Consider the following 288358-nt stretch of genomic DNA (forward strand, 5'->3'; position numbering starts at 1 on the left):
AAAATTGGAAGAAGGCTCCATCTGAAGAAAATAGGATAAAGCATAAGCATTGTCAAGTTAAGTGTAAAACATTGATAAGACAGGCAAAGAGAGAATTTGAAATGAAATTGGCCATAGAGACAAAAACTCATAATAAAATTTTTTTTTAAATATATCCGAAGCAAGAAACCTGTGAGGGAGTCGGTTGGACCATTAGATGACCGAGGGGTTAAAGGGGCTCTTAGGGAAGATAAGGCCATTGCAGAAAGACTAAATTAATTCTTTGCTAGCACAGAACTGACTAAACTTCCTAATACTGTGTCTTCAGCAAAAGCCTCTCCCATCTCTGCTTCAGGAAATTATTTAAAGAAAGATTCTTCAGGTTCTGATTCATAAGAACATAAGATATGCAATATTTGGTCAGACCAAGGGTCTATCAAACCCAATAACCTGTTTAAAACAGTGGCCAATCCAAGTCACAAGAAAATGAATCCCAAGGTAGTAACGCTGGCAACAAGCAGTGGCTATTACTTATTGAGTGATAGCAGTTTATAGACTTCTCCTCCAGGAAATCATCCAAATCTTTTTTAAAACCAGCAACACCAACTGGCTTAACCACATCCTTTGGCAATGAATATCAGAAATGAATTGTACCTTGAGTGAAAAAGAATTATCTCTGATTTGTTTTAAATGTGCTACTACATGGAGTGCTCCCTAGTTTTTCTGTTATCCGAAAGAGTAAATAACCAATTCACATTTACCCATTCAAGTTCTTTCATGATTTTGTAGACCTCTATTGTTGGAAATATGGACCCTTGTGTAATGGTTTGTGGGTTTGTGGACCCTTGGCCCAAGGTGGGAGTTGTTACCATCTGTGGGGAGGAGCCCCACAGGTCCACACTGTCAGGAGGTGAGGTCAGGTACAGCATGAGCTCTGGTGAGAATCTGTGGGGAGGTCCCGAGGAGCGGGGTAAGAGACACAGCAAGGAGGGCCCCCACAGTAAGCAGGTAGGCTGGAGATCAGTACCTGGGCAGAGACCTCCGAGGGGGGTGGCTCTAGGCAGACCTGAGGAGCGGGAAGCAAGAGACAGGACATGCAGGAGTTTTACTGCAGAGGCAACCCCGAGGGGTGGAGCTGTGTAGCGAGGGAGGTACTGATGTGATGACGTAGACTAACCTGAGGAGCGGGAAGCCCAAGTCAGGTCTCCAGGTGATTACATAGACAATCCTTAGGAGTGGGTAAGTACCGGACGTCACCAGTGGTTGAACATAGGCACTGCCCTAAGGAGCGGGGAAGCACAACAGTCTCTGGTGTCGAACGTTGGCACTACCCCGAGGAGTGGAGAAGTACTGACAGTCTCTGGTGTAGAACGTAGGCACTGCCCTGAGGAGCAGGGAAGCATGGAAATGGAACTCCCAAGTGGTGAAGGCATTCCCAGAGGCAACCCCGAGAAGCGGGGAGCCGGCGGATAGGACTGGAAGGCCTAGGGCTGGTCCGCAGAGCAGGGGAAGCCAGGAGACCAGGTCTCCGGAGAGAGCGCACGCAGGCCCCCGAGGAGCAGGTACCTGCCAGGGTCCAGAGTCCAAGAAAGGTCCGATAAGTTCACCACAGTTCCGAGGAGACAGGAGCTCATAGAGTAGCAAAGGAACTCATTGCCAAGTCGGCTAGCAGGGGATGAAAGAGGAGCTTAAGAACCTTGATCCAATGATATCATCAATCAGGGTCGCCCCCTAGGTTCCCATTGTAAAGAACTAATTTTAAAGGGTCAGGCTGTGTTTTTGGGTTACTTTTAAGTGCCCTTCCCCCCCCCCCCCCCCATAACAATAAGGGAACCCACAAAATTAATTGTGGGATTTCCTATCGCTATCTGGGACCCCCCGATATCTGACGAGATTGAAAATATTTTCCGATATTTTCAATTATCAGATAAACGATTCACATCCCTAGAGACTAGCCCTCGCTGCGAGCAGGCCCGGAGAGGGAAGTAGGATGCTGCAGGACGTGAGTAGACGTGGTCGCTGTCGTCTGCTACCGACGGTCATAACACCATGAGCTGAGACGAGGTTGGCGCTACCACCAGGAGAGAACCCCTGATGGTCCTTGTTGTCGGGAGGTAGTACAGGCGGGAAGCGGAGCCGGCAGGGCTTAGGCAGACTTTGGACTCTGAAGCGTGACTGCGCAAATTAAGGGAAGTACTCAATTCCACAATTTTACAAAATAGTTATAAAACTAAAAGAAAAATTGAAAAAAATGAAAAAAGCAAAATAGAAGAGAATTTAATGGACCAATGATTAAAAAAAGACCCATAGCGGTGAAAGCACAAGTTGTATATTTGCCAACCACGGGTGTATATGATGGTCCTAAAACTGTCATGAAATTTGTGATAAAAAGTTATTAGAAACATAAGAATATTAGTATTGCTACTAAAGATTATAAATTCTTGATACAACGTGATTGTTAGAAATTATATTTAGTCGTTGTGCAGTGGACAAATTGACACGATTATATTGGAAAATTGAAATCTCCCATTATTACTGCATTACCAGTTGGGTTATCTTCCCTAATTTCTCTTAGCATTTCATCATGCATCCCATCATTTTGGCCAGGTGGATGGTAGTATACTGTCACTATGTTCTTCCCCACCACACATGGGATTTTGACCCATAAAGATTTGATTGTGCACTTAGTCTGTTTCAGAATGCTTATTCTGTTGGACTCTATGCCCTCCCAGGACATAAAGCACCACCCCTGACCAAGTTGCTCCACCCTATCATTGTGATTTAATTTATACCCTGGAAGGGCAGTATCCCATTGATTATCCTCCTTCTACGATGTCTCTGAGATGCCAATTAAGTCTATCTCATCACTCACTGCTGTAGTCTCTAACTCTTCCAACTTACTTCTTAGATTTCTGGCATTGGTATACAGTCATTTCAAAGTGGGTATTTATTTGTACTACCAGCCTGCTTTTCAGTTGATAGGGATAATTTGGAATCTTTTAGCTCAAGTGATTGTTTACTTATAGGCACTTGGACTACTTTTCTTATTATTGGAACCTCACTGTCGGGATGCCCTAATTCTAATGCATCATTAGTATCCTTTGAAGATGCCTCTCTCCGAACCATGCGCTGCTGAGCGACTGTCGGCTTTCCCCTTTGTTCTAGTTTAAAAGCTGCTCTATCTCCTTTTTAAAGGTTAGCGCCAGCAGTCTGGTTCCACCCTTGTTAAGGTGGAGCCCATCCCTTCGGAAGAGACTCCCCCTTCTCCAAAGTTTCCCCAGTTCCTAACAAAACTGAATCCCTCTTCCTTGCACCATCGTCTCATCCTCGCATTGAGACTCCGGAGCTCTGCCTGCCTCTGGTGACCTGCGCGTGGAACAGGGAGCATTTCAGAGAATGTTACCCTGGAGGTTCTGGATTTAAGCTTTCTACCTAAGAGCCTAAATTTTATTTATTTATTTATTTATTTTTGGTTTTTATATACCGGAAGTTCCTGTATACAATACATATCACTCCGGTTCACATTTAACATGGATAACTATCGCCAGGGAGGCAGTTTACATGGAACATATTGTGAATAATGAACGGGAGGTTCTGGCTTCCAGAACCTCCCTCCCACATTTTCCTATGTCGTTGGTGCCCACATGTACCATGACAGCCGGCTCTTCCCCAGCACTGTCTATAATCCTATCTAGATGACACGTGAGGTCCACCACCTTCTCACCAGGTAGGCAAGTTACCAGGCGATCCTCACGCCCACCAGCGACCCAGCTGTCTACATTCCTAATAATTCAGAGGAAGAGGATGACAAAATTGCTTTTATGTCCCCTGCTGTATTAAGGGATTGAACTGTTGGTGCTTTAGGTTTCTCTTCTTGTACTTCTATTTCTAAAGGCACTGGTACTCTGTGGCTGCTACTAGTGCTTGCCATTTCCCTCTCCTCTGATACAAAAGGATCTGGCTAAGACACTTTTGTAACTGGCCTATCCTCCCCAAATTTCAATGTTTTGCGGCTTGCCATGCCTGCCTCTCCTGCTGACATTTTGGATTTGAAAACATTAGCAGGACCTTTATTTTGGTTGGGGGACTCACTGTTTGCTTTCTAACAAATCCCCTACCAACAATTGAAGCTCCCTTGTCCTCTTTTACCTTTGCCTGACATGATGGGATTTTATCTGCTGCACTGCTGGACAAAAGATGTTCTAATCTTTATTTCTTTAAATGAAATGCATGTGTGTGACAAACTGACCCTAATGTGACTCCAGTGATCCCTCTGGGTGTAACGTTGAACAACACACAGAGAGAATGCACCACAGTAGAACTATTTTAGTATTTTTCTCTGCTGACTAGTGCACTTCACATGTGCGTGCAAACACGCACCCACACACAGAGAAAAAGCTAAGAATAGTATAATGCTGTAATATGTGTGTGAGTTCATAGCTGTACAATATTAATAAATGCAGTAACACATTAAATTGATCCACAAAGTGGTTGGCTGTACCTGTGGTGGTGACTGGCACAGAATGCTCTCTTTGTGGAGGCACTGACACTTGTACACACACAGACCCAGACACAGAGAGTTAAAAAAGCCTTTTTTTTTTTTTTTATCTTGAGTACTGTGGCACAGCTAGTAGTGCTGGTAGTATACTGGTCTGTGTTTTTTATCTGACTACACTGGTTCACACAACAACAAGTTTAAAATTTAATAAATTACTGCAAACACAGCCGCTGCCAGGCAGCAGCCTGCCTTCCCTCAGGAGGGGAGGAGGGGATGATGGAAAAGACTAACCTTCCTCTAGGTTAGTGGCAGTGAGATGTGAAAAAAAAGTTAAAAACCTGTGCAAATTAACACAGTGTGGCATTAGCTAAAAGGAATAGAAAAGATGGAATGTTTTTAATGTTGAACAAAAGCACTGCTGATACAGAAGACTGTAGTAAAATACAAAATTCACACACAACAGCAAAACACTACGGGGCAGATTTTCAAAGGCTTATGCACGTAACCCCCGAAAAGCTGTCCCAAGCTGCCCCTGCGTGCGCCGAGCAAGAAAAGGGGCGTTCTGGGGGTGGGGCCGAGGGTGAGACCCCGGCCTGGGGGCATTCCAGAGGCAGGGCCGAGGCCTCTGGGATAGCTGCTGTGCCGGGGGATGGTGCGCCGACAGCCAGCCAGAGCGCGCAAGTTACGCCTGCCCGGAGGCAGGTGTAACTTTCCCAATAAAGGTAAGGAGGGGGTTTTAGATAGGGCTGGGGGGCGGGTTAGATAGGGGAAGGGAGGGGAAGGTGCAGGGGGGCGGAAGGAAAGTTCCCTCCAATTTCGGAGCGGCCTCGGAGGGAATGGAGGAAGGCTGCGCGGCTCGGCGCACGCAAGTTGCACAATTGTGCACCCCCTTGCATGCGCCGACCCTGGATTTTATAACATGCGCGCTACAGCTACAGCGTGCGCATGTTATAAAATCAGGCGTAGATTTGTTTGCGCCGGGTTGCGCGAGCAAATCTACATCCACACGCAGGTTTTAAAGTTCTGCCCCTATGTATCCTCCATGAGAGAGAGAGATCCAAATGCAAGCTGTAACAGTATGGGAATGGTAGAAGAATAGATAGAGCAGTGATTCGCTGATTTAGAAAAATGCCTCTCTCAGATATGTTCCCTTGCTTTGTCAGTCTGGTTTCCTTGACAACAGATCCCAGAGGCCAGCCAAGACAGCAGCCATTAGCCACTGTCGCAGGGAAGCACGTGCTGGTAGCCGGCCAGCGCTCGTAATTTGCTTCTGCTACAGAGGAGCAATAAGTAGAGAAATAAAACAATTTCAGCTAGATAGGTAGGGGTTAGAGCTTGGGGAGGAGAGGGGAAAGGGAAGAAAGATTAGGCAGGGAGCTGGGGAAGTTCCTTCCCAGTCCGCTCCTTAATTGGGAATGGACTGGGAGGGAACTGGGGAAGGCCTGATTGCGTCGCCACTCGTATTTAAGGAAAATTTGCCCCCTCCCCCCGTGCACGCCACCCGCACATGCACACATGGATTTCATGCATCGAGAACCACTCACACATGGAAGCGCACGCGCTCCTTTTGAAATTGACCCCATAGTTTCTTAAATTTGTTTTAAATCAGTTACCAGTTAATTTAATAGAATGTGCCCTAGTCCTTGTTGCATGCCCCGTCCGCGACTGGGCCCACCTACCTTGATGGACTCTCTACCTGGTAACATCAAGCTAGGTTGAGAGAACATTGCACAAATCTCATCTTTGGGTGAGTTTCCTCACTCTGAGGGTCATCAAATCTTCACAAGAGACCACTGTTCTGTTTGTATGTCTCAGTTTGAATGTCAAAGTGGCCCCTAACCCCCTACACTAATACCTAAACCTCACCTCGAGTTACTAGGTGGGCCTCCCATAGAGATATAAATACCTGTCTAGTGTGAGAGCATTATGGCTTCTCTCTCTCTCTCTCTCTCTCTCATCATCCTTCCCCCCCCCCCCATGGTTTCGCAGTTTGTGGTAACAATACCATAAAACACACCCTTTTTCTAGTGCAGGCGATATTTAGTGCATTTTGATAAATCCAGGCCAATGTTTGTAGGTATTCCATAGTACAGAGATTAAGAAGAGCGATTCTCAAATGTATAAGAGTGGGTGCTTCTGGAAAATGCCAATGCTGCAGTATAGTTTTTTTTAACTAAAAGCAGAACTTTGCGTACCCATAATCGAAGGTGTGGGTTGGGAAACTGCATGTTTCCCAAATCCTCAAAAAGCATGGTCTTTGCTTCTAAGGGGATATGGGCTCTTGTGATGTCCTGGATATGTTGTTGAGCAAGTCTCTAGAGCTTTTGTATGCCCCAATGCGCCTCTAGGAGCACTGCAATTGAGGCACTGATCTGTGTTTGAAATTTTCATTTTAGCAGCTCGCTCTGGGGAGATATAGGCACACATGAAAAACATATTGAATCTCACGAAGGCCTATATTGGTAGTGATTGAGCAGCTCCTGGAGATAGATTTGGTGTATAGATTGGTGGAAAAGGTGACTCCCAACTCCTGAAATCAACCTGACAGTATGTTGTCCATGCTTATAGGAGGGGATTTCAACAATATTTTCTGGTAGAAATAAGAAACAGAGTGCCTTCTAGGATAATTTATTATTTATTTTATTTATTTATTTAGTGTTTTTCTATACCGGCATTTGCGAAAGGTATCACATCATGCCGGTTTACAATTAAAAAAGGGGTGTAAGAAGAGTAAACAACAATAACAGGTGCATAACAAAAAACCTTTCAGTTAAAATAAACATTGCAGTTACAGTAAAACAGGGAAAAATACATAACTGGGAGCAGTGAAAAGTCGATAGGAAATTAACAGATAGGAAATTAACAATTTTAATGTATTTAGAAAGTAATTGAATATCTCAATGATGATATTTATCATAATGAGGTAAGGTCGGAGAGTCGGTTAGTGGTGAGTTAAAGGTTCAGTTGGGGTCTGGGAAGGCTCTCTTAAATAACCACATTTTGAGTCTTTTCCTGAATGTTGGAAGGCAGGGTTCCTGTCGCAAATCCGGGGGAATGGAGTTCCATAGAGGGGGTCCTGCAGTGGAGAAAGCCCTGTCTCTGAAGGATATATGCTGAGAGGTTTTGGAGGGTGGCACCTGTAGGGATTCTCTATAGGATTCTCTGATGGGTCTGGAGGAGGTATGTTTTTTGAAGGGGATTTGTAGGTTAAGCGGAGAGTGTTGATGGATATCTTTGTAGATCAAGGTGATGGACTTATAAATGATTCTATAGTGAATTGGGAGCCAATGTAGGTCTTTGAGAATTGGAGATATGTGATCTCTTCTTGTGTTTGTCAATAATCTCGCCGCTGTATTTTGAACCATCTGAAGAGGTTTCGTGTGAGATGAGGGGAGACCTAATAAAATAGAGTTGCAATAGTCTAGCTTAGAGAAGATTATTGCTTGGAGGATAGTTCTGTAGTCGTGCAGGTGGAAGAGTGGTTTTATTCTTTTTAAGACATGCAGTTTATGAAAGCAGTCCTTGGTGGTTTGGTTAATAAATGGTTTTAGGTTTAGTCGATTATCAAGGATAGCTCCTAGGTCTCTAACTGTAGGTGTTTGTAGGTTGGCTGGTGGATTTGTGAAGTTATTGTTTTCTGGAGATATGAGTAGGAGTTCGCTTTTTGAAGAGTTCAGGATTAAGTTTAGACTGGAGAGGAGGCTATTGATTTCTAGAAGGCACTTTTCCCAGAATTCTATCGTTTTTGTAAGGGATTCTTTAAGGGGAATGACGATCTGGACATCATCGGCATATAGAAAGTGTTTTAGGTTCAGTTTGGTTAACAGTTGGCAGAGAGGGAGGAGGTAAATGTTAAAAAGCGTGGGTGAGAGGGAGGAGCCCTGGGGAACTCCTAGAGAGGAAGGATAATGCTGTGATTCTTTGTTGTGTATTTTAACTTTGTAGCCTCTGTTGCCCAGGAACGTTTTGAACCAGGCCAGTGCCATGCCTGTTATGCTGATGTTAGCTAACTGATTTAGGAGGATGGTGTGGTTAACTGTGTCAAATGCTGCAGAGAGGTCCAAGAGGATCAGAAGGTAGGCATGACCTTTATCAAGACCCATGATGAGGTGATCTGTCAGTGATATGAGTAGTGATTCAGTACTTAATGATTTTCGGAAGCCATATTGAGTAGGGAACAGGATTTTGTGGTCTTCGAGGTAGTCTGATAATTTGGTGTTAACTAATGTTTCCATTACTTTGGCTAAGAAAGGGAGATTGGAGATTGGACGAAAGTTGGTAGGATCTTTAGGGTCTAAGTTTGGTTTTTTTAGGAGTGGTTTGATGGAAGCTATTTTAAGGTCTTCTGGAAAGACCCCTTGGGATAGAGAGCAATTGATGATGTCTGCCAGAGCTTTGGAGATGGTGTCTGGGATTAGAAGAAGCAGTTTGGTCGGGATATGGTCGAATGGGTGTGATGAGGGTTTCATTTTCTTCAGTATTGATTGGACTTCTGATGTTGTGATGTGTTCGAAAGATTGGAGAGAAGTGTCTTTGTTGGGGTGAAGATATGTGCTGGATGGGGTAGAGGTATTAGACTTCAGCTGTGAAAGAAGGTTAGAGATTTTATTGTTGAAGAAGAGGGCCAGCTCCTCAGCTTTTTCTTGTGCTTGGTTGAGTGGAATGTCAGGTGTATTGATTTGTGTTAAATTAGATACATAAGCAAATAAGGCTTTTGAGTCGAAGATAAGGTGGTGGATCTTCTGAGCATAGAAATCCCTTTTTGTTTTTAACGTAGAGCTCTTGTAAAGGTGGAGGGCGGTTTTGTATGTGGAGAGGGTGGTTGCTGATGGTGCTTTGCGCCATTTGCTTTCTTTCTGTCGCAGGGAGACTCTCAAAGATCTCAGCTACCACTCAAAGATCTCAGCTACCACTCAAAGATCTCAGCTACCTCAGATTGAAGTACACGGGTTAAATCTTGTGAGTCGAAGGATTTCACATAGTGTCTAGCCTGAAGGTATGCATAGAATTATTTATGATCTATCTCATGGGAGTTGTTGGAAGGATAAAATCACACCTTTATCATTGAATGGGTGTGCTAGAATCTGGATTCCCTTTCTAGCCCATACTCTATAGATTGTAGAGATGTGAATTGGAACCAGAATCGGTTCGGATTCCGGTTCCAATTCCAATCCACATGTAGGGTTTTTTTTCATCGGGCCCGATCGTGGTTTTGTTTATCGGCTGCGCCCGAGCTGATAAACAAAAAACCCACCCCGCCCTATAAAACTAATCCCTTTGCTTCCCCCACCCTCCCGACCCCCCCAAAAAACATTTTACAGGTACCTGGTGGTCCAGTGGGGGTCCCGGGAGCAATCTCCCGCTCTCGGGTCGCCGGCTACCACTAATAAAAATGGCGCCGATGGCCTTTGCCCTTACCATGTGACAGGGTATCCGTGCCATTGACCGGCCCCTGACACATGGAGGGAGCACTGGATGGCCAGCGCTGTTTTTCCCACCCTCCCCCAGATCAATATCATGGGGTTTTCCTATCATTTCGGGGGAACCTCCGATTTCTGACAAATTTGAAAATATTGACAATATTTTCAATCGTCCGAAGCCCGATTCACATCCCTAATAGACTGGGCTTTTGATCCCTGGGGTAAATGCATTATTTCTCTGTAAAGGAAGATAGGGTGTGATCTTCCAATTAAGCCCAAATCACCAATTCCATGTCTGCAAAATTGGCACAACGATTACACTTTCCTTTGCTTGTGGGGGAAAAAAACCTTTGACATGCAGTTTATATCTGAGGTCATAGGGGTTTTCCAATTCCTGTTCTATGGTCAGACGTCCCTAGCATCCAGTCTCCCATGTGGCGTAGATTACATGCCATATTGAAATAACATAGATTAGCAAGCTCAAGACCTCCCTGCTTCCCCTTTCTTTTCAATTTAGTCAAGGCAATTCTTCAGTTTTGCCCTCGCCAGATAAATAAACTTATCTCCCTTTCTACCTTGAGAGCTTCTTGCTTAGTAAGATAGATAGGTAATGTTTGAAAGAGATAGAGCCACTTAGGCATTAACAGCATTTGAAAGAGTGCAATCCTGCCAGATAGAGTAGAAAATCTTTCCATGTCTGCAGACTATGCTAGTGTGCTCGAAAAGCAATTTATAATTGATAACGTTCAATTTAGATGGCTCACGATGTAATTGAATCCCCGAACATTTGAACGAGTCTCCTGCCCAGTGCATCGGGAACAGGGATCCGCATCTCTGGATCACAGAATCATGCGTGGGCAGGGCCTCTGATTTGTCCAGATTTAGTTTGGTCTTGTAATATTTTAAAGGTTTTTTTGTTCTACATTTAACTCCCAGCATTGCATTCTTTAAATTATTGCAACAACTTGAAATCTTTAAGTAAAATATTTTATTAAGGGTAAAGAAGATTACAAAAATAACATTATAAACTGGTGACCCAGGTAAGTACAAAATGCAAGTATTAAGCACAGTGTTCTCTTTGGTAGACAGGTCATCTTCTACTTACAAGCAGTACAGGAGGAGATGCCCCCATTATCATTTACCAACGTCAGCCCATATGGTAGAGACGTGCCTGGAAGGCTCCTGAAGAGAATACTGCAAGTATGGAACTCACCCGCTATCATTGGTACCAACACAGCATATTCACATTCTCTGAGGCCCAGCCCAGGAGAAGGCAGGTAAAAATCAGTATCAAAACAAAAGCATATTGTACTATCATCTGCACAGCAGAGGATGTGAACTAAAGAGCTCTCTTTTCCTGCAAACCTGAATATTCTTCATAAAACACTGAGGAACTGATTTCCACCCTTTAGAATTAGATAAAATAAAGCACAGCTTTTGCAGCGTTGATGGCTAAAGGGCGGATTCCTTTGGACATTTGTAGACAGCTGATGGATAATTTTGTGATATACAAAGGAGTTTCATGTCAGTGCTGTCAGGTTGCAAGCAGAAATCTATCACTTCTTAATGATCTATATTGTCAGATCCTGATGTCTAAAAATATATTTGGTTACAGCCTTAATATTTTTTTAAACTATACATTTCTTGTAGCACTTTGTATTAAATGACAACTATAACACTGCAAAAACTATGTAATAAACAGTGAGTTACTTTAGATCTTTACTGGATTTGGTGTTGACCTAAAAAAACATTTTATATATTTGCAAACATTGAAAGTTACAATATGTAATGCACAGTGCACAAATACAGTATACCATTAAGAAAGTAGATAAGGATTGCAATATAACCACACAATGATTTCCAAGTGTTAGAAAAACAAATGCCATCACATTAGAGTGTTGTTTTGTGGTCGCTTTTATAAGAAGCCCTATATTATGCCTGTGCATATAGAAACAGATGTCAGTAGAAAAAGATCCCGTCATCCAACTAGTCTGTCCATTTGTGTCCACCTACTACAGTAAGTCATGGGTCCTTCTCTCTCCCTCCCTCCCTCCCTTCTGCTGTTACTAATGTCCCTTTGTGTGACCTAAGGATTATATGGTGCAGAAAGAGGATACTGCCTGCTCATACATGCTGATCCCTCATTGAAATAAATGGGCTAGCCGTGCTCATTGGTATACACAGGGGACTACATTGACAGCACCTTTTTTTGTGCATGTTTTAGTTTTCTGACGGACTGAATATGGGATATAGAAAAGAAAATTAAACACAAACAGGTGAGTTTTCAAAGGAATAATGCATGTAAGTGTAAGATACTATCACAGCAATTTTCAAAAGCCCACTTACATGGATAAAGTGCATTTACAAGTGTACAACCCAGTTTTAAACATGTAAATGCTTTTGAAAATCAGGCCCTGAGTAATGTTCAAAAACATTTGCATGCATAAATGGGCTCTTTGTACAGGAAAGGATATGAGAAAAGCATTTCACGTTCTGCAAACCAGCATTCCCGGGGCAGAGATGGGCAGAGGAGTCCTTTACCTGCGGACTTTCAGTTTACAAAAGTAAGTACATAAATGCTTGCTGCAAACATTCCACAGTTCACAGGTTCTTCAGTCCTATGCACGCTGCTAGGAAATTACCCGCAAAGTCACACATAACATTTATATACCCTTCCTTCTAATGTCACACTTCCTACTGCCCAGCTCTGATACTGTGTGCTTGCTTAGGGAGCTCCTTAGCTAGCAGATCCTGGGGACAACTTCTGCACACTGCTGTGTACGAGGGCCTTACTGGCGTTTCAAATCCTCAAGCTAGCAAGACTCTGAAGGCAAGCATTCATGGCTCAATAGGTGGAGGGATTCTCACTTATCATGCCATAGTAACACATTTAGGGACTAGGATTTGGATTTTAGATTTTAGTACTTGCCTTTTTAAAATCTGAGCTCCGGGCAAGTAATACATTAGTACAGTAGGTAGAAACTAAGCGCCAAACTTTAAAAGCACTGATCCTGCTAAAAGGCCCATATACATAAGTATGTGGACCACGCGTGAGTGGCACGGATTTTAAAAGCTGCTAATTATGTGCTGAGAAAAAGGGACAGAGCATGTGCAGGGCATGAGTGTTCCAGGGCGGGGCCAATAGTTACCTGCATAAATCTTATTTTAAAACCAGAGGCCGCAACACATGGTGGCTTGTCAGCCACGCACATTTAATGCTGCTCCTGGGTGAACGGGTGGGAGTGCAGGCTGAAGAACCAGAGGACTCTGCAGGACCTCGAGATAGACTGGGAAACCTGGGAATGTGCTTTGTGCGAGCAAGTTCTAAAATGCGCTTACCTGCGTGCGTTAAAGCCGACAAAGTCCCAAGGAAGATGCGCAAGGTACAGCTTCCCAAGTAACAGCTTAAAAGTAGGAGCACACTCATGCACACTAGACATCTTTTAAATCATACGTGCGTAATTTAAATTCCATGTATGTCCGCTCATGTGCACATACATGCATGTATAGGCGCTCTTGCACCCGACTTAGTTACACTCTCTGGATATTTCCCCATTCTGGATCTAGGGGGGGGAAAGCTGCTTGTACCTGGGCTCCAAAAAGTAAAGTGACTTGCCCAAAGTGATGAGGTGTGCCGGTGAGAAAAGCCGGACTTGCATCCTGGCTCTCCTGGCTCTCTGGCCACTACTCCTCCACACACCGCCCCTCCAGCAGTGGCACACAATTTCATTCTGCCCTTCAGCGGATGGTTTATTATTGCCAGTATCCACTTTAATGGCAGAATAAACATTTCTTATAACTCCAATGTTTTTATTTTCTTTGTTTCTAAATCTATCCAATCTACCCTAATAAATAGAGTTTCAATGATTTAGCCAATTTTCATAATACAATACGTACAGACGTCAACAATGTAAATGCAAGCTAAAACACTTTATTATAAAGCCTATTCATTCTAATTGCACTGCAGATAATCCTCTTTACTATAGGCAATTTGCTCTGCCTTGTATAAAAGCTTTCTGATTAACATACTGTCTATATCAATATTTCCATTGGAAACTTGGCAACTGCACGGGTTATTCCTTTGATTTTGTGATAATAAGAATTGAAGAATAATTAATATCTGTAGTGTAATTACTGCATAAATAAGTTATATCTATTATGAAGTTAATTCTACTAACATTTGCATATGCCTGACATTGCAGATAAAGAGTTCTTATAAATGTAATCTTGGGCTGCCAGAAGAATATCATTCATGGTGTGGTAATTTGCAATAATTCAGGAAAACATATCAGTGGACATCAATACAATTTTTCCAGAAAAAAAAAAGAGATGGTATTTATTTTTTCCACTGATTCTTCCCATATTCCAAAATAAAAATATTCTCATAAATTTCCAGGAAATTTATTTGATTATTCTCTTAAAATATTTTCAAAATTCAAATTGTTTATACTTTACCAAATGAAAAATGTACACCTCCATGTTTGCATAATTTAAAGTAGTAATTCCATAATATGGCATTTTAGAGATAGGGGGATAGCCATGAATATACCCTGAAACATTTTAAGGAAAACTACAAAAATGTATTCCAATTTCACATGAATGTTTGCTTCAATGTAAAAGATGATAATTTCATAAATTGCATTAAAAAGGCAAGTATAAAATTAAAGTTCTCCTGTTCCTAATGACAGCTGCCAACATAATAATCCACTTGTGGAGCCATTAAGGCTGCATGAATACAGAAGTTAATTCATCATCTTCAATCCTGGCTCAGAAATCTTATTTAGTTCTAGTCTGGAAAATCTGAGGGTAGAGAAAAGAAACTACACACAGGAGTAAATCTCTGTAGGCAGACCTGAGTATCAACTGGAGTCTTTCATTTTTCGACCATGAGAAAAAATTCCACAAATTTAGGTGAATTTTTCATAATGTTATACATGCAAAAATGAGCATTTACCTATGGAAGTAGCCTCTGCTTGCATACTCCATATTTTATGTAAGCGCAGGTGTACACATGTAAAAAAAAGAGAGGTCTAGGGTGTTCCCAGGCAGGGCAAACTCTTATGCATGTAAGTTGTCATTTTAAAAGATACGTGCATATATTAAACATGCTTATCATGTAGTGCTGACTGGGTGGGAGGTCTGGGTGAAGTGGAAGGAGTTCAGCCTGAAGAATGAGGAAGGTCTCAATGACCTGGAGAAGTAGACTAACTGGCAAACTGGTTAATTTCATTTACACGAGCATGTTTTAAAACTGGCTGACTTATATACATAAATCTGAACTAACATCAATTAATCCTACTGTACTTTCCCACAGAAAATATACACACGTTTAAAAAATAGGGAAAGTACGCGTGTTCAATACATTGATAATCGTTGTTTCAACGTATTGCAAGTATTCGCACATAAGTATACAGACGTGCATCTGTTGAGGGGATAAAGATGTGTCTATTTTATAATACGCACGTATGTGATGAACACTGGTTATAAAACAATATGGTAAAATTATGTGCAGTCATATATGCAGCCGTGAGCAGATGTTTGAAAGTTATCCTCATTGCTTCTAAGGGATGTTTTCTCATTGGCTCATGTTGTCACCAACATCAATTACAGCAAATTATATACCTGGAAATATTGGCAGTCCAAGCCAATAGCTTTCTTAATTGCCTGCAGTGGAACAGTTCCCTGCTGCAGTGCTGAGAAATTAATGGGGAAACAAAGGAATTTCACAGGCATTTTTGATATAAATAATAAAAAATTGATTCATTTTGTTCTAAGGCAGATTTATCTTCAGATAATGGGATAAACAAAGAACTACAATCTGTAATTTTAGATATTGAAATGGCATTCTCTATGTTGTTTCTAGGCATTTTCAAAACAAAACGATAGATAAAAAAAAACACAAAACAGTGCACACTGTTTTGAAAATAGTACCCACTATATAGACATTCAGATGAATGTTCCAAAGAGTTACACATGTAAATGGAATATACTGTCGAAGCAATTTTCAAAAGTCATTTACTTGTGTAAAGTGCATGTACACATTAATATCCTATAACAATTCAAAGGTATATATTGTCAAGATCACAGGGATCACCTCAGGTATTAATGACAAGTAGCCCCCTATCTTTTAAGAAAGGATCTGTTAAATCATTCTCTTTAAAAATAATTCAGCCAGCTTAGCTCCCAGGAACACACAGATGTCTAATAGGAAATAATAAAGTTTTGTACAGATACAATGCCAGAGGGAACCAAGGTGACATTTCCTCTACATTATAGGTCACCAGCTAAATGATCTGGAAAACCCTGACAGCAAACCAAAATAGAATTTTTTGTGAGTTTGTAGGTTGTTCTGGTTTGCAAGAAAAGAAAGGCAATAATTTTAATGTTTAAAAGTTCAGAACTTATAAACAATGTATGTTTGTAAGTTAGAACCCGTAAACAAAGATTGTTTATAAGTTAGAAATTAATAACTAAGGGGGTCATTTTCAAACGCTTATCGTGTGCAATAAGCCGCTATTGCATGCAAAACGTCCCTTTTCATGTGCGATATCATGCTGGGGGTGGAGTCGGTGCAGCGAGGAGGTGGAACCAGTGGTGTCTTTGCTGGCGGTGAAAAGGTTTTTAACGTTATTGTCACCAGTAGCGCGCCCAATAGCACCACCTTTCATGGTGGCGCTACTGTGTGTGAAAGTCGGCAGTGAAAACACCGCGGTGGTGTGAAGGCTGCTGGCTTTTGCAAGCCTGCCCCCCCTGCTCCCCGTTGTCGCTGGATTCACCATTCTGCGATAGAATGATGAATCCAGACCGAAGAGTTGTTATAAGCTGGAACTTATAAACAATTGCATGTAGCAAGACAGCTAGACAAGAAGTCTGAGCTGACAGCCAGCTATGCATAACTACATAATATAGGTATGAAGTATAAACACTAATACAAATAGTATAGCGCTAATAGTTCACAGATCCTTATACTGGATTGATCAAAAAATGAAGCAAAAAAAGATGTTAAATTAAGCATTTCCACCTTTATTCATGAATAGTTGAAAGAAGGTTTCAGTCCCCTGACACGGACCATGTTTTGCCACATGGGCTGGAATATTCAAAAACAGAAGGACAGAGAAACCTCTGATATAAACCATTACATAGTGAAGCTGGAACCATAAGTCAGTGCTGGAGCTTTTTCTGTCCTTCTCTTTTTGAATATTCCAGTCTGAAAGGTCTGCTCGTCATAGTGTTTAGAAACCGTTGTTCTGCTTTATGCTTGGAAGTTGACTCCATCTTGGATCACCCTCCGTAGGGCGCGTCACACAAAACACCGACCTCTCTTCCGACAGCATATGGATTCCATTACTGTTTCATGTATCGGATGTGCATTGCCATCATTATAAATAAAATAAGCTGATTTCCTGGGCCTCGGTCCCTCCCGACGCAGCCCATGCGGCGAAACATGGTCCGTGTCGAGGGACCGAAACTGTCTTTCAACTATTCATGAATAAAGATGGAAATGCTTATTTTAACATCTTTTTCCACTTCATTTTTTTGATCAATCCAGTATAAGGATCTGTGAACTTTTAACGCGATACCATTTGTAATTGTGGTTTCTACCAGTTGTGTATACTGCTCATCATCTCCACTTCCCATTGGCAGTATAATCACTAAGGGCCAGATTTTAGTAGCTACGTGCGGGCGTAGATTTGTGCGCACAAATCTACGCACGATATTATAACATATGTGCGCAGCTGCACGCATGTTATAAAATCCGGGGTTGGCGTGCACAAGGGGGTGCACACGTGTGCACCTTGCACGCGCCAAGCCCTAGGGAAGCCCCGATGGCTTTCCCCATTCCCTCTGAGGCCGCTCCAATTTGGAGCGGCCTCGAAGGGAACTTTCCTTCGCCCCCCCCCCACCTTCCCCCTCCCTTCCCCTATCTAACCTTCCCCCCAGCCCTACCTAAATCCCCCCTACCTTTATTTTATTAGTTGCGCCTGCCTCCAGGCAGGTGTAGGTTGTGCGTGCCGGCCAACGACCGTCCCGCGATCCCAGGCACAGCGGCAAATGTCCGCTGTGCCTGCAGGCTCTGGCCATGCCCTCGCCACACCCCCGGATCGCCCCACCCACCCCTTTTTTCGAGCCCTGGGACATATGCGCGTCCTGGGGCTTGCGCGCGTCACCGGGCCTATGCAAAATAGGCTCGGCGCGTGTAACCCCCTTGCGCGCGTTAATCCAGACGCATTTACATGCGCAGGGCTTTTAAAATCTGCCCCTAAGGCAAGAAATGTAAACATCTCACTCCATAGGAGTATATGCAAAAATGCAGAGGAAAATAACAATTTAATGAGTCTTTGTTTATGTTTGTGAGTCTATAAGTCACTAAACAAATGAAAGGGTGTATATATATATATATATATATATATATATATATATGTTTAAAATTGTGAGCTCACTGCTACTCTCTTATCTTTGATGCGAGAGGATGGCAGTCTGAGACCTGGATTATTAGCCTAACCATTTTCTTTTTTATGTATCTGTTTCAGAAAAGACTTGATCAATTTACTCATACATAATAAAGCATAATAAAGCATACTCTTTTACTGAATATTCTTTTATCTGATTACTGAGCTTTGACTTTATAAATAATTATTGCTCGTACTAAAACATTAGAAGCAATGTTATGTTACACTTATATGACATGGGGTCCTGGAGAGAGAGTATGACCTATGAAGGTGCTCCTTATTAATCATTTTCAGTTCTACTTGTCAGACTATGGGCCTTATTTTCTAAGCAGATTGCGTGTGATACCAAAATGGGGGCGGAGTCGGCCCCGGAAGAGGAGTCGTCGGGGCGTCACCAGGGCCAACTCCGCGAAGACGCCGCAGACGACGAAAAGGTAAGGGCCCTTTTCGCATCCGAGTTTGCGCCCAATAGCTACACCTTCTATAGTGGCGCTATTGGGTGCGAAACCGGCAGCGATCGCACCGCGACGTTGCGATCGCTGCCGGCTAGCGCAGGTCCGCTCCCCGCCCCTCATTCCCTAAAGTATCGCAGGCCTGCGATACTTTAGGGAATGAGGCCCTATGAACCCAAGACAATATCCTAGCAATTTTCAATGTGCATGGGTAAAGTGCATTTACACATGTAAACCCCAGTTTTAAGATGGTAATTTCCAAACCAGCCATGTGGGGGCAAATTGCACACGTGTGTCAGCCCACAGCCAGGGATGCGGCTACTTTATAACTTGCACGTGAAAATGTGTGCACGCTATAACTTAACCTGGCCACGTGCATGTGTGACAAATGTTAAGAGGGTTCAGACACGGGAGTGCAAATCCCACTTCTACCGCATAACTTGGGGGATTTTAAAAGGGGCATGCACCCATGCCATTCCCAGTTTATGTTTTTGTCCACCAGTTCACCCAGTTAACATTTAGGTCCTCCATTACCTCAGACATTTTAAACCCCTCAGAAATGACTTGATCCTTTTATTTTATGACTTGCACATCATCCATAAGAGAAGTAAAGTTTTGTGGCACAGGGGACCCCAGAGCATGCCCCTCCCAGACCATCCCCACACCCTGCCGCTTTTGGGAAATGTTTGAGATGTGCACGCCGCCACATTTACGCACCTATCTGTGTGCTTTTTAAAATATTGTCAGCATGCATGAGCCCAGCTTATTCATGAATCCCCTGATTGATGTTCAGGCCAAGCTTTTAAAATTCACCTCTAAATGCTTTTGATAATCAGAGCCACAGTGTGCACTATTCAGACTAAAGTGCACTCTCTTTCTGAAACATAGAAACCAAAAATAAAATGTGGGAAAACATTAATAATAATAATAAAAATCATCCACCAAATAATAGGACAACATTTTTTTGGCCTGCATACCCTTAATAAATGAAAACATAGTTCATGAACTAGATAAGCAGCATAAATGAGCCCCTAGGAAAAAAAAAATTATATATTTTTGAAATATGTATCATGCAGAAAATGTATCTTTACAGTTTTGTTCACCTATTCAAGTATCTTCAGGAGTTAAAAATGTCCACACTTACATAAACTGTAACTCATGTAAAAACAACAAAGTCACAAACATTACAAAACAACCATAAATATCACTAATGGAACAATATACAACTATTGAGGAGGTGATTTAGAGGTTTATAAATTATACATTGATTCCGTAGAGTTTGAGGTCTTTGTGTGTCTGGGGTAGCTTTAGTCCAAGTGCTCAGCTGTTACTCTGGAACTTGTATGTCAGGATAACTTTATGGATCCACTTTCCAAAATAGGCCACTCTCACAAATATTCCAGGTCGGTCTGACGTGGCACAACCACGACCTGGAATAATGACGCCCTGTATCAGTTTTATTTTATCTTCTTCACAGACCAAGGGGCCACCATAATCACCCTATGAAAATGAAAAGTAAATTATTATTGCATGGAAATAATGGTCATAACTATCAGGCATTCCTACCTGCAGTGTTAATGAAAATAAAACAGTCAATATTGAAGAACAGTAAATTGCTAAACCATAAACAGACTTCTATTCTGTAAAATTTGCAGGTACACAAAATGTATTTGTAGTTCTAAATACGAAAGGGATAGAACTGAATATTCCTGTGCCAATTGGAATATCTTTCTTTTATCAAGTTAAATAATGTAGCTGACGAAGTATCTCCAAATGTTTAAGCATTTATACATCTCAGACTTTGCACAAAAGAGGCAATAATAATGTCACTGCAAAACTTGACTGCACTTGTCTACTGAGTATCACAATATCAGGTGCATCTCACCAAATAATAATTATTTAATCGTTTCATTTAACTACATTTATTAGTCGCCCCTCTAGAGACAGTCCGGGGTGGGGTACAAAAGAAAACTTATAAATATATTCAAGCACAGACCACAAGACAAACTTTCAAAGATCAAAAGCAGGAGTGGAACAAGTAAATAGGCTCCAGCCACTGAAAAGCTTCCTTAAATAAATGGTTTTTCAGGAGTTTCTTATCACAGTTCTTTAATAACAACATGGTAGGACTGTTCAGAAATGGGCAACTAAACGAGACAGACTATTTTGTTTTATAATTTTATTTTAGATTTAAAAAGCTTCTGTTAAGTGAAAAAATGCAATGTATTGATTGGGCAGGGCATGGCCTTGCACTGTATTGTCTGCAAGTTGTTGGCATTCTTTGGGTGGAGGCATTGGCGGGAATCAGACACTAAGGTATGACCTCATTTTTAGTTATTTGGGGGGTAGGGAATCAGGCTTGCATCACCTAACTGGATATATTCTGAATATAGTCACTTAAAGCTAAAGTTGTCCAATTACATGTACCTAGATAATTTCAGAGCTGCTTTCCACAAGACTAGACTTATAGGATCATTCATCAATCCACATTAGGGTCTCATCGCACGATAAATGGGATCTAACGCATGAAAGAAGTGCAATATTTATCATGTCACACATTCGTATTTAAAATTGATCATGAGTATGCAAAACCAGAAAAATTATGCAAATGAGGGACGTCTACCACATTTTGCAGAAAAATATCACATGCTAATGCCAGATTTAATGTGGAATAAAAGAACACCTTTTTAAATTTGTGGTAGGGTACAAAAAAAGCTTTTATCGCACATCAATGCCCATGATCATGGATCACAGATAATATCGCAAGCTTGTTACTTAGCCTGTCTTCCTAAAGCTAAAATGATAAGGGCAAGGGCAGTAGTAGTGGGATACTGGCTGCTTCAGACTGCTCAACAACAACTACTACTACTGCAACAAGCAAGGGAGTTTCCAACGACTGCTAGGGAAGTACATTCACCAGAGCCAGATCTGCTGGCCCTGCCACACAGGAAGGCATGCAGGCAGTATAGGGAGCACAACTTTTATCCCTGCATCAAATTGCTAGGAATGCTAGAGGACCAAGTAGTTATTAGAGATGAGCTTAGTTTTTCCGTGTCGGGTTGGATTTTGGTTCGGGCACTTCGTTGAAAAATGTCGTTTTTCCGCTGGTCATTTTTCGGCGGCACAAATCGGAGAAAACGAGTCGGAAAACGAATTGTGGAAAAAAAACGAATTGGGAAAAAAAATGTTGGAAAATCCCACCCCAACCCTTCAATTTTACTTTATTACAAACCCCCCACCATGCCGATCCTTCCCCAAGACTTACTAAAAGCCCTGGTGGTCCAGCAGGGTCCTGCGAGCGATGTCTCTCTCGGGCCGTCGGGCCTACCACAAATCAGTATTCAAAATGGCGCCGGTGCCCTTTACCCTTACTATGTCACAGGGGCTACTGGTGCCGTTGGTCGGCCCCATGGTAGGAGCACAAGATGCCTAATTCATGATAAAAGAATGCACATCTCTAGTTGTTATGAGTTATCGCCTCAGCTCTCAGGCTATCATGGAATTATATTAAGATCTAAGAGAGGTTCTGGTTCTGGTCACAGAGAGTTCCCACACTACAACAGGCCTCACAAAACTATTGTGCACCCTGCATTTAATGGCATCTGAATCATTCCAAACATCAATCAGTATAGTCAGGGAAATGTCCCAAATGTATTTTTTCCTGCTGTTTGGACCAGGTCATAACAGCTAAATGTATCCTCATTAATTATTACATAAGATTCCCTCATGAAAGGCAGGACTTGCTGGACTTGAAGAGATGTTTTTATACCATTGCCAACTTTCCAAATGTCATGGGAGCTATTGACTGCACTAATGTAGCCATCATCCCATCCCATGTCAGAGAGGAGATCCACCGCAACAGAAAACTCTTCCACTCCATCAGTGTGCAAGTGGTCTGTGATGCTTGACTGCACATCCTTGATGTAGTCACCAGGTGCCTGGGAGTTTGTCATGATTCCTTTTTGCTTAGGCAATCTGGCCTGTTTGATCAGTTTGAAGATGGCCACTACAGTGATGGCGCCGATTGCCTTTGCCCTCACTATGTCACAGGGGCCGACCATCAGTATCTGTGACATAGTGAGGGCAAAGGCGATCGGCGCCATTTTGAGTATTGGCATCGGACGGCCGGCGTGCAGGAGGCTGCTCCCGGACCTCTGCTGGACTTTTGGCAAGTCTTGTAGGGGTCAGGAGGCCCCCACAAGCTGGCCAAAAGTCCCTGGGGGTCCAACGGGGGTCCCAGAGTGACCTCCTGCACTCCGGCCGTCCGATGCCGGTACTCAAAATGGTGCCGATAGCCTTTGCCCATATTATGTCATGGGGGCTACCGGTGCCATTGGTCAGCCCCTGTCACATGGTAGGAACACAAGATGGCGCCGATGGCCATGTGACAGGGGCTGACCAATGGCACCGGTAGCCCCTGTGACAAAGGCTATCGGCGCCATGATGAAACCAGCACCGAGGGTGTGAGTGCAGGGGATGGCTCCCGGATCCCCCGCTGGACCACCAGGGAATTTTAGTAAGTCTTGGGGGGGTTCAGGAGGGTGGGGGGTTTGTTTCAATTTTTATTTAGGTGGCTGTATAATTCGGCGAAGATTCGTGTATTCGTGGGGAATCGCGATACGTTTCGCTTCCCCACGAATACTACGAATAGTGCAATATACGTTGCGGATCGCCAATACGGTGAAAACTAATGCACCCCCCTAGCATAGGCAGTCTGAGGTGAGAGCCAGGAAATCTGCATACATGTACCTACACGCCAGGGCACGCACCCAGGTCCAATGCGGCATAACACACACTCGCAACCTAGGTGTCCTCATTGATAACCACCTCACTTTCAAACCATTTATTAACTCTATCATAAAGGACTGCTACTTTAAGCTACAAACGATAAAAAAACTCAGACCATTACTTCAATTTTCTGACGTTCGCACACTTTTTCAGTCTATTATCCTGTCTAAAATAGACTACTGTAACGCACTCCTCCTTGGCATCCCTTCAACACATACCAAACCATTACAACTTTTACAAAACGCCGCTGCACGTATACTGACAAACTCAAAAAGAAGAGTCCACATTACTCTCACACTTATCGAGCTCCACTGGCTCCCAATACCCTCCCGAATACTTTACAAAGCGCTCTCCCTCATCCATAAAAGTCTGATAAACGCTAACTTCAACTGGATCAACCCTCCCCTCCTCCCCCGTACTTCTAAGAGACCTACACGCCCAGCCCTACAAGGAACCCTCTGTAATCAATCAAATCAATCAAACTCTCATCTACCATGAGCAGAGCATTTTCTCTAGCTGGCCCCACTATATGGAACTCCTTGCCGCCTGAATTACGCATTGAGACCTCTACCCCTAAATTTAAAAAAAAACTCAAAACTTGGCTGTTCCAACAAGCTTACTCCCTTCCCCCCCTCCCACGCATAAAAATCTCCAACAACAAGCGAGTAACAATCCGAGTAGCTGAACTGTTACCCATCCGCCGAATATGATTAAGAATGCTGTAAATATACTGTATATTGTTGTTAGATTATTATATATACTGTACATTGTTGTTATTTTATTATATATACTGTACATTGTAGTTATTTTATTATAGTTCCATGTATTCATATTTACTCAGTTAATCGACTGTTACTTGTAAGGGCCCCGCCCAAAAGTTAATTATTTGATGTAAACCGATACGATGTGCAAACGGTTATCGGTATAGAAGAGACTTTAAATAAATAAATAAATAAAATAAATAAATAACATTCCTTCGGCTATGGAGGAGATGTAAGGTGAAAAAATTAAAAAATAAACCAAGCATCCCTGAGGAGCTTAAAGTGTCTGTCTGGGGTAATGGGGGGGAGTGCAGTCTGGTGGATGAACTGGTGAAACTGGTCATAGTTCTCGGCTCATACCGTGTGCGCCCACTTGTAAAATACTTATATGCGTGATGTTATAATATTGCCACATCCCTGAGCTCGCACCAACACACACACACGTCAAATAAGTGTTCACATGCCCATTTGAAAGTTACTGTTTTAGACAGTGAGCCTTCTGGGGATAGGAAAAATACCTATAGTACCTAAATGCCATCCGCTTTGAAGTTTTAAAAAGCAGAATATAAAAAAATAAAAATAAATGCTGCATAAATCAATTTAATGAGCAGGTCAGCAAGCAAGCACAAGCTTGGCTTTTCCACCAAGTCTTTAATGCCAAACTTGTCAGCTTTGGAAACCTGCACTGAAATACTGCAATAGCCAGTGCAGGTTCACCACTTTGACTACCTGAAATGTTGCAAAAACATAGCATTTGGGTTGAGATGCTTTTGTGTATTTATTTATCTGAAGTAGTCATTAATATTAATTTAAAGTTTAGTCATAATGTTGTGCATTTTATTCTATGACAAGCTGCAAATAATCTTGGATTATGTGTTGCCCTTTCCCTTGCTGTACCCCACCTGGGGACATTTCTTATTAATAAATCCAAATAATAAATAAATGCATCAGTAAATAGTAACATTGGCACCAGATGCAAAACCACTTGTACAAGCTTCCCAGATTCAGCAGCTCACAGAAATATCCAATAGCTCAACAGAAAGCTCCCCAGCATTGACTCACTGTTCCTACTGATTTCCAAAACAGGGAGAAGAAGGTGTTGCGTGCGCAGCCTTCAGGGGCCGGTGGTGTGGGCTCGGCCTGCATCACTTGGCTCTTGGGAGAGCGGAACCCTTGGGCCACAGGGCGGCTCAGGTCGGGACATGAGTTGCACCCGTGGTGAGGTGTGTGTGCAGGAATGGGCGTCACAGGAGCAGAGCTGGACAGAGCTGGGAACACAGGTCTACAATGTAGGTCTCTGGCTAGGACTAGGAACTTGGAACTCTTGTGGAGGATGTCTTGGAGCTTGGGACTTGGAACATGGAGATGAAGACTTGGAACTTGGAATGTAGACTTAGGACAAGGAAGGCGAATCCCTCAGGCACCCTACACAGCACATAGGACTGGTCGTGGACCACACTGAAGACTCAGGCGAGGAACAAGACAGAGGCGGGGATGAGCAAGACCCTCAGGTGCCATACACAGCATGTGGGGCTGGTCACAGACCACACTGTCCCCTTTGCACCCTACACAGCCAGATGTCCTCATGGGCAGTGACCAGCCATCGTGGCGAGCTCAGGAAGTCTCATAGCACAGGGTAGTGGAAACCCCTAGGATCCTCCAGAGTCAGAACTAGGAACAGATAAAAGCAGGGAATCTCCAGAGGCATGGGTCCCACCGGACCTGGAGCATTAGGACCGGGACAACATCAAAGGGAGACAAGGGACATCACAGGACGAGGACACTCAGACCTCTAGGAACTAGGAACTTGGAACTAGGAACATCTTAAAACATCTTGGAACGGACTGCAGAACTTGGAATGGACCGCAGGATTTGGACATAGAACAGACCACGGGATCTGTACTCACAGACGTCCAGACTAGGAGCAGACATCGGGAGCTGGACTCACGGATGTCCGGGCTTGGAACAGACATCAAGACCCAGACTCAGATACAGACATCAGGATCCGAACTCAGGAACAGACATCAGGACCCGGACTCAGGAATCAGACATCAGGACCCGGACTCAGGAACAGGACATCAGATAAAGAGACGTCTTCAGGGGCATCTGAGCTGATGCGAAGACAAAGCTGGAATGAAGCAGGGCCCTCTTATAGAGCTGAGAGGGCAACTTCCTGGGAGGAGCTTCTAGGAGGACCACACCTCTCTGTCCCTTTAAGAAGGGAAGAGAGCCATGGGCCTGCTCCCTAGGAGGAGCATGAACAGGAAGTTCAGAACCCTGGACAGTGGCGTCCCTGCCGCTGTGCAGGGAGGAGACGGAGCGGAGGAAGCAGGTCTCTGGGCAGGCTCCGATGACGTTGGCAGGGTCCTGCTTCATTGAGGAGGAGAAGGCTGGGTCACAGGCAGGCCCCGACGAGGGAAGCGGCCTCCCGGTGAGGCAAAGACATGCCGACAAGATGGCAGCTGGGCCGCAGGAGCACCCGGCGTCGGCCGCCTCAAGCGAGGCCCCGGCTTCAGTTGCGGCCTCCGGACCACAAAGGGCAGCACAGGGCCATGGAGGTAAGGTCCTGTCTGCATGAAGCACGGACAGGGGCGTAACAGAAGGTGCATTGAGTGGCAAATTGCTTAATGCCTAACCCTATCTATCAGTTTGACTGTTCTACAGTAAGGCAACCACCAGGGATGTACAATCCTCAATTTTTCATTTTGGTTCATTTTTTTGTTTTAGAGATTTTCTTTTTTTGGAATGTTTAATTTTTTTTGTTAAGTTTGTTTACCAAACCAAACAACCCTATTAAACACTTAAAAAGCCCCAAACAAGAAAACCTGAACTGTGCTCCTCTCACATGTTTAAATTTGCCAGGGATGGGAAGGTCCCACCTCAGCCCTCACTTACCCCCTTACAAGGACAGGAGCTATGCCCACTTCCTCCAGCCTAGCTGCCAGTCCTTTAAAAATGGTACCATCTGCCTGGAGGATGGCACCAAAATGATGTTACTTTGGTGTCCACCTCTGGCGCATCCAGCACCATTATGATGTACGTTTATACAAATAAATAACATTTCTCAAACTTTACCAAACTGGCCTCTTTATCTTGTAGAATAGATATTAAAAATATGACAACCCTTTTGACTTTGTATCAAATATTTTTCAATGAATAAATTAGTTATAATTTTCAGGTGCAGTACAGGTCACTAAGAAATGACAGTTGCGGAAATCTATGGGATTTTTGTGGTTGAAGCTATATAAATAAGTTTTTGTGGATTCAGAGACCTACACAGTTTAGGATGTCCTATAGTGAGTTAGAAAACTTTCCAGGATCCATTGAAAAGTTCTGAAATGTGGTCAGACCCTCAGTGAGAGTTCTCCACCCTCGTTTCCTTCACATAATAAACCTTTAGATCTGAAAACTCTTTGAGGGTAATTTCCAAACTGCCCACATAGCAGGAAAGTTGGAGTTTGTGTTATACATGCAGACTTTATTCAGTATTTTCAATGCAAACTTATGAGCATTAATTCACTTTGAAAATCCTCAGATATCGGCCAAATACATGTAGACGTTCGCTTGTATAAAGTTATACTTGTTCTCCAAGGGTGAAACTTATATGGGGTAACTTTTAATTTTAAAAATCAAAAACTGTGCCTGTAAGTTGCGGCTCAACTCCACTCTGCCCCCACCTCTTTGCAGTTTGATAATTTTATGCACACAATGCTCCGAGTACATGCATAAAATCTGGTTTTATGCACAGAAACAGCTTTGAAAATTACCCTCATTATACCTTTAAACTATGATTTGGATGTGGCAAAATCTAAAAGACTTTAAATAAATCAAATTGCAAAAAATCATATCTGGTTTGCAACAAAACTGAACATTTCTTAATTAGTATATAAATTTATGTAAAGAAATAGTAAATCATTTGATAATAGTGAGTGCTTTGTGGCCTACATAGTCTCTTGAACATAAGAACATAAGAAATTGCCATTCTGGGTCAGTCCAATGGTCCTTCAAGCCCAGTATCCTGTTTCCAACAGTGACCAATCCAAGGGGGTCATTTATCAAAATGCTATAAGGTGTTTTGCATGTGTTAAGGGCTTATTGCATCTGAAAATGCCTTTAACACATGTGATAGCATCATATTGTATGGTGTGTTTTGCAGATGCTGGTTTTGGAAGTTCCCAGAGTGTCAACCTAGCTATCAGGAACCTTAGGAGAGAGAGAGAAAAAAAGACTAAGACTAGCCATAATGTCTGCACCCTAGATAGGTATTTATATCTCTATGGGAGGCCCACCTAGTAACTCGAGGTGAGGTTTAGGTATAAGTGTAGGGGGTTTGGGGCCACTTTGACATTCAAAGTGAGACGTACGAACAGAACAGTGCTCTCTTGTGAACATTTGATGACCCTCGGAGTGAGGAAACTCACCCAAAGATGAGATTTGTGCAAAGTTCTCTCAACCTAGCGTGATGTTACCTAGATAGAGAGTCCATCAAGCTAGGTTGAGAGAACACTGCACAAATCTCATCTTTGGGTGAGTTTCCTCTCTCCGAAGGTCATCAAATCTTCACAAGAGACCACTGCTCTGTTCGTACGTCTCACTTTGAATGTCAAAGTGGCTCCTAACCCCCTACAGTAATACCTAAACCTCACCTCGAGTTACTAGGTGGGCCTCCTATAGAGAGATAAATACCTATCTAGGGAGAGGACATCATGGCTCTTCACATAGGTATTAGCACAAATTGCGATAAAGTGCCTATTATTTATTTATTTTATTTAACAGCTTTTCTATACCGGTATTCGTGTGAACATCATATCGGTTTACATCAAACAAAAGTTAGAAATTACATCGAAGAGGTATTAGGCAATTTTAACAAAATTGCCTAATTCGTCATGGGTCAGGGGCCCCGAACCCCGAAACTTATTTTCCCCAAACTACGAGGAAAATTAGTTTTTCAGGTTTGTACGGGGGGAGAGGCACATTTTATTTCTTTAAATAAAAAACCACCCCAAGCATTACAATTTACTGTAATACAACACCCCCCCCCCCCCATCTCGATCCCTCCCCAAGACTTACTAACATCCCTGGTGGTCCAGCTGTCAGGCTTTCCGGCCTGCCTTGCATCAAAATGGCGCCGATAGCCTTTGACCTACTATGTCACAGGGGCTACCGGTGCCATTGGTCAGCCCCTGTCACATGGCCATCGGCGACATCTTGTATTCCTACCTTGTGACAGGGGATGATCAATGGCACCGGTAGCCCCTGTGACATAGTAAGGGAAAGGCTATCGGCACCATTTTGATTACTGGCAGCTGATGGCCTGAGTGCAGGAGATTGCTCCTGGACCCCCGCTGGACCACCAGGGACTTTTGGCAAATCTTGGGGTCAGCAGGGTGGGGGGTTGTAGTTAATTAAATTTAAAGGGTTGGGATGGGGGTTTTTTTGGGAAACGAATACATACGTAACTAATGAACGGATCGGGGTCCCCTGAAAATGGATGCGGGTCCCGATGAATACGAATCCGTCCCTGCTGCACATCCCTATTGGTCAGCCTTGTTTCCATTTGCCCTTAATAGCCTGCCACTACAGTCTTTACAGAATGCTAAAGGCAGCTTACAGGAATTTAAATGCATATTTTACAATTCATAACAAAAAAGAAATGAACATATAAATCATAATAACACCATTCATAAAATAGAAATTCGTACCCTACTACCTTTTCTGGTTTCTTTAACTCTCCTCTGTACTAAGGATGATTCCTGGTCACTGTGCTTACCTCACAGGTGCTTGCTCGATCACTTTCACTCTTTGCGCAGATCTCAGACTCATTAACAACGATCTTCCCTTTGTGGTTCTCATTACACTTGTCATTTCCGATGGTCACCAAATTTGCTACTTGCAGGATACCATTGTAGTGATTTGCTGAAAGCAGGAGCAGTAATGATCAAACCAGATGCAGACCCAGGCTCCTGCTTTCTGATCCATTTACTCCAGATGTTAACAGGAGCTGACAAATATTAAAATGTCATAGAATTCTTGCCAAGAAGGACTAAGCCAATGAATTTGCAGCCTGGTAAAACCCATGCCATTGAGCAATGACGACAGACTGTACAGTCATGTGTAATAATATCTGACAGGCATCCTACTGATGCCTCTCGGCACTTTCATGAGTATTTCATGCCTCTCTATATAGCATAATGTGATTCGCTTCAGGCTGATCCTGTGTCTGTTACTCCTCTGTAAATGCTGATAGAGTAATGTACAAACTTACAATACTACAAACAAATAAATGAGCTAAAAAAAGTCATAGTAATAATGATATTTCAATAATATCCACAATACTAAGATTTATTTATTTATTTAATTTAAAAACTTTTATATACCGGTATTAGTATGCATACATCATACCGGTTTACAATGTAACTTTAAAGGTAGAAATTACAATGAACAGGGAGGGCGAACAAGGAGGAGTATACAAAGAGCAGGAGGTGGAGGAATTAAAGCAATAAATAAAAACTGCAAGATGGAAATCTTGACTATGCTAACATGAATATAAGAAGGTTTTGTCTTGGTTCTACTTTTTATCATAAATTCTCAGAAGAACCACAGATTCTTATTTCTGCATTGTCCAGATACTGAGTACTATTTCTATTTTATTAAACTGCCTCCTTCCGATGTCAGAAAGTAATAAAATAAAGAGTAAAATGCTGTACACACACCTGCCACTGGGGGCAGTGTATAAAACAACATCATACCAAACGTTTTCTCAATGAACTGTAAGATAAAATGGCTTACATCCTGTGTATCCCCACCCATAGACACTGCAAGCCGTTTTCTCTGGGGTGATGCAGCCATAATTTGGTAGTTTGATTGTGTTTACATAGTTATTCAGTATTGCCGATCTAACAAACAAAAAGAGAGAATAACAAGCACAATCATTATTTCCTGACAAACCTGATTCTTTATCTTACAATAGATTTATTTTATTGCCTAAGCTCTAAAATATGAGAAATTTAGGACTGGATAAAAATGAGGTTCAGGAAACCTGGCTTCAAATCCTGGTCAGGTTTTTCTGTTATCCTGGGCAACTGTGGCTGGAGACACTGCAGAAGTACTTTCACAGTCTCTGGGGAAGGGAATTCCAGACATTGCACAACAGTGACACCTATTGGCGAGGCCTAGGACCCAGTGTACTCAGCTTCTGGAGGAAGCCCATGGAATGGGCAATTTTCAAAGCCATTTACCCAGTTAAATTGCCCTTCCTGAATCCAACTAAATTATGTGATGGGTTGCACAGTATACATGTTTCTAGTCAGATTGTGGGGAGGTGCTACTGGGATCTTTACACAGATTCCAAAAATAATTTGTCTAGGCTGAAGAGGTTAGGGCTGTTCAGCTTCGAGAAGAGAATACCCCAAGCAGCAATCCTGGCCAATAGTATGGATACAACTCTTAGCTGAAAATGAGTGAATCTCCCAAGCACTGACAATCATCAGTCTAAGAATTCTCCAGATCTTCAATACTGAAAATGGTTGGGTCACAGCTGCATGAGTAGGAACCATCCATGTGCACGCTTTACCTTTCCTTCTGCATCAAAGGGCAAATGGAAAAAAAAGTTTCCTTGGCAGCTGTGCATAACGACTGCTCTGACTTTCTGGTAATTTGTTAAATCGCATGCTGGGGTTTTTCTTGATTTCTCCTTATTCCCTCACCAACATGGATTTTGTAAATGATTTAGTACAGAAACGCTCCTACTCTCATCTTATGATACAATTGTTCAAGGCTTTAACTCTAAAACTGACTATATCATGGTTTTATAGGAGATATCCACAGTCATCGATACTGTTGTTCACTCCATATTACTACTATCCAGACTACAATCCATTGGCATTTCCGGCACAGTTTTATGAGCATTAATTCATTTCAATTTGAAAATCCTCAGATATCTTCCAAATACATTTAGACGTTCGCTTGTGTAAAGTTATACTTGTTCTCCATGGGCGTAACTTATGTGGGGTAACTTTCATGTTTACTTTTAAAAATTGAAAACTGCAACTGTAAGTTGCGGCTCAACCCCACTCTGCCCCCACAGCAGATTAAAATTGTTTCAGTAAATTCAAAATAGTTCAGAATCACTTCAGCTGCTCCCCAAGGGTGAGCGTTACCTGCTATTTATGTAATTTGTATTTAGGCCCATTATGCAAAATTCTTGCTTGTTTAGGTGTTAATTTCAATATTTACACAAATGACACTCAATTCTATGTCCCATATGCCAATTCCTGGCCATATACTCTTTATCTAGTAATCTAGGAATAAATTCAGTAAAATGATATCTTGAGCATCATATATTACAACTGAACATTTCAAAAACTGAAATAATTTGTTATCTGAAGTTACGTCTCCATCTTATCCAATTCCAGATACATTTACTTTCATGAACCATTGGCAGAAAAGCTAAAATCCTTGGTATTATCATGGACTCCAACTTTTATCATGAAAAGTCATATTTTGGCCATAGTTAAATTATCATTTTACAAACTACATTTATTAAAACACATCAAACCATTGTTAGAACCTCAAGATTTCAGATTAGTATTGCAATCTCTCTTACTTAATTCTCTCTACTATTGCAAGTCTTTGTATCTTGGCCTCCCCACTACTCTTACCCACTCATTACAAGTTGTGCAAACCTCTGCTGCAAAGATACTAACTGGTTCAAGGCTTAGAGATCATATTTCACCTGTATTATCAATGTTGCACTGGCTTCCGATTTTCAGCAGACCCAATATAAAGTGTTTAAACAATTATCTATAACATCATCCAAAAGGACTCATCTGCCTGGCCAGCTTCAAATCTCCAATTATACAAGCTCTCCAGATGCCTATTAGAGGCTCCAGCTATTAAAGCTGCAAGACTAGACATCACCAGGAATAGAGTTATATCACCAGGAATAAAGTTATATCACGAGGAATAGAGTTATATCAGCAGGAATAGAGTTATATCACCAGGAATAGAGTTATATCACGAGGAATAGAGTTATATCAGCAGGAATAGAGTTATATCACGAGGAATAGAGTTATATCACCAGGAATAGTTATATCACCAGGAATAGAGTTATATCAACTGCTGCACCGCATCTATGGACTCTATCCCAGAGCAGTTGACATCTGCCTCCAACTTAAAATCTTTTAAAAAATTTTAGAAGACCTATCTTTTTTTCTCAGCTTTTAACATCTCATAAAGTGAACCACAAAGTATTGTTTAACGATTTGTTCGATCCAAGAAAAATAGAATCTTTTTATTTTTGTGTTCTTTATATTTATAATTTCTCCATTCTTTTACCTGTGTATGTATTATTGATGTAATCCAACTCAAACTACTAGTGTAATGTGCAGACCATAAATTGAAAATAATGTATCCTGTGATAAAGAGCTTATCTAATTTTGGGGTAGATTTTAAAAGAAGCGCGAGCGGCCTACATGTGCGTGCGCCAGGTAGCACGTGCACATGTATCCACGATTTATAACATGCGCGCGCTTGTTATAAAATCGGGGGTCGGCGCGCACAAGGAGATGCACAATTATGCACCTTGCTTGCGCCGAGCCGCGCTGCCTTCACCCGTTCCCTTCCCCCTAGCCTCATCTTCTCACCTCTTCCTGTCTTACGCGTGTAAATTCCCCGGATTTACGAGTGTAACATTTTTTAAATCCGGCCCTTTATGTTCTAGTCTACCTTTTCCATGTAGTACATTCCAATGCAGAAGCATGTCTGCAGTGCCGTACTTTGGAAGTGAAAAGGTTCTACCAATCGGTTGAAAACTGGTGGATGACATCCTGAGGTGAAACGTATCATTAATGAGGAGACGGCTTTATGTAAAGTCTAGTTTTCTGATATGGAATCTTTTAAAACCTTAAAAGACTATACCACTTGGGGATATTTAAACTATTCTCTGCTGACTTCATGTCTACGGGGTCAGCCAGTCATTGCTCAACTAACATATTTCAAACTCTTGTGACATGTCACAAACTTTCTTATTCACAGTAATAAGAATTTGTCTTTTATACTTCTTTTGTTGCTGAATATGATTTTTCTCTTATGGGACAGCAATGCAATTAGCTGTTACCAATTTAAAAAACAAACAAACCATAGGGGCGGATTTTCAGAGCCCTGCTCACGTAAATCCGCCCAAAACCGGGCGGATTTACGCGAGCAGGGCCCTGCGCGCCGGTGAGCCTATTTTACATAGGCTCACCGGCGCGCGCAGAACCCCGGGACTCGCGTAAGTCCCGGGATTTTCAGAGTGGGCGTGTCGGGAGGCGTGTCGGGGGGCGGGGCCGGAGCGTGCGGCGTTGCGGGGGCGTGTCGGCAGCGTTTTGGGGGCGGGTACGGGGGCGTGGCTACGGCCCGGGGGCGTGGCCGCGCCCTCCGTACCCGCCCCCAGGTCGCGGCCCGGCGCGCAGGAGGCCCGCTGGCGCGCGGGGTTTACGCCTCCCTCTGGGAGGCGTAAATCCCCCGACAAAGGTAGGATGGGGGTTTAGACAGGGCCGGGCGGGTGGGTTAGGTAGGGGAAGGGAGGGGAAGGTGAGGGGAGGGCAAAGGAAAGTTCCCTTCTAGGCCGCTCCGATTTCGGAGCGGCCTAGGAGGGAACGGGGGTAGGCTGCGCGGCTCGGCGCGCGCAGGCTATACGAAATCGATAGCCTTGCGCGCGCCGATCCAGGATTTTAGCCGATACGCGCCACTACGCGCGTATCTACTAAAATCCAGCGTACTTTTGTTTGCGCCTGGAGCGCAAACAAAAGTAGGCTGTTCGCGCTCGTCTGAAAATCTACCCCATAATGTATAGCAGCATAGTAATAATGGAAAATAAAGACCAAATGGTACATCCAGTCTGCCCAGCAATTTCCTTATGGTAGTAACTGCCACTTTCTGCAGGTTACTCCCATGTATTCTTGGTATAGTAACCACTGTTACATGCAGATTACCACAATGCGTTCCATCAAAGGTAATAACTGCCATTCTATGCAGGTTACCCTCATGCGTTCCATTAAAGGTAAGAACATAAGAACATGCCATACTGGGTCAGACCAAGGGTCCATCAAGCCCAGCATCCTGTTTCCAACAGTGGCCAATCCAGGCCATAACAACCTGGCAATTACCCAAACACTAAGAAGATCCCTTGCTAATGGCAGTGGCTATTTTCTAAGTCAACTTAATCAATAGCAGGTAATGGACTTCTTCTCCAAGAACTTATCCAATCCTTTTTTAAACACAGCTATACTAACTGCACTAACCACATCCTCTGGCAACAAATTCCAGAGTTTAATTGTGCGTTGAGTAAAAAAGAACTTTCTCCAATTAGTTTTAAGTGTGCCCCATGCTAACTTCATGGAGTGCCCCCTAGTCTTTCTATTATCCGAAAGAGTAAATAACTGATTCACATCTACCCATTCTAGACCTCTCATGATTTTAAACATCTCTATCATATCCCCCCTCAGCCGTCTCTTCTCCAAGCTGAAAAGTCCTAACCTCTTTAGTCTTTCCTCATACAGGAGCTGTTCCATTCCCCTTAACATTTTGGTAGCCCTTCACTGTACCTTCTCCATCGCAATTATATGTTTTTTGAGATGCGGCGACCAGAATTGTACACAGTATTCAAGGTGCGGTCTCACCATGGAGCGATACAGAGGCATTATGACATTTTCCGTTTTATTCACCATTCCCTTTCTAATAATTCCCAACATTCTGTTTGCTTTTTTGACTGCTGCAGCACACTGAACCGACGATTTCAATGTGTTATCCATTATGACACCTAGATCTCTTTCTTAGGTTGTAGCACCTAATATGGAACCCAACATTGTGTAATTATAGCATGGGTTATTTTTCCCTATATGCATCACCTTGCACTTATCCACATTAAATTTCATCTGCCATTTGGATGCCCAATTTTCCAGTCTCACAAGGTCTTCCAGCAATTTATCACAATCTGCTTGTGATTTAACTACTCTGAACAATTTTGTGTCATCTACAAATTTGATTATCTCACTCATCGTATTTCTTTCTAGATCATTTATAAATATATTGAAAAGTAAGGGTCCCAATACAGATCCATGAGGCACTCCACTGTCCACTCCCTTCCACTGAGAAAATTGTCCATTTAATCCTACTCTCTGTTTCCTGTCTTTTAGCCAGTTTGTAATCCACAAAAGGACATCGCCACCTATCCCATGACTTTTTACTTTTCCTAGAAGCCTCTCATGAGGAACTTTGTCAAATTCTGAAAATCCAAGTATACATCTACCGGTTCACCTTTATCCACATGTTTATTAACTCCTTCAAAAAAGTGAAGCAGATTTGTGAGGCAAGACTTGCCTTGGGTAAAGCCATGCTGACTTTGTTCCATTAAACCATGTCTTTCTATATGTTCTGTGATTTTGATGTTTAGAACACTTTCCACTATTTTTCCTGGCACTAAAGTCAGGATAACCGGTCTGTAGTTTCCCGGATCGCCCGTGGAGCCCTTTTTAAATATTGGGGTTACATTTGCTATCCTCCAGTCTTCAGGTACAATGGATGATTTTAATGATCGGTTACACATTTTTACTAATAGGTCTGAAATTTCATTTTTTAGTTCTTTCAGAACTCTGGGGTGTATACCATCCGGTCCAGGTGATTTACTACTCTTCAGTTTGTCAATCAGGCCTACCACATCTTCTAGGTTCACTGTGATTTGATTCAGTCCATCTGAATCGTTACCCATGAAAACCTTCTCCATTACGTGTACCTCCCCAACATCCTCTTCAGTAAACACTGAAGCAAAAATCATTTAATCTTTCCGCGATGGCCTTATCTTCTCTAAGTGCCCCTTTAACCCCTCGATCATCTAACGGTCCAACTGACTCCCTCACAGGCTTTCTGCTTCGGATATATTTTAAAAAGTTTTTACTGTGAGTTTTTGCCTCTACAGCCAACTTCTTTTCAAATTCTCTCTTAGCCTGTCTTATCAATGTCTTACATTTAAGTTGCCAACATTTATGCTTTATCCTATTTTCTTCTGTTGGTTCCTTTTTCCAATTTTTGAATGAAGATCTTTTGGCTAAAATAGCTTCTTTCACCCCCCCCCCCCCCCCCCCCCCCCCGTTTAACCATGCCAGTAATCGTTTTGCCTTCTTTCCACCTTTCTTAATGTGTGGAATACATCTGGACTGTACTTCTAGAATGGTATTTTTTAACAATGACCACGCCTCTTGGTCATTTTTTACTTTTGTAGCTGCTCCTTTCAGTTTTTTTCTAACAATTTTTCTCATTTTATCAAAGTTTCCCTTTTGAAAGTTTAGCACGAGAGCCTTGGATTTGCACACTGTTCCTCTTCCAGTCATTAAATCAAATTTGATCATATTATGATCACTATTGCCAAGCGGCCCCACCACCGTTACCTCTCTCACCAAATCCTGTACGTTATCTGTCTAGCGTGTCCTGATGAAACATTTACCCAGTCAATATTGGGGTAATTGAAGTCTCCCATTATTACTGCACTACCAATTTGGTTAGCTTCCCTAATTTCTCTTAGCATTTCACTGTCCGTCTCACCATCTTGACCAGGTGGACGGTAGTATACCCCTATCACTATAGTCTTCCCCGACACACAAGGGATTTCTACCCAAAAAGATTCAATTATGTATTTAGTCTCATGCAGGATGTTTATCCTGTTGGACTCTATGCCATCCCGGACATAAAGCGCCACACCTCCTCCCGGGTGCTCCTCTCTGTCATTGCGATATAATTTGTACCCCGGTATAGCACTATCCCATTGGTTATCCTCTTTCCACCATGTCTCTGAGATGCCAATTAAGTCTATGTCATCATTCACTGCTATACATTCTAATTCTCCCATCTTACTTCTTAGACTTCTGGCATTAGCATACAGACATTTCAAAGTTTGTTTTTTGTTTGTATTTTCATTCTGCTTTTTAATTGATAGGGATAAGTTAGAATTTTTTAGCTCAGGCGAGTTTTTAGTTACATGCACTTGGACTATTTTTCTAATTATTGGAACCTCATTGTTGGGATGCTCTAATTCTAATGCATCATTAGTATCCTTTGAAGATACTTCTCTCCGAACCATGTGCTGCTGAGCGACTGTCGGCTTTCCCCTTTGTTCTAGTTTAAAAGCTGCTCTATCTCCTTTTTAAAGGTTAGCGCCAGCAGTCTGGTTCTACCCTGGTTGAGGAGCTCATCCTTCAGAAAAGACTCCCCCTTCCCCAAAATGTTCCCCAGTTCCTAACAAAACTGAATCCCTCTTCCTTGCACCATCGTCTCATCCACGCATCCACGCATGTAGATTACCACAATGCGTTAAATTAAAGGTAATAACTGCCATTCTATGCGGGTTACCCCCAAGTGTTCCATTAAAGTTAATAACTGCCATTCTATGCGGGTTACCCCCAAGTGTTCCATTAAAGGTAATAACTGCCATTCTATGCGGGTTACTCCCAAGTCTTCCATTAAAGGTAATAACTGCCATTCCATGCGGGTTACCCCCAAGTCTTCCATTAAAGGTAATAACTGCCATTCCATGTGGGTTACCCCCAAGTGTTCCGTTAAAGGTAATAACTGCCATTCCGTGCGGGTTACCCCCAAGTGTTCCGTTAAAGGTAATAACTGCCATTCTGTGCGGGTTACCCCCAAGTGTTCCGTTAAAGGTAATAACTGCCATTCTGTGCGGGTTACCCCCAAGTGTTCCGTTAAAGGTAATAACTGCCATTCTGTGCGGGTTACCCCCAAGTGTTCCGTTAAAGGTAATAACTTCCATTCTATGCGGGTTACCCCCATGCGTTCCATTAAAGGTAATAACCGCCATTCCGTGCAGATTACCCCAATGCATTCCATTAAAGGTAATAACTGCCATTCCGTGCAGATTACCTCAATGCATTCCATTAAAGGAAATAACTGCCGTTGCATGCAGGTCACCCCCATGTGTTTCATTATGGGTAGTAACTTCCATTCTGTGCAGATTACTCCCATGCATCTAGGGGTAGTACCTGCTTTTCTGTACAAGTTACCCAATGCATTCCATTGAAGGTAATAAATGCTGTTCTATTCGGTTACCCCCATACGTTCCATTAAGGATAATAACTGCCATTCAGTGCAGGTTACCCCCAAGCATTTCATTAAGGGTAGTTTACTACCAATCCATTCAGGGTTCCCCCATATAGTCCATTAAGGGTAGTAACTGACATTCTGTGCAGGTTAGCCCCATGGATTTCAGGGCTAGTAATTGTTGTTCTGTACAGGTTACCCCTTGCATTCCATTAAAGGTAATAACTGCCGTTCCATGCAGGTTATCCTATGCATTCCATTAGAGATACTAACTGCTGTTCCGTGCAGGTTATCCTATGCATTCCATTAAAGATACTAACTGCCGTTCCATGCAGGTTATCCTATGCATTCCATTAAAGATACTAACTGCCTTTCCGATCAGGTTACCCCCATGCATTCCAGTAAGGGTAGTAACTTCCATTCTGTGCAGGTTATCCTATGCATTCCATTAGAGATACTAACTGCCGTTCCATGCAGGTTACCCCCATGCATTCCATTAAGGGTAGTAACTTCCATTCCGTGCAGGTTACACCCATGCATTCCATTAGAGATACTAACTGCCGTTCCGTGCAGGTTACCCCCATGCATTCCATTAAGGGTAGTAACTTCCATTCCGTGCAGGTTATCCTATGCATTACAGTAGAGATACTAACTGCCGTTCCATGCAGGTTATCCTATGCATTCCATTAAAGATACTAACTGCCGTTCCGATCAGGTTACCCCCATGAATTCCAGTAAGGGTAGTAACTTCCATTCCGTGCAGGTTATCCTATGCATTCCATTAAAGATACTAACTGCCGTTCCTTGCAGGTTACCTCCATGCATTCCATTAATGATACTAACTGCCGTTCCATGCAGGTTACCCCCATATATTCCATTAAGGGTAGTAACTTCCATTCTGTGCAGGTTATCCTATGCATTCCATTAAAGATACTAACTGCCGTTCCTTGCAGGTTACCCCCATACATTCCATTAAAGATACTAACTGCCGTTCCGTGCAGGTTGCCCCCATGCATTCCATTAAGGGTAGTAACTTCCATTCTGTGCAGGTTACCCCCGTGCATTCCAGGGGTAATAACTGCTGTTCTGTATAAGTTACCCCCATGCATGCCATTAAAAGGGTATAACTGCCATTCTGTACAGGTTACCCGCATGCATTGCATTAAGGGTGGTATAGGGGTATCCTGCACGGAAAGGCAGTTATTGCCCTTAATGGAAACATGTGAGTAACCTGCATGGAGCGGCAGTTACTACAATAAGCATATTGTTGGGTGGAATGGATGGACCATTTGTTCTTTATCTGCCATTGTTACTATATTAGTATATTTCTATGTATTATGGTTTGTTTGTTTGTTTTTGTAAATTGGGAACCAGTAACTGTATTGCCGTCTCATAAAGAAAAATCATATTCAGCAATAAAAAAAAGTTTAAAAAGGGCAGACTCTCATTACTGTGAACAGGAAAGATTGTGAAATAGCACAAGAGGTTGAAATGTGTCATTTGAGCTCTTACTGGCTGACCCCGTAGACATAAAGAGTCAGCAGAGAATAGTTTAAAAAACGACAAGACAGCATTAAAATTCCATTTTATTGAATGTAACAATCATGATGTCTTGTGATGCATAATGACTAGGAAATGAATGGTGCAGTGAAATTGCATACTAAATATATTTAAAGGGTAGCACGTCATGGTGATACATCATGCAAAGCAACCTATTATTGTTCATCGTGTTCGACACAGCAGGAAACCTCAACACCTCAGTGTCTTGCAGTTTATAATGTACAAGCCTTTTCTATCAAATTACAAGCACCAACCTTGAAAGTTTAAGCAGAACCAGATTTGATCCCTTTGGACCAAACACCAATTGGGAGATGTTCAGAATTTGTTTATTTTTTTCTTGCTGATCAAAAATATTATGGACCCCAAGCCAAGCTTCATAGTGCCTCAAATCTTCATCCCTGTGGAGACAAATTAAGACCCACACATCTTATTCTCTTACATAGGTTTTATTGACCCTTCATGCTTTGTACTATAAATTATTTGCTTAATACAGGGAGGATATGTATTGCATGACAGGGTTACAATCCATCTGATCCATGTACGTATATATTGTCAGATTAGTTGTAAACCCCTCGAGACTGGATCCAGTTAAAGGTCAGAAATAAGCGATGAATGAATGACTGGAGGAATAAAATAAAGATATTACTGAGGAAAACAGCGGAAGGATATTTGTACAGATGTGCTTTGTATTTGCACTCATGTGTCATGCTTGCACTTTACATATGTACAGCCACACGCATGTTATAAAATCCAGGGTCGGCGCACGCAAGGGGGTGCACAATTGTGCAACTTGCGCGCACCGAGCCGAGCAGCCTTCCTCCGTTCCCTCCGAGGCCGCCCCCCCCCCCCCCCGCACCTTCCCCTCCTTTCTCCTATCTAACCCGCCCCCAGCCCTAACTAAACCCCCCCCTGACCTTTGTCCATCCCCCAGGCTGTTCCGGAGGCCTCGGTCCCGCCCCCAGAACACCCCCGGGCCGGCGCCCCGCCCCCCGGCCCCGCCCCCAGAACGCCCATTTTTTCAAGCCCCAGGACTTATGCGCGTCCCAGGGCTTGCGTGCGCGCGCCGAGCCTATGCAAGATAGGCTCGGCGCGCACAGGGGGAGGCAGGGGTAGGTTTCCGGAGGTTACGCGCATATCCCTTTGAAAATCTACCCCAGAGTTTTTTGTGTGCAAAACGCCTTGATACATCAAGAGTAAAGAAAGAGCATAAAAATGTTGACAGAATTCTGAGTGAAACTGTGCATACTACTGAATGTACTTTATTAATTTAAACAATAAATTGTTTTGAGGGACACAAAATTGGAAGTCTTGTAGATTCAACCAATTAGATAAAGTGGACCATATCCTCCATCAAAGCCCATTTATTAAACTGAGACTCTAATTATATCCCTTCTTCTCCTCAAACATTTATTTCTCTTGTCTGTGTGTCCTGACTAGATGATGAGCTCAAGGAGCAAGGACTGTCTCTAATGTGCATATATATACAGAACTCTATAAATCTTGTACTAATATACAATGAATGATATTGGTAATATGGTAAGGAGATTGGGTCTATTAGATTACACATGTACAGTGATGAATAAAGTAACGAGATTGTGGAATATCAGATTACATATGTACAGTGATGAATAAAGTAACGAGATTGAGGAATATCAGATTACACATGTACAGGGATGAATAAAGTAACGAGATTGTGGAATATCAGATTACATATGTACAGGGATGAATAAGGTAACGAGATTGAGGAATATCAGATTACACATGTACAGGGATGAATAAAGTAACGTGATTGAGGAATATCAGATTACACATGTACAGTGATGAATAAAGTAACGAGATTGTGGAATATCAGATTACACATGTTCAGGGATGAATAAAGTAACGAGATTGTGGAATATCAGATTACACATGTACAGGGATGAATAAAGTAACGAGATTGTTGAATATTAGATTACACATATACAGGGATGAATAAAGTAACGAGACTGTGGAATATCAGATTACACATGTACAGTGATGAATAAAGTAACGAGATTGAGGAATATCAGATTACACATGTACAGGGATGAATAAAGTAACGAGATTGTGGAATATCAGTTTGCACATGTACAGGGATGAATAAAGTAACGAGATTGTGGAATATCAGATTACACATGTACAGGGATGAATAAAGTAACGAGATTGTGGAATATCAGATTACATATGTACAGGGATGATTAAGGTAACGAGATTGAGGAATATCAGATTACACATGTACAGGGATGAATAAAGTAACGTGATTGAGGAATATCAGATTACACATGTACAGTGATGAATAAAGTAACGAGATTGTGGAATATCAGATTACACATGTTCAGGGATGAATAAAGTAACGAGATTGTGGAATATCAGATTACACATGTACAGGGATGAATAAAGTAACGAGATTGTTGAATATTAGATTACACATATACAGGGATGAATAAAGTAACGAGACTGTGGAATATCAGATTACACATGTACAGTGATGAATAAAGTAACGAGATTGAGGAATATCAGATTACACATGTACAGGGATGAATAAAGTAACGAGATTGTGGAATATCAGTTTGCACATGTACAGGGATGAATAAAGTAACGAGATTGTGGAATATCAGATTACACATGTACAGGGATGAATAAAGTAACGAGATTGTGGAATATCAGATTACATATGTACAGGGATGAATAAGGTAACGAGATTGAGGAATATCAGATTACACATGTACAGGGATGAATAAAGTAACGAGATTGTTGAATATTAGATTACACATGTACAGGGATGAATAAAGTAACGAGATTGAGGAATATCAGATTACACATGTACAGGGATGAATAAAGTAACGAGATTGAGGAATATCAGATTACATATGTACAGGGATGAATAAAGTAACGAGATTGAGGAATATCAGATTACACATGTACAGGGATGAATAAAGTAACGTGATTGAGGAATATCAGATTACACATGTACAGTGATGAATAAAGTAACAAGATTGTGGAATATCAGATTACACATGTTCAGAGATGAATAAAGTAACGAGATTGTGGAATATCAGATTACAGATGTACAGGGATGAATAAAGTAACGAGATTGTTGAATATTAGATTACACATGTACAGGGATGAATAAAGTAACGAGACTGTGGAATATCAGATTACACATGTACAGTGATGAATAAAGTAACGAGATTGAGGAATATCAGATTACACATGTACAGGGATGAATAAAGTAACGAGATTGTGGAATATCAGATTACACATGTACAGGGATGAATAAAGTAACGAGATTGTGGAATATCAGATTACATATGTACAGGGATGAATAAGGTAACGAGATTGAGGAATATCAGATTACACATGTACAGGGATGAATAAAGTAACGAGATTGTTGAATATTAGATTACACATGTACAGGGATGAATAAAGTAACGAGACTGTGGAATATCAGATTACACATGTACAGGGATGAATAAAGTAACGAGATTGTTGAATATTAGATTACATATGTACAGTGATGAATAAAGTAACGAGACTGTGGAATATCAGATTACACATGTACAGGGATGAATAAAGTAACGAGATTGTTGAATATTAGATTACATATGTACAGTGATGAATAAAGTAACGAGATTGTGGAATATCAGATTACACATGTACAGGGATGAATAAAGTAACGAGATTGTTGAATATTAGATTACATATGTACAGGGATGAATAAAGTAACGAGATTGTTGAATATTAGATTACACATGTACAGTGATGAATAAAGTAACGAGATTGTTGAATATCAGATTACACATGTACAGGGATGAATAAAGTAACGAGATTGAGGAATATCAGATTACACATGTACAGGGATGAATAATGTAACGAAATTGTTGAATATTAGATTACACATGTACAGGGATGAATAAAGTAACGAGATTGTTGAATATTAGATTACATATGTACAGTGATGACTATGCTAAGGAGATGGGGACTATCAGGTTACATATGGTTAGAACACGGGGCTATCAATTTATATATGTTCTGTGATGAGTAAGGTAAAGAAATGGGGAGATGCAGAGAAGGGTGACAAAAATGATAAGGGGCATGGTACAGATGCCCTATGAGGAAAGGCTAAAGAAGTTATGGCTGTTCAGTTTGGAGAAGAGACGGCTGAGGGGGGAGGTGATATAAGTCTACAAAATCATGAAAGGACTTGAACAAGTTAATGTAAATTTACTCTCTCAGATAATAGAAGGACTAGGGGACACTCCATGAAACTAGCAAGTACTAAGTAGCACATTTAAAACAAACTGAAGAAAATTCTTTTTCACTCAGCACATAGTTAAACTCTGAAATTCATTGACAGGGGTTGTGATTTCTACAGTTAGTGTTACTGAGTTTAAAAAAGGTTTGGATAAGTTCCTAGAGGTTAAATCCATAAACTGCTGTTACGGTAATTAATAAGCAGATAAAGTTGACTTTCATGAGTAAATCTTGAAAGATGGAGGGCTGCAGAGCAAACTGCATGTAGCATTGGTTGATGAACCCTCTGCAGTGCTTAGAGTCACCATTAAAATGAGGCAGAGCTGGTAAGGCCAACAAGGCTCTAGGATTAGAGGGAGATAGCTGTTGGTGAGAGAAAGTTGGTACTAGAAATGAGTTGCCAGATACAGCATCAAGCGAGCATCTAGATGCTCAAGGGAGGAGGCCAGTGCCTCAAGAAACTGTTGCTGTTCTTGTACCTTTGATGCCAGGCCAGGAATAGCCTGGAGGGCACGTGGCTCCACCAAGTCCATGGCCTTTGCAACCTGTTGGCCAGAGATGGACTCTTGGGCTGAGGTGGGGTTGACGCTACCTGTAGGATGGATCCTGCAGGTCCCCACCATTGGCAAGTGGAGTGGGCTGAAGGACAGAGGCTGGCTGGCGCTTCACCAAAACCAGCCCTTGTTCCCCGCGGGTTGAGCCTTTGGGTACCGGGGATGGCTGGACTTAGGTGGGCCTCCATATGTCATGGAAGGGAAGGCATTGGCTTGGGCTTCACCTTTGTGGAAGCGATCGGATTCTCTCCTACAGGAACTGTCAATTCGTGGCTGTGTCCTGGTGGACCTTTGACGATCCTGGGTGGCATGCCTTGGCAAGCACTAATTTGCTACACCTTCGAAAAGGCTTCGGCCTGTTCTTGCTTGGGTACCCCCTGTCTGACTTTGGTTCTATTGGCGCCTGGGTCTCCGGGACTCCACCTCTTCCAGTACAGACTTCTTCTATTCACTGTTGCTGCCTCTGGGCTGACCTCTCGATCCTTCCATCGACAACGACATACGGAGGCCCACCTAAGTCCAGCCGGCCCTGGTACCCAAAGGGTCAACTCATGGGGAACGTGGGATGGTATTGGTGAAGCACCAGGCAGCCTCCGTCCTTCAGCCCACTCTGCCTGCCGACGGTGGGGACCCGTAGATCCCTCCTATGGGTAGCGTCAATCCCACCTCGGCCCAAGGGTCCACCTCCAGTGCAACAGCCTCCTTACCATACTCATCACGTACATATATAATCTGATAGACTCTGCCTCCTTATCATAGTCATCACCATACATATGTAACCTGTTAGGCCTCGCCGCCTTACTATACTCATCACCATGCGTGGATGAGACGATGGTGGAAAGAAGAGGGATTCAGTTTTGTTAGGACTGGGGAACTGTTTGGGGAAGGGGGAGTCTCTTTCGAAGGGATGGGCTCCACCTTAACCATGGTGGAACCAGACTGCTGGCGCTAACCTTTAAAAAGGAGATAGAGCATCTTTTAAACTAGAACAAAGGGGAAAGCCGACAGTCGCTCAGCAGCGCATGGTTCGGAGAGAGGTATCTTCAAAGGATACTAATGATGCATTAGAATTAGGGCATCCTGACACTGAGGTTCCAATAATAAGAAAAGTAGTCCAAGTGCCTGTAACTAAAAACTCGCCTGAGCTAAAAAATTCTAACTTATCCCTATCAATTAAAAAGCAGAATGAAAATACAAACAAAAAACAAACTTTGAAATGTTTGTATGCTAATGCCAGAAGTCTAAGAAGTAAGATGGGATAATTAAAATGTATAGCAGTGAATGATGACATATTCTTAATTGGCATCTCAGAGACATCATGGAAGGAGGATAACTAATGGGACAGTGCTATACCGAGGTACAAATTATATCGCAATGACAGAGGAGCACCTGGGAGGCGGTGTGGCCCTTTATGTCCGGGATGGCATAGAGTCCAACAGGATAAACATCCTGCATGAGACTAAATGCAAAATTGAATCTTTATGGGTAGAAATCTCTTGTGTGTTGGGGAAGACTATAGTGATAGGAGTATACTACCATCCACCTGGTCAAGATGGTGAGACGGACAGTGAAATGCTAAGAGAAATTAGGGAAGCTAACCAAATTGGTAGTGCAGTAATAATGGGAGACTTCAATTACCCCAATATTGACTGGGTAAATGTATCATCGGGTCACGCTAGAGAGATAACATTCCTGGATGGAATAAATGATAGCTTTATGGAGCAATTGGTTCAGGAACCAATGAGATACGGAGCAATTTTAGATCTAATTCTCAGTGGAGAACAGGATTTGGTGAGAGAGGTAACGGTGGTGGGGCCGCTTGGCAATAGTGATCATAATATGATCTAATATGAATTAATGACTGGAAGAGGAACAGTATGCAAATCCACGGCTCTCATGCTAAACTTTCAAAAGGGAAACTTTAATAAAATGAGAAAAATTGTGAGAAAAAAACTGAAAGGAGCAGCTACAAAAGTAAAAAATGTGCAAGAGGCATGGTCATTGTTAAAAAATACCATTCTAGAAGCACAGTCCAGATGTATTCCACACATTAAGAAAGGTGGAAAGAAGGCAAAATGATTACTGGCATGGTTAAAAGGGGAAGTGAAAGAAGCTATTTTAGCCAAAAGATCTTCATTCAAAAATTGGAAGAAGGATCCAACAGAAGAAAATAGGATAATGCATAAATGTTGGCAAGTTAAATGTAAGACATTGATGACAGGCTACGAGAGAATTTGAAAAGAAGTTGGCAGTAGAGACAAAAACCCACAGTAAAAACATTTTAAAATATATCCGAAGCAGAAAGCCTGTGAGGGAATCAGTTGGACCGTTAGATGATCGAGGGGTTAAAGGGGCACTTAGAGAAGATAAGGCCAACGTGGAAAGATTAAATGATTTCTTTGCTTCGGTATTTACTGAAGAGGATGTTGGGGAGGTACCCGTACTGGAGAAAGTTTCAGATGTACATGAGGAGGATGGTTAGGAGCTGGGTATATCAGGTTACATATGTATGATGATGATGAGTATGATAAGAATGCAGGGTCTATCAGGTTATATATGTACGGTCATGAGTTACATATGTATGGTGATGAGTATGATAAGGAGTCAGGATTTCACAGGTTTCAGATGTACATGAGGAGGATGGTTAGGAGCTGGGTATATCAGGTTACATATGTATGGTGATGAGTATGATAAGAAGACAGGGTCTATCAGGTTAGATATGTACGGTGATGAGTTACATATGTATGGTGATGAGTATGATAAGAAGGCAGGGTCTATCAGGTTATATATGTACGGTATGAGTTACATATGTATGGTGATGAGTATGATAAGGAGTCAGGATTTCACGGGTTTCAGATGTACATGAGGAGGATGGTTAGGAGCTGGGTATATCAGGTTACATATGTATGATGATGATGAGTATGATAAGAAGGCAGGGTATATCAGGTTATATATGTACGGTGATGAGTTACATATGTATGGTGATGAGTATGATAAGGAGTCAGGATTTCACGGGTTTCAGATGTACATGAGGAGGATGGTTAGGAGGCTGGGTATATCAGGTTACATATGTATGGTGATGAGTATGAGAAGAAGGCAGGGTCTATCAGGTTATATATGTACGGTGATGAGTTACATATATATGGTGATGAGTAGGGATGTGAATCGTGTCCTCGATCGTCTTAACGATCGATTTCGGCTGGGAGGGGGAGGGAATCGTATTGTTGCCGTTTGGGGGGGTAAAATATCGTGAAAAATCGTTAAAAATCGTTAAAAATCGAAAAATCGAAAAACCGGCACATTAAAACCCCCTAAAACCCACCCCCGACCCTTTAAATTAAATCCCCCACCAAATAACTTAAATAACCTGCGGGTCCAGCGGCGGTCCGGAACGGCAGCGGTCCGGAACGGGCTCCTGCTCTGAATCTTGTCGTCTTCAGCCGGCGCCATTTTCCAAAATGGCGCCGAAAATGGCGGCGGCCATAGACGAAAAAGATTGGACGGCAGGAGGTCCTTCCGGACCCCCGCTGGACTTTTGGCAAGTCTCGTGGGGGTCAGGAGGCCCCCCACAAGCTGGCCAAAAGTTCCTGGAGGTCCAGGGGGGGTCAGGGAGCAATTTCCCGCCGCGAATCGTTTTCGTACGGAAAATGGCGCCGGCCATACGCGTATGGCCGGCGCCATTTTCCGTACGGAAAATGGCGCCGGCAGGAGATCGACTGCAGGAGGTCATTCAGCGAGGCGCCGGAACCCTCGCTGAACGACCTCCTGCAGTCGATCTCCTGCCGGCGCCATTTTCCGTACGAAAACGATTCGCGGCGGGAAATCACTCCCTGACCCCCGCTGGACCTCCAGGAACTTTTGGCCAGCTTGTGGGGGGCCTCCTGACCCCCACGAGACTTGCCAAAAGTCCAGCGGGGGTCCGGAAGGACCTCCTGCCGTCCAATCTTTTTCGTCTATGGCCGCCGCCATTTTCGGCGCCATTTTGGAAAATGGCGCCGGCTGAAGACGACAAGATTCAGAGCAGGAGCCCGTTCCGGACCGCTGCCGTTCCGGACCGCCGCTGGACCCGCAGGTTATTTAAGTTATTTGGGGGGGGGTTCGGGAGGGTGGGGGGATTTAATTTAAAGGGTCGGGGGTGGGTTTTAGGGGGTTTTAGTGTGCCGGCTCACGATTCTAACGATTTATAACGATAAATCGTTAGAATCTGTATTGTATTGTGTTCCATAACGGTTTAAGACGATATTAAAATTATCGGACGATAATTTTAATCGTCCTAAAACGATTCACATCCCTAGTGATGAGTATGATAAGGAGTCAGGATTTCACAGGTTTCAGATGTACATGAGGAAGATGGTTAGGAGCTGGGTATATCAGGTTACATATGTATGATGATGATGAGTATGATAAGAAGGCAGGGTATATCAGGTTATATATGTACGGTGATGAGTTACATATGTATGGTGATGAGTATGATAAGGAGTCAGGATTTCACAGGTTTCAGATGTACATGAGGAGGATGGTTAGGAGGCTGGGTACATCAGGTTACATATGTACGGTGATGAGTTACATATGTATGGTGATGAGTATGATAAGGAGTCAGGATTTCACAGGTTTCAGATGTACATGAGGAGGATGGTTAGGAGCTGGGTATATCAGGTTACATATGTATGGTGATGAGTATGATAAGAAGGCAGGGTCTATCAGGTTATATATGTACGGTGATGAGTTACATATGTATGGTGATGAGTATGATAAGGAGTCAGGATTTCACAGGTTTCAGATGTACATGAGGAGGATGGTTAGGAGGCTGGGTATATCAGGTTACATATGTATGGTGATGAGTATGATAAGAAGGCAGGGTCTATCAGGTTATATATGTACGGTGATGAGTTACATATGTATGGTGATGAGTATGATAAGGAGTCAGGATTTCACAGATTTCAGATGTACATGAGGAGGATGGTTAGGAGGCTGGGTATATCAGGTTACATACCCCTAACTAATCAAGCTAGATATTTCAATGGTGGGGGTGGAAGGTAAATAGAACCAAGAGCTAAGAGAAACAGATAAGTATGAGAGAAAAAATGTGTGAAGCTTGCTGGGCAGACTGGATGGGCCGTTTGGTCTTCTTCTGCCGTCATTTCTATGTTTCTATGTTTCTATATGGTGATGAGTATGATAGGAAGGCAGGGTCTATCAGGTTACATATGTACGGTGATGAGTTACATATGTATGGTGATGAGTATGATAAGGAGTCAGGATTTCACAGGTTTCAGATGTACATGAGGAGGATGGTTAGGAGCTGGGTATATCAGGTTACATATGTATGATGATGATGAGTATGATAAGAAGGCAGGATCTATCAGGTTATATATGTACGGTCATGAGTTACATATGTATGGTGATGAGTATGATAAGGAGTCAGGATTTCACAGGTTTCAGATGTACATGAGGAGGATGGTTAGGAGGCAGGGTCTATCAGGTTACATATGTACGGTGATGAGTTACATATGTATGGTGATGAGTATGATAAGGAGTCAGGATTTCACAGGTTTCAGATGTACATGAGGAGGATGGTTAGGAGCTGGGTATATCAGGTTACATATGTATGGTGATGAGTATGATAAGAAGGCAGGGTCTATCAGGTTATATATGTACGGTGATGAGTTACATATGTATGGTGATGAGTATGATAAGGAGTCAGGATTTCACAGATTTCAGATGTACATGAGGAGGATGGTTAGGAGGCTGGGTATATCAGGTTACATATGTACTTTGATGAGTACGGTAAGGAGGCAGAGTCTCATAGATTACAAATGTTCAGTGATGAGTCTGGTAAGGAGGCGGGTTCTTACAAGCAGAGCTCAATACTCCTGCTAATTATGCGGCCCCAAGTTAATCTCAGCACAATTCATTCTTTGATAAATTGAAGGAGAAACACAACCGTACACTATTAACTGGAAGATAGAATTTCAAACGTATGGCTATGCTAAAAGGAAACATTCTCAGTTTATGAATTTGGTTCTCAAACTTTTGTATTGTTTATTTTTTAGTAAAATCTTTCAACATGTAATTTTATGCAAAACTTTGCCTGAAGTTTGTCAAATTCAGGGAATAGTTTCTTAGAACATCCCAGCTGCCAGCCCTGGCAGACTGTGTCATCCAGGACTAATTAATGTCTTCTCTTCCTCATCTGTATTCCATCAGCTTGGCTGGATTAGCATTCAGATTCCCCTCTGAACAGCCTTTTCCTACCATGGTTAAACCCAAAATTTTGCAATGATATAAATAGCAGCTAATACTTGTGTAAATGCTGCCCAAACATTCAGCCTCCTCCTTCACCTTCATAGCTTGCCATGGGACTTCATTATGTTTTAAAACAAGAACAGGAGTAGCCAACTCTGGTTTTCAGGAGCACACATGTCTGGATTGCAGGATATCCACAATAACAGCATTTTGAGATCCTTCCAACTATTATGTCCTCACTGGATGATATCACTCCATATTGTGCAAATTGCACTGGCTACCTTTACAGGTTAGAATAGAATACAAGCTGTTAATGCTGATACAAAAGATTATCAATAACATTGATGTGATTTGATTGGGATCTGCCCTATATGTACATACTTCGCAGCGCTCGCTAAGACCAGCCAATAAGAGGCTGTTATTGAGGAAAAGCCTGCGCCATCTCCGTAGCAGGGCTAATAAAATCCTTTCTATTTAAGCTGGCATACATGTGACACACTCTAATATTGTACATCCAATATATTGCCTAGACCTTTTGCAGTGTTAAGCGATTAACACATTTTAATACATGTAAATGTAATACTATGGAACACAGTGCCCGAATATCTAAGGATGATGTAAGAGTCCTTCAAAAAAAGCCTTAAAGACATGTATTTTTCCACAAGCTTTTGGGACAATGAATCATGAAGGTACAGAGAGCCGGACAGAAAGCAGATGAGAAGGTTTTCTGTGTAGTGAATTCTGTGCCATATGTGTAGCTTGCTTGTATGTTTTAAGCTTGTGAACTGCCATGATTGTGGGAATGTGTAATACATCAATAATTTCCAATAAATAAATAAAATAAAGATGCATGAGATAGATTTGCATGCACTGCCTCATGCATATTCATTATGGCTATCTTGTGGCTTTGTGGACCAGACTGGGTCACCCTTTCCATATAGGATCCCATACTTAACCCACAACCAACCTTTCCCTACTCAAAGTCTTACCATCAAGCTTCAGTGGAAAACAGGGCAAGAGAGTAAATGAAAAGCAGCGTACCGAGAAGGGAAGCATTGACTGGCTGTCAGAATCCAGTTCTCCATTATCAAAGAACCTCCACATCTGTGCCTATTCCTGTGGAAAAAAGACAAGGATGTAGGAATCAGGCCAGCACCAGTGCTACATCTCTCTGTGCTATGCCAGCAGCGCTAACCTATTACTTATGTCATGTATTTATTCCATCTCCCACCCCAAAGACGATGTACAATTATCAACATAAAAAGCATGCATGTAGCACATCTGAAAAATAAAACAAAACTACTGTTTATCACTTCTATAGCACTACTCCACATATGCAGCATTACTACTACAGTATTATTGTTATTACTACTACAGTATTACTACTACTGTTTATCACATCGATAGCACTACTCCACATATGCAGCATTACTACTACAGTATTACTACTACTGTTCATAACTTCTATAGCACTGCTCCACATGTGCAGTATTACTACTACAGTATTATTGTTATTACTACTACTGTTTATCACTTCTATAGCACTACTCCACATATGCAGTATTACTACTACAGTATTACTACTAAGGTTCATCACTTCTATAGCACTACTCCACATATGTAGTATTACTACTACAGTATTATTGTTATTACTACTACAGTATTACTACTACTGTTCATCACTTCTATAGCACTACTCCACATATTCAGCATTACTACTACAGTATTATTACTACTGTTTATCACATCTATAGCACTACTCCACATATGCAGCATTACTACTACAGTATTATTGTTATTACTACTGCAGTATTACTACTACTGTTCATCACGCACTGAGCTCGCGCTGAGCAGCTCTGCCTTCCCCTGCTCCCTCCCAAGCTGCTCCTAAATCAGAGTGGCCTTGAAGGGAACTTCCCTACCCCCCACCCCACCTTCCCTTCCCTTCCCCTACCTCCCTCACCCTTTCCCCCTACCTTTTTGATGATTTTTCTTTTGTTACAAAACTTACTTCTGCCCTGGAGCGGAAGTAAGTTGCGCGCGCTGGCCAACTGCCGGCGTGCGATCCCCATCACAGCAGCCCTGCTGCGGCCTCTGGCCCCGCCCCTGCCATGCCCCACCCCCGCCCCACCCCTTTTTACAAGCCCCGGGACTTTCACGCGTCCCTGGGATTTATGCGCGTCGCCGGGCCTTTTGAAAATAGGCCCAGTGCACGTATGACCGGTTACACGAGTAAATCTTTGAAATTCCGGCCCTCAGTGTCACAATTAATTTCCATGTGTGTTTATTTTATTTATTTAAATATTTGTGGACAACATTATTCCTAGTTCTAGGCAGCTAACACCAGAACGTCTATCATAAGAACATGAGATACGCCATACTGGGTCAGACCAAGGGTACATTAAGTCCAACAGTGTCCAACCAAGTCACAAGTACCTGGCAAGTACCCAAATATTAAATGCATAGATCCCAAACTACTAATTACACTGGTAAACAAAATTTTTGTTTTCTTCAGGCTTTTTGGTGTTCCAAATAGACTTTTTGATGCTGATCACAGACGTTACTTCGAAATCTGTACATCACGTAAGGATTTTGAGAAACGGACAATTTTATGTTACAATAATTGTGAAATTTTAAAACATTATCTCGTGTACATATTTTTTCTTCCTGGACAGTAGTTTTTATGATTTTTAAAATTCATGTCATATTTTTGATGGCCATAAGCAATGTAACAATGTAACTTTTTTAAAAATACACCAAGAAACTCTGTCTGATCATGCCAGAACTTGCTCGAGCAAGCCCCAGCTCGGCTGCAAGATTCCTACTTGTTTCCATGACGATGCAGCCTTATGTAAGGAGCAGCAATGAGTAGTCTCCTATGCAACGTCTGTGTGAATAAGTGAATCGTATCGCTAAAACTGTTGAGTTTAAAGCTTGTGGATTTAATTTCATATACTTTCTAGGCAACTATAAGGCAGCAGACTATGTCAAATAGGTTCAAATCTGCTTCAGGCATACAAATTAAACTCTGGAATTTGTTGCCAGAGGATGTGGTTAGTGCAGTTAGTATAGCTGTGTTTAAAAAAGGATTGGATAAGTTCTTGGAGGAGAAGTCCATTACCTGCTATTAAGTTCACTTAGAGAATAGCCACTGCCATTAGCAATGGTTACATGGAATAGACTTAGTTTTTGGGTACTTGCCAGGTTCTTATGGCCTGGATTGGCCACTGTTGGAAACAGGATGCTGGGCTTGATGGACCCTTGGTCTGACCCAGTATGGCATTTTCTTATGTTCTTATGTTCTTATGATGAAGTGCAACGTCATTGAAGATACATTTTCTTCATTCCCACTTGGACTTCTTCCCAGACAACCTTGGTGTTGTGAGTGATGAACATGGTGAAAGGTTTCATTAAGATTGTCAAAATGGAGAAACGGTATCAAGGCAAGTGGAACCCCTCCATGCTGGGTGACTATTGTTGGACTCTCATCTGAGAAGCATCAGAAGTGATTACAAACGAAAATCTGTGGCAAAACATTTTTAGTTTTGTTTTCTGGTGCCAACATTGCCATTATAGCTTATGCCACTACAGACACGTAACCATGCTTAATGTATATTGCCCTTTTCTGGCAAACGGTACGTGATACAGACATAATAAATGCATATTTGTGTTCAGCTTGTTAAAATCTACTTGTATCACCGAAGGTTGTGGAGGAAACAAAATGTTCCCAGAAATGTCTTTACCCGTGTTATTATTGATTAATAGCAGTATATGGATTTCTGCCCTAGAAACTTACCCAAACCTTTTTTAAACTCAGCTACACTTACTGCTGTAACCACATCCTCTGTCAATGAATTCTAGAGCTTAATTATGCATTGAGTGAAAAATAATTTTCTCTGATTTGTTTTAAATGAACTACTTTCTAACTTCCTGGTGTGCCCCCTAGTCTTTGTATTATATGAAAGAGTAAATAACCAATTCACATTTACCCATTCAAGTCCTTTCATGATTTATTATATTCCCCCTCAGCTGTCTCTTCTCCAAGCTGAATAGCCCTAACCTCTTTAGACTTTCCTCATAGGGGAGCTGTTCCATCCCCTTTATCATTTTGGTCAACCTTCTCTGTACTTTCTCCATTGCAATTATATCTTTTTTGAGATGCGGCGACCAGAATTGTACACAGTATTCAAGGTGCGGTCTCACTATGGAGAAATACATAGGCATTATGACATTTTCCGTTTTATTCACCATTCACTTTCTAATAATTCCCAACATTCTGTTTGCTTTTTTGCTTGCCGCATCAGACTGAGCTGACGATTTCAAGTGATACCTAGATCACTTTCCTGGGTGGTAGCTCCTAATATGGAACCTAGCATCGTGTAACTACAGCAAGGGTTATTTTTCCCTATATGCATCACCTTGCACTTGTCCACATTAAATTTCATCTGCCATTTGGATGCCCAATCTTCCAGTCTCGCAAGGTCCTCCTGTAATGTATCAATATCAGCTTGTGATTTAACTACTTTGCATAATTTTGTATCATCTGCAAATTTGATCACCTCACTTGTCGTGCCCCTTTCCAGATCATTTATAAATATATTAAAAAAGCACTGGTCCACATACAGATCCCTGAGGCACTCCACTGTTTACCCTTTTCCACTGAGAAAATTGACCATTTAATCCTACTCTCTGTTTCTTATCTTTTAACCAGTTTGCAATCCACAAAAGGACATTGCCTCCTATCCCATGACTTTTTAGTCATTCAACACAATACGCATAAACAGGCATGCAAAATGTATGTGCATATGTTTATAAAATGACTAGAAATAGTATGAGTTTTCATATATTGGAAATATACATGTGCATTTTTGGAGCAGAAATCTGCAGCATCACCTGTCATACAGTTTATAAAACTCCTCATGAGAGGCTTCTAAAAAGACATGGGATAGGAGGTGGATTGCAAACTGATTAAAAGACAGGAAACAGAAAGTAGGATTAAATGGTCTTTTTTGACAGTGGAAAAGGGTAAACAGTGGAGTGCCTCAGGAATCTGAATTGGGACCGGTGCTTTTTAATATATTTATAAATGATCTGGAAAGAGGTACGACGAGTGAAGTAATCCAATTTGCAGGTAAACTTAAAGCATGTAATTTTAAAAAAGGTAATTTCTCTGCATAAAATTATGTTTTACTCACAGAGGTCCTTTTGAAAATTATCCCGTAAATTGGCACCGTAAAACTAGATTTATACAATATTTAAATAAAACTGCCAGTATGGTCTCTTGTGCTTTCTTTCTAAAATAACCAGATAGTAGAAAAACAAAATTACAGGTATGTAAAGATTATTTCTATTGTTCTTTCTTTCATGTTGAAAGTGGTATAAAAAGACACCCATTTACTACTCCCAGTCACTCACCAAAACTTGTTCAGAATTGTTCACCTTTACAATCGTCCTTTCCTCTATTCCTCTCCCCAATCTTTCTCTTCTCAAATATTTATATGTTGACTTCAGTAATAAAGTAACAAAGGCCAATATTGAAAGAGCATTGATTGCTCAAATATATGTCCTACAGTTAGGGCAGGTGTAGAGTCAACCAAACTTTAGGGGCCTAAATCAGGTGCAGCAATCAGCGCTGAGCAGCTAAGTTTGAACCTTGCTTTTGTCACTACCCCGATCTCTTCTCATTTACAGGGGCATAAATTTAAGTGCCATGTGATTTAAGACTGAGGCCAGGAAAATGTTAAAAAGAAAAATGTATTGTGATCATAGTAGGTGACAGCAGGAAAAGACCAGTAATTTTTTCTAAGGATGTTTAAGTCTTAACATGGTGGCAGGACAAGCATTCAGAGGAATTTCCATCCTTTTTCCCTTCAGCTTTCCTTTCCAGGGTGGAGAAGTTAGAGGGTGGTTTCTTGCCAGTTAGGCTTAAAAGTTAGTCAGAGGCTTGGGATTGGATCCAGGGGGATGGACGTCAGCAAGATGTGGGGGTGCATGGGATAGTTTGGTAACATCAAGCTAGGTTGAGAGAACATTGCACAAATCTCATCTTTGGGTGAGTTTCCTCACGCCGAAGGTCATCAAATCTTCACAAGAGAGACCACTGTTCTGTTTGTACGTCTCACTTTGAATGTCAAAGTGGCCCCTAACCCCTACACTAATACCTAATAGGGATGTGAATCGTTTTCCATATCGTCTTAACGATAGAAATCGTGTGGCAGGGCAAGAAAATCGTCTTAGGCACGATTTTTTAGTTAAAAAATCATTAAAAATCGTTTTTTCCGATTAGTGCGCACTAACGGGAGTTAGTGCGCACTAACTGGGAGTTAGTGCGCACTAACTGAAAATGATACAATTTGACACTTTTCAGGTCAGTTAAGGTCAGTTTAGGAATGAATATGTATTCCTATTGGCTGCCCTCTTATTTATTCATGTTACCAAGTTTCCTACTGACAGTATATGGGGGATGGGAAATGGAAACAGTTGGTAGCTTGACAAAACAAGTAATGTGATCAGTCAATGTGACTAGAACTTGTGCCCTAACCCTGATACCAGGGGTATTGTGATCTTCCTGCACACAGTGCCCTATCCCTATTAATACCAGGAGTGTTGTGATCTTCCTGCACACAGTGCCCTATCCCTAATACCAGGGGTGTTGTGATCTTCCTGCACACAGTGCCCTATTCCTGATACTGGGGGTGTTGTGATCTTCCTGCACGCAGTGCCCTATTCCTGATACCGGGGGTGTTGTGATCTTCTTGCACACATCCCGATATCAGGGATAGGGCACTGCATGCAGGAAGATCACAACACTCCTGGTATTAATAGGGATAGGGCACTGCATGCAGGAAGATCACAACACTCCTGGTATTAATAGGGATAGGGCACTGCATGCAGGAAGATCACAACACCCCTGGTATCAGGGATAGGGCACTGTGTGCAGGAAGATCACAATACCCCGGAGGAGTGAGGGTCAGGCAGCTCCCCCCTGTCTGTGAAGCCAGCCTCTCACTAGTAATGCAGGGAGGGGGCTGTCTCAGACTTCACCATCCTCCCCCCCCCCCCCCTCACCCACACACCATTCACTAGCTGGGACATGGGGGAAGTCAGGAGTGAGGGTCAGGCAGCTCCCCCCTGTCTGTGAAGCCAGCCTCTCACTAGTAATGCAGGGAGGGAGCTGTCTCAGACTTTACCATCCTCCCCCCCCCCCCTCACCCACACACCATTCACTAGCTGGGACATGGGGGAAGTCAGGAGTGAGGGACAGGCAGCTCCCCCCTGTCTGTGAAGCCAGCCTCTCACTAGTAATGCAGGGAGGGAGCTGTCTCAGACTTCACCATCCTCCCCCCCCCCCCCCCCCCCTCACCCACACACCATTCACTAGCTGGGACATGGGGGAAGTCAGGAGTGAGGGTCAGGCAGCTCCCCCCTGTCTGCGAAGCCAGCCTCTCACTAGTAATGCAGGGAGGGAGCTGTCTCAGACTTCACCATCCTCCCCCCCCCCCTCACCCACACACCATTCACTAGCTGGGACATGGGGGAAGTCAGAAGTGAGGGTCAGGCAGCTCCCCCCTGTCTGTGAAGCCAGCCTCTCACTAGTAATGCAGGGAGGGAGCTGTCTCAGACTTCACCATCCTCCCCCCCCCCCCTCACCCACACACCATTCACTAGCTGGGACATGGGGGAAGTCAGGAGTGAGGGACAGGCAGCTCCCCCCTGTCTGTGAAGCCAGCCTCTCACTAGTAATGCAGGGAGGGAGCTGTCTCAGACTTCACCATCCTCCCCCCCCCCCCTCACCCACACACCATTCACTAGCTGGGACATGGGGGAAGTCAGGAGTGAGGGTCAGGCAGCTCCCCCCTGTCTGTGAAGCCAGCCTCTCACTAGTAATGCAGGGAGGGAGCTGTCTCAGACTTCACCATCCTCCCCCCCCCCCCCCTCACCCACACACCATTCACTAGCTGGGACATGGGGGAAGTCAGGAGTGAGGGTCAGGCAGCTCCCCCCTGTCTGTGAAGCCAGCCTCTCACTAGTAATGCAGGGAGGGAGCTGTCTCAGACTTCACCATCCTCCCCCCCCCCCCCCTCACCCACACACCATTCACTAGCTGGGACATGGGGGAAGTCAGGAGTGAGGGTCAGGCAGCTCCCCCCTGTCTGTGAAGCCAGCCTCTCACTAGTAATGCAGGGAGGGAGCTGTCTCAGACTTCACCATCCTCCCCCCCCCCCCTCACCCACACACCATTCACTAGCTGGGACATGGGGGAAGTCAGGAGTGAGGGTCAGGCAGCTCCCCCCTGTCTGTGAAGCCAGCCTCTCACTAGTAATGCAGGGAGGGAGCTGTCTCAGACTTCACCATCCTCCCCCCCCCCTCACCCACACACCATTCACTAGCTGGGACATGGGGGAAGTCAGGAGTGAGGGTCAGGCAGCTCCCCCCTGTCTGTGAAGCCAGCCTCTCACTAGTAATGCAGGGAGGGAGCTGTCTCAGACTGGTATCAGGGTTAGGGCACTGTGTGCAGGAAGATCACAACACTCCTGGTATTAATAGGGATAGGGCACTGTAAGAGATGACTGTAGTAGATTGAGTAAAGATCTGATGTTTCTGCTCTCCTCACACCAAACAAAAACAACACACAAGCAGAGAAGCCCTTCTTACAAAGCTGAGCTAGTGAGTTAAGTAGGAGGAAAAGTAAACATACTGGTGCCAGTGTGGCTACTTAAAAAATACACTTACCAACAATCAATTACATATATTTGAACTGTGTACAGTTCCAGCCAGGACCACCTTTCTAAAATGCACAGTGATTGGCAAATTCAACATGCACTAGCATTTCAGGTGCCTGCTAACAAAAATAATAAACAAACAAGTTCTAGTCAGGTGAGTGCTGATCATTACATTACTTTTTTTGTCAAGCTTCCAACTGTTTCCATTTCACATCCCCCCAACCATATTGGTAACATCAATAGATAAGAGCACAGCCAGCCAATAGGAATACATACATACATATTCATTCCTAAGTGACCTTTACTGACCTGGGAAGTGTGAACACTTTGTTTCATTTTCTGTTGGTGTTCGTTAGTTTCCAGTTCCATTTCCCATCCCCCCAACCATCACCTCAGTGGTAACCTTGGTAATATCAATAGATAAGAGGGCAGCCAGCCAATAGGAACACATATTCATTCCTAACTGACCTTCAGTGACCTGGAAAGTGTTTATTTGTATCATTTTCAGTTAGTGCGCACTAAATCGAGTTAGTGCGCACTAACGGGGAGTTAGTGCGCACTAACTCGAGTTAGTGCGCACTAACACGATTTAACGATTTTTAACGATAAATCGTTAGAATTTCTATTGTATCGTGTTCTATAACGATTTAAGACGATATAAACATTATCGGACGATAATTTTAATCGTTGAAAAACGATTCACATCCCTAATACCTAAACCTCACCTCGAGTTACTAGGTGGGCCTCCCATAGAGAAATAAATACCTGTCTAGTGTGAAGGTATCATGGCCAGTCAGTCTCTCTCTCTCTCTCTCTCTCTCTCTCTCTCTCACTCACTCATAGCTAGGCTGGCTCTCCAGCAGCTTAAAATGCCTATTACCATAAAACACACCCCTTTTCCTATTGCATGTGATATTTAGTGCATTTTGATAAGTCCAGGCCTATGTTTGTACCTGAGGTAATGGAGGGTAAAGTGACTTGCCCAAGGTCACAAGGAGCGACAGTGGGACTTGATATGATAGAGGTCTATAAAATAATGAATGGAATGCAACAAGTAAACATAAATCGGTTGTTTACTCTTTCAAAAAGTACAAAGACCAGGGGACACACAATGAAGTTACTGGGTAATACATTTAAAACTATTAATAGAAAATTGTTTTACTCAATGCATAATTAAGCTCTGGAATTTGTTGCCAGAGGATGTGGTGAAAGCCATTAGTGTAGCTGGGTTTAAAAACAGTTTGGACATATTCCTGGAGGAAAAGAGCATTAACCATTATTAAGGTGGAATTGCAGAAATCCACTGATTATTCTTGGGAGAAGCAGCTCGGAATCTATCTACCCCTTGGGATTCTGCCTGGCTTGGCCACTGATGGAAACAGGATACTGGGCTCGATGGACCCTTGGTCTGACCCGTATGACAAGTCTTAAATTCTTATATTCCTGTATGGTGATTGTAGGGGGTTGTTGTGACCGTCGCTGCCCGACATCTCCACTCTGCCCACCTTAACTCTTTTGTGACTCCCTCTTTGGTTGATGGAGGTTTGGCTGCCGTGGCGCCATCTTGCCGACCTCCTCCAGCGTCCCCGGACCGGCTAGACGCTGCCTTCTGCCATTCCTTCCTCTCCCAGTTTAAGCATCCCTGTTTTTTGTAACTGCTTTCTTCCGCACTACAGTTCCAGTTTGTTTTTTCTTTCTATGCACCACTGTTTTAATGTAAACCAGCATGATGTGATTTTATCATGAATGCCGGTATATAAAAACCTTAAATAAATAAATAAATAAATAAAATGTTCTCCTGAAGCCTAAGGGGCGCGCGCGCGGCGCAGCCCCGACTCAAGTACCAGCAGTGGTGCGAACCTCAGGGGCGTCCCCCTGAGATGATGTCATCCTCACTGGATACTTAAGGTCTTTGTTTTTGCTAGCTATTCGAGTTAGCAAGGGGATTCCTCCAGGAATCGCTGCAGATGGGATTCGCTCTCCGCATACCTTGCTACTCTGCTTCCTCGGACTTTACCAGGGGTACCCGCTCCTCGGGGGCCTCGCTCTCTCTTTTGCTTTTCAGGTCGCAGTCTGGAACCAGGTACTTGCTCCTCGAGGGCCCACGTTCCCGGACCTGCTATCGAATACTACGTCTGCCAGGAAGTCACCGCTGCCTACAACACCAGTGAGTTACCATCTCTCTCTCAGAGCTTTCCCTGGAACCAGGTACTCGTTCCTCGAGGGCCTAACTCATTCCAGCCTCTGGGCTGCCTCAAGAGACTATTGTGTGAGTGTTACCATCAAGGTTCTGTTCCTGAACTCTGCATCCCCTGCCTACTCACTATATTCAGTTTCTCTTCAGCTCAGCCTTCCTGGGATCGCTGTTCCAGTGCCTGAGGGACTACAGCCCAGCCGGGCACTTCCAGCTCACTACTGCCACCTCTGGTGGTTCACTATACAATTTAATAAAAGAACTAGTGTGTGTCTGTCTCCCAACTCTGAGCCTGACCGGTGGCCCCTCTCGGGATCTTCCCCCGGGGGTGTGGTCATCTGCCACCGGCCCAAGGATCCACCCACAATTATCACAAATAATAACAGATTGCTAACTCCATGGATCCAGCACAGCTCAATGCCTTACAGGCCATACCGGGCCTGGCCCTGCACATTTTGGAGCAGCAAGACGCCTTGGAAAAACTTACTTCAGTGTTTCATCAGCTACACACACAGAAGGTTCAAGGCACAGCTTCCAACCATGAAGTTCAGTTACAGGAGGTAACTTTAAAGACTGCTGTACCACTGGCGACTCCAACTCGTTTTTCTGGAGAAATCCAGAAGACCCGGGGTTTTTCAAACCAGTGCTGCATGCATTTTGCCTTACAGCCATCTTTATTTCCTAAGGCTCTCTCCAAGACTCCCTACATCCTTTCATACCTGAATGGTAGGGCTTTGTCTTGTGCATCTACCTTGTGGGAACGCAAGGACCTCATTTTTCAGGACATAGAAGGATTTATGGACTTATTTAAATCCGTTTTCGATGACCCTGCTCGAACTTCTGTCGCCGGTTCTGCTTTGGTTGAATTGAAGAAAGGCAACAGATCATTTGTTGAATTTGCCATAGAGTTTAAAACTCTTGCGGCGGAACTCTGCTGGGACCCCAAGTGTCTCAAGACTCTCTTTTTCAGAGGCCTGGATAACCATTTAAAGGACGAGCTGGCTGCTCGTCAAACACCTGACTCGCTGAACGAATTAGTAGCCTTTGCCACTCAGATTGATCACCGGCTTCGGGACAAGGTGAAGGAACTCCGGCCTAAAGTGTTACCTGGGTTGAAACAGGCTAGTGCTATACCTGCACCTTGGATGATTCCAGTAATCCCTGCTGCTGATAAAGATGAACCGATGCAACTTGGTCATGGATGTTTGACTTCCAAAGAGAGAAGACTTCGGAAGAGGCACGGCCTTTGCATGTACTGTGGTAAGCCCAGCCATGATGTCTCTACATGCTCCATTCGTCCGGAAAACAGACGGGCCTAAGTCCTACAGGAGGGCTGTTCTTAGGCCTCACTGCGCCCTCTCCTCCGCTCTTTCTCCCAGTCTCCTTGACCTACGGACCAGTCACTGTTCAGACTCCTGCCCTGGTGGATTCAGGGCAGGAGGCAACTTCATTCTCAGACGTCTAATGGAATACTTGAGGATTCCCCTCATCAAGTTGAAAGATCCACTACTGTTATCCTCCATTCATGGAGAGCCCTTACTGGGCGACGTGACTTGCCAACCCGAACCAGTTACTCTCTGCACCAGAGCTCTCCATACGGAATCGCTCTCCTTCTTTGTACTGGAAAGGGCCATGCACTCTATTGTCCTGGGGTTACCCTGGTTGCAAGTGCACCAACCCCAATTTGACTGGGCCACCTTGGATCTCTCCCGCTGGGGCCCAGAATGTAACAGGAGGTGTCTTAAGGAAATCTCGCCTATCATTTGCATGCCTACGACTCCAGTGATGCCAGGATTGCCGCCCCAATATGCATCCTTCGGGGATGTATTTTCCAAAGAAGTGGCTGATATTCTTCCTCCACATAGGTCCTATGTGCGATAAGACTGAAGCCCAATCCTGAGCCACCAAAAGGACGGGCATATCCTCTCTCAGCCATTGAAAATAAAGCAATGTCGGAATACATTGAAGAAAATCTCCAGAAGGGCTTTATCAGACCATCAAAGTCGCCAGCTGGCGCAGGCTTTTTCTTTGTGGGGAAGAAGGATGGTACCTTACATCCATGTATCAATTACCGAGGTCTAAATGAAATCACGATCAAAGACCGTTACCCCTTGCCGTTAATCTCGGAGTTGTTTGACCAGCTGCAAGGGGCCAAGATATTTTCAAAGCTTGACCTGAAAGGGGCCTACAACCTCATTCACATTCGGAGCGGCAATGAATGGAAAACGACCTTCTACACCGAGACAGCCACTTCGATTATCTAGTAATGCCATTCGGGTTGTGCAATACACCCGCCATTTTCCAAAATATGATGAACGACATCTTGCGGGATCTGCTGTACAAGAATGTTGTGGTCTACCTGGACGACATATGAATCTTCTCCCAGGATTTGGACACCCACATTGCAGATGTCAAGCAAGTACCCCACCGTCTTCGCGAACATTTGCTGTACGCCAAACTCTCTAAGTGTGAATTTCACAAAGACTCTGTGCTTTTTCTAGGCTACATAGTGTCGAAAGAAGGCTTCCAAATGGACCCTCACAAACTTGAAAGTATCAAGAATTGGTCCCAACCTACCAGCCTGAAGGCTTTAAGGAGATTCCTGGGGTTCACCAACCATTATCGAAGCTTTATAAAGAACTATTCTTCTTTAACCGTACCCTTGACTGCGATGACTCACAAGGGTGCCAATGCTTCAAAATGGTCAGCAGAGGCCATTTCCGCGTTCGAGAAATTGAAGACTGCTTTCTCCACAGAACTGTGCTTGCAGCATCCAGACCCCAACAAGCCCTTTATCGTCGAAGTTGATGCTTCAGAAGTGGGTGTAGGGGCTGTGTTGAGCCAAACAGGAGACTCGAAAGCCTTACGTCCCAGTTCCTTCTCACAAAGATTTTCTCCAGCTGAGAAAAACTATGGGATCAGCGATAAAGAGCTCTTGACAATAAAGCTTGCATTCGAGGAATGCTGGCCTTGGCTCAAAGGCACTCAACATCAAATAACTGTATTCACGGATCATAAAAATCTAGGGTATCTCTGCCACACACAACGTCTGGATTACAGACAGGCCAGATGGTCCTTATTTTTTAATCGTTTTGATTTTGTGTTGAAGTTCCGCCCTAGAGATAGAAACACCAGAGCAGACGCTCTGTCATGCTCTTTTCACTTGGAGGATGTGACTGATGAGCCACAGCACATAAATGACCCGAAGAAGATCCTCTTGGCATCCACTCAGTCTGTACCGCTGGTAAAACTATTGTTCCAAAAAGACTCAGGAAGAAAGTGCTCTTCTGGGCACACGATTCCAAGCTGGCTGGCCATCCTGGCCAATGCCATATCCTACTCAAGATACAGAAGCTGTACTGGTGGCCTACCATCAAAAAGGATACCTATTCCTATGTGGCATCCTGCACCAATTGTGCTAAGAACAAACCCGCTTCTGGACAACCATGGGATCAGATGCAACCACTGCCAGTTACGGAATGGCCCTGGTCACACTTCGCTACTGACTTTGTAGTCGATTTACCCACTTCCGGAGGAATGATCACCATCTGGGTGCAGTGGATCGATTTAGCAAGATGGCACACTTCGTGGTGCTCCCTGGCATACCTTCAGCCTTGGAGCTTGCAAAGCTCTTTATAACGCACATATTCCACCTCCACGAACTCCCTTCTCACATCGTATCCAACTGTGGGTCCCAATTCACGGCACGATTCTGGAGGGTCTTGTGCAAATTGTTTGACATCTCTCTAGACTACACCTCAGCCTATCATCTGCAGTCGAATGGCCAGACGGAACGAATGAATCGAACAATGAGGCAGTTTATTTGAGCTTATGTCACATCCCGACAGAATAACTGGGCCGAATTGCTTCCATGGGCTGAATTCGCCATCAACTCTCATCCTGCAACATCTACTGGATTGTCACCTTTTGAAGTGGTTTTTGGACTTTCCCCAACACTGCCACTTCCACTGAAGCTCTCAGTGACGTCCCCAGCAGCTCAATCCACTGCTGATGATATCCATAATCTGTGGGTTCAGACAAAGGACATGCTAATCAAAGTGAGTGAACATGCTAAGAAGTACTATGATGTGCACCATTTGCAAGCTCCAGTCTTCAAGCCAGGAGTCGAGGTCTGGTTGTCAATCAAGCACCTCAGACTTAAACTTCCCTCCTCTCAGTTTGCTCCTCGTTACGTGGGACCCTTCCCAGTCCTTCAACGTATATGCAAAGTCACCTACCATCTGAAGCTACCACCTGGTCTCAACATCCATAATGCTTTCCATGTTTTACTTCTGAAACCACTCATACTCAGCGAATTTTCTTCCAAATCTCAGGATCCACCTGTCATCAATGCAGAAGACGACTTAGAGTTCAAAGTCAAAGAGATTCTGGATGTTCGAAAAAGAGGCAATACTTTTGAATATCTTCTCTCCTGGGCAGGTTTCGGCCCTGAAGAAAACTCTTGGGAGCCTCAGACCAATATCGTTGACAAAGAGATGCTTCGTCAGTTTCACATTGCGCATCCTTCCAAACCCAAGCCTGGTACCCGAAGAAGAGATCGCCCTTTGAAGGGGGGTACTGTTGCGACTGTCGCTGCCTGTTTCCACTCCGCCCACCGCCCTCCGCCCACCGCCCTCCGCCCTCTTTTGCAACTCCCTCTTTGGTTGATGGAAGTTTGGCTGCCAATGTGTCATCTTGTGGACCTCCTCCGGCATCCCCAGACCGGCTAGATGCTGCCTTCCGCCATGTTCTCCTGAATCCTAAGGGTGCACCCACGGCGCGGCCCCGACTCAAGTACCAGCTGTGGCACGAACCTCAGAGGCCCCCCCCTGAGATGATGTCATCCTCACCGGATACTTAAGGTCTTTGTTTTTGCTAGCTATTCGAGTTAGCAAGGGGATTCCCTCCAGGTATCACTGCGGATGGGATTCGTTCTCCGCATACCTTGCTACTCTTCCTCCTTGGACTTTACCAGGGGTACCCGCTCCTCGGGGGCCTCGCTCTCTCTTTTGCTTTTCAGGTCGCAGTCTGGAACCAGTACTCGCTCCTCGAGGGCCTATGTTCCCGGACCTGCTACTGAATACTACTTCTGCCAGGAAGTCACCGCTGCCTACAACACTAGTGAGTTACCATCTCTCTCTCAGAGCTTTCCCTGGAACCAGGCACTCGCTCCTCGAGGGCCTACTTCATTCCAGCCTCTGGGCTGCCTCAAGAGACTATTGTGTGAGTGTTACCATCAAGGTTCTGTTCCTGAACTCCTCATACTCTGCCTACCCACTATATTCAGTTTCTCTACAGCTCAGCCATCCTGGGATCACTGTTCCAGTGCCTGAGGGACTACAGCCCGGCCGGGCTCTTCCAACTCACTACTGCCATCTCTGGTGGTTCACTATACAGTTTAATAAAAGATCTAGTGTGTGTCTGTCTCCCAACTCTGGGCCTAACCAGTGGCCCCTCTAGGGATTTTCCCCTGGGGGCATGGTCATCTGCCACCGGCCCAAGGATCCACCCACAATTATCACAAATAATAACAGGGGTTCAGTGGTAGGGGTCCCATATTTAGGGGGTTAGTCATGTTAGTGATTCTCAGAGAAGTGAGGGATGTCAAGATGATTCGTTGAAAGGCATAGGGTGCCTAGCGGGGGGAAAGGGTGGGGTTCTGGTCAGAGGGCAGCAATTCATTTAGTGGGTCTTACGGGAAGTGAAGGTGGGGTTTAGAGGAGTGTGCTACCTTCCTCTGCATGTCTTATAGAGCCAATGGTGGAAGAGAACAGACTGGATACTTCATGTCAGAAGGCATGGAGGGGCAGCAGCAAAGTTTCAGCAAGTGATGTTCCAAGAAGTGCGATGGAGGTTCATAGGGCTTGGGAGAGAGACACAATACACAGAGGTTCCTGCAGAAGGTGAAAGCTCAAGGCTTCAGGCAGGTGAGTTGTCTGTGAGAACTCTGGCTGAAGGATCAAAGTGGAAAAGGGACAAGAGGCATAGTTCCTCTTCATCTAGTTCATCTTTGACTTCTTCCTCATCTTCTTCAAAATAGTTCAAAATAGTTCAAATAGTTCAAAATAGTGCAGCTCGCTTATTATCCGGTACCCCCATTCGCAATCATATTACACCTATTTTACATTCCCTTCACTGGTTACCCATAAAATACAGGATAAAATACAAAGTAATCTCAATCATCCATAGTTTAATCTACAACTCTACATCCACCTGGCTTTGCACCTTACTCCGCATTTACAAACCCACCCGACACTTAAAATCACTTACTCAAAATCTAGACATTCCATCACCACGACAGGCTAGATTAGATATCACCAGGAAAAGAGCTTTTTCAGTAGCAGGACCTTCCCTCTGGAACTCTTTACCCAACCCACTCCGTTTAATATCAAATCCTCATCATTTCAAAAAGGCTTTAAAAACATTCTTTTTTCAACAAGCATTTAACACTCCCACTGAGCATCTCCCCGATCAAAAATGAAACTCCATCCCCTAAATTTCTCTCATCAGAATCATATTACCTTAACGTCTCTCCTCTATCATTCCATCCGTGTTCTTTCTAGGACATTACAATTCGATAAGTTGCTACCCCCCCTCCCCCCCTCCATCCCTTTTACCCTCCCTACTCTTTACCCATGGCATGTTACCATTATTATTATTTTGTTATTTAATAATTTGTTTTAGCTAACACTTATCTAGCTATTTAGTTAAATTTATGTATTTTAAGTTTATTTTAGTTATATTTTATTTTCACTTTATTTTAACATGTTGTAAACCGTTTTGATAAAATTTTATTTTAAAAAGCGGTATATAAATACTTTTAAATAAATAAATAAATAAAATCTTCTTGAGATAGTCTAGTAGGATGGTGTGGAGCGGACGTTCAGGTGGGCCGAGACGAGATATGGGGCACCCAGCATTAGTGGTTTTGTCCGAGCAGTGGGAAGGGGCACCCAGAGGGTTGTGTAAGAAAATTAAGAAACGTTTATACTTTGAAATTTTTAAATTGATGGAAGGAATAAGGGGGAGCAGAAAGGGGAAGAAGAAAGGTAAGAAGAAGGAAAGAAAGGTAGAATCAAGAAGGTGCTAAGGAAAGTAAATTGGGTGCACTGCTTTCTTAGATGAGCTAGCATGGTGGGTCAGTATAACACTTATTGACAAACACTGATACGTGGGCATTTCTAGAGCCTTAATCGGAGCAGTCTGGGAGGGAACTCATTTTGTATAGGAGCAGCCACTAGTGTGGTGCAGATGAGTTTGCCAGAAGGGGATATCAGAAGTACTGGGCAGTGGCATTCTCGCGCTGAGGATGGGTATATTTATATAGATAAGGGGAAGTCTTCTTAGGCAGATAGAAAAAGCAATCAGCGAATGAATCTTTCTTGCAGTGCCTGGGGCGATTCTAGTTAAAACTGGGTGTGTCTGGGTTGTGGGCCACTCATTCATGTATTGGGCACACAGGAGGGCCATGGGACATCCTTATGGTGATCACTTGGAATTGGCGGCATTCAACAAGCTCTGATTGCGCTGTTAAGGATGCGATGTTCACCTAAGGCTATTGTTTTTCGTTTGGCGATAATTTGGGTGAATGAGCGTGCCATGATTTTATATTGGTGGCCCAGAAGTACATGGAAAGTCTGATGAATTTGATATCCAGTTCCAGATTCATATGGTCAGACATTCTGGTCCAACCCAAGTTTATTGATCAGCCTTTGTGGAGGATCAACAGACAAGTTGGTAATTGGCTGGTACTGCAAGGGGTTTTTAAGCTGCAGCACAAGGGAGTGTTTGATAGATGCCCAGGCCTTCATTGGCCAGAAGGAGTGCACTTAACAATTCTTTGCAGGAGGCATTGGATGTGTTGTTAAATGTTAATTTGTAGGCCACAGTGGTGGTTGAGGACTGGCTATTGCTTGTCCTCATCTGTGGTGGTTAACCTGAGCCTAAGTTATATACATTTTGATTTGGTTGTGTGTGACGATGTGTGTACGACATGATGGGCATGCATAGTTGAGGGAGGGGGGCTGCTACACAATGCACTGGATGGTTAACTAGATTGTCACAGGAGCCCTAGTCCTTCCTTGCTGGGGTCTGGCAGGGAGCACTGGATGGATGGTGATGACCACCGGCAGGGGGCCGGAGTTGGTGGACTGAGGCAGTGCATCACTCGGGCATGACAGTGAGTTGCTTTGATTTCACTGATGGTTTGGGGGAGTCAGATGCTTTGATGTACTGTTTTGCTCGTGTTATTGTTGTAGATAAACTGTGGCCTTTGTTAATACTGCATGTGTGTTTGAGTATTTTTTGTACAGGGTGCCTGGGAGGAATGCTGAGAGCACTGCATGCCGATGTTAACATCCCAGGTGCCAGTCACAGAGTGTGACCACCTCCAAGGTCTTTCTCTGTCCTGATGCAGGGCGACCAGTTTTACCTTCCTTTTCTGCACTCCACTAAGTTGGGTAGACGAGCAAACAAGATCCCCTCTTAGTTTTCTCATGTCTAACCACAAACATCTGTAATAATCATAACAACATGATTTTTGGCCAAATCCAGTTTGTTGTGTCCCATATGTAGCCTGCCAGACAGACCTGCGTACACAACTTTGGTCTTAACAATGCAAATAATTATATTCTCATGCAATAGTCGAAAAAATCAGAGCCAGAAATGTATAGGATGACATGTTCATTCTTATTACTCATAATGAACCAGCGAAAACATCTTGTGCTACAAGTCTTCAATATTTTTAAACACTTGATTACATTAAATGAAGCCTCAGAGGTGTGGATTGCATACAGATGCCTCCAATTTCAGCACTGCGAATGGATTAATGACAAATAACCTGGAAAGCAGGCGGCATGTGATTGTGTTCACACAGAAAGGCCAGAAGTAATGAGGATGAAACCAGTGTCAGTGATACACAGGGCAGAGACTGGGGGGCGGGGACGGTGAAACGCTCGCTCTGTAAATGCTGCCACTGAAATTCTATTCTTAGCTCAGCATGAATTCATGAAAAAGCTTGTGGATTCACGGTTTTTGTTACCTGTATCTTAGGCTGACCATCCAGACTTCACTGGTTTGGGTTGGGATGCCATTCACAACTCTCAGGTGTTTTGATGATGCACAGGAATGGACAGAATCTGAGAACAGATCAAATCATCACATTTTACTAAAGAGAATTAGTTACAAGGAGACTATATATTCCAAAGCTGAGAACAGAAAGTTACCTTACAGGTAATGGGGGATTCTTCTTCAAAGTGTAAAGAGATTTAGACATTTATGGTAGAGCAAAATGCTCATTTTGAAGTGATTTTTCCAAACATTTACTCAGGGAAAAATCCTTTTGTTCATCCCCTTAAACTCCCCAGGGAACAGGGGACGTGCTAAGGGCAGCACTAGGGAAGTAAATCCAGATCCGCACACACTACATGAACAGGAGAGTTTTTAAGGAGTCCACCTTGGGCACTTTATTGCTGGACCTCATACCTAATATTTGAGTAGAAAGAGCACACATTTCCATGGGCATAAAGGATTTGGGTCCTTTAAGGTGTGTACATAAGGAAACATTTCATTGTGTTTACTTTTTTAAAAAGTTGTTTCATTGCTGTGTTTTATCATGCACTGAAATACAAAAATGTTAGAAAAGAAAATGGTTTTTTTTGTGTTTCAGATAGGTGGCTTCCATGATTAAATATTAAAGCCCTTGCACCTGCTTGTTCTGCAGGCAAAATGCACAGATATAAACCAGATATAAACCTTCAATATACCTGCATTGTTTTCCAAATCCCCCACCAGGAACTGCTCTCCTCAACCCAGAATAAGTGGGATAACTCTGCAAAAGACACTGGCACATCTATGGGGGGGGGGGCAGGGGGGTCCCTGTGGAGCTGAAAGGGAAACCCCCTTTAATAATTGGCCTGGTGCATACTCTGTGGCTACCAATTACTGTGGCGCTTAGAAAATGAAGTCCCACGAGCCTTTCCTCCTTCCCTGCACACTGTCAAACATGAATGCTTTTACTTCTGCTTGGCTGCGGAGTGCGGACGTTTTCTACAAGTTTTTTTCGGGTTTACAAGTAAACATTTTGAAAATAGCCCTGATGGTATCTACTATGAGCTAACACACAGGACAAGGAAGATCAGTCTAGCAGAAATAAGTGTAATAAGTTATCAAAGGCATTACATTCTGGAGACCACTGTGAAGGGTTGGCTCCCTTCTTCGTCATGGCAGTAAGTGGAGCAGTCAAGGTAGAGTAGGGTTGTATGAATGTGCGATAATAATTAGTGAAGCCGAAGAAGCGGCGGAGTGTTTGAGACCAGTGGGTTGAGGCCAGTCCTGTATACTTTTGGTCTTTTGTGGATCCATCTGGAAACCCCTACTGGACACCACGTAGCCCAAAAAGGGAACAGACTAGAGTTGTGAATCGGAACCGGAATCAGTTTGGATTCCGGTTCCGATTCACATGTGTTTTTTTTTTCATCGGGCCTGATCGCGGTTTTGTTTATCAGCTGCACCCGAGCCAATAAACAAAAAACCCACCCTGACCCTTTAAAACTAATACCTTAGCTTCCCCCACCCTCCCGACTCCCCCCAACAACTTTTTACAGGTACCTGGTGGTCCAATGGGGGTCCCTGGAGCGATCTCCCGCTCCCGGGCCGTCGGCTGCCACTAATCAAAATGGCGCCGATGGCCCTTTGCCCTTACCATGTGACAGGGTATCCGTGCCATTGGCCGGACCCTGTCATATGGTAGGAGCACTAGATAGCCCGCGCCATCTTGTGCTCCTACCATGTGACAGGGGCTGACCAATGGAACCGGTAGCCCCTGTGACATGGTAAAGGCAAAGGCTATCAGCACCATTTTGATTACTGACAGCCGATGGCCCGAGTGCAGGAGATCGCTCCAGGGACCCCCATTGGACCACCAGGGGCTTTTGGCAAGTCTTGGGGGACCCTCCTGACCCCCACAAGACTTGCCAAAAGTCCAGCGGGGGTCCGGGAGCACTCGCCCCTGACCATTTCAGTAGCCTCCCTCTGGCCCTACTCCATCCTGTTTATATCCTTTTGAAGGTGCGGTCTCCAGAATTGTACTCAGTATCCAAGTGAGGTCTCACCAGGAAGCTATACAGGGGCAGCATCACCTCCCTTTTTCTGCTGACCCTTCCTCTTTCGGAGTGGCCTCGGAGGGAATGGGCAGCGCGCGCAGGGCTCGGCACGCTCAAGTTGCACAAATGTGCACCTCCTTGCGGGCGCCAACCCCGGATTTTATAAGATACGCGCGGCTACGTGCGTATCTTATAAAATCCGGAGTACTTTTGTTTGTGCCTGATGCGTGAACAAAAGTACGCGTGCGCGCTCTCTTTTAAAATGTACCCCAAAGTGAACTTAATAGCAGGTAATGGACTTCTCCTCCAAGAACTTATCCAATCCTTTTTTAAACACCGCTACACTAACTGCACTAACCACATCCTCTGGCAACAAATTCCAGAGTTTAATTGTGCGTTGAGTAAAAAAGAACTTTTTAGCTCAGGTGAGTTTTTAGTTACAGGCACTTGGACTACTTTTCTTATTATTGGTCCCGGGAGTGATCTCCCATTCTCGGGCCGTCAGCTGCCACTCATAAAGATGGTGCCGATGGCCCTTTGCCCTTACCATGTGACAGGGTATCCATGCCATTGGCCGGACCCTGTCACATGGTAGGAGCACTGGATGGCCGGCACCAAATAACACCATTCGGCGGCCATCTTTACGGTGGCGGCGGCCATCTTGAAAGATGGCGCCGGCCAGCCAGTTCTCGGGCCATGTGACAGGGGCCGGCCAATGGCACGGATACCCTGTCACATGGTAAGGGCAAAGGGCCATCGGCACCATTTTTATGAGTGGCAGCCAACGGCCAGAGAATGGGAGATCGCTCCCGGGACCACCACTGGACCACCAAGCAATTTAAAAATGTTTTGGGGGGATCGGGAGGGTGGGGGAAGCTAAGGCGTCATTTTTAAAGGGTCAGGTGGGTTTTTTTTTTTATCGGGCCATTGGCGCCATTTTTGAGTGGCAGCCAAAATGGCGCCGATGGCCCGAGAGTGGGAGATCAGTCCCCGCGCCCCCACTGGACCACCAGGTACTCGTAAAAAGTTTGGGGGGGGGGGGTTTGGGAGGGGGGGAAGGTAAGGGATTAGTTTTATAGGGTCGGGGTGCGTTTAGGGGTTGTTTTGGTGTGCCGGTTTCCCGCGCTCCCTCCAAATAACTCCCGTTAATGGACACTAATGGGAGTAACGATTTTTCACGATAAATCGGGAACATTTCTATTGTGTCACACACTCTAACGATTTTTGACAATTTAAAAAATATCGGACGATTTTTTTAAATCGTCAAAAAACGATTCACATCCCTAATACAGAGCACATGGATGTTTTACTGCATTAAAAAGAAACGTTCCTCTGGGCCTGGCTAATGTTGCATGTGGAATACTGAGCGCATGCATGTTTGCATTAAAAAGAGGTTTTCCTGTGGGCGTGGTTAAGATTACATGTGGAAACTAAAGACCATGCATGTTTGCATTAAAAAGAGGTTTTCCTGTGGGTGTGGCTAATGTTTCACATGGAATACAGAGCACTCGCACATTTAATTGCATTAAAAATAGATGTTCCTATGGATATGGTAAAGATTGCCTGTGGAATACAGAGAAAATGCATGTTTAAATACATTAAAAAGAGGCGTTATTGTGGGTGTGGCTACTGTCACATATGGAATACTGAGCGCATACACATTTCACTGCATTAAAAAGAGGCATTCTTGTGGGTGTGGCTAACATTCCATATGGAACACAAAAGGCATGCATGTTTAACTGCATTAAAAAGGGGTGCTCCTGTGGGCGTGGTTAAAATTACTCTTTGAATACACAGCACATGCATGTTTAACTGCATTAAAAAGGGGTGCTCCTGTGGGTGTGGTTAAAATTAGTCTTTGAATACACAGCACATGCATGTTTAATTGCATTAAAAAGAGGTGTTTCTGTGGATATGGCTAATGTTAATGTGGAATACTGAGGGCATGCAAATTTTACTGCATTAAAAAATGCATTCCTGAGGGCATGGCTAGCCCAGGGGAGGAGAACAGCATGTGTACATTTAATTTCCAAATGCACAAGATATTTTGCTGCTCATCAGCCATAAACAGAAATAGAACATGCAAAGCTCATGGATCCATTTCAAAACACAGGAAGTTTCTCTTTGAAAGTATGTGTTAAAAGAACCCGTGTATTTTATTTATTTTAAAACACTTATATTCCACCAATAGCTGTGCTAAGCAGAACAAGGAAAATATAGAAATCTAAAAATAGACAATAAAACTTCAGAAGACTGAGTAATAATCCAAATAACACCATCAGCCCACAATAACACAACTGCAAAAATCAAACGAAGCAAAAGCTTCCAAAAACCGCAAAGTCTTACGTTTCTTCCAAAACTGAACATAATCAGAGACTGGAGCTCATCTATTAATGCGTTCTACAAAAAGTACAATCATAAATTGGAATTTACAAATACATCCTAATAACATTCATAGTTATAACTAAGAACATAAGAACATAAGAAATCGCCATGCTGGGTCAGACCAAGGGTCCATCAAGCCCAGCATCCTGTTTCCAACAGAGGCCAATCCAGGCCACAAGAACCTGGCAAGTACCCAAAAACTAAGAAGATCCCATGCTACTGATGCAATTAATGGCAGTGGCTATTCCCTAAGTAAACTTGATTAATAGCCATTAATGGACTTCTCCTCCAAGAACTTATCCAAACCTTTTTTGAACCCAGCTACACTAACTGCACTAACCACATCCTCTGGCAACAAATTCCAGAGATTTATTGTGCGTTGAGTGAAAAAGAACTTTCTCCGATTAGTCTTAAATGTGCTACTTGCTAACTTCATGGAGTGCCCCCTAGTCCTTCTATTATTTGAAAGTGTAAATAACCGATTCACATCTATTCGTTCAAGACCTCTCATGATCTTAAAGACCTCTATCATATCCCCCCGCTGCCGTCTCATAGGATTTCATACTGTGGACTAGATTAAACAGACAGAATTACTTTATTAAGAATTACATATCCAGAAAAAATATCAAAAATCACATATATCAAAAATACATTTATACACCTTTGTAAAATTATACAAAAATATTTTCATTAACAGCAGAGATAATCAAAAATACCCATACTCACTATAACTTACAACCATCTATACTCATTTATAAAATCATATCCAATCTATGACTCTGCTCCGCACGAAACAAATATCTCCTTAGTATAAAATAACAATGATTTTGGATGTATTGCACTTATTTCAGCTTCTTGATAGATGCCACTGGGTGTAATGAGAGCTTTCATTTCCGGTTGGGTTAGTTTAAAACCGGCAAACTCTGCGCATTGACCATGCAGTGGTAAAATTCCAGGTCAGTTGCATTCCTTGAAGTTTTGTACAAGGTTGCTTTTTGGCAATTCATATATTTTTTTGTTCAGGTTATTACATTTGTTTAAATAATTTTTATGTATGTTTTTTTTGTAGATGTTATCAATTCCAAGTTGTTGGATTATAAAATATGGGTATAATCCATAAGTAGTCACATATTTTTAAGGGTAAGTCAGTCTATATATTTGGCAAGAGTACAAATATAGATTTATTCAGGTGTTTAATTAGTTTTTTTAATTTTTTTAGATTATGGAGAAATCATTTTTATTCAACTGATGAAGTGTGGTGCATGCAAGGAAATAGTTAAACAGTGTGTACAGCACAAATGTAAAGTTTTGACATTTGTTGCTGGTCCTTCAATCAAGTAACCAACTACATACTATGGAGAAAAATTGAGATTTATTTGCAATTTAAAATTTGTGAACAATCAACAGTTTTCAGATTGGAGGGAGAAAGATATCACTCTCCCTGAGGAAGGCGATCTGGCAAAACAGTAGGGCCAGTTCTTGGGGTATGTAGAAAGGGATATATAGAAGGATTCTTCACTATGAGATCTCTATAGATATTTATTTGGTGCATAGGAGAGTGACAGATTGGATATGATTTTATAAAGGAGTATGGATAGTTGTGAGTGATAGTGAGTATGGGTGTTTGTGATTATCGCCGCTGTTAATGAAACATGTTTTGTATATTTTTGTATTGTCCAAGAAAGCAAACCGGTAATTGATCCAAGGTGGATGTCAGCAACAAACACGAGTAGATGGATCGGTTGTAAACAAGATTTTATTGAAGTTTGCCCGACTCTGGCCGAGTTTCGCTCAAAGAGCTGCCTCAGGGGCTTTATAGCCACTTCAATTGGCTTAAAACATTGCGTAGCAAAGTCAGAGGAGATCAAAACAGCTGGCTTATAACGAAAAATGTTTTTTACAAGTGCTTTTAAAACCACATTTTAAAAGTATTGGTATTGCATACCGATTCGCCGCTCATCATAGGTGAACGCACTTGTAAAAACATTTTTCGTTACAAGCCAGCTGTTTTGATCTCCTCTGACTTTGCTACGCAATGTTTTAAGCCAATTGAAGTGGCTTCAAAGCCCCTGAGGCAGCTCTTTGAGTGAAACTCGGCCAGTCAGGCAAACTTCAATAAAATCTTGTTTACAACCGATCCATCTACTCGTGTTTATTTTTGTATTGTTACAAAGATGAATATATGTATTTTTGATATATTTGATTTTTGATATTTTTTTCTGGATATATAAATCTTAATAAAGTAATTTTGACTGTTTAATCCAGTTCACAGGATGAAATCCTATAAATAATTATAACTAAGGCATCCTACAAGCCAGGACCTATGACTGAGAAAGCCCAATGTTGAATAGCCTGCAGTGAGGAGCTCTCCAGCATATCAGAAACCCTGCAGGGAGGAATACAGAGATAATAAGTGGGCAAGATAATCTGATTAATTACCCTGAAAACCAAGCAAAGGATCTTACATTTTAACCTGAGCTCAACAGGAAGCCAATATAATGCTCCTGCATCTCCAAGAACTAGGAAATAAAGCTATACATCATCAACACAGATTTATTTATTTATTTATTTATGTATGTATTTATTTTTTATTTTTATATACCGGAGTTCCTGTATCAGATACAAATCACTTCGGTTTACATTTAACAGAAAAACTGCCCTGCCACAGATAATGCACAGATAATAAAACAATAAATAAACCTTTTTAAAGGTTTATTTATTGTTTTATTGCTTGATTTTTGTTTATTTGATTTATAATCCAAGACTGTCCATGATCTGGCAGAGAGGCTGCAAGTAGACATTAAACAATGTTGAGGAGAGAGCTGATCACTGAAGACCTTTAGATTTAATATGTCGCTATGCTGACATGCTTTCACCAGCTCTAACCCCTTCCTGACGATCAGAGAGGAAGGAGCAAAAACAAACATCAGATTGCAGCCCGATATAAAGACTAGACAGTCTGCTATACAATACTGTGTGACTGAGCGTAACAAATGCTGATCTTACGCCAAGGAAGATTAAGAAGACTGAATCACCCCAATCTATCTCTTGCAAAAGAAAATAGTCGCATTTCTGTACTGGGCCCTACTCTGAAGCCACATCATATTGACTTAAAATATTATGGTCCACTAAAAAATTGTCAAGCTGAAGGACAGCTTTTTCTGTGACTTTCTGAATTGGGCAAAGATTGAAACTCGGTCTATAATTGGATAAGCTGTATGGCTTGTTTTAAAGAGGCAGACATCAGCCCTTCTGTCAGTAAGAGATGAAAATCATCCCAAAGATACCCTTTAAACTGAGTAAAATCCAAAATGGACACACATCTAGGAAAGAACCAAAGGACATTCTACATAACGCCAACAATCTCAACATTTGAAACAATAACACTCATCCCAGGCTACACTAGCATTAACTATCTGTCAGGCCGATACAGTACAGTGCACTCCGACGGAGCACACTGTTAACCCGCCCTTGGACGCGCGTTTTCCCTTACACCTTATTCAGTAAGGGGAGGAAAACGCACGCCCAACCCGCGGGACCTAATAGCGCCCTCAACATGCAAATGCATATTGATGGCCCTATTAGGTATGCCCGCGCGATACAGAAAGCCAAGCTGCACATTTTACTTTAAGAAATTAGGCACTAGTTTCTGCCGGCACCGGGAAAGTGCACAGAAAAGCAGTAAAAACTTATGCAAATGGCCAAAGGGAAAGCACTGAGTAGCTGTAGGGTTAATACTGGATGTGTTTGAAGAAGGAAATGAGTGCACAGCCTGAAATTAGCTGTAGGGTTAATACTGGATGTGTTTGAAGAAGGAAATGAGTGCACAGCCTGAAATTAAAGTGCAGTAATCTACAGCTAAGGAATTCCACACCCCTTTATTAATAAGGAGGCTTATTTACAGAACTTGCAGGTTTCTGGATACTTTGCACCCACAGGCCTGCACATCGAGTTTCTCTTTCAAAATCCCTTCCCCAGAAAGCATGACTGGTGAGTTTAACAAAGCCCTCCCCCATATACATTGCTGGGATGGCCCAGGCACTGCCCCTTCTCCCCGCACTTGGGGTGAGATGCAATTTTTTAATGGCTTTTATCTCCAGGGGTATATATCATTTTACCCTGGCAAATCCCTTTGAAAATTGCCCCTTATAGTATACACTACATACACATGCAGCAGGAGAAAGAATGCAATGGTTTTTCTATAATGAAAGCTCATTAGTTCACTCACCATCTATATTAGCTGCAGTAGGTGTTGTGTCATCTTCACCTGGACAGGTTTAAAATGATTAAAAAAACAAACAAAAAAGCATTGAATTAAAAATGTAATATGCTTAAAATATAGGTTAAGATAAAATATTTAACTTTCTTGATCTATTACAGCTTGAAAACTTTCTGTATAACAGGAAGGGACCTGCTCCGATTAATTCTAATAAAGGTATTTCTATCTTTTTTCTTAAAATTATTCTTTGTGGTCTAATTAATATCAAACTGTTGATTTGTTTTCTTTTTCTTTTATATGTAATTTTTTGTAGACTGGATAATATATATTGCTTATATCAAGGTTTCTTGAATTAGTTTATAGTTTATAGTTTATTTGGGTTTTCTATACCGTTACATCAGTCGTAAAACCATCACAACGGTGTACAGTTAAAATGAAAATACAATAATGAGATAAATACAATTAATAACAAATTAATACCATAAAATATTGGTAGCATTAAATTATTCTAAAACAATAAAACATTATTACATCATTAAAATGAACTAAAATATCATAAAATGGTAAAAATCAGTAAGCTTAAAGAGATTACAATGTAGGACTTTCTGGTTTATTTGACATGACTGTGTACGCACATGTAAATAGCCAAGTCTTTAAATCTGTTTTAAATTTCTTGATATCTGTCTGCAATCTTAAGTGGGTTGGCAATGTGTTCCATAACTTGGGGCCTACAATGGAAATCGTTCTATCCCGAACCTCACTGAATCTTGCTGATTTGATCGTTGGAACAGACAGGAGACCCTTATTACTAGATCGACGGTCTCTTTGTGGAACATGTAGGTGTATGGAATAGTTATGAAGATATGGCAGCTGAGATTCAATGCCAAGAAGTGCAGGGTCATGCATATGGAGAGTTGAAATCCGAATGAACTGTATTCAATGGGGGGAGAAAGGCTGATGTGCACAGAGCAGGAGAGAGGGTCCAAGAAAACAAACCGGTAACCGATCCAATGTAGCGGACAGCAGAAGAATGAAAGGGTGGATCGGTTAAAAATGGACTTTATTGAAACTTACCCGACTCTGGCCGAGTTTCGCTCTGCCGAGCTGCCTCAGGGGCTTGTTGAACCAGAAACTTGGCTCTATATACTTTTGCTGATTTTCAAGGATGAAGGAATATGAGTAAACACACCGAATCCCGACTTGTGATTCATAAGTCACTTGTATGAGCAGTATTGATGCGATTCTTTGTTGAACTAGCACCCGGTCACATACCGCTCTGACAAACGCTGCAGCGTTTGTCAGAGCGGTATGTGACCGGGTGCTAGTTCAACAAAGAATCGCATCAATACTGCTCATACAAGTGACTTATGAATCACAAGTCGGGATTCGGTGTGTTTACTCATATTCCTTCATCCTTGAAAATCAGCAAAAGTATATAGAGCCAAGTTTCTGGTTCAACAAGCCCCTGAGGCAGCTCGGCAGAGCGAAACTCGGCCAGAGTCGGGCAAGTTTCAATAAAGTCCATTTTTAACCAATCCACCCTTTCATTCTTCTGCAGAGCAGAAGAGAGACCTTGGTGTCTAATGATCTGAAGTCGGCGAAACAATGTGACAATGCGATAGCTAAAGCTAGAAGAATGCTGGGCTGCATAGAGAGAGGAATATCGAGTAAGAAAAGGGAAGTGATTATCCCCTTGTACAGGTCCTTGGTGAGGCCTCACCTGGAGTGCTGTGTTCAGTTTTGGAGACCGTATCTCCAAAGAGACAGAGACAAGATGGAGGCGGTCCAGAGAAGGGCGACCAAAAAGGTGGAGGGTCTTCATCAAATGACTTATGAGGAGAGATTGAAGAATCTAAATATGTACACCCTGGAGGAAAGGAGGAGCAGAGGTGATATGATACAGACTTTCAGATACTTGAAAGGTTTTAATGATCCAAAGAAAACAACAAACATTTTCCGTCAGAAAAAAATCAACAGAACCAGAGGTCACGATTTGAAGCTCCAGGGAGGAAGACTCAGAACCAATGCCAGGAAGTATTTCTTCACAGAGAGGGTGGTGGATGCCTGGAATGCCCTTCCGGAGGAAGTGGTGAAGACCAGAACTGTGAAGGACTTCAAAGGGGCGTGGGATAAACACTGTGGATCCATAAAGTCTAGAGGTCGTGAATGAAGAGTGGGTGGCTCGTGGGAATGACGGCTACTACCTGGAGATAATACCCTTATTCAATAAACATACACACGGTTAATGCGACTCCAACATTGTTCTAAGAGCCCAACATTGCTCTAATCTTCAACGGCAAGAGGAAATGTGGAAAAAAGATTTGCATTCACAAAAAAAGCGGGGAGTAGCTTGCTTGTTACGGCGGTTACTACCCCAAACCAAATAAGCCTGATACTTCACACATATCCAGCATAGCTCTCTGCTTCAATGGCAGGGGAGAAAGACCGCTACTTCATGCATATCCAGCATAGCTCTCTGCTTCAACGGTAGGGGAGAAAGACCACTACTTCACGCATATCCAGCATAGCTCTCTGCTTTAAAGGCAGGGGAGAAAGACCACTACTTCACGCATATCCAGCATAGCTCTCTGCTTCAACAGCAGGGGGGATTAAGAAAAGTGGATCTATATACAGACAACAATCAACAAGTACTGAATTACGTAGTCTGGGTAAACAAATAAGCATGGGTGTAGCTTGCTTATTGCGGCGGTTACTACCCCTAACTAATTAAGCTAGATATTTCACTTAGATGAGTTCCAACTCTGCTCTCTACATTAATGGTGGGGGTGGAAGGGAAATAGAACCAAAAGGTTACTAAGAGCCAAGAGAAACAGATAAGTATGAGAAAAAAAAAGTGTGAAGCTTGCTGGGCAGACTGGATGGGCCGTTTGGTCTTCTGCCGTCATTTCTATGTTTCTATATTTCTATGTTTAAGTCTTTCTGTGTTATTTCCGTGTATTATCTTATGCAGAATGCATGCTACCTTGTATTGTACACGGAATGTTATGGGCAACCAATGTAAATAAATCAATACAGGGGTAATATGCTCACACTTTTTTGTTCCAGTCAAAACACGTGCTACCGCATTCTGTAGGACTTGCAAAGGCCTAATGGTGCTGTTAGGAATGCCAAGCAGTAATGCGTTATAGTAATCTATGTTTGATAGTATCAGGGATTGTAGTACAGTTCTAAATTCCATTGGGGCCAGAAGGGGTTTAAGCTTTTTGAGAGTAAGAAGTTTAAAGTAACCCTCTCTTATTTTTTGCGCAATATGCTTTTTCATTCCTAATTCTGTATCTATTTTTTTCCCAAGGTCCCTAACAGAAGCACATGGCTTTATCTTTGAATTGTTTTTAAAGCAAATAAGTTGGATGTCTCTTTCCATGAATTTACATTCCAATAGAAGTATCTCCGTTTTGTTAGTATTTAAGATAAGATTTAAGAGTCAAAACCCCTTAAAATTGTATCTGATAGAGAAATTAAAATAGATTCGGTATTAAAATTTTTTCTAAAACCGAACTGATTCAGGAATAAAATGTTATTTGATTCTAAATTTTGATACAAATGGAAGATTAGATATTGGTCTGTAGTTGACCACTTGTGAGAGAGAGAGAGAGAGAGAAAGAGAGAGAGAGAGGAAGAGAGTGAGATAGAGAGAGAGAGATTGACTAATTTTGAATAATATCTCTCCAGGAACTAAAACTGATTATCTCTCAGATGCAACCAGTGTCTGTTTTACTAGACCCTTGTCCATCATGGTTGTTAAAGGAAGTTCTTGATAAGGTTTTGGTGTGGCTACAATCTTTTGTAAATGGCTCACTGGAGAAAGGGTATATACCAGCTCACAGCAGCGTTGCCTTGTTTAAAGAATGATAAATTAGATACTAGACAATACAACAGTTATAGACCTGTCTCCAATTTGCCATTTTTGCTAAAATTGTAGAAAAAGTAATTATCACACAATTATCTGATTATATTGAAAATGTGGCTATTTTAGATATTGCGCAAGAAGGTTTTAGGAAAGGTTGTAGTACAGAGTAGAGATGTGAATCGTGTGATCAATCATCTTAACGATCAATTTCGGCTGGGAGGGGGAGGGAATTGGATCGTCGCCGTTTGGGTTTTTAAAATATCGTGAAAATCGTGAAAATCGTGAAAATCGAAAACCGGCACACTAAAACATCCCTAAAACCCACCCTGACCCTTTAAAATAAATCCCCCACCCTCCTGAACCCCCCCAAAATGCCTTAAATTACCTGGGGTCCAGTGGGGGGGAGGGCGGGAAAACCGGCACACTAAAAAAACCCTAAAACCCACCCCGACCCTTTAAAATAAATCCCCCACCCTCCCGAACCCCCCCAAAATGCCTTAAATTACCTGGGGTCCAGAGGAAGGGTCCCGCTGTGATCTTCCACTCTCGGACCTCCGGTGCTTGTAGAAATGGCACCGGCGCTACCTTTGGTTTTTCCGTACGGAAAAATGATTCGTGGCAGGAGATCGCTCCCGGACCCCCGCTGGACCCCCAGGGACTTTTGGCCAGCTTGGGGGGGCCTCCTGACCCCCACAAGACTTGCCAAAAGTCCAGCGGGGGTTCAGAATGACCTCCTGCAGTCGAATCGTGTTGTCTATGGCCGGCGCCATTTTGCGTCGCCATTTTGCGCAAAATGGCGCCAGCCATAGACAACACAATTCGACTGCAAGAGGTCGTTCCGGACCCCCGCTGGACTTTTGGCAAGTCTTGTGGGGGTCAGGAGGCCCCCCCAAGCTGGCCAAAAGTCCCTGGGGGTCCAGCGGGGGTCCGGGAGCGATCTCCTGCCGCGAATCGTTTTTCCATACGGAAAAACCTAAGGTAGCGCCGGCGCCATTTCTACAAGCACCGGAGGTCCGAGAGTGGAAGATCACAGCGGGACCCTTCCTCTGGACCCCAGGTAATTTAAGGCATTTTGGGGGGGTTCGGGAGGGTGGGGGATTTATTTTAAAGGGTCGGGGTGGGTTTTAGGGTTTTTTTTAGTGTGCCGGTTTTTTCGCCCTCCCCCTTCCCCCGATTTACGATTTTTTGACGATAAATCGGGGGAATTGTTATTGTATCGCGGCTCTAACGATTTTTGACGATTTAAAATATATCGGACAATATTTTAAATCATCAAAAAACGATTCACATCCCTAGTACAGAGACACTCTTACCTGCAGTTGTTGAAGAGGTGCTCCCTAGGTTGGGTAAGAATGAAACTGTACCAGTACTTTTATTGGATCTTTCTAGCTCCTTTGACCTAGTTGATCATTCAATTTTGCTACAGTGATGTGAAGGATTGGGAGGATTAGTTTTAAAATGTCTTTTGAGTTTTTTAACTGATAGAAAACAATTTGTGTTCTGGCAAGGAAGTATATCTTGCTTTAAAAAATTTATTCAGGGGTTCCACAGTTTTCCTCCTTATCTCCATTACTGTTCAACATCTTTCTAGCACCATTAGGGAATATCGTGTGAGCATACTGTTTTGATACATATATCTATGAAAACGCCATACAGATTTTGGCACCACTGGGGAAAAATCTAGAAGAAACAGTTTCTTGTTTAAATCAATGCTTGCAGGCGGTGGCTGATTGGTTAAGAATCAGTAAAATGTCTGCATTCTTCAAAAACTGAATTATTATGGCTGGATCCAAGACAGATACAGAAATACCCTTTATTAGGAGGTTGAAATGATACCCTAAAGAAGAAGTAAGATCATTGGGTGTTACGCTAGATGAGAACTAGACTCCGGAAAAACAAATAGTACAGGTAACTCGTATTATGTAATGGAACTGAAAATAGTTCATTAACGTCACCCATATTTAGATTTTTGGAAACTGTGTCATACACATAGACTATTGCAATGCATTATATCTGGATTTATCAGGAAGAATTATTCAAAAGCTCCAATTAATTCAGAATATCACTGCACGCATTATAACAGGAAGCTCTAGAAGAAGCAAAGCTGGTCCACTGTTATTCAGCTCCACTGGTTACCAGTGACCTCATGTTGTAATGGCCTTTAAGGCATTGCAAGGAATGGGTTTTTTGCACACTGGAAAAAAAGATTAAAGTGGCAAGCGGGGGTAAGAGTTTACAGTCGAAAGAGAACTTCTTTTTGCAATTACCATCTGTAAAATTGTTCCACCAGTCAAGATTGCAGAATAAATCATTTGGAGGATGTATTCCTGCTTTATGGAATAAGCTTCCCATGATCTGAGAGAGGAAGGTAACATAAAACAGTTTAGAAAAAAGTTAAAGACATAATTTATGCCCCCATCTTTTAATGTTTGATAAACTGCTGATAAACAGTCTGGCATGAATGAAGAGGAATCCATTTTTTGTCCCAAATTTTATGTTTATTTGTGCTTATTTTATTTTATTTTTCAGTGTTTTTATTTTTTATGATTGTGATACTGATTTGTTATATGTATTAATATTATTCATCCTTTTCGGCAATTTTTTAAATCAGTAAAGCACTACATAAATATTATTAAATGAATACTAATTAAATTATTTCATACTCACTTTGGTTAGATTTGCCTTCTTTTTCCTCTATAATCCTGCAGATCTTGCAGGCTCTGAGACAATGGAAGTCATTGCTGATACTGTGACTCATCACCACAATCACATAATTCTGGGTGAGTTTAATGTCCATGAGGACAACCCGTGTGTCCCTTACACATTAGCTTTCTTTCTCTAATGTCTGACTGAAGGCTCCCCCAATGGATTAATTGCCCTACAAATGAGGCAGCCTATATGTTAGAGCTCATTTTTTCCTTTCAAAATACCCCGCTTGTCTCTTTAACTTTCCCATTGTCTGACCACTCATTGATCTCTTTCTGTCTAAGAAGCCTATCCTTTCTAGAAACTATTAACACTAAACATAGAAACATAGAAATGACGGCAGAAGAAGACCAAATGGCCCATCCAGTCTGCCCAGCAAGCTTCCCTCATTTCTTCTCCCATACTTATCTGTTTCTCTTAGCTCTTGGTTCTAATTCCCTTCCACCCCCGCCATTAATGTAGAGAGCGGTGGAGGGGCTGCATCCAAGTGAAATATCTAGCTTGATTAGTTAGAGGTAGTAGGGGTAGTAACCGCCGCAATAAGCAAGCTACACCCATGCTTATTTGTTTTTACCCAGATTATGTTATACAGCCCTTATTGGTTGTTTATCTTCTCCCCTGCCGTTGAAGCAGGGAGCTATGCTGGATATGCGTGAGGTATCAGTTTTTTTCTTCTCCCCTGCTGTTGAAGCAGAGAGCTATGCTGGATATGCATCGAAAGTGAAGTATCAGGCACATTTGGTTTGGGGTAGTAACCGCCGTAACAAGCCAGCTACTCCCCGCTTTGTGAGTGTGAATCCTTTTTTCTTCTCCCCTGCCATTGAAGTTATGCTGGATATGCGTGAAGTATCAGTTTTTTTTCTCCCCTGCCGTTTAAGCAGAGAGCTCTGCTGGATGTGTGAAGTAACAGTTTTTCTTTTCCCCTGCTGTTGAAGCAGAGAACTATGCTGGATATGCATTGAAAGTGAAGTATAAGAATGGAGTGATCAAGCTAGTTGAAAGGCATCAGGAATAGAGGAAGGTGGAGGTAGTAATTTGGATATTTGGTTTGGGGTAGTAACCGCCGTAACAAGCCAGCTACTCCCCTCTTTGTGAGTGCAAATCCTTTTTTCCACATTTCCTCTTGCTGTTGAAGCTTAGAGTGATGTTGGAGTCACAGTAACCATGTGTATGTTTATTGAATAAGGGTATTGTCTCCAGGCAGTAGCCATCATTCTGGCGAGTCACCCACTCTTCATTGGCGGCCTCTTGACTTTATGGATCCACAGTGTTTATCCCACGCCCCTTTGAAGTCCTTCACAGTTCTGGTCTTCACCACTTCCTCCGGAAGGGCATTCCAGGCATCCACCACCCTCTCCGTGAAGAAATGACGTTTTTTGACGATTTAAAACAATCGTCAGATATATTTTAAATCGTCAAAAATCGTTAGAGCCGCGATACAATAACAATTCCCCCGATTTATCGTCAAAAACTCGTAAATCGGGGGAGGGGGGAGGGCGGGAAAACCGGCACCCTAAAACCCACCCCGACACTTTAAAATAAATCCCCCACCCTCCCGAAGCCCCGCAAAATGTTTTAAATTACTTGGGGTCCAGTGGGGGGGTCCCGGCGCGATCTCCCGCTCTTGGTCCACGGCTACGTTAATAGAAATGGCGCCGGTGGCCCTTTGCCCTTACCATATGACAGGGCAAAGGTAGCGCCGGCGCCATTTTGGTTCCTGTCACTCGACGTCACGAGTGCAGGAGATCGCTCCCGGACCCCCGCTGGACCCCCAGGGACTTTTGGCCAGCTTGGGGGGGCCTCCTGACCCCCACAAGACTTGCCAAAAGTCCAGCGGGGGTCCAGGAGCGACCTCCTGCACCCGGGCCGTATTGCCAATATTCAAAATGGCACCGGCGCTACTTTTGCCCTCACTATGTCAACATACTGAGGGCAAAAGTAGCACCGGCGCCATTTTGAATATTGGCAATACGGCCAGCGCTACTTTTGCCCTCACTATGTCGACATATTGAGGGCAAAATTAACGCCGGCGCCATTTTGAATATTGGCAATACGGCCTGCGTGCAGGAGGTCGCTCCCGGACCCCCGCTGGACTTTTGGCAAGTCTTGTGGGGGTCAGAAGGCCCCCCCAAGCTGGCCAAATGTCCATGGGGGTCCAGCGGGGGTCCGGGAGCGATCTCCTGCACTCGTGACGTCGGGTGACAGGAATCAAAATGGCGCCGGCGCTACCTTTGCCCTGTCATATGGTAAGGGCAAAGGGCCACCGGCGCCATTTCTTTTAACGCAGCCGTGGCCCGAGAGCGGGAGATCGCGCCGGGACCCCCCCCACTGGACCCCAGGTAATTTAAAACATTTTGGGGGGCTTCGGGAGGGTGGGGGATTTATTTTAAAGGGTCGGGTGGGTTTTAGGGTGCTGGTTTTCCCGCCCTCCCCCCTCCCCCGATTTACGAGTTTTTGACGATAAATCGGGGGAATTGTTATTGTATCGCGGCTCTAACGATTTTTGACGATTTAAAATATATCTGACGATTGCTTTAAATCATCAAAAAACGATTCACATCCCTACTTCCCATCAGTGATTCAACAAAGTGAGAGAAAGGCAAAGAACAAACAACTAACAGTGAGGAAGAGCTTTTTGAGGACACCCATCTGGAGTCTTCACCCCTGGGGAGAGAGAGGATTGTGACTTTCTGTGCTGAGACTATGATTTCCATTTTACAGCTCCTGTCCACCTGGGGGCTCCACTTAGCCAAGCCCTGGAGGGTGGATGTTTCCCTGGCTCTGGGAATCGAGACCCTGCACAGACAGAGGCAAAAGACTAAAGAGTAAAGCTGTGGTGCTGAGTACTGAGGTTTTGTGCCATATTTCATCTGATTACCCTTCAGTAAAGTGTTTATTTTTGGTCACTAAATCAATGGCTCCAGTGTATTATCTGGCACTTACCGCACACACAGGGAAGGATAATTGCCCCTCTCCCAGAGAATCAGAGATACAAGAAGTCACTCCTGTCACTCTGGGCCCTGAAAGAGAAATCTTTCCCCCTACCAACAAAAGAATCCAGACCCTGGGGGTAAGAGACTGTGACTAGCTAGCCACGTGTGGTTCCAGCCCCAAAGAGACTCTGAATTATTTTATGGCCCCATTAGAGTGCAATCAGCACCCCAGGTTGGGGGTTATAGATACATCTGTCATCTAAGATCACCTTTGGATCCTCGCATTTCTCATAGCAAAAATCAACCAGCATAGCTCTCTCATCTGGGTCTTCCTTGTTCTCAGTTACGTTTACAACTTCTGCAGAATAAGGCAGCTAAAGTCATTTCGGATTTAGGAAATATGATCATGTAACTCCACTTTTGCAATCATTACTTTGGTTTCAGGTCCTTTATTGCATCTGTTTAAAATTGTTTTTCAGGCTTTTCACTTTCGAATCCCTTTCTACCTGGCTGTTCCCTGTACTCCTGCTCTTCTCAGAAACGTTTCCTTCAGCTTTTCCCACCATCAGTTCTCAGATTAGAAGGTACCTGAGAAGCCTCTTTCAGTTATCAGGATCCAGAAATTGGAAATGCCCTTCCAGCAGACATGAACCCCACATCACAACTAGCATATTGATAACACTATGTATGATAAATTTACCCGTAAAAGTACTTTCAGTACACTCGGTCATGACACACTTCTCTAAAAATTATTTTGTCTAATGATATATTGTAACCGAACCTTTGACAGCACCTGTTAGATTGTACTGTAGTACACTTTTACCTACATTAAATATGTGCCTACATGTAAACCTGTTCGAATGTACTATAGTACACTTTTACCTACATTAAATATGTGCCTACATGTAAACCTGTTCGAATGTACTATAGTACACTTTTACCTACATTAAATACGTGCCTACATGTAAACCGTTGCAATGGTATATAACTTAGCGACGGTATAGAAAAGATTTTAAATAAATAAATAAAATACAATTTGGGCTTTCTAAAATTCAGGAAGGCCATGAAAGCAAGGTTCTTTACTCGGGCATTTAATTGCTGATCCCCACCAGTATACAACCTCAGAGGCTAATGTTCAAAACGATTTACACACTTAAAACTGTGTAAATGCACTTTACCTATGGAAGTGAGCTTTGGAAAATTGCTACAATATATTCCATTGAATTGTCCATACGTTTTACTTGTTTAAAGTGCACCTAATGTAGAAAATGATTATTACATTCACGTGCAGATTTGACCATTTCAAGTTTTGCAGTTAAGAACATAAGAACATAAGAAAATGCCATACTGGGTCAGACCAAGGGTCCATCAAGCCCAGCATCCTGTTTCCAACAGAGGCCGAACCAGGCCATAAGAACCTGGCAAGTACCCAAAAACTAAGTCTATTCCATGTTACCATTGCTAATGGCAGTGGCTATTCTCTAAGTTGTTTGTTTTTAATTTGGTGCTGTTTTATTTGATGTTATTTATTTTTGCTTTGTCTATCCTATGCCTAATTTTACTGTTACCACTTCATGCTATTTTATAATGTTTTAATCATGGATGTTTTATCAATGTTAATTTGCTTGGATAATTTTTTTTTACAAGCAGTATATAAAATAGTAATAAATGAAAAAATGAAATGAAATATAACAGAATGCATCTGATGAAGTGGCCTCTATTCTCAATAAATTGGTTAGTCTATAAGGTACTATCTGCATTGTGTCATAACAGCATGCAGTTAATGAACATGAAAACCAGATGTGGATGATAACTGCTTCTTATTTATTTATCTGATTTTTGGCACTTCAAAGTGGATTACATTCAAGTATTGTAGGTATTTCCCTTTCCCTAGAGGGCTTACAATCTGAGGTCAGTTTTGAAATGAGTGTGCATGCACCCCTACATGCACGTATCAGTGTGCAAGCGAGGATGTGCTGGAATTTTTAACTGCATACACTCTTGCATGCATATGTTTTAAAATGCACTACTCCTAATTGTAAGAGGTTACTTGAGCACAGCTAACACATGTGTGTCTTCCATAGGATCTTGTCAGCTTTTATGCACGTATGTAAGCGAATTTGAAAACATGATCGCACAAAGCACATTCCCAGTTTTGCAATTAGTCCACCAATTTGTCCAGTTAATAGCGAGATCTTTCAGACCCCCTCTGGTTCTTCATCCTGCACACCCCCCAGTTGATCCAGACCCCTCACCCTGTTCCATAAGCCCTAAAACTTGAGATCTACAGACTTGCTTCTCATCAGGAGCAGCAGTAAAGTTACGCAGATATCTAGCGTACGCGTGCTGCAGGTTCCATTTTTAAAATGTGGAGTTATGCGCGTAAGTCTTGGCCACACTGAAGAACGCCCAAGCCCCACCCCTTTTCTGCCCCCTTATTCCTTACACTCACACGAGTAAATATGCGCATACTTTGCAGCTTTTTAAAATCCGTGTTGTTCGCGGGCAGCCCAAATATATACATATATGGTCATTTTTACACAAAAACACTCTTAAAATTGACCTGTTAGTTTGTACCGATGTAATAGAGGGTGAACTGACTTGCCTAAGGTTATAAGGAAAACCCTGGTCTGTAGCCTACTGTTCTAACCACTAGGTTACTCCTTCACAATTTAGAGGGATCTAAGCTCTAAACTTAGCTTGCAGGCTGAGGAAGTTCTGCATGCGTACAGAATAGCATTATATTAGAGTTTTTGATTGTATATTGTATAGACAATATACCCAAGGAAAACATAACATTCATCTCAGGACACCTTTTAAGACACTTCTTCTCTGAAAGAAGTGAACTTCATAGAGACTAGGAGAAAAGTGTTCTCTTGTGAGTATAAGAGGCTCTCTGGAGTTCAGAAAAATGTTGATGATTATGGGGTATAGGAGGATGGTGGCTAAGAAGACTGGAGGACCAGAAATTGTTTTTAATTGTGATAGTGAATGCTCCAGTTGTGCCGATGTTTATGTTGTAACATTATGTTAGTTTTATTTAGTTTTTATGTATTGTAACGTGATGCTTTAATTTTGTACATCAGTTTGGGAGATTTATTGAAATCTATAAAAAGATTAACACATATTTTTAAATAAATAAAAAAGCATGGTTTTGTACTTTAGCTATTAATGAAATGTCCTAATGTCATTATAGTGGATCTGCATTATATTTGGGTCTCAATCTTTGATTCTTAAAAATATGCCATACTTAGATATTAAATTGAAGGTACTGTCTTGATAGGATTAGGACTGATGGTAATAGCTTTCTCAACAACTTCCAGTTTGGCCTCAGAGCAGCTTACAATACCAAGATCCTTCATATTTCCAACTTTGAAGTATTTCAATATGGTTTTGATTCTGGCATTATTTCTTTCTGGTGCTTTTGGACATCACTTCTGCCTGTGATACTATAAACCACGGATGGCAAACTCAAGTCCTCCAGTGCCACAAACAGCCCAGGTTTTCAGGATATCCACAATGAATATGCATGAGATATATTTGCATACAATGGAGGCAGTGCATGCAAAACACACATTGCCACCTGTTCTTGTGGCCAGTTAAGCTTAAAAATTTAAAGTTAGCAATATCATAGTTTCCTTTCTTGGTGATATTCTTCTGCATTTCTGTATTGCACACTTTGGAATCTCTCTATTTTTCCAAGTATTGATATTGCAAGTCTGTTTAAGTAGTGGTGTTTATTAATTTAAAAAAGGCTGATATCTACAAGAGTGTAATAATTGTGGTGCTTATGTCCCAAGGCTTGACTTTCGGAGACGTCCAAATTACTTTCGGCTGTCTGAAAGAGGAATTGCTCAAGTTCCAGAAAACCTTCCCTCCCAGGCAGAATCCAGACTATCTCCCTCAGCTCCCACAGAGGATTCAGAAACCCATGAATACATGTTTTTTCAATGGGCTCTGGTAGAACCAGATATGTGACTATAAGACACCCAATTTCCCTAACTGTGCAGTATCTTGAATATCCAACCCCATGCCACAGAGAAGTCTGACCTCCAGGATTCAGAAACCCAGGAATAAATGGATTACAGTGGGCTCTTGTAGAATAAAGCCTATGATGAAAAGACACCCAGTCTCCCCACTATTACTCTTATATGATACATTTTCTACATTGGATTATGAAAAAGCTCCAGGAATAGAAAATGAGGTGATATCTGAAAGGGATGTAGTCACCCTGTGTACCCAGAAACCCCTAAACATTATCAAAGGTCATAAAAGGAAGCTGCTTCTGCTGGTAGACTCTGTCATCAGAGGAACCAATTTGGGTGATCATTTTGATGGAGACACAACAGTTAAATGCCTTCCAGGTTTCTCAGCTAGTAGAAATGCCAACCAGATAGTCAATGCAATTACAGAATAAAGTATAGAATCAAGGCGTTAAAAAACATGAACACATTACTCCCATCCTTATTTCCCTACACTGGTTACCTATTAAATAATGTATAGAATATAAAACCCTGAATATCACACACAAATTAATACATATAGATCAACTAAACTGGTCAATTATTAATCTCATTCCTCACATGACTCAATGAAACCTACTTTCAAACAACAAGGGCTTTCACATCTCTGGATTCAAATGTACATCTTTAATGTATATGTATTCTTGTCCCAGGCATAGACACAATACTCAGCTGCAGCATACACAAGTGTGTGGTGGAGGAAGGTAGGATAATAGTCTGCTTCCCAATCTCTGCATCAAGTTGATCCGGGCTGCTGTTTTATTAGCTTCCGAGTTTGGAGTTCTGGAAAATGGCAAGTGAATTCCATCAAGCCCAACGGTGAGACCAACTGACTTTTTGAATGAATGAGATTGAATATCCAATGTTGTGGTTCTGTCCTTAGCTAGAGCAATAGAAACAACTGGACAGATTGTTACTATGGCAGAAGAAAGAAATAGAACTTTGCCTCAAAGCAAACTGAGAGAAGGATAATTTGTTCATCGAATGAGCAAAAGGACTCTAAATCCAAGGCATCGGAACCTGATCTTCATTTCAATAGGCTCCAACTGAGGGAGCCCCAGGCTAGATTTGATGGTCTGGAACCACAGCGAGAAACTGGACTGGTTTCACAGAGAAATGTTTCCTATTGGAGACGATACATGTTTTTCCATTGCAACAAGAACTTTTTTTCTGTTCGTTGCATGGAGTGTAATTTCATCAGTACTCAAGACATGACCTTCAAAGGTGGAGGTGATTCTAATTACTCTATACTTGGCCCAGTCAACTGTTTCTCAGTTTAGCGGATCCTCCTATAATAAGTCTGTTCTGTCTACACCAACAAAGCCTCATAGGATGGCATCCAGACTTTTTTTTTTTTTCATCTAAAGTTTATGGTCTGGGAAGAGACAGGTGGTGGTTTCCAAAATGGTAGCTTTACTTCTTAAATCCAAGATGTTAAATTTTGCATCATATTCTTAGAAATGCCAAGTTTTGTTTTATTCTGATAACTAATTTTAATTTTTATATTTATCAAGAGACTTCACGGCCTACTTTAGACCTGAATCCAAGTCAAGACACTCTTCCATACTCTGAATGTTGAGAGTGCTAAAATATTACTTGGACAGAACAAAAGGCTTTCAAAGTCAGGTCATCTCTTCATGTTGGGTGTGACCAGTATGATTGTCTTTCTTTAAGACCATTCTATTCCAGATGGATCAGGTGCCAGAATTAGTCAAGCTATGACCACGTGTCTCAGAAAAAAACCCAGAAGCATCCCAAGCAGATTTGCAAGAGGGCAACTTGCACACCTTTTTCTATTCACTACAGGCTGAATTAATTGAATCTCTGATGTATCCTTTCACAGGAAAGTAATCCAGGTAGTTCTATTAACCACCTATTTGTGTCTGTTATCCAGGCTGATGAGGTGAACTACAGTAGCACAGAAAATTTGACTAACTTAGATCAATTCCTGCTATAGTCTCTGCAGCAGTCTTGGCAGTTGCCACTGCCATTAGCAATGACAACATGGAATAGACTTAGTTTTTCGGTACTTGCCAGGTTCTTATGGCCTGGATTGGCCACTGTTGGAAACAGGATGCTGGGCTTGATGGACCCTTGGTCTGACCCAGTATGGCATTTTCTTATGTTCTTATGTTCTGAGAATTCCCCCTGTCCGATCAGCTCAACTATCAACAACCCGTGAAAAAGCATTCTCCATCGCCTGCCCTAAATTATGGAACTCAATCCCATGGGAACTTAGAATGCAATCCAACTTAAAAACATTTAAAAAGGATCTGAAAACGTGGCTTTTCTTCAAAGCTTACAATGACACCCAAACTCTCACAACAATACCTCAGCAACTGAACTCCCAAATGAACTTTAACTTGCTCAGTTTCCATGGACAACAATACTCCGAACCACCTCCAGCTGATAACTCATATGTTCCCTTAGCTTGTTAACTTCCACATTATTACATCGCCCCTCTTTACCTTACCTGCTGTACTTTAACCTGACTGTATCTATTCCCACCCTGGCTCTATACATCTACCCTACCTCTACCCTGATGATGTTGCCTATACTTAGATCCCCCTTTATGAAAATATGTAACCTTTTTATCCCCTGTTGAAATATGTAAACCGTTGTGATGGCATTACCAAATGATGGTATATAACACACTCACACATACTATTCATTACACGGTTAAGGTTTTGTTAATTGTTAAATTTGTTAAATATAATTATTATTACTTTCAATGTTCATTGTAATAAGGTTAAATAGTTGTAATAAGGTTCAATGGCTGATTGTTATTGTTCAATGTTCCATGTAAAAAAAAACCCTGGTCTAACCTCCCAGACCAGGGCAACCTTTTCGTTACTTGTAAACCGGATTGATTTGTATTGTATACAGGAATTCCGGTATATAAAAATTAAAAATAAATAAATAAATAAATATAAAACTCAATAAATAAATAAATACAATAAGTGTCAATGTTATCATCCATCTGGGGACCAATGACCTTGCTAGACATGGTATCCTTGCAGTATAGAAAGATTTCCAAACCCTAGGGATGAAGATTAGACATATGGCAAAGACCATTTCCTTTTCAGAAGTATTACCTGTTCATAAAAAGGGGAAGGAAAGGCTCTGCTATATAGATAAATTCAATGTTTGGATCAAAGCTTGGTGTAAATCAAGTGGTTTTGGTTACATTGGTAGACAGAGAAGTGTGGATCAGTAAAAGGTTATACTGTAAGGATGGTCTATATTTGTCTTTGGCCAGAAAGAGGATGCTAAGTGAGAAATTCAGAGCATGTATTATGAGGCATTTAAACTAGAATACAGGGATGGCAGGAGGTGGTCAATGAAATTTCTCTGTCACCCCCAAGCAATATAAGAATTGGGAGAAGACAACAAAGTCAATCAGCTCAAAATAGCAGAAAAAGTGACTAAGAAGAGCAGCAATCCTAGGGAGATGAGTTGGAAAGCTATGACTACAAATACTCGAGTCTGGGCAATAAAATCCTAGACCTGCAAGCCTTAATGATGGAAGTAGACTTGGACAGTTGCTGTTACAGAGACCTAGTTCACTGAGTCTCATGATTGAGATACGGCCATACCGGGCTATAATTTGTTAAGGAAGGACAGAGAGGACAGAAAAGGGGTAGAAATAGCTCTTTATGTCAAAAACAATATCCAAGCAACTAAACTGCAAGGAATGTGGGGTAGAGAAGAAGGATTATGGGCCATCATAAAAAAAGATGATACATCCATTTTTACTGGGGTGGTTTACAGGCCTCTGATTCAAATGGAAGAACTAGACAGAGATCTGGACAAATACATTCAGAGGGTGGGAAACAAGGGAGAGGTGTTGATTGTTGGAGATTTTAATCTGCAGAATATAGACTAGAGAATCTCTTCTGCAGAATCTACCAGAAGTAGAGAGATAGTGGATGCCCTTCAAGTGACTCTGTTCAAACAAATGGTAATGGAACCATGAGGGAGGGAGTTATACTGGACCTAGTGCTCACTAACGGGGATAATGTCTCTAATGTCTGGGTAGGTGCCCACCTGAACACCAATGATCATCAAACAGTATGGATTGATATTGCAAATAGGATACAGAGAGGACACATGAAGACCCGAGTTTGAATTTTAAAAATATGGACTTTGTTGAAATGGGGACGTACTTGGAGGTAGAACTAGAAGACTGGGAGAAAATGAGAGAGGTGGAGCAACAGTGGACCAAACTAAAAGGAGCAATTACAAAGGCAAAAGTAAAAAGTAAGAGAAATAAGAAATTGATCTGGTTCTCAATAAAATAAAGGCAAAAATAAAGAACAGTGTTCAAGAAATATAAAGGATCCTAAAAAGAGAACACAGGGAAGAATATCTGGTGAAACTGAGGGAGATGAAGAAAGTAATCAAGAAAGCAAAATGTTTGGCAGAAGAAAGGATTGCCAAAGAGGTAAAGCGAGGTGACAAAACATTCTTCAGATACACCAGAGAAAGGAGAAAGGTCTGAAGAGGGTTAGTGAAATTAAAAGGTGACAAAGATCAGTATCTGAAGAGAAATGAAGAAATGGTCAAAATATTAAAGAAATACTTCAGATTGGTGTTAACAAAAGAAGACCCTGGAGAAGGACCTTCATTAGTTGACAAGATTATGGATGGGGGTGGAATAGACAAAACTCTGCATACAGAAGAGAATGTATGGGAAGAGCTAGGAAAACTGAAAGTGGACCCATGGGGCTGGATGAGATTCATCCCAGGATACTGAGGGAGCTCAGAGATGAGCTGGCGGGTCCGCTGCATGATCTGTTCAAGAGATCCCTGGTAACTGGAGTGGTGCCACAAGACTGGAGAAGAACAGTAGTGGTCCTACTTTCCAAGAATGGGAGCAGAGAGGAGGCTGGAAACTACAGGCCAATCAGCCTCACCTCGATGGTGGGAAAATTGATGGAGACTCTGCTGAAGGAAAGGATAGTGAACCATCTACAATCCAGTGGGTTGCTCCTGTCAGACAAATCTGATAGATTTTTTTGATTGGGTGACTAGAGAAGAATGCTGGATTTTACTAAAGCTTTTGATACATTCCTACATAGGAGACTCGTGAACAATATGAGAAGCTTGGGAATGGATGCCAAGCTAGTAGTATGGATTGCAAACTGCTTGACTGATAGGAGACAGAGTGTAATGGTAAATGGAACCTACTCTGAAGAAAGAGCAGTGTTAAGTGGAATACTACAGGGATCGGTTTTGGGATCAGTTCTGTTCAATATCTTTATGAGTGACCTGGCAAAGGGATAGAAGGTAAAGTTTGTCTATTTGCTGATGCTGCTAAGATCTGCAACAGGGTGGACATGCCTGAAGGAGTAGAGAGAATGAAAAGTGATTTAGGAAAACTTGAAGAGTGGTCGAAGATTTGGCAGCTGGGATTCAATGCCAAGAAGTACAGAGTCATATATATGGGGTGCAGCAATCCGAAAGAGCTTTATGTGATGGGTGGTGAAAGACTAATGTACACGGACTGGTAGAGGGACCTTGGTGTAGTAGGGTCTAATGATCTGAAGGCAGTGAAGCAATGTGAGAAGGCAATACCTAAAGCCAGGAGAATGCTGGGCTGCATAGAGAAAGGAATAACCAGTAAGAAAAAAGTGATAATGCCCTTGAACAGGTCCTTGATGAGGCCTTACCTAGAGTACTGTGTTCAGTACTGGTGCCCATATCTCAAAATGGATAAAGACAGTATAGAGGTGGTCCAAAGAAAAGTGACCAAAATGGTGAGGGGTCTGTATTGGAAGACGTATGAGGAGAGGCTTAAGGATCTGAATATGTATACCCTGGAAGAGAGGAGGTGCAGGGGAGATATGATACCGACCTTCAGATATCTGAAAGGTTTTAATAATTCACAATCGTCAAATCGTAGAACTAGAGGTCATGAAATGAAACTCCAGGGAGGACAACTCAGAACCAATGTAAGGAAATATTTCTTCATGGAGAGAGCTGTGAATGCCTGGAATGCCCTTCTGGAGGAGGTGGTGAAGATGAAAACAGTGAAGGAATTCAAAGGGGCATGGGATAAACACTGTGGATTCCTAAAGGCTAGAGGATGAAAATAAAGAAAAGAGTGCATGGGGGTAACTGGGGGTAACTTGCTGGTATGGCAGTTGCAACCTTTAACAAATAAGAGGGGTCATTTTCCAACTTGCATTATGGCGTTTTCGCATGTGTTAAGGTGTTTTTGCATGCGAAAAACATCTTAATGCATGCAAAAAGCACCATAACGCATTGTGTGATGCTAATTTTGAAAAGGGGAGGGATTGAAACAGAGTCGGGGACAGGAATTTTATAAAAGTGGGCTGACTTCACAAAGTGCGAAGCCATAACACATAATATTGCACAGTTTTTACTCCAAAAATAATTACACATTTTTCATTGGCATTAAGCTGTGCGGTATAATAGAATATGCCCATAATGCAAATTGCAATTTTTCACAAATTCTGTTTTGGGCATTTTTAGGCTGGAGATGGGACTGAGATCGGGTGGGGGGAGGGAGAGAGAGAGAGAGTGCATCTGGGGGTGGCATCATAGTAAGCAGCTATTTATGCTACTATAGGAGGCCCACCTAGTAACTTGAGGTGAGCTTTAGGTATTAGTGTAGGGGTTAAGGGCCACTTTGACATGCAGAGTGAGACATACGAACAGAATATTGCACTCTTGTGAAGATTTGATGTCTTTCAGAGTGTGGAAACTCACCCAAAGATGAGATTTGTACAATGTTCTCTCAACCTAGCTTGATGGACTCTCTACCTGGGTAATATCAAGCTAGATTGAGAGAACATTGTATAAATCTCATCATTGCGTGAGTTTCCACACTCTGAAAGACATCAAATCTTCACAAGAGTGCAATATAAGAACATAAGAACATAAGAAAATGCCATACTGGGTCAGACCAAGGGTCCATCAAGCCCAGCATCCTGTTTCCAACAGTGGCCAATCCAGGCCATAAGAACCTGGCAAGTACCCAAAAACTAAGTCTATTCCATGTAACCATTGCTAATGGCAGTGGCTATTCTCTAAGTGAACTTAATAGCAGGTAATGGACTTCTCCTCCAAGAACTTATCCAATCCTTTTTTAAACACAGCTATACTAACTGCACAGCTATACTAACTGCACGAACTGCACGAACCACATATTCTGTTCGTATGTCTCACTCTGCATGTCAAAGTGGCCCTTAACCCCTACACTAATACCTAAACCTCACCTCAAGTTACTAGGTGGGCCTCCTATAGTGGCATGAATAGCTAACTACTACAAGGGCCTTATAGATAGTCTGTCTGTCTGTCCCTCCACTAATTGTGATTTTACCCTGAAAAGTTAGGTATTACCATAAAGTGTGCTATGTGAAGTGCTAAGATAACACATATTGTGATAAATAGGCTATTGCCATAAAACATGCCCCTGTTGCATGCAATATTTTGATGAATCTAGCCCAAGGCTTGATACTATTAATGCAGCTCCATCATTGCTCTCTGCTGATAAGCACAAGGGTAACCTGCACAATGCAGCAGATATGAGTATAAGCTTGCTGGGTGGATCATTTGGTCCTTTTCTGCCATCATTTCTATGTTTCTATGAGAAAATGTGAATAGGCTATTTACTCTTTCAGACAATACAAGGACTAGGGGGCACTCCATGAAGTTAGCATGTGGCACATTTAAAACTAATCATCAAAAATTCTTTTTCACTCAGTGTACAATTAAATTCTGGAATTCACTGCCAGAGGATGTGGTTAAGGCAGTAAGTATAGCTGGGTTTTGAAAGATTTGGATAAGTTCCTAGAGGAGAAGTCCATTAACTGCTATTAATCAAGTTGACTTAGGGGCAGATTTTCAAAGCCCTAAGCGCACTGTGCCTATTTTTAAAAGGCCCGGCAGCGCACATAAAGCCCCGGGACGCGTGTAAGTCTCGGGGCTTGGAGAAATGGGCAGTCCGGAGGTGGGGCATGGGTGGGGTGGGGCGGTCCAGGGCGGGGGCATGGCCAGAGGCCTCTCCACGGCCGCTGGGCTGGGGGATCGCGCGCTGGCAGTTTGGCCAGCGCAGGCATAACTTGTGAAATAAAGGTATGTTTTGGTTTTTTCGGGCTGGGGGGCGGGACAGGGAGGGGAAGGTGGGGGGAAGGAAAGGGGAAAGCCAGCGGGTCTTCCCGAGGGCTCGGCGCGTGCATGGTGCACTAGTGTGCACCCCCTTGCACACGCCGACCCCGGATTTTATAACATGTGCGTATTATAAAATTGGGCGTAGATTTGTGCGCGCCGGATAGTGTGCACAAATGTAGGCCGCGTGCGTACTTTTTAAAATCTTCCCCTTAGGGAATAGCCACTGCTCGTTGGCAGCATTAGTAGCCTGGGATCTATCTAATGTTTGGGTACTTGCCAGGTACTTGTGACCTGGATTGGCCACTGTTGGACACAGGATGCTGGGCTTGATGGACCCTTGGTCTGACCCAGTGTGGTAACTTCTTATGTTCACAAGGTTTTGGTTTGATGTGTGACATCTAAACGTCCGGTTAGTTATTAACAGCCAGAGAAGAGCCATAACTGCCTGACTCTGAAGTTGTAGACTTGTAAAACAAGAAAGTTTAGAGCTTACATTGTGAAATGGCACAGTAGTCCCAGGGGATCATTGGGTTTTCGGTGTAGCACCATGGGCCATGTATATCATTATCAGGATTTCGGCAGTAATTGTTCTCCAATATGCTCTGATCTGGATTCCTGAAAGTATGCCTAGAAAAACATGTAAAATATGTTTATTTTATGGTTTTACTTCATTTTGCTTGAATATGCACCCAAAGGATTCTTCTTTCAAAAGTTTGCTCTTAGAGCGCAGTTAATCAATACATTGTAAAGTAGTAGGGTTGTGCTTTCATTTCAATTACATTTCAAAGTTCAATCTGTTTTGAAAATGAAAGAAAAATGAATTAAATTCTATTTGGTTTTCATTTTCTTGTGTTCTCTAGCTCAGTAGCCAGTAACCAGCCTGAGCCTCCACCAAAAATCCCCCAAAACCTTACACCACTAAAAGTCACAAACCAAGCGCCCCCCCTCCCTGGAAACCCTACCCAAATTTTACCCCAGCTGTGGGGTCTCCAAAATCTACGTAGGACAAGAGTGATCTCCGGTGGCTCCTGTATTTCAGCATAGCACTAGCCAGGCCTGAGGCCGGCCATACTCCAGTGCATACCAGCCCATTCTGATATCTGGACCGGTGAGGCAGGAGGGACTGAGGATTGCTCCTGCCCCTTTTGGACTCTGCAGATATCGGTGAGAGGGACCTGGACCCAATGCCATTTTCTGATGTTTTTTCCTCATTTTGTAATTTTTTATTTTAAATAAACAAAATGAAACAAACAAACAAGAGAAAATAAAAATAACTAGGGATAATGACATGAAAAGAAAAACCGTGGAAACATTTGATATGCGCCCCCCTGTACAATAGCAATGGTCGGCATACCTGGCGTATCTGCATGTTTGTCATCAAGGCTGACTTTTTACAATTTTTAATACACAAAGGTGGTCTACTATTCTATGGGGAAGAGATCTGAATTAGCAAATACAAAAAAACTACCACCAAAATATATTCACAACATATAAATGATTTATAATAAATCACTGTGGAATGTGTGTTCATGCAAGACTAAAATAATATAAAACAAAACACTCAGAAAATACGGTAAACATCATCCATCAATGTCTTTTAAACGCACATCCAAAAAATAGTTTTGAGCATTTTCTTATATTTATTAAGACATTTCAATACAGTGAATAAACTCAATAAAACCTCAACAACAACAATATTTAGCATATTTTCTGAGTATTTTGTTTCATTTTATTCTTCAATTAAAACACAATTCATGGTGATTTCTTATACATCATTTATTTATTTATTTATTTATTTTAATTTTTTTCTATACCGGCATTCGTGATAATATCACATCAAGCCGGTTTACAGTAAACAATGGGGTGATAATATGAACAATACAAAATATAAATGCAGTTACAATAAACAAGGAGTCGTACAACTAGGAGCAAGAAGAAGAAAAGATAGTAACTTTAACATAGTGTGTAAACCCGTAGAATGGTAAAATTTCCAATAATGGAAGTGAGTGATTTACAATGAATTGTTCAGTATAAATATGTAGTTTTTAACAATAAAGAGTAAATCATAAGTAATGAAAATTCTGAATGTTTATAATGCTTAGGGGTAGGTTACCAGGATGGTTATAATAAGAAAGATGTTGCTTGGAGGTTGAATATCGGATAGAAATGTTTTTAATCTGAGTCTGGGAAGGCTTGTTTGAAAAGCCATGTTTTAAGTCTTTTCCTGAATGTCAGTAAGCAGGGTTCCTGTCTAAGTTCCGTTGGTATGGAATTCCAAAGAGTGGGTCCTGCTGTGGAGAAAGCCCTATCTCTGTAAGTTATGTGGAGGGACGTTTTGGAAGGCGGTACTTGTAGAGACTCTTTGTAGAACTCTCTTATGGGTCTGGAGGATGTATGCTTTATGAAAGGGATTTGTAGGTTGAGAGGAGCGATTTGTTGTATGGATTTGTAGATTATGGTGATTGACTTATAAAGAATTCTGAAATGGATTGGCAGCCAGTGTAAATCTTTAAGGATTGGGGAGATGTGCTCTCTTCTCCTTGTATTTGTTAGAATTCTGGCTGCCGTATTTTGAACCATTTGTAGCGGTTTGGTGTGAGCTGATGGGATACCTAATAATAAAGAATTGCAATAGTCTAACTTGGAGAAGATTATTGCTTGTAGGATAGTCCTGTAGTCATGGTTGTGGAACAGTGGTCTTATTCTTTTTAGAACATGTAGTTTATGAAAGCAGTCTTTAGTAGTTTGGTTTATGAAAGCTTTTAAGTTAAGCCTATTATCGATGATTGCGCCCAAATCTCTTACTTTTGTTGTTTGTAAATTAGTTTGAGGAATTGTGGGGGTGTGGCAGATCTCAGAGGATATGAGAAGGAGTTCCGTTTTTGAGGAATTTAGGATTAAATTCATACTGGAAAGGAGGGAGTTGATTTCTTGCAGACAATAATCCCAAAGATCGAGGGTTTTTTTTAATGGATTCTTTGATTGGTATCACAATTTGGACATCGTCGGCATAAAGGTAGTGTTTAAGGTTCAAGTTGGTTAATAGCTGGCAGAGAGGGAGGAGGTAAATGTTAAAGAGGGTGGGTGAGAGGGATGAACCTTGGGGAACTCCTTGAGATGAAGGGTAGCGTTTAGATTCTTTGCTGTGAATTTTTACCTTGAAGCCTCTGTTTTTTAAGAATGAGTGGAACCAGGATAGTGCAGAGTCTGTTATGCCGATGTTCAATAGTTGGTTTAGGAGCATGGAGTGGTTAACAGTATCAAAGGCGGCTGAGAGGTCCAAGAGAATCAAAAGGTAGGACTGGCCTTTGTCTAGGCCTAGGGTGAGGTAGTCTATTAAGGAAATTAGTAGAGATTCTGTACTTAACGATTTCCTGAAGCCATATTGTGAAGGGTAGAGAATTTTGTGGTCTTCCAGGTAGTCTGATAATTGAGAGTTAACCAGTTTTTCCATGACTTTAGCAATGAATGGGAGGTTTGAGATAGGGCGAAAGTTGGAGGGGTCGTCTGGGTCTAACTTTGGTTTTTTTAAGAGCGGTTTGATTGATGCCATTTTGAGGTCATCAGGGTAGAGTCCTTTAGATAAAGAGCAGTTGATTATATCTGTCAGAGCTTTGGATATGGTGTCCGGAATAAGGAGGAGTAATTTGGAAGGGATTTGGTCTAATGAGTGTGTCGATGGTTTCATATTTTTCAGTATTCTAAGGATCTCTGAAGTTGTAGTGGGTTCAAATGAATTGAGTGAGATGTTTTTGTTATGGTGTATAAAGGTACTGTGAGGGGAAGAGGTAATGAGCGAATTCTTAGAAAGAAGGTTGGCTATTTTGTTGTTGAAGAAGAGGGCAAGCTCCTCTGCTTTTTCTTGGGCTTTGTTAAATGGAATGTCAGGTATTTGGATTTGAGTTTACATGTTTTGAATGTATTTTGGTGCATTTGCGTTTTACAATTTTTAGCCAGATTGCAAAATGCCATATGATAAACAATCCCATTGCCTATTGACCAAAATTGTAATTCTGAATCGCAAAAGCTGTATCATTCTCTCTCTACTTTGAAATCCATTTCAATCCATTGGCTTTGTAACTTACTTAAGGAAATGCTAACTGAGATTTGCCCTGAATGTAATACACCTGACAGAGAAAGATACAGACACAATCAAATCTCAAAAAGTAATCATGCAAACAGGAGATTGGGTTCTGGCACATCTGGAACTGAGCAAGCACATTCATGTGTCACAGATCACGTAGATGTCTCACAATGCCACAGGTGGTTTTTGTACCTTTCTGTCGTACAGCACATGTTCAGAACAGCATTTCTTTAACCCAGATTTGAAAATTCCAAAATACTAAAGATGCATTAAGGTAGGGGGCAAGAGTCACAGGTTCTTACGCAGATAAACGTGTTTCCTCATGTAAACCTTTGCTCTGAATGTTGCCTCCTCCCGTTAATGCCCGTTTCCCAGCCTGCTCCTCCAGGAAGTGCACTTCCGCTGTGCAGGTGATGAACGTGCAGGCGTTTGCTTGTCCTGTAAACCTTTGCTCTGAATGTTGCCTCCTCCCGTTAATGCCCGTTTCCCAGCCTGCTCCTCCAGGAAGTGCACTTCCGCTGTGCAGGTGATGAACGTGCAGGCGTTTGCTTGTCCTGTAAACCTTTGCTCTGAATGTTGCCTCCTCCCGTTAATGCCCGTTTCCCAGATGCTCCTCCAGGAAGTGCAGTTCCGCTGTGCAGGTGATGAATGTGCAGGTGTTTGCTTGTCCTGTAAACCTTTGCTCTGAATGTTGCCTCCTCCCGTTAATGCCCGTTTCCCAGCTGCTCCTCCAGGAAGTGCACTTCCGCTGTGCAGGTGATGAACGTGCAGGCGCTTCCTCATGTAAACCTTTGCTCTGAATGTTGCTCCCGTTAATGCCCGTTTCCCAGCTGCTCCTCCAGGAAGTGCACTTCCGCTGTGCAGGTGATGAACGTGCAGGTGTTTGCTTGTCCTGACTGGCCCAGCAGAGAGCAGCCCTTATTGATCTGGGTATTTCTACCGCACCTCAGGCTGTGTTCCCCGCCGGTTCGTTGATTTATTATCTGGGCGCCCCCTGCTTCCTGGTTTCAGTCCTTTATTTTCCTAGTTGCCTGCATTACTTCCTTGCCTGCTATGGGATTTCTGGGACTGTATTTGCTGATCGACTCTGGTTTCCTGCTGTTAAGGTAGAGTGAGATGAAGCTAACCTCGGTCCTGGTCTTTATCCAGCAGGCGTTCCCAGCAGCGAGCCCCGGGATCCCCAGTTCAGAGGGGATCCCTGTCCATGTTTCAGCTCAGGGATCCCTTGACACCTGCATACTTTTGCCTTTGAGGGAAAAGGGGATGGGGCCTGATCAGGGAGAGAATTCATGCTTGGTGGTTTCATTTCCAAATCACCACACAGACTTTCCGGTGCTTACTCTGCACCTACTCCCATGCAGGGGAACACAAATATCTGCTGTGTTCATGCCTCTAAATTTTCAAAGGCTCCCCTTATGAAAAGTGGACTTAAAATCTTACATGAGCATAAAAGTAATTGAAAATTAATTTAAAGAATTTTCCTCTTTGACTTGCTCAATGTTTTGGGATGGACCACTGGTGCACATATTCAGAATGAGAATGGCTTTTCTTCAGCACTCTGCTAACTGCACATTAACAAGGAAATGTTATCAGACCTATAACTATGGTGACAGTGAAAGATCAGTGACAGAAACTGCAGCAGGCATAAAGCCAACAAGGATTACATCAGAAACGTCAGATCCTAAGGGCTAGATGTACTTTACAGATGTGCTAAAAACAAAACTGGCAACAAAGACCACAGCTTTTTGCTTTTGTAATAAAATGTTGCAGAAAATATGTTTTTTCTGGGAATAGTTGTACTGTGTGGTGAGCAATGAAACAAGAGAAGAATGGCCAAATTTACCTAGCTCGCTACATTCACAAGCCATTCATCTTTTCAGTGTTTAAAATGTAGTAATTGGATAGGGAATAGGAATGGCGCCAGTGCTGAGGACCGGCATTTGATTGCCCCTGGACTGCTGGGGCTGGGGTTGTTGCAGAGTTGGTGGATGCACACTCATACTAGCCAGGCTCAGAAGGAAGTCATGGCTTGTGGCCCTAGCCAAGGACTGTCACCTTGATGCTGGGCTAAGTTGGAAGGGGATAGAAAAGTAAGAGAGAATGTCCTACATAATTACAGATGAAGACTTCTGGCAATGTTTACAAATGAGCTGGAAGCCTACGAGCCAGGAGGAATTTGTTGGATCCTCTTGAGAATATTTTTGCTAATTTAGGTCTGGATTTTCTATCTTCGCAAAGTTTTCTGAATTGCGTGGTAACGGGGGGGGGGGGGGGCAGGGGGTGAAGCGGGGGGCGGGCCTGCGAAAGCCGGCAGCGATTGCACCACCGCAGTGTTATCGCTACCAGCTTTTGCACCCAATAGCGCCGCCGTGAAAGGTGGTGCTATTGGGCGCGCTATGGCGGCGATAACGGGTCTTACCTTATCACCACCAGCGAAGTTTCCGCGGCGTCTGCCCTGACGCCTCCCCAACTCCTCCTCTTCCGGTCCTGACGCCGCCCTGACTCCGCCCCTATCTAGCTATCTCACGCGAAAAGAGACTTTTCGCGTGCGATAGGGATAGAAAATAACCCCCTTGGACTGGTTGCAGATATGTTAGTGGAGATTTGAATTTTAACTTTGTTATTGATCATTTTTCATGACTGACAAGAAATGAGTATACTCACATACTGCTGCCACACATTTCTGAATTCAGATATCCATCCCTACTGTGACTTATTAGAAGCATTCAGGACTGGAAGGACCACTAATGACTTCTGAAGGCTTTCTCCCACCTTGCTTAGATTACAGAATATGCAGACATCTCCCAAATGACATTGCAACAGCAGAGCTGAGCACATTCAGCTCGCATCAGAGCACTACTGACCCTTGTAGAGCCATCATGTACTGTATCCTCAGTCCACATGCATACATCAGAGCAAAGCACACGCATGTGCTGCACACAGTCACCTTATTCACACTAATTTCACCTTTTCAAGTCTTCCATATTCTTGTCCCACATTGCACAGGTCAGTTTAAATCTTGTAGTTGCCACGTTCCCCTTGTAACTGTTCCCATTCCCATAATAGCAGTCTAGAAATAAATGCAGAAAGGATAATTATGCAATGGATCCTGGAAAGTGCATGCATCACAAATACTGTAAATTAACATAAAGAGGCAGCAGATATCTTGATGAAAGAATTCCTTCAGTATCGCTGGAAAACTTGTTCTTTGCTAGAGGTGATCATAGTGAAGAAAAACCAAGGAAGCCACAAGGTTTGCTGGCCCATGGACTTTCAAGCCATTGAAAAAGAAAAGCCCATGGCAGCTGGTGGGTAAAGCACCCCATGTACCGGAATGTTCCTGCCCTAATCCTACCCCTACCCCTACCACTGCCCCAGTTCCCTCACAGTGGGGCTCGGGGGGGGGGGGGGGGATTGTCCACAGCGACAGACTGTTTATGGAAGACCAGATAACTCTCTAAGGGCCTCATTTTCCAAGACGCTCGCACGCAAAAAGTCCCTTATTGCGTGCGATACCAGGATGGGGGCGGAGTCGGCCCCGGAAGAGGAGGAGTCGGGGCGTCACCGGGGCCGACTCTGCACCGACGCCACGGACAGCGAAAAGGTAGGTTGCCCCCCCGCGTTTCGGCCCCCCTCCCCTCATCTTCTAAAGTATCGCAGGTCTGCGATACTTTAGAAAATAAGGCCCTAAGACCCTGACCGCTCTAGGAAGACATTCCATAATCCTAGTGCTATAACGGAAAAGCCACACCCCCTTATATGTTGTAAAACAGCAACACTTTTGGAAGAAATGTTTAAGGTGATCAACTTTCCTCGTAAATAACCTGGGTCTTCATCCTTCAGGTCTTTGACAATTTACATACGAATTTTAAACTTACATTGGAGACAATTCAGATTACTCGGGCTAAGGGAGACATGATCCCTCTAATGCACCATCTAAGACGCTGGCAGCCATGTTTTGGACATTAATTATCTACAAATCTTACAATTGGAACGTTTGATGGAGTTTTCATGACTTAACAAATAAGTTTGCTTGCAAAACTGGTTTAACTTAAGCACAGTTTCTCTGCCTCTGTTATAAAATAACTTGACTATTGCTACAGAATTAATTCTGTTTGTATTTATATTAAAATTATAAATAGATAATAGGGGTGTGCATTCGTATTGAACATAAATGTAAAACGCTACTTATTTATTTTTTTTAACTTAAAAAAGTGATGAGACATAAACGATCGGATTTCCAACTTATTCAACATAGCTATGTTGAATAAGTTGGAAATCGCGATTGTTGATCCAAAATAAAAATTTAAACCCCTCACCTTCCTTAATCCCCCCCCAAAGACTTACCACAACTCCCTGGTGATCCAGCGAGGAGTGAGGACGCCATTTCTGAAATCCTTTGCAAGGAGCACGTGACGTCGGCGCCACGTCGGAGTGACGCGGCGTCACGTGATTCCCCGCGGGTTCGCGCCGGAACGCTCGCGGGGTCGCTTCCGGGATCCTCGTTCGGCCCAAAAGGAACTTTTGGCCAGCTTGGGGGGGTCAGGAGGCCCCCCCAAGCTGGCCAAAAGTTCCTTTTGGGCCGAACGAGGGTGCCGGAGGGAACTCGTGGGGAATCACGTGACGCCGCGTCACTCCGACGTGGCGCCGACGTCACGTGATTCCCCGCGGGGTCGCTTCCGGGATCCTCGTTCGGCCCAAAAGGAACTTTTGGCCAGCTTGGGGGTGTCAGGAGGCCCCCCCAAGCTGGCCAAAAGTTCCTTTTGGGCCGAACGAGGATCCCGGAAGCGACCCCGCGGGGAATCACGTGACACCGCGTCACTCCGACGTGACGCCGACGTCACGTGCTCCTTGCAAAGTTGGTCAGAAATGGCGTCTTGACCCCGCTGGACCACCAGGGAGTTGTGGTAAGTCTTGGGGGGGGGGGATTAAGGAGGGTGAGGGGTTTAAATTTTTATTTGCACATATGGACATATACTCAACTCATTGAATTCTGTTTATGTCCATATTGACCGCAAATGGGACCCCCTTTGGACATATGGACATATGAACTTAAACTTTTGCTCTGCACATCCCTAATAGATAAGTAAAATCACACAGCACTTCTGAAACTATAGCTCCTTACTGACTGTCTGATCACAAGTAAAGAGATAATTGTTTCAGCTATGAAAATTGCAATTGTAGTCACTGCTTGCGAGGGATTTTGCATACAGTCTCCGCATATATTACCTTGTCCAATTAAGACATCGCACTTTGGGATTTGGGAGCAATACCCAATTCGGATATTGGGGTGAACAGTGAAACACCAGAGTGACTCTGCTCCATCTGGATTTCGACAGTAATTTTCACTCAAATCCCTATAAAACAAACATGGTTTTAAAATTGGGTGCAATCTCTGTTGGAATAATTTTGAACATACATTTAGAATTATGGCATCGAAATATAACTTTTCTTTTGCAAATAGCATTTTCAGGCATGGTGAGGTAGATATAATAAAATCCATGCTATGATCGGAGTTAGATTTTAGGAAGAATTTATTTAATTAACATGTTAAAAAAAAAAAAAAGTGGTCCCTTCAGAATGCAGGAAAGTAATGACATGCAAATGGACCAGTAGCAAAAAGTAAAAGTATGCTAATTAAATAGCTTTCTTTTTTTTTTTTTTTAACAATGCCATTTTGCATGTCATTACCTGAAATCTATGATAAAAATAAAAAAAATATTCTCTGACCTCCGTCCCTCCTGCCTTGGCCCGATGTGGTGAGACCAGGCCAAGTGGGTCAGCCTGGTAAGTCCTCCTTCTCTTCTGTCCCAAACGTGTCAGACCTCCTCACTCTCACCTTAAAAGAAAACGTCAGGCCATGCAGGGTCTGATCCGGATTGGATCTGATGGGTTCCCCCTCTCACCTTAGAAAAATAAACCGGGCCAAACAGAACCCTTCCCTCTGTCCTTCCGGATTCTGAAAGGGATTGGCTAAGAGTAGAGGGCTCAGCGAGGGAACAGCTCTGCCAGAGAGGTGAGGTCTTCTCCAGCTGGGGTTCCCGGGTGGGTTAGGGGGAGATTTGGAGGGCTCCCTCTGTTTTGATGGGAAGGAGATCAGGACAGAGCCGTGGCTTAAGGCATTCAAAAAGGCCCTGAAAATGTATCTTTTTTCAACAGTAGTAATTGCACTGCCATATTTTTTTGTCCATTGTTTGTATTTGTTTTTGCTTCACTTATGTTTTACAGTTTTTGATTTTATTATGAATGTCTCCACTTCTTTGGAAACTGTTTTGAAATATGATGATTTGGTGGTATATACATTTTAAATAAACTAAACTAGGAGGGAGTTCTGGAGGGTAGGAACTCTGCTCAGCTACATTTATTTATTTAAATTATATTTATTGGTTTTTAATCATATACATGAATTAAAGCCATGAGAGATGAATGATCATGAAAAAAATAAGTATTTATATAAAGCAATATTACAAATCATAATACATCGGTCCACATATTCATAAGGGGGAAAAGGAATAAAAAAACCAGATACGAAAACAGGATGTTAAGTGCTCCCACCCAAGCAAGGATTAACTACTTCTTCTTGCCCCTCATTCTACCTTTCCAGTTACAAATCACACAGTTTGGAAGCCTGGAATGCCCTTCCGGAGGCGATGGTGAAGACAAAAACAGAGAAAGAATTCAAAGGGGCAGACACTGTGGGGTAGATTTTATAAATTTGCGCGAGCGCGTACTTTTGTTCGCTCACCAGGCGCGAACAAAAGTACGCTGGATTTTATAAGATACGCGCGTAGCCGCGCACATCTTATAAAATCCAGGGTCGGCGCGTGCAAGGGGGTGCACATTTGTGCAACTTGCGTGCACTGAGCCCGGCGCGCGCTGCCTGTTCCCTCCGAGGCCGCTCCGATTTCGGAGCGGCCTCGGAGGGAACTTTCTTTCCTCCACCCCGCACCTTCCCCTCCCATAAGAACATAAGAAATTGCCATGCTGGGTCAGACCAAGGGTCCATCAAGCCCAGCATCCTGTTTCCAATAGAGGCCAAAACCAGGCCACAAGAACCTGGCAATTACCCAAACACTAAGAAGATCCCATGCTACTGATGCAATTAATAGCAGTGGCTATTCCCTAAGTAAAATTGATTAATAGCCATTAATGGACTTCTCCTCCAAGAACTTATCCAAACCTTTTTTAAATCCAGCTACACTAACTGCACTCACCACATCCTCTGGCAACAAACTGCAGAGTTTTATTGTGCGTTGAGTGAAAAATAATTTTCTCTGATTAGTCTTAAATGTGCTACTTGCTAACTTCATGGAATGCCCCCTAGTCCTTCTATTATTCGAAAGTGAAAATAACCGAGTCACATCTACTCATTCAAGACCTCTCATGATCTTAAAAACCTCTATTATATCCCCCCTCAGCCGTCTCTTCTCCAAGCTGAACAGCCCTAATCTCTTCAGCCTATCCTCATAGGGAAGCTGTTCCATCCCCTTTATCATTTTGGTTGCCCTTCTCTGTACCTTCTCCATCACAACTATATCTTTTTTGAGATGCGGCGACCAGAATTGTACACAGTATTCAAGGTGCGGTCTCACCATGGAGCGATATACAGGCATTATGACATTTTCTGTTTTATTAACCATTCCCTTCTTAATAATTCCTAACATTCTATTTGCTTTTTTGACTGCTGCAGCACACTGAGCTGACGATTTTAAAGTATTATCCACTATGATGCCTAGAGCTCTTTCTTGGGTGGTAGCTCCTAATATGGAACCTAACATCGTGTAACTACAGCAACGGTTATTTTTCCCTATATGCATCACCTTGCACTTGTCCACATTAAATTTCATCTGCCATTTGGATGCCCAATCTTCAAGTTTTGCAAGGTCCTCCTGCAATGTATCACAATCTGCTTGTGATTTAACTACTCTAAATAATTTGGTATCATCTGCAAATTTGATAACCTCACTCGTCGTATTCCTTTCCAGATCATTTATAAATATATTGAAAAGCACCGTCCAAGTACAGATCCCTGAGGCACTCTACTGTCTACCCTTTTCCACTGAGAAAATTGGCAATTTAATCCTACTCTCTGTTTCCTGTCTTTTAACCAGTTTGTAATCCACGAAAGGACATCGCCTCCTATCCCATGACTTTTTAGTTTACGAAGAACAAGGGCTAGTATTGGTAAAGCTCCAGTTGGCCTCTGTTCATCATCCCACTCTGCCTGCCAATGGTGGGGACCCATAGGTCCCTGCCTACGGGTTGCGTCAACCCCCATCTCAGCCCAAGAGTCCACCTCCGGTGCAACAATATCAGATAATGGTCATGCCGTGAAAGTTCAGTACATGCCTTGGATTATTCATGCAACTTTTGATGTCACTTTGACATAGTGTTAGAAAGTTCTTGCCACTTCTGATGATGTCTACCCATATGTTTCATTATAATTGATTAAAAATCCCCAATTTTGGAGCCCAAAATAGGCTGCATTGCTGCTCCCATTAATTTTAATGGGAAATGAATGAATGAAGGGAACAAATAAATGGAAAAAAAAATGTCAACTGAAATGAACAAAATTAATTTTGGTGACCTGCGAAACAAATGCATGAATTGTCAAGCTCATTATTATGTTCTGCTTTTCCATCTGTATTTTTCCATATACGTTTTTAGCATGAGTTTTTGTCCATTTCCACATATAATGATATATCTAGTTAAAACAATGAGTCAATTGCAAGATTGTTCTCCCTTTATTTCTTCACTTTTTGTGTTTCTTCTCATGTGGTGAGTTGTATATTACAGCCAATGCCTAAAAGGAATAATCTTGCTTTTCCTTTATATGTGTTTACTTCTAGTATTGTTTATGTCCAGTCTGCTATCACTCACTGACCCAAATCAAATCATTGCATTGCTTGCCCAATTGACAGCAGCAGGAGTGACAGGAATGAGAAAGATGCATGGTATCTCTCCTTCTCTAGGACTGCTCACCCTCAATTGTTTCCTTCACTGTTGCTCAGCCACATTTGTTTTGCTGATAAATATAAATACAGAGGAAATTGAGACTTCCTTTTTATCTGTATCTATATTTAGCCATGAAAATGGAAAACCAGAAATTTTAATTACAAACAAACCTAAGTTAAATTATGCTTTTGCTGCCTGACCTGGTAAATATTCAGGACTAACAGAAGATCAGATGCACAAAGGAACGATTAGAATACTTAGCATTATTTAAATAAATGTGTGTAGGTTTTCCATTCTTTGAGGTAAAAGTTGAACATCTTATTAGCTGCTTAGACACATAAAATATTTATTTTATAAAATAGCATTATAGTCCAGACTACTGATAACTTCTGAATACAGACAATGGCTTAATGGCTCACTACAGTTATCTATGAACTTAATTGTTCTCAGATAATTCTACCTCAGTTGTCAGTAGTGTGGACTATCATGCTATTAACACTCTGTTTCCATACCCTATCTGGCTAATTCTGTATCTGGCATCCCCCATTCCCATATATTTTGCACACCTCTGCACTTCATTTCATACATCTGACAAATTGAACTATGTCTTCCAAAGCTCATGCCTCTATATAAGGTGCCCACCACTTTGTTTACTTTTGCTACACCAGACTAACTTGGCTAGCCCTCTGAATACCTGTACAAAATTATTATTTAAGATCACTAAGGGCCTCATTTTCAAAGGAGTTTACCGCACACGATAAATTCGCAAATCGCGATAACAGCTGTTATCGCGATTTTGTCAGGGGGCGGAGTTTATGCAAAGCTATCGTGTGCGGCGAAACAGCCACAGTGTTAGCGCGGCTGCTATCGCGGATAATAGCTACAACCCTGAGATTTGCATTACAGGGCCACTAAAGGGTTATCACAGTCCACAATAGTCCCAGACACCCTGTTTCACAGAGAGAGAGAGAGAGAGAGAGAGAGAGAGAGAGAGAGAGAGAGAGAGAGAGAGAGAGAGAGAGAGAGACTTACTATAGTGCCTATGCCCTACACAGGTATTTGACTCCCTATGGGAGGGCCACCTACTAACTCGGGGTGGGGATTAGGTATGAGCGTCGGGGGTTGGGGGCCACTTTCGCATTCCACATGAGACCTACGGACAGAACAGTGGTCTCTAGTGCAGATTTGCTGGCCGTCGGAGTGAGGATGCTCACTCCAAGAAGTGGTTTGGGCAACGTTCTCTCCACCTAGCTTGATGGACACTCTACCTGGGCAACAACAAGCTAGGTGGAGAGAATGTTGCCCAAACCACTTCTTGGAGTGAGCGTCCTCACTCCGACGGCCAGCAAATCTGCACTAGAGAGCACTGTTCTGTCCGTAGGTCTCATGTGGAATGCGAAAGTGGCCCCCAACCCCCGACGCTCATACCTAATCCCCACCCCGAGTTAGTAGGTGGCCCTCCCATAGGGAGTCAAATACCTGTCTAGGGCATAGGCACTATAGTAAGGCTCTCTCTCGCCATTTGCGAAAACATCGCGTGTGGCGATGTTTCCCCACTGCATGAAAGAAGCCTCATTTGCATTGGTAACACCCCCTACTGCGTTACCAATGCGATATTGGAAAATGAGGCCCTAAGACACTTACTGGGTGATCATTTGTTTACTGAATTTATATGCACATGCACGGTTAGTATCTTGTACCTTCCCCAAAGAAAAGACATAATATCAAATGAAAACATGGGTATCCCAGGCTGTTCAACTCACTCCACACCCATCCTCTTGCACAAACGAAAACACCACTGTGAAGAAAAATACTGACAAACTTTGGGGGTCAAAGGCCACAGCTTTATTAACATGCTGTACCTGAACAAATGGCAACAATCCCACCATTGTTTGTCTGAGTATTCTGCCATGCCCAAGTAGGAGATTCTAACCTCTGGTCACCCAACATGTAGGCACAGAACTGCACCCTCCTGCATAAGGCACCCACCACATCTAGCAAGATACCCTCACCTGGGATGACTGTACCCAATCAACCAGATACTCCCAACAATCAAAGAACTCCTGTTCCATGAATCTGCAAAGATCCAAATCTCAGGTACCATCACGCTGTGACAAAGAAGACCACACCAAACAATAAAGGTGAATCATAAACAAAGCAAAATAAAGGCCAAAAGAGAAAGAGGATGGGAGGGAGCCACCTTCTGAGTGGCAAAAAGAGGCAGGGAGGACCCCTCACCCAGTCCATTATCACAACCGCCTACATCTCCAAGTTCCCAAAATACTTTGCCCCCCCCCCCCCTCCGCTGAACTAACCAGCAGATAGACTTCTTCACTTGGAATCATTTGGAACAAGAGCAGGAACCTTCCCCCGACTCTCCTCCACCCTATTATTCTAATCACCCGTTATCCCTCCCCTCCCCTCCCCACTACCTGAATTGCTAATAGGCCCAGTCAATGAGGAAAGATGAGAGGGAAGGTGAGAGAAAAGGGGGTGACTGGGGCCAGGAGCCCATGTTATCGTGGCCAGCCCTGGACTCAGCCCAGGCTGACCTTCCAATATAGATAAATAAATAATCTGTATAAGACATTTCCTGTTGGCAAGCCTCTTTACCTTTCAAACTAATACTAAAGAAGAAAGGTGACCAGAGCTTGTTAGAAGAATGCTTGGCATCAGATACTTCTCATCACTAGATGGGAAAATATTGCACAATGACAAAGTATTAGGAACCAATAAGGATATTATGCGCCTGATTTACTATGAGGTCAATACTGAAAAAAAAGAGCTATGATCTAGATTCATCATACTGCATTGCAAGCTTTGAAGTGATTAGACAGGTATTCTGAGAGAGAGAGAGAGAGAGAGAGAGAGAGAGAGAGAGAGAGAGAGAGAGAGAGAGAGAGAGAGAGAGAGAGAGAGAGAAACTAACTATAATGCCCTAACCCTAGATAGGTATTTATATCCCTAGAGGAGGCCCACCTAGTAACTCGAGGTGAGGTTTAGGTATTAGTGTAGGGGTTAGGGGCCACTTTGACATTCAACATGAGACGTACGAACAGAACAGTGGTCTCTTGTGAAGATTTGATGACCTTCAGAGTGAGAAAACTCACCCAAAGATGATATTTGTGCAAGGTTCTCTCAGCCTAGCTTGATGGACACTCTACCTGGGTAACATCAAGCTAGTTGGAGAGAACATTGCGCAAATCTCATCTTTGGGTGAGTTTCCTTTTGCTATCACATGCGATACTTATCGCATTTTGATAAATCCAGGCCTTAGGCTTGTAAAACTGACATACATGAATTAGGCCTATTATTTCATCACCTACATTTAAGAGCCCTAACTAGATGCCTACCACTAAGTGCCTAACTTACTTCTTGCAACCTTGCACACGTTTTAAGCACTTAAATGTAGACTTCTATTAAAAACTGGTGCCTAAGTTTAGGTACTCAATTGGGGGAAATTTTAGGCAGGTCTAAGCACCTAAGTCCTTAAGTTAGTTGTAGAGATATTTTCAATATTGACCTCTAAGCTTTAATTCCATAGACCCAGAGATAAAATCCTTAGTGAAGCAATCTATTCACAAATATTTTAATGGAAAGCCCTATTACAAATAAGCTTAAAAACAATGCACATTTCTTGCTACTGTACTACTCACTTGCATTTGTAGTTCTCAGGAGTGAAGTTGTGCTGGTGTGGATACTGAGAGTCCCAGCGCTGGCACTGGATTCCACTATATATGGTGTTCACTACACCTCGATAGCCCTCTCCTTGCCCCTTGATGCAGTCTGTTGTAATGTCTGTATTGTTTGCAGTGCTGTGTGCTGATGGAGAAAGAAAGAAATGTCTGCCTTTTCAAGCTTTGTCTCTCATAATTTACAAAATCATCTGCACCCTGATAATTATTCATTTTCCAATACTACGAAAGCCCGTAACCTTGGAGTTACTCTTGTCTCTGCCTTATCACTGTCCCACAACATTTCTGCATTGGTAAAAATGTCATTAAGATTCATTTATTAAAGTGTCTTAAACCACTATTGTACCCTCATTACTTGTGTTCTGTATTACAAGCCCTTATTCTTCAGGGCTGATTATTGTAACGCCCTATACCTCAGTCTCCCATCTACTGCTATTCTTCCCCTACAACTGATACAAAATGCAGCTGCAAAACACCGCAATCACATAACCCCAGTTCTTTACACCTTTCATTGGCTTCCCATTTCCTACCACATTTAATATAAAATCCTTACCATTAGTCACAACCCCCTCTATAAGAATTCCTCGATTTTGTTATGCACAAGCTTACATATTTATTAACCGACCCGCCATCTTCGTTCACTAAACAAAAGCTTGCTGGGCAGACTGGATGGGCCGTTTGGTCTTCTTCTGCCGTCATTTCTATGTTTCTATAAAAGTCTCCATGAAATACCCTCCACAAGAACAGGCAGATTAGACCCAACAAGAAAGCACGCCTTCTCGGTCGCAGGTCCCATACTATGGAACTCCCTCCCTGAGTCTCTAAGGCTTCAATCCAGCTCCAAAGAATTTAAGAAACAACTGAAGACCTATTTGTGCAATTTAGCATTCAATTCATTAGTCCCTGTTTGAGCCCTTTTCCATCACCCGCTTTGATGTGAGTTCATGCATTTTCAACTTTTATTTGGATGTATTAACTTTCTTTTATGCTATATACAATTTGTAATGTTTTCGATTTTATTTTATTATATATGTTTTACTGGGAACCATTTTAATATTCTTTTATGAAGAAGCAGTATACAAACATTTTTAAATAAATAAATATATAACATCATTTCATCCATCCACCCTTTTCCCAATCTATGAATTAAAAAGAAAAGTTTTAAATCAAAATGAAGTGCAAAGGCCTGCCTCCCACAGCAACACATGGAGGTAGGAGAAACTTTCTACAGACATTCTGAATTTTCATGAAGATTCTGACTCGGCCAACTCAAATCTCTGTTGAGGCATGCCTGATCTGGTTTTAGCCATTCTGACATAAGTCACAGAAAATAGTGCAGGATTGTATAAGTCAATGTGTAAAATTATGCCTAATAAGAACATAAAAAGTTGCCATACTGGGTCAGACTGAGAGTCCATCAAGCCCAGCATCCTGTCTCCAACAGTGGCCCATCCACATTACAAGTACCTGGCAAGTACCCAAACATTAGATAAATCCCATGCTACTAACGCCAGTAATAAGCAGTGGCTATTCTCTAAGGGCCGGATTTTAAAAGACCAACGTGCGTGACCAGGCCTTACGCGTGTCGGCCACGTGTGTAAACCCCTGGGATGCGTGTAAGTCCCAGAGTTAGTGAAACAGGTGGTCCGGGGGGGGGGGGCAGTCTGGGGGTGGGACAGGGCGGAGCTAGAGGCACCCTTTGCCCTTACCATATGACAGGGTATCCGTGCCATTGGCCGGCTGCTGTCACATAGTAGGAGCACTGGCTGGCCGGCGCCATCTTTAAAGATGGTCGCTGCCATCGTAAAGATGGCCACCGCCGTATTTAAAGATGGCCCCTGCCATTGTAAAGATGGCTGCCGCCATCTTTAAAGATGGCGCCAGCCATCCAGTGCTCCTACCATGTGACAGGAGCCGGCCAATGGCACGGACCCCTGTCACATGGTAAGGGCAAAGGGCCATCGGCGCCATCTTTATGAGTGGCAGCCGACGGCCCGAGAATGGGAGATCGCTCACGGGACCACCACTAGACCACCAGGTAATTTTAAAATGTTTTGGGGGGCTCGGGAGGGTGGGGGAAGCTAAGGGGTCATTTGAAAGGGTCGGGTGGGGGGTTTTTTTATCGGGCCATCGGCGCCATTTTTGAGTGGCAGCCAAAATGGCGCCAATGGCCCGAGAGCGGGAGATCGGTCCCCGTGCCCCCACTGGCCCACCAGGTAATCGTTAAAAGTTTTGGGGGGGTTCGGGAGGGTGGGGTAAGGTAAAGGGTTAATTTTAAAGGGTCGGGCCTCACCAAAAAAAAAAAATAACGATGTGAATCGGAACCAATTCCGATTCACATCACCCACATCACCCATGATCAGATTTTTTCCCCCCTCTAGCCGAACCCGATCGTTAAGACGATCGGGCACATGATTCACATCTCTAATAAATTTTACTGAAAGACTGTTACCATTTGTAACCTATCATTAAAATCATCCATTGTACCTGAAGACTGGAGGATAGCAAATGTAACCCCAATATTTAAAAAGGGCTCCAGGGGTGATCCGGGAAACTACAGACCGGTTAGCCTGACTTCAGTGCCAGGAAAAATAGTGGAAAGTGTTCTAAACATCAAACATTAAACATCAAACATCAAACATCAAAATCACAGAACATATAAAAAGAAATGGTTTACTGGGACAAAGTCAGCAAATCTCACAAATCTGCTTCACTTTTTTGAAGGAGTTAATAAACATGTGGATAAAGGTGAACCGGTAGATGTATACTTGGATTTTCAGAAGGGGTTTGACAAAGTTCCTCATGAGAGGCTTCTAAGAAAAGTAAAAAGTCATGGGATAGGAGGCGATGTCCTTTTGTGGATTACAAACTGGCTAAAAGACAGGAAACAGAGAGTAGGATTAAATGGGCAATTTTCTCAGTGGAAGGGAGTGGGTCGTGGAGTGCCTCAGGGATCTGTATTGGGACCGGTGCTTTTCAATATATTTATAAATGATCTGGAAAGAAATACGACGAGTGAGATAATCAATAGGGATGTGAATCGTTTTTTGACGATTTAAAAAAATCGTCAGATATTTTTTAAATCATCAGAAATTGTCAGAGTCACGATACAATAGAAATTCCCCCAATTTATCGTGAAAAATCGTAAATCGGGGGAGGGGGGAGGGCGGGAAAACCGGCACACCAAAACAACCCCTAAACCCACCCCGACCCTTTAAAACAAATCCCCCACCCTCCCGAACCCTCCCAAAATGTTTTAAATTACCTGGTGGTCCAGTGGGGGGGGGGGGGGTCCCGGCACGATCTCCCGCTCTCGGGCTATCGGCGCCATTTTGGCTGCCACTAATATAAATGGGGCAGATGGCCCGATACAAAAAAACCTGACCCGACCCTTTAAAATGACCCCCTTGACCCCCCCCAAAACCTTTTAAAATTACCTGGTGGACCCTATGACATAGTGAGGGCAAAGGTAGCGCCGGCACCATTTTGAATACTGGCAATACGGCCCGAGTGCAGGAGGTCGCTCCCGGACCCCCGCTGGACTTTTGGCAAGTCTTCTGGGGGTCAGGAGGCCCCCCCAAGCTGGCCAAATGTCCCTGGGGGTTCAGCGGAGGTCCGGGAGCGATCTCCTGCACTCAGGCCGTATTGCCAGTATTCAAAATGGCACCAGCGCTACCTTTGCCCTGACACAGGGTAAGGGCAAAGGGCCATCGGCGCCATTTTTATTAACGGAGCCGATGGCCCGAGAGCGGGAGATCGCTCCCCGCACTCCCGCTGGACCACCAGGTAATTTTAAAACCTTTTTTGGGGGTTCGGGAGGGTGTTTTGATTATCGGATCGGGCTGGGCGAAAAAATGTTAAGATTTGGATTGGAACCGGAATCGATCAGATTCTGGTTCCGATTCACATCTCTAGTAATCAAATTTGCGGATGATACAAAACTGTTCAGAGTAGTTAAATCACAAGCAGATTGTGATAAATTGCAGGAAGACCTTGCAAGACTGGAAGATTGGGCATCCAAATGGCAGATGAAATTTAATGTGGACAAGTGCAAGGTGTTGCATATAGGGAAAAATAACCCTTACTGTAGTTACACGATGTTAGGTTCCATATTAGGAACTACCAACCAGGAAAAAGATCTAGGCATCATAGTGGATAATACTTTAAAATTGTCATCTCAGTGTGCTGCAGCAGTCAAAAAAGCAAACAGAATGTTAGGAATTATTAGAAAGGGAATGGTGAATAAAACGGAAAATGTCATAATGCCTCTGTATCGCTCCATGGTGAGACAACACCTTGAATACTGTGTACAATTCTGGTCGCCACATCTCAAAAAAGATATAGTTGCGATGGAGAAAGTACAGAGAAGGGCAACCAAAATGATAAAGGGGATGGAACAGCTCTCCTATGAGGAAAGACTAAAGAGGTTAGGACAGTTCAGTTTAGAGAAGAGACGGCTGAGGGGGATATGATAGAGGTGTTTAAAATCATGAGAGGTCTAGAACGGGTAGATGTGAATCGGTTATTTACTCTTTCGGATAATAGAAAGACTAGGGGGCACTCCATGAAGTTAGCAAGTAGCACATTTAAAACTAATTGGAGAAAATTCTTTTTCACTCAACGCACAATAAATCTCTGGAATTTGTTGCCAGAGGATATGGTTAGTGCAGTTAGTGTAGCTGGGTTTAAAAAAGGATTGGATAAGTTCTTGGAGGAGAAGTCCATTATCTGCTATTAATCAAGTTTACTTAGGGAATAGCCACAGCTATTAATTGCATCAGTAGCATGGGATCTTCTTAGTGTTTGGGTAATTGCAGTTTCTTATGGCCTGGATTGGCCACTGTTGGAAACAGGATGCTGGGCTTGATGGACCCTTGGTCTGACCCAGCCTGGCAGTTTCTTATGTTCTTATGCTTGTGTGCAAACTTACAATAGATATAAGGAAATAAGGACCATATAAATAACCATGTGCTCTGCACAGTGCTAGAACAATATGAGTATTTCAGCACCTTAAATCTGGGTTATTTTCTTTATTTATTTGTTATTCATAATTTTGCAAACATTTCAATACAAAACGTTTTGTAATTAAAATGCAAGAGGTTTGTTAGAAAACAAGAAAAAACAAATGAGAAAGTTAGAAAAATAAGATAAACATATCAAGGGAAAATCAAAACAAGCTTTAAGAGAGAGGTTTGAATCTGCATAGTGTAATAAAAATAGACAAATAAATCCTAATAAAAAAGAAACACAGAGGCAGGTAACATTTATAAATATTGTGAATAATTAATTGCTCTGCTAGCTTCAACCAAAGCCCCAAAACACCAAAGCCTGATATTTCCAACTGGGTTTGTCTTTTAAAAAGAGCACAAATTGATCGGAGTCTATGAAGCCGTTCTTTCCGGAAATTTGATTTGAGAAGAATTCTCCCTGTAGGAAGGTCCCTCTGAATATTACGAGGTGAACTTTTCCCTCCTAAGCTCTTAGCCCTGCAAATATCGAAGCCCCGTAAATAAAGCTTCTTTATCAGATATTTTAGATGTGAACCATGCTGCGCCATGGCAGAGAGTAGTATAGAAAATGCTAATAAAGATAAATAAAAGATACGTAAAGCTGGCAGTATCTCACCCTCCTGCAATCTTTTTCTGCAAGGGAACAATAAGATTTAAACAGTCTGACCAGAGCAGAGCCTCTTCTTCAGCCCCTGGCATCCCTCCACCCTGCTCCTGCCAGGGAGACATTTTGATGTGTATTTCTGGTTGTTTAGTTTACTGGAGGTGAAACAAACATCATAGGGAATGGGGGAAAAATGGAAAATGATGGAACCGGGTTCCCCTCTCCCCCCTGCAATACAAAACTCTGCACATTGAAATCTGTGGCCCTTCCCCGAGGCTCCACCCCCTCCCAGGGGACGCATGACTGGGGATCACTTCCTGGAGCTGTCTGGGGAGATGGAAGGCCTGGGCTGGGCTTCAGCAGTGGTGGGAGGCTGGGCCTGTTTGCTGTGTTTGAGATGAAATGTTGAGGGGTTTGCATCGTTTCATGTTGATACAAACTGCCTGCTCTAATGCAGTTCTGCATGTCATTTCCAAAGGAATGCATTCCCCTAATCTGAGGCATAGAAATGGTCTTACTGGCTCACAGACCACCTCTAGTTTTTATTCAAGAGCTTTCCACCAGTGCTGAAAGTGAAATTTGTGCAGTCACCTGCAGCTGCTGGAAAATGTAATCTAGGCCTGCACTGCTCCGCCCTTGAGCTGAACCTGCCCATGAGAAAGCCTTCAGAGTGCACAGGCTAAATGCTTCTTACCCACTTAAACTGCTTTAATATTGTCCTGCCTCCCTGCCCCAGTCCCAGGCTCCTTAGATTGGGAGATTAACAGAGGCCTCAGATGCTGACTGAACTGCCAGCAGTATAGCTGGGGAGGACACAGCTGCAACAGGGCCATCGCCCTGTGCTACTCTTGCACCCTGCTGCTGCCTCTGAGACTTCTTTGGGCTTCACTGCTGCCAGTGGCCTTGGGAGGTGAGTGCTCTGGGGAAAGATGAGGTGGGGCTCTGCAGAATGGCTGTCAGGCATGTGACAAGGATATCCTTATGCATGGTTCCCACAGATGGATGAGGGGCTGCAGAGGAATAGGATCAAACTAGCCCCGTCTTACACAAATGCAAGCAGAAAAAAGCGGAACGGGTGGTTATCTACGAGGAAGCTAGGACCTACCATGAAGCCAAATGCAAGCTGCCGCCACACAGCCAGATCTAGAAGCAGCTCGGGGACCCAAGCTCATTTTTTACATTATTTTGCAAAATATATCAAGCTACCAGAGCACCATAGAAGTAATAACTCTCATTCTACAGTGCACATAGGGAGGGGATATGTTTGCTTTGAAAATCCTTGGGTATCGGCTGAGTACTTTGCATGAAGTTACATCTCCTCCAAGCTGGGCACAACTTGTGTATTGTAATTTACACACACAAGCTCAGATTTTAAAAGGGCTTCACACTTAAATTTTGGGGTTTACACTTGTGTCCAGGCTTTGCACACGGCACACACATTTTACAACAGGCCCGGCCATGTGTGTAAACCCCAGTATGTGCTGAGGGAAAAGGGGTGGCCTGGGGGTGTGCGGGCAGCCGGGCGGCGTGCGCAGATTACTTCTGCTCCGTAGGAGCAGTAAATAGGAAAATAAAACATTTTGGGATAATTAGGGTAGGTTTAGAGGTAGGGGAGGAGAGGGGAAGAAGGAGGAAGGATAGAGTTAGCGATAGGAAAGTTCCCTCCGAGTCCGCTCCTCTTGGGAACTCCCCACCCCTTTTCTACTCCCGTGTTCTTGACGCACACGGGTATGTACACGGGTATGTACACGGGTATGTACACGAGTACTTTCCAGCCTCTTAACATTCACGTTGCTCGTGTGTGTAGGGGCCTGCTTTTGCACGTACAACGTTTTTAAAATCTACTTGAGAGTGAGTAATAGTGCAGGTCAGCCCTGCCTCTCCACCCTCACTATCCCTGGTACTCAGACTGAATCCTGGTCTCCAGGACTGAAAAGCTGTAATACTTAGCATCCTGCGCCATTGCTTCCTTCAGCATCTAACATGCCAGCAGCTTTAACTGAAAGAGATTCATTTGGTCTTGAAATGAGAAAGAAAGATTGATCTCTTGACCGTCTTAATTTATACGACTAATCCAAATGTAGATGAGTCATTAATTGGCTTTTCATAAATAACTATAATTTTCCTTTGTGGAAAATAACTTTATCATTGGAGAGACAAAGTTTCATTTTGAGTACTAGCAGTAGATATAATTTGTTTTCTTAATTAGAACATGTGTTCTAGGTTATATCTATAGTTCTTTGTGCTGTCGACACATACTTCAGTAAGATGAGTCATGTTTCTTAATTGAAGGAGACTGGGAGGGAACTGGGGGAGGCCCTATTCCATCACCCACACGTATTTTACTAAAATTCCCCCCACACACACACACACACACACGTGCAGAGCTGGCCACCCGCCCGCACATGTGTGCACAGAAATGAAAACTGGTGCGTATGTGTGTGCAGGACCCATATTTTATAGCGTGCACGCACAAACATGCGCAAGTTATAAAATTGGCAAGTTATAAAATTGGCAAGTTATAAAATTGGCACATCTATGTGTGCGTGCTGGGAACCACACACACGGGTCTTAAAAGACAGGAAACAGAGAGTAGGATTAAATGGACAATTTTCTCAGTGGAAGGGAGTGGACAGTGGAGTGCCTCAGGGATCTGTATTGGGACCCTTACTTTTCAATATATTTATAAATGATCTGGAAAGAAATACGACAAGTGAGATAATCAAATTTGCAGATGGCACAAAATTGTTCAGAGTAGTTAAATCACAAGCAGATTGTGATAAATTGCAGGAAGACCTTGTGAGATTGGAAAATTGGGCATCCAAATGGCAGATGAAATTTAATGTGGATAAGTGCAAGGTGATGCATATAGGGAAAAATAACCCATGCTATAATTACACAATGTTGGGTTCCATATTAGGTGCTACAACCCAAGAAAGAGATCTAGGTGTCATAGTGGATAACACATTGAAATTGTCGGCTCAGTGTGCTGCAGCAGTCAAAAAAGCAAACAGAATGTTGGGAATTATTAGAAAGGGAATGGTGAATAAAACAGAAAATGTCATAATGCTTCTGTATCGCTCCATGGTGAGACCGCACCTTGAATACTGTGTACAATTCTGGTCGCCGCATCTCAGAAAAGATATAATTGCGATGGAGAAGGTACGGAGAAGGGCTACCAAAATGATAAGGGGAATGGATCAACTCCCCTATGAGGAAAGACTAAAGAGGTTCGGACTTTTCAGTTTGGAGAAGAGACGGCTGAGGGGGGATATGATAGAGGTGTTTAAAATCATGAGAGGTCTAGAACGGGTAGATGTGAATCGGTTATTTACTCTTTCGGATAATAGAAAGACTAGGGGGCACTCCATGAAGTTAGCATGGGGCACATTTAAAACTAATCAGAGAAAGTTCTTTTTTACTCAACGCACAATTAAACTCTGGAATTTGTTGCCAGAGGATGTGGTTAGTGCAGTTAGTATAGCTGTGTTTAAAAAAGGATTGGATAAGTTCTTGGAGGAGAAGTCCATTACCTGCTATTAAGTTCACTTAGAGAATAGCCACTGCCATTAGCAATGGTAATAGGGAATATACTTAGTTTTTGGGTACTTGCCAGGTTCTTATGGCTTGGATTGGCCACTGTTGGAAACAGGATGCTGGGCTTGATGGACCCTTGGTCTGACCCAGTATGGCATTTTCTTATGTTCTTATGTTCCTAATTGACCCCAAAGTTTTTAAAATCAAAACGTATGCACATATATCACAATTCTGTGCCTGGAACTTATCTTCTCAGTTCCTATAAAAGTACATGTGAAACCAAGTTAGGAGCATTCTTTTACATGCACTGGTCTGGTCCATGATTGATTTCAAAACACAAACACACAAAACAAGAGTTTTATGCAAATCAAGGCCATATATTAAAAAATGTGCATCCACCTGCCTAAAGTAAGTTTACAAAGGCAAAACCAGGGTGCTTAACAACAAATTATTAAATTAACTTTTGTACTATGATTGAACAGCAATGACCATTTTTCTGTTTTGCTTTGCTCTCCATTTTCCTTCCACTCACCACAGGGTTGAAGCGAGCAGAACTCCCAGGGGGTGTTGGGGTGAAGCGTGAAGCACCAGGGCCTGGCCTTGCCATCAGGATTCCGGCAGTAATTATCTTCCAGGCCTTTGTCAGGGTAGCTGCAAGGCGCAGAGAGAGGAAAGCCTCATCAGTCACAAACAGGCACCCCCTGTCCCACAGAGCAATTAAGTGTGGATTGAATAAACACAGCGGGTCATTAAGAAAGCTGCTCTCACAGGAGCTGGGCCCTGGCTCATTACTAACCAGGCATTCATTCTCAACATGTGGCTCTACGTATTACGTTTTTCAGTTCTCTTTTCCTGAAGGCATTAAAACAGCTCTGTGCAAGTGCAATACTAAAGAAAGAGTTGCACATTCTTTGCTATTAAAATTTGAATTATTATGCTTATAATTATTAAATGTGAATTGATTAAAAATAAATTAGCAATTTTCCAAATACCCTAATTTCTAAGAAACATATAGAAACATAGAAATGACGGCAGAAGAAGACCAAACGGCCCATCCAGTCTGCCCAGCAAGCCATGTAATTTTTTTTTTTTTCACATACTTATTACTCTTGACTTTAGTACCTTTTAGTTCTATTTCCCTTCCACCCCACCATTAATGCAGAGAGCATTGCTGGAACTGCATCCAAGTGAATATCTAGCTTAATTAGGGGTAGTAGCCGCCGGAATAAGCAGGCTACACCCATGCCTCTGTCCACCCAGACTATGCAATTCGGACCTTGTTGGTTGTTGTCCATATACAGATCCTCTTTTCTACATTCCCCTGCCGTTGTATCAGAGAGCTATGCATTGAAAGTGAAGTGTTAGACTTTCTCCCCTGCCGTTGAAGCAGAGTGCTATGCTGGATATGTATTGAAAGCAAAGTATCAGCTTATTTGGTTTTGGGGAAGTAACCGCCGTAACAAGCAAGCTACATCTCGCTTCTTTGTGAATGCAAAACCTTTTTTTCTTTTTTTTTTTCTTCCACATTTCCTCTTGCTGTTGAAGCCCAGAGCAACGCTGGAGTCTCACCAACCATGTGCATGTACATCGAGCAAGGGCATTATCTCCAGGTAGTAGCCCTCATTCTCGCGAGCCACATTAACAATCAACAAATATTGAACAAGCCTAATAATTGGCAATACCTATAGCCTATGTCCTAACTGGTAATTTTACATACTCTTACCCAGCCCTCTGTTTTAAAGTGTAACTAAAGTGTGCAGTAAAGTCACTTATCCTCCACCTGAATTTCAGAGGTGGTAAATAAAAGTCTAAATCCTGCCCCTCCACTCCATAAAGGTTAGTACCCCTGGGAGCAGAAGTACCAAGAGATCCATATTCAAAGGCATTTGTCTGGGTAACTTCTGAGTTACATTTCCAGCCCCCTAACCAGATACATTTATCTAGAAAAGTCCTTATCCAGATAAAATGTATCCAGAAAAGTAGAGGACGTTCCAGGACGGATTTAAGATGCACAACTTATCCAGCTAACTGATGCCTGAGAGCAGTCCTAACGTTATGCGGGTACATGCACCCTTATAACTTTAACTGTAACGGGATATATTCCAAATATAGCTGGTAAAGTAGTAATAAAATAAACAACTTTAAAATTCCTTCCTGGCAAGTAGGCTCAACCTTCCACCCTGCAACCCAAAAATCACTAAGAATGTTGCATGATATGGTGCTTCTCCAGTCCCTCCCACACTCACAGCCCAGCAAGGAAATATGACCATCCCCCTAAATTTGCAAACTGATGACAGCGCTAATCCCCCTCCTAACCATTAACCTCCCCCTTCCAACCTGCATACTGAAGCCAAGTCATCCCATCCCACCCAGGACCCTCAAAACCCCAGTGCTGCTGGGTGCAATCCAACAACACTGCTTTCACAGCATGAGCTACCAGAGTTGGAGTCATAAAATATTCTGGGGCTTTTGGGGGTCCCTTGAAGAAAGGGGCAGGAATGATCTCCAGTTGCTCCTGCCTTGAAAAACAGCACCAGCTGGACCTGAGACTTTTGCCAGTGTTTAACATCAACAAAATGGTGCCATCATCATAGCAAGTTGCTGCCATTTTTAAAGGGAAGCCAACAGAGCAGGAATGACTGGGATTCACGCCCATCCCTTTCTACAATGAAGACCCCTACTACAGGGGACAAATGAGGGCCTAGGAGGCTCTAGTCCTGGCTTATTTGTGGTGAGAGGAGGAATGGAGGAGCCCTGGGAGTCTCCGGATTATTGGTGGGAGCTGGAGGGATGAATAGAGGGGTCAGATAGACCCCAAGGCCTGAAGAAGTAGCAAGGGGTCTGGGGCAGCCCAGAGAGGCCCTTTTTTAAATGCATTTCTTAACAAAGAAAATATTTTCAGATATTTTCAGCAAGTTTGAAAATAGGCTTTTTTTTGTTTTATTTTTATTTATTTATTTATATTGTTATGAAAAATGCATTCACTCAAAACACTAAATAGGTTAGGATATTTAATCTTGGAGAAGAAATGACAGAGGAGATATGTTAGAGGTCAACAAGGTAGCTTGTTTGGACTTGGGCAAAGCCAGTAATTAAATGTACTCCCCCCTTAAAAAGAAGATTCCCCTGCTTTCCCTGAGTAGTTACTGTGCTGAAGTGACTCATCTTGAGAGCTGGGGTGGCTGCATCCTGGTGTCCTGTGCTCAGCCATGGCCTATCCTGACTTCTCTCAGACGGGCACATTTTTACAACTAGCACATGTGCATTTTTCTTTAACGATGCAGGAAAAAGCTTTCCTTTAGCATTTTGATTTCTTTCTTGGCGTGCTGCAAATTCTACTAAGCATTAGCATTATTTCTATTAAAATGATTATTTTTAGCAAATACTAACATTACTAATAGCTCATGAAATCTGCCCTGTGACTTGTATGAGAATCTAATCAGAGAAAAAGGAATTACACTAAAATAAGAATCATCTTCTGCCTCTTGAACAAACGTTAGAAGTTCCTATTAATCCAAAATATAATCTTAAACTTAGTAAAATGTGCATAGCCAGCTATCAGTTTCAGGTCTGTTTTTAGTCTATAAAAGTCAACAAATATGAATCATGGCCATAAAATGTGATCTGGAGAAGCCATCAGGAGCTTCCAGCTCTCCAAAATGCATCAACCCCCCAGAGGGTGGAATCTGCTGGCCACGGATTGAAGGGCAGCTTTCCAAGCTAATTGCTACTTCAACATTTTTAAATATTCAAGTCTTCTACCTTTCTGGCTTGAATTTGTGCCTGTGAGGTTTCTGAAGATCCCATCGTTGACATTCCTTGTTTGTCTCTGTGTAATCCATCGGACCTCTGTAACTTTCTCCATTGCAGCTCATACATTCCACTAAAAATGGACAAAATACAACACAATGTGTCACAATAGCTAGTATCTATCTCCAAAACGGAGCAAACTGAAGCATGCTTTTCTACCAGGAATATTTTAAGAAAACTTCCTTCAGCACAAAATTCTGGAGCCATCTTAGGACAGATGTGGCTCTATCCAATGGATAATTCTTCCTGCATATCCATATTTACTAGAATAGAGGCCTAGATGCACAGATTTCCTAATTCCCAGCTGCAGTTAGCAAAAGAGTAGCAATTATAAAAAAGAATTTTAAATCTTTCTGTGTCTATTTTAATAAGTGGTATAATATTATGTACAGAGTGAGTAATAGTGCAGGTCAGCTCTGCCTCTCCACCCTCGCTGTCCCTGGTACATACTCATGCGCACCATGCTCAGCTTTTCTAACATTTGGAGATACACGCATTCCTCTTGGGAACTCCCCACCCCTTTTCTACTCCCGTGTTCTTGACGCACACGGGTATGTACACGAGTACTTTCCAGCCTCTTAACATTCACGTTGCTCGTGTGTGTAGGGGCCTGCTTTTGCACGTACAACGTTTTTAAAATCTACTTGAGAGTGAGTAATAGTGCAGGTCAGCCCTGCCTCTCCACCCTCACTATCCCTGGTACTCAGACTGAATCCTGGTCTCCAGGACTGAAAAGCTGTAATACTTAGCATCCTGCGCCATTGCTTCCTTCAGCATCTAACATGCCAGCAGCTTTAACTGAAAGAGATTCATTTGGTCTTGAAATGAGAAAGAAAGATTGATCTCTTGACCGTCTTAATTTATACGACTAATCCAAATGTAGATGAGTCATTAATTGGCTTTTCATAAATAACTATAATTTTCCTTTGTGGAAAATAATATTATGATTGGAGAGACAAAGTTTCATTTTGAGTACTAGCAGTAGATATAATTTGTTTTCTTAATTAGAACATGTGTTCTAGGTTATATCTATAGTTCTTTGTGCTGTCGACACATACTTCAGTAAGATGAGTCATTCTCCTCACAGACTTTCAGACCTATCCACTTATCACTTTCAGTCTCTCAGGGATTAAAACGATTTTGTGGAGGAAGTTTTGCATTAAAGGTGAACACTATCTATGATAGAAAAATTGACTGTTTTTAAAGAAAGTACGAGGATGATCACAACACACCACGGCACGTACAGTTGAAAGATTCCAATACATTCAGTAATAGTAGAGAATTCAGACATCCTCCTCCAGTGCACACGCATAATCTCTAAATATGTCAATTACATTTATGTAGTCATCTACTCAGCCATCTTCAGCCTGCTTCAAACCTATCCCACGTATCTGCATTCATTTCTGTGTGCATCTGTGTTTTTATGTTGTAATCTCTTCTGCGCTGTGTGGCTCACCATTCAGTCAGGGACGTAGAATGCCATCTCATCCTCCTGTCCTCTGTCACCGCACTTTATTCCATGAAACCCTGGAGGTCGGGAGAATTACTCTCCAAGGCCCTGAGTGATTTGCCACAGTCTCTCACATAGGGGCCGATGCAATTATGTGCACTGAAAGCGGGCACTGACTTTTCAGCGCCAGCTTTTTTAATGCACGCATGGTGCCCGCAAGGGAAATTAGGGGGTCATGCTAGGTAGGAGGTGCTGAGGTCGCTTGCACAAAGCTCATCTTTGGGTGAGTTTCCTCACTCCGAAGGTCATCAAATCTTCACAAGAGAGTACGGTTCTGTTCGTACATCTCACTTTGAGTGTATCTTACGCGTGTTACCCCTTTGAAATTCTGCCCCTAACTGAAATATTTAAAAAGGTTTTTATTGTGAGAATAACTAAGATTCAGTTGATATGCATCTTCACTCATGAAAACCTTCTCCAACATCCTCTTCAATAAACACCAAAGTAAAGAAATTGTTTAATCTTTTTGCGATGGTCTTATCTTCTCTAATTGCCTGTTTAACCCCTTGACCATTCAATGGTCTAACCGACTCCCTTGCAGGATTTCTGCTTTGGATATATTTTTAAAAAGTTTTTATTGTGAGAATAAAAACACACAAACTTCTGTTTGTTGCCCAGCTTTCTGACTACCTATTTAAAACAAAACACACAAACACACTAAATAATATACCCCAATAGTTTACTTTTCCCCCATACTTTAAAGTTTTAAAAATGTCTCCAAGCAGTACTTTGATTCTTTCCAGCCACCAGCAAGGTGATCCTCTCCTCTCAGTGCTCCCACTGGTGATGTTTTTCTCTTTCTTTATTACACTGCATACAGAGACTCTGGCTTGTTGCGGTTTCCAGCTCAGTTCTTGTCTGCATGCTTCTAGTTATGCGTTTTGGTCTCTTTATTCTTTGTTAGGTGAGGGTCAGCACATGTGATTCGGGTGAGGTTCGTTCTCTGCTGGCGTGTAGTTTCTGTGTGGAGCTCTATAGCAGCCTGACTTGGTCCATTTTCCTAATAGGAGGACTTTTGGAGTTTTAAGGCCTGGTGTAATATTTTCCGTATTGTCTTTTCTTAGGTAAGTTGGTTACTGTTTGAGCACTGGAAATTGGTGCTGTTTTGGTGTGGATTGTTTACTATTTATGCAATTTCTGTTCAGACAGAGTTCTTATCTTTCCCTTGTGTCTTTCTTAACAATAAAAGTAATACTGGGCCTTTATTTTTTTATTTCCACCATGAATTGTAATGAGCAGTGTGTCACACGTGTAAGCGTGGTCTGTCAGGTGTGTCACCATGGGAAAAAGGCTGAGAACCACTGCTCTAGAAGATTCGCTGGTTCCACAACCTGCTGCTTCTCTCAGAGCTCAGTGCAGTCACCTCAGACAGAAGCTTCCCAGGCACTTCCTCCTGGCTTGACCCCTTCCTGTGCCTGTAGCTTTCCTCCATTTCTCCGCAACCCTCCATCACGCCAACACATTCCTATTGAATGCAAACTACACAACCTGCTGCTTTTATGGTTCCCAGACTGTGCTCTGCCTACTGACTCCAGGGGAGAGGGGACCAGAAGTGACTCATACTGACCCTGGGCTTATAAAAAGAGAAAATTAAGCTCCGACCAAGACCGGGGAGAGCCACTAAACCAAAGTAGCTAGCTTCAGATGGGATCCTGCTTTCTTTTGTGGAATCAGTGCAGCCGGGCTGGTGCAAGGGTCTTAGGTATCATAGGTGAACCTTATAGCCTTGCACACACTCCTTGCACCGCTGTGGTACCAACCAGAAAACTCTCTCTAAAAAAAAAAAAAGACTCCTTGGGACTATTGTAGAGCATGTCCGTCCTCAGAAAGCTTTAAGTAAAATGAATTACAATATAGTAAACTCCCCATACAAAAACTCAAACACTCCAAAAAAACAAAAATAGAAGGGGGGAATACTTTCAAAATGCCAAGATAGTATGTCTGGTGTTGTGAATACCAGGGTTAAAGCTACTATTTTAAGACTATAACCCAATAAATACACCAAATTAATAATGGATACTTGCCAGTTTGAATAGTTGCCAGGTCCTTAGGGCCTGGATTGGCCACTGTTGGAAACAGGATGCTGGGTTTGGTGGACTCTTGGTCTGACCCAGCATGGCAATTTCTCATGTCTAATCCAATGGTGGTTTTTTTACATGTCTTACTTTTGTTATTTTTTGATGCAATTAAAATGTCTCTTATCATTGACCTATTTTTCATTGCTTTTCATTGCTTATCATTAAGTGCCCTTTTTGTAACCATTCAGCGACAATACCCTCTAGCTCCTGATGCAGATGGAATGTCGAAACGCTGTCAGTGTTGGGCTAACTTCAGAATATTAGTGTAACACCACAGACTTGTCTATGTGAGCACGAAGGCACTGCCTGAATGTTTTAGTTGTGCTTTACTCCTATTATTGGAATGGTTTAAAAGATGACACTTAATGCTAAGCAATGAGAAATAACAGGTCATTATAAGAGACATTTTAATTGCATCAAAAAGTAACAAAAAATAAGAAATGTCAAAAAACTACTATTGGATTGTTTTCTATTATTAATTTGGTGTATTTATTGGGTTATAGCCTTAAAATAGTACCTTTAACCCTGGTATTCACAACACCAGACATACTATCTTGGCATTTTGAAAGTATTCCCCCCTTCTATTTTTGTTTTTTTGGAGTGTTTGAGTTTTTGCATGGGGAGTTTATTTCTTAAAGGGTGGTATTTGGCTTTGTTTTTTGGTGACAGCACTCAAACAGTAACAACCCTATCTATGAAAAGCAACACTACAAATATTATACAGGCCCTAAAACACCAATACTAGCAGAATACCTCACTTCAGTCACACATGCAGAACACAAACAGACCCTCACCAAATACAGAATAAAGAGACAATAAAGTATAACTAGAAACATGCAGACAAAAACTAAATTGGAAACTTTAACAAGACAGACTCTGTATGCAGTGCAACAATGGAAAAACAGAAACATCACCATTCCTCATTAAACATCAAACAACAAAATCAAGATATATAAACCATCAATCATAATAATAAACCCATACTCATAAAAAGAATAAATATTTCAAAGCAGCTGATGAATAGAACATCCAATGATTGAAAACATATAACACTGTTTGTTAAAAGTTTCCAAACATCAATAAACTACTAACAAATATGAAACTCATCTTAAACATCGATAATTTCTGTCTTATCATGCTAGATAGAAAAAACAACTCTTCTCACTTACCACCACGCAACATAATGAACCAAAAGGCGGCAATCTCCCCTGTCACTCACGCCCACAACCTAGGAGTCATAATTGACAATGAACTATCATTCAAGAACCTCATCACTGCTAAAATCAAAGACGGATATCACAAACTCCTAACCCTAAGACATCTAAAACCTTTCCTTTCCCCCGACGACTTCAGAACAGTCCTTCAACTACTCATTTTCTCCAACCTGGACTACTGCAAATCCCTGCTATTCAACTTACCTCTCACCACAGTCCGACCATTCCACATCCTTCAAAATACAGCCACCAGAATACTCATAGGAACTAAAAAACACAATCACATTACTCCAACACTTATATCAGTACACTGGCTCCCAATAAAATTTAGGATAGACTACAAAATAATATCCATATTACACAAAATAATATACAAAAAGCAAACAAACTGGCTAAGTACATCAATAAAACTCCTCTCAAACTGAAACCTCCACTCAACTAACAAAGGTCTCTTAAAAATTCCACCTGCTCGATCCAAACAACTTACCTCAACTCGGAAAAGAGCCATATCCCTAGGAAGCCCAAACTCTGGAACACCCTCCCAACCGAACTTAGAACACAGCAAAATTTAAAAACCTTCAAAAAAGAACTAAAAACATGGATGTACAGCAAAGCCTACCAAAATACCCAATGATTTTCTTTTATGCCTTCCCTACCTACCTGCCCTATGTAACCATGTGGAACCAATGTAAGCACGTAATATAACCTGTATAGCTCAATATCTGAACTATGTTTATAACGCCTATAATAACTATGTTATCACTTGCACGAATATTTTGAACACTCTGTTAAACATCAAAACTTTGTAAACCATTGTGATGGCAAAACCGAACGACTGTATATAAAATTCGATAAATAAATAAATAAATAAATAAAATATTTTAAAACAGCGGGCATATCAAATAACACTCAATAATTAAAACTAAGCCTAAAATAAATCTCCTGCTCTCCATACCTGGGAAGTTTAGACTCCAGTCACCCTGAGGTTGTAATGTATTAGTCATGTATATGAGGTGCACACAAACTTTCTCCTCTCTCTCATATATACACACTCTCTAACATACATGTTCATTCGTACACAAACTTCCTTATATTATCTCACACACTTGCTGACTGACTTACAAACTCTGGCTAACACACATGTTCACTGACTCACTGTGCTCACACACATGCTCATTGACTCACTCATTCTCTTTCACTCACACACATGTTCACTAGGGGTGTGCATTCGTTTTGAACTTATATGTAAAACGCTACTTTTTTTTTTAACTTAAAAAAGTGATGAGGCGAAAACGATCGGATTTCCAACTTATTCAGCTATGTTGATATGTACTGATATAAGTGTTGGAGTAATGTGTCCGCGGAACCGCGGTGGACCACGTGACGGCCGCGTCACGTCGGAGTGACGCGGCCGTCACGTGGTCCACCGCGGTTCCGCTCCCGGACCCGGTGTTGGACACAAACGGAACTTTTGGCCAGCTTGGGGGGGGTCAGGAGGCCCCCCCCAAGCTGGCCAAAAGTTCCGTTTGTGTCCAACGAGGGGTCCGGGAGCGGAACCGCGGTAGACCACGTGACGGCCGCGTCACTCCGACGTGACGCGGACGTCACGTGCTCCTCGCAAAGGAATAGAGGAATGGCTTCCTGACTCCCCGCTGGACCACTAGGGAATTTTGGTAAGTCTTGGGGGGGGATTAAGGAGGGTGAGGGGTTTAAATTTTTATTTAGGGAACCGGTGCACGTATGGACATAGACTCAACTTATGGAATTCTCCATATGTCCATATTGACTGAAATTGACCCCCTTTTCGACTTATGGACTTATGAACATAAACTTTTTGTCTGCACATCCCTAATGTTCACTGGCTCATTCACTATAGCTCACACACATGCTCTGGAAATCATAGCAAGCCTAACTGTATTATGCAGTGCAACAATAGAAAAACAGAAACACCATCATTCCTCATAAAACATTAAGCAATAAAGTCAAGAAATATAAAACATCATTCATAATATTCAAACTATACTAATAAAAAGAATTACTATGTCAAGCAGGCAATAGACAACAAACATGCAGTAATTAAAATAATGCACATTTTTCTACTATTTCCGAAACACCAAATATTTCAATCAGCAGACACATGAAATAACACCACAAAATTTAAAGTAAAAGGATTAAAAAGCTCCAGCTTCCTATACCTGAGATCTTTTGATTTCCAGTCACCCACAGATTGTTGTGGATTGGGGAAGGGGGGCCTCACAATCTTTATCCTCTCTCTCCCCCCCATCACACACACATACTACCATACACACAGACTCTCTCTTACTCACATATATACTGTCACATACACACAGACTCTCACAGATACATGCAGGCTCTCTGGCTCTCTCATACATCAGTCTCTCAGACATACACAGGCTCTCTCGCTCTCTTATACACATGTAGGATCTAACATATCAATGCAAGCTCTGTTGCTCTGATATACATGCAGGCTCTGACATACATGAAGGTTTGCTTGCTCGCTCTCTCATGCACACATGCACACATGTGGTGCCCTGGTGATCATTGATACCCGAGATTATGAGACTGAAGCTTGGAATCAGTTAAATAATGGTGAGTTTTATGAATGGATAGATAGAGATCCGGGTAATGACATCATGGTATGTATCAATGATACTGTGGCTAATGCTAAATGTTTGGGTTACATCACCAATAAAGAGGCGAGATTTTTACAGATTGATACGTTTGTTACTCCATATATATCCTTTGCCCCAAAAATTCACAAATCTATGGTAAAACCACCTGGACGGCCCATTGTCTCTGGTAGAGGTTCGGTGTTTGAAAATGTAGCCAAATATATTGATCAGATATTACAACCTCTAGTTAGAGAAATGAGATCGTATGTAAGAGACACCACGGAATTCATTAGTATGATAGAACAATTAGAAGATATTGGTCATCATAGCAGGGTGGTTACAGCAGATATCACGTCTCTGTAAACAAATATACCTCAACAGGAAGCTTTGTTGATTATCAAGACATCTCTGACTAAACTAGGCATACGATCGGCCAAAAAATTTATGATTAACCAGTTAGCGGAAATTGTAATCACTAAGTTTTATTTCCAATTTCAAGACAATTTATTTAATCAAATCAAAGGGATCCCTATGGGATCGCTTTTAGCTCCCTCTGTCGCCTGCCTTTATGTAAGCACATACGAGGAAAAATATTTATATACATCTCAATATTTCACACAAATTCATTTCTATAAGAGATATATTGATGACCTCTTTTTTGTTTGGGAGGGCAGTAGGCAGGAATTGGTTGATTTGGAACAGTATCTGAATTCGTGTGATTCAAATTTGCAATTTACTATACAATCTAGTGTAAAGCAATTGCCGTTTTTGGATACTATGGTGTGTATTCATGATGGGAGGTTGATGACGTCGGTATATACGAAGCCTACTGATAGGAACACTACGCTCCATTTTCACAGCTTTCATCCGAAGAGATTAAAAGAAAGCATACCAATCAGCCAATTCTTGAGATACAGACGTGTTTGTTCTACAGTTAAAGAATATAAGAAATGTGCCAATGAGCTTATGCTAAAGTTTAGAGATAGAGGTTATCCATTTAAATGTATTAAACGTGCATATAAGTGGGCACTGTATGCAGATAGAAATAATTTACTTCAACCCAGTCCTCGTAGCAGTGTCACGAGACCCATTTGTACATTACTTTTTTCCATAAAATCCCAACAGATTAAACAATGTATATTAAAGCATTGGCAAATAGTACAGACCCTGCCTGGTTTTGAAGAGCCCCCGATCTTTGCCATGCGGAGAGGCATAAATTTAAGATCTATGTTATCTAGATCAAATACAGTAGAGGTACAGGAATGTTGGGGCCAGGTTAAATGTGGTAAGTGTTCAGTGTGTGATAATGTGTTGGAGATTAAAACTTTTAAAGTACCTCAGCTTAAGCACTCCTTTGTTTTAAGGGGTAGATTTACTTGCAGTTCCTCTACGGTATCATTTGCCCTTGTGGACTGTTACATATTGGTTATATAACACGGCAGATTAGACTTTGAATCATAGAACACAAAAGCAGATTAAGAACGGGTAAAGCAGGGGCTCCATTGGTAGCTCATTGGAGTGATGCTGAGCATAATATAGAACAGCTCAAATTTTTTTTATTCAGCAATGTCAGGTACGCCAACAAGGAAATACAACAAACATATTGAGAAGAATTGAGCAAAAATATATTTATCAGTGGGACACAGTCTATCCACATGGACTTAATGAAATGATAGAATGGGAAGCATTCTATGGTTGAAGATTGGTCGTATATAGTTGTCTAATATAGCAGATAAGTGGTGATAACTGTAATTATTTAATTGCTCGAGTTGTTGCATTGGGTAGTCTCAGAGATACAATGTGTTGATTTGGTTCATTCGTTAGTAGGAAACTCCGGATGTATGACACTCTGGTTGGGGAGATCCGTTTTTAGTGAATGTTGGATGTATTACGCTTGGGGCGGAATGCCTGCCTGGAGTAAGCCCCGGATGGATGACGTTTTGGTTTGGGATACCCATTATTGAAGAGTCCCGGATGTATGACACGGTTGTGAATTAAGGGAAAGGGTAACACGATTGGCTTACGGGGATTTAAATCGAGGGTTTACACTGGGGTTGGTAGAAATCCCCTGCACTCTAGCAGAAGACTTTCATAAGATCGATGAAATGGAAGTTGTTTGGTGAATGCGAACAGTTCAAGACGCTTGTTCCAGTTGTACAGGGCAGGAGAATTGGTGAGTTACAACATGGAATTGTATATATAGAAAATTGTACTGATGCCGGTTATGGTATATAACGTTAGGTATGTGTTTGGTTTGTCAGTATAGCTGTAATGGGGGATTGTTTGTTTGATACAGGTATGTAAGAGTGTAAGACCCCAATGGACAACATTTGAGCATTTATCGTTTGAAGATGATGATCGAATTTTGGTGAAAAGGATGACACACAATTGCAGGGGTATAGAATCATGGAGTTTATAAATTGACGTATATGTCATTTTGTTGAGATGGCTGGTACTATTAAGATTCATGGTGCTGTTGTTCTAATATAGTTGGAGGGATTATAAATTTGGTAATCGGTATTTTTATGTTATTCATAGAACCCAATGCTATGTGTGGAGATTACTTGCATATCAAGTTGCTGTGGTGAAGATTTAACCCGCACTCAATTTGAGGATAGCAATATACGAGTCAGGACAACATGAGAATATAGTGGCGCTATTGTGAATTATTATTCCCTGAAGAAGACCATGTGGACGGGCGAAATGAGATCTTCGTTATGGACAACATTTGAGCATGAAACTTTATCATTTGAAGATGATGATCGAATTTTGGTGAAAAGGATGACACACAATTGCAGGGAACCCAGTGCTATGTGTGGAGATTACTTGCATATCAAGTTGCTATGGTGAAGATTTAACCCGCACTCAATTTGAAGATAGCAATATACGAGTCAGGTCCACATGAGAATATAGTGGCGCTATTGTGAATTATTATTCCCTGAAGAAGCCCGTGTGGCGGGCAAAACGAGATCTTCGTTGGAGCATTTAAATTTGTATCCATTGTAATAATTAAAAAATGCGCACAGATGTACATTGACTATTTGTTACAATGTGAAGATTTATGTGTAATTATGCAAGCATATGATAGTGTTAGTAATTTTAGGTGGTATGAATGATAAGGTTTGGGTGGTGTGATATGTATGAATGGACAGTTGATGAATGGAGGGTAAGGCATGAATTATATGGTTTTAATGTTAGGGAGATTATAAGCACACATAGCAGGATTTGAGGAAAAAGTGTGTTAAATATAAATAGATTGGGCAATTGTATGTATACAATAAAAATCTTTTTGAGCATTATATATTGCTGAGTTCCTCTGTAGTATATGTGTAATCTGTAATGTGAACAGAGGTAGTGCACGTGTATTTTTCACATGTAGGCTCTCACATACATATGTAGGCTGTCTCATACATACATGCAGGCTCTCTCTCACACACACACACACACACAAGCATCCACACCTACAGCTTTCAGGCCTCACCCTTTCTTCTGGGCCTTGTCTTTGATTCTGTTGGATAGCAGAGCTGCTCCTCACTGCATTAAGGGAGGTGAAAAGGTCACTGCTACTACACGACTCCTGCAAAGTTGGGAGGGTAAGGTGTTGCGGCCTTGCAACCCTCTCTCCCGGCCACAGCAGGATGGCCTCTGCCTCAGCCCTGCATGGCTGACTTCTGGTCATGGCAGGATGAACTCTGTCCCAGCCCTACGGGTTTCTCTTTGAGCTGCAGCAGCCCCTCTTCTTCTCTTTGGCCGGGAAGTAAAAAAAAACAAAACACATGATGGAAACTGACCCACCAGGGGAAGCCCGATCCCCCTTTAGGGCAATCTGCCTCTGAACCTTGACCCAAGGCTCTGCCAATTTTCTGAGATTTTGGATTTTTACAAACCACAGATAATGGTCTTCTTTATATGTGCTGAATTTCATGCTTAACTCCAAATAGAAGTAACATAAAAAGTGTGATGGACAGACATTTGTGATATTTATTTTGTGAGTTTCATATGCCATTGTTCTGTGAGCACCCAAAACAGTTTACAAAACACAGAGAGAGAGACAGATTAGTTCCAAACATGACACAAATAACCTGAATATTATCCACTTTGAAGAGGCCGAAAGGAGAAATATATATAAAAATTAAAAAAACAAGTATGTGACTGGGCAGCAGGAGGGGATGAGAAGTGCCACACCAATTTCTCAAGCATGAATAACTTGTAACACACTTTATTGGCTTTACACAATAGTGAAAATGGTTTCTTGATCCTTTACTCAAGTCTCCGACCTCTTTCATGTCTTAGAAACCCCATTCTGTGTTCTTTCCTCCAGGATTTATAGTTGTCATAGGATTTCTCTTATAAAAGAGAAACAAGTGAAGATATCTGCCTGGTATGTCATTTTTTTACCCTTCTCCACATCCAAGGACAACACAACAAACAACTCAATGATTTCTGAGCATTGAGTGCTCCTCTCTGCTTGCTTCTCCTCCACTTCCCTCTCTCCCTTTGCTCACTGTATCAGGCAGATACAGTACAGTGTGCTCTGGCGGAGCGCACTGTTATCACACGTTTGGATGCACGTTTTTGATGCGCTAGCTTTACCCCTTATTAACCCCTACCCAAAGGTAGGCGTTAATTTCTGATGGCACCAGGAAAGTGCCCAGAAAAGTAGTAAAAACTGCTTTTCTGTGCACCCTCCAACTTAATATCATAGCGATATTAAGTCGGAGGTCCCAAAACTTAAAAAAAATTTAAAAAAAAAAAGAATTTAAAATTGGCTCGCGGGTTGAAAACCGGACGCTCAATTTTGCCGGCGTCCGGTTTCCGAACCTGTGGCTGTCAGTGGGTTTGAGAACCGATGCCAGCAAAATTGAGCATCGGCTGTCAAACTCGCTGACAGCCACTGCTCCCGTCAAAAAGAGGCTTTAAGGACGTGCTAGTGTCCCTAGCGCCTCTCTTTACCGCGAGCCCTAATTTGAATTTTTTTTTTTCTGAATTACGAGATTTTTCCTGTATTGGCCTGAGAGTTCTTAAATACCCTTGATTAAGGTACCTGAAAGAAAAGGTGCTGATGAGTTAGATTTTTCCTGTTCTTGAAACATTATAATACATCCCGGACTCCTTTCCCAGCATAAATATAAGCCTCTCCCAGAAGACGTTCTCCATTTGAATATTTTTAGCTTCTACTTAGAACTCTTTTCTGCAGACCCATTGCATTATTTAACATTGGTATCTTTACAAAAAGTTGGATTTGGTGGCATGGCTTTGTCAAACATCCAAGGTGTGACAGCATGATCAAGCAGTGTAGACCAGGGGTGGGACTAACTGGAGGAAGTTGGCAGGTCAACTAGCATATGTGGCAAGATGACGTAGCTACACTTTCTCGCTAATGACCCAAAGGAGAAGGAGTGTCTTCCTGCAAGTTCCCAAGCTTGTTTAGCTGTCAGCTGGGAGACCTCCTTATTTTGGAGGGAAGTGGGAAAGGAAGGGCAATGACCAAATTACTTCAGTAAAGCTAGGGGCAACTCTTTAGATTGGATTGGTAAAATGGCTTTTGCTTACTGTCATCAACTATATGACCATTGTATCATAAGGTGCAGAGTTCTTACAAACGAGTTTAAGAGATCAAAAAGATCTTTTCTTTAGATGTTATTTATGGTCCTATAATATGTATCAAAGTGTACAAAGATTCTCAGTTTTTGTTTGACACTTTGGTATATTGCTATAGCTTTTCAGGATTTGTTCACCCTGTTAACACAGGAATTTTTTAATTTCCAAAACTTAAACTTTTACCAAGCCCCATCCCACCGTAACTGTAATCACTCTGTCCCTAGCTGCATTAAGATGGCTGTGCCTCATTAGTAAGATTCATTCTGGGAAATACCTTCAGCGCAGGAAGGAATATCGCAGACCTCATGACGGACTTCAGGACTGGTAGTGAAGCACCAAGGACCTCCTTCTTCTCCACGTGGATTGCGGCAGTAATTTTCCCTCAAGTCTTTACCTCGATAGCTCGAAGGCAAAAAGCTAGTTTTAAAATGATAATCATTACAGCATAAGAGCATGCAAGCTGTGTATTCAGCTCAGAATAAGTCAACTTTGTTTCCAGATCTAAATTCAAATTCAAATTATTATTATTTTAGCTATGACTGTGATAAATATTTCAATTAGAGAAGGCAAGAGATGAGGGGTTATGGTAGAGACACCTCAAAGTTATAAATAATGTACAAGACACAAAGCATTTTCAGAGGAAAGAATGCTCCAGAAGGGGTTAGACCAGGGGATAGGCAATTCTGGTCCTGGAGCGCCTCAAACAAGTCTGGTTTTCAGGACAATATATTTTCATGAGATATATTTGCATATAATGGAGGCAGTGTAGACAGATATACCTCATACATATGTAGCCTCACCCCAATGTGCAGGTCTAGCATGGCTGAGGTCATAACGTTATTTATACCCTTTGGGGCAGGAACCCTGCCTAGCTCTTGTACCTCCTCTACTTCCCAAGGGGTGGATTCACTGGACTGGGGGAAGAAAGGAGTCCTTTCAGGTCCCGATGTGACAGAGGTGGTTTCTTTATATATTCCTGTATGTTTCCCCTGGGGAGGATGTCTGCTCCTTTAATGGGTGCTGTGAGGACAAAATAAGTATTCTGGAGTTGCTTTGATAGTGTCCAAAATAAAAGTCTTTACTGTTAATACTGATGATGAATGGCACAAAACTCAAACTGAGCACCACAAAAATCTCTCTTCAATTCCTTTACAGTCTCTTCCCTCTGTCTGTGCAGGCTTCACTTACATCAGGGCAGGAAAACATCCACTCTGTTGGTTTAAAGTGAAGTGGAGCTCCCAGATGGGCAGGGTCTTTAGGATGGTCAAAACCCCTTCTAGGGTGATGAAATAGCAAAGTCTATGGCACAGAGAGTAAATCCTCTCTTTTTCTTCCCAGGGTAGTCAACACCGGATGGATGTCCCCAGTGATGTTGTTTCTATTACTCATCGTTAGAAGATCTTCAGGTTCCCCTTGATCCTACACAGTCTTTTAGTACTCTCTCTGGATCCTCAATGGAAAGGACCCTCTTTGAAACAAGAATTTAACCTTCCTACTGGATCTTCTAAATCAAAACTCTTTCCTCCAAACAACTGAATCTATCTCTGGAGTTGTTCCCTGCAGCAAGTCACTGTCACCCCCTTCCTCATTGAGGGTACGGAGGGCAAGTCTTCACTATCCCTGAGTATCCCAGACACCGGGTTCTTCAATCCCTGTGCCCAAGAAAGGTCCAGGTGTCTCACAAGGCTCCCACCACAAAAAATCTCAAAACACTCAAAAACAACCCGAAGGGATATCCCCACCAGCTAGTGAGTAGAGTGGAAGGAAAACCCTCCCAACCCTGCTCAGGACCCACAGTCTGGGCCTGCAAAACAACCAAAGCTAAACTTCTCTACACCTCTACACTCTTTGAAAACTTAAAAGGACTGCCTCTTGAGCTCACTCAGGAGAACTCCAAAATAGACGACCATTCCAGACCCCTCAAAGGGAGGAGCTGCATTTGAATGCAACCTCCCTCTACTCTAACCAATTCTCTCTAAGTAAACAAGGGCTCACGTAGGTCTTACTCAAGACAGGACTGTTGTCCCTGTGACACTTATTCATTGTGAATATTCTGAAGTACAGACCTTTCTGTGGCGCTCCAGGATGGGAATTAGTCTGAGGAGAAACATCAGGAAATATTTCATCAGCGAGGGTTGTGGATGTATGGAAGAATCTCTCAGCAGAGGTGGTGGTGATAAAAATAGTAACAGCCTAGGATATGCACACATATTTAGTGGCCTGGTGCTAGGCTCTAGGTGACTTACAAATTTACAGAAATAATCAAATAAAACACCAATTGCAACCAAAATCAGCAAACAAATAGAAAACCAATCCTGACAAATCAGACACCTTATGAAAAGGCCTGCTGGAAAAGAAAGGTCTTAAACAAAGACGTGAAGCTTTTAGTACAAATCAGAAGGTGAAGGTCCACAGGTAGTGAGTTCCAAAATATTGGTGCGGCAAGAGAGAAAGCCTTCTCTCTAGTCTTGGTCAGACATGGTTAAGTATGGAAGGAGCACCTAGTAGGCCTCTCTGGGATGAATGCAGTGTATAGGTGACATTATAGGTACAGAGTACTGCATTAGGTGAGGGAAAAAATTCAAGAGCAAGATGTTTGTGTACTAACAATGCTATCTTGTACTTAACTCGCCAAGTTACAGGCAGTCAATGTAAATTGAAAGGACTGATACTTTGCCCAGAAATAAGCCAGGTAGCAGTCTTTTGCAATTGTAGTACCCTCAGCGCTGGGAGTTCAGTGTAGACTGAGATACAATAGTCAAACAGAGGCAAAATAACGGCCTGAACCTCTGAGCAAATCTAGGCTTGATCTAAAACTATGTAATATACGGAGTTTAAAAATCACCTTAACCTGTGAGAGAAATATAAATTTAGAATCAGTCAGAATGCCCAGACTCTATGGGCCTGATTTTAAAAAGCATTTACTCGAGTAAAACAGGGTTTTACTCGAGTAAATGCACTTTACTTGAGTAAGTGGGCTTTTGAAAATTGCTATAACATATGCCATTGAAATGTCCATAGGATTTATTTGCATAAGTGCACTTTACTCCAGTAAATGGCTTTTGAAAATTGCTACAATAGTAGTTACATTTACATGTGTAACTCCTTTTGAAAATTACCCCCTATGGATTCAACTACATGTAAAAAGGTATTTTCAGTAGGGATGTGAATCGTTTTTCTAATGAATTGAAATATCATATGATATTTCTAAATTCGTTAATATATCGGGTAAAAACAGAAATGATCACTTTTCCCCCCAAACTTTCGTAAAAATCGTTTTTCGGGTTAGCGCGTGCTAACTCATGTTAGCGTGCACTAATAAAAAAAATGTTTATTTTTATTTTTTGTTACTTTTTGCTATTTTTGTTAGCGCGCGCTAACATGAATTAGCACGCAGTAACGGGAGTTAGCGCGCACTAACCCGAAAAACTATTTTTCACAAAAAAAAAAAAATAGGGATCCGCAGGAAAACGAGATTTTCCCATGGCCAGACGAACCCAAAAGCGGGAACGATCGGGCACCCGATTCACATCCCTAATTTTCAGTGCTTACAGTGCACGAAGTATTTATTATACCATCATGTTGTAAGACTTAAGATTTAAGATAAGCTTGTGATGCTAAAGCCAACGACTGATGGAAACACAAACAGAGATATCGGCAATAGTTTTTGCCCAGGTTGAATATATGGGAAGGAAAAACTGAATATCATCGGCATACAATCTGTAGCCTGCATAGAGGCCAGCCACTACCTGGGCATCATATAGATATTAAAAAGCAAAGCTGACATGGCTGAGCCCTGTGGGACCCCAGAGCAAATCTGGTGCCACTGAGAAACTCCCATTATAGGATGATACTTGCTGAGATCCTTCCAGAGATGTAAAAATCAAACCTTTTTAATACTGTATGTGAGATCCCACCGTCTGTCAACCAGAAAAGGAGAATCTCATGGTGCAGATTGCTGAAAACTCCTGTGAGGGCAAGTAAAATTAGCACATTTTGCCAACCAATATCAAGACCCCCTCATTATTATGTCCAAGCTTGAGAGCAGGAGGATCTCTGTAGTAAGAGATTTTCTGAATCAAAATTGGAAGGAATGAAGAATTGCATGGGTCTCTACAAGAGCAGTTAATTGCCACAAAATAATAGCTTTGATGACCTTTGAAATAAATGTATTTATTTAAAAATGTGAATTCCACTGATCTCAATAAGGACGAGTTAGGCCAGTAGTTAGGGAGGACCATAGGATGTAGGCCAGGTTTATCAGTAGAAGCCGCTGAAGAGTACCATGTAAACGGCTTTCCAATAAAGACATGATTATCATCATTGTTAGAAAAGGAACAAAGGTGTCTTTCAAGGCCTTTATTACTCAGAGACTGCAAGGATTCAGTGGGCAAAATTCTGGGTTCAATAAAGAGAACATGTCAAAAGAAGACCACATGGATGGAGCATTGTCAGGAAGTTCTAAAAACCAAGGTGTTATAGAGGTAAATGAAGCCGAGATGTTAGCGATTTTGTTAATAAAGAGTTGTCACAATTGAAATTCCCACAGGAACTCTTTTGATCTGAGCTAGAAGTATCAGGGGTTTTTGTTAAATTTTGCACAATATGAAACAGAACTTCAGGTAGATTGTAAGTGGTGAGTAAAAGACGATTTTTTAAATTAATCAACTAACTTTTTGTAAGCAGCCAGCTTAGCCTTCTAAATCAGAATGGAAGGAGCATGTATAGTGCCACATTCATACTGCTTACGTAGGGCATGCCTGGCTTCAGAGATCTCTGCACTCACCCTATTTCCAAATTTATTTTCTTAATTATTACAACCTTAAAAAGAGCAATATTATGCAAAGAATCATTAATGCTGGAATTCCAGTGGTAACAGAAGAATCAATAGTGTGCAGAGAAGGGAAGGTCTACGGTTTTGCACAAGGCATGACCTGGCTTATAGAACTTTATCTACTATCATATTTTATGTTTCTACCTATTCATCTCAATCAAATTGAATGATATTTTCTCCTCTACCAAAAACATGTATTTAAAAAGTTATTATTAAAAATTGTGGAAGAAAATTTACCAGCAGTGACATAAGTCAGCTGTCAGCAATCACAGCCCGAGCTTTGCTGAATGTTAAATTTTGAAAAAAAAAAATAATTATAATAGCTGCCCACATATTGTGATCAGGGCTTTAACCCATTCATTAAATCGGAGTCTTAAATGATTTTTTTTTAAATAGAATTTTTTGTCAATTTAATTTTTTTAATTAAATATATTCAGCTATAATAAATGCCCTGTTTCTGTCATTCATACTCTTTGAGAAGTTCTAAACAAAAGCATAACTGAAAGATTATTACCTTATGAAGGCTGTGAAGTGCAACAAAATGGGCAATTTTCAAAGTAGTAAACATAGGTATGAAGCGTTTTATCTGTGGAAATCGGTTTTCTGAAAAAGTCTCCATGCTCTTTCACCAAGCAATTTCCTTTAGCCTCGGGGGAGGGGGAAGTACGCGCCTTGATGGCATTTTCAAATCTACACGTGCACATTTCAGCAAAATTCTCCCCCGAATAAAAGCAGAGCAAGCCATTCTTCTGTGTACTATGGTCTTGCATACTTTCCCACTGAAAACTGGTGCAAAGACAGCAGGTGAAGAATGCTCCATGCACTCGTTATACTAAAGTGGGACTGTCTCCCCTTCAGCCATTACGCTTTCTTCATTGAGATCTCAGGGAAGAACAGCATTCTGATTTTACTACATCAATAATTTCAATGAAAGATACTTGACCAAAGAGCAAAAACACTCATATCTTTCCTGAACATTGTAATTTTGTTTGAACTTTCCGTTACACAACAAGGGAGCATGCAGTCTTTGTCTATACAGTATATACTGTTCCTGGTATCCCACTACATGTGTGAGTTATGTAGACTTGCTCACATCTTTAAATACTGTATATACTGTCACTGCTATCCCACTATACAAGGGAGCATGCAGTCTTTGTCACATCTATCTATACAGTATATACTATTCCTGGTATCCCACTACATGTGTGAGTTATGTAGACTTGCTCACATCCTGCCTTTTAACTTTTAGAAAAAGACTTAAAACCTGGCTCTTCCTCCAAGCCTTCACCGATCCACCAGACATTCACTAGATTGACCTCACTCTTACCCGACTGGCATTTACACTCAAGAATGGACTCTGACTCTTCCAGGTTAAAGCACCTATTAAGCATTTAACCGTACACCCTACGGTAACACTTTATATTTCTCCTGCCTTATCTTCCTTCCAGCTTGTCGCAAGCTTCCAAGTTCTCTTTCCCTGTTGATTGTAACTTTGACTTATTCCCTCCTATTGTTTAGCTCTCGTTTACTTGAATTGTTACTCCAGTTATTCCCTGTTAAATGTAAACCGATCCGATATGGTTATTACTATGAAGGTCGGTATAAAAAACTGTTAAATAAATAAATAAATAAATAAATAAATCTTTAAATACTGTATATACTGTCACTGCTATCCCACTATACAAGGGAGCATGCAGTCTTTGTCACATCTTTATATACTGTCACCTTTCCCACCAGACGAGTGAGTTATGTAGTCTTGCTTTATATACTGTATATACTGTCACTGCTATACCACTACACAAGGGAGTCATGCAGTCTTCCTCACATCTTTATGTACTTTTTATACTGTCACTGCTATCCCACTACATCAATGAGTTATGCAGTCTTGCTCACAACCCTATTGATTCCAATACAATAATTTGCATTTTAACTAAATCCAAAGTCTCAAATAACCCTTTTAATCATTGCCCTGGTCAGTTGCTCAAAGATATTACAGAACACGTTTCTCCTTCTATAACTGACGTAGTTAATTCATCTCTCTCCTCAGGGTCATTTGCATCTACCTTAAAACAAACATCAATTCTTCCAATTCTTAAAAAGTAAACACAGATCCAATTGACATCACCAAGTATTGTCCCATTGCTACCTCCCATCTCTAGCCAAAATGATTGAATCTGTTGTACTCAATCAACTTTCAGATTACATAAATGACAATAGCCTGTTACACCCAAATTAGCATGGCTTAATCTCTTCCCATATCATCATTTGACCTAATTTTCAGAGGTTTTGATTCTAACACTGATTACATTATAGTACTTCTTGACATCGCTGCAGCATCGGTACTTTAAATCATGAAATTCTCCTTCAAACCTTCAACACATAGGTATTACTGGACGTGTCCTTCAGTGGTACAAATCAATGATCATTTCTTTCTAACTGACCTCAAAGAGTCACCCTTGGTGATCTAAATTCCAATTGGTGCTATACTAATTCAGGTAGCCCTCAAGGATCATCACTGTCCACTATTTTCTTTATTATATACTTGCTTCCATTTTGTCACCTCCTCGCTGGCCTCAATTTAAACTTCAAATTTACACTGACGACATTCAGTTTATCATTCCCTACTCAGTTTCATGGCCCAAAACCTCATCCCTAATTCAATTATACCTAAAAACAATAAATACCTAGCTATCACACAATCACTTTAAATTGAATACAGCAAAAACAGAATTGATTTTTCTATCCACTGTCCCTTCTTCCACATGCCGACCCCAGTAAATTTCGCATATGAAAATCTTACAATTCCAATAACAAACTGTGCCAGGAATTTGGGTGTTCTAATTGACTCAAAGCTCTCAATGACTAGCAATATTTTTGTAATCATTAAAAAATCTTTCTTTAAACTGCAAGTACTTAAAAAACTAGAACCATTCTTATTTTCCTCTGATTTCCATGCAGCTGTACAAGCACTAATATTACCAACTCTAGACTACTGTAATTCCTTGTATCTAGGTCTCCCTGGTTCAACTATCTGCCCTCTTCAACTCATTCAAAATTCATCCCCCCACATACTATATAATATTCCTGGTAAAGAACACATTACACTTGTTTTACAAACTGCATTGGCTTCTCTTAGCCTATCATATACATTATAATATATATAGTATATATAGTATATATATTATAACATAATAAAATAAATAAATTATAAAGCGTTTGTCATCACACACAACTTAATATACAATCCATCATCTGTTTGGTTATGTTCAATGATAAGACTCTATGGGCCTCATTTTCCAAACGTATCGCACGCGAAATGTCCCTTTTCGCGTGCGATACCAAAATGGGGGTGGAGTCGGCCCCGGAAGAGGAGGGGTCGGGGCATCACCGGGACCGACTCCGCGATGATGGTGCGCACAGTGAAAAGGTAAGGGCCTTTTCGCTGCCTATTTTGCTCCCAATAGCTACACTTCCTATGGTGGCGCTATTGGGTGCAAAACCGGCAGCGATTGCACCGCGACGGTGCGATCGCTGCCGGCTAGCGCAGGCCCGCCCCCCCGTTTCAGCCCCCGCCCCTCATCTTCTAAAGTATCGCAAGCCTGTGATACTTTAGAAAATGAGGCCCTATCTGTCCTCATGACAATTAAGATCAATGGACAAATGTACCATTAAGTACCTAAAGTAAAGATGGCAAGACTGGATCTGACTCATAAGTGTGAATTTTCTGTAGCAGCACTATCTTGTGGAACTCACTCCCATATCAAATACCAAAGAATTTTAAAAACTACTTAAAACATACTTCTGTACTCTTGCCTATAATAATTTCTAAGATCTATAATATATTTCCAGTCTCATTAAGACTACCTTTTTCACTAGCTCAGCACTTATCTGTTTATGTTTTACCTTGTTTTATTTTTATATTATTTTTATTATGATTGCCACTTTTATGTCTTAGCATTTTATCTATTTATTTTCTTTTATTAATATTTTACATTTGTCTGTAATAAATAATTTTATGTGTGTATGCCATCATGTAAACCGTTTAGATCTATAACCCAATTGTATATAAGAATTTTAAAATAAATAAATATATAAATCTTTATATCATGTATATCCTGTTGCTGCTATCTCACCACACGAGTGAGTCATGCAGTCTTACCCACATCTTTATATACTGAATAAACTATCACCTTTCCCACTACACAACTGAATTATGCAGTCTTGCTCACATTTTTACCAACTGTATATACTGTCGCTGCTAACTCACTTCAAAGAGTGAGTTGTGCAGTCTTGCTCACATCTTTATAAACTATATATACTGTCACTGCATTCCCACTACCAGTGAGTTATGCAGTCTGACATCTTTGTATACTCTGTTTACTGTCACTGCTTTCCCACTACAAAAGTGAGTTATGCTGTCTCTCACATCTTTATATTTATTTATTTGTTAACTTTTGATATACCGACATTCATAGGACATATCATGCCGGTTTACAATCAACTCTTGTAGTGAGGAAAGAGAAATTACAAAATAACAGGGACAGGGGAAAGGGGAGCAGGAATAGAAAAAGGAGAGAAGGGGGGTGGGTGAGAGCAAGCACGTAAGTAGCGTGAAAAATAAAGGTTGCAGAGCGTAAAGGAGAGAAGGAAAGTAGATAGGAACTATATTCAAAAACATTAAGGCAACAACATATATATATTGTATAGACTGTTGTTGCTATTCCAGTGCATGAGTCATGCAGTCTTGCTCAAAACTTTATTTACTATATATACTTTCACTGCTATCCCACAAAACAATGAGTGAGTTATGCAGTCTTGCTCATATCTTTATATACTGTATATACTGACAATGCTTTCCCAATACACAAGTCAGATATGCAGTCTTGATCACATGTTTATATACTGTATATGTCACTGCATTCTCACAACACAGTTAATGAGTTATGCAGTCTTGCTTACTTCTTTATATAGTGTATATTAGGGATTATCGTCAGATAATTTTAAAATCGTCCTAAATCGTCAGAGTGAACGATACAATACAAATGCCCCCGATTTATCATCATAAATCGTCCTAAATCGTTAAATAGGGGACGGGAATTATTTGGGGGAGGGCGGGAAAACCGGCACACCAAAACAACCCCTAAACCCACCCCGACCCTTTAAAACCAATTCCTTACCCTCCCCCACCCTCCCGAACCCCCCCAAAATATTAAATTACCTGGTGGTCCAGTGGGGGGGGGGGGGTCCCGGCCCGATGGCCCGATAAAAAAAACCCCACCCGACCCTTTAAATCGACCCCCCTTAGCCTCCCGACCCCCCCCCCAAAACCTTTTAAAATTACCTGGAACAGGGGGGGGCCTCGGGGAGCGATTTCCCGTTCCCAGGCATCAGCTGGCCGGCGCCGACCCTGACCCCGGATTTTATAAGATACGTGCGGCTACGCCATTGGCCAGCCCCTGTCACATGGTAGGAGCACTGGCTGGCCAGCGCCATCTTTAAAGATGGCCACTGCCATCGTAAAGATGGCGCCGGCCATCCAGTGTTCCTACCATGTGACAGGGGCCGGCCAATGGCATGGATACCCTGTCACATGGTAAGGGCAAAGGGCCATCGGTGCCATCTTTATGAGTGGCAGCCGACGGCCCGAGAACAGGAGATCGCTCCCGGCACCACCACTGGACCACCAGGTAATTTTAAAATGTTTTGGGGGGATCGGGAGGGTAGGGGAAGCTAAGGGGTCATTTTTAAAGGGTCGGGAGGGGGTTTTTTTTATCGGGCCATCGGCGCCATTTTTGAGTGGCAGCCAAAATGGCACCGATGGCCCGAGAGCGGGAGATCGGTCCCCGCACCCCCATTGGACCACCAGGTACTCGTAAAAAGTTTTGGGGGGGGGTTCGGGAGGGTGGGGGAAGGTAAGGGATTAGTTTTATAGGGTCGGGGTGGGTATATATTGGGTCGGGGTATTTATAGGGTCGGGGTGGGTATATATTGTTTTGGTGTGCCGGTTTTCCCGCCCTCCCCCCAAATAACTCCCGTTAGTGGACACTAACGGGAGTAACGATTTTTCACTATAAATCGGGAAAATTTCTATTGTATCACGCACTCTAACGATTTTTGATGATTTAAAAAATATCGGACGATTTTTTAAATCGTCAAAAAACGATTCACATCCCTACTATATATACTGTCACTGCTACCCACTAACATGAGTGAGTTATGCAGTCTTTCTCACATCTCTATATACTTTATATACTGTCACTGCTACCCACTAACATGAGTGAGTTATGCAGTCTCTCACATCTCTATATACTTTATATACTGTCACTGCTACCCACTAACATGAGTGAGTTATGCAGTCTTGCTCACATTTCTATATACTATATATACTGTCACTGCTATCCCACTAACATGAGTGAGTTATACAGTCTTGCTCACATTTCTATATACTATATATACTGTCACTGCTACCCACTAACATGAGTGAGTTATGCAGTCTTGCTCACATTTCTATATACTTTATATACTGTCACTTCTACCCACTAACATGAGTGAGTTATGCAGTCTTGCTCAAATTTCTATATACTTTATATACTGTCACTGCTACCCACTAACATGAGTGAGTTATGCAGTCTTGCTCACATTTCTATATACTATATATACTGTCACTGCTATCCCACAACATGAGTGAGTTATGCAGTCTTGCTCACATTTCTATATACTATATATACTGTCACTGCTACCCACTTACATGAGTGAGTTATGCAGTCTTGCTCACATTTCTATATACTTTATATACTGTCACTGCTACCCATTGACATGAGTGAGTTATGCAGTCTTGCTCACATTTCTATATACTATATATACTGTCACTGCTACCCACTAACATGAGTGAGTTATGCAGTCTTGCTCACATTTCTATATACTATATATACTGTCACTGCTACCCACTAACATGAGTGAGTTATGCAGTCTTGCTCACATCTCTATGTACTATATATACTGTCACTGCTATCCCACAACATGAGTGAGTTATGCAGTCTTGCTCACATTTCTATATGCTATATATACTGTCACTGCTACCCACTAACATGAGTGAGTTATGCAGTCTTGCTCACATTTCTATATACTATATATACTGTCACTGCTACCCACTAACATGAGTGAGTTATGCAGTCTTGCTCACATTTCTATGTACTCTATATACTGTCACTGCTATCCCACAACATGAATGAGGTATACATTCTTGATCACATCTTTCTGTTATGTATATATTGTTGCTGCTGTGCCACCACACAAGTGAGATATGCACTCTTGCGCTCTTCTTTATATTCTGTATATACTGTTGCTTCAATAGACTGCAAACATAGTCCTAGAATATTGTTTTTCTGGAAAAAACTTTAAGGAAAAAGCTGGATGATTTTCCTTGCCTCTTGAGTCTGTTAAAGAATAGGCCACTGCTCAATAATTTTTGATTGAGGGCAGGAACAGATTTAGGCTTTTACAACTCCTAGGCACTTTTGGTGCTTTCAGCCCTCCACCTCCTATAGGGTCTGTTACAGGGTAGCAGAGGGACGTTTTCTGCTGAATGAGATTCAACAGAGCTGGGAGGCAGCAAAGTTTAGCCAACCTGCTGCTCCTAAATATTTGCCACTCTGCGCACAAGCAACATGGGTGCCGATTGAGAAATCCAGGGCTGATTGAAGGCCATGAAGAAAGGCTTAAAATTCTTAAATCTGCTCATTTGTTGAACCAGGAATTTAGATCTATTTTGGATAGTACAAACTTCAAAAAGAATTCCTGGAGAATAAATCCAGTTTTCCACTTAGGCTTTTTGAACTTTCCTCATTCTTCTCTTATTGGTCCTAGACAGTTATTAATAAAATATATGAAAGATATCTTTGATATCTCTGATGAACAAATGACATGTCATCTATTTCTAAGTTGTATGTTTCCAAGGTTACCTTACGAGACATTGTACCTGCTACCTCTGCGCTTTAGTCTGATTCCTTGAATTAATGACTGGAAGAGGAATAGTATACAAATCCACGGCTCTCGAGCTAGACTTTCAAAAGCGAAACTTTGATAAAATGAGAAAAATTGTTAGGAAAAAAACTGAAAGGAGCAGCTACAAAAGTAAAAAGTGTGCAAGAGGCGTGGTCATTGTTAAAAAATACCATTCTAGAAGCACAGTCCAGATGTATTCCATACATTAAGAAAGGTGGAAAGAAGGCAAAACGAATACCGGCATGGTTAAAAGGGGAGGTGAAAGAAGCTATTTTAGCCAAAAGATCTTCATTCAAAAATTGGAAGAAGGATCCACAGAAGAAAATAGGATAATGCATAAACGTATCATTTCACTATTGTTCTTGTTTTCTTCTTTTGCAACTATGTATAATTTATCTGATTGTTGTTTTGATTCTGTAAACCGTTGTGATGGCTAAACCGAATGACGGTATATAAAAACGAATAAATAAATAAATAAATAAATAAATAAATATGTTAAATGTAAGACATTGATAAGACAGGCTAAGAGAGAATTTGAAAAGAAGTTGGCCCTAGAGGCAAAAACTTACAGTAAAAACTTTTTAAAATATATCCGAAGCAGAAAGCCTGTGAGGGAGTCAGTTGGACCGTTAGATGATCGAGGGGGTAAAGGGGCACTTAGAGAAGATAAGGCCATTGCGGAAAGATTAAATGATTTCTTTGCTTCGGTGTTTACTGAAGAGGATGTTGGGGAAGAACCCGTACTGGAGAAGGTTTTCATGGGTAATGATTCAGATGGACTGAATCAAATCATGGTGAACCTAGAAGATGTGGTAGACCTTATTGACAAACTGAAGAGTAGTAAATCACCTTGGCCGGATAGTATACACCCCAGAGTTCTGAAGGAACTAAAAAATGAAATTTCAGACCTATTAGTAAATATTTGTAACCTATCGTTAAAATCATCCATTGTACCTGAAGACTGGAGGATAGCTAATGTAACCCCAATATTTAAAAAGGGCTCCAGGGGCGATCGGGAAACTACAGACCGGTTAACCTGACTTCAGTGACAGGAAAAATAGTGGAAAGTGTTCTAAACATCAAAATCACAGAACATATAGAAAGACATGGTTTAATGGAACATAGTCAGCATGGCTTTACCCAAGGCAAGTCTTGCCTCACAAATCTGCTTCACTTTTTTGAAGGAGTTAATAAACATGTGGATAAAGGTGAACTGGTAGATGTAGTATACTTGGATTTTCAGAAGGGGTTTGACAAAGTTCCTCATGAGAGGCTTCTAGGAAAAGTAAAAAGTCATGGGATAGGTGGCGATGTCCTTTTGTGGATTGCAAACTGGCTAAAAGACAGGAAACAGAGAGTAGGATTAAATGGACAATTTTCTCAGTGGAAGGGAGTGGGCAGTGGAGTGCCTCAGGGATCTGTTTTGGGACCCTTACTTTTCAATATATTTATAAATGATCTGGAAAGAAATACGTCGCGTGAGATAATCAAATTTGCAGATGATACAAAATTGTTCAAAGTAGTTAAATCACAAGCAGATTGTGATAAATTGCAGGAAGACTTGTGAGACTGGAAAATTGGGCATCCAAATGGCAGATGAAATTTAATGTGGATAAGTGCAAGGTGATGCATATAGAGAAAAATAACCCATGCTATAGTTACACAATGTTAGGTTCCATATTAGGTGCTACAACCCAAGAAAAATATCTAGGCGTCATAGTGGATAACACATTGAAATCGTCGGTTCAGTGTGCTGCGGCAGTCAAAAAAGCAAACAGAATGTTGTGAATTATTCGAAAGGGAATGGTGAATAAAATGGAAAATGTCATAATGCCTCAGTATCGCTCCATGGTGAGACCACACCTTGAATACTGTGTACAATTCTGGTCGCCGCATCTCAAAAAAGATATAATTGCGATGGAGAAGGTACAGAGAAGGGCAACCAAAATGATAAGGGGAATGGAACAGCTCCCCTATGAGGAAAGAATAAAGAGGTTAGGACTTTTCAGCTTGGAGAAAAGACGGCTGAGGGGGGATATTATAGAGGTGTTTAAAATCATGAGAGGTCTGGAACGGGTAGATGTGAATCGGTTATTTACTCTTTTGGATAATAGAAAGACTAGTGGGCGCTCCATGAAGTTAGCATGTAGCACATTTAAAATTAATTAGAGAAAGCTCTTTTTCACTCAATGCACAATTAAACTCTGGAATTTGTTGCCAGGGAATGTGGTTAGTGCAGTTAGTGTAGCTGTGTTTAAAAAAGGTTTGGATAAGTTCTTGGAGGAGAAGTCCATTATCTGCTATTAATTAAATTGTTTCAGAAAATAGCCACTGCTATTACTAGGAACAGTAACATGGAATAGACTTAGGGGGTCATTTTCTAACGGGATCGCACATGAAAAGTCCCTTTTCGCGTGCGATAGCTAAATCAGGGCAGAGTCCGCACCGGAAGGGGAGGAGTTGGGGCGGCGTTGGGGTGGACTCCATGACGATTTCGCTGGTGGTGATAAGGTAAGATCCCTTATCGCTGCCAGTAGCACGCCCAATAGCACCACCTTTTACGATGGTGCTATTGGGTGCGAAAGCCGGCAGCGATAACACCGCGGTGGTGCGATCGCTGCCGGCTTTTGCAGGCCTGTCCCCAGCTTCGTCCCCCCCCCCCCCCCCCGCCCCCCGTTAGCACCGGGATTCAGGAAGCCACGGTAGTTTAGAAAATATGGCCCTTAGGTTTTGAGGTACTTGCCAGGTTCTTATGGCCTGGATTGGCCACTGTTGCTGTTACAGGAGGGGAGTGCTGGGAGAGTGATCCCATCTTGAGGGGACTGTGTGCCCTTGGGTCTCGGCACGACCCCAGAAAACTCCAAGGCAACACCGAGGGTAGGTGAGGCATGTCCCAGCATGGGTGGAGATGGATGTTCTGACTCTCTTCCGGACTTGCATGCTTCTGGAGGCAACACATAGTGTTGGTTGATGAACAGTCCTCCGACCATTCCCAGCCCTTTCAGACCTGCCACAAGGCATGACAAGAAGCAGCAGGCCGGACTACAGACGAGGGCAGACGAAGGCTCTGGAACATAGATACTCTAGACATAGACAAGGAACTTGGAAGACTCTGGACATAGGCAAGGAACTTCGAAGACTCAGGATCATGGTTCAGGAACAAAGTCAAGTACTGGGTTGAGGCTGCAATGCAGCGCGCCCTACACAGTCCACCGTAAACGGGCGGACCCAAAGGGCTGGTTATGGACCATGCTAGAATGTGAAGCAGGCTCTAGACGAGGTGTGGAATAGATGAAGCTGGAACATGGCGAAGATTTGGTAGAAGCCTGTACCAAGGCACGCCCTACACAGCCCATCCCAGGCTGGTCGTGGACCACGCTGGAATGGCACAGGTTCAGTCAGAGTCTTAGGCATGGATGGAGCAGCCCCAAGAACATCCAATGGCCGGAACGAGAGTCATGACGGAGGACCAAGATGAAACTTGGCTTCAAACAGGAAACAGGACCAAGACGGGATTTGGCTTCAGGAAAGAATGACCCTCTGGATACTTGAGCTGCGGACGAGAAGACAGGCAATGTACCATGAGCACACCAGGAAAGAGTGGCATCGAGGAACCAGGGGTTCTGGAAGCAGCGGTGAAGGCAAGGCATCAGGAAGCAACATCAGGAACCAAGGACATCAGACAACAGGAACATGGAAACATATCAAGATGAGACATGGAGCTCCAACGAAAACGAAGGCCTGACAGAGCGCTGGAAGGCGAGACATCCAGGAGCAAGTAAGTCCAATATAAGGCCAAGCAGAACTGAAAGAGAAGTCCTTTTAGAGAGCAGGAAGCAGGCAACTCCCTGGAAGGAGTTTAGAAGGGCCACACCCGGCTGGCCCTATAACTAAAGAGAAGAGCTGCGGGCCGACCCCTTAGGAAGAAGGGTCGAGGCCCAAACCAGAAAGTCAAGGAGGAAGCAGAGCAGGCCTCAGGTAGGCCCAGATGGCAACGGTGGCCTCCCAGGCCATGGAGCAAAACCGGGATAGAATGTCCAGGCAAATCCCCGGCTTCGGTGCGGCCTCCAGAGCAAAGATGAGAGGCCTCTCGTGGCACAGCTATGAGAGGAATCGTAACAGTTGGAGACAGGATGCTGGGTTGATGGACCCTTGGACTGAAGCAGTATGGCATGTTCTTATGTTCTTAACTACTCAGTCTTCATCATTTGTCAGAAATACCTCTGGCTTGCAAATAGTAAGAGGTCAATATTCAAGCCTTGGGGTTTATCCAAAACTTATCTGAACAAATCCCGAGATTTAAATTTTCCACCCACCACAGGGATAGATTTTAGCCTGATTAATCATCGCCCGCTTAAGTTACTCTGATGCAGGGACATTCTGTGGTGGGGCTAAAATTTAGCCAGGAAAATCTGGTGGTAATGGAAGAGTGCTGTAAAGGTAGCTGAGAAAACATACCTGGATAATGTGAAGCATATTCAGTGGGACTGAGAATCCAGCCCCAAGTTAGGCGTGTAAGTTTACTTGGCTAATTTGCTGCTCAGCATGGACATCTAGTTATTTAAAAACAAGTAAAGCAAAACATTTAAATGAATGCAATTTGCTTTTACTCTTTTCCAAATTAAGTATGTTCCCATGTTGGTCAGTGCACTGAATTGTCCAAAAGAAGCAGCACATGTGAAATTCAGGGAGAAAGCAGGACATGTGCGATGTTGCAGAACTGCCCTTCAGATTAATAACGCAGACGTCAGAACTGTAAATGGTCTGCTAATCTCAGAAAACAGATTCTTTTCATTTGCCACCTTCTGAAAACCAGATGCTATGAGAGGGGGTTAGGAATTCCAGCCTACAGCACATTAATGTTTTACTGCTTGTCTGCTTCCTTCCCACAGTCACTCTTCCATGATATCATCAATCTGGGGATGGGAAGAAATGCAAATGTGTGCAGTTAACCCATTTCAAGGGACTTTTCAAATGTTATGATTATTACACAAGGGAATTATAAAAAAAAAAAAATGAAGACAACATGGTCATGAGATGAGTGGCTCAATTTCTAATGTGTTTCCAAGTCTTTAGGTACTGCAGTCATACCAGCAGCTAAATGTCAAGGGGAAGCTGTAGACCTGCTGCAATAATGATGCAATCCTACTCTAATGAAAAGCAGCAGAAACGGACCCTGCTTGCCTTATTCACTTCCTGGTGCAATGCCGCATCATTTGCTTTGTCGCTTTACCTCTCCCAGTTTTTTGGACCTGTGACTAACTGGTTGGTATTGAAGAACCTCAGATGTTATCAAAGCTCTATTGTCATTTCATGCTCTCACTTTTCCCCTCTCTTGCACTTCACCCTTGTTTCCAGTTGTTGTTTTTTGTTTGTTTTTTTAACTTTATAATATTTTCTGAATTTTTGATTTTTGGATATTGGAAGGACAGTTTTCAGAGGTAAGGAAGCAGTTTCCCCAGGCTGAAACATTTCCCCTCAGTGGCATGATGTTTCAGACTGCATTTATATTCTGCTACAGTGAAAAGCAGCATTAGATATGATGGCAGATAAAGACAAAAAGGCCCATCCACTATGCCCAGAAAAGTGTTTAGTGCTGCACTACAGCTCCATGCAGGTTACCCCCTTCCCTTGCTTTCTGTTTAAGAGTGTAACTACCACCCCATACAGATTATTCCTGGGCCTTCTGTATAAGGGCATTATACATAAGCTAATCCATGACGAAAAAGCAGACTGGCTAAACACAGCACTCCGCGTCCACGTCCCTAACAGAAACCTGAGATCCGCCAACAAAGCCCTCCTAACCATCCCCTCAGTAAAAACTGCAAAACTAACACAAGTCAGAGAAAGAGCACTATCATTGGCCGGGCCGTTACTATGGAACACCGTGTCCACAGAGGTAAGACTACAGAGAGACTTCAAGACTTTCAAAAAGAGCTTAAAGACGCGGCTCTTTAGAGAAGCCTTTTCACAAAGAGAGCGAGAAAGAGAGAAACGCTGAAAGCTGTACACATGAAATCTTCATACAGCACTAGCACATTATATGCATGTATGTCATGGTCTGTCTATTGCACCTTCTAAATTAAATGTATAATTTAACAGTCTTTATCTTAGTCACAGGTCAGATTAATCATCACTAAACTCTTAGCCACTACTATGAAACGATGTCACCGAGATCATCAGGCACCTCCATTACTAATAATAGGAACAATTGCATATACAATGTACTATATGTGCCTATATGTGAACCGTTGTGACGGTATAGAAAAGATTTTAAATAATTACATAAATAAATGTTACACTGAATAAAAGCCATTCTAGTAATAGTGACTATTATACAAGTTGTTAGATTGGTACTTAAGACTTATTTTTCACTTAACCAAGTCCTTACAAGAACGTTTTAGGAAGAAAGAAACCTAGCAGTGGGTGGGAAGGAAGAAACAGCTCCTGCAGATAGCAGCCCTTTGTTTATTATAAATCAATACACAAACCAGCAAAGACTGTTTTCAAACTCCAATATTATCCTCTAGCAAGACCTAGAACAGCCACATTTCAAATTATTTTTGTATTATAACTAATTTTATTAAGTTAATTTATAGCTAACCACTGGCACGCTATGTCATAACCCTTATATGTTTAGCCTTTCAGACTATAACCTAATACTATCTCACCCTACCAAAACCGATAAAATCTTAGGTGTAGATTTCTAAAGAGGTGCGGATGCATCCTTGTGTGCACGCTACCTGAACAATTATTTCTCTTCTATTTAAATTACTTCTTCATAGAGATGTGAAACGGAACCGGAATCGGTTCGGGTTCCAGTTCCGATTCAAATCGTGCATTTTTTTTCGTCCAGCCCGATCGTTTTTTTTTTTATCGGCTGTGCCCGATCCGATAAACAAAAAACCCACCCCGACCCTTTAAAACCGCTCCCTTAGCCTCCACCACCCTCCCAACCCCCCCCCCCCCCAAATGTTTTAAAATTACCTGGTAGTCCAGTGGGCCCCGGGAGCGATCTCCCGCTTTCGGGCCGTCGGCTGCCACTAGTAAAAATGGCACCGATGGCCCTTTGCCCTTACCATGTGACAGGGTAACCGTACAATTGGCCGGCCCCTGTCACATGGTAGGAGCACTGGACGGCTGGTGCCATCCTTAAAAATGGCACGGGCCATCCAGTGGATGACCCACGCCATCTTTAAAAATGGCACTCTTTAACGATTAATGACGATTTAAAAAATATTGGACAATATTTTAAATCATCAAAAAACGATTCACATCCCTACTTCTTAATCAAGTCCTGTAGAGCCTTGTGAGTCACCAGACTCAGAGGCAACACCTGTTATTTCTATATAACCCTGAAAGGAGTCTAAAACCACTGGCTGATTAAATAGATAAAGATTTCAAAACATGCTACAACAGAGGAAATATAATAGAGTGGATGGCGCTTGCTGCCTATTGCCCTTATCATGTGACAGGGGGCTTCCCAATGGCACTGAATGATAGGGTCAAAGGGCAGCCTGCACTATTTTGAAAAATGTTGGCCACAAGGCCCAGGAACAGGGACATTTATTAGTCCTTAGGGGTTTGGGAGGATGGGCTAGGGTGGGCGGGGAGGTCAGCTACCGGCGGGTGAATATTTTAACAAAAAGGAAGGTTTGGAAGAGAGTCATGTGAGCCTTTTTTTGTTTTTAAGTTAAATATTGCTCTCATAAACCTTCATGGATAGAAAATCCATGCATGATGGGGAAGAGGTATACTCTCTGTGTATGGGGCGGATTTTAAAAGGGATACATGCGTATATTACGCTTGTTACCCCGAAAACCTACTCCTGCTTGTGCCAAGCCTATCTGCTCTTTAAGATATTCAAGGCCAGAAATCTTGCAGACCTGAGATGAATATTGATATCTAGTGAGGTCAGAACTGAATCAGATGGCATGGAGGAGAGGAGTAGCCTAGTGGTCAGAGCAGCAGACTCACAACCAGGGAAATCATGATTCGAAGGCTGCAGCTGTTCCTTCTGACCCTCCATTGCCTGAGATACAATCGTAAGACCTGATTTACTAAGTCTTTTCACCCGTTCTGCTTTATAAATCAGGCCCTTTGGGGGACAGGGAAATTGTAACTCTACCTGAATGCAACTTGTCATGAACTATCAGCACAAAGGCGCAAGTTAAAAGGAAATAAATACAATTTTTTCCTATAAACAGAATGTGATAAAGCCCTTTGAATAAGGGTGCATGGCTGATATCTAGATTAATCTTACGGACTCCTGAACCCCAAATTCTCTAGCACCAGGCGAGGTAGAGAACAATAAAAATGTGAAGGTTGCTTTCCTATTACCATACAAGTAGCAAAATGTGAAAGAATAATAATAGAGAGCTGAACATTCTGACAATTAAAGGAATAAAAAGGAAAAATACAAAGCCCTGTAGAAGAGAATGTAGAAAGCAAAGTCTCTCGTTCTCGCCGAGGCTTACCTGTGCTCATGAGGAATCATGGAATTCCAAGCCTGACAGGGGAGGCCTCGCTTTGTAACAGACATTGTCCCCTTATAGTTTCCCCCTTTACCATGGATACAGTCTCTTATATAGTCTGTTGGAAAAAAGCAGATATGTTAAATAAAAACACCATAGATCTTGGTGGATAAGGACCACTTGGACTACCCAATCTCTCTGATTTGTTCCCGTCTACACTGCCCTGACTGCCTGCGAGTGCAGAATCTCTCACCTTAGTCACTTCAGCTACGTTTTCTTACTTCTCTGCCTTTCTGAGTATACAGGTTCCCAAACATAAAACAATAACTGGAGCGCACCCCCCCCCCCCCCCCCCATGTATTCTAACCAACTTCTCAACCATACTCTCACTGCATTGTCCCAAGCATGTTTAAACTATTCACAGTACCGGCCTCCACCTGTTCCAAGTCCTCTGAGTCTAAGGCCAATGGAAGGAATGAGCGAGGCAGGCAGGCACCAGAAAGCCAATACTAGGGGCATGAGGGGGGCCTTCTCATTGGGCAAGGAGCCAGCACTTTATGCAGTTGTGTAGTGGCTTGGGGAGCGCTATTCGTGCAATGTACTCTGGTGCTCGGTGGCACTTATGTAAGTGATAACCATATCTTGCTTATGACTCAATTCAAGTGTTTACCATTTTTAATTTAATCAAAGAAAGTGCACAGTGTAGTGCTCTCAAAATTTTATTTTGTTTGTCTTTACCCTTTTTTAAAAAAAAGCCTTAAATAGATATTTTTTGGGTATTTTTAAACCAATAGTCTCCTTAACTATTCTGACAATACGAATGGCAGTTAGAAGCAACTGAGATATTGTACAACTTTCCGAGTCCCTCATCGAAACACTGTCAGTGTCGGGCATACGACCCCACCTCTCGCTGGAATTCATGATACGAAACAAGCGACAGTTTTATTCTGCATCATAACAAGATAAGTGAAAGGACTTTCGCAAATGCAGGTGAGTTGGGTTGATTGTTAAGGAGACTATTGGTTTAAAAATACCCAATAAATATCTATTTAAGGCTTTTTTTAAAAAAAAGGGTAAAGTCAAACAAAATAAAATTTTGAGATCACTACACTAAGCACTTTCTTTGATTAAATTAAAAAGTTAACACTTGAATTGAGTCATAACCAACGTATGGTTATCACTTACATAAGTGCTACCAAACACCAGAGTACATTGTACTAATCGAGCTCCCCAATCTGTTTTCTTGAGTAGATTTAGGGGGTTCTTGCAGGTCACGATTTTTGTGGTTTAACCAGAGTGGAACCAGGCTGCTCGAATTAACCTTTAAAAAGGAGATGGTACAGCTTTTAAACAAGATGATGGGAGAAACCCAACAGTCATTCAGATGCGGATGGTTTGCAATTAGGTATCTTTGAAGAATACTAAGAGAACAGGAAAATCAGGGCATCCCAGCAGAGAGGTTGCAATAAATGCTGAAGTGCACCACATGCCTTTAAGCAAAGTGCAGACAGAGCACACAGATTCCAAATTACCCCCGTCAACTGATGAGCAGGTTCTTAATACAAACAAAAGACATATTTTTAAATGTCTGTATGCAAATGCTAGAAGTCTAAAAAATAAGATGGGAGACTTAGAGTTTATACCACTGGATGAAGAGGAAGATATAATTGGCATCTCAGAGACCTGGTGCAAGAAGAATAACCAATGGGACACTGTGATACCAGCGTATAAATTATATCAAAATGATAAGATGGATCAAATTGGTGGAAGGGTAGCACTATATGTTAAAGAGAGCATTGAGTCAAACAGGATAAAAGTTCTGCAGGAAACAAAATGCAATGTTAAATCTTTATGGGTAGAAATTCCAGGTGAAGAGGGGTATAAAATAGTAGTGGGTTTGCCTTACTGTCCACCTGGCCAGAATGAACAGACAGACAATGAAATGCTAAAAGAAATTAGGAAAGATAACAAAATGTTATGGTTATTGGTGTTTGGGTGGATCCTTGGACACTGTGGCAGCTGACCACACCCACGTGGGCAGTCCCGTGAGGGACCACAGTGTCAGGCTAAACTCCAGACAGACAAACACAGATTTGAATCTTTTATTAAACAGTTTTGGAAGCCACCAGAGGTGGCAGTAGTGAGTAGTGGTTGTAGAGCCCGGCTGAGGGTGTCTCTCACAGAACGCTGGAACAGCTGATCCTCTGCTAGGCTGTGCTGTAGTGGAAAGAGACAGAGTTATGAGCACAAATGAGATTAGCATTCAGAGTCCCAATGTAGAAATAGGAGAGCTCCGAGACAGGGAGAGCAGGCCCTCGAGGAGCGAGTACTTGATCCCTTAGAGCAGAGACACTCAGTAGCGTTGTACTCACGTAGCAGTAACAGAGATTCCACAAAACGAGAGGTCTGGCACCGGAGCAGAGAGCAGGCCTTCGAGAAGTGAGTACCTGATCCCTTAGAGCAGAGAGACTCAATAGTATTGTACTCACTTAGACGTAACAGAGATTCCACTAGACGAGAGGTCTGGCACCGCAGCAGAGGGCAGGCCCTCGAGGAGCGAGTACCTGTTTCCAGTGAAGCAGTACTGTGGAAAGAGATGGTTACTGTACTCACTGATGGTAGCTGTAGGTTAGTTCTTCCAAGAAGAAGGGTAGAGGTTGCAGGCAGCAAGTCAGGGAACATGGGCCCTCGAGGAGCGAGTACCGGTTTCCTGATAGCACCTGAAAGAAGCAAAGACGCCCCAGAGGAGCAGTTACCCCGTTAGAGACCCCGAAGGGTAGTAAGAGTTCCAGATAGAGCTGGAGTGGCAGAGTAGCTTAGGAACGGAGAGCGAATCCCATCTGTACGAATCCTGTTGTAACTCAACGAGCTAGCAAATACTGTAGGCAGATATACCCTGAAGTCGTGACGTCGGAACTGGGGGAGGCCCCTGAGGTTCGCGTCAATGAAGTTAAAGATGAGGGAGGCGTGCACGCCCTAGAGGTCCCTTGAAGGAGAATGGCGAGAGGCAGCACCAAAGCCGGTCCGGGGACGCTGGAGAGAATGGCAAGCAGACGCCGCGGGGGCCATCAGTCCAAGGTGAGCGGGAGGAGCTGCAAGTAGAGAGAGGTAGGCGGGGCGAAGCCGTCGAAGACGGACGGACGCAACAGTATCCCCCTTCAAAGGATGGCCTCCAGCCCTTTTACCAGGGTTAGGTTTGTGTGAATGCATCTGATGAAACTGAAGAAGCATCTCTTTGTCCAGGATATTTGCTATCGGCTCCCAAGAATTTTCTTCAGGGCCGTAATCAAACATTCCATGAACTGAAATTTGTATGAAAAAGTCTCCTGAAAATGAACTGTAAAATGAAAATGAATTTTTTTTATCCCTGCACATCCCCAGCAATTCCTACCATTGATAAAATATGGAGTAACTTGCACGGAGCAGCATAAGAACATAAGAACATGCTATACTGGGTCAGACCAAGGGTCCATCAAGCCCAGCATCCTGTTTCCAACAGAGGCCAAACGAGGCCACAAGAACCTGGCAATTACCCAAACACTAAGAAGATCGCATGCTACAGATGCAATTAATAGCAGTGGCTATTCCCTAAATCAAGTTGATTAATCGCAGTTAATGGACTTCTCCTCCAAGAACTTATCCAAACCTTTTTTAAATCCAGCTACACTAACTGCACTCACCACATCCTCTGGCAACAAACTGCAGAGTTTTATTGTGCATTGAGTGAAAAATAATTTTCTCTGATTAGTTTTAAATGTGCTACTTGCTAACTTCATGGAATGCCCCCTAGTCCTTCTATTATCCGAAAGTGTAAATAACCGAGTCACATCTACCCGTTCAAGACCTCTTATGATCTTAAAGACCTCTATCATATCCCCCCTCAGCCGTCTCTTCTCCAAGCTGAACAGCCCTAACCTCTTCAGCCTTTCCTCATAGGGGAGTTGTTCCATCCCCTTTATCATTTTGGTTACCCTTCTCTGTACCTTCTCCATCACAATTATATCTTTTTTGAGATGCGGCGACCAAAATTGTACACAGTATTCAAGGTGTGGTCTCACCATGGAGTGATACAGAGGCATTATGACATTTTCTGTTCTATTAACCATTCCCTTCCTAATAATTCCTAACATGCTATTTGCTTTTTTGACTGCTGCAGCACACTGAGCTGACGATTTTAAAGTATTGTCCACTATGATGCCTAGATCTTTTTCCTGGGTAGTAGCTCCTAATATGGAACCTAACATCGTGTAACTACAGCAAGGGTTATTTTTCCCTATATGCATCACCTTGCACTTGTTCACATTAAATTTCATCTGCCATTTGGATGTCCAATCTTCCAGTCTTGCAAGGTCCTCCTGCAATTTATCACAATCTGCTTGAGATTTAACTACTCTGAATAATTTTGTATCATCTACAAATTTGATAACCTCACTCGTCGTATTCCTTTCCAGATCATTTATATATATATTGAAAAGCATCGGTCCAAGTACAGATCCCTGAGGCACTCCACTGTTTACCCTTTTCCACTGAGAAAATTGTCCATTTAATCCTACTCTGTTTCCTGCCTTTTAACCAGTTTGTAATCCATGAAAGGACATCACCTCCTACCCTTAACAGAAACATGGGGGTAACCTGCAGCACAAAGCGGCAATTGCTACCCTTAAGAGAGACATGGGGGTAACCTGCACAGAGCAGCAATTACTACATAAGAAACTTGCTGGGTAGAATGGATTGACCATTTGCTCTTTATCTGTCATTACTACTATGTAGGTTACTATGTGCAAGGCCTGCAAGCCAGAGATTCAAAGTTGGCCTACAACACCTTAAATCAAAATATATGATTCTCTGATCTAAATGAGTTTCATTGTTGCAAAGCATATGGATTTGTATTTACCTTTCTTTTCATAAAGATCAAATGCATAATCCTGCTTCTTTCTTGCTCCAGCTGTTTTACTGACGAAAGAGAGCCAATGGCATCGTACGGTGCTTCTATCAAAAAGAAAGGCCCTGTGCAAAAGAACCAAAGGGATATTTTTAGGAATATTAAAAGGCAAATGTTAAGTGACCAAAGTGGTTATTGGCACTCAGTATCAGCTGTGTATCCAGACTGAATGTTTTGGAGGGGTCCATAATTAACAGGAGCGGACCCTGTGCTAGCCCCCAGCCCTTATCCCATTCTCTATGGGTGTAGCCTTCATCCCGGTCAGCTCTTGAGCACAGGGGCACACAGGGAGGACTATGGGTCATGCAAGGCCCCATGACCTGGTAGCAGTATTCGTCTCTCTAAATTGCTCTCTCTTTCTCCTTCGAGTCTCAGACTCCAGCAAACCTTCCCTGCACACTGCTTTTCCTCTGGCTCCTTCCACTTAAGTTTTCCCTTCAGACTTTCTCCTCAACTTTTCCAGGCAGGCTGTCCCTCCTCTGACACCTCCTAGTGCAGTTTCCATTTCCCACATCATCAACTTCAGGACGACCAGGAACTCCTCATCTCGAATCCTCCTCCTCCTGCCCTCCCATGGGACTTCAGACTCCTCTCCCTGCTGCCTCCAACCCTTCCCTGTGGAGGGAGAAGGTCCCTGCTCTCTCAGCTCTCAGCTGAAACTGATTCTTCACTCCCTCCCTCCCTATGCCAAATGGACACAGGAGTTTTATTAACACAAAAACCACTCTCAATAGGGAGTGTTTCACCACACCGACGCCAAACATAGGGAAACATCTGGATGGAGACCTCTGACTCACACTGCTGGAAGGCCACTGAGGGGCAAAGCACCCACAGGAGACAGAGTTTGACTCTCTGTTACCACCACAGCCCCACGATATATATACAAAAGATTAAATCTCCCCAATCTCAGCTAGGAGGGGATCTGCTCCTTTGCACACTTAAAGGGTGCCCTGGGGGTGCAAAGAGCAGCCCAGCAGCTTAGCCTGGAAAGGACTGATTGAGAGGGGCATTTTCACCAGAGCATGTGAATGCCGCTGCGTCCTATCTTCTGGGCACCTTCCAAGTCAACATTCGTAATTTAAAATACAAATAACTGACAACATTACAATAAGATAGAAAACCAATGATTGATAACATGGACGCAGCTGGCTGGATGGGAGTAATCTCAATGTCAGATAAACCGCCCAGCATGGTGAGGTCTCATGACTTATGGCCAAATGGGTAATCACCTGCTCTCAGTAGCGTGTTACTGTGGGATAGGGATGTGAATCGTTTTAGGACGATTAAAATTATCGTCCGATAATTTTAATATCGTCTTAAACCGTTATGGAACACAATACAATAGAGATTCTAACGATTTATCGTTATAAATCGTTAGAATCGTGAGCCGGCACACTAAAACCCCCTAAAACCCACCCCCGACCCTTTAAATTAAATCCCCCACCCTCCCGAACCCCCCCCCCAAATGAGTTAAATAACCTGCGGGTCCAGCGGCGGTCCGGAACGGCAGCGGTCCGGAACGGGCTCCTGCTCCTCAATCTTGTTGTCTTCAGCCAGCGCCATTTTCCAAAATGGCGGCGAAAAATGGCGGCGGCCATAGACGAACACGATTGGACGGCAGGAGGTCCTTCCGGACCCCCGCTGGACTTTTGGCAAGTCTCGTGGGGGTCAGGAGGCCCCCCACAAGCTGGCCAAAAGTTCCTGGAGGTCCAGCGGGGGTCAGGGAGCGATTTCCCGCCGCAAATCGTTTTCGTACGGAAAATGGCGCCGGCAGGAGATCGACTGCAGGAGGTTGTTCAGCGAGGCGCCGGAACCCTCGCTGAATGACCTCCTGCAGTCGATCTCCTGCCGGCGCCATTTTCCGTACGAAAACGATTCGCGGCGGGAAATCGCTCCCTGACCCCTGCTGGACCTCCAGGAACTTTTGGCCAGCTTGTGGGGGGCCTCCTGACCCCCACGAGACTTGCCAAAAGTCCAGCGGGGGTCCGGAAGGACCTCCTGCCGTCCAATCGTGTTCGTCTATGGCCGCCGCCATTTTTCGCCGCCATTTTGGAAAATGGCGCCGGCTGAAGACAACAAGATTGAGGAGCAGGAGCCCGTTCCGGACCGCTGCCGTTCCGGACCGCCGCTGGACCCGCAGGTTATTTAAGTCATTTGGGGGGGGTTCGGGAGGGTGGGGGATTTAATTTAAAGGGTCGGGGGTGGGTTTTAGGGGGTTTTAATGTGCCGGTTTTGCGATTTTTCGATTTTTAACGATTTTTCACGATTTTTCACGATATTTTACCCCCCCAAACGGCAACAATACGATTCCCTCCCCCTCCCAGCCGAAATCGATCGTTAAGACGATCGAGGACACGATTCACATCCCTACTGTGGGACCAGCACCCCCTCAGGAAGCAGGCATCTCCAAAGATGCTTACAAAACAGCAAAAGTGAGTCCCATCCATTCAAATTACCCTTCTAGTGAGCATTGCAGGTTTATCTGTCACTGAGATTACTCCCATCCAGCCAGATGCATCCATGCTATCAATCATTGGTTTTCTATCTTATTGTAATGTTGTCAGTTATTTGTTATTTGTATTTTAAATTACGAATGTTGACTTGGAAGGTGTCCAGAAGATAGGACGCAGCGGCATTCACATGCTCTGGTGAAAATGCCCCACTGTTTTCCAGCCCCTCTCAATCACTCCTTTCCAGGCTAAGCTGCTGGGCTGCTCTTTCCACCCCCAGGGCATCCTTTAAGTGTGCAAAGGAGCAGATCCCCTCATAGCCCCACATCTCCTGCTGCCTTTTCCATACTTTTACCACTGCTGGCCCTCCATCATTCTCCTTATTGCTCCTCAGATATCTATCAGGGTGCAGCCAATATCCATCACTTAAATAGATAAATTAAGCGGATATAACATATCCGGCAAAGTAGAGACTTATTTATTTATTTGAAACTTTTATATACCGACATTAGTATGCAACATCATGCTGGTTTAACATCATGCCGGACGTATACACAGATATCCAGCAGCAGAGCTGCTGAATATCTTATGTAAGTTAACCGAATAAGCTTTATCTGGTTAATTTAAATTCATTTGGAATTTTGAATATCGGGCCCACAGTGGTTTGGGAAAATCAGACAATGGATGTTCAAGAACACACTGATCCTAAATTTGAGCAAGACAGAGATAATTTTACTAAGCAGATTGAGATTGCCAGTGCTGATGCTCCTCTGTCTTTCTAGTATGGGAAGTTATAATCTCATCTATAGGAAGGAACCTGAAAGTTCTTTTTTAATCCAACATTTCATTCCAAGCACAAAGTAAAAGCAGTGGTGAGGGGAACTTTCTGCAAATTGTGAATTCCTAGATGGCTAAAGTCTTTTCTAAATCACAACTCTTTTTGGACAGTAATGCAGGCTATTATTCAACTTTGCCTTGGCATATAAGCATGCAAGTTATTAAACAGCCACTTCCTGGGCGCAGTTCCTCATCATCTCAAGGAAAAAAGGAGAGCTTATCATATACCATGAGTAGTAAGGAGAAGGAGGAGGAGGAGAGCTTATCATATACCATGAGTAGTAAGGAGAAGGAGAGCTTATCATATACCATGAGTAGTAAGGAGAAGGAGGAGGAGGAGAGCTTATCATATACCATGAGTAGTAAGGAGAAGGAGAAGGAGAGCTTATCATATACCATGAGTAGTAAGGAGATGGAGAAGAGGAGAGCTTATCATATACCATGAGTAGTAAGGAGAAGAGGAGAGCTTATCATATACCATGAGTAGTAAGGAGATGGAGAAGAGCATATCATATACCATGAGTAGTAAGGAGGAGGAAGAGAGCTTATCATATACCATGAGAATTAAGGAGAAGGAGGAGGTTCAGGGAATGTAAGAGCTTTCTGGACTGAGTCTATGATATCATCAAACATAACTAAGAGGAATATCCCTTATTATTTATTTACATTTTTATACTCCTCTTTTTGACACTTCAAAGTAGGTTGCATTCAGGTACTATAGGTATTTCTCTATCCACACAAGGCTTATAATCCAATTTTTTACCTGAGGCAACAGAGGGTAAAGTGAGTTGCCCAAGGTCACATTTGAATGCTGGTTTTGCTGGGTTATAGCCCACTGCTCTAACCAATAGGTTACTCCTCCACGCCTTATTAAGTGAGAGAGAGCTGACAATTTGCTTAACATTACTTGAGAGAAAGTGGATTTATTAATTGGATTTTAATGGAACCATCATTCTAAATTATTAAAAAGAAGAAAGGTCACAAATCTACCTAAAGAAAGAATAGTGAAATATCTTAAGTTGACAACTAATGCTGTGAAGAATTTCATCAATTTCACTATTCATCTGTAAATATCCTAAAGAAATCAAACCCTCTTCTCATCCGCTAGACACCATCCCATCAAACCTTCTCATCTCAATACCAAATACCATAGCGAAACCCATCGCAGAAATCATCAACCGCTCACTAACCCAAGGTCAAGTGCCCGACTCTCTCAAGCAAGCCATACTGAAGCCTCTACTAAAAAAACCTAATTTGTCAACAGATGATCCATCCAACTTCCGTCCCAAAGCCAACTTACCCTTTATCGCCAAGATCACTGAAAAAATAGTAAACAAACAACTCACAGACTATCTGGAAGATAACTCTATTCTGGCTCCATCGCAATACGGATTTCGTAAATCCCGAAACACAGAATCCCTTCTGAATTCTCTCATGGACTCAGTTCTCTTGAGCTCAGAAAAAAGACAACCACACTTACTTATTCTCCTCGACCTCTCGGCAGCCTTTGATACAGTCAACCACTCAATCCTTCTCCACCAACTGAAAAGATTTGTAAACAACACGACAAAAGATTTCTTCTTTAAACTACAAGTTCTGAAAAAGCTAAAACCGCTCCTGCACTCTCAAGATTTCCGCCTGGTTCTACAATCTATCATCCTTACCAAAATTGATTACTGTAACTCTCTTCTACTCGGTCTACCAGCTACCACCATTAAGCCTCTACAGATGTTACAGAACTCTGCGACCAGGATCTTGACCAACTCTAATAAGAGAGACCACATCACACCTATCCTCTACAACCTCCATTGGCTTCCGATCAAATACAGAATTCTATACAAAGTTCTGACCATCATGCATAAGTCCTTATACAACTCAGCCCCAATGGATCTCACATTTCAGCTATGCACCAACAAATCCATGAGACCGATCAGAAAAGCTTACCAAGGCACCCTTTTCGTCCCTCAAGCCAAATCCTCGCTAAGTAACAGGGCACTACCACTGCAGGCCCTACCCATTGGAACACACTCCCACCAGAACTCAGACAAGACCCCTGCCAGATTTCTTTCAAGAAAAAACTGAAAACATGGCTATTCAGCCTTGCATTTCCTTGATGGCCCACAATGACAACCTGTGACAACTTTGATTGGTTCTATATGTTATTAATTCACCCTCATATCCTCCCCTATCCTACACCTTCTTTCTACCCGCCCCTCCACCCCATCTCTCATTCCCCGTGTCCGCCCTCAATCTCCCTTCCCAATATTCCTTCTCAATCGAGACAATCATCCGCCTGATTTCGTTTTAACATTGATGGCTCTTTTACTCACATTTTGTATAAGAATTGTTACCAAAGGTTTTTAAAGGTTTAAATGTTTAAGTGTTCCTCGTTTTTTATGTAATGCTCACAAGCACTCTTATTTGTTCGATGTTCTTTGTTCCATGTAATGCTCCTAGGCAAGTTGAATTGTTTCACTGTAAACCGGTTTGATTTGCATCCAATGCAAGAAGATCGGTATATAAAAAACCAAAAATAAATACATAAAATAAATAAATGTTATGTTTGAAACCATCCCTGCTTCCACCATGGTTGTTCCTTCTGGGATAATTAGTTTTGTTTATAATGAACTTTAATTTGGGATTTAACAAATGCAATGCACAGGGCCTAGAAAATAATTATTCCCTCCTTCAGGGAATCTTGAACACTCAGATGAAATAAGAACAAGGGATGGGTTAGACCTTAAGAGATTGTGATTGAGGGATGGTACCTGGGAGCGTTTATCTGGAACTATCAGCCCAGGGATTACTTAAGTAAATAAACAAATAGGCTGGGATAACTTGCTGCTTACTGAATGTTGTTTGGGAGATCACTTTGTGGCTAACAGCTGCAGCAGCCATTTAAATCCCAAGTGCTCTACCCTCTGTAAGGGCTGATCATGGAGGGCATGCGCCTAGGAGTCCCTCAGGGGTCGGTAGGGATGTGCAGCCAAAAAGTTTATGTTCATAAGTCCATAAGTCGAAAAGGGGGGTCAATTTCGGTCAATATGGACATATGGAGAATTCTATAAGTTGAGTCTATGTCCATATGTGCACCGGTTCCCTAAATAAAAATTTAAACCCCTCACCCTCCTTAATCCCCCCCAAGACTTACCAAAATTCCCTGGTGGTCCAGTGGGGAGTCAGGAAGCCATTACTCTATTCCTTTGCGTCGGAGTGACGCGGCCGTCACGTGGTCCACCGCGGTTCCGCTCCCGGACCCCTCGTTGGACACAAACGGAACTTTTGGCCAGCTTGGGGGGGCCTCCTGACATCCCCAAGCTGGCCAAAAGTTCCGTTTGTGTCCAACGAGGGGTCCGGGAGCGGAACCGGGTGGACCACGTGACGGCCGCGTCATCGACGTGACGCGGCCGTCACGTGGTCCACCGCGGTTCCGCTATGTTAGCTATGTTGAATAAGTTGGAAATCCGATCGTTTTCGCCTCATCACTTTTTTAAGTTAAAAAAAAAAAAAAGTAGCGTTTTACATATAAGTTCAAAACGAATGCACACCCCTAGGGGTCGGCTTTCTCTACCTCTCTACTTAATATCAACCTTGCCCCTATATGTGAGCTATTGTCTGGCCTCCATGAGGACTTCCAGGTGCATGCTGATGATATTCAGTTTGATTTTCTGGTTCAGAGATCATGATCTGAGACCTATGAGAAGTTGTCATCTTCTAGGTGTGCGCTTACCTCCTGCTTTCTGAAAATTGACTTGGTCTAAACTTATCAAAAACTGAAATTGTGTGTATCAGGAAACAAGAGACAATTTTGGTACCAGATTTTTTGCCTATCAATTGGATCATCATAAAAGTTGTTTCCCATGCAAAAAAGTCTTGAAAGATAATACAAAGCCTAGGGGGCATTCCATGAAGTTAGCAAGAAGCTCATTTAAAATAAATTGGAGAAAGTTCTTTTTCACTCAATGCACAGTTAATCTCTGGTTTCAGCAGTTAGTGTAACTGGGTTTATAAAAGGTTTGGATAAATTCCTAGAACAGACGTCCATACATTACTATTAATCAATAAGGATTAATAGCTTGGGATCTTTTCACTTAATGTTTGGGTACTTGCCAGGTACTTGTGACTTGGATTGGCCACTGTTGGAAACAGCATGCTGGGCTTGATGGACCCTTGGTCTGACCCAGTATAGCATATCTTATGTTCTTATGTAAGTGATTATTGACTCGAAGCTCTCATTTTTTCCTCAGATAAAGGAAGTGAATAGGTCAGGTTTTTATAAGTTGTATCTCTTACGTCCTTTGAAGAGCTTGTTGCAAACCTATCATTTTCATTTGGTTGTTCAGGCAATGTTAATTCCCATTTTGGACTATAGCAATGTGCTTTATTTAGGATTGCCTAAGACTGCCCTTAAATTATTCAATTTATTATAGTTTTGCAAAATGCTGCTGCTCGACTGAATTTGGGTTTCTCAATTCAAGAACATATCACATCAGTACTGTCTGCTCTCCACTGGTTAGGTTACCGATCCAGTGGAAAATCAGATTTAAATCTGCTTTGCTGGTATACAAATTGCTCACTCAACCATAGCTCTCTTGGACTAAGATGCTCTTAAGCCAAATTATCCAAAAATAACTTTACAGTCTTCACAAATGGCCTGACCTGACATTCCATCTATCCATGAAGCTTACTTGTTAGAGACTCGTCTGCATGCATTTCCAGTAGCAGCCTTGAAATAAGGAAACATTTGCTATTTAAAATGCATGTAATAAACTGTTAAGAAAGTTTTAAAGATCATACTTTTGAAAATGCCTACAGTAAAACACTTAATTGATTGAATGGACTGATTAGATCCATTGATTTTGTGAAGTTCTTACTTGTGTTTTATTTATTTCTGTTTTAGTTATTGGCTTATATATTTTTTATAATTCTGTTTTATGTTTTACTCTGTGGATTTGTTTTATGATGACTTTGAGCATGTTTTCGTTGTGAGCCACCTTGCATAGGCAGATTATAAATAAATCTAACCCTAACCTTACTGGAGGAAAAGGCTGGGAAGTCAGCTCAAGAGACTGGCTTCCCCATTCTAACATTTTTTGCTAATTCTGCTGCTGCTACTGCTTCTTTGATTGGCATACAGGGTCCTCAGGCTATGTACATCACCATGAGTGAAAATTTCCTTTTTAAAAGGCAGTTAATATACAACATAATTACTATAATAATAATACATTATCTGGGTAACGTTTTGCCAGATAACTGAAGTGTGTTTCAAGGGATTTCAAAATAGGAAGGCGTTAGATGGGTAACTTATTTGGCTAATGGTGATCACCCCTGAGTGGTGCTCATGATGGGGCTGATGGCCCACCCAAAATCTTGTTAAAAAGTGGCATGCCAGAAGACCAGAGGAAGCAGGCCAGTCACCCTGGCGATTCCACCTGTTATGAAATGTAAGAGTTCCCTGTCCTCCCATTCCAAGGCACCTCCACCCCCTAAATTGTCACTGTCATCAGGGCTGCAGTAGAGAACACCTCTCCCTGCTCCATGTGATCTTAGGCAACTCACTTTACCCTCCGTTGTCTCATGTACTAGAAATACCTCCAGTACCTGAATATAATCTGCTTTGAACTGCCAAAAAGCAGAATATAAAGCAAATAAATGAATAAATTTCCTTGAATAATTCTGAATCGGTGGGCGGCCCTGGCAGCCAGCCTGGCCTTCTATTTATTTATTTCTTGGTGGTTATCCAGATATTTTCTTTAAAAATAGCAGCATAAACTTAAAGTTAGCCTGGAATACATTCCCAGATAACTTTAAAACTTATGGCCACATCTAAGGTTTACCAAATAAGTTATTTGGTTAACTGTAAAAAATCAGACTTAGCCAAATAAGATGCTCAGTTAACTCCTTCCTGTCTTGAAACAGCCTTGAGTTATCTGCTAAATTTTACGGGGATAATGTATTATTATAATGATGATAGATAGATAGCTGCCTTTATGAAGGTAAACTTTTGCCCAAGGTTGTGTACTTAGGTTTAAGCTAGAAATAATTTATATTCTCCTGGATATACTATTATATCTGAACCCAGACCAAACCGTAGAGGAGGTGGCTTACTAGCCATTATCAAATCTTCTTTAAGTCCTACAAAAAACAAATCACAATATCACCACCTTTCGAAATGTTATTGATAACTACCACTGTCCTACACATTTGAATTATATATTGCCCTCTGGGACCGCCTTCTCTCGGAATTATAGTGCTTGTTTTAGAAATAATTTATTCGTTTCCAATAGATTTATCCAAAACCATCCTAGTAGGAGATTTTAATCTACATATCAATGCCTCTATACCTTCACCCATAGTGACTTCTTTCCTAGATGCTATGTCTAGTTTGGGACGGGAACAGCTGAACCAAGTCCCTACCAATATCCAGGGACATACCCTAGACCTCGCTTTCTTCAACCCTTCCTTTGCGATACCCATTACCTATCCCAGAGAAAACTGTTATTAACCCAATACCTTAGTCAGATCAATGCCTCATTCATTTTACCATAAAGATAGAAAATATTAGTTTAAATGTAAAAGCAATTCTACAGTTATGAAACGAAAATTTATATCAACAGATTCCTTTATTGATTCCTTTCCTCCCAATTTGCCCTTAGTCCCAGCCTCCTCTATTGAAAACACTGTTGCAGTTTGGAATTCTACAATTACTACAACATTGGACGACGCAATAGCACCATTGAAAAAAGTTACTTACAAAAAAGAGAAGCCCAATGCACCCTGATATACTAAAGCCCTTCATTCTTTTAAGACCTTATTAAGAACGAAAGAACAAATCTGGCAACGTAAAAAACCTTCCAATGCAAAAATTGCTTATTACCGCACCTTGTGTCAATATAATAAGGAACTAAACGTTTCTAAGAAAACATATTTTGCCAAGAAAATTTCCACTGCAAACAGTAATCCAAGTGCTCTTTTTAATATCGTAAAATATCTAACCACTCTGAATACTGGTAATCCAATTATTATGACACTATCACTTGTAACAAAATAGCTATTCACTTCAAATCCAAAGTAGACCAACATATCTAAAGAATTTAAACATTTACCTCATCCCACTTTCAATAACGCACCAATTACTGGTATCTGGTCAGAATTTACACCTGTATCCGAATCTACTATCTTAGTTATAATACAGAAGCAGAAAATTTCTAATTCACCCTTATATCCAAGTTCACGCTCCCTTTTCAAATCATTAGGGCAGCTAGTTAGCAACTTTCTGTGCACATTGGTCAATCAGTCTCTCGAGAAAGGACAGTTTCCAGATTGCCAGAAAAAAACATCTATTCTTCCGATAATAAAAAATAAATCTAAAAATCCTCTGGATCCTAACAATCTGAGACCCATTGCATTATTACCTTCCTTAGCTAAGTTGCTAGAATCAGTTGTACTGCATCAATTATCAAAATTTCTTGCGGAACATGACATTTTACTCTCAGGACAACATGGCTTTCGTAAGGGCCACTCGACAGAGACACTTTTGCTCTCCTCCTTTGATACACTATTATGTGGTTTTGATTCTAATATAGACTTCATATTAGTCATCTTAGATATCTCAGCGGCTTTCAACACTTTAGATCATCAGATTCTTATATCTGGTTTACAATCCATAGCCATCTCTGCAACTGTTTTAAAATGGTTTTCGTACTTGTCAGAATTCACACAACAAATCGATATTCACAACCATTCATCTGAACAATACACAATTTCCTCCGGTGTACCACAAGGTCTTTCTTTATCGCCGATTATTTTTAATATCTATTGCTCCCACTCTGTCATATTCTTTCCTCCCTAAACATTCAATACTTGACAGTATACGTGCAGCAGGGTTTTGGACCAATTGTAATGGATGAATAGTGGAGTCAGGTAAGCCCAAATAAAGAGTGTTGCAGAGGTCTAGCCCCGAGAATACCAGTGATTGAAGGACAGTTCGAAAGTCTTGTAGAAACAACAAAGGACGCAGCCGTTTTAATAGATGAAGTTTGTAGAAAGATTTTTTTGTAAGGGTGGAAATATGTTTCATCATGGATAAATCAGAATTTATCAATATACCCAAACTGGATGCGTAATTTCAAATAGGGATGGACAAACCGTTAAAAGAGAGATGAGATGGGGGACCTATTGTGGAACCAGAGATGGATGTTAAGTGTACGATTTCAGTTTTAGCAGGATTTAATTTTAAACAATTCTGTGAAAGCCAAGGATTAATTGTGTTCAAATATAATGTTACCATGGATAAAGTAGAGGACCAAGGAGTATTATAAGGAACCAGAAACTGAATATCATCAGCATAAATTTTGAATTGAATGTTTAGAGAGGAAAGAATATGACAGAGTGGGAGCAATAGATATTAAAAATAATCGGCGATAAAGACCTTGTGGTACACCGGAGGAAATTGTGTATTGTTCAGATGAATGGTTGTGAATATCGATTTGTTGTGTGAATTCTGACAAGTACGAAAACCATTTTAAAACAGTTGCAGAGACGAACGCCCGCTCTCCCGGCACACGCACCGGCCCTTTGCCAGTGCACGCGATTCTCTATTTAAATTAGGTGACGCGGTAGATCCGGGTAAAAGGAGGCGCTAGGGACACTAGCGAGTCCCTAGCGCCTCCTTTTTGACAGGAGCGGCGGTTGTCAGCGGGTTTGACAGTCGACGCTCAATTTTGCTGGCGTTGGTTCTCGAGCCCACTGACAGCTACGGGCTCGGAAACCGGACGCCGGCAAAATTGAGCGTCCGGTTTTCGGCCCGACAGCCGCGGGCCAAATTCAAAATTTTTTTTATTTTATTTTTTTTACTTTTTTTACTTTTCGGGACCTCCGACTTAATATCGCTATGATATTAAGTCGGAGGGTGCACAGAAAAGCAGTTTTTACTGCTTTTCTGTGCACTTTCTTGGCGCTGGAAGAAATTAGCGCCAACCTTTGGGTCGGCGCTAATTTCTGAAAGTAAAATGTGCAGCTTGGCTGCACACTTTTAAATAAAATAAACACATAAATAAATAAATATATCTTTCACAGATGGTGCACATGAAAATAAACAGTAGATTAAGTTTAAATTTATCTGGCTTAATGGAGCCAGATAACTTTATTCATTGATATTCAGTCGGATATACCGTATATCCCATTGAATATCCCAGAAATGTTCTTTCTTGTTGGTTTTGTTTTTTTTTTAACAGGAAGGTTCATCCTCCCAGTTTGCTGAGGTTCCAAACAGTTGTGTGTTCTGGTGGGACTGGGAGACAGGACATTAACCACCCCATACTGTGCAGGTTCTCAATCTCAGCTCATGTCTTACACCTTACACTTAACAAAACATGAATAAAAAGTGAGGTCTGCAGTACAGTAATTACACAGAGGTGGAAACACCAGTTTTGGTACAGACAAAATGTATCTGGAGAGAAAGGGGCATCAGTGGATGCATTCCTAGGAAGGGCTACACTGTACAGGTGAGCAGACATATCATTGAGTTCTCTCCTTCTAAACTTATAAGCACATGTCTGATCAGAAAGATAGCTGTATTACTATACCCAGAGAGTTACAAGTTAGTCCTGTGCATGGAAGATCTCTGAAAATCTGTGAAACGTTATTGTGGCGTAGCTGCAGGTGCGAGGCCATGCTGTAATCTGTTTGTTGGGCTGTTCGGCAGTCTTGATTCAGGTGGAGGGTAGCCTGTGCCAGCAGAAACAGCTAATCAACTGCCATCAAAGCCTCAAGCCAGGGCTCACGACATCTCTTTGTCCTCAGGCCTCTCCCTTACCCCTTTTCCCCATTAATGTGAGCCTAAGACACTGCCACAAGTAGCTCCCCTGGTGCTGACAGCTGTCTGTACTCACTCTCACTTACAGCCCCACAGTGGATCAGGTGGAGCTAGGCTAGGGCAATTCTGAGCTCCGCGTCTGGGCTTCTTACCCTTCACACTCATGATTTTCCTTAGGGTTTCAAACCAACACCACAAGGAAGCACCTCAAAAGCACACTCCTTGCATTTCTCTTAAATTTATTTGCAGTTTCCTCATAATCACCAATGCAGCTCAAATGCAATCCGTGGCAATTTTATTGTTCATAATCCAAAAGCATCTAGTTAACAGCATTTCAATTCCCCATGCATTTTTCTATCTGTTTTACACACAAAGGATTTAGTCTTGGAAAATACAACAAAGTAAGTGCTATTTGAAGAGCTTCAAGCCTCTCCAGTCTCCACTATCGCATTTCAGTTGCTCCTCAGACAGAATCGTAAGAGGCAGAAGACAGAAGGCAACTCCAGTTTCTCCTTTCAGTTTAATCTCCCTACATCATGTAGCCAGATCTACTTTACCACAATAGCTTTCTGAGCTACAACCACTTAGATCTCAGCTCTAAAAAACACAAACATAATGCAGAAAGTCTTCAGCTCTTCCTGCATGTAGAGGTCTGAAACCCTTCTCCGGCTAATGCTTAATTTTTTACGCTCCCCAATAATCATTAATATTAATCATTAACTCCTTCTCAGTGGAAGAGGACTTATCTTTAGTGCTGGCTCTAACTCCTCTCCCTCAGAGATTTCCTCAGTGGTTTGGCTTAGGGAAGTTCAGATGTTCTGCTTTTCCTCCAGCTCCCACCATCTCTCCCTTTTGCTATCTGAACCACTCCTCCATTAAGCAGCTAAACACTATAAAGAAGCAGCCCCCCCCCCCCCAGCACGAGTGTGCTGATGCCGCTGATAACAGGCACCCAGCTGGGAGGCCCTTCTCCCTGTGGACAATTACATGGGTTGGTGGGGTGATGGTGTTCATTATGGCGGCAGTCTCCTGGCTGCTGCGGGGAGCGTTGAGGCTGCCGATAGCGTCGGGTCGTAGCTATGATGCACCGTCCCCTTGTTGGCTGGGCACAGAGCGCGATAATGTGATCGCAATGTGACTCAGCATCGGGCTACCCAGTTGGCCAGGGGATGTTGCCCAATGACATCAGGAGGTGGGGGGGGGGGGGGTGAAGCCAACAGGAGGTTTACAGTCCTGCCAGCAACCTCCCCATTTCCTCTTCTTTGGTGGCCCCAACAAATTTTTCCCACCCAATTGATAGGTAGGTGGAGTTTTGTTAGTAATGTTACACTAATTTTGTTATCCTTGTGGCACCATGGGTGGCCGAGTCCAGAACTCTAGGCGGAGACAGATAGCAGGGTGGGTGCCTTCAGAGTGGTGGCTTTGGTCACTCTCCACAGACGAACGAATAGTAGGGAGGTCCCAGTAGGCTTGCTGCATGGTGACTTAGAAAGGGCCTTCCTGGACATGGGCATCAAGCAATGTTCACAGGGATGCGAGGCCTTGGAGAGATCCGCTAGGGCAGAGGTTAAGGCACACGACGGTGGGGACCCCTACCCTGCAAGGGACATAGGCAGACCAGCAGGAATCAGCACCTGATTAGATTTCAGTTTGAGAGTATCTAATAAACGGCTGCGGCCATTACATCCATTCCTGAGTATTATGGTTATTTTGCGTCATATGTGTTCATGTTTGATGGGAAATGGGGGAGGGAATCCAGGATGGTCTCGGCTGCCCCAGTTATTCTGAGTCACCGTGGCTCAGATGTTCCTTGCTCTGCCTTTCAATCCCCAGCTGCAAGGGATTATAGGCATTGTAGTCCTCATAGCAGCCACCTTAGGGGTGAAATTTAAAAGCCCAGCACACACAAAAGCCCAGCACACAGAAGCCAGGCCAGCACAGGTTTAAAAGGCGCTTGGGTATGCACATCTCAAGTTGGACATGGGCATGGTCTGGGCGGGGCATGTGGATTCCAGGATTTAAGATGAAACAAGCGTGCGCCAGGGTCCTCTACCACATAATTTTAATTCTCATATGGGTGGCATATAAGTCCTAAAACAAAAAAAACTAGGCTAATCAGCAGGGTTTGAAGGGTTGTGGCTAACAAAAAAAGCAAACAGAATGTTAGGAAAGGCTGAAGAGGTTAGGGCTGTTCAGCTTGGAGAAGAGACGGCTGAGGGGGGATATGATAGAGGTCTTTAAGATCATGAGAGGTCTTGAATGAGTAGATGTGTTTTACACGCGCAGGGCTTTTAAAATCTGCCCTCACGTGCACGTTTGCGCATATGTTATAAAATGGCTGCATCCTTTGGCGTGCACCAGAATATGTGTGTAAATGTGCGTCCATGTGCCGGAATCAAAGTTACTGTTCTTGAGTCTACTTAAGCTACTTTACTGCCAGGATATCCTGTCTTATTGTTTATACTCCCTTGTCTAGCACAGGAACAAACAAAAAATTATACTTCATATTCACAGTTATATGCATAACTTTCCCTGGATATTTTGCCATTTGCTGGCTTTACTGAATGCTGAGTCCAACTGGTGGTACCTTATTAGTAGGCCACTGAATTATAACTTTTTGGCTTCTCTCCTGCTTTGTGTAGAAAGCACATTGCTGTGAGAATGGTGGAACAATTTCATTTTTTTCATACCCAGTTCAATATTTTTCTTTCCTTACACTAGAGGAGCAGAAGCTGAAATGTTGTGCATCATTTCTATCATGTATTTATTTAGTATGGCTCATTTGTATCTAATGCAGGTTTGTTTCCCCATTTGACATTTTTCATAGCTGGCTATATTGGAAGGTCCTAGGTTTTCCTAAGTTAGTTTTACATTGATGAAACATTGATAGAGTGCTTTTGCATGCTTTAGCCCTAAACTGTAGAATGTAGTCCTGTTGGAAACCCGTGAGGAACTCATTTACTTACTGTTTCACAAACAGGTGAAAAGCTGATTGTTTTTGCAAGTGTATGGGGAAGGTTGAAGGGCTAGAGTGGATTTGTATTTGGTAGAGATCTGCTAAGTAAGCAGACAATGAGGATAAGTTGGATGTTGGGAAATGTTAGAGTGAGTTGGTCAAGATGTATATGTAGGTGGGTGGGAAGGTTCATCAGGGGATTATTGTGATGTATCAATTTTTATTGGGTAAGTAAGCAGTCAATGAGGATATGTTGGATGTTGGGAAATGGTAGGATGAGTTGGTCAAGATGTATATGTAGGTGGGTTAGAAGGATCATTGGGGATTGTTGTGATGTATCAAAGTTTGTTGAGTAAGAAAGCAGTCGATGAGGATAAGTTGGAGTTTGGGAAATGGTAGGATGAGTTGGTCAAGATGTATATGTACGTGGTTGGGAAGAATCATTAGGGGATTATTATAATACATCAATGTTTGTTGGGTAAGGGATTTTTATGGAGAGAGGAGTATTATTTTGTTTTATTGTGTTTTATTGTAAACTGTCTAGGGTATTTGATTAGGAGTGGGGAAATCAAGCAGAAATAATAAAATTAAATATATTTCTACCCAAATACTTACTTGCAAGAGAAGGAAAAGCCTTTGTTCCTGCTACATCTTTTGGCGCAGTGCTCTGTACTGTTCAACAATTTCATTTTTATCTGCAAGGTCTTGTCTATTCTAATTAAAGTGACCTCCGGTGTCTTTTTGTAATCATGAAGAGCATTTCTCTTTTTACCTTTGCCCTCTGTGGAAAATGAAAAAAAATATCTCTTTAATATTAGAAACCTCCATCATTTTCTCATACTTTAGAAAGAGGAAAATGAGAACAAATGTTACAGTAGAGAAAAAAGCAAGAGAGGGCAGGACACACATGTCAGTTTTATTTACTAATTTGTTGCAGAGTCAGAGGTCACAGCTAAATAATTATAGAAGATGCAGCATGCCTGCGTTAATGTCCGGACACGAAGAACAACTCCACATGACTCAGTGACTGCCATTTCCTTTGTTATCATTTCAATAATATAACAATGACTAGACAAATATGTTCAGTGCTAAATTACAAAATCCAGGACTTTCCATTGGAAATTATACCATGAGTAATCGCCATTACAACACTAATAAATCCACAGGCTGTTTTAGCATTCCCTTAAACTTACTGTATTTGTCATTAATTTGTTTTGAATCAATAAAACTCTATATTTTCTGTTCCCAGAAATGTGTATTTCTAGGGGAATATTATATGCCCTTGCAGGAATGTTCAACACACCTGGCCAGTTAGTTTTTCAAGTTATTCACCATGAATATGCATGAGATAGTTTTGCACACAATGGTGGATCTCCTGACTGGCTCGGTGCCCTGAGGACTGGCTGAGAACCATTGCCTTACAGTCTTATCATTAGTGAATCAGTGATTGAAAGTGTTTGTCTACATCTGTGTTTGGAAAGTTATGTTTTTTACAAGCCTGGGTCTCTATGGCAACATTTTCAACTTGAGTAACCCAAAATATTATTTTGCCACTGATTGGGCAGTAGGAGCTGCTACCATAATGGCAGCCATCTTCCCACCCTCCTAGAGCATATACACAAAACAGATCCAGTTCAAATCTTATGTCTAAGAAAAGTAAGGCTAGATATATACTTCAGTCCTTTGTCCTTAACACCCCACTACTACCACCAGCACCAGCACCACCTTTCTCTGTGTCGCAATAAAAAAGTGATCTGTCAGTTTATGGGTTCTGAGCTGGTGTTAAAAAATCATTGTTTTCTCTATACATTCAAGAATGAAATGAAATGTATTCATCTTTTTTTCACTCTGTGCTATGGTCAGGGTAACGAGGCCTCACTGCTTGGAAACATACTATCACACACTGTCTTGCAGTTTCTGGTCATTTTTCCTTGGCTAATATTAAAACAAATATCTACCATTTTGTGCAGCTTTTCTTCTTGATATTCTTCCTGGAATCTAAGCTAAATAAAAGGGGTCGATTTTAAGACCCATGAACGCGGCTATTTTATAACACACACGCATCGGCGCGTGTGAGTCCTAAAATACGATATCCATACGCACATGCGCGATGGATTTTAACATCCATGCGTGCATGTGTGGGTGGATGGCCTCCTCCACGTGCAGGGGGGCAATTTTAAAAGCCCACACACGGCGATGGAAGTAGGGCTTCCCCAGTTCCCTCCCAGTCCATTCCAATTAAGGAGCGGACTGGGAGAGAACTTCCCTACCCCCCTACCTAAACTTTCTACCCTTTCCCCTCTCCTCCCTGACCTCTCACCCCTTCCTAACTACTTACTTTATTTTTTGGTTGATTACTTACTGCTCTTCTGGAGCAGAAGTAATATCTGCATGCCGGCCGGCTGCTGGCTCGCATTTCCCTAGGACAGTGTCAAATGGCACTGTCCCGGCCCACCCCCACCCAGACCATGCCCCCGGGCTGCCCTGTTTCCCTCAGCCAGCACTTGTGCACATACCGGGGTTTACGCGTGTGGCTAGGCCCAGCCACGCACGTAAACCCTGGCTTTTATGCATGTAGGCCTTTGAAAATTCACTTGTTAGTGCAGTGATGGTGAATTCCAGTCCTCAAGTGCCACAAACAGGCCAGGTTTTCAGGATATCTACAATGAATATGCATGAGAAAGATTTGCATGAGCTGCCACCATTTTATGCAAATCTATCTCATGCATATTCATTGTGCATAACTTGAAAACCTGGCCTGTTTGTGGCACTCAAGGACTGGAGTTCGCCATCAGTGCCCTAGTGAAAGCACAGGAACACTGTCATCTTTCTCTTCTTTCTTTAAATCCAAAAATTTATTTTCCAGAAATTTACAAATTTTAGAGCATTCAGAAACTAATAAACTATGTCTCTTTGATCCAACTTGATTACATATATCCTTCTTCCAAAATGTTCTGATATGGTGAAATATGTTTTATATTCTCATCAGCTGATGCAATTTTTCACATATGTATGGAGCTACACCTTGCATAAACTGACCACTGACTTACTCTTCCTAATCCATTCCAATAAGGCTTTCCAGATACGCTGAAGGTTATCATAATTTTGGGATTTCCCCTCATTTAGAAAGTACTACACTCATGATTCCTAGTAGATCACCTTTCCCCAATCCATTAAATAAATATATAAATACACAAGATACAGCTAGCACGCATAAGTGTGCTCCTAATTTTAAGCAGTTACACAAGAAAGCATTATTTGTGTATTTTCCTTAGGACTTGTCAGGTTTTACACGTGCATTTTATTTTATAACATGCTCACGTGAAAGAAATTCCCAGTTTCACATATTAATAGTCCACCAGTTTGCCCAGTCTATCTCTAGGTCATCCAGACCCTCTGGTTATTCAGTCTGCACTCCCCCCAGTTTACCCAGATCCCTCACCCAGTCAACTTTAGGCTATAAAGAGTTTTCTTCTGACTTGCAACTGATAAAAGAGCAGAAGTAAATATGCCTGATGCGCTGAGCGTTGCAGGTTATAAAATTGGGATTTATGCGCATAAATGTTGGCCCTGCCCTGGAACATCCCTGACCCACTCCAAATTTGCTCGTTTTACATGAGCAAAGTTATTCATGCACCAGTACTTACGTGCGTATGTGCGAGGTTTATAAAATAGCGGTAACGTGAATAAGAATTACTTGTGCATGCATCGTTTTTAAAATTCACCTTATAAAATATAACATATACTCATATAGACAGATCCTACTCACATATTCTGTACTTTATAAAAGTGGAAAATACATGCGTATGTTCACGTTTGTGCTCACATATGCCGTGTATAAAAGGGGCAGTCTGAATCTGTAGCAGGGCTAAAAATTACAAGCATAATTTACTGTTTTACAACACACTTATACACATACATTTTCCAGTGCTCTTGGATATGTTTACAGCTGCTGATTATGTGGTGTAAGTGATATTAAACGTGTTTATTGTGTAGCACAGATAGGGTGGGAGGTCTGGGTAGGCTGGTGGAAGGTGAGGCCGAAGAAAAAGAAGGCTCTTGATGCCCTGAAGAAAAGACTGGGCAAACTGGTGGACTAATTAGTAAACTGATTAATATCGACCTGCCCGTATTTAAAAATTGGCTTCTTGTGTGTGTAAATAGGGTCTAATAGGGACTAAGTCCTAGTTTACTTTCCCGTGTAAAATATATGCATGTAAATATTAAAAATGTGTGGGTAAAGTATGCACGATCAATCCCGTGATATATGTGGTTCCAATGCATTGCATATATTAAGACAATATGTACGTATGTTGCACGGTAAAATTAATGGGTGAATTTTTAAACACTGGCATACATGGCCCAGGCAAGAGCATAACTCCTGGTAAGCGAGGAAAAGCCGGGTTTGAAAAAAGGAGCGGGCTGGGGAGGGCCGGGAGCATGGTGAGGATGGGGAATGGGTGTGCCGGAACAGCACCATTAGGAGCTGTCCCGCTGAATCGCGCGTCAGCAGCCAGCCAGCCTGTGGAACTTACTACTGCTTGGGAGAGCAGCTAAGTTAAAAAACATAAAAAGAAGGATAGTTAGGTAGATTTCCGTTGGAAAAAAATCAGCAGAAACTCCAGGGAGGAAGACTCAGAACCAATGTCAGGAAGTATTTCTTCACGGAGAGGGTATTTGGTCTTCTTCTGCCGTCATTTCTATGTTTCTATGTTTAGGGTTGGGTAGGATAGGGGAAAAGGGAAGCAGGTTAGCTAGGGGATTAGGAAGTTCCCTCCCAGTGCACTCCTTTATTGGAGAGGACTGGGAGGGAACTGGGAAATGCCCGAATGAGTTGCCGCGTGGATATTTTAAAATTCCCCCCTTGGGTGCATGAGTTGGCACGTGTACGGGTAGCTGATTTTATAACATGCGCATAAATGCATTCATGTGCATGCGCCGGGAACCACGTGTACATGGACACCTGCACCCATGTTATAAAATCTACCTTTAAATATATCATATGCGTGCATTATTAAACAATATAGGAAATATGTGCATGGCCACCCATATCTCTTGGTGCGCACAGTTGTTTGAAAATTATCCTCCCTGATTGTGAGACCCCTGGGGATAGGGAAATATCTACATTAAAACAAGCAAGCTATAAAACTATCCCCACTGTTATGCAGGCTGCCGCATAGACTGCTGCCATCAACTCTGTACCTGGCCTTCCCAAGTTGCCCCGGGAAGCTGGCAGAATGCCGCTCACACATCATGGCAAGATGCCAAACTCATGTGGCAGGATGCTGCCAGAGCACTGTTCCTTTCCCTAGGGAAAGGGACCGCCATGGGAAATGGACTGTGATGGGAAATTCCTGTGGTCTTTACTGATGACGTCAGTGTCAAGGCCCTATAAAAGGGCAATGCTCCAGTCTCAACTTGCCTCAGCAACAGGTCCAGCTGTGAAATTGCAGTGCATGTTCCTTCTTTTTTTCCAGCCTTGTCTTCAGTTCTTTGTTTCAGCCTTATCTTCAGTTCTTCATCCAGCTTGTCTCCAGCCTTGCTCCTGCATGTTCTTGTCCTTGCCTTTCAGCCATGCCTATATATATCTCTTGTCTCCCCCCTCGGACAGACCTTCAGCTTGACCACTGACTGCCTCTGACCATTGCCTGCACCTCGGATTTGCCCGACCACTGCCGGCCTCTGGCCATTGCTTGGATGTCAGACACATGGCCACTGTCTACCTACGACATAGCTGATATTGGACCTGCTCTTCTGCAGTCAGCAGAGACCCCACCTAAATGCTGCCAGCCCCACTACCTAAAGGCTCAACATAAGAGGAATGTGGGCTGCTATAGACAAAAGCCCAGATTGGTTTCTGCTTCATCTGGTCCTCCTGCCAATAGTGAGAACCTGCAGGGTTCCTCCCTACAGATAGAGCCAATCTTGCCTCAACCCAAGGGTCCACAGTTGCAAGACCCACTTAGCAAAAAAAATATATATATATAACACAATAAGGGGGCAGTTAATGCATGCTCTTCATTAATTAACTCCTATATAAAACTTTTATTCCTAAAAGTCATATACACACACAAAGATCTTACCTTAAATTATAAAATTAAAATATCAAGCACAATAAATAAAAAACAGTGAGAAATGACAAAACCATTCCAGTGAAAACCCACAGTCACCATAGGTTTGAAGAGTAGAATCACTGAACCTTTTGCAAAGTTCCATCAGAAATCACCATAGGTTGCTTGGTGTGAGAACATCGAAAGTGGTGATGAACTGCAACACTGTCTTATTGCGCAAAGCACTCTTCTCCTTCCATGGCTGAATCCATATGCTCACAACATCTATGAAGAGGCAACCCGGAATTATATTCATTCTGAATCAAGTGCCAAGTTAATCAAGCAGCACAGTTTGATGTTTGCCTAAACCATCAAACATAGAACACATTTTACATCCTAACACTGCAGTGTTTCAGCATCAAAAAATGCTTGCATAAGGGGCAATCAGAAGATATCTGCAAAAAAGCAATAACTACTAAAAAACATTTCTACAAAAAACTTCTCCCTCCACCCAGAATCCCTTGCAAAGTTCTGCCTTAAGGAGGACTGGGTTTCAAACCTGAGCCAGGCTCTTTATGGTAGATTGAGGGAGTTGTCGTACACTCCATCACATACTCGGCCTTGTCAGGTCGAGCACCCACACATGCCCAGGGCACAACCCGGCTCTGTCTCAAGTGCCTCCCCCACTTTGGCTGTACTTTCCCTAATACCCATGAGTTGTCTCCAAAATGGGGATAATCTCAAGCCAGGACTACTGAGTATGGAGGCTCAGGGAGGACAGCCGCTTCTGAGATGGCTAGTCCTGTGGTGTGTTATGACCTCCGGCCGTGGCCGTCCGCGGCAGGTTCAACTCACGTCATGTCATGCCTGGCTCTCCAATTCTGATGCTCTCGTGGCAGTGGCCAATCCTCCAGGCTCGCTCCACTCCAGTGGTGGCCAGGATGCCGCCGACCAGCACCCCAGTCCTGGTCCTCTCTAGGCACATGCGCTATCTGTCCTTCATTTAAAGGGCCTATGGCGAGAACTCCGGGTGCGTCCCCGGCTGATGACATCGTTGACCCGGAGTATTTAAGCTTCACCTCTAGCCGTCACTAACAGACTTGGCAATGAGTTCCATGGTTCCTATTGGTGCCATATTCTCTCCACAGACCAGATTGTTCCTGTCGTTGAACCCCTGTGCTTCTCCTTCTGGTTTCCTCTCTCAGCGTCTCCCGCTCCACGGGTCCTGGCTCAGCGCAACCTTACTGGACTCTCTCTCAGCGCTTCCTACTTCTTGGGGCCAAGATCAGCGCAATCCTACCTGGACTCTCAGCACTTCCCGCTCCTCAGGGCCAGGCTCAGCGCAACCTTACCCGGACTCCTTCTCAGCACCTCCCGCTCCGCAGGCCCTGGCTCAGTGCAATCTTACTGGACTCTCTTTCAGCGCTTCCCGCTCTTCGGGGCCAGGCTCAAGGCAACCTTACCTCGACTCCTTCTCAGCACCTCCCGCTTGTGGGTCCTGACTCAGGGCAACCTTATCTGGACTCCTTCTCAGCACCTCCCATTTGTGGGTCCTGGCTCAGCGCACCCTAACTGGACTCTCTCTCTCTCAGCGCTTCCCGCTCCTTGGGGCCAGGCTCAGCGCCATTCTACCTGTGAGCTCCATCCGCAGTATTTATTTATTTTTATTTAAAAGATTTTGTATACCGTCATTCGTAATTACATCATAACGGTGTACAATAACCTTAAAATTTAAAATGCGTCAACAAAAAACAATCATCTAAATACAATGTAAAGGTATAAAACATTTAAAAAACATTCACATATACAGTTCAATCGGCATACGCAATTAAATCTCAGTAAGAAACCAAGCTTGAATTCTGTCTATGAAGGCTTGCTCAGAGCCAGGTTTTCAACCCTTTCTTGAATTGGTTTGACTCCGTTTCGAGTCGTAACTCAGCTGGCAAGGTGTTCCAGATGCTTGGGCCTGCTATAGAGATTACCCGCAGCTCCTGGGAATCCCCCCACAGTACTCCTCCTTGAGGACTTTGCCTCAGTGCCTTCTCTCTTCGGGAGTAGGCTCAGCCCAGTACACCTCCAGACTGAGCCTCGGTGCCCCGCTCCTCGGGGCGTCCCTCTACGCTACCACTACAGAGGGTCCTGTCATCAGCTTGCCATGCCCTGGGCTGTACTCCAGCACTGCTACCCTCCAGACCACCTGATTCAGCGGGTTCCCTGCTCCAGCCTTTGTCCAGCGGACTACAGGTTGTGCCTCTTCATCTGCATCTCCTCATCTCAAAGCCACTCCCATGTGGTCCGGCTCTACTCTCTCTTCAGAGCTGCAGTGGTCTTGCACTCCCTGAGACTCTTTCTCCTCTCGCCTCCTGGAGTGCTCCTGTCTCGAACTGTGTTCTACCAGCCCCAGCACCCAAGGGCTCAACCTGCTGGGAATGAGGGTCGGCACAGGTGAAGTTCCAGCTTGCATCTGTTCCCAGCCAGCTTCGCCTCCCGATGCTGGGGACCTGTGGGGCCCAACTCCTCGGGTAACAACAACACAACCTCGGGCCAAGGGTCCACAATTCCTAACATGGTGGTCATCAAGAGGACGCAGGAGGTTGAATACTTCTGTTCATCCCCATGTATACATGTCAATATCCCTATTTTCCTATAGTTGACGTGTCCTTGACCTAGGTCAAGGACACATCATGTCATGGCAAATCAGCATTTTCCTACAGCCAGAATCTACTAAAGCCTGGGTAGAGGCTCCCTCCAGTTCCACCTGGATTATAAAGTCCTTAAGATATGCATGTAGGATACCACAAAATTGCAGCTTTGGAGTTTTGACAACCTGTGATTCCAAGCTTGTTCCTACATATCATTAACATTCTGGGGCTCTGTTCCAGTTTTTTACTCCTTTTCGCATTGTTCTGCTAACTTGCATTCACACTCCAGGTCATCAAGCCAAGGACATTCTTCTTTTCAATGACCATCTGTTTTCCAGAAAACACACTTCCGTAGGGCCAGTCAGGTTTTCGCCCTACCTGGTTCACTTAACATTTCGGTTTCCAGCTGCCTGTATGGGCAGTGGTCATCTTTGAGCCTGTTCTCCGTACAAAAGGGTTGATTTTAAGACCCACATGCACACATGGACATGCCAATTTTATAACATGTGTGCACTGGTGCTAGTACACGCATGTTATAAAATCCAATGGCTGTGCACACATGCGCACTGGATTTTAAAATACGTGGCGATGCAAGTAGGCATTCCCAGTTCTCTTCTAGTCTGCTCCAATTAAGGAGTGGACTGGGAGTGGACTGGGAGGGAACTTTCCTACACCCCTACCTAATCTTCCTACCTTTTCCCCTCTCCTCTCTGACCCCTAATCCCCCCCAACTATTAGGGTGTTTTTTTTTTAGTACTTACTTCAACTTCCGAGTTGAAGTAACCTCCGCATGCCGGCCGGCTGCCAGAACGAGCTTCCCCGGGACAGTGGCTAATGGCACTGTCCCAGCCCACCCCTTGCCCGATCCCTCCCCATCCAGACCACGCCCCACCAGACCACCCCTTTTGAGAGGCCCGGCACTTCGGTGCTTAATGGGGTTTATACGCATGGCCGTGTCCTTCCGAAAATGTGCATGGCACATGCAAGGCCCGGCCACGCACGTAACCCCCACTGTTTTTATGCACATGGACCTTATATATTGGGCCAAAAGGGAACAAAAAACAGAGGGTCTGCAAGGCCCCGTTTCTGGGTTGTTCTCACCTCTCCAGAATCCCCTTTTTTTGGGTTGAGGGTTGTTGTTGCTTCAAAGCATTATTTTTAATTATGTGTACTTCTTCCTTGGGCATTGGCTGTCACCATGCTAAAGTCCATAGACACACTTCAGCCATACCAAGTGCACTTTCTGTTGACAGTTAAAACATGTGGATGAGATTGGCATCTGGAAGCTAGGGATGGAGGCCAAGCCTCCTACCTCGGAGGTTATTTGCTGAGGTCCTCTATCCTCTGTACCACACCAGGGAATTGTTACGTCGTGTCTCTTTAAGCCCCTTATACCCGTGGGCATTAACCGTGCCTGGTGGAAGGCTATTGTCACTTCCAGGGCTCGCTCCAAGGTGAGCCCAGTGTGCCGGAAGATCCAGTTCCGCATGTGTACCTATGAAACGGTACCTATGTACCGTTTCATAGTCTTATTTTTTCACTTGCTATTCTAATGTATCAATAGGCTGAAATGTAAATATTGTGCTGTTCAATTTCTCCCCTTCCATCCCAAGTTTATTTTCCTTGTTTTTTGTAACTTTCCCTCTCCCTTTTTCTGATTCACTGTATTTAAAGTTCAAGGTTCTTATTGAAAATATTGTTTTTTACGTTACGTTATGCTTTACACTCCTTGTTATTTGTAAACCGGGTTGATGTGATGCCTATCATGAAACTCGGTATAACAAAAACAATAAATAAATAAATAAATAAATAAATAAATGTGTCAGCCTAAACCATCTAGCAACTGCTCCAGGAGTATATGATGGCCTAAATTCAGTCCCAACTTTGCCTCCAGCTGAAGCCACATCCAACTGGCATTTTTCAATCTGTGACAGAGATTTCTGAGGCTCTCTCTGGGCTGTAGGGCCACTTGCCAGTACTTCTGCCAGTAATATTCTGGGGAGTGCCCAGCTCCCTGTACTATAGCAGCCTTGAATTTCTCATAGGAAGCCTTCCCGTCTGAATTGACTGCCTGGAAAATGACTTGACTCCTGCCAGTGAGCAAAATGGCCAAGTAAGTTGTCCAGCTGGTCTCTGGCCAAGCCAATAGGCAGGCGGGACATTCAAAGTGTTTTAGAAAGATCTCTGGGTCCTCTCCTGCCTTCATCTTAAACAAGTTATGTGAAGCTCACAATGCCTGAGGTATTCTGGATAGAGCCAGTTGCAGGACCTCAGTTAGCTGAGTTAAGACTGCACTTTATTGCATTAATTGGTCTTGTAGCCTTGGTGTTTATCCATTTGAGTTTGCAGAGCATCCTACATGTGTTGCAGGCCCATGTCCAGGCCCTGGATTACCTGCTCCATTTTATCTCCCTTTGGTACCAGTTCCCAAATGAATAGTTTACACGAAGTGGAGAAAACAAAAACCCCACTGGCCTGTCCAGCCCTAGTTTACTACTTGACCCCTGACTGTCCAGATGAGGCTTAACCGCTTGGCCTGCTGTAGCTGAACTTGAAGTCAGAAGGCCCCCAGGAAAAGAAAACTCTGCAAGGAAGGTTTATTTTCTTCTGGGAAGCTGGGAAGCTTGTATTTGTGCTTCCCAATTAAGCAAATAAATAAATAAATAAATCCCTGAACTGATACCACATGTAGCATATTTGGGCCTGCTGCAGCCTCGGGAATAGCCCAGGAACACAATCAGACTTGACTATACCAGTATTTATTTACAGTGCTTCACAATTACAGCAACCTTACTTCAGACACAACTGTCAGGTAAACATACTCCGTACGGTTGTACCACGAGGTCCTACCAGTTCCCTGGGGCCTCAAGATTTCTAGGCCTGGGTTCTTATGATGAGGTGAAGGGAACCTCCCTTCACCCAGAAGCCCTTGCAGCATTCTGCCTTAAGGTAGAATGAGGGAGTTGCTGATATATTCCATCACATTAAAATCTGTGCATGGGGGGACACGATGGCGGTGTGACCTGCTACGAATGCACAGCTGGATTTTCTGCCTCTAGCATTTTTCCTGCTAATATCCTGATGCCTCTGAAATGTAAAGGGAAAGTTTGGGCTTACCCTTCGCAGCCCTCCTTTCCCTCTGGGCAGCTTTTGATGACCGACTTCATAGCGGCTGCATTTCTTGGGTAGGGTGAGATCCCCATTGCCGGGTTAGTCGGAGTAGAGTCTGTCCCAACTAGGGAGAAGGTTTCTCTCAGCCCACCCAATGCTTGTCTGCCACCGGCTCAGTGTCACCAGGACCCAAATGTGGTGGAGGCTTTGGGTGAAATTTCCATGTTGCTTCCTACATCAGACGGAGAACCTGGGATTCCCTGGAGTGCTGCTGAATTCTGGTCTTCACTAGAGATTTCCAGTTGGCCTCCTGTGTCTTTGATTGAGGCAGAGGCTCCCCTCAGTGAGTCAGGATTGATTTACAACTTTTCTTCGGTGCTTGTGTCCCCTACTAAACCAGCTGTAGTCACCATGGAGGCTCTGTGGGACTTGATTGTGTCCACTGGCCGGGCCTGTGCTGTGTGTTCTTCAAAGGCTGATGAAGTTTCCTAGCATTTGGATTCTCATATTTCTGAATGGGACGTCTTGAACAAAAGGTTTCCAATACTGAAACCCTTCAATCAATTTTATACAAGAGAGGAATAGACTTCAACGTAGGATTGAAGTCCCTGAAAAATAAATCTCGTCAGCTAAATTTGAGACTCACTCATTTTCCTAAGGTTATGGGAGAGCGTCCCAGGATGACTCCATGGTGCTGCTTTCTTCAAGTTTTGAAAATACCTGAGGAGACTATTCCCGCTTTGAACAAAGTATACTTCATTTATTTCATCTGGGAGTTCTCAATCCCAGGTTTTGGACTTGGACTTACCTGCCTTCCTACAGACGTCAAGTTTTGAGGTTGTGAGTAGATTTACCCTTGTTGTTACTTTTTTCTTTGAGTCTGATTGAATTTCTTAGTGAAGAATTATTTCATGGGCCTCGCTGAAAGGATTTTTCCTGACTTCTCTTGTGCTGCTCAGATTCATAGGAGAGCTTTCTTAGCTTTACAAAAAGATGTATTAGCATTTGGAGCTACGTCTATGTTAAAGTTTCCTTGTAAATATTTTGTGAAGTTAGCTAATGAAAGCTTTTTATTTTTTGTTCCAGATCAGCTTCAGGTTTTTTTTAACTCTAGGAAGGCTCTAACTTCGAGTCCTATAGGACCTCTGTAGAACATCTTTTTTGAAATAATGACACAACCTGCTGTCACGTAATGTCTTTTCCTATATTTGTTCTTATTTCTTGATTTATCTCCTTGTATTTCTGTCCCTCTTGTATTTCCTTGATGGACACATTTTAATATTGATTTCCTATGTATTATTTTTTTTACCTTTTTCTTTCTTTCTTTTTTCTATTTTCTCTGTATAATCTTTGTAATCATTGTTAAAAATGTATAAATAAAGAATCTAAATAAATAAATACATCTGCGCATAAATACTTAAGTACACAGGCACATGCTAGTTCCCTGCTGTGTACCTTTACTTCTGCTATGGTTGACATACAAGTTATAAAATAAAGATAAATAGATTGCTGGGGTTTTAAGGGTCAGGGTTATGGCTAACGGGAGAAGGGAGGCTATTAAACTAGGGGGGTTTGGAAGTCTTATTCCTTACCTGGGTGAATTAGGAATGAACTGGTAAAACTGGTAATGGGTCAGCATGCGTGTCTTTTAAAATCCCCCCACTTATGTGGTAGAAGCAGCATTTTTTTAGTTAATATTTTAAAATATTTGTTAACCACCCTTCCTACATTCAGGGCAGGTACAGCAGTAATAAAAACATGAACATACAATATTATGGAAACATGTACATGATAATAAAAGCATTAAAAATGCAATATTGTAAGGAAAACAAACTGAAATAAGAATGCCAGGGCTATGTGTCCTGTTGCTAGGTTGATTCTGGAAAGAGATGTGTTTAGAACTTTCCTAAAATAAGTTGTTTCATGCAGAGTTCTAAGTTCAATCAGAAGGGTATTCGAGAGGAGGAGGCCAGCGGAGAAGAAAGCATGTTCTTTTCTTTCATCACAACGGTAAAGAATATCTAGAAAACCCTGGCTGGAGGTTCTCAGTGATCTAGAACTTTTAATACAGAAGCAATCCAAGGGGAATGAATATTGTGATTAACAGTGTGAATGATTACAGCTAATATGTACTGAATCCGGTATGAGACTGGAAGCCAATGAAGGGATTCCAAAACTGGAAAATGATGTGTTTGTGTGTTGAAATTCCTGTAAGAGGTCTAGCAGCAGAATTCTGTATATTTTACAGACCAATGAAAAGAGAATTACAATAGTTGATGCCTGAAAAAAGGAGAGATTGTAGCATAGAACAGAAATCATTAGGATCTAGAAAGGGTTTCAAATGTTGTAGTAGACATAATTTGTAAAAGAAAGATTGCATAACCATTTTGATATGTGTTGCATAGAAAGAGCAAGGTCAATAATGATGCCAAGATTACGGACTTTTTGGAAGAGAGTAATAGCTTGATTATTGTAGAAGATAGTATCAGTGATATTGGAGATAGGAAAATGGGATAACACAATAAGTTCAGTTTTCATAATATTGAGAGCTAATTTATTTTGAATAAGCCAAGTCTGGATCGTAGAGAGACAGGAAATGAGAAATTCTTCTGTCAAAGCCCAGGATTCTTTTAAAGGAAAGAAAAACTGGTTATCATCAGCACAGAGCTTGTTATATACCTCGAGCCTGGCCAGAAGTGGAACAGAGGTGTTAGGTAGATGTTAAGTAAGGTTAGTGAAAGGGCAGAGCCTTGGGAGGATACACTGTGCGCATAGGCGCGTGTCCGGTTCAGATTGCACACACGTGTATGCATGTATGTTATAAAATGGCCACGTCCCTGGGCACAGGCTAATAAACGTGCACACTTGTGTGCATGCACAGCTCTTTAAAAGTTACCAACCTTGTGTATCCCCTGACCATAACGTAATATCACTCCTACAATCTTATCTGATTCCCGAACAGACCCCCAGACAACATACTAACTTCAAACACATGCACATAAAGGTTCGCTATACTGTGGTCATAGATGCTCCCATAACATAATTAGACTAAAACCTTGTGTATCCCCTGACCATAACGTAATATCACTCCTACAATCTTATCTGATTCCCGAACAGACCCCCAGACAACATACTAACTTCAAACACATGCACATAAAGGTTCGCTATACTGTGGTCATAGATGCTCCCATAACATAATTAGACTAAAACCTTGTGTATCCCCTGACCATAACATAATATCACTCCTACAATCTTATCTGATTCCCGAACAGACCCCCAGACAACATACTAACTTCAAACACATGCACATAAAGGTTCGCTATACTGTGGTCATAGCCAGGCTTTTAATTTGCTGCAAAAAGCGATCCTTAGAATTGAAACAATTCTTTTTCATAGCCACAGCAATCAAATTAACCAAAAAACTGGTTGGTACTCTGATAGGTTCTGCCCACATATCTAAATAATCTTTTGCAGTCATGATCACACTCTTGCTTGATATATTTTTTCTCAATAATTTGAGTTGACTTTTGAGGTAGATTTTAAGAGCCGCACACAGGGGCACATGTGCGCGCGTTAGCCAGCGAACACCCCTGGATGCAGTGATTTTAAAACATCTGCGCATATATGTGCATATACATGTGCGTATTTTAGGCAGATGTAACTCCTGAAATAAATGTAGAGGAGGATTTAGGTAGGGCTGGGGGGTGGGGGAGAGTAGAAGGAAAGTTCCCTCTGAGGCCGCACATTAATTCAGCAATCATATATAAAAGCGCTATGCACACCAAAGCCGGGAGGTATAGGCCAGATTTTATAACATGCGCCGGGTTGCGTGCACAAATCTACGCCCGCGCGCATGTTATAAAATCTGGCCTATACCTCCCGGCTTTGGTGTGCATAGCGCTTTTAAAATCGACCAGTTTGTGTGTGCATATATGATTGATGAATTAATGTGCTTTTTGGAATAAAAGTTCTATATAAGAGTTAAGTACATGAAGACTGATTAGGAAAATATCTCCAGTACCTGAATGTAATCCGCTCTGATGTGCCCAAGAAGTGGAAAATAAATGTAATTAATTAATTAATGTGAAATCTTATGAATTTCAGAGGGAAACATTGTTTCATTATGTTTTTTGTTTTCTTAGAAAACAATCGCACATTCCTAATAGGTGAGTCTTCTGGAGGTTTAACGCACTAACGTCACAAGTTATTAAGGTAAACCTGTGAGTGTGAACATTTTCCCACACAAATTCACAAGGTGCACCAATTTCACAGATGGGAAAAGTGGAATCTCTGGAGGTCTGGGGCGGATTGTAGATTTAGCTGGTCAACATATTTTTTCCAGTTGCACCGATGACTGTACTAAATGCAGCTGGATACATTTAATTGGGCTAGTTTTAAGTGAGTTTTCAGACACAAACCTATTTATTTATTTATTTATGCTTTTTATATACCATCATTCCAACAGAAGATCACAATGGTTTACATAAATTGCATTCGATTACATAGTAAAATATTGTATTAACAGGTTCTTAATTAGAGTAATGGTATCTATTGTAATACTATTGATTAATCAAAACATTCAAAGTTAACAATCTAATATTGATTATTACTGTTTAGTTTGGAATAGATTTTATTCAAATGTTATTTGATGTGCTGAGAAGGAATATAATTCATTAAGTAACTTATATGATATCTCTTTACATTAGTTCATAGGCTTTTCTGAAGAGCCAGGTTTTAAATTCTTATTTAAATGTATTTTTTTTCCATTAACAGTCTTATTAATCCAGTTAGATCTAGTTGTGAACAACTGGAAAATTCAACTAAAAATAATCTGGTAAAATTACCAAGTAATTTATGCCACTCAATGGCTTTCTGAAAATTGACCACTACTTGCCAAAAATATGTTTAAAAAGTTTGGCTCTGCGGTCACTTATTTCTCAATAGCTTGAGTATCCATTTCCTCATTTTTCATCATTGCTGCATTTAACAATAGGTCTGCAGAAAATTTGAACTTGTCTTGGGATTAATTGCGCTGTACGCAACCAAACAAAAGGCGAAAGTCCAACCATCGAATTAGATAACAAATACAAGGAGGGAGTGACAAAACCTTGCCTGAACATAATAAAATCCATACTATATCGGGCTTGGAGTGTGTCCATCAGTGATCGCGGATGTTCCGCAGCCCACCAATAGATGGCGCTATAATATTTTTTTAATTTTTATTTAAAATCGTTTCTATACTGTCGTTAAGTTAATTCACCATCACAACAGTTTACAAAAAGGCACAAAAGTTGATTGGTATAGATTACATAGTATAGATGTGCCATTAGTGAATGGTAACATGTTTTTTAGAATATAAAAGCTATGGGCCAGATTTTCAAAGGGGTATGTGCGTAACATATGCGTGTACCCCCGAAAACCTGCACGAAGTTCCCCCTGCACATGCTGAGCCTATGTTGAGTAGGCTCGGCGGCACGCCCAAGTCCCGGGACACGTGTCGCGGCGGCACGTCATTTGGGGGCGGGGCCGTGGTTCTGGCCCGGGGGCATTTCGGGGGCATGGCCGAGGCCTCCGAAATGGCTCCTGGGGCCTGGGAATCGCACGCCGGCGGCCGGCCCAGCATGTGCAACAAAGATAGGGGGGTTTAGGTAGGGCTGGGGGGGTGGAAGGAAAGTTCCCTCCGAGGCCGCTCTGATTTTGGAGTGGCCTCCGAGGGAACAGAGGCAGGCTGCGCGGATTGGCGCGCGCAGGCTGCCGATTTTGCACAGCCCTCCGCGCGCCGATCTTGAATTTTAACAGATACGCGCGGCTTCGTGTGTATCTATTAAAATCCCGCATACTCTTGTTTGCACCTGGTGCGTGAACAAAAGTATGTGTGTCCGCAAATTTATAAAATCTTCCCCTATGTGTTGATTTTGCTTATATGTTGGTGGAAAAACTTCTTTAAGGTTCTTATATAAATTTAACACTCTAATATGTATAAGGAGTTAGGAAAGAAACATTTTAAAAACTGATTGCTTGGTGCTTACTTATGCGCTCATTTGTTTTCTTCGTTCTCCTTATAGAAACATAGAAATGACGGCAGAAGAAGACCAAACGGCCCATCCAGTCTGCCCAGCAAGCTTCACACTTTTTTTTTTCTCATACTTATCTGTTACTCTTGGCTCTTAGTAATCTTTTGGTTCTATTTCCCTTCCACCCCCACCATTAATGCAGAAAGCAGTGATGGAACTGCATCTAAGTGAAATATCAGGCTTAGTTAGGGGTAGTAACTGCCGCAATAAGCAAGCTACACCCATGCTTATTTGTTTATAAAAAGCCTGTTGAAAAAGCCAAGTTTTTAGACTTACTTTGAAAAGTTTAAAGCTTCTCTGCAGTCTAATTTCGAGTGGCATTGAGTTTCCTAGCCCGCCGATAGATGGCGTAGGCGGCTCAAACACGCACAGGTAGGACGGTCAGCGGCCATCGTGGGAGAGGCAGAATATAGCAGAGGAGACCCTGGCATGCAGCGAATAGAGCGTGTCCTGTGGCACACACTACATTCATGGTGAGGAGGAAGGCCCGGCGCGCCATTCATGGTGAAAAGGGAAGGCCTCTGTGTGCTGTGATCAGTGCGCCCGGGCCTTCATCTTCGCCGCAAACGGAGCATGTGCCGCGGGACGCGCTCCGTTCGTGGCATGCCGGGGTCTCCGCTACTATTTTCTGATCACGCCAAAAATGGAAGGCCCCCATGTGTCACACGGCGCGCCGGGCCTTCATCTTCTCCGTGAACGGCACGGGTCCCGCGGCTTGCCAATGAGAGATAATGTTTGTCAGGGAGGGGAAGTTGAGAGAGAGCAGGAGGGTGTGAAACAGAGCATGGGGGGGATACCGGTGAGAGAGAATGTGTGTGTGAGAGAGACAGAGAGCATGGCTGGTGAGCGGGGTGTGGGGAGGGTGAGAGAGAGAGCATGGGGAGGGGGGGATGCCGGTGAGAGAGAATGTGTATGTGAGAGAGGGAAGGTGACGGAGAGCATGGTTGGTGAGAAGGGGGTGGGGAGGGTGTGAGAGAGAGCATGGGGGGGATGCCTGTGAGAGAGAATGTGTGTGAGAGAGGAGGGGGGTGACAGAGAGCATGGTTGGTCAGAGGGGGGTGGGGAGGTTGTGAGAGAGAGCATGGGGGGATGCTGGTGAGAGAGAATGTGTATGTGCGAGAGGGAGGGTGACAAAGAGCATGGTTGATGAGAGGGGGTGGGGAGGGTATGAGAGAGAGCATGGGAGGTAAGAGAGGGTGGGTGGTGGGATGCTTGACTCTGGGTTTCAGAGAGGGTGAATCTATATGAGGGGAGGGGGATGCCGGTGAGAGAGAATGTGTGTGTGAGAGAGGAGAGGGGTGTGGGGGAGTGCAAGAGACAGCTTGGTTGGTAAGAGGGGGAGTGCGCGGGATGCTTGAGTGTGGGTTTCAGAGAGGGAGCCTATATGAGGGGTTGTGTTTGTGTGTGCCAGAGAGTGAGGGAGCCTGTATGAGGGGATGTGTGTGTGTGCCAGAGAGTGAGGGAGCCTGTATGAGGGGATATGTGTGTGTGTGTGTGTGTGGGAGAGAGTGAGGGAGCCTATATGAGGGGATGTGTGTGTGTGTGTGCGAGAGAGTGAGGGAGCCTGTATGAGGGGATGTGTGTGTGTGTGCGCGCGAGAGGGTGAGGGAGCCTGTATGAGGGGATGTGTGTGTGTGTGCCAGAGAGTGAGGGAGCCTGTATGAGGGGATGTGTGTGTGTGTGTGCAAGAGAGTGAGGGAGCCTGTATGAGGGGATGTGTGTGTGTGTGTGTGTGCGTGAGAGAGAGTGAGGGAGCCTGTATGAGGGGATGTGTGTGTGTGTGTGTGCGAGAGAGTGAGGGAGCCTGTATGAGGGGATGTGTGTGTGTGTGTGTGTGTGTATGTGTGTGCGAGAGAGTGAGGGAGCCTGTATGAGGGGATGTGTGTGTGTGTGAGCGAGAGAGTGAGGGAGCCTGTATGAGGGGATGTGTGTGTGTGTGAGCGAGAGAGTGAGGGAGCCTGTATGAGGGGATGTGTGTGTGTGCCAGAGAGTGAGGGGATGTGTGTGTGTGTGCCAGAGAGTGAGGGAGCCTGTATAAGGGTGTGTGTATGTGGAAAGGGCACTCTTACACTGATTTTCTAGGGAAATTCGGCTCCAAACAAGAGCAGAATTGCCAATAAAAAGGCTCGCCCGGGCATAGTTCCGGGCGAGCCTTTTATATATGAAGCTGAAGGGCATATTGAATGTTTTGTCCCACCTCCTTGGATTGCAGTCTATCCATTAATTCAGTAAAATAGAATTATTTGTTACACATTTCTAAATTTCTTCTTTCACAACATTTGAACAATGAAAAGAATTTAGGATTTTAACTTCATTGACCGGTCCCTGTGACAGCCTGGCCAGTGCACTGGCGGCTACACTGAAGGCTCAGTACTAACTTTTTGAGTAGAGAATATGATAGAAACTGCACGTGCAAGGCAGGCCCTATATTACTAAAGATTTACAATTAAGTTGAAAACTCTCTGGAATAATTAAAATGGTAACTTTCATACTGATGCATGGGCATGTGCCAAGATTTGTAGTCATTTGATTACTTCTGCACGTATTTGCACACACATTATAAGAACATAAGAAATTGCCATGCTGGGTCAGACCAAGGGTCCATCAAGCCCAGCATCCTGTTTCCAACAGTGGCCAAACCAGGCCACAAGAACCTGGCAATTACTCAAACACCAAGAAGATCCCTTGCTACTGATGCAATTAATAGCAGTGGCTATTCCCTAAGTAAACTTAATTAATAGCAGTTAATGGACTTTTCCTCCAAGAACTTATCCAAACCTTTTTTGAACCCAGCTACACTAACTGCACTAACCACATGTGCATCCAATTGTAAGTGGGTGCTCACCTAGGCATGCAAATCCCGATTCTATCATGTAAGTCAGGGTATTTTATAATGGGCACACATCCATGCTATTGCCAGTTTCACCAATTCATCCACCAGTTCTCCCAGTTAAGATCCAGGTCCTCGAAATCCTCCTGGTTTGATAGTCTATACTCCCCCCAGAACCTTTAAATCACTGAGAAATGGCTCTCTCTTTTTATTTTTTAATTTACACCTTGTCCCTAGCAGAAATAAACTCAGGAGGCAGGGGATTTGCACATTTCTTGTCCATATCCTGGCCAAGTCCACACCCCTGCCCACCCCTTTTTGGAAACTTTTGAGATGTCTGCACAGTGGGAGATATGTACGCTCTTGCACTGGGAGTGGACCCTTGGCCTGGTGCAGGGTTGGTACGGCCCGGAGGGCGCCTGCTACCAGGAGCCGGAGTACAGGAGGAGATGGACTTAAGTGGGCCTCACAGGATCTCGGAAGAGACAGTTCATAGGAGTGCCCACTACACAAGGGTGCATGGTTGTTGTCCAAGGACGAAGGCCAGAGGTCACTAGAGGCCAGCAAGGAGAGTCCAAAAGGAATGCAAAGGTCAAAAGCCAGAGATCAGTCCGGAATAGTTGGCAAGGCAGGGGTCAGTTACCAGAGGTCAGTCCGGAAGAAGACATGTCAGCCAAAGATCAAAATCCAGACGGCGATCCAACATGGTCATAAGCAGGCAATGGTCAGTACCGAGAGATCAGTCCAGGGGGTACTACCAAGGAAGACAAGGAACAGGAAACACCGGAACAGGAGACACCGGAACAGGAGACGCAAGAGTGAGGACCTGATGAGGGTGCTTGATGAAGGTCCTGCAGGACCGGTGTCCCTGCTACCTGGAAAGGAGTCAGATGGAACAGAACTCTGGGAATGGTCAGAAGACGATCCAGGGCGAGCATCTATCAGGCAGGAGTTACCCATGTCGTTAGGGGGGAACGACCTGATTCCAAGGTGAAGGTAGACTGAGCGAGGAATCCTTTTATAGGGCAGAAGAGGGTATTCCCGGAAGTGATGTCATCTAGGGCCCACTCCCTCACTGGTCCTTTAAATCTGCACAGGAGGCGCGGCCCCGTGCCTAAGGAGAGAGCAGGAAGAAGGTGCAGGACCCTGGACAGCAGCCTGCAGCAGACGGAGAAGCATAGGAGCAGGAGGAGGGCCGTGGAACAGGCCCCGACGTCATCGGTGACGTCCAGCCGCAAAGAGGAAGTCCGGGGATGGTACCAGCCACTAGGAAACACCGGTGGTGGCCTCCGTGCCGAGAAGAGGAGCACTGGAGTGACCCTTCCGGCTGCAAGAAGAGGAGGCAAGCTGCAGCTTCAGGCTGGCTGCGGGAGCGGCGAAGATGGTGGCCTCCGGGCTGCAAAGGAAGGCAGGCTGTGGCCTTACTGGGCTGCGGGGCGGCAGCAACATCAACAGCACCACCGCGGAGGTAAGAGGCGGCTTGTGGCTCTATCCAAGGGACGCATCGCAACATACGCATCTGGGTGGTTTTTAAAATTCTGTGGGTTCACACAAGCACAAAATGTACATGTAACTCCTGATTTTGGCATGCACCAGGCTTTTAAAATTCACCTCAAAATATACATTTGGAATCTGAAGTGAAAAGTGGGTTTCTCCCACAAATTGCTGCTCTTAAGCCTTGGGCCGTGCCTCACACACCAAGCTCCCTTACTCTCCAGCACAATGAGACTCCATGCCTTGAAGTGGCAGGACACTGCCGCCAATCATCATGATTGTTCCTAAAATGCACACGCACCCAACTCATGCCTTTTAAAGGGCGCTTGGCAGGAAAGGCTTGGTGGCGCCCCTTGATGATCTCACTCTGCTAGGCCTCTAAAACATCCTCCTTTTCAACTCTTCCTTGTCTCGCCAACATTTCTCTCTACTTATTGTAGTGCAAGTTGCTCCAGAGTACTTCATCTTCAATCTCTGTAGGCTTGTTTTTATCTTCAGTTCCTGTGGTCTTGTCCTTGTTTTCAGTTCCAGCGTCCTTATCTTTAATTCTTCAGTTTCAGCGTCCTTATCTTTAATTCTTCAGTTTCAGCATGCTTGTCTTTAATTCTTCAGTTTCAGCGTCCTTATCTTTAATTCTTCAGTTCCAGCGTCCTTATCTTTAATTCTTCAGTTCCAGCGTGCTTGTCTTTAATTCTTCAGTTCCAGCGTGCTTGTCTTTAATTCTTCAGTTTCAGCGTCCTTATCTTTAATTCTTCAGTTTCAGCGTCCTTATCTTTAATTCTTCAGTTTCAGCGTCCTTATCTTTAATTCTTCAGTTCCAGCGTGCTTGTCTTTAATTCTTCAGTTTCAGCGTCCTTATCTTTAATTCTTCAGTTTCAGCGTGCTTGTCTTTAATTCTTCAGTTTCAGCGTCCTTATCTTTAATTCTTCAGTTTCAGCGTGCTTGTCTTTAATTCTTCAGTTTCAGCGTCCTTATCTTTAATTCTTCAGTTTCAGCGTGCTTGTCTTTAATTCTTCAGTTTCAGCGTCCTTATCTTTAATTCTTCAGTTTCAGCGTGCTTGTCTTTAATTCTTCAGTTTCAGCGTCCTTATCTTTAATTCTTCAGTTTCAGCGTGCTTGTCTTTAATTCTTCAGTTTCAGCGTCCTTATCTTTAATTCTTCAGTTTCAGCGTGCTTGTCTTTAATTCTTCAGTTTCAGCGTCCTTATCTTTAATTCTTCAGTTCCAGCGTCCTTATCTTTAATTCTTCAGTTTCAGCGTCCTTATCTTTAATTCTTCAGTTTCAGCGTGCTTGTCTTTAATTCTTCAGTTTCAGCGTCCTTATCTTTAATTCTTCAGTTTCAGCGTGCTTGTCTTTAATTCTTCAGTTTCAGCGTCCTTATCTTTAATTCTTCAGTTTCAGCGTGCTTGTCTTTAATTCTTCAGTTTCAGCGTCCTTATCTTTAATTCTTCAGTTTCAGCGTGCTTGTCTTTAATTCTTCAGTTTCAGCATCCTTATCTTTAATTCTTCAGTTCCAGCGTGCTTGGGGTAGATTTTAAAAATTTGCGCGATCGCGTACTTTTGTTCGCGCACCAGGCGCGAACAAAAGTACGCTGGATTTTATAAGATACGTGCGTAGCCGCGCGTATCTTATAAAATCCGGGGTCTGCGCGCGCAAGGGGGTGCACATTTGTGCAACCTGCGCGCGCCGAGCCCAGCGCGCGCTGCCTGTTCCCTCCAAGGCCATTCCAAAATCGGAGCGGCCTCGGAGGGAAATTTCCTTCGCCCTCCCCTGCACCTTCTCTTCCCCTACCTAACCCCCCCCCCCCCGGCCCTATCTAACCCCCCCCCCCCACCTTTGTCGGCAAAGTTACGCCTGCTTTCAGCAGGCGTAACTTTGCGTACGCCGGCTGGCAGCCCCACTCCGTGTTCTGGTCCCGGGGGCTGGTACAGATGCCACGGCCATGCCCCCGGAACACCCCCGGGCCAAAACCACACCCGCATCGCCGCCCCCGAAACACCGCGTCGCTCCGGGCACGCCCCTTTTACAAAGCCCCGGGACTTGCGCGCGCTGGCGGCCTATGCAAAATAGGCGCACCGGCGTGCGAGGGCCCTGCGCGCGTAAATCCGGCCGGATTTAAGTGCGCAGGGCATTTAAAATCCGCCCCCTTATCATTAATTCTTCAGTTTCAGCATGCTTGTCTTCAGTTCTTTAGTTATTTTTGTCTCCTCACTTCGGGGTAGATTTTAAAAATTTGCGCGATCGCGTACTTTTGTTCGCACACCAGGCGCGAACAAACGTATGCTGGATTTTATAAGATACGCGCGTAGCCGCGCGTATCTTATAAAATCCGGGGTAGGCGCATGCAAGAGGGTGCACATTTGTGCAACCTGCACGCGCCGAGCCCAGCGCGCGCTGCCTGTTCCCTCCGAGGCCGCTCCGATTTCGGAGCGGCCTCGGAGGGAACTTTCCTTCGCCTTGCCCCCACCTTCCCCTCCCTTTCCCTACCTAACCCACCCCCCCGGCCCTATCTAAACCCCACCTTACCTTTGTTGGCAGATTTACGCCTGCTAAAAGCAGATGTAAATCTGCGCACGCCAGCGGGCTGCTGGCGCGCCATCACCCGACCCGGGGGCTGGTCCGGAGGCCTCAACCACGCCCTCGGGCCAGCTCCACGCCCTCGAAACGCCACGGCACGCCCCCGAAATGCCGCGTCATTTCGGGAACGCCCCCGACACGCCCCTCCCCGCCCCTTTTACGAAGCCCCGGGACTTGCGCACGCCGGCGGCCTATGCAAAATAGGCACGCCGGTGCACGAGGGCCCTGCGCGTGTAAATCCGGCCGGATTTACGTGCGCAGGGCATTTAAAATCCGTCCCTTCATGCTTGCTCTTCTCCTCATCCTCTGGCCCTGTCTATCTGTCCTTCTTTCCATTTGGATGGATACCCGGTGTTGACCTAGGCCTGACTTCTGGTTTCTCTTGATTGCTGCCTGCCAATGACCTCTGTGGGTCCCCGGATAATTCTGAACACCACCTGCCACCGGCCACCGGCCACTCCCTGCTACCAGGCTTGCCTGATCGACGTCCACTCTGACCCAATGTTCGACGGATCTCTCCTCCTTCAGCACAGGCCCCACTCCAGCTGGGCCTCTGCCTTACCTGGATCCACCTGCCAATGGTGGGGACCTGCAGGGATTCTCCCTGCAGGTTGCGACAGCTCCATGAATACAACAACAATGTATTTAGCTCATCAAGCAATATTATATCAGCTTCCCATGTGTCCATACACAAAAGTTAGAGCTAAGCTGAAATATATTTTGAGTTCAATATTGAAAGTTTTTGTGCACATAACTTTATCCAATTATATTAAAAGGATTAATTATGAGCATAATCCCCGCTGAATATACAGGCCAGACTATAACGGTAACTTTCATATGGGTGCGCGGGTGCACATATACGCATGTGAGTTGGTGTGCGTCCAGAGACACGGCACTTTTATAACATGCATGCACATATGTCATAAAATATCCTTGGTGCACGTATGTGTGTGTCCAATTTTAAGCTTGAGCACGCCCAGCAGTGTAAATCGGGTTTCAGTGGCTTAAATAAGGGAATTTTATAACAGTCGCATGTCCACACCTTGACCAGTTTCACCAGTTTGTCCACCAGTTCACCCAACCTAGAGCTAGGTTCAAACCCCCCTGGTTCTTTATCCTCAGTTCCCCAGATTACCCCTAGACCCCTTAAACCCCGCCCAGATGCTTGGAAATAGTTTTATTAAGACTTAGACCTCCTCCATAGGAGAAGCAAAGTTACACAGCACGGTAAAGTGAGCAGTAACTTCTGGGTGCATCCTTTATCAACTCCCTGCAACGACCCTGCCCACATTCCACCCTTTTTCATCCAATGTGAGATATTCATGCATCGGGACCAGTGCGTGCATGTGAGTGCTTTCTAAAATCGGGTGGGTGCATGCATGTCCTACATGTGCTCATATCTCCAAATTTTGGTGCGCACCTAGTTTTTAAAATTCAACTTTATTGGCCCAATTTTCAAAGGCTGGCGCACATAAAATACTGGAGATAAGTGTGTGGCCAGGCCATGGCCATGCCCGTATATTCCAGTACGCACGGAAGAGCCGGCTTTTAAAAAAGGGGCAGGGAGGACCAGGGACAGGGTATGGGTGGGCTGTGGGCAGGCCGGGACAGCACCATTAGGCACTGTCCCTGTGAAGTATGCGCCGGCAGCCATCAGTGCAAGGAACCTACTACTGCTCCAGAGAGCAGGTAAAGATTGAAATTAAAAAAAAAACTAATTAGAAGGGTTTTAGGGTCAAGTTCCCTCCCAAAGACCTATGACGTCACCACGAGCATGTAACAAAATCAGCGCGTCTTTTAAAATTAACCTTTCTGTGTGTAACGTTTCCTGAATAAGTTTGCTGTTCACTTCAGTCAATATTGACTTCTTTCTTGCCTGGATCTAGTGAGTCTAACTGAGCAAGGATTAAAAAACATTTGTAAAACTCTTAGCATTCAATAATTGATTTTAATCGGGCTCAGACTGGAAATTGGGCCATAGATAGAAGTCACAAGATCCTGCTGCAGCCATGTTTGGTTCTGCCTCATGGTTACATCAGCCTCATAGTGAGTCCTTCCCTCAGCTTGCGTCCTAGTTATTCCTAGGGGTGACCCTCCTGTCTTCATGCCTGAGTCCTGTCTTGCCACATCTCGGACCTTCTGCCTTATTTGGCCCACATTTGTGGACTTTTTTGCTCTGTTTCTCACTCTCTCATTATTGCTTTTTCCGCTCTTAGTGTGACCTACGTTTGAGGGCTTCTTGTTAGCTTCTCTTCTCTTGTGTTTTGATGTGGCCTTTGGGTCCCAGTATGTTTCATCTGTTTGCCCTCTGCCCTGATGTGAACAGCTTGTCCTTTGTTTTTTGGGCATCTTTCAGTTTAAACCTGGCTTCCTTCAGTCTCTGCCCGAGTGCACTGCCTGCTTATCCTGCCAGCAAACAGCACCTGGGTCAGCTTGAGGGGAAGGCGAGAGGTACAGGCAGAAGAAAACCTGATCCTTCCTCTCCCCAAGGAAATCTCAGCAACATCCAGACCCTCCCTGACTCTAAACATGTAAAACCATGCAAGCATTCAGAAATGTCAGGACAGTTTACACCAAAATAAAACTATTCACACCCCCACCCTGATGCAGCTTCCAACTAAAATAAATCCATTCACACCCCCACCCTGACACAGCTTCTCACCAATATAAATCCATTCATCCCTCACCCTGACACAGCTTCTCACCAATATAAATATTGATGAGAATATAAACGCACAATATAAACGCACAGTATCACAGTATAAATATCACAATATAAACGCACAATATCACAGAATCGATCGCAAATAAAGTTTGCCCTAAAGCAGTCAAAACAATCAACCCAATGCATAAAAAAGAAGCAACCCTGGTTCTCCTCCGAACTTAAGCAGATAAAACTACAAACACACATTACATCTCTACAAGAATTCCATCTTACGGACAAAAAGAGACTTCTATGCCAGCAGAATCCACGACCTCCAATTCAATGCTAGGACCCTGTTCTCATATGTCTCCCAACTCACTAAATCCCCCACCCACGTCATACCAGATGACCAAGCTCAATCCAAAGCAAATGAACTAGCACTGTTCTTTCAGAAAAAAACTGCAGACACTCTAGCTCGCCTTCCCACCAACACAACCCCCCCCCCATCCCTACCTACGACTCCATTCCTCACCCTGGAGCTAACCTAGATTCCTTTGAACCAACTACCCCACTAGAGATCGAATCCTTACTTAAGAAGCTGAAACCTTCCAACCACCCATCAGATCACATTCCAACTAAACTTCTGCTTCTCATCCCAACGACTATCTCCAGACCTTTGACCAATATCATAAACTGCTCACTTTCCCAAGGAATATACCCCAACAGACTAAAAATGGCCTCTCTCAAACCCCTCCTAAAGAAACCTAACCTGGACACGAGAGATCCCGCCAATTTCCGCCCCATATCTAACCTTCCTTTTCTGGCCAAAATCATGGAGAAATTGGTAAATACGCAACTCTCAGATTATCTGGAAGAGCACAATATCCTCTATCCATCCCAATACGGTTTTTGTAAATCATTAAGCACAGAATCCCTCCTTATCTCACTCTCGGACCACATCATCATGGGCCTTGACAAAGGACTGTCATTCATCCTGATCCTTCTAGATATCTCTGCAGCCTTTGACACCGTGAACCACACCATCCTACTAAATCGGCTTTCAGAAATCAGATTATCAGGATCCGCACACAAATGGTTCTCCTCTTTCCTCAGCAACAGGAGTTTTAAAGTAAACATTAATAATAAAGAATCTTCAGACGTCAAATCAACTTTAGGCGTACCTCAAGGATCTTCCCTGTCCCCCACTCTCTTCAATATCTACCTCCTCCCCCTCTGCCAGCTGCTTACAAAATTAAAATTAATCCACTACCTCTATGCAGATGACGTACAGATTCTGATCCCCATAACAGAATCACTCTCTAAAACGCTCTCATACTGGGAAAGCTGCTTTCAAGCTATAAACTGCCTACTCTCCGGTCTAAACCTAGTCCTCAATACATCCAAGACAGAACTCCTTCTCATCTCCACCGACCACTCAGCCCTAACCCATCTGACTTCATCCAACACCCAGATCTCACAAGTAAGGGACCTAGGAGTCATCCTCGATAACCACCTGAATCTAAAGAAATCCATCAACACCTCCAAGGATGGTTTTTATAGACTCCAAGTTATGAAAAGGCTCAAACCTCTCCTCCATTTCCAGGATTTCAGAACCATGCTCCAAACCACGCTCTTTTCCAAAACAGATTACTGCAACGCTCTCCTTCTTGGACTCCCTTTCTCCTCTATCAAACCATTACAGATGCTCCAGAATTCGGCAGCCAGAATCCTAACCAACACCAACAGAGGTTCGCACATCACTCCCATACTACGGAACCTTCACTGGCTGCCAATAAAATATAGAATAATGCACAAGGCCCTCACCACAATTCATAAATCCAAATACAATCAACAACAACTAGACCTCCAGATTCCTCTCAAATTATATTCATCCTCAAGACCTATAAAAGAAGCGTACAAAGGCACCCTGCAAGTTCCCAACAAAACCACGCGACTTTCATCCACCAAAGAACGAGCATTCTCTACAGCGGGTCCAACCATCTGGAACAATATGCCCACTGACCTCAGACTAGAACCTTGCCCTCGAACTTTCCGAAAAAAACTTAAGACCTGGCTCTTCCTCCAGGCCTTCCCCTAACTTTCTAAGCCATTAATTGTCAACCGGACAGGACTCTGCTTTACCGGCTAATGCCTCGCCATGTTTAGACATTATAATTAAGCCGCCATTTCTTTTGTTTCATTGCCTTCTCTAGTTCTCCTCAGTTACACTGTTCTTTACCTCTGACTAGCCTAGCCCCAAGTTATCTACCCTGTTATATGTAACTTCCTCTTCGAGTGAATTGTTTTTGTTTAAGTTATACCCTTTGTTATATGTAAACCGATCTGATATGAAATTTTTCATGAAGGTTGGTATAGAAAAATGTTAAATAAATAAATAAATAAAATAAATAAATAAATCCATTCATCCCCCACCCTGACAGCTTCTCACCAATATAAATCCATTCACCCCCTCTCCCTGACACAGCTTCTCACCAATATAAATCCATTCACCCCTCACCCTGACACAGCTTCTCACCAATATAAATCCATTCACCCCTCCCCCTGAAACAGCTTCTCACCAAAATAAATCCATTCATCTCTCACCCTGACACAGCTTCTCACCAATATAAATCCATTCATCCCTCCCCCTGACACAGCTTCTCACCAATATAAATCCATTCATCCCTCCCCCTGACACACCTTCTCACCAATATAAATCCATTCATCCCTCCCCCTGACACACCTTCTCACCAATATAAATCCATTCATCCCTCCCCCTGACACAGCTTCTCACCAATATAAATCCATTCATCTCTCACCCTGACACAGCTTCTCACCAATATAAATCCATTCATCCCTCCCCCTGACACAGCTTCTCACCAATATAAATCCATTCATCCCTCCCCCTGACACAGCTTCTCACCAATATAAATCCATTCATCCCTCACCCTGACACAGCTTCTCACCAATATAAATCCATTCATCCCTCCCCCTGACACAGCTTCTCACCAATATAAATCCATTCATCTCTCACCCTGACACAGCTTCTCACCAATATAAATCCATTCATCTCTCCCCCTGACACAGCTTCTCACCAATATAAATCCATTCATCTCTCCCCCTGACACAGCTTCTCACCAATATAAATCCATTCATCTCTCACCCTGACACAGCTTCTCACCAATATAAATCCATTCATCCCTCCCCCTGACACAGCTTCTCACCAATATAAATCCATTCATCTCTCACCCTGACACAGCTTCTCACCAATATAAATCCATTCATCCCTCCCCCTGACACAGCTTCTCACCAATATAAATCCATTCATCTCTCACCCTGACACAGCTTCTCACCAATATAAATCCATTCATCCCTCCCCCTGACACAGCTTCTCACCAATATAAATCCATTCATCTCTTCCCCCTGACACAGCTTCTCACCAATATAAATCCATTCATCTCTCACCCTTACACAGCTTCTCACCAATATAAATCCATTCATCCCTCCCCCTGACACAGCTTCTCACCAATATAAATCCATTCATCCCTCCCCCTGACACAGCTTCTCACCAATATAAATCCATTCATCTCTCCCCCTGACACAGCTTCTCACCAATATAAATCCATTCATCTCTCACCCTTACACAGCTTCTCACCAATATAAATCCATTCATCCCTCCCCCTGACACAGCTTCTCACCAATATAAATCCATTCATCCCTCCCCCTGACACAGCTTCTCACCAATATAAATCCATTCATCCCTCCCCCTGACACAGCTTCTCACCAATATAATCCATTCATCTCTCACCCTTACACAGCTTCTCACCAATATAAATCCATTCATTCCCTCCCCCTGACACAGCTTCTCACCAATATAAATCCATTCATCCCTCCCCCTGACACAGCTTCTCACCAATATAAATCCATTCGTCTCTCACCCTTACACAGCTTCTCACCAATATAAATCCATTCATCCATCCCCCTGACACAGCTTCTCACCAATATAAATCCATTCACCCCTCCCCCTGACACAGCTTCTCACCAATATAAATCCATTCATCCCTCCCCCTGACACACCTTATTTATTTATTTGAAAACTTTTATATACCGGTATTAGTATGCAAACATCATACCGGTTCACATTGTAACTAAAGGCAGAAATTACAATCAACAGGGAGGGGAAAACAAGGAGGATTATACATAGAGCAGGGGCATAGAAATTAAAGCATTAAAACTGTAACGAGCTATTTAGAGGACTATATACAAGTTTAGGCAGATTATTTACAAGAGTTGAGGCTGTAACGTGCTATTTACAGGAAAGAATACAAATTTAAGTGGGTTACTTATAGGAAAGTATAGGAGAGGGTTCAGGAGGGCGGGGGTTGGTAGGGGAGGGGGAGGAGCAATAAGTTGGGGTCAAGGGGGGGGGGAGGGGGAGGTTAGTCAGGGTAGGCTTGTCGGAAGAGCCATGTTTTGAGTTTTTTTTCTGAACTTGGAGTAACATGGCTCCAGCCTGAGTGTGGTGGGGAGGGCGTTCCATTGCTTAGGGCCTGCAATGGAAAGGGCGCGATCCCTGGTGGAAGTAAGGTGGGCTTTTTTTAAGGGGGGAATGGAGAGGGTGCCTTTATTGACAGTACGGGTGGGTCGTTCGGTGCGTATGTGACAAAAGGGTTCATCTAGCCAGTTAGAGTTGTATGTGTGGATGGATTTGTGAACTATGGTTAAGGTTTTAAAGAGAATTCGGGATGCGATGGGGAGCCAGTGGAGTTCTTTGAGTATAGGAGTGATGTGATCGGCTTTCCGTGAGTTGGTAATGACCCTGGCGATAGCATTTTGGAACATTTGTAAGGGTTTGGTGGTGGAGGAGGGTAGACCAAGGAGGAGGGCGTTACAGTAGTCGAGCTTTGATGAGAGGGTGGCTTGGATGACGGTACGGAAGTCATGATAGTGGAGGAGGGGTCTGAGTTTCTTCAGGATATTGAGCTTGAAGAAACCTTCTTTGAGGGTGGTGTTGATCTGTTTTTTTAGATTGAGTTGTTGATCTAGGATTACTCCAAGGTCTCTTACGGTGGTGTGGGGCATTATGGTGTTGAAAGCTGGGTCATTGGAGATCAGGGGTTTAGGAGGGAGGTGAGGAGAGATGAGGAGCAGCTCCGTTTTAGAGGAGTTTAGTGCAAGGTGGATGTTGGAGAGGAAGTCATTTATGTTAGCAAGACATGTGTTCCAGAAAGCAAGGGCATCTGAGAGGGAGTTGTGAATGGGAATGATGATTTGCACGTCATCTGCATAGAGGTAGAATTTGAGGCCAAGGTCAGTGAGGAGGTGACATAGGGGAGTGAGATAGATATTGAAAAGGGTAGAGGAGAGAGAGGAGCCTTGGGGGACGCCTTGGGACAAGGGGTAGAGTGTGGTGTTGGCGTTTCCTATCTTGACGGAGAACTTTCTGTTAGAAAGGTAGGATTTGAACCATAGCAGGGCTAGGCCGGAGATACCTATTTCGGTTAAGCGGTTGATGAGGTGGTTGTGGTTGATGGTGTCGAAGGCCGCTGAGATGTCGAGGAGGGCGAGGAGGTAGCAGCTGCCTTGGTCCATGCCTATGAGCAAGTGATCTGTGAGGGAAAGCAGGAGGGTTTCCGTGTTGAGGTATTTACGGAAGCCGAATTGGGCTGGATGAAGAATATTATTACTTTCCAGATATTCTGAGAGTTGGATGTTTACAATCTTTTCCATAATTTTGGAGAGGAATGGCAGGTTAGAGATGGGGCGGAAGTTGGTGGGGTCTTTAGGGTCTAGTGTTGGTTTTTTTAAGAGGGGCTTAACAATTGCTTGCTTGAGCATATCTGGGACAGAGCCAGAAGAGAGGGAGGAGTTTATGATGTCTGCGATGGGTTTGGAAATAGTATTTGGGATGGAGAGGAGAGATTTAGTGGGAATGGTGTCCGAGGGGTGTGATGCTGGTTTGAGTTTTTTGAGGATGGATTCCACTTCTTTAGAGGAGGTCAGGTCGAGGGTTTGGAGGGTGGGTGAGGTGGCAGATGGTAGAGGGGGGGGGGGGGAAAGGGGAATTGAGGGAGATGGGTGTTGAAATCTGCGGAGGATGTTGGTGATTTTAGCGAGGAAATATTGGGTGATTTCTTCGCTCTTGGCGGTGGCTTCGTTCTCAGGGATAGCGGGCTGGGAGGATTTGGTGAGGTTGGCAACATAATTAAAGAGGGCTTTAGGGTTGTACATATACTGGTGGATCTTGGATGAGTAGAAGTCTCTTTTAGTTTTAAGGGTGGTTATTCTGTATTGGTGAAGGGTGGTTTTGTAGCTTGAGGCGAGTTGGGGTGAGGGGGCTTTTCGCCACGTTCTTTCTCGCTGCCTAAGGGTGTTTTTTAGGGATCTTAATTCTGTCGTGTACCATGGTTGATGGTTTTTTGTGGAATGGGTAAGGTTACGTTTGGAGATGGGACATAGTTTGTCTGCAATCTCAAGGGTTGTGCTGAGCCAGGATGAGATGGCAGTTTCGGGACTTGAGCAGTCAAGGCTAGTAGAGGCATTGGATATGGCAAGAGCTAATTCATCTCCTGAGCAGGGTTTCCTAAAGGTGAAGGTAGAGTTGTTTGAGGGGGTGGGAGTAGTAGGGAGGTTAAGGGGGAGCAGGGCTTTTATGAGGAAGTGGTCAGACCAGGGTACAGGGGAGCAAGTGGGCGGATGGGATGGAAGGAAGCAGTGGTTAATGAATATGAGGTCCAAGGAGTGACCAGCTTGATGGGTGGGGGAGGCAATGATTTGTCTAAGGCCTAATGCTTGGAGAGCAGTGAGGACAGTCTCACAAGAGGGGGTGAGGGGAGTGGCGTCGACATGGAGGTTGAAGTCTCCTAGTATGATGGAGGGGATTTCAAAGTTAATATTGGCGGATAGGAATTCAATTACGGGGGAGGGGTCCCGTTCGATGGAGCCAGGGGGAGCATAGATAAGACAGATCTGTAGTGAGGGGGACTTGAAAAGACCAATTTCTAGTTTGGTGGGTGAGGTGGCGTGGGAGAGTTTGAGCTTGAGGTGTTTCTTGAAGGCTAGGAGAATGCCACCTCCTCTTTTCTTGGGTCTTGGAATGGATAGGATTTCGTAGGAGTGAGTGGGTAGCTGGTTCAAAAGGACTATGTCTGTCTCTTTGAGCCAGGTTTCCGTGATCGCGCAGATGTCTGGCTTGGCGTCAGTGAGGAGGTCATTTAGAATGGGGGTCTTTTTAGAGAGTGATTGGGCGTTGAACAGAATGATAGATAGGGTAGTGAGTCCTAGAACTTGGTTGAGGGGGGTTGTGAGAATAGGGAGGAGGGACTTGTAAGAGGGGGATGGTCGGAAGAAATGGGGGCGTCTGTTGTGGGGGAGGTGGATGCGGCTGATGTGTTGAGTGGTCATTGCGGATGATGAGGCCAGGGTGGAGGGAGGGGGCAAGAAAGGTAGGTGGGATGAATACTGAGAGGGTATGGGCGATATAGGGCAGGGTTTAAGGTGTAGGGAGTTTGGCTGAAGGAAAGGGCGCAGTGCTGGTAGAGTGATGCAAGTAATGCCGATAGTACACCATGCAGATTAAAGAAGGCAGATTAGGCAGATTAGGCAATACAGGTAATGTACAATAATATGCAGTAAATGCAGTTAATACAGTTAATGCAGTTAATACAGTGATATGCAGTATATGCAGTTAATACAGTTAATGCAGTTAATACAGTTAATGCAGTTAATAGTGATATGCAGTATATGCAGTTAGTACAGTTTAGACAATGCAGGGCAATGCAGGTTAGGCAAGTAATATGCAGTGGTTTAGACAATGTGGGTAAAGTGCAGTTAAAGTGCAGTTAATATGGATTGGGGCGTATTGAGATGTTAGGGTGGCGAGTAGGGCAGGGGGAGAGTAGTTCAATGGCTGTCCAATGGCAGGGGGGAAGAGAGAGGTACTTTGGGGAGGTGCCTACTCACTCCAGTGTTCCTGCCGCTTGGTTGGTCTTGGCTGAGGGCTCCTCTGGCTTCCTGGCTGAAGGCTGAAGGCTGGCAGGTGGGCTTCGGGTCCGTTGGGCCTGCAGAGAGAGTGAGGGTGGTCCGGATGATGCCTCAGGGTCCTTCAGGGCAGCCCAAATGGGCTGCACGAAGGGGCGCACAAAGGGGCTGGCCCCTTTGTCGCGCTCCTTCGGCGCGGGACGCCAGGCGCGCGACGCCGGGGAGAGCAGGGGTTTAAATACCCCGCCGGTCGCGCCCCTGACGTCACCGCTGCGACAGCGTGGTGGGCGGGTCCTGGTGGTCGCTGTCGGTTCTGGGAGCGGGCTCAGGGCTAGGCGCATGGTCGGCCGGAGACGGGAGTTCGCGGGTCGAGTCGTGGCCGGCAGAAGGTGAGGGCTCGTGGCCCTGCAGATCCGGAGGTAAGTAGGGCAGCAAGAAGGTTGAAGAGCGGTCGGCGATCTGCGAGGGGGCCCGATCGGGGGCAAGCGGAACAAGAGGCCTTACCCCGACGGGCTTCAGCGCCGATCGCACAGACCTTCTCACCAATATAAATCCATTCATCTCTCACCCTGACACAGCTTCTCACCAATATAAATCCATTCATCCCTCCCCCTGACACACCTTCTCACCAATATAAATCCATTCATCTCTCACCCTTACACAGCTTCTCACCAATATAAATCCATTCATCCCTCACCCTGACACAGCTTCTCACCAATATAAATCCATTCATCCCTCCCCCTGACACAGCTTCTCACCAATATAAATCCATTCATCTCTCACCCTGACACAGCTTCTCACCAATATAAATCCATTCATCCCTCCCCCTGACACAGCTTCTCACCAATATAAATCCATTCGTCTCTCACCCTGGCACAGCTTCTCACCAATATAAATCCATTCATCTCTCACCCTGACACAGCTTCTCACCAATATAAATCCATTCATCCCTCCCCCTGACACAGCTTCTCACCAATATAAATCCATTCATCTCTCACCCTGACACAGCTTCTCACCAATATAAATCCATTCGTCTCTCACCCTTACACAGCTTCTCACCAATATAAATCCATTCATCCCTCACCCTGACACAGCTTCTCACCAATATAAATCCATTCATCTCTCACCCTTACACAGCTTCTCACCAATATAAATCCATTCATCCCTCACCCTGACACAGCTTCTCACCAATATAAATCCATTCATCCCTCCCCCTGACACACCTTCTCACCAATATAAATCCATTCATCTCTCACCCTTACACAGCTTCTCACCAATATAAATCCATTCATCCCTCACCCTTACACAGCTTCTCACCAATATAAATCCATTCATCCCTCCCCCTGACACACCTTCTCACCAATATAAATCCATTCGTCTCTCACCCTGACACACCTTCTCACCAATATAAATCCATTCGTCTCTCACCCTGGCACAGCTTCTCACCAATATAAATCCATTCATCCCTCCCCCTGACACACCTTCTCACCAATATAAATCCATTCGTCTCTCACCCTGGCACAGCTTCTCACCAATATAAATCCATTCATCTCTCACCCTGACACAGCTTCTCACCAATATAAATCCATTCATCCCTCCCCCTGACACAGCTTCTCACCAATATAAATCCATTCATCTCTCACCCTGACACAGCTTCTCACCAATATAAATCCATTCGTCTCTCACCCTTACACAGCTTCTCACCAATATAAATCCATTCATCCCTCACCCTGACACAGCTTCTCACCAATATAAATCCATTCATCTCTCACCCTTACACAGCTTCTCACCAATATAAATCCATTCATCCCTCACCCTGACACAGCTTCTCACCAATATAAATCCATTCATCCCTCACCCTGACACAGCTTCTCACCAATATAAATCCATTCGTCTCTCACCCTGACACAGCTTCTCACCAATATAAATCCATTCGTCTCTCACCCTGACACAGCTTCTCACCAATATAAATCCATTCATCTCTCACCCTGACACAGCTTCTCACCAATATAAATCCATTCATCCCTCCCCCTGACACAGCTTCTCACCAATATAAATCCATTCGTCTCTCACCCTGGCACAGCTTCTCACCAATATAAATCCATTCGTCTCTCACCCTGACAGAGCTTCTCATCAATATAAATCCATTCGTCTCTCACCCTGACACAGCTTCTCACCAATATAAATCCATTCATCCCTCACCCTGACACAGCTTCTCACCAATATAAATCCATTCGTCTCTCACCCTGGCACAGCTTCTCACCAATATAAATCCATTTATATCTCACCCTGACACAGCTTCTCACCAATATAAATCCATTCATCTCTCACCCTGACACAGCTTCTCACCAATATAAATCCATTCATTAGGGATGTGAATCGTGTCCTCGATCGTCTTAACGATCGATTTCAGCTGGGAGGGGGAGGGAATCGTATTGTTGCCGTTTGGGGGGGGTAAAATATCGTGAAAAATCGTTAAAAATCGTTAAAAATCGAAAAATCGAAAAACCGGCACATTAAAACCCCCTAAAACCCACCCCCGACCCTTTAAATTAAATCCCCCACCCTCCCGAACCCCCCCCCCAAATAACTTAAATAACCTGCGGGTCCAGCGGCGGTCCGGAACGGCAGCGGTCCGGAACGGGCTCCTGATCCTGAATCTTGTCGTCTTCAGCCGGCGCCATTTTCCAAAATGGCGCCGAAAAATGGCGGCGGCCATAGACGAAAAAGATTGGACGGCAGGAGGTCCTTCCGGACCCCCGCTGGACTTTTGGCAAGTCTCGTGGGGGTCAGGAGGCCCCCCACAAGCTGGCCAAAAGTTCCTGGAGGTCCAGCGGGGGTCAGGGAGCGATTTCCCGCCGCGAATCGTTTTCGTACGGAAAATGGCGCCGGCAGGAGATCGACTGCAGGAGGTCGTTCAGCGAGGCGCCGGAACCCTCGCTGAACGACCTCCTGCAGTCGATCTCCTGCCGGCGCCATTTTCCGTACGAAAACGATTCGCGGCGGGAAATCGCTCCCTGACCCCCGCTGGACCTCCAGGAACTTTTGGCCAGCTTGTGGGGGGCCTCCTGACCCCCACGAGACTTGCCAAAAGTCCAGCGGGGGTCCGGAAGGACCTCCTGCCGTCCAATCTTTTTCGTCTATGGCCGCCGCCATTTTTCGGCGCCATTTTGGAAAATGGCGCCGGCTGAAGACGACAAGATTCAGGATCAGGAGCCCATTCCGGACCGCTGCCGTTCCGGACCGCCGCTGGAGCCGCAGGTTATTTAAGTTATTTGGGGGGGGTTCGGGAGGGTGGGGGATTTAATTTAAAGGGTCGGGGGTGGGTTTTAGGGGGTTTTAATGTGCCGGCTCACGATTCTAACGATTTATAACTATAAATCGTTAGAATCTGTATTGTATTGTGTTCCATAACGGTTTAAGACGATATTAAAATTATCGGATGATAATTTTAATCGTCCTAAAACGATTCACATCCCTACCATTCATCTCTCCCCCTGACACAGCTTCTCACCAATATAAATCCATTCATCCCTCCCCCTGACACAGCTTCTCACCAATATAAATCCATTCATCCCTCCCCCTGACACAGCTTCTCACCAATATAAATCCATTCGTCTCTCACCCTTACACAGCTTCTCACCAATATAAATCCATTCATCTCTCACCCTGACACAGCTTCTCACCAATATAAATCCATTCGTCTCTCACCCTGACACAGCTTCTCACCAATATAAATCCATTCATCCCTCACCCTGACACAGCTTCTCACCAATATAAATCCATTCATCCCTCACCCTGACACAGCTTCTCACCAATTTAAATCCATTCGTCTATCACCCTGGCACAGCTTCTCACCAATATAAATCCATTCGTCTCTCACCCTGACACAGCTTCTCACCAATATAAATCCATTCATCTCTCACCCTGACACAGCTTCTCACCAATATAAATCCATTCATCTCTCACCCTTACACAGCTTCTCACCAATATAAATCCATTCATCCCTCCCCCTGACACAGCTTCTCACCAATATAAATCCATTCATCTCTCACCCTGACACAGCTTCTCACCAATATAAATCCATTCATCTCTCACCCTGACACAGCTTCTCACCAATATAAATCCATTCATCCCTCCCCCTGACACAGCTTCTCACCAATATAAATCCATTCATCCCTCCCCCTGACACAGCTTCTCACCAATATAAATCCATTCATCTCTCACCCTGACACAGCTTCTCACCAATATAAATCCATTCATCTCTCACCCTGACACAGCTTCTCACCAATATAAATCCATTCATCTCTCACCCTGACACAGCTTCTCACCAATATAAATCCATTCATCTCTCACCCTTACACAGCTTCTCACCAATATAAATCCATTCTCCCTCCCCCACCACGATGTAGATTCTCAGCAAGATAAACCTATTGTAAACTTTTGTTAATGGCGGGATAAATTAACTCTGCATATCCACCCTTCTCCCTGGACAACCATTCATAACTTGTACTTGCTTTAATGTGGACTGAGGAGACTCTAAAGCTTGGAGAGAAGCCCTGGACCATGAGATGAACTCATCCAGAAAGCATGGCTAATTCATCCAATCTATGGAAAACACTGTTTACGGTAAGCAAACTTACGCTTTCGGGTTTTGGACTGTACTATTTTGGAGAAAGGGAAGAATCATCCTTGCTTCTTGCTATTTACACTTTTTAAGCACATGGAATAATAAATTAATTGCTGATGAGTTGGCACGGAAACAGCACAAACCCTGGAAATGGTGGCATTATGCCAGAAGTGCTGTAGTCTTCAGTATTTGTAGATTTACATTCCTCAGCTTCTACATCTAAATGTAGTGTAAGCAAAACTCTGTGGAGTTTTTATTTTCTGTGCAAGGCGCCTGGGACTTCCTCAGTGTCACAGGGTGAGTTGTGGGTAGGAGGACTGGATGGGGGTTTCTGGAGCTGTAGCTTTTTGCCCTTCCAGGATTATTACAGACTTGGCTGCTCTGGAATAGCAAGATTTTTCCCATTATGAGAGAGGGTCCTGGACAGTCATGGGCTGTTGCTATATCACTGCTTTTGACTGTGCTTTTCTTTTGTCAGTGGATATGACTTTGGTTACCTGGTGAAGTTACTGACGGCTCCCGACTGCCAGAGGAGGAACACGAGTTCTTTCATATTCTGCTCATTTTGGATAAATTGCAGTGCTGAAATAGTATTTACACTGCTGTTTTTCTGATCATACTTCAGAGATTAGAAGTGATAATTTGCATCTATATCCACTGATGAAAGTTAGTGTAGCTGTGTTTTTAAAAAAAAAGGATTGGATAAGTTCTTGGAGGAGAAGTCCATTACCTGCTATTAATTAAGTTCACTTAGAGAATAGCCACTGCTATTACTAGCAATGGTAACATGAAACAGACTTAGTTTTTTGGGTAATTGCCAGGTTCTTATGGCCTGGATTGGCCACTGTTGGAAACAGGATGCTGGGCTTGATGGACCCTTGGTCTGACCCAGCATGGCAATTTCTTATGTTCTCAACTTAACTTATGCACCCTGATGCAGCTTCCTACCCATATAAAGCAATTCACACTCCTGTGTAATGCAGCTCTTTACTGATATAAAACCATTCACAACAGTGGCCTGACACTACTCATCCCATCTGAATGGTTTCAGTGATATGGAACAGGAGATGCCATTTTTTGAATGGTCATGAACTTGTTTTCCTGCGCTTGGGCTGCTGACTGCTTTTTGCCTTATACTTATGGGCACTCTGTCATCTGCAGGGACAGATGCATTTTGCCTTCTGACTTCCTGCATGTAATCTTTGCAGTGCTTTCTCACATGATTTTGAAACTTTCCTATAACCAGGGTTTTACTCTGCGTTCATCGTAAACTTTGTACAATGTCATGCTGTTTAGAATTTTTTGCAAACACATCAAAGTCTTACAAAAGACATGTTTATGTGCTATCGAGACCTTTATTTTTAAAGAATAAAATAAAAATGCCTATCATAAGACTGATTGTGAAAAACCATAGATTTTACACTGAAAGAAGCTGCAGCCTGGCAAGTTTAAAAGTGCAAGTGTTGCAAAGCCTACAAACGTCTTGTGAACATCCCCCAAAAGTGTAATTGAAAACAGTGGTGGTGGGCAAGAGACCTTAGTGATGTGAGACTGTATTGGTTGTGGCTTTGGGCTCCATAAACTGCAAAGTTATTTAGTCTTAACCAATACAACAATCATATGACGGCTTTCTGCAGGGAGAAGAATAAAATATTCTGGCATTTTGTAGCTTGATTTTGTAGTTGCTCTCTGCAGAGCTACGATGCAGTACAGAACAGTCATTTACAGGGGCATAGGACAAGCTGAGTTATTGAGAGCAGTTAACATGCTTGAGGAGAAATAATCACAAAGTCTAGAGTGCAGTTACAGCTTCCTGGGAGCAGAGCTTCTGATACTGAATATCAACAAGACCTCTCCAGCTCCTTCTCTACCAATCTGTGACCTCAGGGAATGCTAGGAAGAGCTTATTTAGAGGCCTATGAAGGATCTCATCTGGTGATGGCTGAGGCAGCATAGGGAGAATGTTAAAACCCTATTTCCCCAAACTGAAAAGAGCTCTCCAGGGGTGCAGAATTGCACCCTTTAGAGAAACTAGGATTAGATTAAGAAACAGTAAATTAGTTTGTAATATTTAATCTAGTGCCCCATTCCAAGTTTTGCACAATGTTTTGGAAAAGCCCTGAGAATCAGACAGGATATGTTTGCCATGGCTTTCAGCTCTGCTAATGAGTACTCAGCATGTACGGCCAGAAGCTGACCTTTTTTCAGTGACAAACTCTTGCACATTTCACGCTATCCCCTCATCCTTACCACTTCAGGTGCATTATTTTACTAATTTTTATTTAAAAAATAAGTTTTAGATCCACTTAAAATGACAATAGATGCTGGCGGTCTGCCCTATGTGTCCCTGAAGGTCAGTAGTTCTTACACTATTGGAATCGATACCACTAACATGGGAATCCCGTTCTGCTTATACAGAGACTCATGCAAGACTCTGAAAGACATTCACAAGAAAATTCCATGAATCTGGTTCTTTATATTTGTAAACAATTCTACATGGAAAAGTTCATTCAAACCGTAAATGAATAATGGTTATGGCTGCCTGGTAAATTAGATTATAGAACGTTTTGGAAACCATTAAAAATCTTTATGTAGTTTGCATAATGTACCTTTAAGGGCACTTTTGAATCAGCTGCATCCTTGGAAGGTACATGTCTGCCTTCTAGATAATTTTCAAAGGGAAACTACTTGTGTCAGTCCTACAAGGTCCTAGAAGGTTACATGTTCTAAGTGCAGGTATACTTTTGATCCATTGGTGGCACTGCTCCATGCATACATTTAAAATCCAAATGTACTCCTGCTGTTTGCTTTCCTGACCTAAAAACACTTCCAGGAACAGCTGAAACTGCAGGCTCACAGAGGGCCACCTACCTGGCTAGATAACTAGGCTACAACAATCTGAAAATTGTCTCTAAGTGACTCATAAAACAATATTTTTATAGTTCAAGAGTTTCAACAGCTGAAAATTGAATTATTTCTTCCTGGAGTCGGTTTGTATAAATATTTCTTATGCTATGTTCTACATAAAAATATAGAAAAGTGTGTGCAGTTATATTGTTCATAGGGTAACAGGCACGAAATGGAGCTGAATTAGCACAAGTTTGAAACGTTTGACCAGTAGTGCCAATTTTCAAGGCTTCAGCCCTGGCTACTGTTCTTGCGTGCATCTTTCGCACATTTTGTTTTTGAAACATGAATGTATACAAAAAATGCACGCCTGGACAGTAGCCAGGACTGAAGTCTTGAAAATTGGTGCTACTGGTCACAAGTTTCAAACTCAGGTTAATTCTACCCTATTGTGTGTCTGTTAAATAAAACATTTGATTTTATATAGATATTTATCATACAGCAGCAAATGTTATTTCACAGATGAAATCTTCATATATTTAATGTTCTGAACTACAGTTATTACAAATTATAGAAAGCAGTCTCTGCTTTTATAAGAAAATATGAGCGTTATTGTGATTACAACAAAACGCAAATACACGAGTTTCAAAAAATATGAAAAGAAGAAAGTCAACCAGCATCAGCGAAAAAGAGAATATCAGGGTGAGGAAGGAAATTCCGAGCTGAGATATTGTAAGAAATGGGACCCTCTGAAAATACAGATTTACAGTTTTATTATCATGCACAGAATTCCATTCCTAGTCTTTTCTAACTAAAATGATTTTTCAAAGACGTCCAAGGAACTGTGCATCTGAAGCATCAGGATTTATCCAGTGCTTGTTACTGCACTTTTCTCCAGTCCCAAAATAGGGCTAAAATAGAATTATATCTTTTTTAGAACTTAGTTCAAAAACAAATCAACATAGAAGGAAGAAGAATGATTTGATTACATGGTGTTTATCTCCTCCTGTGTCTTCCACGGGTGCCATTCGTCAGCCTCCCAGAAGAGTTTCTCTCAGCCACATTGGGGGGAAAGTATTACAACCTCAGTCAGAAACCAGTTAAACCATTGTAATGCAAAGGACTCCAGAGGTGGAGCAGGGACGTGAAACTATTTTGGTGATTTGTAGGTATTTATTGTTTGATTATCGCTGGCATCTTGTGCTATCCCCTCACATCTGGATTTGGAAGTCACTGATGACATTCTCTTTAGTCTGGTAAAGTGATGCCATTTGTTTTTTTACAGGAATTAACCCAATCTCTATAGAAATATTCTAATGTCATCTTGATTTCTTTTAGTGATATAAACAGCAAAATGCAACAAACCTTTCATTTTTAAGAAAGAAATTGCTTATGGCCATAAAAGCAGCTAATAACTTGTAAGCATCATCGCATGCAAGCTGTACTGCATTGATTACTAATTGCAGGTGAAGAGCTGGAGGAAAAGGCGTCCGTGCTGGAATGGGCACTGAGGAGTCGCTGCTTTCGCGGTTTGATATCGGCAGAGAAACCTGCTCTCTCCTCCGCTCCCTGCCTGCCTTTACGCTCCTAGCTGCACGCATTTTCCTCTCCTAGGCACAGATTGCTCCATGCACAGCGCCCATCGCCAGAAGTGGCAGAGAGAAGTTCTGGCTGCTGAGGGCCGAGCACTGACCTGCAAAGGTGATGATGAGGAGCAGCGGCAGCAGGAGGAGTTTGCCTGTCCACATGCTGGGTCCTCGCGAAGGTGACAAACTGCGGTGCCAGCGACCCTCTGGCAGCTCCTTTTATTGCAATGATCTAAGCTTGTTGTGTGATTAACTGGAAAATCGTTCTGAACTATGGATCTCCCTCTTACGGTAAAAAACTGTGTTTAGACAACATCCTTTAACTCTTCCCCTCCCGCTGCTAAACCCCATGAAGCAGAAAGCCTCGCAGGCTGGCCGAGTGCCAGCAGAGCTTAAAACACTTCCTGCATACTTAATCACGGCTCTTACTCTGTACTTGCACTAAGAGAAGCCAGGTCAAGGGATCAATGCACTGTGTTTACTGCTTCCTCGTCCTCCCCTAAAGCCTAACTCTGAAAAACCAAGAGGAGAGAGAAATAAAATAGTTTGCTAGAAGCAGATTAAACACAATCCACTCCTTGCAGCTCTGTTATGTAACATAATCCGCTGTAGTAATTGACTGCAGGCTGCTTGCACTCATTCTAAGCTCTGGATGTTTTATTTATTTGTTGATATTTTCCTGTGCCTTTTCCTGGGAATTCCAGCTTGCCCTCAAGATAAATCTGTCAGGGGTCAGGCTGGCCCCCACGGGAGACTGAGACTGAGCAAAACTCTCATCTCCCAGGTCTGTAAGAAGTTGCATGGATGCTCCCATACAGGCCACCCTCATAGGTGAATGTGAGGACTGCTCTGTGGTTCTTTCCAGAGACATCAGTCTGTCCTCTGTCCCGAGATGCTGCTAACTCCTTCCTTCCATCTCTCGTCTGCCCCTGGAGAGAAGTACGGCCATGTCCATCACTCCAGCAGGTCTCTACTGAGCAGCACGCTGTTGCATGAAAAAAAACCCAACAACTTTGTTCATTAGAGTAATTTGGAGGCTTAATAACCCTCGCGCCAGTTAAAGTCACTAAGACATCACTGGGCACCACATAATTGTAGTCATTTGTTCCTTCCCTGGCTAGAAGAGACAGAAAAGACGGACAGATACCAGGAAAGTAAGCCAGGGGTAGCAGCCCAGAGAGAGTGCAGTGTAAGCAGTCTGTACTTGTTGCAGTAGGAAGTAGTCCTAAGATGGCTGTAGGCAGAGATTGGTCAGTTAGATATTTTAGGGTAAGGGAGAAGAGTGGGAAGGTGGCATCCTATTGGCATTGAGGGAGGGTTGGGGTTATTGGTTTTAATGTTGAAATTGTATGGGGGTTTTTTTATCTGCCGTGATCTGCTTTGTAAGTTTGGTATATAAATGTGAAATGAAATAGTATTGCAGCAGGTCCTGAAGAGTAGTTTTATTAGCTGAAAGTCCACATTTCATCATAAGAAATTCACCTTTCAGACACTTAGATCAGATCACCTTCAGGTTCTGTATTTCCCTGTCCCCTGGGGGCTCAGAATTTAACTTTGTAATTGAGAGTGAAGTCGTTTGGGCAAAGAAAGAAAGAGCAGCAGTAGGATTTGAATGTGGGCTTCCTTGATTTATAGCCCACTGCTCTATATATTTATAGCCCACCAGGCTACTTCACTCCATGCAGTAGGAGGCCCATGCAATAAAGTGCACAGGTTAACCCACGGTTGGACACACATTTTGGATGTGCTAGACCCGATGCAATAAGGCGATTAGCGTGTCTAAACAAATGCATAACTAATAAGAACATAAGAAATTGCCAAGCTGGGTCAGACCAAGGGTCCATCAAGCCCAGCATCCTGTTTCTAGAGATCGCCTCCTATCCCATGACTTTTTACTTTTCCTAGAAGCCTCTCATGAGGGACTTTGTCAAACGCCTTCTGAAAATCCACTGGTTCACCTTTATCCTCATGTTTATTACTATTATTATGTAAATGCCATGTAGATGAGGCTATTAAGTATTACCCCAATGCAAAACATTTCCAGTTGACCTTTTTAATGTGGCAAATTTAACGCCAGCCCCAGAGCTGACATTAAGTCATACCATGAGTCAATAGCACATGAGAAAACAAAAAAACCCTGATCTGTAGTTCCTATGACTTTCAGGCAGATTTTTAAAGGGTTGCTCATGCAAAAACAATCCTATACATGCGTTTGTGGACTGCACTCAAATTTTAAATAATAAGGGGCGGATTTTAAAAGGGTTACGCGCATATGTTATGCGCGTAACCCTTAAAAAAAACATCTGCGTGTCCTGAGCCTATTGTGCATAGGCTCGGCGGTGCACGCAAGCCCCGGGACGCGCATAAGTACCGGGGCTTTGCTAGAGGGGTGTGTCGGGGGCGGCATGACGTTCGGGGCATTCCGGGGGGGGGGGGGGGGCATGGTGCTGGCTCGGGGCATTCCGGGGGGCGTGACCCAGGCCTCCGGACCAGCCCCCGGGTCGGGTGATGGCACACCAGTGGGCCACCGGCACACGCGAGTTACGCCTGCGATAAAGGTAGGGGGAGCTAGATAGGGCTGGGGGGGTGGGTTAGGGAGGGGAAGGTGGGGGGAGGCAGGAGGGAATGGGCAGCGTGCGCAGGGCTCGGCGCGCGCAAGGTGCACAAATGTGCACCTTGCGCGCGCCGAGCCCAGATTTTAAAAGCTACGCGCGGCTACGCGCGTATCTATGGGTGTTCCAGGGCATTCCAGGGTTTGGCCAAGACTTACGCGTGTAAGCCCTGAATTTTGCAAAGATGAACCTGGCTACAAATGCCTTGCTACCTGCATAACTTTACTATTGGTCCTGATGAGGCCCAAGTTAGGGAGAATCTGATGCTCTATAGATCTCCCTCTGTAAGAGGGGCACTTTCAACTCTGGGTGGGTTTTGTGGGGAGGGGTTACATTGTCTGCCTAAGGCGCAAGGGTCTGTAGACACTTGTAACATCGCCCCCCCCCCCAAAAAAAAAAAACCACCCTGAATTGAAAGTGCCCCTCTTACAGTGGGACGTCAGTGCACAGGACGGTCAACTTTGCTGGAGTGAAAGGGCTTCCCCTGGACCCTCTGGCATCAGTTACTTAAATTTTATTTTCAAACTGCCATGGCACTAAGTGGGTGGGGGGAGTGGGTGCTATCTAGCTGCCTCTTGGGCCTACTCTATCCCACCCCCAGTCCTGCACCTAGGTACTTACATATTTATATGTGCATTCAGATGTCGGCACTGCCTCAGAAACTGATGAGGTAGTGCTGACTGCTGACACCTGACCATCTGAGACTATGAATCTGATGTTCATGTGGATATCTTCAGATGCCCCCAGATGCCAGCTAGGGAGTCTGGCTGTAACATGTAGAGTCAGTGACTGATGATTGTAGCTGTCAACTTGTAGCTTCAGACAGTGCCTTTAAGCAGCTGAGCTCCTTGTGATTTATTGCACAAATAGAGCATTCAGCTCATTGTTCGAGGCACTGCTAGACTTCCATCATACATGTACAACTATCTTGCAAACATGTGAGACCTAGGACAGAGTCAAAAGGCATAGGTGAGGCTAACATGTTATGTACATTATTTTGGAAGTCCTACACCAGGGGTCGGGAACCCATGGCTCGTGAGCCAGATATGGCTCTTTTGAGGGCTGCATCTGGCTCGCAGACAAGTGTGGCCACACTTTCCCGCTGACCCAGCTGCTCCCCGGTCCTCCTCCACCCGGGCTTAAAATGCTGTCAGCCCGGGCGGAACGCTGCAGGACAGCTGGAGTCAGCGGCACCGGCGTGCTCTCTTCTTCCCGCCCCCCCCCCCCCCGCGGCCCGGAAGAGGAAGTGAAGAGTATCGGGTGCGTGCGCGGCAAGAAGAGGCCACGCTAGTGCGCTCGGCATCGGCCCGAAGAAAAGAAGACTGCAGCGCGGCTCGGAGGAAAATCTTCAACCGCGGCCGATGGGACTCCGCCTCCGCGAGGGCTGAAAATGAAGAGGTTAGCGTTGGGAGGAGGCTGCTGCCGCCGCGAGTTCCCGGGGTGGGGGAGAGAGAGAGAGTGAATGAGCGAGCAAGCTGTGTTTGCTCGCTCACTCTCTCTCTCTCCCCCACTCCCACCCCGGGAACTCGCGGCGGCAGCAGCCTCCTCCCAGCGCTAACCTCTTCATTTTCCTCCGAGCCGCGCTGCAGTCTTCTTTTCTTCGGGCCGATGCCGAGCGCACTAGCGTGGCCTCTTCTTGCCGCGCACGCACCCGATACTCTTCACTTCCTCTTCCGGGCCGCGGGGGGGGGGGGGGGGGCTGTGTGTGTGTGTGTGTGAGATGCATGTATGTGAATGATTGAGAGCCTGTACATGTGAAAGAGAGTATGTCTGTGATTGAGAGCCTGCCTGTGAGAGAGAGAGCATGAATGTAAGTGTATGACTGAGAACCTGTATGTGTAAGCTTGTGATTGAAAACCTGTTTGTGTGAAAGAGTATGTGTGTATGATTGAGATCCTTTGTGTGTGAGAGAAATCATGTGTATGTATGATTAAGAGCCTGTGTGTATAAGTAAGAGAGAGATCATGTGTGTCTGTGTGTGACTGAGAGCTGGTTTAGGTGATGGAGCATGTGAGTATGTGATTGAGAGCCTGTGTTTAAATGAGAGAGAGAGACCATGTGTGTCTGTGTGTGATTGAGAGCTGATTTAGGTGAGGGAGCATGTGAGTATGTGATTGAGAGCCTGTGTTTAAATGAGAGAGAGAGATCATGTGTGTCTGTGTGTGATTGAGAGCTGATTTAGGTGAGGGAGCATGTGAGTATGTGATTGAGAGTCTGTGTGTAAATGAGAGAAAGAGAGGACATGTTTGTAAGCATGTAAATGAGAGTCTGTGTGTGAGAGAAAAAGACAGCATGTATTTATGTGATTGAAAGCCTGTGTGTCTGTGTGTAAGCGTGAAAAGATAGACAGCATGTGTGTAAATGCATAATTAAGAGCCTATATAAGTGAGAGAGAAAAAACATGTGTATATGTGAGTGACTGAGAGCATGTGTGTATAGGTGTGTCATTGAGAGCCAGTGTGAGAGCGCTGGTATGTGACTGAGAGAGGAGAAAGTTCCAAGCAAACCACCCCACCTCCTGCTAATTCAGAACAATCTCAGGACACCTGGATATCAAACGTTCCCAGGTATGCAGAGCAAAAAAATTTTTGTATCCTTATTATTTTTCATTACTGGGTCTTTGTGTCTGCTATTTTGAAATATTTTGTTGGTATCTGGAAATGTTTTATATGAGTTTTTAATTGTTGGATATTCCACCCATCAGCTGTTTCGAAATATGTTCTTTTTGTTAGTACAGTTTTACTGCTGATGATTTTATATTTCTTGATTTGTTTTATAAGGATGGGTGATGTTTCTTTTTTCCTTTGTTACACTGCATACAGAGACTCTGGCTTGTTGCAGTTTCCAGCTCAGTTTTTGTCTGCATGCTTCTTGTTCTGCGTTTTGGTCTCTTTATTCTATGTTAGGTGAGGGACAGCACATGTGATTCAGGTGAGGTTTTCTGCTGGCGTGTAGTTTCTGTGTAGGACTCTATAGCAGCCTGACATGGTCCGTTTTCCTAATAGGAGATGTATTGGTGTCTTAAGGCCTGGTGTAATATTTTCAGAGACTTATGGTACTTTAAAAGTGTGATCTTACATAAAATGCACACATTTACTTGTATTTAGTTTTAAACATATTGTATGGCTCTCACGGAATTACATTTTAAAATATTTGGCGTTTATGGCTCTCTCAGCCAAAAAGGTTCCTGACCCCTGTCCTACACAAATGCAATGGAGAGTCGTAACTCATTTGAAAAAGTCCCTCATGAGAGACTTTTTAGGAAATTAAAAAGTCTTGGGATTGGGGGCAGTGTCCTATTGTGGATTGCCAACTGGTTAAAAGATAGAAAACAGAGAGCAGGCCTGAATGGTAAATTTTTCCAATGGAAAAAGGTGTATAATGGAGTGCTCCAGGGATCTATACTGAGACCAATGCTTTGTAAAATGTTTATAACTGACCTGGAAATAGGAAAATTAAGTGAGGTGATCAAATTTGCTGATGACACAACATTATTCATAGTTGTTAAATCACAAGAGGATTGTGAGAAATTGCAAGAGGACATTGCAAAACTGGAGACTGGTCATGCAAATGTCAAATGAAATTTAATGTGGACAAGTGCAAAGTGATGCACTTAGGGAAGAGAAACCCAAATTACAGCTACACAATGCAAGGTTCCACATTAGGAGTCACCAGTCAGAAAAAGGATCTAGGGGTCATGGTTGAAAATAGATTGAAATCTCCTGCTCACTAGTGTGAAGCAGCAAAGAGAGCAAACAGAATGCTGGGGATTATTAGGAAAGGAATGGAGAATAAAACCGAGAATATGATAATGCCTCTATATAGCTCCATGGTGCAACTTCATCTTGTGTTCATATATCATACACAAACAGAATGCTGGGGATTATTAGGAAAGGAATGGAGAATAAAACAGAGAATATCATAATGTCTCTGTATCACTCCATGGTGCAACCTCATCTTGTGTTCATATATCATACACAAACAGAATGCTGGGGATTATTAGGAAAGGAATGGAGAATAAAACAGAGAATATCATAATGTCTCTGTATCACTCCATGGTGCATCCTCATCTTGTGTTCATATATCATACACAAACAGAATGCTGGGGATTATTAGGAAAGGAATGGATAATAAAACAGAGAATATCATAATGCCTCTGTATCACTCCATGGTGCATCCTCATCTTGTGTTCATATATCATACACACACAGAATGCTGGGGATTATTAGGAAAGGAATGGAGAATAAAACAGAGAATATCATAATGTCTCTGTATCACTCCATGGTGCATCCTCATCTTGTGTTCATATATCATACACACACAGAATGCTGGGGATTATTAGGAAAGGAATGGAGAATAAAACAGAGAATATCATAATGCCTCTGTATCACTCCATGGTGCATCCTCATCTTGTGTTCATATATCATACACACACAGAATGCTGGGGATTATTAGGAAAGGAATGGAGAATAAAACAGAGAATATCATAATGTCTCTGTATCACTCCATGGTGCATCCTCATCTTTTGTTCATATATCATACACAAACAGAATGCTGGGGATTATTAGGAAAGGAATGGAGAATAAAACAGAGAATATCATAATGCCTCTGTATCACTCCATGGTGTGACCTCATCTTGTGTTCATATATCATACACAAACAGAATGCTGGGGATTATTAGGAAAGGACTGGAGAATAAAACAGAGAATATCATAATGCCTCTATATAGCTCCATGGTGCAACCTCATCTTGTGTTCATATATCATACACAAACAGAATGCTGGGGATTATTAGGAAAGGAATGGAGAATAAAACAGAGAATATCATAATGCCTCTGTATCACTCCATGGTGTGACCTCATCTTGTGTTCATATATCATACACAAACAGAATGCTGGGGATTATTAGGAAAGGAATGGAGAATAAAACAGAGAATATCATAATGCCTCTATATAGCTCCATGGTGCAACCTCATCTTGTGTTCATATATCATACACAAACAGAATGCTGGGGATTATTAGGAAAGGAATGGAGAATAAAACAGAGAATATCATAATGCCTCTGATTCACTCCATGGTGTGACCTCATCTTGTGTTCATATATCATACACAAACAGAATGCTGGGGATTATTAGGAAAGGAATGGAGAATAAAACAGAGAATATCATAATGTCTCTGTATCACTCCATGGTGCATCCTCATCTTGTGTTCATATATCATACACAAACAGAATGCTGGGGATTATTAGGAAAGGAATGGAGAATAAAACCGAGAATATCATAATGCCTCTATATAGCTCCATGGTGCAACCTCATCTTGTGTTCATATATCATACACAAACAGAATGCTGGGGATTATTAGGAAAGGAATGGAGAATAAAACAGAGAATATCATAAAGTCTCTGTATCACTCCATGGTGCATCCTCATCTTGTGTTCATATATCATACACAAACAGAATGCTAGGGATTATTAGGAAAGGAATGGAGAATAAAACAGAGAATATCATAATGTCTCTGTATCACTCCATGGTGCATCCTCATCTTGTGTTCATATATCATACACAAACAGAATGCTAGGGATTATTAGGAAAGGAATGGAGAATAAAACAGAGAATATCATAATGTCTCTGTATCACTCCATGGTGCATCCTCATCTTGTGTTCATATATCATACACAAACAGAATGCTGGGGATTATTAGGAAAGGAATGGAGAATAAAACAGAGAATATCATAATGTCTCTGTATCACTCCATGGTGCATCCTCATCTTGTGTTCATATATCATACACAAACAGAATGCTGGGGATTATTAGGAAAGGAATGGAGAATAAAACAGAGAATATCATAATGCCTCTGTATCACTCCATGGTGCATCCTCATCTTGTGTTCATATATCATACACAAACAGAATGCTGGGGATTATTAGGAAAGGAATGGAGAATAAAACAGAGACTATCATAATGCCTCTGTATCACTCCATGGTGCATCCTCATCTTGTGTTCATATATCATACCAAACAGAATGCTGGGGATTATTAGGAAAGGAATGGAGAATAAAACAGAGAATATCATAATGCCTCTGTATCACTCCATGGTGAGACCTCATCTTGTGTTCATATATCATACACAAACAGAATGCTGGGGATTATTAGGAAAGGAATGGAGAATAAAACAGAGAATATCATAATGCCTCTGTATCACTCCATGGTGCATCCTCATCTTGTGTTCATATATCATACACACACAGAATGCTGGGGATTATTAGGAAAGGAATGGAGAATAAAACAGAGAATATCATAATGCCTCTGTATCACTCCATGGTGCATCCTCATCTTGTGTTCATATATCATACACACACAGAATGCTGGGGATTATTAGGAAAGGAATGGAGAATAAAACAGAGAATATCATAATGTCTCTGTATCACTCCATGATGCATACTCATCTTTTGTTCATATATCATACACAAACAGAATGCTGGGGTTTATTAGGAAAGGAATGGAGAATAAAACAGAGAATATCATAATGCCTCTGTATCACTCCATGGTGTGACCTCATCTTGTGTTCATATATCATACACAAACAGAATGCTGGGGATTATTAGGAAGGGAATGGAGAATAAAACAGAGAATATCATAATGTCTCTGTATCACTCCATGGTGCATCCTCATCTTGTGTTCATATATCATACACAAACAGAATGCTGGGGATTATTAGGAAAGGAATGGAGAATAAAACAGAGAATATCATAATGCCTCTATATAGCTCCATGGTGCAACCTCATCTTGTGTTCATATATCATACACAAACAGAATGCTGGGGATTATTAGGAAAGGAATGGAGAATAAAACAGAGAATATCATAATGCCTCTGATTCACTCCATGGTGTGACCTCATCTTGTGTTCATATATCATACACAAACAGAATGCTGGGGATTATTAGGAAAGGAATGGAGAATAAAACAGAGAATATCATAATGCCTCTATATAGCTCCATGGTGCAACCTCATCTTGTGTTCATATATCATACACAAACAGAATGCTGGGGATTATTAGGAAAGGAATGGAGAATAAAACAGAGAATATCATAATGCCTCTATATAGCTCCATGGTGCAACCTCATCTTGTGTTCATATATCATACACAAACAGAATGCTGGGGATTATTAGGAAAGGAATGGAGAATAAAACAGAGAATATCATAATGCCTCTGATTCACTCCATGGTGTGACCTCATCTTGTGTTCATATATCATACACAAACAGAATGCTGGGGATTATTAGGAAAGGAATGGAGAATAAAACAGAGAATATCATAATGCCTGTGTATCACTCAATGGTGCATCCTCATCTTGTGTTCATATATCATACACACACAGAATGCTGGGGATTATTAGGAAAGGAATGGAGAATAAAACAGAGAATATCATAATGCCTCTGTATCACTCCATGGTGCATCCTCATCTTGTGTTCATATATCATACACACACAGAATGCTGGGGATTTTTAGGAAAGGAATGGAGAATAAAACAGAGAATATCATAATGTCTCTGTATCACTCCATGGTGCATCCTCATCTTTTGTTCATATATCATACACAAACAGAATGCTGGGGATTATTAGGAAAGGAATGGAGAATAAAACAGAGAATATCATAATGCCTCTGTATCACTCCATGGTGTGACCTCATCTTGTGTTCATATATCATACACAAACATAATGCTGGGGATTATTAGGAAGGGAATGGAGAATAAAACAGAGAATATCATAATGTCTCTGTATCACTCCATGGTGCATCCTCATCTTGTGTTCATATATCATACACAAACAGAATGCTGGGGATTATTAGGAAAGGAATGGAGAATAAAACAGAGAATATCATAATGCCTCTATATAGCTCCATGGTGCAACCTCATCTTGTGTTCATATATCATACACAAACAGAATGCTGGGGATTATTAGGAAAGGAATGGAGAATAAAACAGAGAATATCATAATGCCTCTGTATCACTCCATGGTGCATCCTCATCTTGTGTTCATATATCATACACAAACAGAATGCTGGGGATTATTAGGAAAGGAATGGAGAATAAAACAGAGAATATCATAATGTCTCTGTATCACTCCATGGTGCATCCTCATCTTGTGTTCATATATCATACACAAACAGAATGCTGGAGATTATTAGGAAAGAAATGGAGAATAAAACCGAGAATATCATAATGTCTCTGTATCACTCCATTGTGCATCCTCATCTTGTGTTCATATATCATACACAAACAGAATGCTGGGGATTATTAGGAAAGGAATGGAGAATAAAACAGAGAATATCATAATGCCTCTGTATCACTCCATGGTGCATCCTCATCTTGTGTTCATATATCATACACAAACAGAATGCTGGGGATTATTAGGAAAGGAATGGAGAATAAAACAGAGAATATCATAATGCCTCTGTATCACTCCATGGTGTGACCTCATCTTGTGTTCATATATCATACACAAACAGAATGCTGGGGATTATTAGGAAAGGAATGGAGAATAAAACAGAGAATATCATAATGTCACTGTATCACTCCATGGTGCGACCTCATCTTGTGTTCATATATCATACACAAACAGAATGCTGGGGATTATTAGGAAAGGAATGGAGAATAAAACAGAGAATATCATAATGTCTCTGTATCACTCCATGGTGTGACCTCATCTTGTGTTCATATATCATACACAAACAGAATGCTGGGGATTATTAGGAAAGGAATGGAGAATAAAACCGAGAATATCCTAATGCCTCTGTATCACTCCATGGTGCATCCTCATCTTGTGTTCATATATCATACACAAACAGAATGCTGGGGATTATTAGGAAAGGAATGGAGAATAAAACCGAGAATATCCTAATGCCTCTATATAGTTCCATGGTGCAACCTCATAAGTACTGTGTGCAAGTCTGGTCATCACATCTCAAAAAAGATATAGCAGAATTAGAAAAGGTACAGAGAAGGGCAACCAAAATGATAAAAGGGAAGGAACAATTTCCCTATGAAGAAAGGCTAAAGAGGTTAGGTGTTGTGATCGGCCTCGAAGGCCTTGCGTTCTATTGAGAAAGGGGGTGTTTAGTGAGCCCTTGGGCCTCAGCCTGACCCCAGACGAATCCAGGGCCGAACTGAGGGGTGACGGCGTGTCCCAGCATGGCTAAACACAGTCTTACCCTCTTCCGGGCCTGCAAGCTCCCAGAGCCAACAACAGATGATGTTGGTAGGGGAACGGTCCTGCTACTATTCTGAGCCCTTTTGGACCTGCCGCTTGAATCGGCAAGGAGCAGCAGGCCTGCCTGAGGTTGAGGGCAAATGGAGGCCTTGACACGTAGACAGGACTATGATTGATGCGACGGCATCACAAGCATGACGAGGAACTTGATCCAAACAAGACAAGACATAAGGCAGGAGGACATTGGTACTGTCTCTCAGTGTGCCCTACTCAGCCCACCCGCGGGACTGAGTTGTGGACCACCCTGTCCCACTGCGTGCCCTACATAGCCCTAAGAGGCTGGTCATGGACCACAAGGAGAGCGGGACAAGCGCAGGGAAGACCCAGGCAAGGAGGAACTCCAATGACGAAGCCGGTGTCATCCGAAGCTTCCCCATGGCTGGTGGGAACAGAGGCTCAGGAGCACGGGAACGAATCCCACCTGCAGGCCACTCCATTCTCGGGCACGACATCATCCGAGAACCACGGCTTTGCAGGAATGAAAGGCTCAGGAGCAGCAGACGAAGACACAGGGACGAACATCATGGCAGGCAGACACATCAGGACGAGGAAGATCATGGCAGAACATCAGGACATGGTCAGGGACCTCAGGCAAGACATCAAGACACAAAGACGTGGTATAAAAGCAGATGAGACGAGGAGCTCCATGAAGAACAGAAGACCTTACAAGGCTCTGGCACTTCCTCTCAAACCTTAAACTGACTCACTTCATATATGCTGATGACATCCAAATACTTATCCCAATACACAATTCTCTGGAAGACACCTACAAAAAAACAGCCAACTCTCTCACCAAAATAAAGCAACTACTAACCAACATGAGACTTATCCTAAACATTGATAAGACAGAAATAATCATGCTGGATAGGAAGAACAACACTACGCACATACCACCACTCAACATAATGAATCAAAAGACAGCAATCTCCCCTGTCACCCATGCCCACAACCCATGAATCATAATTGACAAGGAACTATCATTCAAGAACCACATCTCCGCAAAAATCAAATTCAGATAGCACAAACTCCTAATCCTATGACACCTAAAACCTTTCCTTTCCCCCAACGACTTCAGAACAGTCCTCCAACTGCTCATCTTCTCCAACCTGGATTACTGCAACTCTCTGCTATTCAACTTACCTCTCACAACCATCCGACCTCTCCAAATCCTTCAAAATACAGCCGCCAGAATACTCACAGGAACAAAAAAATACGATCACATTTCTCCAACTCTCATTTCACTACACTGGCTCCCAATAAAATACAGGATAGACTACAAAATACTATCCATAATACACAAAATAATATATGGAAAACAAACAAATTGGCTGTGCATCCATAAAACTCCACGCGCCAAACCAAAATCTCCTTTCAGCTAACAAAGGTCTATTAAAAATTCCACCTGCTTGTCACAAACTTACCTCAACTTGGAAGAGAGCCATATCCCTAGGAAGCCCTGAACTATGGAACTCCCTCCCAAATGAATTGAGAACACAACAAAATTTAAAAACCTGCAAAAAATAACTTAAAACTTGGATGTTCACCAAAGCCTACCAAAACACCCTATGACTCTCTATGTTATAACTTTCCTCCCTACCGACCCATATAAACATACAGAACCAATCCAAAGCACATAATTAACCTGTACAATTTAACAACCAAACTATGTTTAAAATGACTAAGATAACTATGTTAACAAGCATATGAATCCTTAGACACTCTGTTAAACATCGAAACTTTGTAAACCGTTGTGATGGCAAAACCAAACGATGGTATATAAAACTCGATAAATAAATAAAATAAATAAATAAATAAGGAGAGACCATGTTCAAATAAAATATCCAAAATTGTCTTCAAAATTTCCTACCATTCCAGCATTTTATACGCTTCTGAAAATTCACAAATGGGTGCATAACTCTCCAGGACACCCTATTGTATCTTCTATTGGCTCTGTTTTGGAACCACTATCATCATTTGTAGATATTATTTTACATGATGAGGTTAAAAAGCAAAATCTAACATCCGAGACACTATGCATATGGGCAGATTTTAAAATGTACGCGTGCAGCTTACATTTGTGCATGCTACCCGGCGCTCACAAATGTACGCCCGATTTTATAACATGCATGCGCAGCTGCGCACGTTATAAAATCAGGGGCTGGTGCGCACAAGGGGGTGCACACTAGTGCAACTTGCACACGCCGAGCTCTCGGGGAGACCAGCTGGCTTTCCCCATTCCCCCCTCCCACCTTCCCCTCTCTTCCCCTACCTGTCCCGCCCCCAGCCCAAACCCCCCCCCCCCCCCCCCCCCCCGTACCTTTGTTTTCAAAGTTATGCCTGCCAGAGACAGGCGTAACTTGTGCGCACCTGCCGAGTGCTGTGCCGGCGTGTGATCCCCTGGCCGCTGTGCTGGAGTCCTCGGCCATTCCTCCCGGACCACCCAGCCATGCCCCCGGACTACCACTCCATGCCCCCAGACCATCTTCCCCTCCCCCATCCCGCCCCTGCCCGCCCCCTGCCCGCCCATTTAGAAAAGCCCCGGTACATAGGCGTGTCCCGGGGCTTTACGCGTGCCGCTGGGCCTTTTTTAAATAGGCCCGATGCTCGTAGGGCTTTTAAAATCTGCACCTTATTTTACAGCAAGTTTATATCCAACAGTTGGATTTTTTCCTAATCACTCTGACATTAGCTCTCTCTATACTAATATTCCACAGCAAGCAGCCCTTTCAACTATTCAAGATGTTTTATCGAAACATTCTAGACCACAATGCATTCCTTCAGATTCTATTTACAGTATAGTAAACATTGCATTAACTTGGAATTACTTTGGATTCAAAGGGGATATATATTTACAACATCATGGCATCACCATGGCGGCTACAGTGGTCCCCAGTGGAGCTAATTTATATGTTGAACAAAGAAGGAGATAGATCAAAGGTCCTTAAAAGAGGACACTTTATTAGAATTGTGAAAGTTGCCCGACAATTGCCTGACTCAGGCCAAGTTTCGCCCACATCCAATGGGCTGCTTCAGGGGCTACAACAAATCCCACATGAAAATATAAATAATATGAAAAACATAGGGGCAGATTTTTAAAAAATACGCGAGCTCGTACTTTTCTTTGCGCACCAGGCGCGAACAAAAGTACGCTGGATTTTATAAGATACGTGTGTAGCCGCGCGTATCTTATAAAATCCGGGGTCGGCGCGCGCAAGGGGGTGCACATTTGTGCAACCTGCGCGCGCCGAGCCCAGTGCGGCCTGCCTGTTCCCTCCGAGGCCGCTCCGATTTCGGAGCGGCCTCGGAGGGAACTTTTCTTCGCCCTCCCCCCACCTTCCCCTCCCTTCCCCTACCTAACCCACCCCCCTCCGGCCCTATCTAAACCCCCCCCTAAATTTGCGCACGTCGGCCGGCAGCCCGCTCCATCCTCCGGTCCCGGGGGCTGGTCCGGAGGCCTCGGCCACGCCCCTGGGCCGGCGCCACGCCCCCAGGCCCACCCCCGAAATGCCGCGTTGTTTCGGGAACGCCCCCGGACACGCCCCCTCCCTCCCCTTTTCGAAAGCCCCGGGACTTACGCGTGTCCCGGGGCTTTACGCTCACCGGTGGCCTATGAAAAATCGGGCGGATTTTAAAAGCCCTGCTCGCGTAAATCCGCCGGCGCTCGCAGAGCCCCAGGACGCGCGTAGGTCCCGGGGTTTTTTGAAGGGGGCATGTCGGGGGCGTGTCGTGGGGGGAGACCGGATGACGCAGCGTTTCGGAGGCGGGATGCGGCGTTTCGGGGGCGGGACTGGGGGTGTGGCGCCGGCCCGGGGGCATGGTCCAGGCCTCCGGACCAGCCCCCGGGTCGGAAGACGGTGCGCCAGCAGTCCGCTGGTGCACGTAGATTTACGTCTGCTTCTCGCAGGCGTAAATCTAGGGACAAAGGTAAGGGAGGGGGGTTTAGATAGGGCCAGGGGGGTGGGTTAGGTAGGGGAAGGGAGGGGAGGGGGAAGGTGAGGGGAGGGCGAAAGAAAGTTTCCCTCCGAGGTCGCTCCGATTTCGGAGCGACCTCGGAGGGAACGGAGGCAGGCTGCGTGGCTCGGCGCGCGCAGGCTATGCGCGTATCTTATAAAATCCAGCGTACTTTTGTTTGCGCCTGCTGCGCAAACAAAAGTACGCGATCGCGCTTTTAAAAAAAATCTACCCCAATAAGCGCGCCAGCGCGCGAGGGCCCTGCGCACGTAAATCCGGAAGGATTTACGCGCGCGGGCCTTTTAAAATCCGCCCCATATAGCGGTAACACAAATGAATTGAGCGGAGTAAATAATAGAAACACGAATGATGTAAATATATAAGCAGACAGAAAAAAATATAAATACATGGACATAAAAATAATTTTAAAACATGGTAAAATAAGGCATAAATATGAAATACAAAACAAAAATTGGAACAAAACTATGGCACCAGTATTAAAAGAAAGAAGAGAGAAGAAACATAAAGAAAAAAATGTATATTTTGTACCTTTGTTATGATGAACATGAGTATAAATATTTTTTATCTGCTGCAAATTCTTTCATAAAAACATGAGGTAATAAAATTATAATTGATTGTTGTCATCCAAAAGGTTCTTTGACATGGCACCCATATAAAAGGTCCTATTATAATTAATTATAGTCATCAAAATATTAATATATAACTTAATGTTAAAGCTAACACTTCAAAATGTCAATAATCTAATATTTATTAAATAATATATATTAAAAGAATATTTTGTCATATATGTAGAAGAACAAGAAATTTTTATATTCCAAATAATTTATGTTATTTCCTTCAAAGACATTTTTTTTTTATTTTTCTTCACATTTTGATAATATTCAATACTGGTCAAGATATATTGACAATATATTTTTTATTTGGACTGTGACAGAACAATTAATTGAGTTTGTGGATTGGCTTAATAGAGTGGATAAGAATTTACAGTTTACTCTTCCGTATCTTTCCACCCAGATTGCCTTTTTAGATATTTTGGTTTTTAAGAAGGGCAATAGAGTCGGTACAACTTTATATCTAAAACTAATGGAGAGAAATTCTTTACTACTATTTTCCAGTTTCCATCCATATCATCTACTAAGCCTTCTTCCAATTGGACAATTCTTAAGAAGTAAATGTATTTGCTCTGAGAAAACTGAGTTTCTTCAACATGGGGTAGATCTTAAAAAAGTACGCGCACGCGTACTTTTGTTCGCGCAACCGGCGCAAACAAAAGTACGCCGGATTTTATAAGATACGCGCATAGCTGCGCGTATCTTATAAAATCTGGGGTCAGCGCGCGCAAGGCTGCGCGAAATCGGCAGCCTGCGCGCGCCGAGCCGCGCAGCCTGCCTCCGTTCCCTCCGAGGCCCCTCCGAAATCGGAGCAGCCTTGGAGGGAACTTTCCTTCTGCATCTCCCCAACTTCCCCTCCCTTCCCCTATCTAACCCACCCCCCAGCCCTAACTAAATCCCCCCCTACCTTTGTTGTGCAAGTTACGCCTGCTCGAAGCAGGCGTAACTGCTCGAAGCAGGCGTAACCTGCGCGTGCCGCCTCACCATCCCCGGCACAGGCCGCAGTGCCGAGGGACTCAGGACCGCCCTCCCGGCCCGCCCCCCGAACCGTCACCACACCCCTGGACCCACCTCGGACCGCCCCCTGACCCCGGACATGCCCCCTCCCACCCCTTTTACAAAGCCCCGGGACTTACGCGCGTCCTGGGGCTTTGCCAGATTAATCCTCTGGTTACTTCTATGGGGAAGCTGGATGCGCGTATGAAAATAGTAGAAGCTGATATAAATAACATTAAAGTGGACTGTGTTTCATTAAAGAATGATTTGGGAAAGGTGACGGATCTACAGCAAAATAATATCATGGGAAATTATTGGATTACCATTCGCTTGGAAAATCTTATAGAAACATAGAAATGACGGCAGAAGAAGACCAAACGGCCCATCCAGTCTGCCCAGCAAGCTTCACACATTTTTTCTCTCACATACTTATCTGTTTCTCTTGGCTCTTAGTAACCTTTTTTTATTCTATTTCCCTTCCATCCCCACCATTAATGTAGAGAGCAGTGTTGGAATTGCATCTAAGTGAAATAGCTTAATTAGTTAGGAGTAGTAACCACCGCAATAAGCAAGCTACACCCATGATTATCTGTTTATTCAGACTATGTATCTTGAAAACCAACTAAGGAACAAAAATCTTCGATTTATTAACTTTCCTAGAGACCCCATTACGGCTCCTAAGGAAATATAGAAGAAGTACTTGCTAGAGGTTTTGAAGATACCTGAGAATGCCTTCCCACTCATTTCTCGAATCTACTATGTTCCACCTTTTAAGAAGGTTTCTAAGGATTCGAGTGATATAGTAGCAATTTCTCCTATTGTAAAATCACCATTAAATGGTACTGCTCTGTTAGAAATGTCCTAAAAGGACTTGGCTACCCCAGCAACTATAGCTGTTTCTTTTATGATGGAATCTGACAAAGAATGGATTTTCAAAATGGTCTTTCATCACAGGATGGATCTCTTTTTGAATATGAAAGTGCAAGTTTTTCCAGATATATCAAAACAGTCCCAAAAAAGGATGAAGCAATTCCTGCTCTTTAAGCCAAAGGTTTTGGAGATAGAAACATACTTTATTCTAAAATTTCCTCGTAAATGCATAATAGAATATCAAAATGCTTCCTATATATTTTTTCAACCATTTCAATTGTCTGCCTTTTTGTCTGATAAGATTACTTCTGTATCTGTATCGACGCCGATGCCCAATTAATTATCAAAGACAGAATGTAGGTCATTCAGAAACAGTCCTCACAAGCCAGTTATTTACTTTAGCTAGATATTTACTAATATTGCCTCAAAATAGTGGTATTGATATTGAGGACTATAGTAGTGATGAAAGTTCTTTGTATGTTTGTATTACTTTTATTCTCTACCATGGTTATTTTTTTTTCCGTAATATGAAGAATGTATGTTCGTCACTTATTTCTATTTCAAGTGTATCTTCTTGAATTATGTTTGAAATTGTAATAAATAAAAAATGTAAAAAAAAAAAAAAAGATTGTAAGTATAGCTTTGGGAAATTTTTGGACTTATAAAAGTTTGGAGAAAGGTGATATAGTGGGATAAATTCTTTAGAGTTTGTGTGTGTCTGAGGTAATAACCGAGCCAGAGATAGTTAATTCTAGTGTCTGTCTTTCCCACCCAGAGACACTCTCTCATTAAAAATCAATCAGGCTCTTATCTAAATCATGCTCTCCTCTCCTAACCTCTCATGCTCACCTCCTTTTTCCCCGCTCCGGTGTCTGCCAGTTCATGACAACCTCTCCGGCATCCCTGGGCCAGTGTGAGCGCTGCCAGCTGCCAGCTTGGACCTGGAGTTACCTAGACGTGCGCACGCGTGTGTGCAAGGGCCTTATTTGAATATGTCATGGCAGGAATGTCGGGGGAGTCCCCACCCGATGATGTTATTATCCCACTAGCGTATTTAATCAAACCAGCCCTTGCCTTCATCGAGTTAGCAAGGAGTTCCATCTTGCTGTGCTCTGCTCATTCAAGGACTTCATATTCCTGATTCAGCTTTGGCATTTGGATGCTCGGAGTACCCGCTCCTTGGTGGCTCCCTGGTGTTCCTGGTTATCCACTCCTCAGAGGGCTTTCCTGCCTGTCTGCTGCTGGATCTGCTTCTCAGATCTTACCCTGCTCCAGGAATCTCCAGTTATGAGTACTTCTACAGACATCTTCATTTCTACACCACACTGAGGAGTCTACGTGGCGTACCCCGATACTCGGGCCACTACTGCCTATCTTCAGTGAGAGCCTTTCATCCTTCCTGCTCTACAGTGTTCCTGCTCACCATCTTCACAGAACCACTTCTGGGTTTGGCATTGCTACGTATAACAACTGTAAGAATTCCTTGGCGTACCCCGCTCCACAGGCCATACCAGCTCTGTATCCTGAGGTGCCTACTCTCACCAGAGGGGATCCACAGCGCACTCCGTCCCACGGGCCACTACCAGATCTTCTCCACTGTGTCTCATTCAGGGTAATACCCATTGCCCAGGACTGTACTTCCATATTGCTGATACTGTGGACTTTGCTTTCCTTCCTATATAATGAAGTCTCCTTCTTTAGCTGTGTGCCACACCACTGCAACCACATCTGCTGATGGTGAGGATTACAGGGCTCCTCCCTGTGGGCGGAGTCATCGCTCATCTCAGCCCAGAGGTTCACATTCTCCCTTAAACATTATAGACACTAGCTGATTAATTGGTAAATTCACCTGTAAATATAATGAACTCTAATTCCTACTCCCTTAGTATCTTAAACCTAACTAGTAGATTAATTAGTAAATGCACCTGTAAATTTAAAGTACTCTAATTCCAACTCTCTTAGTATCCTAAACTTAAGTAGGAAATCAATAAAATTAAGAAGAAGGCAGCAGTCCAGCAGCAAGAGGGGGGGGGGGGGGGTTTCCAGTCTTTTGCACTGAGTGTCACATGCATGATTTTTTACCCGCTGATGAGAGATTGTAGGTGTGCACTCGGTACAAAGAGCTCCTCGCTCTCAGGGAATGAGTCTGATCTCTGGAGGCTAGAATGGCAGACTTGGAAGAGGTGAGGCAGACAGAGACATACGTTGATGAGACCTTCAGGGACACAGTAGCCAAGTCCCACATCCAGTCTGGCAGCCCCAGTGCTGCCTTGGATCAGAAAGATCTCCCAGTAGGAAAACATCACCCTGGTGCAGGAGGAAGTGATCCTGTAGCAAGGACCTGCTCTCCAGGTGATGTATTGTCCTCTCGCACTGAGGACAAGTCTCCCAGGGCTCTTGCCCTGGAGGGAAGGGTTAGGCCAGCCATCATAGTTGGTGATTCAATTATTAGAAATGTAGATAGCAGGGAGGCTGGTCGATGTGAGGACCGCCTGGTAACTTGCCTGCCTGGTGCGAAGGTGGCAGACCTCACGCGTCACCTAGATAGGATTATAGAGTGCTGGGAAGGAGCCGGCTGTCATGGTACATGTGGCACTAACGACACAGGAAAATGTGGGAGAGAGGTTCTGGAAGCCAAATTTAGGATTTTAGGTAGGAAGCTGAAATCCAGAACCTCCAGAGTGGCATTCTCTGAAATGCTTCCAGTTCCACGTGCAGGTCCCCAGAGGCAGGCAGAGCTCCGGAGTCTCAATGTGTGGATCAGACGATGGTGCAGGGAAGAGGGATTCAGCTTTGTAAGGAACTGGGGAAACTTTTGGGCACTAACTTTTATAAAGGAGTTAGAGCAGCTTTTAAACTAGAACAAGGGGGAAAGCCGACAGTAACTCAGCAGTACATGGTTCGGAGAAATGTATCCTTGAAGGATATTAATGAAATAGGAAAGTTAGGGCATCCCATAAGAGAGGTTCCAATAAAAGCAAACGTAGTCCATGTGCCTATATGTAAAAAAATCACCTGAGCTACAGATTTCCAAATTATCCCAAAGAACTGAAAAGCAGGTTGTTGTTAATACAAACAAAAAACACACTTTGAAATGTCTGTATGCCAATGCCAGAAGACTAAGATGGGAGAGTTAGAGTGTATAGCAGTAAAAGATGAGATTGACATAATTGGCATCACAGAGACTTGGTGGAAGGAGGATAATCAATGGGACAGTGCTATATCAGGGTACAAATTATATCGCAATGATAGGGAGGATCAACTTGGTGGGGGAGTGGCACTTTATGTCCGGGAGGGTATAGAGTCCAACAGGATAAAGATCATACAAGAGACTAAATGCTCAGTAGAATCTATATGGATAGAAATCCCATGTGTGTTGGGTAAGAGTATAGTGATAGGAGTATACTACCGTCCACCTGGACAAAATGGTCAGACAGATGATGAAATGCTAAGAGAAATCAGGGAAGCAAACCAATTTGGCAGTGCAATAATAATGGGAGATTTCAATTACCCAAATATAACGTGCAAGGAAAAAGTTTCAGTTCCACCACAGTATATAATAGAAATTTTTCAGTTTTTATTCTTACAGTCTGTAGAAATCGGCAACTCCACGTTAGTGTATATAAACTGGTATCAGTCCCCCGACACGGTCCCGTGTTTCGCTGGTGGCTGCATCGGGAGGGACCACACAGAATATAAATTCTAAAATACAAACACATTCAATCAGAGTGGAACATAACACAGGGGCTAAAATAGCAGAAATACAATATATACTTACATCCTTTAATCATATCATGGAGCGCAAACACCCTCACTATATCAACACAATTTAAAGAAGAAGCCTTGGCGCCAAAAACAGATGTCATCGCGAGAACGTCAAAATAAGTCCCGCCCCCATTTACACGAATAGGTGCCACTCAATGTCCTTATTGAGTCCGTGAGGGTGAATGGTTTTTAAAGTGTAAATCCATCTCTGTTCTCTTTTACCTAACATCTCAGCATAGTCCCCACCCCGGGTAGAGGGGGAAACAATCTCTAAAACTAAAAAAGTGAGATCAGAGATGGAATGGCCAAAGGTAGTCCAGTGGGAGACCAGGGGTTCTTCAAGTCTAAGAAGTCTAATATTGGAACAGTGCTCTATGATTCGGGTTTTCACCATTCTCTTTGTTTTTCCAACATATAAACTAGGACATGGGCACTGTACCACATAGACCACCCCTTTGGTTGTACAGTCGGATACACCGCGTAGATGAAAAATCTGTCCAGAAATAGGGTGTTGAAAAGTAGAAGAGGCTGAAGTATGACTGCACATTGTGCAGTGACCGCAGGGGCTATGACAACCCACCCCACGAGTGTCCACCTCGTTCCTGCCAAAAGACGTATGTACTAATTGGTCACGAAGATTACTACCTCGGTGGAATGAAAACCGTAGGTCACCCCGCAATAAAGAGGATAATGCTAAATTCTGCCAATGTCTACGGATCATTAAAGAGATATTTTGTTGATATTTTTCTTAAGCCATTTGTATCACAAATTCAGTCGTATGTTAGGGATTCCTCCCATCTTATTTCTATTTTACATGATTCACTGGTTCCCTCTGGAGATTTTTTCTTTGTAACCCTTGACGTTATTTCCCTCTACTCCAATATCCCTCAGTCTGAGGCCCTGCAGGTGATTGAGGATATTTTAGACACACGACCTGCTCCACATCGAGTGTCCACCTCCTACCTGACCGAATTGTCTGAATTAGCATTGACAAAAATTTTTTTTCTGTTTGACAAGACGTTCTACCAACAGATTAAAGGTACAGCCATGGGGGCCACTATGGCTCCCAGCTTAGCTTGTCTCTTTATGGATCGGTTTGAAACCACCCTGGTATATCCTTCAGAATGGTTTTCAAGGATATCACTCTACCGTAGGTATATTGATGATATTCTGATCATCTGGACGGGGTCGGACATACAATTTTTTCTGTTTCTTGACTGGTTAAACTCTTTAAATCCCCATATTCAGTTTAATCACTGCATCCATTCTTCACAAATTTCGTTTTTGGACATTTTAATTTCTGTTGAAAACAATCATTTTGTTACCACACTCTTTCGGAAGCCAACCGATAGGAACACGCTTTTGACTTATTCAAGCTGTCACCCCAAACCTCTCAGGGATAACATTCCAACCGGCCAATTTCTCAGATTGCGGCGTATATGCTCCTCCCGTGATGACTTTATAGTAAAATCCAGGGTGATGTCTTCAAGATTTTTAGAGAGGGGTTATCCCCCCCGAGTTGTGAAACATGCCTTTAAAAGGGCATTATACACCTGCCGGGAATGGCTCTTCCTTCCCTTGTCTGATGATGCTGATACGTCCTTTAACTGTATACTACCATTTTCTGTTGTAAGTAAAACAATCTCTTTAATGATCCGTAGACATTGGCAGAATTTAGCATTATCCTCTTTATTGCAGGGTGACCTACGGTTTTCATTCCGCCGAGGTAGTAATCTTCGTGACCAATTAGTAGAGATGTGAATCGGAACTGATATCGGATCCGATATCAGTTCCGATTCACATCTCTATAGATGTGAATCGGAACCAGAATCGGATCCGATATCAGTTCCGATTCACATCTCTACCAATTAGTACATACGTCTTTTGGCAGGAACGAGGTGGACACTCGTGGGGTGGGTTGTCATAGCCCCTGCGGTCACTGCACAATGTGCAGTCATACTTCAGCCTCTTCTACTTTTCAACACCCTATTTCTGGACAGATTTTTCATCTACGCGGTGTATCCGACTGTACAACCAAAGGGGTGGTCTATGTGGTACAGTGCCCATGTCCTAGTTTATATGTTGGAAAAACAAAGAGAATGGTGAAAACCCGAATCATAGAGCACTGTTCCAATATTAGACTTCTTAGACTTGAAGAACCCCTGGTCTCCCACTGGACTACCTTTGGCCATTCCATCTCTGATCTCACTTTTTTAGTTTTAGAGATTGTTTCCCCCTCTACCCGGGGTGGGGACTATGCTGAGATGTTAGGTAAAAGAGAACAGAGATGGATTTACACTTTAAAAACCATTCACCCTCACGGACTCAAAAAGGACATTGAGTGGCACCTATTCGTGTAAATGGGGGCGGGACTTATTTTGACGTTCTCGCGATGACATCTGTTTTTGGCGCCAAGGCTTCTTCTTTAAATTGTGTCGATATAGTGAGGGTGTTTGCGCTCCATGATATGATTAAAGGATGTAAGTATATATTGTATTTCTGCTATTTTAGCCCCTGTGTTATGTTCCACTCTGATTGAATGTGTTTGTATTTTAGAATTTATATTCTGTGTGGTCCCTCCCGATGCAGCCACCAGCGAAACACGGGACCGTGTCGGGGGACTGATACCAGTTTATATACACTAACGTGGAGTTGCCGATTTCTACAGACTGTAAGAATAAAAACTGAAAAATTTCTATTATATACTGTGGTGGAACTGAAACTTTTTCCTTGCACGTTATATTTGGATACTTGCTTAGTGCAAGGCTTGCTTCTGTGTATTTTCTGGCATATTCCGTTGTTGAAGCTTTAAATGGCTACTGATGATGTTACCTTTAGTTACTCGGAAGAAGCTGTAAACGCCATTCTTACAGATGTCCCGTTCTTTAGTGAATCCTCTACTGATTCTGTTCCCCCCCCCCCTCCTGGTCCGATGTGATAAATGTTCAGAAAAGGCTGACTAGGGCTGAACTTCATTCTTTAACGCTTATTGAATACTGCCGGGTCCGTCGGATACCTCGGGGACTCCGAATACAGAAGGAGCAGAGGTTACATACAGAGAATCCAGCATTCATTACACGTTGGAACAAAATACTTAATAAATGCTCCTTGGACCTTATGGTCCTAATCATTGAATCTAATAAAGAGTTACAAATCACTCTTCAAGAAGAACTGTCAGCGAAACTGGACCTGATAAAACACTCGTCTCCTGTGGATACCTTTCAACATCAACTTGAGGAATTTCACGATAATTTGAATCGTTTCCGGACTGATCTAAAGGCTGTTAAATACAGCAAATTTCAGCGTGACGAAACTGACTACTCTTCCGGATACGTCTATAAATGGATGTCAGCCAAACCTCAGAAAAAGGTAACCTTCGCTCAGGGATCATCGACTTCCTCCTCGGAGGAGTCTTCAGGCGAGGATTACCCACGTGGCCGTGGGCAAGGACGCCGAGGACGCGGAGGGTTCATCCCCGCTCAAGGACCACCTGGACCACCTTTATCAACTGTTCCATCTTTTCCTGCACCTGCATCATCACGTTACTCGTCTATAGCAGCCTCTTTTTTAGACTCTGGTCACCCGCCCCCGGCTCCTCCCCAGGTTCCACGGGAAACCCGCAGCACTCGGTCCCGTCCAGCCACCACAGCAACTCAAACAGGATACAAACCTCCCCGAGGAACACGGGCCCCTCCGGACCCCTGGCAGTAACAGAAGATACAGTCTTTAACTTATCTTCTCGGACCATGACAGCTGTTGAAAGGGGAGTGCTTCAAAAAGGTTTATCCTTTGTACCCACGTTAAAATGTGACAAATTTGATTTACAGGTTCATTTACACCGGTTCTTTCGGTTGTTAAGACTTAAAGTGTTTTTTGCTGATTCTCCACCTACAGCTGACATCTCTGTTATCTCTAAAAAGTCTAGGTGGACCCCTCCTGGCCCTGTTAACCCCCTTTTGGGGGCTTTTGAGCGGTTAGTATGTGAGGAAGCCACGACTATTGTCTCTCGCACTAGGTTTGTACAGTATAACCTGACAATGCAGGAAGTAGCTGCAGTGAGGGCCCTATCACGTGACGATACTATAGTTATTAAACCTGCTGACAAGGGAGGTGGTATTGTGGTCCTTGACAAATCAGAATATGAGGCAGAGGTTTTACGGCAACTAGGAGACCCCTCTTTTTACACCCCTCTTCCTGGAGACCCTACTGAATCATTGCTGGAAATCGTTAAATCCCTTGTCCAGTCTGCCCAGGATATCCATATGATAACCAATCGTGAGCCAATTTCTTGGTAAATAAGGCCCCAGTCATACCACTTTTTTACATCCTGCCGAAAATACATAAGACCTTGATAACCCCCCCGGGGCGCCCCATTGTATCTGGCATTAATTCCCTTTTAGAACCATTGTCTAAGTTTGTTGATATTTTTCTTAAGCCATTTGTATCACAAATTCAGTCGTATGTTAGGGATTCCTCCCATCTTATTTCTATTTTACATGATTCACTGGTTCCCTCTGGAGATTTTTTCTTTGTAACCCTTGACGTTATTTCCCTCTACTCCAATATCCCTCAGTCTGAGGCCCTGCAGGTGATTGAGGATATTTTAGACACACGACCTGCTCCACATCGAGTGTCCACCTCCTTCCTGACCGAATTGTCTGAATTAGCGTTGACAAAAAATTTTTTTCTGTTTGACAAGACGTTCTACCAACAGATTAAAGGTACAGCCATGGGGGCCACTATGGCTCCCAGCTTAGCTTGTCTCTTTATGGATCGGTTTGAAACCACCCTGGTATATCCTTCAGAATGGTTTTCAAGGATATCACTCTACCGTAGGTATATTGATGATATTCTGATCATCTGGACGGGGTCGGACATACAATTTTTTCTGTTTCTTGACTGGTTAAACTCTTTAAATCCCCATATTCAGTTTAATCACTGCATCCATTCTTCACAAATTTCATTTTTGGACATTTTAATTTCTGTTGAAAACAATCATTTTGTTACCACACTCTTTCGGAAGCCAACCGATAGGAACACGCTTTTGACTTATTCAAGCTGTCACCCCAAACCTCTCAGGGATAACATTCCAACCGGCCAATTTCTCAGATTGCGGCGTATATGCTCCTCCCGTGATGACTTTATAGTAAAATCCAGGGTGATGTCTTCAAGATTTTTAGAGAGGGGTTATCCCCCCCGAGTTGTGAAACATGCCTTTAAAAGGGCATTATACACCTGCCGGGAATGGCTCTTCCTTCCCTCGTCTGATGATGCTGATACGTCCTTTAACTGTATACTACCATTTTCTGTTGTAAGTAAAACAATCTCTTTAATGATCCGTAGACATTGGCAGAATTTAGCATTATCCTCTTTATTGCGGGGTGACCTACGGTTTTCATTCCGCCGAGGTAGTAATCTTCGTGACCAATTAGTACATACGTCTTTTGGCAGGAACGAGGTGGACATTCGTGGGGTGGGTTGTCATAGCCCCTGCGGTCACTGCACAATGTGCAGTCATACTTCAGCCTCTTCTACTTTTCAACACCCTATTTCTGGACAGATTTTTCATCTGCGCGGTGTATCCGACTGTACAACCAAAGGGGTGGTCTATGTGGTACAGTGCCCATGTCCTAATTTATATGTTGGAAAAACAAAGAGAATGGTGAAAACCCGAATCATAGAGCACTGTTCCAATATTAGACTTCTTAGACTTGAAGAACCCCTGGTCTCCCACTGGACTACCTTTGGCCATTCCATCTCTGATCTCACTTTTTTAGTTTTAGAGATTGTTTCCCCCTCTACCCGGGGTGGGGACTATGCTGAGATGTTAGGTAAAAGAGAACAGAGATGGATTTACACTTTAAAAACCATTCACCCTCACGGACTCAATAAGGACATTGAGTGGCACCTATTCGTGTAAATGGGGGCGGGACTTATTTTGACGTTCTCGCGATGACATCTGTTTTTGGCGCCAAGGCTTCTTCTTTAAATTGTGTCGATATAGTGAGGGTGTTTGCGCTCCATGATATGATTAAAGGATGTAAGTATATATTGTATTTCTGCTATTTTAGCCCCTGTGTTATGTTCCACTCTGATTGAATGTGTTTGTATTTTAGAATTTATATTCTGTGTGGTCCCTCCCGATGCAGCCACCAGCGAAACACGGGACCGTGTTGGGGGACTGATACCAGTTTATATACACTAACGTGGAGTTGCCGATTTCTACAGACTGTAAGAATAAAAACTGAAAAATTTCTATTATATACTGTGGTGGAACTGAAACTTTTTCCTTGCACGTTATATTTGGATACTTGCTTAGTGCAAGGCTTGCTTCTGTGTATTTTCTGGCAGATTTCAATTACCCCCTATATTGACTGGGTAAATGTAACATCAGGACTTGCTAGAGACATAAAGTTCCTGGATGTAATAAATGACTGCTTCATGGAGCAAAAGGTTCAGGAACCAACAAGAGATTTGGTGAGAAAGGTAACAGTGAAGGGGCCACTTGTCATTAACTGGAAGGGGGACAATAAGTAAATCAACAGCTCTAACAGTAAATTTTCAAAAGGGAAACTTTGATAAAATGAGGAAAATAGAAAAAAACTGAAAGGTGCAGCTGCAAAGGTTAAAAGTGTTGAAAAGGCATGGACATTGTTTAAAAATACAAACTTAGAAGTCCAGATGTATTCCACACATTAAGAAAGGTAGAAGGAAGGCAAAACGATTACCGGCATGGTTAAAAGGTGAGGTGAAAGAGGCTATTTTACCCAAAATAAATCCTTCAAAAATTGGAAGAAGGATCCATCTGAAGAAAGTAGGATAAAGCATAAGCATTGTCAAGTTAAGTGTAAGGTTAGGGGCTGTTCAGCGTGGAGAAGAGATGGCTGAGGGGGGATATGATAGAGGTCTTTAATATCATGAGAGGTCTTGGACGAGTAGATGTGAATCGGCTATTTACACTTTTGAATAATAGAAGGACTAGGGGGTATTCCATGAAGTTAGCAAGTAGCACATTTAAGACTAATCGGAGAAAATTCTTTTTCACTCAACGCACAATTAAGCTCTGGAATTTGTTGCCAGAGGATGTGGTTAGTGCAGTTAGTGTAGCTGGGTTCAAAAAAGGTTTGGATAAGTTCTTGGAGGAGAAGTCCATTCACTGCTATTAATCAGGTTTACTTAGGGAATAGCCACTGCTATTAATTGCATCAGTAGCATGGGATCTTCTTAGTGTTTGGGTACTTGCCAGGTTCTTCTGGCCTGGATTGGCCACTGTTGGAAACAGGATGCTGGTCTTGATGGACCCTTGGTCTGACCCAGTATGGCATGTTCTTATGTTCTTATGAATTGGTTGCGCACTTAAGATAAGTTTTATATGCAATGGAAAAAAACATAAAAATAGATTTTCACTAGGCCATATGATTATATGTAAGGCAAGGAAGGTCACTGTACTGGTAGAGCCTAATATGATGGCTGTGATCTAAACATATTGATATTCTGTTTGGGGGAATAGTTAGTATGACTGTACTGTTGTGATTCATGCCAGTGTTTAATGAATAAGCCCTGATATGGGCCATGTCGCTCCATCGGCGGGGTTTGCAGCTCTGGTTCTGTATGTTGCTTAGGAGACATTTGAACCTCTCTTTGCTGCTGTTGTTGGTGAGCAGCCTGAAGCATCCAGTGTCTCACTATTAGTGCCTTCCACTTACCATTCTGGCTTGAGGAAGACAGGGCAAGTAACAAATGGTGTTTTTATTGGCTCACAGGGATGTATAGGAATGTCAGAGAGAAGGACTCACTTTACCATGCTTGATAATTGCCACAATCCCGTGATAATGGCCACTATGGTGTGATAAAAACCTCCATCCCACCAGAAATAAAAAAGCTGTCGGCATATCCCACATTAAATCCAGCATTAGTGTGTGTGATATTTTACCACATACTAATCCCATAGGAGTCCTTCATTTGCATAATTTTCTTGGTTTTCCATACTCATCATATTTTAATACTAACACAGGTTGCAGTAAGCATCTCTCATTGGTGCCACTTTATCATGTGACAGACCCCATTTTATGTGCCGTTGGGTAATGTTTCTATGAAAGTCAATGAAACAAGACAATTTTGGGAAGGCATTTTTTTTTCATTTCATTTTTAAACAAATTGTGTTTTGTCATGTTTTTCACTTAGTTTAACAACAAATGAACACCTCTCTCAAGCATCTTATAGCAGCAGATCATTCTGTACTCTGAAGATGTAATATCCCAAATGCACAGCATATTTGGATACAGTTTTGAGATGCCCATTTATATTCTCAGCTAAATCTTTATTTCTGTGTTCACTATTTCAAGTAATGCGAAATCTGTTGCAGAACCCTCCAGGAAACTGAGCCAATAAGTAGGTGCCTAACTTTCGGAAACTTGGCAGTCCTTTTGCTCTTCCAGTAGTACCACTCGGAGTCTGCCTGGGAATACAATGCAGTGCTTGTTCATCGAGATTTGCACTGTGCCATGTTCTTGAGATATCTGACACTCTGCCTCTGGAGAAGAGCTGGCTTCAGACAAAATGTTAGGATTCTGATTTTCATAACAATCCTGTTTCAACTTATAAGCCACTTTAAAATAAGGTTGCTTTGCTTATACATCAGTGAGGTGGTCTAGTGAAGTTAATTCATTATTTTGTGTAATATCTCTTCCTTAGAGAAACAAAAATGTAACAAAATGTTGTTTTAGCATGCATTAGCACTCTACATATTTACACAAAGTAAAATGTGCACATTGTGAAATCGTAATGCACACTGCAATGAAATAAACAAATGGGATAACAAAATGTTATACATAATGGCACAAAACACATCTGTTTGCAGCAAAATCCATTTATGACCATGTGAACAGAAATAATGCATCTCATTTTTCTAGAAATATAAAACTTTGACGTCTCTGGTCTGCTAATTTTCCTTACCTGCTGCAGTCCTGCAGGCATTGATTAATCTCCTGCTTTACTTTTCTTCACCATTAAAATTTTTCTGCACTTATCCATTACATTCTTTCTCTTAAGGGTAGTAACTGCCGCTCCGAGCAGGTTACCCCCATGTTTCTGTTAAGGGCAGTAACTGCCGCTCCTTGCAGGTTACCCCCATGTTTCTGTTAAGAGTAGTAACTGCTGCTCCATGCAGGTTACCCCCATGTTTCTGTTAAGGGCAGTAACTGCCGCTCCTTGCAGGTTACCCCCATGTTTCTGTTAAGAGTAGTAACTGCTGCTCCATGCAGGTTACCCCCATGTTTCTGTTAAGGACAGTAACTGCCGCTCCGTGCAGGTTACCCCCATGTTTCTGTTAAGCGTAGTAACTGCCGCTCCATGCAGGTTATCCCCATGTTTCTGTTAAGGGCAGTAACTGCTGCTCCATGCAGGTTACCCCCATGTTTCTGTTAAGAGTAGTAACTGCTGCTCCATGCAGGTTACCCCCATGTTTCTGATAAGAGTAGTAACTGCTGCTCCATGCAGGTTACCCCCATGTTTCTGTTAAGGGTAGTAACTGCCGCTCCTTGCAGGTTACCCCCATGTTTCTGTTAAGGGCAGTAACTGCTGCTCCATGCAGGTTACCCCCATATTTCTGTTAAGGGTAGTAACTGCCGCTCCATGCAGGTTACCCCATGTTTCTGTTAAGAGTAGTAACTGCTGCTCCATGCAGGTTACCCCCATGTTTCTGTTAAGGGCAGTAACTGCTGCTCCGTGCAGGTTACCCCCATGTTTCTGTTAAGGGCAGTAACTGCTGCTCCGTGCAGGTTACCCCCATGTTTCTGTTAAGGGCAGTAACTACCGCTCCTTGCAGGTTACCCCCATGTTTCTGTTAAGGGTAGTAACTGCCGCTCCTTGCAGGTTACCCCCATGTTTCTGTTAAGGGTAGTAACTGCCGCTCCATGCAGGTTACCCCCATGTTTCTGTTAAGGGAGGTAACTGCCGCTCCATGCAGGTTATCCCCATGCCTTATGTTAAGGGCAATAACTGCCGCTCTCTGCCAGTTTAGCTTTTTTATTTATCCCCATCCTCTAACCTTTTAGGGATCCACAGTGTTTATCCAACGCCCCTTTGAAATCCTTCACAGTTTTAGTCTTCACCACTTCCTCCGGAAGGGCATTCCAGACATCCACCACCCTCTCAGTGAAGAAATATTTGCTGACATTGGTTCTAAGTCTTCCTCCCTGGGGTTTCAAATCATGACCCCTAGTTTTACTAAATTGTTTCCTATGGAAAAGGTTTGTTGATGACCATGGATCATTAAAACCTTTCAAGTATCTGAAGGTCTGTATCTTATCACCCCTGCTCCTCCTCTCCTCCAGGGTGTACATATTTAATTCAGGTTCTTCCATCTCTCCTCATAAGTCATTCGATGGAGACCACCCACCCTTTTGGTCGCCCATCTCTGGATCGCCTCCAACCTGCCTGTGTCTCCTTTGACATACGGTCTCCAGAACTGAACACAGTACTCCAGGTGAGGCCTCACCAAGGCCCTGTACAAGGGGATAATCACTTGGGGGTAACCTGCATGGAGTGGCAGTTACTACCTTGGGAAGCTTGCTGGGCAGACTAGATGGACCATTTTGGTCTTTTTCTGCTGTCATTACTATGTTACTATGGGACTAGATGGTCTTTTGTTCTATCTGCTGTCACTTACTGTGTTACTATACGAAGAGATGCTGGGGTGATGAGTTAGGTGATGACAACTTAAGAGGCAGAGAAGTTTGAAGAGGACTGGGAAAGGAGCTGTGTGGGACAGAGAGGAAGGGACTGATAGAGGAGGTAAATCAACAGAAGGGTTGTGAGAAGAGATGGAACGGTGGCGGGAAGAGGCATGAGGTGTTAAGGGGTGAGGTGGAAGTGGCAGGAGGGGATGAGTCTAGAGATAATGAGCTGTGGTGGATAGAAAAAGATATTCACATGGAGGGAAAATAACAGAAGTGATGAAGAAATGAGAAGAAGATGACCAGAAAACAACTTTTAAAAGGAGAAGTCTGAGGTGGCAGAGAGGTAACCAAGAGAAAATCAATTTAGGCTATTGTATTCAATGTGACATTGGTCTCGCTGCTGACAGTTAATTTGCTCCTGCGAATACATGGTTGTTTATATTTTATTGTTTGATATTTAATGATGTATGCATATTATCTTTAAAATCCTTGTTTATGTAAAGCCTGTTGCTGTTAAATGTTTTACTGTTTTTTTTTTAAACTGTTACATGTAAAGCCTGTTGCTAATTTATTGTTTCACTGTAAACCGAGGTGATGTATGTCTATACGTACCGCGGTATAAAAGAATCTATAAATAAATAAATAAATAAATAAATAAAGCAAAGACAAGATAGGTTCAAGCTATAGACTCGGAAGGTAGGGAAACTGGTCGTTATGGATTTAGTGAGGATTTCTGTGTTAGCTGGGATGGGTCAAGGATGGGGTGATGATGGCATTAGGGAAGTACATATGTTTTCATTGAATGCAATAAAAGCAAACAAATTAGGTCATTTTCAGTTTGTTCCATATGGAAGGAAAAAAAATGTCCTCTGATGAAAATACCTGAAAACCTTTTGAATATTTTCATTTTTTTTTAAATGTCCTCCTCAAGACATTTTGACCCTCTTCCCCCCAAAAAATACCATCAGTATCTCCATGGCTCTCTTTAACCCCACTGTGCCCCCCCCCAAACTAGCCATGACCTCCACAACCCTGTCTATCACTCCCTCCTATGCCACAAAAAAGACAAGGAACTCGAGTCTACCCAGCAAGACTTTTCTGAGCTCCACCAGGGCTCCTCCAGGCCTCTTCAACCTCCCACCTCCGCCTTGCTCCAGGATCAACTGCCAAGCTGATGGGTAAGTAGAGTCTGGGGAGGACCCTGGTCCTCATTTACCTTGGTGTCCAAATGGCAGGAGAGATCCTCACTGACTTCTGCCCTGGCTGGCCTTAGATTTAAAAATGGCACCAGCTGCCCTGAGGTCAACATCAACGTGACATCACGTCAGCACCTACCTCATTTGTGGTTGATGTCATTTTGTTTTATAGTCTTCTGAGTTGCTTTGGTTCAATCATCCCTGGCCATTTTGTGACTATGGGGGTTCACGGCTCCAGCCGTGAACCCCCATAGTCCACTGGCTAAAAACCAGCTGAAGCTCTCTTGCCCTGATACATGGTCTCATTTATTTTTAAATGATTCTTCACGTGAGCCTGCTCTTCTAAATGATTTATACATGGTGTTCTTTTCTCAGTCACACTGTGAGCTGTGAATACTTTATTGTGACTGATACTCCTTTACATTTAAGCAAGTAAAATGTGGAACAAAGTCTGAATGTTCTTTGTGTGATAAAAAGGATCAACTTTGCCCAATCTAACCTTGCAAATTTAGGGCTGGATTTTCAAAGGGTTACGTGCACCGGGCCTATTTTCAAAAGCCCCGGGACGCGCGTAAGTCCCAGGGCTTGCAAAAAGGGGTGGTCCGGGGGCGGGGTGGGGGTGTGGCCAGAGGCCTCTCCATGGCTGCTGTGCTGGGGATCGCGCAACTTACTTCAACCCCAGGGCTGAAGTAAGTTTTGAAACAAAAAAAAGAAGATAAAAAAGGTAGGAGGGGAAAGGGCGGGGGAGGTAGGGGAAGGGAAGGGAAGGTGGGGTGGTTGGCCTGGGAGGAAACGGGGGAAGGCAGCGCAGCTCGGAGCGGGCTCAGCGCATGCAAGGTGCACAATTGTGCACCCCCTTGCATGCGCCGACCCCCGATTTTATAACATGCGCGTACACCTTTTAAACTCAACCCCTTAATACATAATTTGGTGATCTGAAGGTTGGATCACTTTCCTATCTGTCTTACATTATGGTTCACCTCAGGCACATATTCGCCACAGAAGTTGGTTCAGAATTCAGCAGCTTGAGTTTTTGTTGGACTGCACATCAATTTATTTATTTATTTTAAAATGGTTATATTTTGCTTTTATTAGTGCAACCATTCTGTTAGAACCGCAGGCCGCGGCAAACCGCGACCGGGGTCAACTACTCATCGGCGGTAGTCAGCGTCTGTGGATTTCCCGGGGGCTGCCATCATGGTCGCGGCGTCGGCTATCCCTCGCTGCGCTCTGGCTCCGCCCCCGCTGAGGTTCCTGTGCCGCGAGACGCGGCTGAAGATAATTAAAGGGCCATACAGGAAGTGGATGGGTTCCTTCCTGCAGGCTCCAACAGCTGGAGACTATTTAAGGCAAGATCTGCATCTCAGACCTTGCCTTGACTTCTTGGCTCTTGTGGTTGTTCCTGTTCGTGGTTCCTGATTTGACCTTCCGTGCTTGATCCCTGGACTGGCTGTGGTACTTTCTGGCTCTCGACCCCTGGACTGGCTGCGGAATATTCAGGCTCCTGATCCCTGGACTGGCTGTGGTACTTTCTGGCTCTCGACCCCTGGACTGGCTGCGGAATATTCCGGCTCCTGATCCCTGGACTGGCTGTAGTACTTTCTGGCTCTCACGACCTGCTGGAGGCACCAGCTTCTGCTCTCACGACCTGCTGGAGGCACCAGCTATCTGGATTACACGACCTGCAGGAGGCGCCTGCATCCAGATCTTCATCTATCACCGCCAGTGACCCTCGGGATTGGCCTCGCCTTCCGACGGTGGGACTTACGCTCATCGCCGGACCAAGGGTCCACCTCTCAAGTCATAACACATTCTTAGCAGATTACATGTTAAACATAACAGCACAAGGATTAAATTTAAAGAATTTGCATTGGCTTCCTGTTACATTTCAATCACATTTTAAAACATTGGTTTTGAATTTTAGAGCTCTAAAGGGTTTTGCCTCTACTTATTTAAGCAAATGCCTGTAATAGAACAACCCAGTTTGGGCACTGAGATAATCCAAAGAGTTTCTCTTATGCTTGCCATCTCTTTCAGTTGTAAAGGGAACTAGTAAGCCGGCCTTTTTATGCTCTGCGCTAGATTCTGGAAGTCGCTAGCAAGGGAGGCTCACCTTACAGTGTTTTCACCATTTCTATTATATTTATTTATTTATTTATATTCCGCTTTTCGCACTTTTTTCAGCGCTTCAAAGTGGATTACATTCAGGTACTGTAGGTATTTCTCTATCCCCAGAGGGCTTACAATATATTATATTCAGACAAATGGTGAAAATGCTGGAAGCTTGGTTAATCCAGCTAGCCTTTTTTGAGTCCTACTCATTTCTTCATAGCCTAGATAGGATTTTAGACAGTGCTGGGGAGGAGCAGACTGTTGTGGTACATGTGGGCACCAGAACCTCCAGGGTAGCATTCTCTGAAATGCTCCCTGTTCCACGCGCAGGTCACCAGACGCAGGCAGAGCTCCGGAGTCTCAATGCGTGGATGAGACGATGGTGCAAGGAAGAGAGATTCAGTTTTGTTAGGAACTGGGGAACCTTTTGGGGAAAGGGGAGTCTCTTCCGAAGGGATGGGCTCCACCTTAACCAGGGTGGAACCAGACTGCTGGCGCTAACCTTTAAAAAGGAGATAGAGCAGCTTTTAAACTAGAACAAAGGGTCGCTCAGCAGCGCTTGGTTTGGAGTGAGGAATCTTCAAAGGATACTAATGAAGCGGAGAAAGGTTTCAACAATAAGAAAAGTAGTCCAAGTGCTTATCAATAAAGAATCATCTGAGCTACAAGATTCCAAATTATCACTATCAACTGAATAGCAGGTAGTTCATGCAAATAAAAAGCACACTTTGAAATGTCTGTATGCCAATGCCAGAAGTCTAAGAAGGCAGATTTGAGTGAAGAGCAGTGAATGATGACATAGATTTAATTGGCATCTAAGAAACATGGTGGAAGGAGGACAACCAATGGGACAGTGCTATACCAGGATAGAAAATATATCACAATGATAGAAAGGAAGCACTTGGTGGTGGGGTGGCTCGTTATGTCCGGGATGGCATAGAGTCCAACTGGATAAAGATCCTGCATGAGACTAAATGCACAAACAAACCTTTTTGGCTAGAAATCTCTTGTGAACTGGGGAAGATTATAGCAATAGGAGTATACTATCTTCCACCTGGCCAAAATGATTAGATAGATGATGAAATGCTCAGAAAAATTAGGGAAGCTAACCAAATTGGTAGTGCTATAATAAAAGGACATGCTAGAGAGACAGAATAAATGACATTTTTATGGAACAATTGATTCAGAAATTGATGAGAGAGGGAGCTATTTTAAATCTAATTCTTAGTGGAGTGCAGGATTTGGTGAGAGAGGTAACATGGTGGGGCTGCAAGGTAATAGTGATCATAGTTGAATTAATGACTGGAAGGAGGACAGTCTTCCTTAACTCATGCATATCTCGCATTTTTTGCACATCAACATGGTCTATGTTCCCTCATATCTCAATTTAGTCTACCCCTTTAATTTTTCTAGATATTTATTCTCGCTTTAAACATGCCGAACATTTACCCACGTCCTGTTGACGAGTTATTATTATTATTATCTATGTAATATTTAATTCTATTATTTATACCTATATGCTATATGTTATATGCTATATGCTATATGTTATATGCTATATGTTAAGAAACGCTGTTCAATGTAACGCCTTTTTTGCGAAAGTTTTGTTATATGTAAACCGACCTGATTCGATAATTGTATTGAGAATGTCGGTATATAAAAATCCGAAATAAATAAATAAATAAATAGTAAATAAATACATGGTTCTAGAACTAAACTTTCAAAAGGCAAACTTTGATAAAATGTTAAAGATGGCGCCAGCCGTCCACTGGATGGCCCGTGCCATTTTTAAAGATGGTGCCGGCCGTCCAGGGCTCCTACTATGTACAGGGGCCGGCCAATGGCATGGTTACCCTGTCACATGGTAAGGGCAAAGGGCCATCGGTGCCATTTTTATTAGTGGCAGCCGACGGCCTGAGAGCGGGAGATCGCTCCCAGGGCCCACTGGACCACCAGGTAATTTTAAAAGTTTTTGGGGGGATTGGGAGGGTGGTGGAGGCTAACGGAGTGGTTTTAAAGGGTCGAGGTGGGTTTTTTGTTTATCGGCCGACAGCGTGAGCGCGAGAGAACGCTTCCGGGACCCCCGCTGGACGACCAGGTAATTTTAAAATGTTTTTTTGGGGGGGGGGGGGTCGGGAGGGTGGTGGAGGCTAAGGGAGCGGTTTTAAAGGGTTGAGGTGGGTTTTTTGTTTATCGGATCGGGCGCAGCTGATAAAAAAAAAAACGATCGGGCCAGACGAAAATAAATGCACGATTTGAATCAGAACCGGAACCGAACCGATTCTGGTTCCGATTCACATCTCTAGGGATGATAAGGCCATCACAGAAAGGCTAAATGAATTCTTTGTTTCGGTGTTTATAGATAAAGATGTTAGGGAGATACTCTTTTCGGAGATGGTTTTCAAGGGTGACAATTCAGATGCACTGAACAAAATCACAGTGAACCTGGAAGATGTAGTAGGCCAGATTAACAAACTAAAGAGTAGCAAATCACCTGGACCAGATGGTATACATCCCAGGGTTCTGAAAAAACTCAAAAAATGAAATTTCGGATCTAGTATAATTAATTTGTAACCTATCAATAAAATCCTGATACCGGAAGATGGCCAATGTAAACCCTTTATTTAAAAAGAGCACCAGAGGAGGTCCTGGAAACTATAGAATATGAGCCTGACTTCAGTGCTGGGCAAACTTGTGGAAACTGTTATAAAGAATAAAATCATAGAACATTTAGATAGCCATGGTTTAAAGGGTCACCACCAACATGGATTTTTATTTATTTATTTTTATTTATTTATTAGCTTTTATATTTACCCAAAGGAAGTCTTTCCCACACATCTGCTACATTTTTTTAAAGGGATGAATAAGCATATGGACAAAGTGAACCAGTAGATGTGATATATTTAGATTTTCAGAAGTTGTTTGACAAATTCTCTCATGAGAGGCTTCTAATTAAACTAACAAGTCATGGGATAGGAGGCGATGTCTTTTTGCGGAATGCAAACTGGTTAAAAGTCAAGAAACAGAGAGTAAGATTAAATGGCCAGTTTTCACAGTGGAAAAGGGACACTGGTCTATAGTTACCCGGATCGCCCCTGGAGCTTTTTTTAAATATTGGGGTTACATTGGCCACTCTCCAGTCTTCAGGTACAATGGATGATTTTAATGATAGGTTACAAATTTTAACTAATAGATCAGAAATTTCATTTTTTAGTTCCTTTAGTACCCTAGGATGCATACCATCCGGTCCAGGTGATTTGCTACTCTTTATTTTGTCAATCTGGCCTACTACATCTTCCAGGTTCACAGTGATTTCGTTCAGTTCGTCTGACTCATCACCCCTGAAAACCATCTTCGGAACTGGTATCTCCCCAACATCCTCATTAGTAAACACGGAGACAAAGAATTCATTTAGTCTTTCTGCAATGGCCTTATCTTCCCTAAGAGCCCCTTTAACCCCTCGGTCATCTAATGGTCCAACCGACTCCCTTACAGATTTCTTGCTTTGGATATATTTTAAAAAGATTTTATTATGAGTTTTTGCCCCTATGGCCAACTTCATTTCAAATTCTTTCTTCGCCTGTCTTATCAATGTTTTACACTTAACTTGACAATGCTTATGTTTTATCCTATTTTCTTCAGATGGATCCTTCTTCCAATTTTTGAAGGATGTTTTTTTGGCTAAAATAGCCTCTTTCACCTCACCTTTTAACCATGACGGTAATCGTTTTGCCTTCCTTCCACCTTTCTTAATGTGTGGAATACACATTAAGTGCAGTCCATATACTGCACCTCTAGGATTGTATTTTTAAACAATGTCCAATGTCCAACGTCCCTATTCATTGTGTTCGTGAAACATATCACGATCCCCCACAAATACAAACATATCATTAGTTTCATTCTTTTGTCTCGCAGTGATTTCTTAGCGGCTGTTTGAAATAGGTCGGCCCCTGTGACATAGTGAGGGCGAAGGTAGCGCCGGCACCATTTTGAATGCTGGCAATATGGCCCGAGTACAGGAGGTCGCTCCCGGACCCCTGCTGGACTTTTGGCAAGGCTTGTGGGGGTCAGGAGGCCCCCCCAAGCTGGCCAAAAGTCCCTGGGGGTCCAGCGGGGGTCCGGGAGTGATCTCCTGCACTCGTGCCATCGGGTGCCAGGAATCAAAATGGAGCCAATAGCCTTGCCCTTACTATGTCACAGGGGCTACCAGCGCCATTTTGAAATGTACCGAGGGTGTGAGAGTGCAGGGGATGGATCCCGGACCCCCGCTGGACCACCAGGGAGTTTTGGTAAGTCTTGGGGGGATCGGGAGGGTGGGAGGGTTGTTTAAATTGGCGGCTGAATAATTCAGGGAAAATTTGTTGTATTCGAGGGGAATCGTGATACGTTTCGCTTCCCCACGAATACAACGAATATTGGCACATCCGTTGCGGATTGCCAATACATAGGGACCGAATGCACACCCTAAGATTTAGCTCCTTAGGGATCCACAGAGTTTATTCCATGCTTTCTTGAAGTCCCTCACTGTCTTCTTCTTCACCATCTTCTCTGGAAGGACATTCCAGGCATCCACCACCCTCTCTGTGAAGAAATATTTTCTCACATTCAATTTGAGTTTTCCTCCCTGGAGTTTCATATTGTAACCCCTTGTTCACCTTATATCTTTCAAGTAGAAGAGGTTAGTTTTTAGTTGTGCATCATTTATGCCTTTCATGTATCTGAAGATCTGTATCATGTCCCCTCTGTGCCTCCTCTCTTCCATGGTATACATAATTAGGGCCTTCAGACTGTCCTTGAAGGTCATTTGATGGAGACATCCCACCATTCTAGTCGCTTTTCTCTGAACTGCCCCCATCCTATCTCTGTCTCCATTAAGATAAGGACTCCAGGTTGGCCTCACCAAGGACTTGTACAAGGGAATTATCACCTCTTTTTTCTTGCTAGATATTCCTCTTTCTATGCATCCCAGCATTCATCTGGCTTTAGCTATTGCCTTGACACACTGCTTTCCCATCTTCAGATTGCTAGACACTATGACCCCCAAGGTCCCTCTCTTGTTCCATACACATCAACCCTTCACCCCCCCAGCACATACAGTTCCTTTGGGTTTCCACACCCAGATGCATAACTCTGCACTTCTTTGCATTGAATCTCAACTGCCATGTTTCAGGCCACGCTTTGAGTTGTCTTAAATCTCATCTCATTCTCTCCACCACTTTTGGGGTGTCCACTCTGTTGCAGATCTTAGTATCATCTGCAAATAGACAGACTTTATCCTCTATCCCTTCCGCTTTATTGCTCACAAAGATATTGAACAGCACCGGTCCCAACACTGATCCTTGTGGCACACCACTTAAGACCTCTCTCTCTTCTGAGTAGGTTCCATTCAACATCACACTCTGTCTTCTGTCTGTCAGCCAGTTTGCAATCCAATTCACCAGCTTGTCTCTCAGCCCTAAACTTCTCATTTTGTTTACAAGTCTTCTATGTAGGACCATATCAAAGGCTTTGCTAAAGTCCAAGAAAATCACATCTAGTGATCTTCTCTGGTTCAATATTTTAGTCACTCTGTCAAAGAAATCTATCAAATTTGTCAGACCTTCCCCTGGTGAATCCATGCTGCCTTGGATCAAGCAACCTCCTGGATTCTAAATAGTTTACAATCCTTTCCTTTAATAGCTTCTCCATTAATTTTCCCACCACCGAGGTGAGGTAGTTCCCAGCCTCCTCTCTGCTCTCACTCTTGTGTAGTGGTACCAATATCACTCTTTTCCTCTCTCTCGGCACCACACCTGATTCTAGTGATCTATTGAATAGGGCACTTAGCGGACTTGCCAGCACCTCTCTGAGTTTCCTCAGCACCTTGGGGTGATTTCCTCCGGCCTCATGGCTTTCTCCACTTTTATTATTCCTAGCTCTTCCCATACCTTTTCCTCAGTAATTGGCTTTTCGTCTATCACACTTGCATCTACAGTCAGATGAACCAGCGGTGGCCCATCTCCTGGATTTTCTATGGTGAACACTGTTTAATATTTGTGCCATTTCATTGTCCTCCTCCACATACTGATCCGTGTCATCTCTTAATCTCAGTAATGCCTCTCTGAATTTTTCTCTTTTCACTGATGAATCTAAAAACAGTTGTGTTTCCTTTTCTTACCTCTTGGGCAATCCTTTCCTCCGCCTGACTTTTGGCTTTCCTGATTTCTTGTATTGTTTCCCTCAGTTTCTTCAGGTATTCTACCTTGTGTTCTGTGTTTTGTTTTTTAGAGTGTCAGTCACTTCTTTTTGTGTACCAGATTGTTTTTTTACTTTCCCTTACTTGTTTAACATAAAGATGTGTTGCCTTTTTTATTAAACCTTTTAGTTGGCCCCACTGTTGTTCTACCCCCATCTTTCCCTCCCAGTCTTCTAGTTCTGTTTCCAGGTATTTCCCCATTTCATCAAAGTCTGTATTTTTGAAATTGAAAACTCGAGTCTTTCTGTGACTGGTACTCATCTTACCAATCACATATAAAAGACTCACCCCTGTTGCAGTTTACTGGAGGAGATTTTTGGCAGGTGACTCCGCCTCTACTGACATCATCAATGGAGGCCTGTGGGGCTGTTAAAAGAATGGGTCCGAGGAGGGTCCGCCAGTGGCAGGCCACCAGAAAAGGAGCATGTCCCTTTGCCAGTCCCTTCACTGAGACGTTTGTTGAAACTTTGTTTTCTTGAGCCTTGGCTTTGGTTTAGTTGAACTTTGTTAGAAGACTTTTGTGATTTTTTTGGTTGTGGCTAATAGTACATTTCAGTAATTCATGGTAATAGAAGATATAACCCTAGCGATCATTTGGGCTATCATTCTCTATTAAAGCAAGTGGGTGGTAGATTGGGGTGAGAACTTTGTTACCCTTTCCGTCTCCCCCTACAAGATAGGTGAGTTTTATATGCTTATATAAATGTGCATTCTCTGGTCAGTAAATCTGAGGATATTTCTGAATTTCTGCAAAGAGAAGTTCTTGATCTTCTATATCTGTTAGCAGCGGGTGATTTAGTGTGCCCTTGGGCCTCGGACCGAGCCCAGACCTTCAAGGCCGAGCAGAGGGTTGACGGCGTGTCCCAGCTTGGCTAAACATGGTCTTACCCTCCACCAGGCCTGCAAGCTCCCAAGGCCAACAACAGGATGATGTTGGACGTTGAATGGTCCTCCGACCATTCCGAGCCCTTTTGGACCTGCTGCGAGGAACAGCATGGAGCAGCAGGCCTGGCCTGAGGTTGAGGGCGGATGGGCCTTGACACGTAGACAAGACAATGGACGATGCGACGGCATCGCAGACAAGACACTGGGGTTGATGCGATGGGATCACAGATGAAGACACTTGGTTGATGCGACGGCATCACTGACGAAGACACTTGGTTGATGCGACGGCATCACGGACGAAAACACTTGGAACATGACAACAGCTGGGAAGAAGGACATTTGCACTGTCTCTCAGGGTGCCCTACTCAGGCCAACCGCGGGACTGAGACGCAAACCACCGTGACCCACTACGCGCCCTACACAGTCCTTGGAGGCTGGTCACGGACCACGAGGAGAGCGGCACAAGCGCGGGGAAGACCCAGGCAAAGAGGAACGCCAATGACGGAATCAATGTCACCCGAAGCTCCCTCTATGGCTGGCGGGAACAGAGGCTCCGGAGCACAGGGACCAATCCCACCTGCAGACTGCGCCATTCTTGGGCACACACCATCTGAGAAACACAGCTCTCCAGAAACAGAAGGCTCAGGAGCACCAGACGAAGACACAGGGAAGAACATCCTGGAAGGCAGGCACATCAGGAGGTGGAAGATCATGATGAGACATCTGGACATGGACCGGGACCTCCAGCAAGACATCAAGAGACGAAGACGGGATAGAAGGCAGATGAGACGAGGAGCTCCACGAAGAACAGAAGACCTTACAAGACTCTGGCAGGCAGGAGCCTCCAGAGGGATGTCGCTCAGATGCAAGGCAACAACAGACTGAGAAGACAGCCCTTTTATAGGGCTCAAGCAGGAAGTCCACTCCCTAGGTGGGGCCAAGCACACTTCCTGTGCCTGGCCCTTTAAATCTGGCAGAGAGGCACGTGCCGGCGGCTAAGGGAGCAGGAAGCAGGGCTGTGCAGGACCGTGGACAGCGGCCCATGCAGCGTCTGTGCGTACAGACGCAGGCTGGGCCTGAGGAGCAGGCCCTGATGTTGGCAGAGGTTCCAGCCACTGCGGGGAGCCCCGGGGGCGGCTCCAGCCGCCGGATGGGACCGGGGCTTGCAGCCTAGGGCCGCAAAGATGGTAATGGCGTTGGGGCGGTCCCAGCCCCGCGGAGAGAGGCAGAAAGTCCGCAGCACCGGCCGCGGTAAAGATGACGATCCGGGGTGGCCTGCGGGCCGTGAAGGGCAGGCGAGACTGCAGCTCCAGCCGCGATGGAGGCCCGATGGCGGCGTCCTGCCGCGTCGGGTGAAGAAGGCAGCGTGGTAAGTGAGTCTGCTCCCGGGGGGAACCCGCGGGCAGCACAGTTCATAACAATATCTCAGTGGGACTTGGTTATCTATGAACGATCTTCCATTTTTCAATTTGTGTCCTAAAAGTTATTCTTTTATCTAAGATGTTTGGACAAAAAAAGGGGAGGGTGTGTAATATTCTATAAATCGTTTTTATTGTTTGAAATGAGTACTTAGTCATTGGATGACAGTTGTGAGAGTGTTGTAGTAGGACTTCCTAATTGTTCATATGACCCTTTATTGCTCCCCTGGTACATTATGTAAAGATCAAACAGTCATTTTTGATTTTTTTTCTTCTCTTTGCTTGCAGTCTGATAGATGCTTAGATAGATCTAAATATTCACACTGCTTATAAACCAATAACCAGTTTTTGGATTTTTCAAATGGCCTTAGTGGTTTACAGTTATTATAAGTGATTGAATCAGCAACCGAGAAAGGGAATCACATTTTAAATCCACTGATTACTTCTGCTCATTTTTGTGATGCTATCAGTGATTTTATTGTACAACTGGATCACAGTTTTATAACTTTTGCATTTTCTTTGAGTGATGATCTTGTACGTTATGTAAATTGCCTGTCATTAAAGTTTTGCATGGCCCTAGAGACCCATTCTTTTATAGGAACGAATGGGAAACAACATTTTAATTTTTTAACACAAGATACAGTTGCATCTTTTGCCGATTCTTTGTCACAGATTTTATCTACAATTACTAACAAATTGGATCCTTTAAAATAGAAAACTATTGTTTGGGCAAAACTTCAAGTCCTTTGGTACTTGACTGATTTACTACAAAAGAAGCAAGAAATGCACCAAGCTGAGGGACATTGGCGTAAACATAAGCCAACCGTAAAGCAATTTACAAATTTGGTGTATCGCCGTGAATATAACATTTTGTTTAAATTGTTTAGAAAAGCTTATTTTCATTACTGATTGGCAGAGTCCTAAAGAAGTGTTCTCAGTTACACATGAATTGATTCAGGAGGCAAATTCTTCACATAATATTGTACAGTTTAATCCTCAGGTATTTGCTAATGTATTTATATAGCAAAAGGTTACTGTACTTACTGGAAATTAACAGTTAAGCAGCAAAATTCAGGTTTAGCAACAAGGTTTGAATTTGAGTCTGAGTCTTTTTGTATGAGACCATCAGTTAATATTTGGAATCAATTTGAACCAGTAGGGAAGACAAAGGTAGAAAGGTTTCTGAATGGTTTAAAAATATTCTGTTTGCCCTTTAGATCCATGTCCTTTTTCTACTATCTATGTGTTGAAAGACATTTTTGGGGGCATAACAACATAAGAACGTAAGATATACCATACTGGTTCAGAGCATGGGTCCATCAAGCCCAGTGTCCTGTCTCCAACAGTGGCCAATCTAAGTCACAACCACCTGGCAGGTACCCAAACATAAAATAGATCCCATGCTACTAATGGGAGCAATAAGCAATGGCTATTCCACATTAATAGCAGTTTATAGTAGGGATGTGAATCGTTTTTTGACGATTTAAAATGGCGCCGGCCGTACGGCAAAACGATTCGAGTGCAGGAGGTCGCTCCCGGACCCCCGCTGGACTTTTGGCAAGTCTTGTGGGGGTCAGGAGGCCCCCCCAAGCTGGCCAAAAGTTCCTGGGGGTCCAGCGGGGGTCCGGGAGCGGGACAAAAAACAATTTCTACAACGCACCGCAGGCCCGAGAGTAAAAGATCACACTGGGACCCCCGCTCTGGACCCCAGGTAATTTAAGGCATTTTGGGGGGGTTCGGGAGGGTGGGGGATTTATTTTAAAGGGTCGGGGTGGGTTTTAGGGATGTTTTAGTGTGCCGGTTTTCCCGCCCTCCCCCGGTTTACGATTTACACAATATTTACAAAAACAAAACCGCCACGATCCGATTCCCTCCCCCCCCCCCCAGCCGAAATCGATCGTTAAGACGATCGATCACATGATTCACATCTCTAGTTTATAGACTTCTCCTCCAGGAACGTATCCAAACCTTTTCCAAACCCAGTTAAACTATCTGCCTTAACCACATCCTCTGGCAATGAATTGCAAAGCTTAATTGTCCATTGTGTGAAAAAGAATGTTCTCCAATTTGTTTTAAATGTGCTACTTTCTAACCTCATGGAGGGTCCCTTAGTTATTGTATTATCCAAAAGAGTAAATAACCGATTCACATTTACTAGGGATGTGCAGAAGGAAAAAGTTGGTTTCTATTTTTATTCATTTCACCAGGACCCAAATTCGTTGCATTCATTTCATGGGAAAAAACCCAATTTGTTTGCTTTGTTTGATTCGTTTTCTGATTTCCCATTAAAGTCAATGAGGGAAGTATTTGCAGCCTATTTTTGGCTGCAGAATTAGGGTTTTCTTATCAATTCTGATGAAACTTCTGGGGAGCAATCATCAGAATGAGAAAAGAGCTCCAAGGTATTTAGACTGTGACATCAAAGTGGCATGAATAGCCTAAGGCACTTTAAAGGGGCAAAGGGGTACCAGGAGTGGCAAGATTTCTTTAACAGAGGTGCAAAGCAGCAGCAAGAGTATCAAAAACACACCACAGCTTCAATAGAGAGCACCAATAACAGATGCATGAACCCTTGAAGGCAGCATGAAGGGGCAAAGTGGCAAGAGAAGTGGCATTGACATCCTACAGCACAATGAAGGGGGAACATAGCAAGCAGAAAGACTAGCACCAACACACTGAGGAACCATGATAGTGGCATGAACACTAGGGATGTGAATCGTTTTTTGACGATTTAAAATATCGTCCGATATATTTTAAATCGTCAAAAATCGTTAGGGCCACGATACAATACCAATTCCCCCGATTTGTCGTTAAAAAATCGTAAATCGGGGGAAGGGGGAGGGCAGGAAAACAGGCACACTAAAACCCCCTAAAACCCACCCACGACCCTTTAAATTAAATCCCCCACCCTCCCGAACCCCCCCCCCCCCCAAATGCTTTAAATTACCTGGGGATCCAGCGGTGGTCCAGAACAGCGGTGGTCCGGAACGGCCCCCTCAATTGAATCCTTTTGTCTTCAGCCGGCGCCATTTTGCAAAATGGCCGCCGCAAAATGGCGGCGGCCATAGACAAAAACGATTCGACGCAGGAGGACGTTCCGGACCCCCGCTGGACTTTTGGCAAGTCTTGTGGGGGTCAGGAGGCCCCCCCAAGCTGGCCAAAAGTTTCTGGGAGTCCAGCGGGGTTCAGGAAGCGATTTCTTGCCGCGAATCGTTTTCCGTACGGAAAATGGCGCCGGCAGGAGATCGACTGCAGGAGGTCGTTCAGCGGCGGTCCGGAACCCCCGCTGAACGACCTCCTGCAGTCGATCTCCTGCCGGCGCCATTTTCCGTACGGAAAACGATTCGCGGCAAGAAATCGCTTCCTAAACCCCGCTGGACTCCCAGAAACTTTTGGCCAGCTTGGGGGGGGCCTCCTGACCCCCACAAGACTTGCCAAAAGTCCAGCGGGGGTCCGGAACGACCTCCTGCGTCGAATCGTTTTTGTCTATGGCCGCCGCCATTTTGCGGCGGCCATTTTGCAAAATGGCGCCGGCTGAAGACAAAATGATTCAATTGAGGGGGCCGTTCAGGACCGCCGCCGTTCTGGACCACCAGGTAATTTAAAGCATTTGGGGGGGGGTTCGGGAGGGTGGGGGATTTAATTTAAAGGGTCGGGGGTGGGTTTTAGGGGGTTGGCTCACAATTTTAACGATTTTTCACGATATTTTTAAAACCCAAACGGCAACAATACGATTCCCTCCCCCTCCCAGCCGAAATCGATCGTTAAGACGATGGAGGACACGATTCACATCTCTAATGAACACCACAAGGAGTTGGGTGAGTCGTCTGGTGTATGGCAGCAAGACAGAGTGGCAGAAAGCTGATAGGGGCAAGGCAGGCTTGCAGAACGGAGGTAGTCTGAGCCCTATGGTTTTGATAGGGGCAACACAGGCTGGCAGAGAGGAGGTAGTCAGGTCGCTGTGGTGTTGATAGGGGAAAGACAAGGAGGCAAGACAAGACGAGACTCAGCATGCGGGGTGACTGTCAACCGGGGTGTACTGTCCACCCGACCCGTCTTGAAACACGGACCAAGAAGGCTAACACGTGTGCTAGGACCTGAAACATGATGAACTATGCCTGGGTGGGGTGGAGCATTGCTGTTGTGCACAGGACTGGTGCAAGGGTATTAGGCACCCTAGGCAAACATTACAGCCTGGCGCCCTACCCCCACCTCCCCATACACAATTTTAAATTATGCATTTAACACATATTTTACATGAAAAGTGACATTCTAAGGTAAAATTAATATACACGTTATTGTGATAATTTCATGCACTGTTGTGATGCCAACAAGAAAACTTTGCATCTTGGAATTCATATGGCCTCATACCTATTGTGATATATTTCGGCATGGTCCTCCCATTTCAACACAGTACTATCTGCCAAGACTCAAAGAATAACAACCCTACCTATGAAAAAGAATACCACAAATATTACATCAGAATCTAAAATATCAATACACCTCCTATCAGGAAAACAGAACAGGCCAAGCTAAAGCTACAGAGAAACCACATATTAAAAGAATGCTTCATCTCAGTCTTTGCATGCAGAACACAAACCCTCAACAAATACAGAATAAAGCCACATAAAGTATAAATAGAAATGTGCAGACAACAACTGAACTGTAAAACACATCACGCCAGACTCTATACAGTGCAACAATGGAAAACAAAAATTTCATCATTTCTCATGAAACAATCAATAAAATCAAGATATATAAACCATTAATCATAATAGTAAAATCATACTAATAAAATTTCAAAACAGCTGATGAATAGAATATCCAATAATTAAAGACTCATGCAAATTTTGAAAGCTTTACCAAACACCAATAAAATATTTCAAACAGCAGACACATCACATACTACCCAATAATTAAAATGGTAGCCATCTTTACGTACCCTCTCCAGAAGTTCTCCTACTCCTTTCCCTTGCAGGCCACACCAGAAGCAGCAGTAGCTGCTGAAGCTGTCCTCACTGTCCTCTTCCTTAGGGACCACAACCAGTCTCTTCTGTCTCTCTCACACACACACACACCAGACACACCTTCAGAGCCAGTTTTTGTCTCTCACACACCAATCATCTCCCCAACCAGTCTCTTTCTCTCTCACACACAGACACACACACACCAGTCATCTCCCTGATAAGTCTTTCTCACACATACACACGTCACCTCTCTGGCCAGTCTCTCTCAATCACACAATGCTTTCGCTCTCTCTTACTTACATACAGGCTTTCAATCACACACAGGCTCTCTCTATTTCACTTACACACAAGCTCTCAATCACACACATGTTCTATCATACTTACAAACAGGCTCAATCACACACATGCCCTCTCTCACAGCCACAAGCTAGCCAAAAACATGCTCCATCTCTCTCTCGCACACACACATTGGCACACACAAGCACCCTCCCTGACTCTCATATACAACACACACATACAGAAGCACCCTCCCTATCTCACGTACATGAAGCACCTTCCCTGTCTCAACACAGAAGCACCATTTCTTTCTCACATACACACCACATACACACACACACACAAGCACCATTCCTTTCTCACATACATATTACACATACACACACACACAGAAGCACCATTCCTTTCTTATATACACATTATATACACAGAAGCACCCTCCCTATCTCACATACATGAAGCACCTTCCCTGTCTCATACACAGAAGCACCATTCCTTTCTCACATACACACCACACATACACACACACATAGAAGCACCATTCCTTTCTCACATACACACACACACAGAAGCACCATTCCTTTCTCACATACACACACAGAAGCACCATTCCTTTCACACATACACAGAAGCACCCTTACGATCTCAAATGCATAAACACACAAAGGCCCACAGCTGAACAGCTCATCTCTGTCAGCAGCTGACAGTGGCCATCTTCTTTTCTTCGGCCTAGTCTCGGGCTGCGCCGATCTTATTTTCTTCAGCCCTGCCGGCCTGCACTCCATCGGTGGCTGACTGCACTGGTCTTCATTTCTCCAGCGGCGGCTGGCAGTGGCCATCTTCTTTTCTTCAGCCCCGCCGGCCTGTTCTCTTTATTTCTTCAGCCTGGTGCCCTCAATGGCCCGGAGCAGAGGAGGCTAGAACATGATCTGCTAGTTTGGCCCACCAAGGAAAGCCCGGTTCCCCAATAGGCCAATCCGCCCCTACTCTCACATGGCCTTCTATTTCTAAAACACCGCAGCGCGAACCAAAAGAATGGAAACGTATGATATGTTGCATTCGTGGGGGATCGTCATACGTTTTGCGGACCCAAGAATGCAACGAATAGGGACCTATACGTTGCAGATTGCGCATTCGTTCAAAACAAATGCACATCCCTACCATTTACCCATTCAAGTCCTTTCATGATCTTAAAGACCTCTATCATATCCCCTTTTAGTCATCTCTTCTCCAAGCTGAACAGCCCTAACCTCTTCAGCCTTTCCTCATAGGGGAGCTGTTCCATCCCCTTTATCATTTTGGTTTCTCTTCTCTGTATCTTCTCCAGTGCAATTATATCTTTTTTGAGATGTGGCGACCAGAATTGTACACAGTATTCAAGGTGTGGTCTCACCATGGAGCGATACAGAGGCATTATGACATTTTCCGTTTTATTCACCATTCCCTTCCTAATAATTCCTAACATTCTGTTTTTTGTTTTTTGTTTTAATCTATATTTATTTGGTGTTGTAACCTGCTTAGAACAACTGGTTTGATATAAGCAGGAAATAAATGTTTGTAAATAACTAGATAAATAAAATATTTGTAATTGTGACAGAGTTGTCACAGACCCGACCCGGGGGCTGGTCCGGAGGCCTCAACCATGCCCCTGGGCTGGCGCCACGCTCCCGGCCCCACCCGAACTGCCCCCTGACCCCCAGACACACCCCGGACATGCCCCCTCCCGCCCCTTTTACGAAGCCCCGGGACGCACGTAAGTCACGGTGCTTCGTAAAAGGGGCGGGAGGGGGCATGTCCGGGGTCAGGGGGCAGTTTGGGGTGGGGCCAGGGGCGTGGCGCCGGCCCAGGGGCATGGTTGAGGCCTCCAGACCAGCCCCCGGGTTGGGTGATGGCGTGCCAGCAGCCCGCTGGCGCTCGCAGATTTACGCCTGCTTTCAGCAGGCGTAAATCTGCCAACAAAGGTAGCGCGGGGGGTTAGATAGGGCCGGGGGGGGTGGGTTAGGTAGGAGAAGGGAGGGGAAGGTGAGGGGAGGCGGAAGGAAATTTCCCTCCGAGGCCGCTCTGATTTCGGAGCGGCCTCGGAGGGAACAGGCAGCGCGCGCCGGGCTCGGCGCGTGCAGGTTGCACAAATGTGCACCCCCTTGCTACGCGCGTATCTTATAAAATCCAGCGTATGTAAATTTATAAAATCTACCCCAGCATGTTTTATATTTTACTAGCCATTAAGCCCGTAACAACAGGCTACATTTAAAAAAAAAATTGTCGGTCCATTTCCTTCCCACTCCCTCCCCCTCATTCTCCGTCCCTCCCTCTAGTCTCCCTCCCCTCCCCTCACTCTCTCCTCCCTCCCTCCTCTCCCTATTCTCCCTCCCTCTCACCTTCCACCTCTATTCTCCGTCCCTCTCACCTTCCCCCCTCCCCTCACCTTCTCCTCCCTTCCCTCACTCTCTCCTCCCTTCCCTCACTCCCCCTCTCATTCCCCTCCCCTTTCAGCTCATCCACAGCCTAAAAACCCAGCCACCCTTCCACGCGCGCGCGCCGCCGCCACTACTGCTCCTCCCGCTGCTGCTGCCACCGCCGCCGCTGCTCCTAGTGACCCAGCGCCATTTTTTTTTTCGGGCACTCTGGCTGACGTGCTCGTGGTAGAGCTGCTCTCTACTGCGCATTTGCGGCACGTCGGTCAGGGCTCCCTTATCTAGTAGATTCCATAGGAAAGTGGATGGTACCATCTGCATGCTAATTAAAAAATTACTGTTTGTTGGAAGAATGGTTATATTGAGATAATTGAATGCTGTTAATTCACCTACAATTCAGGAATGGAATAATGAAGTAAACTGTCCACTGGAGTTAGTTATTTTCAGCCAAACCTAGAAGTAAGTTTAAAGATAAGCAGACGGAATGGAAAATGACCTATTAAATCTGATATAATATTCTTTTTTACTCAATGCATAGTTAATAGAGATGTGTATCGTGTGATCGATCGTCTTAACGATCGATTTCGGCTGGGGGGGAGGGAATCGGATCGTTGGGGTTTTGTTTTTATAAATATCATGTAAATCGTAAATCGGGAGAGGGTGGGAAAACCGGCACACTAAAACATCCCTAAAACCCACCCCGACCCTTTAAAATAAATCCCCCACCCTCCTGAACCCCCCCAAAATGTCTTAAATTACCTGGGGTCTAGTGGGGGGGTCCCGTTGTAATCTTCCAGTCTCGGGCGTCGGCCGCGTTGATAGAAAATGGCGCCGGCGCTACCTGTGCCCTGTCATATGACAGGGCACAGGTAGCGCCGGCGCCATTTTGGTTCCTGTTCCCCGACGTCACGAGCGTAGGAGATCGCTCCCGGACCCCCGCTGGACCCCCAGGGACTTTTGGCCAGCTTGGGGGGGGCCTCCTGACCCCCACAAGACTTGCCAAAAGTCCAGCGGGAGTCTGGGAACGACCTCCTGCACTCGAATCGTGTTGCCGTACGGCCGGTGCCATTTTGCAAAGCAAAGCAAAATGGTGCCGGCCATATGGTCATATAGCCATACAGCAAAATGGCGCCGGCCGTACGGCAACACGATTCGAGTGCAGGAGGTCGTTCCCGGACTGTTCGGGAGGGTGGGGGATTTATTTTAAACGGTCGGGGTGGGTTTTAGAGATGTTTTAGTTTGCCGGTTTTCCTGCCCTCCCCCTTCCCCTCCCCCTTCCCCTCCCCCTTCCCCCGATTTACGATTTTTGACGATAAATCGGGGGAATTCCTATTAAATATCGCCTCTAACGATTTTTGACGATTTAAAATATATTGGACGATATTTTAAATCGTCAAAAAACGATTCACATCCCTAATAGTTAAGATCTGGAATTCATTGCCAGAAGGTATGGTTACGGCAGTTAGTGTAACTGGGTTTAGAACAGGTTTGGATAAGTTCCTAGAGGGGAAGTGCATTATCTGCTATTAATCCATAAGGAATCGTAGCTTGACAACTATTTCATGTTTAGATAATTTAATCAATCAATAAAAAAGTCTGCCTGACTATTAAAGTGTCCTCCAGACTTTTAAAGAGCTAAGTGTTTTATTTAATAAATAACTGAGTGCATTGTATTGAAAAACAAAAAAAACCACAAAAAAAAAAAAAAAAAAAAAAACCCAACAAAAAAGTAGCCAGAAGCTAGAAATAAGCTAGGAGCAGTATATACCAAAGTAAAAAAGTTGAATATTTCAGCTCAGTTACTCACCTTGGAAAGGTGTTGAGGTAGTGTGATTAGGTTTGAATAGGGAACAACATTTGTTAATCAAGGGAGCTGTGAGTCACTCAGGCTGACTAACTAAAGTTAGACTGTTTGTAATTCCCAACCCTCCCACCCCTCGCCCACCCACCCCAAGCTCATCCCTTAATTTATAGGCAGGTGCCACTTGCACAAAAAAAAAACCCAAAAAAAAAAAAAAAAAAAAACCCCATCAACAAAAACTTTATTGAGAATTCGATCAGACCCCAGTAGGCCACTACCAGACATATAGTGAATTCACTAATACATTTAAAAGAACTTAGACACATTCCTAATCCCATAGCAACCTAAAACTTAACTAGGAACTGATCAAAATTGAGATGAAGGCAGCAGTCCAGCAGCAAGAGGGGGGCTTCCCAGTCTTTTGCATCGAGTGTCACATGTATGATTTTTTACCCACCGGTGAGAAGTTGTACATGTGCACGCGATGCAAAGAGCTCCTGGCTCTCAGAGAACGAGTCCGATCTCTGGAGGCTAGAGTGGCAGACCTGGAGGAGCTGAGGGAGACAGAGAGGTATATAGATGAGACCTTCAGGGACATAGTAGTCCAGTCCCAACTTCAGACTGGCAGCCCTGGTGCTGCCTTGGAGGAAGAAGGTCTCATAATGGGAGAGCACCAACCAGATGTAGCAGGAAAGGATCCTGTAGCAAGGACCTGCTCTCTAGGTGATGCATTGTCCTTTCGCACTGAGGATATCTCCCCAAGGCCTACTGCCCAGGAGGGAAGGGTTAGGTCGGCCGTCATAGTTGGTGATTCGATTATTAGGAATGTAGATAGCTGGGTGGCTGGTGGGCGTGAGGATCGCCTGGTAACATGCCTACCTGGTGCGAAGGTGGCGGACCTCACGCGTCACCTAGATAGGATTTTAGACAGTGCTGGGGAGGAGCCGGCTGTCGTGGTACACGTGGGCACCAACGACATAGGAAAATGTGGGAGGGAGGTTCTGGAAGCCAAATTTAGGCTCTTAGGTAGAAAGATTAAATCCAGAACCTCCAGGGTAGCATTCTCTGAAATGCTCCCTGTTCCACGCGCAGGTCACCAGAGGCAGGCAGAGCTCCGGAGTCTCAATGCGTGGATGAGACGATGGTGCAAGGAAGAGGGATTCAGTTTGTTAGGAACTGGGGAACCTTTTGGGGAAGGGGGAGTCTCTTCCGAAGGGATGGGCTCCACCTTAACCAGGATGGAACCAGACTGCTGGCGCTAACCCTTAAAAAGGAGATAGAGCAGCTTTTAAACTAGAACAAAGGGGGAAAGCCGACAGTCGCTCAGCAGCGCATGGTTCGGAGAGATGTATCTTTAAAGGATACTAATGATGCACTAGAATTAGGGCATCCCGACAGTGAGGTTCCAATAATTAGAAAAGTAGTCCAAATGCCTGTAACTAAAAACTCACCTGAGCTAAAAAATTCTAACTTATCCCTATCAATTAAAAGCAGAATAAAAATACAATCAAAAAACAAACTTTGAAATGTTTGTATGCTAATGCCAGAAGTCTAAGAAGTAAGATGGGAGAATTAGAATGTATAGCAGTAAATGATGACATAGACTTAATTGGCATCTCAGAGACATGGTGGAAAGAGGATAACCAATGGGACAGTGCTATACCGGGGTACAAATTATATCGCAATGACAGAGAGGAGCAGTCGGGAGGAGGTGTGGCGCTTTATGTCCGGGATGGCATAGAGTCCAACAGGATAAACATCCTGCATGAGACTAAATACAAAATTGAATCTTTATGGGTAGAAATCCCTTGTGTATCAGGGAAGACTACAGTGATAGGGTATACTACCGTCCACCTGGTCAAGATGGTGAGATGGACAGTGAAATGCTAAGAGAATTAGGGAAGCCAACCAAATTGGTAGTGCAGTAATAATGGGAGACTTCAATTACCCCAATATAGACTGGGTAAATGTATCATCGGGTCACGCTAGAGAGATAACGTTCCTGGATGGAATAAATGATAGCTTTATGGAGCAAATGGTTCAGGAACCGACGAGAGAGGGAGCAATTTTAGATCTAATTCTCAGTGGAGCACAGGACTTGGTGAGAGAGGTAACGGTGGTGGGGCCGCTTGGCAATAGTGATCATAATATGATCAGATTTGATTTAATGACTGGAAAAGGAACAGTGTGCAAATCCAAAGCTCTCGTGCTAAACTTTCAAAAGGGAAACTTTGATAAAATGAGAAAAATTGTTAGAAAAAAACTGAAAGGAGCAGCTACAAAAGTAAAAAATGTCCAAGAGGCGTGGTCATTGTTAAAAAATACCATTCTAGAAGCACAGTCCAGATGTATTCCACACATTAAGAAAGGTGGAAAGAAGGCAAAACGATTACCGGCATGGTTAAAAGGG

The 288358-nt window shown here is 43.2% G+C and overlaps 1 protein-coding gene across 4 annotated transcripts; it reads right to left on the reverse strand.

Annotated features, from left to right (window-relative positions):
* Positions 1 to 19831: 19831 nt before the first annotated feature.
* HGF (hepatocyte growth factor) lies at positions 19832 to 232147 on the reverse strand. Of its 4 annotated transcripts, none has more exons than XM_029616760.1 (18): positions 231982 to 232147; positions 188024 to 188189; positions 171301 to 171413; positions 166410 to 166524; positions 145369 to 145496; positions 132011 to 132131; positions 128781 to 128899; positions 119060 to 119225; positions 111678 to 111805; positions 109416 to 109518; positions 102858 to 102991; positions 80703 to 80741; positions 72028 to 72124; positions 53112 to 53186; positions 41253 to 41396; positions 31138 to 31244; positions 30119 to 30264; positions 19832 to 20299 (listed from the first exon to the last, which is right to left on the reverse strand). In XM_029616760.1, the coding sequence occupies exons 1-18, from the start codon at positions 232034 to 232036 to the stop codon at positions 20120 to 20122; spliced, it is 2136 nt and encodes a 711-aa protein (XP_029472620.1). In that variant the 5' UTR covers positions 232037 to 232147; the 3' UTR covers positions 19832 to 20119. The 4 variants fall into 4 exon arrangements, with proteins under 4 accessions (XP_029472620.1, XP_029472619.1, XP_029472622.1 ...); XM_029616759.1 differs by having other exon boundaries at positions 145369 to 145511; XM_029616762.1 differs by lacking the exon at positions 188024 to 188189 and having other exon boundaries at positions 145369 to 145511; positions 231982 to 232115.
* Between the last annotated feature and the right edge of the window lie 56211 nt (positions 232148 to 288358).

Source organism: Rhinatrema bivittatum, chromosome 9 (assembly GCF_901001135.1).
Source record: "Rhinatrema bivittatum chromosome 9, aRhiBiv1.1, whole genome shotgun sequence".
In the NCBI taxonomy this organism is placed as follows: Eukaryota; Metazoa; Chordata; class Amphibia; order Gymnophiona; family Rhinatrematidae; genus Rhinatrema; species Rhinatrema bivittatum.

What these genes read in the sequence shown, in the direction of transcription:
- HGF (XM_029616759.1), bottom strand. Translation starts at nt 232,036, where the DNA reads ATGTGGACAGGCAAACTCCTCCTGCTGCCGCTGCTCCTCATCATCACC. An exon ending in AATATGGAAGACTTGAAAAG is followed by an intron (nt 102,992 to 109,415) that starts GTGAAATTAGTG and finishes ATGTTTTTCTAG; the next exon opens with GCATACTTTCAGGAATCCAG. An exon ending in ATGGTCAGCCTAAGATACAG is followed by an intron (nt 53,187 to 72,027) that starts GTAACAAAAACC and finishes TTTTTTCCACAG; the next exon opens with GAATAGGCACAGATGTGGAG.